The sequence below is a fragment of the Cheilinus undulatus genome, linkage group 4, assembly GCF_018320785.1.
Source record: "Cheilinus undulatus linkage group 4, ASM1832078v1, whole genome shotgun sequence".
NCBI lineage: Eukaryota > Metazoa > Chordata > Actinopteri > Labriformes > Labridae > Cheilinus > Cheilinus undulatus.
Window position 1 is genome coordinate 26,759,394 of NC_054868.1, and position 288,358 is coordinate 27,047,751.

The window sequence follows — 288,358 nt, forward strand, 5'->3', positions numbered from 1 at the left end:
ACATATATATATATATATATATATATATATATATACTGTATATAATTGAATTTCTACATAATTTTTACCATATTCTAAAGTTAGTATTTTCTCTGTTATTTTTCTATGAATTGTACCAGTGTTTAGATTCAGTTAGTAGGGTTACCTCACACCTTATTGCAAAATGTACTCTTCCTGTATTATAATAACACAGTAATACAGGGACCCCTGAAGCCCTACATGGACTTCCATACTTCTTTTTATAATAATACTTATGTTTTGTTTTTTTTTTTTGTTTTTTTTTTAAAGCTAGAAACCTTAACCCAAAATAACATGTCATATGTGGTGAAGTAAAATCATTTGTCCTCCTGTAATAATATGCTTTTAAAACATGTTTGTTTTGTCCTGTTTTGTTGTCCAGTCATGTGTTTTGTTCCATCTAAGATCCAAACTGTAAAAATTAAGATTAAAGTAAAAATTACAGTAAAGTAAAAATTAAAAATAAGATTAAATAGAAGAAGAGAAGAGAATACAGCTTTAAGTCTTCAAAAAGACTAAAATTCTGCCATCCATTCACAAAGTGCTTTACAAAATAACAGGTCAAAAGAGAAAAAATGAACTACATGAGGACACATTTCTACAGAACCTATTTTAAGCTGATCTGGATGTTTGTTTTTTCATTTTCGGTAAATACTTTCAAAGAAAACCTGCATTTGAAAGGGATATACAGTTTTCAGGGATGACTGTAAGCTTCAATAAGGACATCTGTATTTTTTATTTCAGTGAAGTCTTCTTCCTAGTGTTCAGCCTTTTGTGATATTTTAAGAGCTCATAAACAAGCTATAAAGTGGTCTTGAAACATCCATTGTTAAGCCACAACAAATTTTTAACACTAATTGGGACATACGGGTGTCATGGGTTGAAGGAGAGAGACAGAGATAAGGTGAGGCTAAACCAATAGAAACCAGAGAGAAAGGAAGGAGGAAGTTTACAATCTGATAGTTTGTTTAAGTTTGAGGCTTCATTTGGAATGTGTGGGACTCACACTGGGACCACCTAGAGCTGGATGGCCCCCTAGGCCTGACTTAGCTTTTCAAAGTTATTGACCAAGTGTTTGTTGTTGACTTGAATCAGTTGAAACTGTAGCTAATTTTAAATCTGGTGTAGAAAATGACTGAGAATGAGAGCACTGGTAGGCTATGATGCATTCCTCTTTCACTTGTTATTTTTAGGGCTTGCATGCAAAACAAGCCTGCAGATCAAGTTTTTACACATACCCTTGTTCCGTCTTTTCAGAGAGAGATTATGTTTAGACTATCTCTCTTTATAAAACAGATCCAGATAAGCTCTGTCTCTAGTGACAGAAATGCAGTCTACTCTTAGACAAACACTGATCAGGTATAAACACAACAAAGTTTAAACCTTTTAACAGTGCCGTCTGAATTATTATTACGTGTTAAGTGGTTGTTGGGCTGTTCAATGTATGCATTATATCAAAAAATATATTAAAGTTGGCCTCTACTCCCACAGGATTAAGAACACAAGATTTATTTTTCATTTTGTCAGTCATTTTTGTAACATTTTATTTTCCTGGCTTTATTTTCTTCTTTTATGTGATTATGAGAAAAAAACTGAATGTAGTCATTGTGTTGCCTTGCTTTCAGTACATCCAGGCTTTTCTGACCTTTTACAAATTAACTAAGGTGTTAATGATTAATGGTTTAATTCCACAATTTCCACTGCTCTGCTATCCATAAAAGAGGTCCCTAACATGGTCATGTTTTATTCCATTATATTAGGGATTTTGCTGTGAAATGCAGTAAATGAAATACACCTTCATTTGTAGTTCTATATTTTCTTTGAAAATGCAGAAGATTAATATTTAACTATATTTTTTGTTTCTTCAAGAGGCTCAGAGACAGAGTAATCTCTGAGCCTCTGTGAAAAGTGAAAGCAGGTGTTCAGGACCCCATGGCCTTATTCAGTATTTGAGGACCCCTGGTGGACAGCTCGGAGGATGGCAGTTCTTGGGAGGAGGAGGGAAGCTTAAGCAAGGGCAGATTGCAGAGTAAGGATTGTGGCAAATGGTGACAGTATAGGACTACTTATGCGTGGTATGAGGAGAGTTTTAAGCGTCATTACTATTTCATTACGGAGGTTAATTTCAAGGAAGTATAACCTTTCTGAAAGAAGATACCTTTACATGTCATATCAGAAAAAGCACTGGTGTTAAATACACAATAATGCGATTAAGACAATGCTTTACTGTAAAGACCCTGCTGAGGGTCACTCAAATGTAACATCATCAGGGTTTCTGATTTCTGTTCCTAATAATATCTTTTTTTCTGCTATGACTTGGAAGAGGGTGACACTGAATGTCTGTTTTCTTTTGTGGACCTCTGGTTACAGAAAGCTTCAGCATGTTTGACAATTACATGTCCAGTTTTGTAAATAACAGTGCCTATAAAAATTATTCACCCCTTTGATGTTTTACTCTTTTTTGTGTGTTTTTAGCAATCATAATCAATATGATTTTGATTTTTTTGACCAAAAAACATTTTCATATTAAAGTGAATGCAGATTTCCACAAAGTAATGTCAATTAAATAAAAACGAGTAATTTGAAATAAGTGACTGCATACATATTCACCCCCTCACAGTCAGTATTTAGTAGATTCGCCTTTGGCTGAAAGCAGAATCAAACCAGAACCAACTTACTGATTGTCTGTGAATCTTTGTATTTAGTCTATGAGTTACACATTTATAAAGACCGTCAAAGATTATCCTTGCTGTTGAGCAGGTATATATTGTTAACCATTTAGAGCATCATCACATTTTTGTCTCATTAGTGTCCTAGTTAATAGGAATCTGCCTTGGAGGTTGATTAAAAATGTATCAAAAGCAAACAGAAAAATGTCTCTCACAGAAATGGCCTGCACCTGAAAATATCCCACCTTATCTTTATTGGGCCTTATGTCCAACTAATTCTAAAAAACATCCTTTCTCCAGGCTTTGGTGCAGCTCATTTTGAACAAGGTGTGGTGGAACCTCTGGTTATAAAACCAAATTCAGATTCCTCTGTTTCGTCTAATTTAAGACTTATATTGAAACTTCCTGTTATTTGAAAAATAATAATAAATGATAAGGAAATCTACTCTTACAACAGCAGTCTTGTCTAGATGTTCATGGCATTCTTGACATTTTCCAATCTGGTTTTTAGGCTTTTCGCAGCCCTGAGTCAGCACCTTTAAGAGTTTTTAATGATGTTTTATTAACTACTGATCCTGATGACTCAGCTCTTTTAATGCTATTAGATTTCACAGCTGCCTCTGATACACTTGATTTCACAACCCTTATTACTTGTCTCCACCAATGTGCAGGTTTAAAAAGTACAGCCCTAAACTAAATCTGTATTTGTATGATAAATGTTTTTAGGTCAGATCTAGTGATTCTGCTTCCTTTTTGCCTCCTACCCCATGAAGTTTCCCAGTGTTCGATTGTAGGCCCTGTCATTTTCTCTCTTTACCTCCTCCATCTGGGTTTGACTTTTAAAACCATAGATTGTTATACCACCTCTATGTGGATGACAATCCCTGCTTTTAAAAATAAGTGACAACAGCACTATGAAACATCTACTGGACTATCTGAACGTTAAAGCCTAGACACCCCTGAGATTTTTAAATTTAATTAAAACAAAACTGGACTCATTATTGTTGGCACTAGGGGAGTCTGTGATGCACCTCTGCTGGACATGGACTCCCTACTACCCCACAGTTACTAATATTGGTGTAAATATAGTGGTTTTTAATTGGATCTACTCATAAATGATGTTGTTAAATCCATTTTTTATCATTTGAGGCTTCTATGAAAGGTTAAATTGGTTTTATATTTCACCTTTTAATATTTAAACATTGGAGTTGTACACTAGTAAGTGTGCATTCAAGAGCATGCAGATGTAAATGTTCAGTATGTATGGGCCAATATGGGTCCGAATGTGTGCCTCTAAAAGTGTGCACTGGCCCACTCATGGCCTAGCAGTTTGGTCGGGACTAAGGTCAAAGGTTAAAAATAGCCGGTGGCTCCTACATTTCATTCCCCACTCTCCTAATTTCCTACTCTATCCACTGTCCAATCAAATTGGCATGCCCAAAAATTAAACTGAAAAAACATGTGTACAACAAATGTTGCACTGGAGAGTATGCAGTAGGTCATATACACTTGCACTAGTGTACAGTGTACACTAGAAAGTGTACACTTGAAAATGTTCCCAAAATTACAGTGTCCACTTGTAAGTTTTCATTAAATGTTGGTTGTTTTTTTTTGTTTGTTTGTTTGTTTGTTTTTTTTGAATTTGTGAGCTTTTTCCCTCTTTTGCGAGTGACCAGTTTCCTGCTCACTTTGAAGACAGTCTTCTGTTGACTGGTTCTTTATCTTCCTTTTGCAGCCAGTGTCCAGCGGACAGATGTCTGCATTGGCTTTTTATTTCAGCGCCAGAGGATGTGGCTTTGGTTCAACAGCCTGTATTGTTAATTTATTTACTGGCAGAGGTGGAAAAAAGTACAAGTTACAGTACAGTTACTCTGGTTAAAATGTTCTTAAGTAAAAGTGAAAGTACTGGTAAGTAGATCTTACCAGTACTTTCACTTTTTAGAAAAGTTAAAAGTATTTCAAAGTTTACTTTAAGTACTGAAGGCTTGTACTGTAAAATATGATCGTTCATTATTGGCAAAAACAACAAGAGAAGAGCTCTCCACCCAGGTTGGTCAGGTAAAGATAATAAGGCAAAATACTAACCAAATTTACAGTGTTAAATAAACTCATATAGAGTTAATTTAACACTATAAAATTGTCTTTATTGGTCACTAGTTAAACTATGTCTTTGAAAGTGTGAATTATTTCACAATATGGCGAGGCAAAGAATCAAAGATGACGACTTTAACTCAGTGGATAACTTCTCTTAATGTGCAAATGTGTCTCACATAAAAAACAACAACAATCTACCACAAAAAAGAGCAATGGGCAACATCCAAACACAATTAAACACATATAAATCAGATGAATCAGATCTTAGATCAATTGACTCTTGAGAGATGTGTACTAGTACTGTTGGATCAATACTGTCAAACAACTCCAACACTGAACACTATTTCACTCAGAATACAATTCAAAATTACACGTTGGTAGTTAAATCAACTCTGAAATGTTTAACCCTGAGATTTCAACACTTAGTTTTTGCTGTGTACAACAGCTGATTTGTGATGTTATGTGGAATCATTCACTCTCTATGTGCTACTGGTAGTCAGCAGAGGTGGAAACAGTACAAGAGTATTATACTCAAGTGAAAGTACAGTTACTCTGGTTAGAACTTTTGTAAGGAGACATAAAATCACTGATTTCAAAATGTACCTAAAAAAGTATACCCAAAAACATTACTCAATGACAATACTTTAAGTAAATATGATTAGTTACTGAGGTCAAGAAAATATTATTTTACTCAAGAAAATGTTTTTTTCTGAATATAATTGTAATATTTAAGGGGAACACTTAATTCCTGAATTTATAAGACAAACTCAAATCACAAAAATTGGAGATGACTTCCCCTGTCAAAGAAGGGTAAAACTGTTTATTGAAAAGCAACTTAAACTGTCAGACAATTTTTTCAGAGTAAAATTTGTTTGATTTTTTCCTCTTACATTTAATACAAAGGATGTAAAAAAAAAAAAAAAAAAAAAGCTGCATCTTAACCCCTGCCTGAAGTTTGACATACTGCGGTGGCCAGTAGGGGGCAGTCTCCATCTGATCAATTCAGTCTGATGCCTACCTGCTGACACCTACACAGAGAAATGAAGTTTACATTGAGTGCTGGTCAGACATTGGACTGTGTACTGACTGTGCTTTTTGGTGTCATTAACCTGACATGAATACACGCCTACACACACAAGTTTTCTTCACATGCCTCTCTACACAGGCGATCAGTTTGATCTTATTCATGCCTTTCTTCACAAATGGATCCAAAAATGAAAATAATAAACACAGGAAGTTTTCAATTGTCTTTGAAATAGGTCTTAACATTTAATGGTTGGATCTAAATGCTATTTTATATGACATTACAGGGAGGCCTGTGTAATGTATTTATTGTATACTTTTCAAAGAGAAGAAAGGCCCCCTTCATTATCATATTGTTGCCATGGTATTTCAAACTCAGGCACTACAAAGAGGTGATGAGAGTATGATGAGCTCTCCCTCATAGGGACACTATATGATACTCACTGAAGCAAAGAAAACAAGACTTCAGAGGAAGAAATTTGCTGTTAATAGTTGCTCAGGTTGCATTTCTTTAAGCAGATGAACTGTGTTGTTCCCATGAGGACGACTGTCTATGACAAAGGTAAGACCTGCCATGCAACTTTAAACAGCACATCATCTTCTATGCAGATTACACTAAGCTGCTGTTCGCCTTTTCTACTGCTCCTGCTCCTCTAAAGTGGACTTTCTCCCGCTGTGCTCTGGAAACTGCTTCACACTCATTAAATCACTGCTGTTTGATATTCATTAATTTATTCCCTTTGCTCTGACATGGCCTTATTGGACACGTTGCACATTTCTGGTCAATTCTAACTTTGCGCTTAAAGATTGATGAGTGCTGTAAAAGCCGATTAGGCTCTGTCAGTGTTTCTCTCTATTAATCCACTTTAATTAGAGGTTAGTGGTCCCTGCGTTTTTGGACGTTAATCCTTATGTGCCACTTGTTATTATGATGATGTCATTCAAACTCCCACTAACCACAGCCTGCAGTTTTGACCACTCTTTCTTTATAATTGTGCCGCACAGAGGAGAGTGGGTCAGGTCAGTGAGAGGTGGACCTTTGTCCAGGGTCGGACTGCTGCCCATTATTTATTCATGATCATGTATCAGACCAGCGCCTAATTGCACCAGGAGGAGCCCAATTACCATCCACAGTTTCACATTCACAGTATAGGAGGCTGTATCACATGACAGCCATGACTAACAGCACACGTCTTATTTACACTTGGGCATCACAGGTGAAACTATGTGAGCAAGAAGCGTTTGTGCCTGTAAGAAACACTTAACATCTGAGGAACAGACTGAAAATCTATCAGCCGTGTTGGACAATGAGTTGTCATTGTGGCCATGGCGGACAAAAGTAAGCTCTTTAAGCTGTCAGAACTTTATTTCTTTGATTGTTTTGTGTTCATTCGTGTAATATGAGCACATCCTTTTCCTTGTCTCTGACCGCAGATTCAAGTGAAGATGTGATCATGAACAATGCAGCAGAGGAGATCCTTGATTCAAATGAGGAAGACAGCCAACAGAATGACAGGGAGCCTATCAAATTCCTACTTCCTATTTCTTGTCCTCCTAAAACCTCCCCTGCATCAGGTAAGAAACATTTCGTCCCTTCAATACTTGATATCTTTATGAGAAAACTGACCCATATTCAAAAGTATTTTAAATTATTTACTGTAATGTGTAAAGGGCCTCTGTATTCATGTGGTTGGACCATGATCAAAGATCATGTTGGGAGTTATTTGACAGTGTTGATCTATCAGTGTTTGTCCAACTCTGTAGAGAGTCAGTTGATCTTTGTTCTACCAACTGGCATTTCTAATCCAATCATGCCCTTGGGCAGAGTGTTTAGATGTATTTGAATGTTGCCCCTTTGTACAGCAGTCACTGCTGGGATTCCCTTTCTCATGTTTCTGATATATTTTACATCAAGGGAGAACAGCTGTTATCAAAAACTCTATCTGTCTTTGAGTTATACCTTCTGTTATGCACTTGCCAAACACGACTTAGTCACAGGTGTTTGACAGTGTACCTCCTTATCAGTACATAATGTTTAGTGAAAGATGCATGTCTAGTATTTCATGGTAATAAAAGGTTTGTGGGGAGGGTATTTGCACCCATTGGAGTAAACTGTATTACACTAAGTGTTAATACAACAGAGTATAGTGTACTCTAAAATAGTTGGTTCTTAACACTGACACTAGTGAAGAGTTCTGTCAACAGGACTGCCCATAAGGGGGGATAAAGGGGTGAGCTTTCTGGGGCACAGCCAACTGGAGGGCCCATGAAGGTCAGTCAAATCATGGTCCATCATAAAGTTAAGCTGTGATAACCATATTCTATTTTTTTTTTCACCTGAGTGTTAACCACTCTTATCAAAGCAACAAGTATTGTTATATTTATTTATGCTGTAACATGTGGCCTTCTTGTAAACTCATTTTCTTTCAAACAAAAAGTGAAATGAGATTAAAACTGGCAAAAATTTGCATAAAAAATAGAGAAAAGAGATTAATAGTGGCAAAAATGGGTTAACAGAAACAAAGGCACAAAGTGGGAAAAATGTGTAAAAGTTGTAAAACCTGCTGGAAAAGTGGTGAAAAGAATTAAAAAGTGGCCAAAAAATGTGCAGGAAAGGTGACAGACAGGGTTTGAATTTATGTCCTCAGAGATTTAAGAAAATTAAAATAGTCTATTTATAATGACTAAGCTATAAATGCATGCAAATACAGTAAAATTCAAGATTTCAAACTTAAACTGTCCCCTCTCTATTCTGTTTGTTTTTGACACTTTTCATGTAATACTCTTGCTCCTCTTTACTTTAAACCCACTTGTATTTGTAGGAATGACATTTTGCTTCACTTTTGCATAAAACAGCATTAGTGCTTCTGTAATAAACCAACAATTGAGGATTAAACAGGGCTACTTACACTGCCTGAAGCAGCTGCCTTTATTATTGGCTCTGATGCTCAGCTCATGTGTTTAAAAATACAGCATAAAGACTAGCCAGGTGAGGCGAACTGTTGTTGCTAACTTGCCGAGTGTTGATAATGATCGGCGTTCCTGCAGTGTTTTACCTTGTCTATTGTACAGTTTGCATGACTCATGTCCAACTCCAGACTTTCTAGTGTTTGAAAAAACCCAAATCAATCCAGTATCTTTGCTTTCTCTTGGCAGTAGATAGGCACATACTTGTTACTGGTGTGAGTATCAACTTGTTTTGGTGTATGAGGCATGCGCTGCATCATGTAGTTTAATGTCTTTTGCCATCTGTTTGCTTTTTTTTTTCTGTACCATGGGGAATGTATGTGTTTAAACTGCAGTCAAAGTATTTATGGGCGAATAAGTTCTGTAACATCTGTATCAAAACACATATCAGCAAAGTGCATGTGACAATATATTGCTGTACTGATTTTTTGAGTACAGGCCTAATATTTACATCAAATGAAAACCAATGACAGGCTTTTCTACTCATTGGTAAGGGTATCTAAGAAGAACAGTTGTCTTTCATGTAGAAATTGGAACTGGCTAAACACATACATAGCAACTGAGACCGGTAACTTTTTCATAGCAAACTGAAGTAGGAAGCCTTTCTTGCCTGTTATGTGACTATTCCATGTGTGTCACGTCACATGAAAAATATGAATTTTGTACAACTTAAGGAGATGAAGTTAAGCTGTACGTCTTTATGAACAGACTGCATATACTATAGACATGAGAATTAGTATTGTGAAGAAAAAACTGTACTGTTTGCACATCCCTACCGCTGTGTATTGTCTGATGTCTCTTTTTTGTCTCTTGTCAACTTTCATAATACTTCCTTTTATAAGCTCCCCAGTTTACCCTGACTTACCTCTTAATACATGTCTTTTCCCATCCTCTTTCTGTAGTCTCTCCTCTTTCAGATCAGGCCTACATGCAAGCAGCAGCCATTTTCCAGCAGCTACGAACGGAGAAGAGAGTCGCACAACAATTGCTGCATTATGAGAAGAAGACAGACATTTCTCTGCAAGAGAACGGGGACAAAGCCACTCAGAGACAGGCCTTCCAGCTCGCTTTCAACACACTCAAATGTACAAATCACTAAAGTTTCTCATACTGTTTATAGCAGTTTGGAAAATCTTCTCTTACTGTGACCAAATTTAATTTAGAGATGTAAGAAGTAGCAGAGCCTGCACAGGAAGGACTATTTGATGGTTGAATATAAAGTCGGGGGGAAATTAATTTGATCTACTTTACTTGTGCTACCTCTGCAGACCTCACTTTATATAAGGAAGCCTTATCTCCATAATGAACAGGAGAGGAGCTGCAACATGTGTCAACTCCAATATTCACTTTTGAATAGCGGCCTCAACTGAAAACTGTAGATTAAGTGGTATATATACTCTATATTCGTACATTTCTTTCCCCCCTGGGGCTGCAAATTACTTCAGCTGGAGGGGCAGCAGATGTCTGTAAGGGAGGTGATAAGAGGGTGCATGCCATGGGCACACACACTCCTGCACACACTCACACACACCATGTACATGTACTCATGCAGTAAGCACATGCAGAATGGCAAATTGAGGAGCACATGTAAGGTTATGGCTGCAGTGCAGATACAGTAGTTTAGATTTGATGTGGCTGGGTTTGGAATTTATATTCTACTACTTTTTAAATGGAGTTTGCATTTAAAGCTTCATGTTTAATTCTCAGATATATCCTGTAAAGGTATGAGCTGTTTACTGTATATCAGCACAGCTGTGATTTGGTTGCAGTGCCAAAGATAATCCCAACCATGCTAATAGTCAACATGGCAGCATGACTTCTACTGTAAAACTGGGTACTCAAACAGTTGTAGTTCTAGTACAGCATTTGACTGGAACTGGACTTTAAACAGCACTTGAAGATTTTCTTGCATTTGTGTTAATTTGTTTATTTCTGAATGTTCCTGTAGATCTGCTGCTTTGTGTTTTGTATATTCATCTGCATGTTTCTATTTATTCTGCAAGTGGGGACATAAGAGTCTGATAGTTGCTTTGGTGTGTCATTCAGAGCTACCAGCTTGATCCGTGAGAGCATGTGCTATGCCCCTCCCACCAAAACAGCTCTCACTTAAATTTAAGTAAAGAGCAGATGGAGCCATGGAAGATATCGGGGTCACTTTTAAACAAGAAAGAACTAAAGAAGATGACAATAGGCAGCCACTGGTGTAAGAAAATGACCTTAATCATAAGGAACCAATCTTATAACATGCAGAATTTGCAGTGATTGTAACTGTCCCTCAGGTGTTTTACTCTTTTATTGATTTTATTAATCAATCATGGTTAATATGATTTGGTTTTTTGACAAAAAAATTGACAAGAAAACGTCTAATGTCAAAGTGAAAACAGATTCATACAAACTAATTTCAATTGATACAACATTGATACTACACTTTCTCTCCCTCCACAGATACTGTACAAACCTAGAAAAAAACATCCACATTCAAGCAAGCGTGTTTTAACAATTTACAATAGCTGAAGTGAGCTTCAAAGATTTTTCTTCATTAAGTTTAGTACATTTACAGAGTGCCTCTCATGTTTGTATATACATATATATTTTTATGTCCATCTCAACATTTGTCTTGCAGACCAAGATTTACTGGAGGACATCATCACTGACAGCCGCTTCCACATTTCTCAGCATATTGTGAGTCCCAACAAACCCCCAAAAAACTGATTAAAACCACTTCAGCAGTTACTCACTGACTGTTAAACTGTCTCAGAGTTGTCTGTCTTCAAATAAAGTATCCACGCTCTCTCTGTGTCCATATGTGCTCCATCACTATATGGAAAAATGTGAGCGAGGGAGACGGGGAGGCAGTTAAAGGCCATTTGTATTCAGATCTGTGCGTAGTCTGGCTGGTTATAGGTGGCAAATGATGCATACAGCAGAGAGGCAGACGCACTCTCACACTTGGAGACTGTAAATGGGGCCATAAAACACAGTGCAATGACACATGCATGGACAAAGACACACACCTATGTATGTCAATGTGTGTGTGGTTAAAGGATGACTTTATTGAGGGGTGGGTGAAACAGGGGATGGCTGACAGTACGACTATAAAAGCTGCCATACGGCTCTTTGTAATTCTGCACACCTTTTTACTGCAACACACACAATGTGCCTCCCACACACACACACACGAACACCCTTAAGGGATAAGGTGGAGGGATGAGATAGTGTGAACAAAGGAAAGAAAGGGAAGTGCAATCTTACTTACTGCAGTCTTAATCAATAGTTTTCCCACAAACAACTGACCATGTGACTATGTGTCACATTACAAGATTTTTGTATTTCATTGAGAAATGCGTAGTGAGCAAGGTCACCCATAAGAAGGGATAAAGGAGAGAGCGCGGAAATAAAGGGTCCATGGAGGTCAACAAAATCATGAGCTGTGATAACCATGTTTTATTTTTAACTAGAGCAAAAAATGAATTTATTGGTTAATGCTGTAGTACAATATATCCGATATAGCCAAGTTCCTTGGACAGAGTTAACTTTTTTTTTTTTTAGGTAAATTTAACAATGTGGATGGACACAGTGAAATTAACCATTTGGAAAGTAATGTCAGGCGTCAGGATGCCAGAGATTAAGTTAGAAGAAACTGAGACAACTTTTGTGAAAATAATTAAATCATTGCGAATAATGCAAGAATGAGGGACAAGTGGCAAAAAATCATTTAATAGTGGCAAAAAAGTGGCAAAAATGAGCTGCAAGTGTCAAAAAGTGACTAAACTGAGTTAAAAGTGGCAATAAGTGACAGATGGGGGTTAAAAGTGGCAAATCAGCGTTTAGGTTAAAAGAAAGTGGTGAAAATTGGTTTAAAGTGGCAAAAAAAGTGGCTAAAGTTGGCTTTAAGGGCTAAATGGGTTTGAAGTGGCAAAGTTTTATTTATTTATTTTCATCTTACCTTTCTTTTAGCCAGGTTAGTCCCGTCAAGATCAAAAATCTCTTTTTTAAGGAAGACCTGACCAAGAATGACAGCAATACACAGTTTCATCAACCAATACGCTCAAACTCATACAGTACACCTGAAATGTCAGAAACCAATTCTAAATCATCAGTTAAAGCAGTGATATTTGGAAAGTTTGGATTCAAAAGTCTTCACTACAGACTTAAATGCACTCAGACACCAAGTTTGGCAGCTTAAAGGGGACACATTCTACCCTTTAAGACAAGTCTATATTGGTCTCAGAGGTCCCCAAAACAGGTCTGTTGCTGAAAAAGCACTCCAGTATTGGATTTTTGCATGTCTAAAAACACCCTCTGTTTCAGCCCTGCTCAGAACGATCCATTTCTGTTGCTGTGGCTTTAAAAGTAAATGAGCTGTCTGACTCCACTTCTGACCATGCCCCTCTCAGAAAATGGATGTGGCACTCCTGACCCCCTTCTCAGCTGGCAGCTGGGGAGGGCCAACCGAACCTGGGGCCGGTGCTAACTCCCCACATGACATCATGAGGGGAAAATCTGAGAGCAGCTTGTTTTAGCACACATTTTCTAAAAGGTCCAGAAAGAGAGGGGGGAGGGAATGGATTTTTCTGGTACTTGAGGGAACTGTGAATAGGCCAGGGGCATATGTTTTTGTTGGAAAAGTCTGAAAAAGGATTTTTGCATAACATGTCCCCTTTAAAATCAGTCTGCAGATTGTTCCAAGTTGTGTTGAAAATGGGTTCAAAGTGGCAAAAAAATGGCAAATGGCCTAAAGAATTGCAAAAAGTAAAGAAAATGGGCTCAGTGTGGCTAAAAAGTGATAAGAATGGTCCGAACATGGGTTTAAAGAAGTGGCAAAACTGTGTTGTAAGTGGCAAGCCAGTAATGAAAGTCTGTTAAATGTGACAAAATAAGTGATGAAAATGGGCCAAAAGAGGCAAAAATTGCCTTAAATGGGTTAATAGCTGTAAAATGGCAAAAACAAGTTAGAAGTGGCAAAAAAAAATTGTGAAAACGGTTTTAAAACGGCACAATTTAACAATTCAGCATCATACACAATTACAGTTTGATGCACTTTAAGCTCCAAACTAAATGAACTGTTAGCCAGTAGCACAAATGCTACTGGTCCAACACATGCAGGGGCCCGGTTAATCTGTGGGTAGGCCTGGTAGTGGCCAAACATGGTGCTAAAAGGGAGAGTAATCATGAAATTGAAGAACCCAGACAAATAAAAATGTTGCTCTCTTGCTGGTACAAAAATAAACCACTATGTACTATCAAGTTCTACATTTTAAGCCCAAACATGAGGTCAGTGATTCTGATTTTCTGATCAAACACCCAAATATTAATTGTATGAAATGTCAAGTTCAAGCTGCCAGGTAAACATACTTAACTAAGTCACAGCAAGCAATTTGGTGGAAACAGGTGGTCTGTGGCCAGGGGCTAATTTAGCCTCAATAAGAGGAGCAATACTTATTCCTATTTTGGTTAGGCTCTGTTTCTCATGATCAAGTGATGGAGGAGGGAAAGCAATAAGGCAGCTGGTTGAAGTGAAATAAGTGAACACTACTTGTTACTGATTGGCTAAATGTGTCTTTTTCTGTATGCTCAAGAAGGAAACTCACCAGCTGTGTGCCTGAACACTCCTTATTTAAGACAAACACCCCTATGAGCACTAATGGAGCAAAACTTTATTAACTATTAAACTTGATGGCTAAAAATAGACAACAGCTTCAGATGGACAACAGCCAGGACACTTTGCACCAGGCATAAAATATGGCTGTCATATCTAACCAGTGGGTGGCTGCATCATGTTGTGATCGCTTGATATGAGGCTGAGACACTAGGACTCCTTTTATTTACCACTGTTTTTCTGATGATTGATATATAAAAAAAATCTGCCTCCCCATCTGCCCTTTGTTTGTTTCAGCTGCCTGTAAAGCCATCGTGCCTGCTCTGAAATGTCTAATCTAATGATGCATGAATAAGTGTTAAAGGATCAATATATTAATGAAGTCGATCATGTTTTGCAGTCCAGCGACTTGCTGCCATTGGCAATGGTGATGCTGTTTGACTTCCAGGACCGAAAGTTTTTAATGCACAAACGTTCAGCAAAAGATGAGGAAGAGCCTCTGCAGGAGGTCAGGGACATGGAGAGCAGTCTGCTGAGGTGTGTGAGTGTAGATGTCACATTTTTTTGTGATTCTTTTAATATTTAATTGCAAAGCAGCTTAGAAACTGATTCACAGGTTTTTGTCTCCATTGCACAATGCATTTTTTTCCTTTTAGATGTAAAATTAAGCTGGCTGCCTCCCTGGCTCGCTGCAGGGTGAAACAGAGTCTGCAGAGTGTCTCTTGTTTTCTCTCTGACCTGGTCAGGACTAAACAGCACAGAGCCACACGTTTGCCTGTATATGCATGGGTCAATACTCTAAAGACCAGGTACCTATACACATGTGCACACAGAGGAAGAGGACATTCCATATTTCAAACTTTATCACCATTCTTCTGATCATATAGTCAATCCGCTTTTAGTTTCACTTCATAAAGAGTTATTTTGAGAAATGGGATGAGCTTTGGTAATCTGAGAACATTTTGATCCGATAAAGATATCTTAACTGTGTTTTTTGTGGATTCTCTTTAGTATAAAGCAGCTGGTGTGTTATACACCTGGATCACATGATGTCATTGTGGAGAATAGTGTTAAACTTTAAGCTGTGAGGTTATTGACAGCTTTGTTTGGGACTGGGAGGGGTGGAGTGCAGGCTAATGGTGGGAGTAGTTCACTGGGGCGAATCTGAGCATTTTTACAGCTTGAATGTAAGAAGTCCTCCTGTTGTTTGTAATGAAAACGCTGCACCATCGTTCACCATAAAGTCCGTGCAGAAGGCAGAGCTTGGTTTGGTCACTGATTCTCTTGAGTCAACATCTGTGTTGCAAATACAGCTTTAAAATGTATATTTCAGCCTTAATAAACAAATTAAAATTATGTCTGTGTTTCTCTGTAGTGTTGAGGAAGTGTGTGAAGCACTGAAAAGTGCAGGACTATATGAGGTGAAGAGCTCGGCTGATCTTGGAGAGTCAGCGTTCTGCAGAGACCCGCTCTGTCCAGACACACTCGTCTTCCCTCGGCAGCTTCACGCTCTGCTGCAGCACAGCACAGTTACACATGCAATCAACATGCAGGCATGTATCAATACTGTGTGAAGTCAAGTGAGTGGCTGTGCTGACTTAAATCTCATAACAGAAGACAAACAGATTTCTCTTTGGAAAGCTTTCTAAAAGATTAAAGAACACAAGTATACATGACTAATTGCAAATATTATCTAACTTAAATACTTTCAAAAGTCTAGGTCCAAATTTACTTGAGTTAAATTTTTGATATGACCAGAGGTAAGCAACTTATCAAATACATTATTTTACCTTGAATGGTTCCTGATTTTCTTTTCTAGATTCGAATGTTTGCCTCTGTCTTTGTGTCTCCTTTCAGGACAGAAGTTTGTGTGTGGCGGTCAGCGTGTTACGGCCACTGCTGTTTGAAAATGGAGACGTTCTGGTGGCGGGGTCTTTCTCTGCTCTGACCGTGGCTCACATAGCTGTCACTGCTGCTGCCCGCTATGGCCGAGTGTTAGTGTGTGGTGCTGATCACTCACCTTTGCGTGTAGAGGAGATAAAAGAGCTGCTTACACTGATGGATATAACAAGTGAGAGTCAATTTAAACATTTGTGTTTATCAGTGTCTATATAAAGTATTCATCCCCTTGGATATTTGACCCTTTTATTGATTTTATTAATCAATCATGGTCAATATAATTTGGCTTTTTGGACAAAAAAAAAAACTCTTTAATATCTCCTCAATGTATTTAAGTGAATGCAAACATATTCACCCCATAGAGTCAGTAGACGCACCTTTGGCTGTAATCATGGTACTGAGTCTGTGTAGACTGCTGAAAGGCATCCCTACAGCATGATGTTGCAACCACAGTGCTTCAAAGTGGGGATGGTGATGGGCAGTGTTTGGTGTCCGCCCAACCTAGTGTCTTGTCTGATGGCCAAAAGGCAACATTTTGGTTCTTTCTTCCACTTGACCATGGAGTCTTTTAGCGAATTCTGTCGAGATTTAATCTGTTTTCTTCAAAGTGGCTTTCTCTTTTCCACTTTCCCATTTCACTGACTGTGAGACTACTAACTACAACTGGCTGAACCTCTGTTGAATTAGATCAGCCACTTTAAATGAGCTGAATATCTATGCAGTCACTTATTTTGCCTTACATATTTTTATCTAATTGCCATTACTTTGTAGAAATCTGTTTTCACTTTAAAATTGAAGAGGTTTTTTTTGTTTGATTTTTTTTTCTAAAAAATGCCAAATTATATTGACCATGATTGATTTATAAAATCATTAAAAAAGTGAAACATCCAAGGGGTGAATACTTTTTTATGGGAACTGTACAATAGTTCTATAGACTAGCAGGGTTTTTACGGGGTAAATTCATGTCTACTATAGATGTTCGAGTGCTGTCAGAGGCATTCTGTGGTCTGGATGAATGGGACGCCTGTGTTCAGCGTTTAAAGGTCATCATGGTACTGCCTCAGTGCTCGTCCTCTGCCCTCAATGACCCTGTGCCCACCATGCACAGCGAACATGGAGGTACGTCAAACCGGGGGGAGAGGATGTAAATAGTGGGAGATAGGTCACGCTTTAGCTTTCACTCACTGGTTAAACAGTTGAAGCTTTTTCACTGACTATGAAATGTACTGATTTAATATTTAAAGCACAGGTCGTGTTAGAAGATTCCTCACATAATCACTTAAATCAAGGACAAATTTTAACACCCATTCTATACATTGCAACTAAAATGTTAGGATTACTGAGCAGTGTCATTGTCTCCAACAGATAAATAGACTAATCATATTAAACGCCACATTGGATTTGAGCTCACAGCTGCTAGTATAGCTGTCTGACCTTCATCACCTTTAGCCAACAGACTGTTCAAACTCTTCTTCCAAGGTTTCAGTCAATTTTACCCACAAACAGGGGAATCTGCTTCAAAGTTACCATGAATATCCATATAAGTGCATTGGTGTTTCTTCTGTGAGGAATGTGTCAAACTGCTCCTATTACAATCCCTCTGGACCTTCTTTTTTAACAGCACACAGCCAGTATAGCAGCATGTTTTCAATTCTGAATAGGTTACAACAAAAGACAGTATTTCCCCAACATCTGCAATCATCTCTGACAGCCACTCTCACAAACCGTTCATTTGAGACGCCATGTTATTCAGAGCGTAAATACACACTACAATTTTCAAAATAAAATCGGATTAGACTTCCATTTAGGGTTAGGTTGAGGATTAAGGTAAGGGTTAGGATACAAAGTTAAAAGTTAAAAACTTGACCTGAAAACCTAATCATAAAACATTTAATAAAGCAGAGTAAACAGTCTGCTTACAGTAAAAAAAACTCGTCCTCCATGAAAACATTCTACCGCAGCAAGTGTAGCTCATGTAGCTCATGTAGCTCCATTAGCTGTGTAAGCTACGTAGATAATGTTGCTATGTAGCTAACAAAGCTAAAGCTAAGATCACAAGCAGCTATTAAGTTACGTAGGTACATTTCTCCATGTCGTTATACAAGTTTAAGCCAGGTTGGCTAAACCTCATGTTGCTTAAGCTGACTTAACTAAATTATGTATATGGCTTATGTAATGTAATTCTGTGGTTCTATACATAATTTGATTGTGGATTAGTCTTCTGATCTTTTTCTTTGTTTAATTTATAAAATGTTCCTTAGTCTATAATGTTTGTAATGTGGTTATTTTTATGAATGCAGCCGCCAGACTTTATGAATAAAACTGATTACCAAATTACAGCACTTGCGTTCTGACAGAGGCGTCTATGAGAGTGGCCATCAGAGATGTAGGGTCTGCAGCCTGACTGTCTTGTTCCTCCTTGAAACCTTAAATTGAACAAGTTACAAAAATTGTTCAAAAAGGGGCACAGATGGCCGAGAGACTAGGTAATGACCTACAGTTGGAAGCTAATCTTCCAAGCAGGCACTTCAGGTTGGAATTAAATCTGTAGTTCCTTTTCAGGCATGCCATTCCCCGCTCTGTCTTCCAGCTTTCCTATACTATACACTGAACTGTCCTCTCCAACAAAAAACAAAACAAAAAGAAGTCTTAGAAAATACTTATACAGTATAAATGCTAAAATTTTGAGATGTTGATGTTGTAAATTTATCTTAGCCAGTTGAGAAATGGTTGAAAAGAGGTTCTTGGATGAACCAACCTGATGTCCCTATGTAAATGTCGATGTGTGTGATGAAAAAGTGTGCATCTATGCAAATTTTTCACTAAAACAAAATCTGCTCATTTTGTTGCCAGACTGGAATCTCCTGCCAGACTTGTCATACGGTTTAGTATCGCAGAGCAATAAACAGAAAATGACCACACAGCAGGCACGACTACTCGCACATGCTCTGTCCTGTAAGTACAAATTTCCAAAAAATAAAACAAAAGACAGGGAAGGATTTAGAAAGAGGGGAAACAAACACCAAGGCTGGAACACTGGTGTGGAAAAATATATTACAAAGTCAAAGCCATAAATTAAATAGCAAAAAAGCTTATTTACAAGTGTTACAACATTGCAGTCTTGAGAGTAGTATAAATAATCTCAGCTTGCTGTCAATGGCCACCTTACACATAGTATATAATGTAATTAAGTCATATAATACTGTATTTTTCTATGCATACTGAAATTACCTGACTATAAAAAAGAAGACAGAGGATTTGTCTAGTCTACATTTTTTGACTTTCTGTTTTCCATCTGTCAGTCCCAAAGGTTCAAACGGTGGTCTACTGCACACGCTCAGTGTACCACGAAGAAAATGAGCATCTGGTGAAAAGAGTGTTAGAGAAAACTCACACTCCCTCCAAACTGCTGCCATTCAGGTAAACACACTCACACACCTGCTCTCTCTTCATTGCTAGCACAGGTCATTCATAAAGAGGAATCATGATTTAAGAAAATGATTGTGCAATCAAAGAAAACATAAGATTTTAGATACCGGTTTCTTTCATAACCTCAAGAGTAGTTTGACAGTGCATCACTGACTGGCTGTTTTACCTGCATTATTTCACTTTCACTGCCACAGAGATTCTGTCAGTAAATGTGTCAGTCTAGATGGCTTAAAATTCACTTTTAAGATATATATGATATTATTAAACTTGCTGATAGGTCTAATTGTAAAATACCCATATTCTGTTCTTATGTAGTTATCAGAGTGCCTATTTATATATAAAAAAAAAATCAGTGACTCTAAATAGGATTGTTGAAATGCCTTTAATCTCTGGGCATTTTGGTTGTAACACATTCTTGGATTAGCTAAAAGTGACAGCTGTGTAGCCTTCTTTGGTGAAAAGTGTCAAAGCTGATTGTTTTAGCCAGGCTGAAGTTAGCAGTGACTAGACACAGCTGAGTGGCAGTCGTGGAACGAGTTGTGACTTAAATGAAAGTTGTAGCTAGCTGAAGCCAGGCCACTTTGTAAAAATAGTGGCCTCCTTGGTTAGGTTGTTTGATGAGATGGCTACCCAATGAAAAACGCTACCTTACCGTGTTGGGGGAGATACTTGGCCCTGTGAACCTGGGAACTATGTTGTCAGGGGTATTAGCTCCTGGTAGGATCTCCAGAGGCAAATTGGTCCCAGGGGAGGGTCCAGACAAGGAGCGATTCAGAAATCCAGCATAAACCGGCATTTTGGGGAACCAGTTGCCTTGCCCGGACAAAAACCAGGGTGTAGGAGGAGTTCGGGGAGGCTATGGAGAAGGACTTTCAGTTGGCCCCAAAGTTGTTCTGGCAAACCATCCGACGTTGTTGGGCTGTCATGGCTGGCACGCCTTCTTAATGTCGCGTGGAGGCCGGGGATAGTCTGTGGAGTGGCAGACCAGGGTGGTGGTCCCCATTTTTAAGAAGGTGGGGAAGAGGGTGTGCTTGAATTTTAGGGGTGTCCCACTCCTCAGCCTGTCTGGAAAAGTTTACTCTAGGGTGCTGGAAAGGAGGCTCTAGTTGATTGTCAAACCTCGAATTCAGGAGTAACATTGCGGACTCCGTCCTGGCCGTGGGACAGTGGACCAGCTCTTTACCCTTGCAGAACTTCTTGAGGGTGCATGGGAGTCTGCTCATCCAGTTTACATGTGTTTTATGGACTTGGAAAAGGCCTATGATCATGTCCCTTGTTAGGTCATGAGGGGGTAGTGTGGGAATATGGGGTCCCGGCGTCTGAGGCTAGCCACCAGGTCTCTGTACGACCAAAGTGAGTGTCTGCATCCTCAGCACAAAGTCAGACACGTTTCTGGTGCTTTTTGGCCTCTGCCCGGGTTGCCCTTTGTCTTCAATTCTGTTTGTGAGTTTCATAGACAGGTTCTCAAGGTGCAGGCAGAGGAAGCAGGGTTTCCGGTTTGGGGACTTCAGAATTCCATCCCTGCTTTTTTGCAGATTCTGTTGGCTTTCTTGGCTGGGCACTTGCAGGCATTAGGATGGTTGGTGGCTGAGTGCGAAGCAGTTGGGATGAGAGTCAGCACCTCCAAATCTGAGGCCAAAGTTGTCTGCTCAGGGAAGACCCAGAATGAACTGGAGGGATTACATATCCTGTCTGGTCTGGGAATGCCTCGGGATCCCCCAGCAGGAGTTGAAAGTGTCGCTGGGAAAAGGGACGTCTGGGTGGACTTGCTTAGCCTGTCACCCCTGCGACCTGGCTCCGGCTAAGTGGATGAAGATGAATGGATGGTGAAGTGACTAAATACAGCTTTTATAGCCTTTTTATAGCCTCTGGCATGTATCATTAAAAATGGCAATCAATAATGGGTCCAGTTAAGTCCATAAAAACTGATAACCTGGTGCAGGAACCCCAAAAGTTGCAGCTTCTTCGTTTACCTCTGATGGAGGTTTAAGCCTTTAGCATATTTGTATAGAGCAGTTTATGTTTATTACTGACATTTCGGGAGCTTTTCTTGACCAAAGGACAGTCCTACAAAAATTGATTTCCATTCATCAAACACTGAAAACAGAGTCTGTATTTGAGACTGATGGAACCCTACAACTACTGGATCAGGCTCATCATGTGTTTATTCTGACCTCACCCTTAATGTTTGCTGCTTCATTAAATATACTTTTTCTGAGAGGCACAGTGACACTACACTGGCAGTTAAATATTAGCCTGAAGTATGTGAGCTTAATTCACTGTCTCATAAACAAACAGCTCAGCTCAACAGCTGTTAATTCAACATCAGAATTGTTTCTATCTGCACTGCCAATTACAGTGGGTATTAAAGTGAGCACTGAGCTTTTTCTATGAGTTTTATAGACTACCAGAGAGTGAGTGAGAGAGTAAATAACGTCTCATAGTATTAATATGGCAGAGGATCTTATATTTCTGTTTATACTGATGGTACAGGTGTCTGTGTTTGACTTTGACATGGTCTGTTTGTATGAGGATGATGACAGTATGAAGGATCTGCTGCAGTTGCCAACAGCAGTTAATACAACATCAGATATGAACGAGGGGCTAGAACTTTTCAGAGAGTGATTATCTATTTATTTTTTACCACCACTTTTTATGAAAAAAGACTGATGTACTGTGGCACCAGGCAACATCCATCTTCTTACTGCCACAAAGCTATTTTCCTTGTGTATAAAAAATATTCAAATCCAATTCTTCAATATCAGAGGAGTCTGTTTTGTATTTTCTAGAAAGAAGAAAAGGACATACACTCTGGATATGTCTCCACACAGTTATTTGCTTACTATACTCTAGGATTGAATTAAATTATTGCAAAAGCAACTCTACAGGTGCCAAAAATGACGATTGCATTGGTCTCCATTGGATCAGCTTTTAATCCTGCCGTAGTGATGTAGAACACAAGTGTTTGAGGTGGGTAGGAGGAGGAGGGTAGCTCACGATACAATACAATATGATATGATACAATCAGTAAAGCAATAACCTCTGATGCTGGAAAATAAATCAAAACCATAAGTGCTCAAAACTGCAGTTCAGTCATGACCACTTTGACTCACAGCTGATGAGGGCTTGCCTGAAATTAGCTGATCCCAATTATATGACAGGCTTGACCCTGTGGCCTGCTTGAACTAACAATATACACTTGATTTCTTAGAGTGTCCACTTGAGGTTGGCTGCTGAAGCACCAAGTCATAAATAAACATGTTAACAATCTGGTAAGTCAGTTAAACTAATTCTTATTTTTTCTCTATTTAGGCCCACAATCTTGATCAAATGCCCCATCTATATTTTGAATATTAATTAAGTCAGAGGCAGAATAAAGGAGGAGGTGGGGTGGAGGAGAGTTGCAGAAATGCTGCCACTCACTAGTAGTAGCCACTGTAGTTGTTTACAATGTCTATTGCCTTGCTGTCACAATGCTCTTTAATCCAACATTAAAAAGCAACAACTGTGAACTGAAAGCATTAATAGCATCCTCCTAGGAACAGTGCAGTTCAGCACTGTTTTCATCTAGAAAACAGGGATAAAGTTGCCATGAGGCTGAGTGAGGTTGTACTTATGCATAGCTGAAGCAATTAGTGACGTTATTCAGCACAGCAATGTGGACCTACAGAGAGGATTGAAGGCTGACAGCGCTAGCGTTAGCCACATTCAGCAAACTAACTTCGCACCATAATGGTGCAAAGTTGCAGTGTCGGCTGTAACTAAACACAGTTATAATTTGCAGTAACCAGAAGTAAAATCATTCATGTAGGCACATCCCTAATATGATACAATGCATGACAGTACAAAATGATACAAAACAGTAGGATATTGGTTCCAATCCTTGGGTCCCAGCTGCCTTGGGGACTTGCTGGTCTGTTAGTAAAATTAGATTTTCACTCACTGTTTTTGATAAAGGATCACAACACACTTTTTGGATAGCTTATTAAAAATTCTGCACATACAGTAAAACGTTGTAAAAATAGGATTCCTCATTCAAAAATATCAGGACACTTAGCCATATGAAATTGGGCTTATATGAAGTCAGGTAAAAGTTGTGTGCATATTTGGAAAGCTCTCTGTTCATGTGGGTCCTGGGTGGGTCTTGGCTCTAAGAACCACTGCCATATGATACAATGCAATATAATATTCCATACCATGCCATACAATTTAATGTGATACAGTATGAGACCTACTTAATATGTGATGCATGTCCTGGGTAAACAATAGTGTCACATTGCAGCAATTCTGCACTAACAATAATTATTAAGTCAAAAGACGCAACAGACGGGAACATTGATAGAAGGGCTGCTCTTCTTTAAAGACTAAATTCCAATTACTCTTTCAAATCTCGTAACCCGGACTTCATTTGATTAAAATTTAATCTCCCTGACCTCATCAAAGTCTGGACCTTTGAATATTGGTGCTTTTTGCCTTAAGTTCAAAATTCTTGTGTGTTTCCATCTGGTTGTGAGAGAATGGTCTCCCTGATTAAAATGGCAGGGAGTATAAATTTACACTGTAGCAGAGATTTCACTGAGAATTTTAATGTGACTGAAGGTCAGCCACTCATCATCTCCATATTTTAACAGAATTTAGACAGTGTTTGGTCCACTGGGAGTATTAAACTAACATTTTGGAGCTTTTCTTTTGTTTTGAACAGATGCTCATCTAGAGACAGCTGGCTATGAAGGACCAATAAACATGTTCGTCCTCAGGTTGTGCAATAACCAATCTGTTTAGAGATCTCCTGAGAGCCCAAACACTTACATCTACAGTAACAGTTGTACATTCATACTTTAAAACTTGGCCACAGTTTGTATTTGCCTCATGTCTAAGCAGCAACCCCTAGTGTTAAAAATAAGGCAAATGTGGATGTGGCAAAAAAAAAATACACTAAGATACATGTTAAAAGCCAATTTTTACAGTATAAATGAACATATTTACAGTCTGGAACACAGGAATTTGGGTGCGTCAGTCTACATTTTGTGATCTGACAGTGCACAAACCCAGGTGGAGAGAGCAAAAAGAGGCTGGATTAAGTTGCTTGGATATACATGGGTGTGTTTCAAGAATGACATTAATGAAACCAATCCGTCATCTCTAATCCCCTTAAAGAATGAGGGTGCATGCTAGCTGTTGTGTTTTACAGCAGATTGCAGATTTGCATGATGAACAAAAGCGTAAAATCCGTTATTACAAAAGTCTCCAGATATACCAACAGAACTGGGCAGGTTTTCTTTTTTTTTTTGTTTTTTTGTTTTTTTTTAATTTTACACATGCTTTGGGTTGCAAACCTCAGTGCAAACTGATTATCTCATCTTAAGAAGTGGCAAGAGCATCTCTTTGTATTTGCTTGTGGTTTTCTTGAATGTCTTGATTTGCACCTGACCATTCTTCATTTTAAGACAAACACACCCAATGGCATAAACAGGAGCACGATTTCAATTGCTATTTAAACAATCATGTAAAGGTTACAAAAAGGAAAGACACCTGTGCTGCCACCCAAATGCATTTATGCTCCCCTTAAGTACGAAAATAGATCTGTATCTTTCCAACGATCCTGCAACTGCCCACATACTCACATAAGTTTGTTGCGATGGGATGGAGGTTAAAGGTTGCTGTCTCACACAGACCTCCATAACTCCTTCGCTGCTGCTCTATCTTTCCTTTACCCAGCTGTTCTGTTATAGTTGTCTGTCTCCATGTCTAAGTGAGCTAGCTGCATATATTTCTTTTGTAGTTTCTACCAACTCACACTACATTCAGCAACAATTATCAAAAATGGATTCTTCCATGGGTTTTGCTGCTGAACTGTTGGCAATGATGGTCAGAGATTACTGATGGTTTTGCAACGTTTGATCTGTATCGGTTTAGGGGCATGGCTGACATGAAAACCAGCAAGTTCCACGCCTCTTTGTCCGCGACTAGGTTGGCCAGGAAATAGTTTGAGATGGTGCATTTAATATGGCAACTGCTGTTAACTGGCTTCAACAGATGGCCTCAATGACCAAATGGATGACGTCACTCACACAGTCTTATTGTTGTCCACACTGCTATGAACAAGTATTTTTCCAACTGGTGCGATAAAGCTTTTTAGGATTATCCTACTGTCCATAGGTTTATCAGCCTAAACACTCTCCTACCTGCTTGGTGGCAGGTGGGAGAATCATCATTACCATTATGGGTGCAGAAATAAAAAATAAACATATTAATTGGTTGTCAGAGTAATATGTAGTATCCTGAAACATTCACCTTATCAGTGCGGTATATTCATGTGTTTACAGTGACTTCTCTTGTGTGCCTTTGACCATCTTCTTTATCTGCTTCTGTCTTCTCTCTCAGGGTAAACGGTCCAGTTTTCCCTGATGACTCCAAATCAGGAGACTCGACAGACTCCAAGTTCTTCAGGCTGGAACCATCTCAGTTTACAAACGGCTGCTTCATCGCTCGCCTCTCCCGACAGGTGAGCAGAAGACGAAGGTGTAGAGACATGAAGACTGGGAGGAAAGGAGTGAGGGGCAGTTAGAGGGCAGGGCTGTGTTTGGAGGAATAGAGATTGTTGTGTGTGTGTGTGTTTGGGTTTTGTGTGTTTGATTGCTTTGCAGTGAGACCTTCCGCTTGTGCTGATGCTGCACTTTTTAACTGTCTGTCTGCAGGGAGGTCAGTCAGCTCAGCTTGTCTGCACTGTACACACAAACAGAGGCACACACACATGCGGCTATCGCTCTGAAACACTGCAGCGCTGTTCCACCACTCTATGAAAAAGAGGCACGTTTAGGATGAAATACGCCAGAGCTATGGAAATATTTCATTATTTTACAGCAAAGATGAATGGATAATTTTCTGTAGCTTCCCTCCACCCTTTTGGTCTTGTTGCATCACTCCTTTGCTCCATTCCCCTCCTCCTCCTCTCTCTCCTCCTTTGCTCCACTCATAAAAAGAAGAAAACAGACAGAAATGAAAAAAGCTGCTCCTTTGATCCCCACAGCTCAAAAATGGTGCAGAGAAGAGACTGTGCCTGTATTTACATCAAAACACTCACACAGACACAAATGCATTAATTAAAACTGATGATGAGCATGTCCTATTGGATCATCATTAAGATTTAAGTCTCATCAGAGCTCGGGCTGCTCCACTGACATGTTTTGGTTCACTGCTGCATGAATGACTATGCCTGTCAAACTGTGCTAGAGGACAATTTAAAGAGATCAGGGACATACGGCATCATAAAGTGACAGGAAGAGATACTGAGAACTCTTCAAAAACAAAAGAGTGACAAAGGAAATTAGACTTCTTTATGATGCAAACTGTATTTCAATTGTATTTCAACATCTCAAGAAAAAAGTGACAAGCATACTCGAAAGGCTGCAATCATTCTTGCTTCAATCTAGACTATTAAATTCTTCACATTTTTTCACACATTCTAGATGCATGTTTAAAATTCTCTCTTTTACAAACAGAATATGTAAGCAAGAACTACAAGGACCTCTGTAGTAACCTTGCAAAGCAGATGGATATGCCTGTTTCCTTGTTTTTCACTGGCGAATCCATCTTGCAAAGCTCCTTTCTGAACCGTTTGGGCCCAATTAGAAAGTGACAGGACCAATCAGCGATGGCGGTAGGGAGGGGCGGTACTTTTGGGCGCAGCGGAGTCGTGATGTAAGCAAGCAGCAACAAGAGGCCCATGGAGTTATGGTGGAAGACAGTGTGAATGCTGCTAAAGCGCCAGTTTTATCAGAACTTGATGACATTTCTTCATTAAAAGAAAAACAAAGAACATTTTTGAGCTGTTTTCCTTTCAAAAACGACAAAAGTCATGTAGTGACATGTCTACAGTTGTCATGGTTCGTGGCGTATGCAGTTCTCTATAGAGTTTACTCCTTTGGTAGGGGCGCAGCTCGGTAGTAGGTCACGTTTTGTTGCTCTGGTTGGCCTGTAAAGATGTGACGGACAGAACGTTCATCCAATCACCCTCCTAGTGTTTTTTTCAAAGGGTCTGCCTTGTCCCAAATGCTGTCTGAGAGTGGTCTAAGAGCGTGCCAGGATAGGAAATACTTGTGATACACCAAATTTTTTATACAATACAATAACTTTATTTATCCCCAAAGGGAAATTCATTTGTCTGGAGTCTCATCTGTTTATGGTAGAGTTATATAGTCTTATTGCTGATGGTATGAAAGATCTTCTTTATCTTTCTGTCCTGCAGCGAAGAGAGAGGAGCCGTCCACCACTGTTGTTTCTTTTGTCATTTAGGGAGATATGAAATGGATGATCCATGTTCCCCAGAATGGCCTCCACCTTCTTCATGACGCATCTCTCCACCTCATCCTCCAATGAGTTCAACTTGATTCCAACCAAAGAGCCAGCTTTTTTCACCAGTTTGTTCAGATGCCTTGCATCCTTGTGTTTTACACTGCCTCCCCAGCAGACTGCAGCATAAAGCATAGTGGGCTAATAACTTTGTTCTCATATAAATCTATAGGACATGTTAAAAACCACTAACAAAAAAGGGTGAAAATGAAGAAAAAAAATCATTCATTGAACACAGCCAAACTGAAGCCCTTCATGTCTTAGTCTTCTTACTTTTATTACCAAGTCTCAGTTTGGCAGCATAATTAAAGTGAGGTAGCTGAGTAAAGACTTTAGAATTATGAAAAATAAGGGCAGATTAAACATTTGAGAATGAATTAAATATTAAAGCATATGCATTAAAGATGCATATGCAGTTTTCTGAGCTTTTCACTGAATTTAATTTCACTATAATTAAAGATGACGTGTGATGCACTTAGAAGATTAGGAGAGAAGAGTATGAGAAAGAGAAAATAGCAGGAAATCTAAAGGCATTTTTACTCAGTTAAAATGTCACTGCAGATGAAGACACACTTCAACACACTTGGATGCATGTTTTATTCTTCCAAATTATTTCCCATACTCTGATCTGTACTCTTCCTCCTTTATGACTTGTGCGCCTTTTCTGAAGTCTTTCTTGTCGTTGTTGTGTAGATCTCCTTGCTACATTGTTACCCTGGGGACCTGTAGGTTTTAATGTGTTGTATCTACACATCAAATCTTAAACTGTCCTTGCTTTTCTCCCAGGCAGATCCCACAAAGGTAGAAACAGTCCAGGATGTGCTGGCAAGGGCAGCAGCAAAGGGCCTCCTGGGTGGAATAATTTCTGAACAATCAAAACCTGGTAAAAAGGGGAAAAGCAAGAAGACTCGAGAAGCCTCTGCAGGCAGTAAACCATCATCCCCCTCAAGCCAAGAGAGGCAGATGGGAGAGGAGGGTGTGAGTGGAAAAGACCAAGTCACACCTTCAGAGCAAGAAGAGCAGAACGGTGAATGTAACCAGGAGGGGGAAGAGAAGGTGGTCAAAGGAGGGAAGAAGAAGAAAAAAGGCCTTAAAGGGCATAAGCAAAAGGGCAAACAGAGACCAAAACAAACCAACAGGTTGACAACAGTCTCCAAGAATCACTCACAAAGTCACAAGAAGAAACCAACAAAGGGGAAAGCGAAGAGGCGTCTCACAAAAACTAAACAGAGGAGATTCCCTCGCCTTACACTGACATTAATATCCTCAGCTAAACCCCCCAAACACCTGTCTCCCATCACAGCTCTTGCACACAAGCTGATCGACGCTCCAGTAACTGAATCGCAGCCGACTGTCTTTAGCACCTCCTCCCCTGCTCGCCTTGCTCCACCTGCTGCCTCAAAACCGACGCAGAGACAAAACACAGTTAGAGCAGAGACAATGCTGAAGGTCAGAGCTGACCAACAGAGTAAGGCCAGAAAGGTGAAACTGGATTCAGAGGTGGTCACAGAGGTAACCACAAAGCTTTCAGATTTTGTCCTGCCACCCATCTCTCCCCGGTCCCCAAGCTCTCTAAGTGGCAGGGGTGTTAGTTCCCCCTCTCAGTGTGCATCACGGACCTCCAACTCTGAGCTCGCCAAAGCATCTGCTTCCTCCTCCTACGTCTCTCTGCCTGGAATATAGATGTGTGGGTATCACTGGAGAAGTGAACTAAATTAGCCCCACTGGCTTCATATTGGGATGGGGTTGTTGACAGTGAGAGCTTCATATATATATACACACACTAAGACACGCACACACAGTGTCATCCTGTCCAACTAGTTCTGACATCTCAGTGTTACTATCTTATTCCTGTTACTGCTTCAGCAATGTTGAAGAGACAAAATCTAAATAATGTTATTTATTAAAAGTGTAATTATTATATGTAAATTATTCTCAGAAAATATCACTACCTAAATGCTAAGCTGTAGACTATGGTCTTTTATTGATTGTGATTTTTACACCATAAATGACAGCTTAACAGATTAAATAAATGACTCTGTGAAGTTGCTGTTCTTCTCGCTCTTGTGTTTGATTATTTCAGTATAACGCATGCTCATAAAGCATTTATATGAAAACAAGTCAAAAAAGAAACAACTGGCCCTTCAATGGCTTTCTGATGGTGGCGCAAGGGTTAGCACTGTTGCTTCACAGCAAGGAGGTTCCTGGTTTGTTTGGGGATCAAACTCTCAAACTTCCGGTTCGAGTTAAGGGGCCTTCCATCAACCAATAACCACCTCAGATGATTCTTCTGCAGCGTGCAGGGGGAATCTAGGCCGGTATCTCTTTTATTTTTGTAGCTCCTAGAGAGACACAAGTATACGTTTTAGTCTGTTCCATAACAAGTGACCTCATCAGATGCGTAGATGTTAGACAAACAATACAATCTGATTCTTGAATAGACTGAAAGGCTAACATTCAAGTGGCAACAATGAACTACAACATAGCTTTATAAAGTTTATCAGAGAACCACTATATTATGCAATAAACCAAAAGGAATAAAAGATGGATTAAAAGTAAAAATAATGCAAACACAGACACAGGAAAGCAGATACTCTATATTATAATGCTGTTTATTCTCACAACCGGTTACATTGATAAAGTGTACAAATCAGTGAGCAGCAAACAGAAGCTAACACATCCACCAGTGGGAAATGTGTTTTTTTTTGTTTGTGTGAGACTGACAGAGACGCTGAGAGTCCACTGCTGTTCCCTCTATTATCTTCCTCCTCTTCTTCTCTCTGAAGCAGCAGTAGACTCCCAGCTCTGAGTGCACTGTACAGGGTGAAGATATATTTCCTTTATCTGCCTGTTCTGCAAAGCGGAGCGTGTTGTAGCATTGTGAGTTAACCAGAGACTGAGACAATGACACCAAGTCCAGAGACTTCACTTGCCCCAACTAATAAAATCAGTATATACCTTTATAAAATAGAATAAATAAAATAAAAAATATTTCTGTTCAGTACATACAGTCGTTCTTTCAACCGTCCAAGGGCATGCAAGGATTTTAACGACTTTCCATTTCTTGCGATCAAAAGAATGCATAGATAATTGCTCAGTTAGATTCAGCATCAACTTAATCGACAACTGTTAATAGTTCCAATCACTTCTCCTCTTTTCATTATTTGCTCTTGTATTTTTCATATCTACAACAATGTATATCACTATTTTACACTTTGGCCATTTGGTGAATTTAAAAAAAGGCATTTCATTACAAGAAAATAAACAGAAAGGTACAGACATTCAAAATGAAAACAAAAAAAAAACATAGCTTATAACATTGATTAATGCCAAATGTTACATTTATACGGATATTATGTACACACAAATGTTGTCATTTCATTCACATTTCAACATCCTTGTGATAAAAGAAGGTAATGTGGCTTCAATTTCTCACCCAAATCCCAATCACACAGCTAGTTCAGAAGAGAAACATGGAGACGTGATGCTGGAAACCCAGAGGATGTTGCAATGTGTCTCACCCCCTTTTGGTTATCTGCCAGGCATTTTTTCCCTTATAGACCATTGCTGTAGCCTACAGTGCTGTTACTTTGGATTTGGATCTAATACTAGGAAAAAAAGATAAAACATCAAACTATGATTATATGATTTCACTTCGAGGGGAAAATAGCCTCTCATTCTAACTATTAGACATCCAGACCACCCCTGGTGGTGGCAACTAGAAAATATCAAATATCTAAATACTTCATGCACTGACTAACAGGTTGTTGCTAAAGAAAAAAAAGAAAATAAAGTTTACTTTTAAACTCAGGACTTGTGCATTTAAAAATGCATATGGAGAATAATTTCTGTTTCTTGTCAATAACATAAAAAACACCCTTAAATTCAGAATGAAAAAAATCCAGATAAAATCGAATTTGTGATCCAGCCATAAAAAAATTGTGATATGATTTTTCCTCACATTTCCCACCCCTAGTTAAAAGTATGCCTTATACGACCTTCAGCACCCCACAGCAGCCATTTTTTGTTTTGGCAGCACTTAATTCCATACAAAACAAATGTATTCTAACACTCCGGTCCTCAGTGTGATTAATCTGACTAGTGTTTTCTGAAGTTTCCAGGTCTACAGCTGCTGCATATGGCAGAAAAGGGTTTCCTTTACATTATTGTTATGTTTTCCTTATAGATAATGCTTGAATAAAGGAAAATGTTCACACATGGGAACTGCCAGCACAAAGAACAGCATCACCCTTATTGTCATATTTCAGATTGGTGGCATTTTTTACTCTTTTAGGTAGAATATGTGCCAGTTTGATTGGCTACATGGCTGGTATTGTTATGTCACAACTTTCTCAAACCTACAAAAAGACTGAGCTGAAATGGTTTCATGGAGGTGAAAGCTGCAAAAGTGAAATTGAGAGAATAAGCTAATTGGCAAGACACATAAACTGCTTTCCTACATCTTTAATTTATGATGTTGGTTTTTGAAAGGTTATAAAGAAAGCTAAACTCCTCACATATGCTTCCGACAGATACACAATTGTATACACGGAGAAACAAACAGCTTAATAGGATGGCAAGCTGAATCACAGTACCTCAACTATGATTATGAAACAGCTGTCAGATGCAGGGTTTTAGCAAACAGGTGAAGCACTTTGCTCCTGTGTTGTGGTCAGGATTTTAAAGGACTTCATAATTTTTTTACTATATGTCCAAACTTGTCAGACATGTTAACAGAAGCTAGAAGTGTTGAACTGAGATTTGAGTGAGACAAACAGAAACAGAGCGAAGAGAGTGATCTTGTGGCACTGATGAAAACAGTCATACAAAAAGGCAGAAGGCAATGAAAACATGGTGAAGGCGCATTCAAGTGAACAGAACCCTGGAGACATCTAGCAGCCCAGGAAAGTCCTGTTAGATTGAGTTTACACATCTGTCTTTTGGCTTTCCTCTGGAAAAACAGCCAAGGCTGGAGGTGAAACCTTTTCTCACCTCCTCAAAGTTCAGCTCAGCTGTAAACAAAATCATCGCCACCACACCCAGGTACAAAAACACATTCCTCCAGTCTTCTTCTTTGCATGATTCCTCGAGCCTTTCCTGTTTTCAATCCTCTTATGACATCTCTGGTGAGGTGGGATCTAAAGGAATAAAATGTCAAATTTCCTCCAGCATGTGTATCAAAGAGCAGCAGCAGCAGCAGCATGCTGATGCCTCCGGTGTGGAGCAGCAGTTTCATAATCTTATAGCATGGAGCAGTTACTCTCTGTCCATTGCTGCATCTCTTCCTCTGTTATGGCTATTGTCTGTCTGTAGTCTCTCGTCTTCCAAGGGACAACAAAAGATTAACGCAACAAGAAAACAGGAAGAATAAGAAAAGGCTGTTTTCTGGTGAATGGTCACCACTCGTTCAGACCTCGCAGGCTGATTCTTGCACTGTTGAAAAAATGAAGAAGAAGAAAGAAAGACAGCATGGCTAAGATTTCTTACTCCTTCAGTCTCCAAGAGCAGCAGCAGTGTGTGATATTTTCTAGATTTGTGTCATGCAGGATCATTGAAAGGGTCACAGGAAGGGTTGTCAAATCTGATGAGTCTGTAGCAGCTTCCTTCTTTCATACATTACTCTCTACATTTCAAAGTCAGACATGATGGCTTCATGATAGTCCACTTTCATTAATGTTACATTAGAGCCTATTGAAGGTAATGAGAAAAGGGAAAGAGGGAGGGAGGTTAAAGCCACTACAGACTGACAGGATAACCAGGTGTATGATAAGAGGGCATGGCCAGGTGTGCAAGGTCATGCTGGGAGCACAGGCACGGACACAAATACAATAAGAGCATGAAGAGATCAGCGGTCTGGGCATGAAGGACAGCTTCCTTCTACCTTAATTTCACCCTTGTCCTCACTTATACTTCTATGTACACTTTCGCCTTCACCGTCGTGGTTCAGGTGTTTCTCTGTGTTCTTTCCTTCTTAACGTGGAGTAAGAGTCATTTTTTTCCTTTAAAGAAAGTAGATTCAAGTCTCAGGAGCTGATAAACTCTTGAGGTGAAACTAAATTTAACTTGAGGAAAGCGAAGGAAAAGTTGCAGGGTTTCTTAAACCCTGGGGCTTTGCTGTGTTTCCATGGATACCAGGGTCTATGGTGGTGACAGGATTTGGCAGAGATGCAACTAGTTACCATGGTGACAAGGGAGTTGTGGCAGGGAGTCAGAAAAGCTCTACTGTGGTTACTGCGGTAACTCGGTGACAGGTCTCTTCTGTTTGAGGGTGTCGATGAGCGACAGGACGCCTCTCTTCACGCTGGTCGAAACGCGGCGTGACACGGAGTCACCAGGGGGAGACGAGCCGCAGGCCTTTTGGGAGGGGGGGCGAGCGACCAAACACTTCTGGTACCGCAGCTGGAACAGGGAGGGAAGAGAGACAGGGATATGTATAGTAAATAATAAGAGAGTTACAGCTGCTGAGTATACGACTGTGAAGGTGTCTGAGAGAGAGAGAGATTGGTCCAGGCTGCTCTGTGATCAATAGTAATGACTGATGTTCCTTGTCACCGTGAATCAGTTTTAGTGTGCATGTGTGTGCCCGTGTTTATGTGTGTGTGACCGTATATCCAAAGTTGTGATGTACGATCAATAGATCCAGCCAGCAGTCGACTAATCTTGTGACTTACATCCAGCAAAGAGGGCAGAGGGAGATGAGTAAAGTCTGATGGTCTGTATTACAACAAAAAACCACAGAGGGCATTCTGGGATGTAATCATGGACTTATAATAATAAAGCAGTGTTAAGGTTTTATATTTTTATTACATGGTTAAAAAATCTAAGTACCTTTCTCTTCTTTGAGCATGTGTAACACAACAGAAAAAAATAACTCTAATAGAAAAACTTTAACTGAAAACCTTCAAGGTCATTTTCTGTCAGAAGCAGCTTGAGCTGAACACACTCTATTTTCACTTTGGGTGGCTTTTGTGGATTTGAATGGATGTTTTACACCAACAGTGCTTTGACAGAGGGACCCATTACAACCTGAATAGAGCTTGTGGTTTGAGCAATCTGTCAGGAGTGAAAAACCATTCAAACTAAAGTACCTGGGAAAAAGAAAGGCTCCACATATCTTCAGGTGATGCATGTCATGTACTTTCTTTATTTTCTGTCAGGCTTTGGACACCAGAGCTTCTTCCTGACATGATTAAGTGAACTGATACAAGTGTTTATAATGAAGCTGTTAATCTTATTGTGTAGAGAGACTGCAGTCATGTGGAGCAATATCTGGGTTGATGTAAGCATGCCTTTATATAAAGTTAGATTAAGCCTCTCCCCCACTCTTCCTTCCATTAGACTACTGGGTTGGGACCCACTGGTGGGTCAGTGTTTTTTTTTAATGTGTGTGTATGTGGGGGTGTTTCCAGAATTTTGTTTCTACAGTATTTAACCTGTTAAAGCCTGATACCTGGAGTAATAGCCAGAAAATTCTCATTTTTTGAAAATGAGACGTTCAATCAACCTTCTACTGAAATCCAAAAGAAAAAAATGCCATAAAATTTCACATATATTTTTTATATCACATTTGATGAATTTCATTTTTGGCAATTGATAATCCACTGGAAGGCATTTTTAATGTATCAATCGATTGTAGTCAAAAGGATTTTAAGGAAATTATTGATTGTGCTGATAGACAGAGATCTCACAAAAGTGTGTATCAAATACGTCACAATAGGCTTGCTTGATAGAAAGAGAGTAAGGAGGTCATATTGCTTGGTAAGTTGTGAAAACATTTGTCTGTCCATCTACTACCAAGTTAGCACCATGGTAGGCACTGCATCCTCTCTATGCAGTCAAGCTAAGCCATGCTTGTTGACAACTGACTGAAATGCCCGATGTGGCAAAAGGAAGCCCCTCCCCCTTTCATGTCTTTTGGGATATGATCCACGAGTGGAGCGAGTTTTCACACGATACAAAAAAATGAGTGAGCAAAGTCCCTGTATTTGCATGTTCAGATAGGGGATCATTTGTGTCTGGTGTGAACAAAACATAAGAACTGACTTGTCTGCAAGGGACACATAAGCAATCACTCTTGGGTCATCACTTCAATCTAACCTGTGCCCCACAAGGTTAATTTGCTAAGTACTACATCACAGTTTCCTTTCAAAGCATGTTTATGAAAAAAAAGTCGAAGAAGCTATTCAACTCAGTACAAAATATGACCTGTTTTGTGTTAGTCTATTACGTTTATTTTTACTGAGCTGTCTGGTTTAGTTTTACATTTTCACTGCTTAAGTTTGCAAAATAAGCAACCCATAACTTTTGGCACCCTTCTGTAGGGTTGCCAAGCTTACCTATTTGACCCTAAAGTGTGGAGCTACACACTCAGCAGACACTGTACAGTCCACCAATTAGCAGAGAATCTTCACTTCCTATGTGAAAACAGTAATAACACAAACATTGAGCCTGTCATAGTTAAACATCCTGCAGATTTCAAGAGAGAAATCATAAGACTGTCATTGTATTTGGCAAATAATGTCAGTGCACAGTACTGTCCCATGGACGACCTCAGAGGTGCAGACCTTCCTTCCTTCCTCTCTCAAACACAGCTTATCTTCTTCTGATAAACAGCCACATCTCGAGAAAAAAAGGCTGCATCACCTCCATTGTTACCCTTAGCTCTCTAGGTTTGTGTTCTTCTTCTTTGAATTTATAGAAAAGCTGTACTGGCTGCTATAATGTCAACGCTTTTACGTAGCTTAACTATCACTATCTGGTGGTGGAACCACAAGTAATATTGGGGTTTACTGTACTTAACTGTGCCAAACTGTACTTAACAAAACCCAACCTTTTGGTGGAAACACAGCTTTATTCCAGTGTCACACAGGTAGTGAAGATTATTTCAACAGACAATAGAGAACCTAAATTCACTCTTTAGCGTTAGATAGGTACGCTTAGTACCCCAACAAAAGGATGCCAAAAAAGCAGAAAGGTACAGACTGGTCATGTTAGTACTTTTTCAAATTTTTAACAATAGAAAGGCTAATAATTACGTATGGACTGAATCACTTTGACCTGCTCAGCTTATTAATTGTGTGGTATTCCTTGATTTGCAAAACCAGCTCTGTCAGAGTTGGCTCAGTGTTTTGGAGTCATGTTGTTAAATCTGTGTTGATGGTCAGTGACTCACCATGCAAGCTGCCTGAACAGCCTCCGACACACACCCAGCATTGGGCTCACACCAGAAGACATGACAGTCAAAGCGATGGCCGCCTGCGTCCATGATGAAGGCAAATGTATGTACGTCACGCCCAACGCCCATGAAAGACAGGAAACGAACACGACACTCCACCAGCACTTCCTCTTCATCCTGATCGGAGATATTTGAGAGCCAAAATGAATTGGGAAGTCACAGACATAGGTTCAATGGGTGCATACTTTGAGGATATGTATTCGTGCATGTAAGATTTTATTGCCCTTCTTTAACAAGGAAGATCTTACAAAATCACTGACGGATTTACTATCATTCAACAATTTTCTGTGCTTGTAAACACTGATTCGGGAACTCTGTGGGAACCATGTAATGATTCCCACAGAGGGAGCTGCTCTATAAACCTGTGGCCTCCTGTAAAACCAATCCACTGAATCTGCTGGGTTTTAAGTGCTACCCTGTTACAGATAAAATCCATAACTTGTTTAGAGTACAGAATGATTTTCTATCATCTGCATGGTTGAACACTGTGAAGACTCAACATACAGATTTTACACCAGTGGAGTCTGTGAGCTGCATTATTGTGTCATTGCTCTGTGTAGCCATTTGTGATTATTTTATCTGCAAACAAAGCGAAGGTTGCACTGGTCATGAGGCTACGGATGGACATCTGTCAGTGCTGCCATATTTGTGTAATTATAAGTATGATACCAGATCCTTCACCTTTAGGGGGGTCACATTAAACCAATCTTACAACTACCTTTTCTATGTTATGTTTCAGTCTTCTCAACAGAAAGCTACACCAGGGAGTTCAGGTTAATAGTTTGGTAACGGCTGATATGTCTGACCTTTTCTTTACTGATGGTGACAGTGGCATCTGCCACATTGAGAGCCACAGGCGTCCAGTCCTCTCTGCTGGAAGAACTGATTAAACTCTCTATAGCTCCATTCAGTATGTCCATGCCTGGAGTGCAGAGAAGTTAAAGACAAAAACATTTTTGAAATAAAGCCAACAGCATCATCACCAACCCTGCACTTTTCATTTCCTTTCAGTCTCTATAAATGTTTTGTTTGTGTTTATGCATCACTGACCTATTGGTCGGGCCACAGGCAGCATCCCAAGATAGAGCACCTGAAACTTCTGCACCAGCTCTGTCTTCGGTGTGGGAAACTCTGCTGGGGAGAACCACTCTCACATTAGTCATCAGAGTGCATATTTAAGAGCATGCTAACGAGCAGAAAGAAAGAGGGTTCCCAAAAAAGAAAGTCAGAGAAAGTCAGAGATTTTCTTATATAGGACTGTTTTTGGTAACAGTGCACTATTATGAATATTTTCTTTCTGCTGCTCTTCCAGTTCTTCTGTTTTAATGTCTTATTACAGCTTTTTTCCATTGTAAGCAGAAACAGAGCAGCAGCTGTGTGACTGGATGAGCTGTCAGCAGCAAGCTGGGCTGTTTGATAATATGAAGGTGAGGTGATGTGCACTGGCACCTGATTCTAGTACAGTAGACTTGGCCCTGTCAGCTGCTAAATGTGCCCTGTGGAGCTTTTGAATAACTCCATCTTTTTCATTCTACATGCTCTTCAGTGTGTAGTCCAATCCAGAGTACACAAACCTGTCTTACACTTTCACATGATTGATAGTTTGCTGTGTACGGGTCCAATGAGACACAGCAATGAACCGACATCAAGGTTCAAACAGACTGCTAGCTGGTAAATATTGATCTAACAGTCCAATATTAAAAACCCTCTTTGTAAATTTTTAATTAGGAACAAATTATGTTTTACAGATTTGTTTTCAAACTACTGCATAACAACAAATGTTAACACAACTTTAAGGTTTTATCCAGACAGGGCCTCTTTTCCCTCTAAAGCTTTCCTTCCATGTCATCTCTTTCCTTAGAAACCACCTGCTAAAAGGCATGCAGTGTGCCACTTACTGCCATGTGTTTATTAATGCCAGGTAGTTCATTTACATTCAAAAATATACACTGAGCAAGGCACGGCATGTATGAAGCCTACCTTGTAAAGGCAGATCAAGTCCTGCCTGCATCCTGTCCTGCAGAGAGCCTCCTGCCATCGCTTTGGCATTCTTTCGCTCGGTCATTATCTGGAGGAAAGAGAGAGAGGGAAGCAGACAGAGAGAGACAAAGAGAGACAGAGAGAGAGAGAGAGGGGAGAAAAGAAGACACACAAGTATGAGGAAATAGCGTGTAAAAACAGAGCAGAATTGGTAAACCAACGCAGAGACAAATAGGGGAGGAGGGTAAAGACGCAAAGACAAAAAAAAAAGTGTGACAGAAAAACGATGAGGGAGGGGGAGGAAAATGGATGAAAGACTTAACAAGAAAGAGCTCAGAAAAAAAAAACCCTGGAGCAGTTTCACCCCAATACTGTTAGACTTTCACACAACACAGTCACCCACACATTAACCCAGTTGAACCCCTCTTTCAAAAACAGGGTAGCCACTTTTCCTGCAATAAAACTCACTAAAAGAAACATACATGAAAATGCAAAAAAAACAGCCAAACTCATTCACTCACACTCTGGAATGTAGACCCCTGGAGCCACTGCACATCATTTATACATGACCTTAATCAGAGTTTGCCACAATAAATCTGCATCTCCACAACCCCTGCAGAGACAAACTCTCTGCTATCCCTTATTTATCCTGAAAAGTCTGCATTAGACAGATGTCACCCTCTGTAATATAGGGTGACTATGAAATGTGGGACAGGTGATATCTGCATGAAGGATGAGGAGAAGAAATTAACTCCTCATGGTTCTGTTTTGAGGAATGTGTCAGTGATATACTTGGCACAAGTCATTGATCAAATAAGGTATCTGTGGTGATTTTTAGGGTGAGTTATAAAACCCTAAAAATGCTATCTGGACTTGAATTCAGAACTATACTATGAGCATGGATGAATAACAGGGAGAATTAAATGATCTAATTCAAAACTGAATTAAAGTCTTAGAGCTATAAATGTGTTTTACTGGTAAGAGGACAAGGACACATTAATTCTGTTGAGCTGAGTGAATAAAGCAGACACAATAAAAATGTGGTTTGTGGCTCTTTTTTTTAAACACACTTTACACTCATTTGTATTCATCTGAGAGTGGGAATAGAGTGGAGAGAAAGAGATAACTGCTTTTCCCAGAAGATAAATCTCTTCCTGAAATTTAGGTGAGTTTAATCGTATTTTTAGTCTTTAAAAGACAATAGAGACTCTGCATGGATTCAAATGTGTGCTTGGTAATGGATGTGTAGTTATGATTTCAGAAGTAGACTTTCAGCTTGGCATTCCAATGTGCTGCAGTTGTTCTGAATAGCATATACATGTGAACATGTGAATCTATGTGTTGTTCTTGTTCTGAGAGGAGTGTGTGAAAGGTAAAGGTGGAAATCGCAGGAGAACGAATGCTATAAAAGCACAATACTGTACACATCCCAGAATAATTATTATTATGACATAGAAATTAGTGTTGCACAAAAAAATCTAATTGTGCTTACAATTGTGATGCCAGGCTGTGCAACTACATAACTGCACATCATTTTTGTATTAAGTAGTTCATACTTTCCTACTAAGGTTAACAAAATGCCTGCAGAAAGGCGTTTTAGTTTAAAATATGTCATTGCATTTGCACTTTGTAGAAGTACATTTATTTTCAAAAAAATTAAAACTTTTATTTTTGGAAAATATTAAGTTATTTTGGAAGCAGTACTGTAAAAACTTCAGTTTTTAATGCTACTTAGTATTTGTACATTTTGAGTTGGAAAAAAACACAAAAACTAACATTATTCTTTCAATTTTCCTTGATAACCAAGCAAGTAGATTTATAATACCGTGAATGTATTATGTAATTATTGCAACTGCAAATCTCAATATTGTCCAGCATCCCAGTGAAACATTATTACCACATCATGCAGCACTAATAGCAATTTAACAAAAACGGATATAATGAAAGGCAATAATACAATACCTGTTAACCTGGATTTAAAAAATGTTCCTGAAATTAACAGCGCAGGATTAAATGTTTTGATTCAATGACATTTTGCATCAGTTTAATAGAATTTTACAAAAAGTAATATTAAAGTCTTTTCCTGGTTGTCCAAATTTAGCTGTGGTCTTCTTTCATCTAATTCCTCTGTCTAGTTCTTCTGCCAATTAACTTTCACTCACATTACATCCATTCATGTCACATGTGCCATTGCCTGGAGTCGTAAATTATTGATGTGGTGAGTCTGATTGGCAGGGAAATATGCTTAGAGCACAGTTTTTTAATTTAAATATCAATATTTTGGACCATGGTGTCAATAACTGGATTATACAAAAATGACTATATATCACTATATCAATGTTCTGTCCCAGCCTTAGTAAATATTATCAGTCTTTTATGAGCTAATGACCCATTGCTATGTGCTCCAATCATGTTTATCTATTTCCAAATCTAAACTTGATCCTGTGTCTCTGGAGCTTCCTCACTCACCCGGGAGCAGATCTCATGCAGGCTGGTGGCGATGGCTTTGGCTGGTGTGTCACAGCGGAACACATGACATTTCAGGATCCTGGTGTTTTTATCCCGTGCAACATATGCAAAGTCCCTAGAGGAGATAAAGACACAAGGTCAACGGGAGACACAAAGAGGAGAAAGAAAAAAAGACCGCTGGATGAAGATGGAGAGATGGTCTATTTCACTAACTTTACAAGCACACAAGAAGGATAATAATGTGGTGATGTGTGTTTATGATTGGTCAATCTGTGCATGTCCAGGTTTGAGACTGACAGCTTAAAACAGGTGAACTGACCTTTATCAGTCTCAAATACAGGTCACACACACAGAAAGACACAAAACATACACACACAGTCAGGATGATGGACCCAAGAGATCAATAAAGCAGTGTGAACTAAGACAAAGATGAACATCTGGGAAGAACTTTCCCTGGACTCAGTGGAGCCCAGAACAATTTAAGTCTGCTGAAAAGGAGAAGAAAGAGCATAGACAGAGGAAGGAAGAATATAAAGATGAAGACAAAGAGGAAATACAAAGCTGATTTACGTCATTGTGAGATGCACATAAAACCAATCTAAATAACTTTCTTCAAGTTGTTTTCTTCAATATCCAGTGCAATAGGAAACACAGGCCTGAGGGTTAACAAGATTTTTGTAGTGAAGCCCCTCAGGGGGAAACTCTCAACAAGAACATTCTTATTTGTGTGGATTCTTTAAAAAAAAAAAAAAAAAAAGCTCGCAGACGATGAAGGATAGAGGAGGTCACCTTGGCTTTCTAACCCTGTGTGAGTGCACACAAAGCCATGCTACATCAAGGGCTACTTTGAAGACGAGAAAAAAAAACATGAGACAGAGGAAATTAAACAATAAGGAATGACGGAGATGGAGAGATACCGTCGGAGGGTGGAGGAATGAAAGAAGGGAATGTGTTTACCTCTCTCTGAGTCCAAGGAAGCAAGGGAGGGGAGAGAGAGACAGTTAGTAGAAGAAAAGAAAAAAAATCCATCATTGTAGAAGCCCCCTGCTGGGGGACAAGAGGCACAGAGGTAGAAAGCAGGCACTCATACACAGTAACACATGGAGTTACGTACTCTGTCTTCATTTCTGCTCTGCCAGAACCACTTTAATACTACTTCAGATGCAGAATATGCATGTGTGAGTCAGAGTGTGTGTAAGAGGGTTAAAAGGATGTAGTGCAGGTCAAAGCGAAAATCCAGGTAATTTGTATGCACGCTCAACATTCAAGGAAAATGAGAAATCTTTGCAGAAACCAAAGAAAGAAAAACATAAAAGGATTGATGAGAATGACAGAGATGATTGAGATAGATTCAATTCAGGGCTTTAGAAAGATTACAAATGCGATTATGCTCAGAATTTCTTGAGTTAATTTCACAATTAATCGCAACCTATTTATCACATTTTAAATAACCACTATTTTTCATTCATAACTGTCTTTGTGTCATTTTTTTATTTGTCTGTCTTTAACTAAGGTTAACTGACTTCCTGTTTGATTCAGAGTTGCTTTTATATTGAAAGAAAATACGGAATTTCAGGTAGATCAATATTTTATCATGAACTTAACCACAGAAAAAGGAACTTGTAATGGATTGCGAAGGAAATAAGGGAACAGGGAAAAGGTAAATGTTTGATAACACAAGGTACAGATGACTGTTGACTTATTCACTGAGCTTTCTGTGAGTTTTTCAAAGTGGGAGAATACAGCATGCGATTAATAGGGATTTTTAAAAAAAAATCAGTGCACCAACTGTAAACCTTAATCAATCATGATTAATGCAATTAATCTTGACATCCCTAATAAATTGAGTTTTGATTGTCTTACAAAGATTGCATTTCCTGAATGAAATAAAAGATATGTGTTCGAGTTTTAAAGAAGAGAGATGGAAAAGTAAGGAAGACAGGTGAAATAATGGAAGTGGAAATTGGAAGTGAACAGCAGCAGTGTATAGGATGAAGATAAAAGAGTACAGACAACAGCAGAAAACTGCAGCAGATGAGGAGAAAAGATAAAAGAAGGAAGAAAGGGATAGAGAGGACAAAAGGGGAATGATATCTCATTCCCAATATCACCTTATCATCATGCAGAAGCCCCTGAAAATGTCAAGGTTGCTGTGGGAATCTGTAATCTCCAAGGTGATAATGAGTTTCATAGCACATGGAGTGAAGGGGAGGCACGGGGGTACCGTTCTTTTACTGACATTACCATTTAAGTCTATCACAAGGGTGTATGCAGGATGGGAGAGTGAGTGCGTGTGACAGAGGTAGAGGAGAGAAAGTCTGTGCTACAACCAGGTTTATGAATGTCTTAAAGGCACATTGTTACATAGTAAAAGGAAGCAAAATTAGAAAATACAGTATTTGAATAACATTATTGCAAAAAACGGTCTGGCTAATAATGCTTTCCTTTATGCACATCTTGATATTAAATTTGAAAGTTGTTTTAGATAACATATTCAACCCTTATGTTTTTGTTAAAACTGCTGCATATTTCATTGTTTTGAGTCTTGAGCATTGCAGACCAAGACTTTTTCCTTCCAAAAACAGCTCAACTGCTGTTTTTACACTCCATCAGACTGTGACACATTCACACTGGCTGTAAAAATCAACACAAAAACTACTTGCTCAGCATCATCCACCAGATACAAAATGATTATACAGTTCTGTAGCTTGTCTTTTCTTCTCTCCTACTTTATAACCAACCAGAAGAAGAATTCACATAAGTCAGCTAAAGGATAAAAAAAAACAAAGAATCAAATATACTCACAGTGTTTCTTTCTGTCCTATTTCAGAAGGTTATCTCTTGTAAGAAAGACCCACCATCTATTCCTGGTGATACTGCAGGCGCGAAACACTCTTCACCCAGTCTGCTCCACAACTAGTGAGCACTAACCATACCTCCCCCTCTGGCAGTTTCATCCCCCTCCTTCTCCCTCTCTCCTGCCAAAACCCCACTCTCCTCCTTCTCCTCCCACTCCTCCGCCTGCCCTTAACCATCGTCTCCTCCCTTTCTTCCCCTTGCTGTGGTTGAGGTATTCCCACTGCCCCTCCTCTTCCCTGTTATACATATATTTGGGTGGAAAAAAATCCGGTTCAGAACTCAGAAAACACAAAGGTGATTTATCTGACAGATCTCATATTATAAATATACCGCTCCAGACTCTGCAGTATGTGTGTTTGAAAGTGTGTGACTGAGAGGAAAGGAGAGCCCTGAGGCAACTGAAGTCTGCAGATCTGTATACACCAACAGCTTTCAGCCTCACCTCTCCTCCAGAGTGCACTCTTATGTATGTGTGAGAGAGTCTGTGTATGTGCACACATATGCAGGCACCGACCTCTACAGCCTCCATCACACTATGCAGCCTGATAACCTACATTCAGTTTCTCCTTGATCGTTCAGCAGGAGTGAAGAGCTCCCCTTGCTGGTCGCTAAGCCTTGCTACCACACTGTGTTTGATTTAGCTGTTACTTTAACCATATATAATTGCAGGGGGGCACAATGTCTATTTAAGGTGAAATGTGTGTCAAAGCAGCATTTCAAGAACTTCTTAATTTAAATATTTTGCAGCAGAGATATTCTGGCGCACACTTCAAACACAGATGTAATAACCATTTTTCAATTAAAAAGAGAATAATGATGTTTAAATTGTCACTGTTTACTACCACAAACCATACTGAAAACACAGTATAAGTCAAAAATAATAACAATCATATATATATTTTTTAAATCCTTCAGCCCCACCATGAAAAATATTTTTGTTTTTACCTTTAAATTGAACATCTTAAACATCAAAATAAGAAGCCGCTTTATTTTCCACAGAAACAGCCTTCTGTTTTGTGTAATCTTTTTTTTTATGATGCCTGCTGCTCTTGAGGTGAAAGTGAGGGTCTGGTGGTCAGGTGGAGAAAGAGAATAAAGGCTGTTCTCCTTCTCATCCTCTCCTTTGTGCTGGTAAATTAATCTTTCATTAGCATTCCTTCATCATCAATCATTAACTCCTCTTCTGCCTGTCACCATGCAGACCATCTGCTGCCCTAAATTGATAACCTGACCTTTAACTTAAGCACGCATGTGATGAATCATTGACACTGTTGACTAATCAATTGATTGGACGCACTTAAAAACTTTAACTTAAACAGTAAAAGCATCAATGAATCACGGCACACATTACGCCAGAGTATTTACACCACAGAAGTGTTAGCGACGTTTTGAGCTCAGAGAAATTACATCAAGACATCGTACACACTCAAGATTAATACCAAAGTAATCTATTTTAAAATGGAAAATTAAAACAGAGTTGTCATGATGACTCACCTGCCATTGTCCCTGCCAACGCCCCACACTCGGATACTTGCAATAGGCTGAGAGTGAAGCACGCTGCGGTCCATTGGGTCAACCAGGTTCAACATATTGTTCTCCAGCACCAGGTACATATCCTTTCCCTGAGCATGCATACAAACACATACTTTGTTCAGATGTCATTTCAAAAACGTTCAACCCTTATATCCTGCAGCTGAAAATGTTGCAAAACCAGTTTTGTTTTTTAATACAAAGGTCAGGTGCTTTCTTTTACTTGCTGATAGAGTGTTTTTGACTGTGTGTGTATGTACAGTGTGCAAGTGTCTCTAAATAAATGATCAAACCTTTAAAAAGGGCTGGAAGATAAAAGGTTATTGAAAAAAGAATGAAGCCCCCCCCCTCTCTCTCTGTGCTGTCGCTTCACATTAAACACAACCAGTGCTTAGAGAGTGGGGACTGTACAACACTGCTCTACTTTCTTCTCTTCTTTCTCCCCTACTCAGTCCATCTTTTTTGACATTCATTTAAGAAGACATCTGCCCCAGCTAACTTCTGATGCACTTTACTTTGCTCCGCCTTAACCTTTTGATTTTGCATTATTAATGAATATCCTTGCTGTCTACATGCACTCCTCCCCTCAAAATCTATCTTTTACAAGAATTGCAGGCTTGATCAACATTATGTCACTCCAAAATACACACACACACACACACACACACACACACACAGAGCATCTTTTCATCACCTCTCCCCAGATGCCAACGGTGTCTCTGATGTCATTCTTGCAGTAGGATAGCTGTCGGATGCAGTTGTTAACGGCGACACTACTCTTTCCAGGAGCCAGGTCTTCCTCTGCCATCTCCACCCATCCCAGAGAGCGTACTGCGAAACACTGAGACACACCACAGGGCCAGGATAATATTTAAAACACAGCAAATACACTACACACAAAAAAATGTTTTGCACAATGATTTAGTAGGTTTCTTTTTATAGATCTCGAAAGACTATTTTGCATGACTTAAATCACATGCAATTAAGAATGACAAACTTGGGTCTGATTTAGAACAATTCTAAGAGTAAGGCCAAAAAAAAATCAACTCAAGCAAACACTGGTTAACAGATGAAATCAACAAAATCTGTTGGTGGATAAGAAGGGACCAGGAAAGAGTAGACACCCACGTGTCCTCATCAAGTTTTCATTTGATGTGATTTCAAATAAATACTTGATCAGCAGTCCATTCAAAAAGTACTCTGCAGCCCACAGAGCAGAGATAAAGGAGGTCAGAGAGAAACAGCTGCGACAGTGAGTTGAAGAAAAAAATATTATTATGCGGCTCCAATGTTCAGATCAGCATCTCATGAGGTATTTTAGGTACTTTGATACTTGATCTGATACCACTTGTTTTATAACAATATGATCCCTGTCATTTTAATGCTCAGTAGTACTCAGGCTTTACTAAAAAAAAAAACTACATGTCTCTTCCCATTTTTCTGATCCAAAGTAGCAGGTTGCAAGTTACAGGAGCAAAAGAGAGAGACTGACCCAGGCTCACTCCCAATATACTACTTCCCCCAACAACTTGGCTCTACTCTGCAATCTTTACATTCACTTCTAGGGTAGCGTGTCCCAGTTCTTTACCCTTCAAATGATGACTTTTCGGATGCACTGTCCACAAAGAGTGTTATGGCAAATCTTCCAGACTGCTTCACTGGGAAGATACAATACAATAACTTTATTTATCCCCAAAGGGAAATTCATTTGTCTGGAGTCTCATCTGTTTATGGTAGAGTTATATAGTCTTATTGCTGATGGTATGAAAGATCTTCTATATCTTTCTGTGCTGCAGCAAAGAGAGAGGAGCCGTCCACCAATGCTGTTGTTTTGGTCATTTAGGGAGATATAAAGTGGATGATCCATGTTCCCCAGAATGGCCCCCACTTTCTTTATTGTGCATCTCTCCACCTCATCCTCCAATGAGTTCAACTTGATTCTGACCACAGAGCCAGCTTTTTTCACCAGTTTGTTCAGACGCCTTGCATCCTTGTGTTTTACACTGCCTCCCCAGCAGACTGTAGCACAAAACAGAACGCTTGCCACCACAGACTGATAAAACATCTGCAGCATCTTATTGCAGATGGTTGCTCATGTGTCAAAAAAGGTGTAAAAATGTAAATAATTTTGTCATAAATAAGGTTTGAAATTGTAACATACATTTCATATCTTAGTTAATTGTGATTTCATGATAGAAAAGTCTGATAAAGTCATAAAATCTTTTTAAATAAAAATGTGTAAAAGTCTGATATGTTATTAGGAAGTATCAGGAACTTGAAGGTCACCCTATTTCATCAGGGGGAAATTTCACCACTACTCTACTACTGAGACTGAGCTTAAATTTTCACAAAAGCACCGGCAACTCTTCAGTGCCAAAACAAATGGATTTATTTATTTATTTTATTGCATGCTTATTTTTCTTTAACTTTATGAAAGTTTGAAATTCTATTGTTATGACATCTCTGGTTGGATAAACAGTTCAAGGAAAGGTGCTTTACACCTGCAGTTCAGCAAACACAGACACATAGTGTTGTAATGACTCCAAACACAGAGTGACATGATGTCTACCATGCTGTGATGACTTGAAGCTGAGCGCAGCTGACACATGTCTGGCTCATTCACTCACTCACACACACACACAGAGCATGCTGGGATCCACACACACGTGCAGCCGCGTGTAAACACATAGTAGTAGTCTGTCCCACATGGCCTCTGCTCATTATGTCAAGAGTCTGATGGAGGTCATGTCACTGATTCAGACCTGCAGGTGGTAGCAGCTACGTGACACATTAACCATCTGTTCTTTAGTTTTCTCTCTATATTTAAGATATAAGCATTGTGTTAGTACTATGGAAAAATTTATGCTATGTTTGTTTCTGCTCTTTGTGTTGTGCTTTGTTGATGTAAAGAACTTTGTGACCTTCATCTGTGAAAAGTGCTATATAAGTAACATTTATTTACTTATTTTGCTCAGCTGTGTGTGTTTTCTTCTTCTCTTGAGGAGCTGAACAAAGGGTTCTTATAATCTTGACACTGCAGTGGGGTATTCTGCTTCAGGTTTGTGTTTGTTTTACGTATGCCAGTGTGTTACAGGACCAGAGGGGTATATCACAAAACAAGTTCAACATAAGCAGGCTTTCTTTGAGTAAGCTGGCTCCACAAAGCTTTACATTGTAAAAATACTGGGTGCCATGGAGCTGGTTATGATGTTTCTGTTATATCAGGCTTTCTGCTTCATGCTATGTGATAACCCCATTAAAAGGGGATACTAACTAGTTATTTGATGCTTCTTATGCTTTAAAACAAACAAATACCAGCTGGTTGCTTCTTTCACATTAAAAGTATGAAAGGAGATGAGAAATAGGCCTATACAAAATTTGTGGTGAAAAAAGCCTCACAGCACTGAAAGGATGGATATTGTTTGGGTTTATTCTGATACCAGTGGGAAATAGATACGTCTTATACCAGGAGTGTCACACTCAGCCAAATCAGCGGCTGGATTTGGAATTTAGGTCTAACCTGAGAGGGTCAAAATTTAACCATGACCTGTCAAACTTATTTCATAAAGGATTCACAGAAATATCTCTGTAAGATTCCAGTCAAATATGGATTAAGAAAAGGAAATTGGTGTAGCCTAACGCATAAATCACACAAATACCAGCATGACTTTCTCGCCTTTCATATGGGATGGCAGGGTATCTAAATGAAGTATCGATATCTGTGTTGTAATTCGGTCTGGTAGGTATGGGATGTGTTGGTACCACATTTTGATACTCATCCTACTGCACTGCTGTTGCACAGAAGCAGATACACTGCAGATATTAAATGCTGAGATTTTGTCATAAGACCAGACATGTCACTATTCAGAGCAACAGGACCAATCAAAACATGTCGTTTTCTCAAGATGTTGGGTCCTCGCTGTTCTTTCACTGCAATGATCTACTGAAAATAAGAGAGAATTTAAGATGTGAGAGGTAAAAACCTTGGGACTGCAACATAACTTCACGCTTTGCAATGTAATGATGATGTTTATCGGAGACCTTTGTGTTACTGCCTCTGGATGGCTTCTTTCTGTGACGTAACAAATATAACTTTATGATTCCATTACAGACCATAAACATGCTCCTTCAGCTGAAGATCTATATTCCCCTCAAAGAACATTCCCAGATAATGATTAATAAAAAAATATAACTCTTTAGAAATGGGAGGGTAGTCAATTATAATCCTTTGCCACCCAAACATTAAAGATATGGCTGAGAATACCCTTTATATCAAGGAAAATTGGAATTGAATATTACTATTAAGGGCAGGACTTAGAGAGAAATATGTATAAGATGCCACAAATATATAACAGTAAGCATTTTGAAGAATTTGACTGAAAGATTAAAAATTTGATATTTCAGGACCCCACTAGTAGTCTCAAGGTTTAGTAAAGATGCAATTTTAGCTTGTGCTGGATGAAATATGGGATGATAGGAGATCATTCACATATTTTCTAGGCAAAGAAACTCTCAACTCTGAACAAACCTGGTCCCAAACATGTTATGGGTTTCAAGACAGTTACCATGGTTATCTAGCATAGATAAAAGAGAGCCAGCTTCATGATAAGGTAAACTCTTAAGGCTCAACAGACCAGGCTTACTCTTTAATCTAGCTTCGTGGTACACCCCCAGATGCCCTGACTGTAGGTCTGTGTTTGTGTCTGTTACTCATCAGTGTCACTGTTGCTAAGGATTGTAAGTTTGTGCCAGACAACACACAGAGGGAAACAGACACTAGACAGCCAGATCAGCAGCATGTTACTGAGCTGATTGCTGGCTTTCAACTCTAATCTCTGATGACTTTGCTCCATTTAGCCTTCTGTGGGAGCGTCACACACCTTGTTAAGTATTTCGATGTCCTGCAGTCTGCTGCAGTTTGGGACAAAAAGCTATAAATCTGCATCAGTCAGACAAGTAAATCATCTTCTCTTTGGATAACAAGCAAGACCCTAAATTAATTAAAGAACTCTCAGCAGAACAAGAGGGACTTTCTTCTGAATATTTATTGACCATTCAGTAAAAACTTTGAACGGCTCATTTAAATCTTTGCTTTAAATGTCTAAGAGTCATTGTTAATCATGCAACAATGTGATGCATTACATTGAACTTCTCAGCTCTCACCACTCGGAGGCAGTATTGTCTATATCTTCCCACTCAAATGAGAGCTCTGGCAGCCACTGCCATGAACATAAAGTACACCATAAACAAACAGGAGTAGAAATAAACAGACTGAAACACACACAGTTATACACACAGAGAACCATTCCAAGGCCAAAAGCCATATGTTTAGTGAATGCTATTCGTTTTGATTCAGTGTTTCAGGATCAGATATCACATAAACTGAGCTCTGAAGTTACTAAAGCTTGTGGATACGACCAAATTACACAATAGTTTTACTTCTTCTCAGTCTTACAGTCTAAAGTTTACATTTTTTATAAAAGTAACATAAACAAGTCCCAATGTAAAAGCCTGATTTGTCTGAAAAATACAAAACTTCTAAAACTTACTTGTAGACATTTGGAAACTAAGAAGTGCTATACAATATGTTTTCAATGGAACCACAGAGCAGGACAAACAAAGATGCACGGACCATGCAGGCTTTGAACTTAGCTCAAGTCTGGGAAAAGGCTTCCTACCTTTGCTTCTGGGTCACTGTTTACACTGCTGGACTCCTCTTCTTCAACTGCTGGACGGTTCCTAAAACAGAAAGGCAAAAATGCAGGATGTAGTTATAGGTTTATCAGGATTAATACTTTAACCTGTAGGTTCTTTCCTGTCATGGTTCCTGCACCGCATTTGAAGGATACAGGCCGTCATTCCGCTGAGAGAACATGGAGGCATTTCCTGAGTTAGAGAAGTAACTTCCTGCTTTGACTGACCTCATTTAGCTCTGACACTGATTAAACACAAGATTAAAGAAACTAAACAAAACAAGTGAAGAAGAAGGCGTAGCTTGAAGAGATTTTTGCAGAGGTAGTTTGCTGTTTTTGTGTCTGCTTGTGACTGTGTTTATGTGTCTGTGCTTCACCTTAGCTTGAGTGATGCATAGCGAAGCGTAGCGCCTTCAAACTCCTTCAGGCTAGGGTCAGGGTTCACTGTGGCTGCCTGCAGGTCCTGGTATAATTAAGGGACATAATTAGAGCGAGCAAAATAAAACTTAAAAAAAACAACAAAAAACAAAAAAAAGGAACCAACTAAAACCCCTTTCACACATGTAACCAGTGATGTTGTCTGGGCTTGGCAGCAGTGAGTAAGATAGGAGGAGAGCTATCTACACTACTTTGGTTCTTTCTGGACACATTACAGTTAAAAGTGATCCTGATACATTCTGAAAACGTTTTTATCAGTGCAAAAGGACACCAAATATCAAATACATCTATAAAAGAATCCTTTTTCAGTTCTTGTGCAGCTTTCTGTTTTAGTTTTCTTGACACTAAGCTTGTCAATGCAGCACACGTTGCTGCTAGATGAGCCTTTTTCACACATGCACTCCTAAAAATGTCTCAAATTTTAGACATCTGCTCCTGGATCTTTCCTAAGGATGTGGAAAAGAATGTCTCTACAAGAAGACTTTTGGGGAGGGGGCTTCAGGAGGCAAGACATTATGTAAGAAGAACACACCAAGATGGCAGATGAGCAGCAGAATCTGAGTATGGTGACAGATTTATAGGAGTTACTGGATGAATACACAGCTTTAAAAAAGCAGATAGGACTATGCAGGTGAGCAGCAAACATGATAACAGTTATGATGAGCACATGAACATTTTTCACCATACTGGTAAAACTGCACTGGACATGAATCATAAAACTATCACTTTCACCTTGCTCACCGAGTGACAGGTGAATTTTATTGATTATCTGCCGAGATGTCGCATCGGCTCCATCTGATTTCTTGAGAAAATTTTACTAGGGTGCTGGCAGGAAACAAAATCAGATAACGTCTGGAAGTTTACATTCACACAGACAGTTCACCACAAAAAAATATATGGAACCTTCAGGAATTTTTTGCATGTGTGAATAGGCCCATGACCTCTCTAAACTATTAGCCTACTTTGTGTACAGTGAACACATAATACATGTGAAGTACCTGAAAGCATTTGAAGCTTTCCCTGGGAATTTCATGCTTTGCTGCAACTACAGTACTGGCAGAGGGCCAAAATCTCACCATCTCAATGTTTGTTCCTGTTTCAGCTTACATGGACATAAATAACTGCCATAACATCCACTGGTTACACGGCATGTGGGAGAGGGACACAAACCTTGGAGACACCAAATGTAAATCTTTTGACCCTGTATAGTGTATACCAGCATGCATCCAAGTGTGGGTGGAATGGCTTTGCTGGATGGAGAGATGGTATGCTATGTTATGTGTAATAAAGCATGCTGTATTAAGGAGGGAAAGTTAACATGTAGTGTGGACTGATTATACTTGCTGGGTTTGTGCCAGCAGAGAGTAAAAAAAAAAAAAAATTTAATTTAAATTAAAAAAAAGCTGAGAAAGTAAAGAAAGAAACATCCTGTTAAGTGTCTTGCTGTGCAAAATAATAAGTTTGACATAAAAGGCATGACCAAATGCTGCAGTTTGTGCAGTTACATGTTGAAGCATCTGGAACACATGCTTTAGCCAAGCAGTGAATAACTAGCACAAAATGCATAAAAGAGCGGTGGAGGATAGACCAAGAACAAGACTCGTTGGCATTGAGAGCATTATACTTGCCTTCCACACTTCACTATCAATCTTTCCGCCAAAATCACTCCACACCTGTTTCTACGTACAGCGTTAAAAAATACAAACATACACACATGATGGTGGGGCAAAGATTGGGGTTCAAAGATGGGAGGGAAGCGAGAGAAGAAAGACAGAACAAGGCTGTTAGCTAACCAGCTCACTACACACAGTGTTTGTTTCAACAAGGAGCTACTCAGCAAAACATTTCTGGAATGAGAACTGTCATAAAGACTTCAAAATGTTTTCTCTGATTTTTCATTTTTGCTCCTTTTGAACATTCACCTCCAGACAAAGAATCTATTGATTCATAATTAGCAGAATATGCAAAATGCAGACACGGAGGACAGCCAGTGCTTAGTTGGAAAGTAAGGCTTTTCTTTTAATATCCCTAACTACATCATGTGGGTGTTGAATGTAGCAAAAGCTCAGCTTTAGCTTAGTCAAGTAGAGCCATGGCTCTAAACTTGTAGATATGGACCCAAGAGGGGATTGCATAGCCATTTTCAGTGGGTCACAAATGTGCGCTAGGGCTGAACGATAAAGACAAAATTTCATATCTCGATATTCATGCCAGATATCTCAATATTGACATGATATGACTATGGGTTCAGTGGAAACTAAGCATTTTTCAGAAAAATAAAAACATCATTATACAAAAGGATGTGGAATGTGTAGTTTTATTGATCAGAACTCACTGTCAATCATCAACATTAACATAAAGTCACCAATAAATAAAGTAGAAATCAAACGTTTTACTGCAGCTCAGAGCTACGGAGCTCAAACACGTAGAAGAACAGGAAAGGAGGGGGAGTACAGTTGATTTTACACGGTTCTCATCAAATCTTATATATTTGATGTTTGAAACGGCCTGAGCTGTACATGCAGGGCGATCGGGGAAAATATATCCTGACATCGTTGATTTTTGTGATATTAATATCTTGAATGTTCATATCCCGATATAGATACAATAAAGATATATCTTTCAGCCCTAATGTGCGCCTGGATAAAATGTCTCTGAGTTTCTTTTAATGCTGAAGGAAGTGTCTCCATCTTTTGTTCTGTTGCACCTTTTGTTCCATCTCAAGTCCAAACTGCACCATTTTTCATTAAAATCATTCGGTTCTGATTAAGGAAGTTTTGGTGTGTTCTGACACTCAACCAGTTATGAACCCCTGGGATATAGTTATGTGAAAAGTAAACTTAAAAAACAAAAGGTTTAATTATGAAAAGGTACAAGAATGAAAAAGCAACTAAATAAATTTAGTCAGAATTACTGGGAAGACATTGCATCCATTGCATAGGGAACCATTTGAAGATCTTATTTTAAATCAGCTGGTTGGAGATCAGAGCCAAACAAACTGCAAACCTGTCGTTCAAATTCTGACTGACTGCACTGCGTGTCATAGAGGCAGAAAAAGATACACCAATGCTATTGTCCATTTTTTTCTTCCTGTGCACTACACATACACACTCACACATCGACACACAGAAACCAGATACAAGCAAAACACAAGGATATTAAGCCAAAAGACGAGTAGAAGAGTGGTGAGTGACAAAGGACACAGAAAATGGATAAGTTTACAAATATCCTACCTTGTCCTCATCTTCCTGATGCTGAGATTGACTTTCTTGGTCGGGCATCCCCTGTAGAGATGTGGAACGAGGCTAAAGAGAGAAAGACCCCATTTAGACAATGTTTCCACAGAGTGGGAAAAGGAGGATTCAGAGGACTCCACTGTGGCTGTCTGTCTGCCATTTTGGCTCTTGTATCCCAGGCTCATGCTTGAGTATAACTTTAGATAGATGTGCCAGAACCTCAATTTGGCACATCTATCTGTCTCCATCAGTACATTCTCACCGGATCAATGTTTTATCTACACTGCACTCCTCTCCATCAATCCACTCTCCTCTCTCTATTTCCCTCCATCATTCTTCTTGATTGACTGATTGACTGACAGACCCCGTGTTCATGTGTTTCGACATTCTGCTGCTCCACTAGAGGATTTCTAGGTTTTTCTTTGTCTCAACTCTCTTGTTGCACATTTCTGCCCATTCTCTTCCAATCCCAGTCGGACTAATGCATTTTCTTTCTGAAATAGCCATACAGTATTTTTACTGAGGTAAATAAATTACAACAAATAAGAAATTTTTCTTAAGGTTACTTACAAAGTAGCAGCTGTTGACAAATCCACAGGTGGTGAGGGTGGGCTCATGAGAGGAGAGAGGCTCCACTGAGCTGTCAGAGGTCGTGCTGCCTGAACGAGTTGATGCCCTGAAGAAGATCTCTGCCTGGCAGGACTACATGTAAACAAACAATGGCAGTCATCAGAGGGGATGACACAATGGCTAGTTTTCCCTGAAAAGTTCATCACAATGAAATATTTATGAAGTCAGTCCTCCATGTGTATTGTACAGGCACTAGCCTGTTCATTTCCATCTAACTCAAAATAAGTTAGACTGATACAACAGTGCCGATGATTAAACAACAAAAATAAACTTTAATGGATTCCTCAGCGCCTTTAGGATAGTTACATTTGTCTGCACAAGCTACTGCTACAGTGCTAAGTTAATAAAATGAACAACTGATATTATGACAACCTTACTGCATCTCTGTTTAGCCAGTTTTGTAAGTTTCTATTCATCCCATGCTGAAGAAATTCATTTCATTTTGACAACCATTTCTGGCCTTAGAATTCTGAGTCATAACCAACAGTTCAAAGACTTAACAGTGACGTAACTGAGGATCTTAATCTTCAAGATGTTGAGCTGGAAGCTCGAGACACTATATTCTTTACTGTTTTTAGTCAAGTCTGACTCAATCATTCTTGTTCTAATTGAAACCTGAGACTTTTTTCAATTCCTCCTCATTACCTGTTCATATGTGTGGATTTTATTCAGATTTTTATCTGACAACAATTTAAGCCTGACAACTGCCAATAAAATACATTTTTGCTATCACTTAACCCATCAGTGGTGATCACAGTTTAACATTATAAATGCAAATGTTACCCAACATAAGCACTAGCTGAGGGCAAATAATGGAAGCAGCACTATAAAAACTAAAAGTGTCAGTTATCTTGACTTATTCATTCCTCACCTCATGGTCAGGTGTAGGTGAGGGGCTGAGAGAGCCCAGGGAGTGTTTACGTGGCGTGGAAGCTGCGTGGTCGTCCAGAGACTGGGTCTCTGTCTGTCCAGTGGGTGCTGGGCGGGTGGCAGGCCTCTCCCACTGGGTGGTGCCTGTAGGAATGTGCCAGTAGTAGATACCAGCCATGTCTGTGATCTTCTTCCATCCTGGAGGCAGATCAGGGTCTGTCTGGAATGACTGCTCGCTCCAGATATCTGGCAGAAAAAAAAAACATAAATATTTATAATGTTAACTAAAAAATATAAAAGCTCATCAAACTGACAGAAATCTCACATAGAATTGTAAATGCATGAATTTTCACATCCCCATGGCTGCATCCAAACATGGTGCATAAAACTTTATTTTGTATGACTGGATTTCTCTGGTAGATGAAAGTTAAGGCCCTTGAACAAAATCAACAGCTGAGAGGGTTTAACTCCATCTGTTGCAGCTGTTGAACAACAGCCATGTCTTTCCACAGACAACAACTGAGCTCAACTTTGTTAAACACAGTTGTTGCACTTGTGCAACACTCCCAAATGTGATTTCGACATCTCTAAATAAAATCTATCAAACTGACAGGAAGCAAACACCAAATACACACATAAAACGAAAAAATATGAGGATTAATCTCAGTTTTAGATGAGCCCTCCTAAACGAGAAGCTAAATACTTTTTTCATTTTCAGACATTGGACAAACTATGAGTAACAACTGGATTATTCTTTCACCCCCACTGACTGAATCAGATTCTTCTCTTAGATCAGTTCCATACAAATCTGGTCTTTCATTTCAATGAGAGTGTGATCCATGACAGACTCTTTAGTTTGCTGTTTTAATCAACTCATCAATAGGCATAAATTGAATAATCTATAGATGGGCTGATGATCATCTGCCTGTAAAGATGCCACAAGCTACACTTTCACTAATATTTATGAAAACACTACGTAAAAATACATTAAAAAATGTCTGTCATCTCTTGAAAAACAAGACATGTTTTCTAAACTGACTATTGAAACTGCAAGGCAAGAGAAAAGAGACTTTAACTGAATACAACTAGCCATAGGTGGAATGAGGGGGTGGCTTATAAGGCTTAAGCTTTGAAATTTTTCTTTACAGCTCTGAATCTTTCAGGTGGGTTTAAAGTATGTTGCTTATGAATGTTATGATAGATAACTGCAAATAGTAGAGATAAAACAATTGGGCCTTGTTGATCTGATAATGGAAATTTAATTCTTAAAGCCAAACTTAAAAAAAAAAAAAAAAAAAAAAAAAAAAAAAAAACCTTTCTTTTTTTAAATTTTTAAACAGTATTAAAACATACATTCATTTAAACACGGGGGAAACTATTTCCATGTCAAAAGCCATACATGCATACATCTTCCTTCAGTGTTCTTATAAACAAATCTCTTCTCAGTTCCATCCATTTCTCCCATTTGTCCTCTATCTGGGCTTCTTGAAGCCTCACCATATGAGTCAGTTTTTCCATCAGATAAATCTCTTCAATAATCTGTATCCATTGATTTACAGTCGGGGGATCAGCTTGGTACCACTTCCTTGAAATTGTTTTTTTAAGAGGCCACTGTCAGAATTTTAACAAAGTATTCATCCTAAAGCCAAACTTTTTACCATTAAAACATAAGCAGTCTCTGCAATATTAAAAGTATTTTAAATATTGTTCTACAATTAAATTTTTCAGCATTTTTATGAATAAATCCACAACTGTATTCATGTTTTTTCATGTTCTCTGTTTGAAAATGCATCGTTCCAATAGAAACTTTAACACTAACTTCTGAACCCACATATTACATGTAATTTAAAACGAAAGACATTTTTAGGAGGCAGAAGTGAAAATTATTGAACTTCACTGGATGTATCATGTTTTTAGAATGATTATGATACTTTTAGTGCAGTTTGATCAAGAAAAATTTGATGTATGCACTGAGAAAATTTTGCAAGCTAAACTGTATCATTTGTGCCCAAAAGATTCATAGATCTGTAAATCTGTATTTTAAATTGCGTACAAATAGTACACAATATATTACTGCCTGATATGCAAAAAATTTTAAAGTAGCAGCCCCCCTGGACCATCTTTTGTCTTGGCCAAGCTCCGGGTATTCAATGAATCTGACTCCAACTAGCATAATGACAACATCAAATTTCCTGGTAGATAGTTGCGCTGACCTTGGACCTGATAAAACACAGTGGACCAACACCAGCAGATGACATGGCTCCCCAAACCACCACTGACTGTGGAAACTTTACACTGGACCTCAAGCAACTTGGATTCTGTGCCTCTCCTCTCTTCCTCCAGATGCTGACCTTGATTTCCAAATAAAACACTAAATTTACTTTCATCTGAAAAGAGGACTTTGGACCACTGAGCAACAGTCCAGTTCTTTTTATCCACAGCCCAGGTAAGATGCCTCTGACGTTGTCTCTGGTTCAAGAGTGGCTAGACATGAGGAATGTGACAGTTGTAGTCCATGTCCTGGATACGTCTGTGTATTGTGGCTCTTGAAGCACTAAGTCTTGCTGTAGGGATGCTCCCCCAAATCACTGAATGGGCTTCATTTCACTATCCTCTCAAGGTTGCTGTTAACTCTTGTGCTTGGATACAACACTCTGTGAACAGACAGCTTCTTTAGCATTGACTTTTTGTGTCTTATCGTCCTTGTGCAGAGTGTCAGTGATCATGGACATCGTCAAGTCTGCAGTCTTCCCCATGATTGTGTAGGCTACTGATCCAGGCTAAGAGACCATTTAAAGTCTAAGGAAACATTAGAGTGTGACACCATGAGTCTCCAATATTGAACTTTTTCACAATATTCTAATTTTCTGACACACTGAATTTTGGGCCCAGTTAGAAAGTGACAGGACGAATCAGCGACAAGGGCCGGTACTTTCAGGCGCAGCGGAGTCATGACACAAGCACCAACAAGAGGCCAGTGCAATTATGGCGGAAGACATTAGCGTGGATTGCTGCTAAAGCACCAGTTTTATCAGATCTTAACAACATTTCTTTGTTAAAAGATCAAAGAACAGCATTGAGTTGTTTTCTTTTAAAAAAACGTCAAAAGTCGTGCACTGACATGTCTATAGTCGCCATGGTTCTCGTTATTCCTTGGTAGCTGTGCACGCGCACCTCGGTCGCGGCTACGTCACGTGTTCTGTTGCTCTGATTGGCCCGTAAAGATGTGACAGACAGAACATTTATCCAATCACCCACTGAGTTTTTTTTCAAATCCTCTGCCCTTCCAAAACGCTTAGTACTGAAGCCATAGCTGTAAGCCATAATCATCAAAATTCTATGAAATTAACACTTGAAATAAATCAGTTTGAGTGTAATGAATCTATGTGATGTATCAGTTTCACTTTTATTGAAATAAATCAACTTTTGATGATATTCAAATTTATTGAGATGTACCTGTGTATGTTCGGCACAGCTGATTATGTTTCAATTTTGAGTGTTTGTTTATAAGTATTTGTTTAGATACTTTTGCCATGAAAGTAATAATGTTGGTGTATTCATTGTTATTGTAAATAAATAATTGCAATATTCATTTATTGCTTGTTATTCAAAGTTCTATGAGTGTTTAAATTTGACAAATGCATGCAGTGCAGATGGTATGAAATCAATGAGTAATCATGTTTGATAAATATGATCTCAATTTCAATCAAATTAAGTTTGATAATGATTTTTTTTCTTTTATAATCGATCAGCCTTAGTCAATCAGTCCTGCATGAAAATCCACTAACTTTTTCATACATGTGGCCAATATTTATTGCCAGTATATCAATTGTAAATATGGGCAGAAATTTTCCCATCCGCCAAAACAGACGATAAACCTTTAAAGCTAATATCCACTGCTACCAGTATAATAGTGATAATATCATGCATTTTAACCACTTTTAAATAATCTGTTTTGAAAATTACAGTAGGCTGTATACTTTAAACCTTTGCTCCCTTCAAAACAAAGCAAGCGCCTTCACAAACTATGGTTTTTAGTATCATTTATTTTGCGGTGATAAATATGAGAGCTAAATTAGCTACCTTGAAAACCCATCACCCATGAAACAACTAAATCAAATCATTCTTCTAGAAAAAGTCACCCCATACAAGCCACACATACACAAACAGAAAGAGGGAGAGAGAGAACTATTAATGGTATGTTACTGAGTGAGAAGTTGGTGTATTTTCAGAGGTAGTAAAGACTGACCAACACTACATTAGGTGATGTAACAACTCATAAAGTTGATATGAGCTCTAAAGGAACGGGTCAACTGGTTCTGTGTGTGTTTGTGTGCAGATGTGCATGTCAGCAAGTGTGCTCACAAACACACAAAGATTTCTCAAACTGCTGACCATGCTGATGAGAAACAGCCCAAGGGCCTGTCGCCACGAAAGCAGGCCATATGTCATCATGACGATTGGGTCGGTCCAAATCAGGATGGAACTGAGACACGTACTCATACTGTCACATTTAGATCTGTATTTGAGGCTTTGGTTTATTTCATGAAACAAAAAGAGCTCACAAAGCTTAGAAAAATGTACTTCTATGCTCTTTACAAAAGCAGACATCCCTCTGGGGTTAAGACTGTGCTTTAGAGCAATGAGCTGTGAAGCAGTGCCTTCTGGGAGTTGCAGTCTTTTATGTGCAAGAAAATAGGTCAGTGCCAATAAAACTAAAACACAGAGAATCTGAGTGTGTCTGTAATAAGAGAGAGAGAAGATGGTGACTCAGAGAATGGGCTCCAGTTTGAGATCAGCAGACTCGTGGATGTAGATTAAAGCATGTGTGTACGCACAAGAAACGATGCGAGAGAGAGAGAGAGAGAGACAGAGAGAAAGGGAGCCCTGGCCTGAAGGATGCCAGTGTTTCCAACTGCAAGCAGAGTGCAATGTTGGAAAGAAAGCCCCAAGCATGCTCACACTGAGTCTAGCAACTTGCATGCCTCTGGAAAGTGCCATTGTAGAACTACGTAGCAGTTAGCCTCTGTTAGCATGCAGCTCCATGCCAGAGCAGAGTTGAGCAGAGGGGGAGGGGAGAGCAGCTTGCTCCTGGAGCATAACACACATATGCAGGCACTTTCAAGCAAACAACACCTTGCATACACACAACAAGGACCAGGCGTAAACATATTTATTTAAAACATGCAAAGATCTGGGATTCCTGTGGCAGATATTTACAAAGCAATAACACAACTTTATTCTAGTGAGACATCTATCTATGCATGCACAGACACTCACACTAAAAAGGTAAACTAACTCCACAGTCTCCATCTGCACCTACCCTCATAATTGACAATCACAATGGCCAGCATGTAGTCTTTCCCCAGCATCATAGTTAGCTAGCTGCCTCTCATACAGCAACAGCCAGAGCTGTTACCAAAGAGAACCCCAGACAGGAGAGAGGAGAGGAGAGAGGAGAGGAGAGAGGGGGGACACTGCAAGTGAGGGGGTGAGAAGAAAAAGAGAGAGGAAAGAAGAGAGAGGAGAGTGAGGAAAGGGGAGACACGTCGAGGCAGTGAGGCATTGAGAGCATGACGTGGAAAGAGATAAACAGAAGAAGAGGAGAAAAGAGGGAGAAGAGAGAAAGAGATAGAGAGAGGTTGTGTTCCCCCTGCAGCTCAGCTATGTTTTGTCTCTGCCTCCTCTATCTGGATCATCAACAAAATCAGACCTCAAATAAGCCTACCCTCCCTTTCCTGTCCTAAAACAAACATACAAGTTAAAAATTTGGCATCCTTATCTAATGTATCTGTATATTACTCTCCAGTCCTTTTCACCATGCCTACAGCTGCTCTTGGTTGTCCTGGTAACCTGAAGATCATCTTTCATTCACAGCACCGTATCCAGAAGAGGAGCAGAAAGGAAGGGAGACGAGCAGAAACGCTTAGAGGTGAAGGTTGATATGTTACTAGTGGAAATATTTTAAAGTGACAGAGGGATAATCAGCATGACAAAAACCATGCTGCTTAACTTTTCTCTTCCACATTCAAGTCATGTTTCCCTATATGTGTTACAATGCATGCTGCTGTGTGAGAATGCGAGGCACCTATCTGAATGATGTGTGAGCTGTGCATGTGTGTTTTGGCTCTTCAGTGTGAAAGCAGTGTCATATTGGTCTTCTAACCCGCAACATCCACAGAAGAATTTGACACACAACTGGGAAAACAACACAGTAAGCCAATGCAAGAGAGAGGAGGGAAGGTGGGAGTATCTCACTCTGTAAGCACTTTAGTTGGGAACCAAAGGGTTACCACATCAAGTCCCAGTCGGACCAAGTCTGGAAAATAGTTTGGGAGCTAGAGAGGTGTCAGTTCACCTCCTGAGGTGATGCTGAGAAAGGCAATGAACCACCAACCGGTCGGGTGGCACTCCTTTGAGGGGCAACAGCCTGCACTCTGACAAAGGAGACAGTCTTTGCCCTTAAACACACACAACAGACAGAAACTACGGCGGACACTTGAGTTTGTTTTTTCTTTATAATTGAGAGTGAAAGTGACAGAGCTGGAAAATGGCTAGACTTTGCTAAAACACACTCACAAAGAAACGTATTTGGCACGCCTGTGTGATGATACACCTGCTCTCTCATCCTTGATTAAAGTAAGCTCTCTTTAAAGCACTTCTCTAAGCTCATATTAAACATGATAACTCAGGAGATGTGTCACACATTATTGTTAGAGATCAAGGTTTATTTGCTATTGTTTGTTGGTTGTAGGAGGTGCTGAGTAAACATGTCTGATTATGTGTCTGTCTTTGTGCAGCCAAACTGTGTGATGCTTTGTTAAAGCTGCACAATAAAGTGTGCACTTTAAAACTTTGTAAATAAGTCAAAAGGCACAGCTCTAATGCTCCCTCATTGTGTTGTAGGTCAGTCACAACAAATAAGCACTGGGGCACAGAGACGTTGAGCCATTATGCAGTTATTTGAGGAAAAAAACACACTTTTTCACGCAAATTAGTCTTATTGCATTAAGCATCTAATGATGAGATTGGTACCAGCTGAGAGATGTGTTAGAAGTGTGTTTTTAACTTTCAAGAACTTTCAAAAGATTAGGAAACAATTTCATGATATTAGAATAAGCGATAAATGATGTGTAAATAAGGCTGGTAAATATCCCTTTGACATTGCTATTACTAAACCATAAGACAAAGCTGTATAGATGATGTGTTGATGCGTGTAGATATCAATAAATTCAATATGAGAGGTGTCAGCAGTATGATCATCGACTCTTTAGAAACTCAATCGCTAACACATCATGACTGCACTGTAGATGTTGGTCTTATCCCCTTTCATTAGCAAGCACTGATCTACGCAGAAAAAAATGCCATCTTATGAGGTCAATTTTTCCAACAAAGACAGATATGCAAGAGTACATCAGGACAAAAGACCACATGGAAAGTAAATTCTACTCGACCAGCTTGGTTTCAGATCATCAGAGAGAGCAGCTACAACAGTGCAGCATTCAGGAGGACATGCTGCTGGCAATCATATTTGCAGAGATGAAGTACACAGATGCTCAGAGCTTTCAATTCGAAAGGGACGGTGAGTCATCACAGAGATAGAGAGAGTAGCATTCTGGGAGGGGTAAAAAAGCAGCAACAAGGCACAGAGCACTGCAACTCTCCCAGACTGAGAGGGATGTTTACAGCTGAGCTCATGTCAGAGGTCGGGGCTGCTGCTTTAGAAGGGATGGATGTGTTTCATAAGCCTCACAAAACTGCACAAGGCAGGAACTTTAGGTGCCTGATGTAACTTAACAAGCCAGAGTTTTACAAAATGCTGACTTAAAGATCCAATTTCTTAAACAGACCTGCAGAGAATGGCAACAAGGAGTGTTTGGGAAGAAGATACATGCAGCAGAGGCAGTAGTTTAAAATTATTTTAAATTTAACCACTAATTATAGAAAATACAGTCAATAACAAAAGGGAGTTCTGACCTCAAGGTGAAACTATAAAGTATAAAAATATGCATCAACCACTTTATCTCAAAAGCTCCTTTTTATATTTAGAACTTCTTGATCAGCACCTCATTCCACCCAACTTCAAAAACCTGAATTATGCCTTTTACTCACCTCCAAATCCTACATTTTTGCATGGACTAGATTATTATCTTTACTTAGAGCCCTGGTAAATGCCAGGTAATAACACTGGAAGATTCTAAGAGTGATAATAAAGAAATAATTTATTTAGGGCAATATCCTTCTCAGGTTCTCATGTATGATAAAATGTGGACAATTGCAACTATTCTTTAATCAACAGTTTTGTACAAATAAAATATATATGTGTTCTTGAATTTTAGATTGTCATGCACCTTGTGACCCATGAACTTTGCTTTAGAAACTTTGACTGCTATCAATGAAATCCAGAGTTCGGATTCAGACTGAAATAGCTAGATCAGGTATCAGTGACAATGGGCTGATCCTAGAGTAGGGTTGGGAAATGAATCAAAATTTAGATTTAATTGCAGTATGGCCTGCTGCAATTCATAGGTTGAATTATGGAGGAGCTAAGGGGAGCTTGGTTCCCCTGAAAAGGGCACAAGCTCCCCCTGAAAGCCTCAATGAGACGTTTAGGGGGAGCTCTAAAAAGTTGTCAACATGTTGGTTATTATTTTTTATCATGTACATTAACTTTCCTTAAATATAAAACCAATAGTATAAATATCCCAATGTTGTTTGTAGACTTGTTCATTACATCATAGATTACAATTATTCAAACATCTGTCCCCACAAATCAACAAAATTCTGCATCTATCCCTGCTGTGGTCATTCATGTGTGGCAGCACTGCGCTGAAATAAGGCCCAGAATTGCTTAAGTACCCATTTTTTCTCAAGGATTTTGTGGGTATAACAACACATTTCCTGTGATTGTCTGTTTTTATGTAGTTTTTGCTCTGATTAAACTTGTTGTGCAATATGTAAGTTATTGTGCCAAAATGGCAGGTTACTGACAGCATTGACTTCCTGCTGCAGAAATGGCAGAATGTATTAACTTTTATGTTGGCTAAACTGCAATTATACATGCATGGGAAAATGGGACTACCTGGAAATAGGGATGGGACCGATCCGATCCAATATCGGTATTGGGTCCTATAAGGACACAATTAATAGATCAGATATCTGACTGACAGCGCCGATCCAAATCCATCCTACAGTTTGCGGGAGACATGGACAAACCGCAGTCGTACACGAGACAGTCTGTGCGTAACTGAGCTAGTATTAGTTAGGATGTTCTTAGCAGTATAATTACCTAGTAGATTAAACGTAAATCTGCAAGTAGAATAGTCAAAACTAGTCTAAAGATGAGAGAACACAAAGAAGAGTGGGTGTGACGTTAGCATAATAATACTCTCTACAGCGTGGCTAGCATTGAAAGCTAGCACCGCCCGCCTTCGTTCCTTTTTGCAGATTAATATCGTGCTTTGATATTTGGCCTCTTTTCACTTTGGGTAAGTAGTCATACCTAAGCTTAACCCTCGACAGCTCACATACCACTTTATTTCCATTTACTACTTTGGAAAACCGTCGTACCACAGACTTCCTACTATACGCTAACAGCTTAGCCACCACCGAGATTCTCATTGTTTACATCTGGTGAAGGTTCAGAGAGGAAGGCTGCGGCTATTGACTGAAGTTACAGCGGTCTCTAGTGGCAGGAGGTTCATTAAAGTGCATTATAGACAGGGATGTCTGGCCTGTTTTTTGGATAATGTTCATATTTATTTTTTAGTAGTAGTTCAAATAAATTTGTTTGGAATACATTCAATACATTCAATTCATTTTTGTATATTTTTGTTTTTTAATAAGAGGAGCTGGGTGGTTTACTAGAGCTTCATGTAACCTTACACATTATACCAACAACAATAATAATTGTTGAAAAATAAATAAATAAATAAATATGTATATATATCGGAATCAGTAACGGCACATATTTATTGGAATTGGATCGGAACTGAAAAAAAGTGGATCGGTGCATCCCAACCTGGAAAGGCACTGTATAATCTGAACACTGTGGATCCATATATATCACTACTTATTTCTCATTTGCATAAATCTAATAAGAGAGATGTTTTCTGGCTGTGTAAACTCATTGTATGAAAGACATAATAAAACTTAACTAAAAACATGTGACCCTGAACAACTAAGGTTCCAAGGAAGTTATCTTGAACCCATCGACCTATGAAACAAGTGGATTTAAGAGCTAATCTGTTATAGTACTCACATCTACAAGTACATATGGAAAGCCTTAGCGTTGTGCTGGGGGGGTTCTCATCCTCTGTTAGTCTGTGTGTGTCCCCACTGCATTTGGCTCATATCCTTAGAACACAAAGATAAGCTCTACCAAAATAAAAGTGGAAAACAGATTTATTTGAGTTTAATTAGGTTCTCACTCAGCAATGAATGGAAATAAGACATGTAAAGAAAGAGAGAGAGATCTTGTCAGTTTTGGACTGTTTTAACTCATGACTCGCCTACAAGCCCTGTTAACACAGTGTGAAACAGGACGCAGCTGATCTAGCTTGCTGAAACCACCCATGAGGTCACAAGGGCACTTCCTGTCCCAGAGGGATTCTGGGAGATTTGCAGGAGGTTGGAGTGTTTGTTATTTTGTTCCAGCAATGTCTGAGCTCCACATATTCACACACATAGACAAAAACACACACACTTGGTCACCCTAAATGGAAACATGTCATCAGCAGAGAGAACGCTAAACCACTAAATACCCCAAAATAGCACACACATACTCACATGAAAACTATGCAGAGCTTCAGTCAATGACAGCAGTCGTCAGTTTTGGTGTTAGAAACTTTGTGCATCATGTTTTGTTTGTGTTAATGTGTACCTGTCTCCTCTGGGGAGTTGCTCTCCTGGGATAGTGTAGTCCAACTCAACTCCTCGTCACTTGGGTTCAGATTCTGGATTCGGTTCAAGGCACAGTCTGTCTTTGCGCCAGTCCTTCTGTCCTTCTTCGTCTCTGGGGAGGAGGAGGAGGAAGAGGAGGAACAGGACGCCACAGAGAGCAACGGTGTGTCCTCAGGGCTGGCCTGCTTGGGTGGAGAGGGAGGTGGAGGAACTGAAGACTCCTTGCCTGACTTTAGGAGCTTTAGGTTTGAGTGTAGGTCAGAGATGAGCTCCAATGATGAAGAAACTTTGTGATTCTTTACAGGAGACTCACTTCTTATCATCAGTAAAGGCTTCTTCTCCTCTTCCTCATCCTCTTGTTGCTCCTCTACCACAGACACCTCATCTCCATCCTCCTCAATCTTCATTCTTGACATCATTTCCTTCTCTGATAGAATGCTGATGTCGTCATTCTCCTCTGCCTCAATGTTCAAGTCTAAGCCAGAATCTGTAGTGTTTCCGTTCAGTTTGAGCTCCACAGTCGTGTGAATGTCACAGTCTATGTCAGATTCTGTTTTCTGCTCAGGCTCTGCATCACTGATAGAGTCTGAGTGCAGTTTAACATCTAACTTACTAACATCATCCTCTCTGTCATTGTTAGTCAGAGTGTGGCTGTCATTCTCCTCAGCTGTGTTCACATTGGGGTCATCTGGGGTTTCTAATTCGCACTCTGGGTCTGTCGGGTCTGGCCCTGTTGTGTTTTTGTTGTGATCCTGACCCGCTTTACGGAGCTGGTTTGCCCCATTTTTGGCTAGTTTGGGATTATTGGGAGTTGAAGAAGGAGACGATGATGGTGATGATAAAGATGGCACTGCTTCTCCGAGGCCCATGGCAGCCTGAATACTGGTAAGAGCATACTTCTTGCGACACTTGGGAGGTGTGGCTGCGCCCTGTTTGATGACATCGCTGCTGAGTAGCTGGTTGTGTGAGGAGCGGAGGCTGAGTGAGGAGGGAGGCGTGGCAGCCGGGCCGTTATGATTGGTCACGTCTACCGACATCATCGTGGCACAAGACAGATTACCTAAAAGGGGGAGAGATGGGGGAAAGAGGTAAATATTATCTAATCACTTACAGGCTTTGTGACTAATTAATCACAATTAATACATTTAATCAGCTCTACTAAAACAGATATAGCAAATTAAGTAGAACATCAAACAGCATAAGGGCATTATGAACTATTAACAGATCTCATAGATGCTGCATGACTGCACAAATGTTCATTACTGCTACTCCACATGAAGAGAATTACAGAACAGATGTGCGAGTTTACAATAATAAAAAGGCCTTAAAAAGCCTGAAGAAAGAAATATGTCCAGGCATGCATAACACAAAGTGCTTCCTATCAATATTTACATGGAATTCATAGAGCTATAATTGTATATAATCATATTGGGGATGCCTGGGGCTGTTTATATTGGTTTTGTTTAAACAATCCCACTAATATAGCGAAACTGAATATGTACTGTTCAATGTAGAAGCATTTAATGAGGCACAGGTGAACTCAGGTGTGCAGGAGCATCAGATAGCCTCGGTTACACTCTCTGTGGTTCTTACTGTCAACATAATCCATGGAAATACGTACCAGCAGCACCACTCTGGTTAAAGAAAGATAAATGAAAAAATGCTAGAGAAGCTTGTGGTTTCTCTACATGATTTTTTTTTTTTTACTGCAAAATGTAGTTTATTTTTGGGCAGATTTTTCCACACTTCTTTACTACAGTGAATAAATGTTTTCATAGCTAAGCTGCTGCTGAAAATGTTGCTCAGTAAATACATCATCCACTCCTTTTTCAGTACTGTTTGCTGAAAATCTACAGTTTCCTGCTGTTTGAGAAACTGCAGACAGGATAGTGTTCTTGTATGTATTGAGAAAAAGACTAACCTAGCTTTCGTTTCTGCTTTTTCATGGGATTTGTTGGCAATTACAAAAACATAGAATGAAATGTCCAAGCTTATTGTTCACATTCCTGAGAGATTTTATTGTGTGCTGCAAACTTTTTAAAGGCCAAGCTAATGCAGAGCAGGGATGAGGAACAGCTCAGCATGAGGAGGTGTGAGTAGGAAGATATTTAGTCCAACAGCATGAGTGTAAGCATCTGTATCTGTGTGTGTGTGTGTGTGTGTGTTGTACCTGACAGGAGGTCAGTCACAGACTGGTGCTGGTCACGGTTCAGGGTTCAGTGGACTCAGCTGCACATGTGAACACCACTGAGGGAGAAAAAAAGAAAAGGCTGATGAGAAGAAGAATGCAAAGAATCTTGCGTACTTCTTGGGTTGCCATCGGAGACCACATTCACCCATGCAGAACCCAACTCCAGCTGGTTTCTATGGAGATAACATAACACTGTAAGGCAGTGAAGGGGCTCTAAAGAGGTGATCTGTATCATATAAAGACCGAGTAGTAAACAGTTCAGCTCTAAGACTAGTACGTTATCAGTCCATGTATAATCGACTTTTCTTTGTTTTTTTCTTTGTAGTTGAAATCTAAAGTAGATTTTCACATAATGTTTTGGATTACTGGTGGAGGGAGTTAAAAAAATACAAACAGTGAGAGAGGATTGCTTGGGTAGCAGCAGACAATAATTACTTCTATGTTTATATCCAGTCAAGACAACTGCAACACTTCCTGTAAATGACCCATTACTTATTAATGAATGCTTCTTTTATTTTAAAGGTGATTTTCTTAGGTTTCTGATCATTTCCTTTAATTACGTTGGTAACGTAAGACTTTTACAAACAGGAAGTAAGGTGAAGAGATGATCTGAAAACAGAGAAAGCTGCATAAAATATGAGTCATTAAGACATAAATAATAGTGATTTTTCTGGCTTAGCACCCTGCTGTTTAGGGAACAAGGTTTGTACTTTATTTGTTCTAAATTTTCAACATTATAGAGCTACTTTTAAGTGCTAAATTGTAGTTTTGTTTAACTTCAGCACATATGTGTAGACTAGTAAGTTTTTGCATTTCTCATCACTGTAACGCGGTCTGGTTAACGAGTGTGTGTATTGCATTTGCATAATACATGTGAAAATATGTATAAGTAAGGTCAAAGTGCATTTCATATTGATTTAGACTGAAAGAGGGACCGACAGATTTTATTTTGAGTTGTTTATGTTTACTTGGTGCATTCTAATGTGAAATTGTCATGTACAAAACAGGAAAGGTAAAAATTCATGTTGGAATAAAAAAGCTAATATCATATTTGCTGTTAAGGATAAAATGACATAGCATTAAGGTCAAGGTCTACACATTTGAAATATTTACAAGAGCTAGAATGATATATTTTTCACTGTGCATGTGTAGTAACGCGGTTCAACTGCAGTGCGAGTGTTTCACTCGCATTTGCACCTAAAAATAGGTATGTGTGAATTGTAAAAAATATTTAGGGGCACATGTGCACATAAAAAAAACAGCCGAAGCAGAGATCCATGGAGAAGAGATGCCCTGCTTGGCGTCTGTGTAACCATAGCAACATGTCATCGTCCGTGCTTATTTATTTGTCTCATGTTAAGAACGACATGTTGGACAGCTCACCATCTCGCTGGCTGCTAATAATGCCCCAATGCAAGAGCAGAAACCCCAAGACAGCGTAATTCGGTGTTTTTTCATTGTTTATGTGTAAAAAAAGATCAGCGGAAGGAGCTGGATTTCCCTGTATTGTCTTCTTCTACGCCAGCTTTTCTTCTTGGTCGCCGTTTGTTTGTGACGACAGCGCACCTAGTGGGCAGAGGTTGTAGGTGTTCAGACGGTTTGGCCAAGAGCAGTGTGAATGGAAACCAAACCGAAGGAAAGTGCAGCAATATAGAAGAGACTACTTTTAAACTGCAAGTTCTTTTTAATGGAGTTCCAGGTTGTAAGGCAGACTATCTGCTGATTGACTTCAAAGAGTCAAGCAAATTTGTGGCTCATATTTAAAGCTGCAGTTATGCTACATTTTTAATGTTGCACTTTCCATTCCAAAACGGACTGAGTCCCCCGGACTATACAAAACACGCAAAAATGAAACCTATTAGTCACTTAGACCGACTCCGACTGAAGTTGCCAAATTTAAAGTACATTTAAAGTACCAAAATTAGTAACATTAAAGACCAAATTAAATTGCAATACTTTTTCAAAACTTGATGATTTTACCTTTCTGTACATTTTGTATACAAATTCATTAAATAATTTTGCTTGTAAATGTCTTTTTGCATCACGTTTATTGCGGAAAACACATTATTTGATCAATTTTCTTTGTGGCCCTAAATTTCTTTATGTGCTCCATATTTTTTTAAACTTAGGAGCACATGTGCTCCTTGGGAAAAAAAGTTAGCGTCAAGCCCTGAGTAATATTTTGTTTTGTTTTCTTTTAGCTCCTACAGTGTTTTCAGCACAGAATGGATAAAGCACTAAAATAAAAAATGACTGAAACATCAGTTTGAGAGCGAGACCATCTTTCAGCAAGGGGTTGCTTACACTTCCTTTGCAGATGTGTTGATTGGACATATAATAAATCAAAGCACACAGGTGGGTATTGTCTCCCTGATGACATACAGTGCTTAACAAATTTATTAGACCACCTGTCATATTTGTCTCAGAGACCATCCAGCATCATGAAGTGCTTTAATGCTGACTCTTTCATTTTCAGTGAGCTCTCCATGTTTTACCATTTTGAACAGGAATGAGGAATTTCAAACTGAATTCACCCAAATTTGAGCCAGCTCACTGGGCTTCTCTGAGAAGTCAGAAATTAATCAAGCATAACATTCAACCAATAAAACTATTTTTTCTGTTTAGGAATGCATATTAATCATATTAATCAAGAAATAATAATGTGCTTTACTATTTTTTAATTTTTTTTGTAAGTCAGTACATTTGAAAATTCATGGATAACAACAATAATATATATATATATATATTAGCATTAAAAATATTAGCATTAAAAATATCATTTTGGTTAAAGAGCTTCTACATATTGGTGTACTAACCATTGCAGAAACGTAACAAAATGATTTTGGTAATTACCAATGCCATTAATTTAGGGCAGCTGTGGTATAAACCTTACTTTGGTTAGGTTTAGGATTGTCTAATCAATTTGTTAAGCACTGTATGTTTGAAGCTATTTGTGTTATTTCACACAATTAGGCTTAAGATGTTCTTATTAGATATCCAGGGAAAACCCTAAATCACAATTTCCACATAGGACGACTGCGCCGCGCACAGAAGAGCTGCGGGTTTGGTTCAGCAGAAGGCGAGTGACCTCACCCACTGGAAGCGAGTCTAGAGCACTGCGCCGCGGCGCGCAGCCCGGACCAGCAGGCAGAGATCATGGGAGAACTGCAAGTTCATGCAAGAATAGTATGTCAACAGCAGAGTATTGTGCCTTTGGGGTTCATTTATCATCCTTTCTGGTCTAAGTCCATGATATTGTTGCTTCCACCATTGGGTGAGTACATTAGGAAGTTAAAAGGTTAATGTTTGCTTAAAGGATCTGTGGTTCTATGCAAAATTCTTTGGCTAAATGTTCCCAAAAGTTAACTTTTCCTCATCAATGGCGCCGTTGTGGCTCTGAGACTTACTGACCTCTTGGTGACCCTTTGCTCTCGCTGCAGGATGAGACGTAATGTTGATATAGTGATGATTTACGATCGGGAGTCCATGCATTGTGTTGTATTTTGAAAGAAACTGAACTTCTACGCCTGTGACCTCCTCTTCTGGAGCTTTCTGATCGACAGGTACTGACGCGATTTGGCAGCAGCAAGCACTGAAAATAGACCTGCAGCATATCTTGAACAAAAGGGAGTGAAGTATCGGCCCAGGCACGTGCTGCTGCTGGTCTGGAGCGCCAGCTGTGGAAATGCTCTGATAGAATAGAGAGGGAGCAATTTGCTCTGCAGTATGATTTCCCGGCAGATCACACCAGTCGCTGTATGTGGAAATTGGAGGTAAGTTCCTTCAAGGTTATACAGAGGCTAAAGCCCTATTAAAACATCCACAAAACTCATCCACAAAAACACATTTTTCACCCCAACTCTATCCAGACTTTACCATCCAGCCCCCTTAATAATCAGCTTTTGGTGTGAGCTGATGTTTAAATGCAGAGGAAATATTCATCACAAACAAATCTACCACTAGTGAGTGACTGGAGGATGATGACATTTATTCTGCCATCTATGTACAGATACTCTTTACCTGACACAGTGAATACTTTCCATTTCACATAGCCTTGACATAAGACAAAAAGTGGAGGGCTCGGATATTTTGTAAACATAACATTGTGACAATGACTTATAAAAAATAAGGTCTTTCTTTCCTTTCCCCATTTTACAGTGAAAATATTCAGCTGTGAGGGACATGTGTAACCTTGCAAAGCCAACAGATTGGCCAGATTCCACCTTGCTAAGCTTCAATCCTAAATGTCTGTGCCAAGTCTGAAAATGGACAGGCCATTTGAGGAGAATGAGGCCATAGCTACGCACGTGGTTTAGTTGTACTGCAAGCTGATAAACAATGGCTGCAGCTGCTAAAGCAACAAGCTCAAATGAAGACGTTAGAGATGTTATTTTATTGAAAAGAACAAAGAACATCACTGAAAGTTTTTTCAGGCAGAAAGACATTTCTTCCTCTCTCTCCTAACTGGCCTGATTTTATTTATGGTTCCACTGATAGTGAAAAAACAATAGCGGCTAAAACAAAGCTTTAATTCTGGCTTTTACAGGTACATTTACGCAAAGATTTAAGTTGCATTCATTGCAGTCTGCTTAAAGAGCAACTAATACCCAGAGTTTTGGCTGAAGTGTATCAACCCTGTCATTAAAAAAATCTTTAAGAACCTTTAGAACACCTACAGTGTTTTTTGCCCCCTTATAATGTATTATAATGTCACCTTAAAGTATGTGCTGAACATAAACATGAACTGGGTGACTTGTGATGAGTTCCAGTTAATCTCAGAACATGGAAATTTTGAGTCGCCCATTGGATACATCATTACAAACGTGCCTCGAACTCAGAAACTCAGAGCAAACTCACTATACAGAGTTTCCAACTTGTAGTAACTGGAATACAGGCAACTCCAGGACTGATGATGTTAGATAGCACCAGCTCAGCTAATAGAAAAATTAAGCTGCAGTAGCCAGGTTTCAACCTGTAGAGGGCAATCATTTTGCACATAGCTTACACAAAATGTAATATTTAAAAATTTGTGCTCAAATGTGTAGAGTTGGACCTGAATTATTCAGCAGAACTAGTACATGCCAATATACATCACTTTATAGCCAAAAAAGTGGTCTGAGGGTTAAGTTACTCTTTAAAGAATGTAGAATCCTAGCATTTAAAAGTTTGGTTTAAGTGAAATTGCCAGAAATGTACATGTATATAAGGATATTCCTAGGCAATCAATTTCCCATCCAATTAAATGCAAATTGTTATTGTGTTTAGCCGACTACGGAACGATTTAGCAGATTGAATCAATGTGGCACGTGTTAGCAGTTTTGGCACTGCCTTTAATCCTATTTGCAGGTTAACATCTACATTCCTGCACTGAATATTGGCACTTAGTGCTTTGGTTAAAAAAGAGTATAACTTGACACAGCCTCTGGACAACTTTATACTCATTTTCTAGGAACAAAATAGTGCTTAACTGCACCGTTATCACAGGATGTCATTAGTGCTATCAGGTAGCAGTTGTTTGGGTTTAAAGAGAACTGTGGGAGTAAGGCAGTAGTCATTACAACTACAGTGGTTACAGTTTAGACAGACCATTTGTTTAGGATTGGGGGCCTAAAATAATTTTAAAAAATGTTAATAATCAGTTAAGACAACTCCTAATTCTGGTGTTGACTGCAAAGGCATCAATTTTTAACTGTTCAGCCAGCTAATCCAAACATCCCTTAATCATGTTTACACCATCCAGTGGTGTCATTTCACTCTCAAAAACAATAAAAGCAGAGCCAAGCCTACATTTTCAGTAACATCAGGAAGAGCAACAAAAAAGCTTGTAAAGTTAACAAGGATCTATTTTAATGTCAAACGCATACTGCCAAGGAATTTAGAGTCCTTACTTACCAGAGAACTAAGTATTGTGAGTAACTCCAGGATGGAGCGGGTCCATGCTGGTACTCAAATGTTCTCTTCTCATCCAATCACGAGGGCTTCACTGAAGCAGCAGCAACGTCCTGAGGGAGAGACAAACATAAAACAGGATTAATGAGAGCGAGAAAAAGAGAGAAGGCTGAACGGAGAGAGACACAAGACTGCAGGACACCGGAGGGACAAATAACACAGACACATTAATTATTCACAAACATGATCAAACATTAATACACAAGGTGTGTGGGTGTATGTGTGCATTTGTGTGTCAACATAAGGCTCATTTTGTGTAGAGCTCATATTTCTTTCTTTGGTGCAGTCTTGCCATCCCTTCGCTGACTGGAACCATCATAAACTTAATGTCACAGGAGACTTGTAAACTGCCCCTATTCTGCTCTGAGAGTAACACACATTATAACAAAATGCAGTCATGGCTTATGGATAGTTCTCACCAACTCAGACACTCCACAAGTAGTGAGGGGAACAATAATAATCAGAGTCAGAATGAACCATAAAAGTGCACTTATCCCTGACTGAGGGGCTGGAAACACACCTGGAATGATTTGGGGGGAAATTATGAGATTTAAGAAATGAAATAAATGTTATCCAGTCTTATTACTAACCTGACATATGACACACTGCAGAGATCATTTCACATAAGAATGAACCTCAGTCATAGGTTTAACCAGTTACATTTAAAGTAATAGCCTTTAAATCACTCAAATTTGAGCATTTATTGTCAGATGCAAAGACAAAAGTGAGCTAAAACTTGTGTTTATGTATTTGTTGTTTTTAAGATCCACTTTCCCTATAGTTATTCCATTTATCTGAATTATGAATTTATTCACTGCACATTTGCAGTGCATTTTCACTTTCAGACTGAACTACAGCTGCCTGTGTTCCCTATTATTCTTTCATTGTAGCAAACTGCAATGAGGGATTAAAAGCAGTCTTAAATTTAAATAGACACACTAGCAAATGGACATTATATTCTGTAGAAAGAGAACCATTTTAATTCTTTAACTACCAAGTTGTGCTTAGTGTGAGCTGTCACGTTCCAAGTCATCTGAAGATATTTTGTCACATTCAATGAATATTGCAGCTATGTAGCTAAGCATACATTTTTTTGCCACTTTGCTGCTCATTGAGGAATGCATTCTTAACAGCAATTAATGTACCAAACACAAAACTTCACAGCATAATTGGGGGAATACAACATAAGCCACCAAAAGTTAACACTATAGGAATAGCATAAGTCAGAAAATAAACATTTTTCTTCCAAATGCACATAGACGTACAGTCATTAAATAACTTACAGTGACTCCACAGGCTTACATAATGTCTGTAATCTTAAAGGATTATGCAACTATGCATTGTTTGGAAAAATGCATACTTCTATGAAAACTAAATACCTGACCAGTGTTGGTAAATCTCTCCAGACAAACACACTTTAAAACAGTTAATCTGCCAAAATCTTTAAGTGGGCATACTCTTTCTTGACTTAACAGACAAACAACATCTGGTTTGTCTGGCAACACTGTAGGTGTTACACTGCCTGTGGTGGAAAAAAAGATACTAACCATCTGAAGAGCAGCTGTATAATTTTCATCTCAAACCAGCAGTTTTTTGTCATGTCTGTCCTCTTATGGTTTCAAAAAAAAAGGGTAAAGGAGATATGTCAGAAGTTGCAGTTTTAAACACCGATGTAGCTTTTTTGTCTTGTGATGCTGAAATGGTGTACTGTAGGCACAACTGAGAAAGTCACATAGCAAATAAAAACCTACAGAGTTGCTGTGTTAAAACTCCAAAAGACAGCGAGAAGGAAAAGAGTATTGTGAATGAAAGTAAATCATATACAGTCAGCAGTGATAAAAATGTTGCATTTGGGATTAAAATCACAGGGCATGCCTCCACTCTTGAATCTTGCTGCGACAAGTCTGCATACCTGGAAACGTGTGGTGTGTGCTGTATTCATTAGGAGTGTTTACACTAAAGAAATCTGATTAATTCTCATGAAATATTGCTGCTCACCTGGTATTACAGGTTGGATGTGTTGTCTACTCTGCAGATGCATCAAACCTGCCCAGTAACAGCACAGGTGACTCACTGCCTTTGGTCATTTTTATTGAAATAAGCAAACAAATTCAACCACGAGGATCACACGTTACGGAGCACCTTCTGGGTTAGGTTTACAAAAATTTTAATGCTTTGATACTTTTTCAGTACCACATACTTTTAAACTATAAAATGGCTGCTCTAATTATGATCAACACTATTCAAACTTTATAAACTACACCTATGGGGTGTCTATAGCCTAGCAGTTATGTCTGCAGATGCTATTGTTAGCAAAGCGGACAGCCCAGGTTCAAATCCGGCCTGTGGTTCCTTTCCTGCATGACATTCCCCACTCTCTGTCTGCCTAGTTTCCACACCAATTCAATGTCTTATCCCGTCCTCTAAATAAAGGCATAAAGATGTAAGGAAACATCAGCAAAGATAAGGTCCTCAAACATTCCCAAAGGTTTTGTACAATTCAGACAGTGTGCAGGAGTTCACTTGTAATTTTCATAATTAAGAATAAGAAATTACTCGGTCTCCAGTGTCTAGGACCTCTGTTTCTATTCCTGTTCTTTAAAACAGGCAGCCATATTGTTTGTTTTTACTAGTATCATGTCAAAGTTTCAGTTATAACTAGGGCTAAATAATATTGGAAAAAACTGACACTCAAATAGTTTTTCTCTGAGCAATAAACATTATATAAAGCAATTCCTAAAAATAAATAAATAAAAGTAAACCAGAAAAATTAAGGGTTTTTTATGAACACTAATTAAATTTTAAATTAACAATTGTTTTATTTTTTTTTCTTCTTATTGGGCCTTTAAGTTATTTTTTAATATTTCAAATATTAATAAACTGTCCAGCCATCTGAGGAGGAGGAGAGAGACAGCATGTGAACTGAGAAGGGATCAATGCAGATAATCGGTAAAATTGCTTAATTTGTTTATCAAATTAGCCGGCGCGGGATTTACAAGTCGGTTACCTAATTACCTATCATTTTGCATGAACATGGGCTTGAAATCCCGGTCCATAATGCTCTTTTAAACTGTAATGAACCTCCTCCCATTAGAGGCCGCTGTAGCTTCAGTTAATGGCCGCTGCCTTCCTGTCTGGCACTTCACCGGATGTAAACATGAGTAACTCATCGGTGGCTTAGCGGTTAGCATGTAGTAGGAACAGTGTGGTATGATTAGGTTTTTTTAAGTAGTAAAAGGAACTAAATTGGTATGTAGGCTGTCGAGGGTTGAACTCATGTATAACTACTCAACTGAATGACCCTGTGAGGAAATGACTGTTTTCTAGGGATTTTCTCCTCTTTAGACTAGTCGGTTAAATAAAATTTCAATGAGTGTTTAGCTGAATAGAGAAATAGACAGGAACATCCTTAGAACTGAGTGACTTGTTTCTTCATAAGCTTTGCAAATAAAATTGTTACTGTGTTACTTCATTATCTTTTCATATTTCCAGCAACGTTCAGACTTAAGATTAGCCAACCAGATCAGCCCCATGAGTGAAGCTTATGATTGAACAAAGCTCACCGTGTCAAGCTGTTGTGATTCTCACAAGGTGAAGTGCTCACTCTGGGCTGTAAAAAATCAAAACATCCATTCCCCTAACGGTGTGTAACCGTTGACAAGAAAGCATATATGGTGCAACTGTTTGTAGGAATATACTCTTGTATGATTGGCCTTACATTGTTAAGTATCTGCCTGGAGAGTCATGCCGATGTATCTGTGATAGTGGCAGTGTCATCTGTGGCCAAATGTAGGCTACATGCAGGACGAGACATACAGACAGTCTCTGAAGACTCTCATACAAATTTTAATGATGATTAGGCACAGGAACAAGACAACCTCCGGTGTCAATTTATGTACAGCAAAACAGCAGTTGCAGTAAAACTCTGGTAAAGTTGGCCTTGCATTATTGAGTGTCTACCTGGAGATTCATACCAGTATATCCATGATTGTAGCAGTTTTACATGCAGGAGGAGACACACAGACTGTCTCTGAATACTCTCATACAGACTTGAATGGAAATTAGGCACAAAAACAAGAAAACTTGTGGTTCTGATTTATTTTCTGTTTTGTTTATTAAATGCAGATATAAATCAGAACTTAACCTCTCCTGTACAGAGCACTACACTTATTTGAATTCAGTCTTTTCACTGTGTCAGGATGGACACAGCAAAACCCACTCTTAAAAATCCATGAACTCCTTTTCTTGGTCTCTATTGATGTATTCACTCTCAACAATATAGCTCATCAGCCATGAGCTTGAGTCAGATTCAGGTACATATCGAAAGTAACAGCTAAAGTGGCTTCAGTCTTCGATCCTGCAGCTAAGCTGAGGAGCGTGCCACAAAGGCCTGGAAAACTCACTCCTATTTAATTCCAGACAGATATCCAGATTTTTTCCATTTTCAAACTTGTAATCTTCAACCTCAACCCACACTGAATTCATCATACCTCGCTTGGCTCACTCCGCAGTAACAAACACTCACAGCGCTTCTTCCCAGGACCTCCAAACGCACTTTGATGTGTAAAATCTTTAAAGTTACCACTTCAACCACAGTGATTGTTTCTTTGTAAGCCCTGTGAGCTGGAGAGGAGCCAAAACAACACAACAGTGTTACTGTCCAAACTCTAACTACAGACTACTAACTGCAGCTGCCACATCATTTCTTTTGCCTACACACACATGCATGTGTGGTTCATAATGTAAAGTTTTTCATACAAGGGTGGAGCTACACTTCAGCAGCAAGTATGCACTAAAACTGTAACTTTCAATCCATACTACATCCGGATATAGCTTCAGATTGGGTGGAATGACATGGATATTAGGCCTCAGCAGCCATAAAGGCTCCCTGCTATCCTCTGCTGTGGAAAAGGGGGTCTACTAAGCATAATTACAGGGCCCTTCTGTGAGTAGGGCTGATCTGAAAACACACAAGACACAAACACCCATTCACAAACAGGCACATAAATAGTAAACATGAGGGTGAAGCTCCCACATGGCGTCACATGCAAATAGTTAAATGTAAAGGCAAAAACAGAGACACAAAGACAGACAGGCAGACTGTGCTGCTATGCTAAAGACACTCTGAGCCACACTTGAACACAGGCAGACAAAAACACACAGGGGAGGGGAGGTAACAAGATCTAGGATGTGTCACAGCATGACAGTGATCTTTGACTTCTGACCTACTGGCCAACCCACTGAATGTGTGCTGTCTTGTGCGCAAGTGTTAGCGGTATGTTGGGAGGTCGGGATCTAGCAAGAGTGACAAGAGCAGCTGCCGACGCTCCATGTCTCAGTTTCTTCTTTACGTGTGTACACACCATAATCAAACCAGACGCAGGACCAAGCGCGGCAGAGACAGATTGCTTTTAAATTCATATGCCAAGTGGATGCCTGCCAAGAGTTTGATAGAGCTCTCATCCCTCCTTCCTGCCCTTCCCTCTCAAGGTTTTTTCTCGTCATTCCAGTTGCTCTGCTAATCCCACTTGACTTCGACCTCCTCCCTTTCTCCTATTTTGTTGCCCATTTCCTCTCCCTCCTTTTTCCTCAAACATATTCATCTTTTACCTCTAAATACCCCCTTCTAGCTCCCTCAATCCTTTGTGTGGATAAGAATTGCTGTCTTTTCTCATTAAAAGTGAAGAAGGTCTGTAAACTCTCATAAAACCACCCGTTTCTCTCTACAATCCTGATTTACAGCCACTCTCCCCCTCCTCTTCTCGTCTCCCCCTTCCACTCGTGAGAAAGCCCATCTGTTACCAAAAAAGACTGACAAGAAAGCAGAACAGTAAGAGGCCAGGCTATAGAGAACAAAAATGGATGGATTCCTGTCATCATAGCAAGGCGTGCAGAATAGAAAATGCAACTGGGTGTTTTTCTAACTTTTTGGATCAGGACGTGAACGTGTGAGCCAGCTGTACAATACAGGGCAAACTTCCCAGATTTTTCCTGGCTTTGCTTTCATTGGCTGCAGAGAAGGCAGGACCCAGCTGCAGACTACTTTAAGTACAAGGCTGGGAGGTTAGAAAAAATGCTAACTAAGGATATAAATCCTTGTTACTGGATAGCCACTATGTCAAACTTAATCATTTTAACATTATCCAAATAAATGCAATTTTGAGAAGTTGAAATTGTTTCAAAATTGTTCTACTAGACTCCTGACAAAAACAAGAACGAGGCTCTCCTTGTGTTATTCACAATTGATTTTTCTGCCTTTTCAATCTGCATACAACTCAAAATGCTTAAAAACAGCCTGCATTGCAGAGTCTTTCTCATTTTATGTGCCTATTTGCTCACTCAGGTCCACAGACTGCAGGTTTATTAGATGAACAGAACTACCCTCATAAGAGGAATGCCAATGCAGCAGTTCCAGTTATACTTCCAGACTGAGGAATAAAAGTTTGAAAAGATGTGAGAAAAAAAAATCTCAGCTGTTATGTAAACCTTAAAGATCCAAGAGTTTATCATTCGATGGGTCCTGTGATGCTGGTGCCTCTGGTATTAATGATGACTGTGATAAAATTCCCCCATGGCTATCATACCATTCAAATTTTAATCATCATTAAAACTCTTAGCAATAACCATGCTTTAATATCACAGTATAAAATGCTCAGACAGCATGCTATGAGAGATTGTTTATGGAGACAAACGGGGAAAAAAGCACACAGGTTGACTCAGAGTGCAGTCACACTAGGCTGTCCATATTCTTACTGTGCTAAAGTCCATTTGACCCCCTCCTTTGTCCCCCCTTTGGCACACACTCACACTCCATAATGCATCCAGGTCTGAGCATGGATACATAACACACTGACGTCATTACATGGAGTATCCACTATTGATGAATTTATATGTGTTGATGACTCAGTACACTTAAGTATCATTTTCTTAAGGCTGTAAAATAGCAACAGATTTATAGATCTGATCTGACATTGGAGTCATTTCATCTGTCTTGGGATCAGTAGGCTACACTAATCAGACCAGTGAGGAAAGAGAGATAGAGAGAAAGGTTCATAGTGGAGAGCTATCCCTCTCAGCATATAATCTGGAGCCTGATCAGAGTTCCAGGCATTTCTCCTGCTGAATGAAACCCTGACTTTTGAACTCGTATGAGCCCCTACAGTCGTTCTTCTGCGTGTCCGTATACGATCTGAATCCCCCTGGCATTTTCTTTTATGTGCCATGAACTGTGCCATCTCTCTGCGTAATTTTTTATGCCTGTCAGCGCTGCACCAAACAAGCTCTCATGTCATAGGACAGTCCGCACCCAGAGCAGGATTAAATGTCCAGTTAAAAGAATTTTCACTGCAACAAGAGCCATTTAAACCATCTGATTAGAGCTGGAAGTGAAAATACCACAGGATTAATGAATGATGTTCCATTCAAACATCAGCAATCAAGACCACAATTTCACTTCTTGATGATGTGAAATAGAATCATAGGTAAATTAATTCAGTGGATAATGATTTGGCATCATAATTTCATAATAATGAGAGGTAAATCAGTCGTGGGATTAACCGTGGCATACACTTGCCCGCATAATTTCCAGCTAATACGTGCTGATACAGTGATATAATGATGTGTTCAGGGTCAGCTTCAGCAACAGATGATTACATAATGTCACGGTGTGCTCAAATGTAACATCAGGAAAATAAAAACCCAGTTTTTGACAACAAAGTTAAAAAGGAAAAATGAGGTTGTTTTTCAGCAAAATGAAACAACCTAATGGAATAATGACCTTTTTTTTACTTTTAAACAAAAATTCTGCTCAGATTATTTTATCTGTTTAATATATTGTCGCTTTGCCTTTCCACCTAGAATGTAAAAGTATCCATAGTAGTACTGATAAGGATTCAGTTTGATAAGGAGCTTTGGGTTGAAGATATGACTTGTACATCTGTTTATTTATTGGTGACTTTGGTACTTCTATGTCCTTTCAAATGTAAAATTAGCAGATATTGTGAGCTTTAAAGCATGTGGTATCAAAATAGTAATGAAATATTTTGACAGCCTTATAAACAAGATACCTTTGTTAATGCATATCTGATAAAGTTTTCATGTGAAGAGGTTAGCCTAATACTTTAATGTTTATGGGTCAATGACATATAAGGGTTTATTTACTGTGGTTGCGCCACCTGACCTAAACAACTAATTTCAAATTAAACAAGTATATTACATTTATTGTTACTATTGTTTCACTTAGAAAGTTGACAAATGTTTTTAGAATAAAATGAAGAAATTTATGGTAAAATTAAATGTTGCTCTTTTACTTCGGGTACCATCTGACAGTGAAAGTGTATCCATCCACCTGTGATGAAAAGAAATGTTACTAGCTTTAATTAAAGTCCCTGTAAAGCAGGGGTGTCAAACTCAAATTGAGTCCGGGGTCAGATTTGCTCCGATGAGATGTCCTGAGGGCCGGACTATTTAGGCCAGGATTGTCAAAGTCAATTGCGGATTCTGAATTTAGGCCTTACTTAAGAGCCTAACAAGGTCAACATTTAAACATAAACAGTCAACCTCATTTTCACCGTTAGTAAAATATGAAAAAAATATAAATAACACTGATAATAAATCATTCTGAGATGAGATGAAAAAAAAAAGATAAGTTTAAAGGCTCAAAGTCTCAGATAAAGCCAAACTTATTAGTTGAAAAGGTCAAAACATGACATTTTAAGGCAAAATAATGTTTTTAAAAGGCAAATAAATTAGATAGAAGTCAAAATCACAAGTTTAAAAGGTAAAAATGTGACTTTCAATTTTTGAATTGTGAATCTCAAAGGTCAAAACATGAAAAAAGTCAAAATCATAAGTTTAAGTCAGAATTGTGAAATGCAAAATTGAGAATACGAAATAGCATTAATTTCTTTTCCCACCTTCCTGACTTTTTATCTAACTCCTTTTATCTTTACTTTTTCCGATTTTTATGATTAAACAAGGCTATTTTAAATCATCAAGGTTAAGTTTACACGTTTACTGGAGAAAATCTGCAGACCTCATACTGGTGGGACAGTTGTAATGGAAAGATCGTATGATCTTGTGGGCCAGATACAACTGTACCAGGGGCTGGATTTGGCCCCCGGGTTTGACACCCGTGCTGTAAAGTGATACTGCGCCAGAACAGAGAGACAGAAGTTGGGGATAAAATTTACTGTTTTCTGGTACAAATCTCTCTTCAATGATTCCTTAAGCAACCGTGGCTGATAGATTTGAAATTTACTTCACAATAAACAAAAACACAGTATGTAGCTAGCTGTTAACTTTCAGTGAAGGTAGTGACATCAGCTAACATCAGACTGTACCGAGATGAACTGCTCGGTGAATTGATATTTTTGTAGCATTTTGGGGGAGGGCTAAGTCCCCATCAAGACCGAACTATGATCTAATAGTCTAAATTCAAATTTCAGACACACATTAATCTCAGTGTTTTCACATGTTTACAGAAAGCTTATTCCAACATATCTGAGACACAAAGTTTAGATTTCACTCATCTGTTTGTTTACTTGTAGGTCCCACCACCTGATATTTTTAGGGTTTAAGATGCCAAAATATGACATTGAACATATTTTTCAAATAGGCCGTAAATGCATCCAAACAGAGTAGGTTTCATAGAACAAACCGATATATGCCGTGCACTGATTTTTTGTTTTCGAAAGGAAATAGCCATCACTGACCCTTATGCAAACAAAAAGTGTTTATTGCTCTGCAGCTAATTTAATTTGAGTTGTTAATGATGAAGTTATTTCATGTATCGTATCAGTACTTTTTGAGCATGTTCAGCAATTCTAACAATACAGTAGTAATACTGATAGTGGTGATATTTTAGGTCACGATAATCTTGATATGGCATTTTATTGTCATTACATCTCTGGTGCCCTATCTGGGTGTAATTTTGTCTTGCGTAACACACCTTACATTCACATAACACATTTCGAGTTTCCCATACAGGGTTGTTTATCAAGGTTATTCTGAGCGATCTAAAAGAGCTAGCTGAAGCTAAATAGTCTTCAGCTCATAGTAAATCCATGAAGGATAAAAGAGGCTATATTCAGACACACACACACTAAAAACACACATCAATCAATCGTGCACAAAGCTAACAGACGGCTGGTGACTTGCCCAGTCTGGTGCACTGCAGATTGGAGGATATATTTCTCCAAGCTCTGTGTGAGTGTTCATTGTAACGAGAAAGAGGCACCAACCATCTACAGGATCTGGTTTAGGGATTATAGCGGAAGGGAAGAACGGCGAGGAGGCCCAGTGTGCATCTGTGTGTTAGTGTGAGCATCCTTGTATTGTCAATAACGGGAAATAACAGAGACAAAGTAACACCATGACTGGGACTGCAGCCTAAACAAACAATCTTGTGTACTGACAAACAAACACAGTCACACATGCACGTACACACTGAAGCAGAGAGCGCTATGATTTGAACATGCACTCCCCACCATACATCGTCCTTGCAGCTGTGTACGAGTATGAAGGACAGACAGAAATAGCTTCACTATAATTCCACTGGTATAGTTTAAAGTACACTCCAACACTTACAATCTCTGTGTTTTTATGAAGCTCTCAATGTACTGTTACATATGGAGAAAGGTATCATTTTTCGCTGGTGTGGCTTCCATGGGCGGTAGAGTGAGAGGCCAAAATGACCACAAAAGAAAGGAAAACAGTGAGGAATTTGAAGGGTGTGCCAAAGAATCTCAAGCATGTCTTTTTTTTTTAAGGTGGGTGGGTTGGGATGGCTGGGGGTAAATAACCTTTAATTGGTCAACAAAAGGAGCAGACAACACAGTCACACACCTTGGGAATTTAGGTTACTGATAAGTAAGGGCATGTTGGTTCACGCTGCATTCACTGACCCAGAGCATACTGAGGTCTGCAAGCAAAAGTGGGTAAAGGTGAGAGTGAGCAGTCTGGACCAGTATACGTGAATACAATGTGTACTGGTTTATTTCACTGTAACACAATCTCTGACACAATACTAGGCAGAGTTAAATTGAGTTTAAGTGTTTTTTCCTGCTGTATAAACTCCAACTAGTATAGTCTAATCACCACAAGGGGTTCAAAGGTTGTGTAACAGACTCAGAAATCTGACCCCACACACATAGATTTAGAAAACCTGTGACGTTGAAAAGACTCATTTCAGCACAAGAAGCCAAGAGACGACTTCCTGGATTTGGGAAACTTGGGAGCGACTGTGCTGCAACCCCTCCCCCCATTCCCAGACCCCCCCCACCCACCCCGTCTCTTTTTTCCTCACAGCCCCTCTTTCCTGTGGGTGAGGGGGAGAAAAAAAAAAGAGTACATCGAGAACACACTGACACCAAGCAAAACACAGTGACGGGAGGGAAGTCCCATTTCAGCCCTTAAAGCTCGCTCCCTGTGTGGAACACACATGAGCGAGTGGAGCAGCCACTGTGACTTTGCCGTAATGAGACCGCAGCTCTTTCCTGGACGTGAAGTTAAAGGCATCAAGCAGCGCCAGGAGACACAGAATGCAACAAGTAGAGCCACGTCTGTAGTTTTATTTTTCATGTGCTCCTGGCTCTTAGTTTTTCCCCGATCAACTAATACTTGGGTTTTATAAATACCCAAGTCCCTTTTCAGTTACATAACAGCACAGCACAACTTGTAGATCTTCTAGCCAACTTTTAACTCATTGAACAGTCAAATAAAGCTCATATTTTCCTTTGAGAAAACTTTGATAATCACAAAAAGGTGTGCAATATATGTTATTGGGCTACTGAGCCCAAAGACATGGTAATTTAGACAAAATCAGTGGACATTTTTCCAGTGTGCAGTTCGCCTGTACTTTAGCCAACTAAACATTTAATACCCAAACAGCCAAGAGGTGCTCCCAGCATTTTAAATACATCATTTCTTGATAATAGCAGAATTTAACAGGGGTTTTTCTTTTTTTTAGACATTTCTAATAAATGATAATTGCAGATAACAACTTCATTTTGATACTCTAATGGCAAGATTTAACTTTTGACTTACAACACATACAGTACCTATAAAAAAGTATTCTTCCCCATGGATCTTTTACCTTTTAAATTGATTTTAGAAACCAATCGTGGTCACTTTAATTTGGCTTATCTGACTAAAAAATACAAACAAACCCTTTAATGTAAAAATGAAAACAGATTTCTAAAAAGTAATTGTAAATTAAAAAATATGTAATGTAAAATAAGTGACCGCATAAATATTCTCCCAAGAGAAATCTGTTTTCACTTTGACATTTAAGAGGTTTTGTTGCACATTTTTGTCAACAAAGCCAAATTCTATTGACCATGATTATCTTATAAAATCAGTAAAAAGGTAAAACATCCAAGGGGTTGAATACTTTTTATAGGCACAGTATAGTGGGGCCTGTGCTCAAAATATTTGATTTGGCAATATAAATTGTGCTACACAACCAATATGGCTACAAATGCTGTGAGGACAATGAAGAAATACACCTTGCCTATGCTATGGTACAGAACAAGAAGCTATAGTTTTGCAAACAAGACTGAGAGCAAGACACTGGATTATTTCAGGTTTCTTTAATCACTGAAAAGTTGGTAGTTAAGCATGAGTCATGCAATATGCAAGCTATGCAAAAACAAGGTAAAATACCACAGCCACACAAGCATTATCAACAGGATCACTACTCTGGGAAAGTGTTGTCCCAACCAACACTCACTGATACTAGAAATTCAAAGTTTCCCTCAACTTCTAAATAGGCTCAGAACATCGTAAGCAGCACTTTTATGCTCCATTTGTGAAGCCTTAAGCCCGTACAGTGTATCAGTGTAGCTGATTACAAAGGCCTCAAGCAGCTGCTTGAAGAGTCTTAGTCATGCTATTTGATTTCCACTTGTCGGTTCATTACAGAAACTGCGGTACCCAAGTTAAATGCAGATGTAAAACAAATGACACTCGGATTCAAGGGGACTTAAGGGAAAGTGATTCCAGAATATTGCTGCTGTGTCAAAAACAAAAGCAAGAGAGACAACAGGGAGGGTCACTTCAAGTTTAAAAAACCTGGTAATATTTCATTTAGATTTATTAACAGGACAGGGATTAGAAACAGAAATTTCTAATTTACTTCTTTGATTGCTGCAGACCTGAGTTAATGTATTTTAAATTGTATGATCCTTAAAACTATACCTTTGCGGTTATAGTCTACAATAAAGAACAGCTACTGTAGGGAATTCTATGTAGGTTATGCATCACAATCATGATTGTGATGCTGTGGGAGATGCCCAGCCTTTTTATACAGTATACACTATTTCTAACTTTAATAATTCCCAATGAGACAACTGATAGATTCCAAAATTGTAAGGTTTTTCAAAATAAGCTGCATTGTTTAAATGGTATATACTGACTCCTGTTTAATACTTCCCAGCAGCACATTATTAACCCCTGACTGTTCACAGAGGCTAGCTGAATAATTTTCTAAAACACAAGAGTAGGATAGACCATAATCATTTAACAGCAAAGATCTGAAGATGCTGTAGTAGCTTGTTGGTTATAGCTGTGTATATTAGAAGGACACCTTCAGTGTAGTTAGATGAAACTAGTACACCTGTAATTGCAGCAGCTGAAGGTATTGTAATGGAAGCAGTTTATCAGATTATGGCCTAGCATGCACAATATAAATGTTCTGAAGGACTGTCAGCTCAAAACAAGTTTTACAACACAAAACCACACCTCATAAATTCACAAGTCATAAACCGTATAGGCTGTTTGTCAAACAGACCTTGGTGCTAACATTATTCATGTTAAATCAGGATGGAACAGTTGCAATGGTCAGGAGTTTCCTTTTAAGTACAAAGATGGAAATTGAAGTCAGATATCTATGTGTGGCTCAAATATAAATACTGCTGCCTCTTTCTCTCTTACACACTAACACACTCAATATCCCCAACACATACATGCCAGCAAACAAGCTAAACAATTACAAAAAGCCTATTCTCTGGCAGCTATAGGTTCACTGCTATTTCCCTGCCATTGTTTCTATATTTAATATCTTTCGTGATGATGGGGGGAAGATGCATTAGCAGGCATGCCTGCTGTTGCCATAGGCCTTTCAGACTTTGTGTGCCATCAGGCAAAGAAGCCCAAAAGTCAGGGAACCAATTTTTGTTTCTGCTCTCAGTGTGTAAAGGAGTTTCTACTTACAAATTTGACATAGAAGAGGATTCTTCGTACAGAGGGTCATAGTTTTCCCTTTTTAGGTCTCCAAGTGTATTTTTTTTTTTTTGTGGTACTAGTCTGAGCTGATTTGACATGTTAGCAGGCAATGTGGAACCTTGTCCACATTGATGACAAATCAGCTCTCAGCAATGGTATTCTTATGATTTGTTTGTCCTTGTAAACAGATGCACCAATCAGGCATAACATTATGATCACTGACAGGTGAAGTGAACAACACTGATTATCTCTTCATCACAGCACCTGTTAGTGGGTGGGATATATTAGGCAACAAGTGAACATCTTGTCCTCAAAGTTCATTAGAGGCAGGAAAAATGGGCAAGCACAAGGATTTGAGTGAGTTTGACAAGGGCAAAATTTTGATGGCTAGACGACTTGGTCAGAGCATCTCGAAAACTTCAGTTCTTGTGTGGTGTTCCTGGTCTACAGTGGTCAGTATCTATCAAAAGTTGTCCCAAGAAGAACCAGCGGTGAACAAGCAGCAGGGTCATGGGAGGCCAAGGCTCACTGATGCATGTGGGGAGTGAAGGCTGGACCGTGTGGTCCAATCCAACAGTCAGGGTGCCCATGCTGACTCCTGTCCACCACCGAAAGTACCAACAATGGACATGTGAGCATCAGAACTGGACCACAGAGCAATGGAAGAAGGTGGCCTGGTCTGATGAATTACATTTTCTTTTATATCATGTGGATGGCCGAGTGCGTGTGCATACTTATTTGAGAATGGCACCAGGATGCATTATGGGAAGAAGGCAAGCCAGTGGAGGCAGTGTGATGCTTTGGGCAATGTTCTGCTGGGAAACCTTGGGTCCTGCCATCCATGTGGATGTTACTTTGACACATACCACCTAAGCATTATTGCAAACCATGTACACCTTTTCATGGAAACAGTATTCCTCGATGGCCATGGCCTCTTTCAGCAGGATAATGTGTTCTGCCACAAAGCAAAAATGGTTTAGGAATGGTTTGAGGTGGGGACTTGGCCTCCAAATTCCCCAGATCTCATTCCGATTGAGCATCTGTGGGATGTACTGGACAAACAAGTCAGATCTATGGAGATCTGCTGGTATCTTGGTGCCTGATACCACAGCACATCGTTAGGGATCTAGTGGAGTCCATGGCCTGAAGGGTGAGGGATGTTTTGGCAGCAAAAGTGGGACCAACACAGGCAGGTGTTCATGATGTTATGCCTGGTGTATCTGCATCAATGCACAGCCAACAATCCATTATAGCTCAAACATCTAAACTGGAGTCACAAATGTGATTGGTACTGTGTAAAAAGCCAACCAGTGATTGGATTCCCCCATGTGAAACACATCATTAACCAAACTTAGTTAAAAAAACATGCAATTTATAAGTTGCTATCTTCTGCTCTTCGAGAGAGCTCTCACAAAGCTGGACTTCTTACTTTTAACTTACATCAACATCACATGGAAAAGAAAATCTTGCCTGTTAGTAATTTAATGTTAACCACTGGCTTCACCAGAACTATAGAAAAGTCTCCTCTGTTCCCTGCATGTATAAAGCATCTATCAGATGATGATAGGCAATGATTGCCAGTGGATATGGAGATTGGTGTGAGAGTAATCAGTCATATGAACACAATTTCATTTGTGCCAGAATGACATCTAATAAGTCACAAAGAGCTGATTAGATTGCGATTGGCCCTCATGCGTCCCTGTGCACTCTGAGCTGAAATTTTATCCAACTTGTTGCATCGATATGGTTTAATGCACTTGAGGTTGGTAGCATGAAAAAGATGTACTGAATCAAGAGACACAGAGCCACACAAAAGCCCCCTGCCTTCTTTTGCATTCAGGAGGAAATATTAACATCTTCTCACAATCTTATGACCATGATAATGTGGTCAGCATTGCAACAGAAATAAACAAGGTGCAACTCATTCTGATGTATTTGTTTTATATTTAGTCTGCATCATCTCAGTTACCCCTGATTCAAGATGTTTCTGAGCTACTGCCTCTCTCACTTTCCACTGCAAGTATTTTTTACCTCTCCCTTGTTTCATGTAAGTAGCAGTGGAAACCAGCCATGTTTCCTTGTCTAATGACAACATATAGGCAGGCAGGCAAACAGACAAGCACATGCACAAAAGCCCTGCCAGATAAAAGGCAAGGAAAGGCGAGGGGTAGAAGCAGGAGCGAGAGGGAGAGAGAGCAACTGTGTGCATGCTATATATATCGCCGAGATGTGACAGGACATCCAAGAGGACAGGAAAGTCTAGACACAAATGACACAGCTCTTACCCTGGCTGTGTGCTCGCATGTGTCAGCAAGTTCAACATGGCCTTGTTATCTCACATTTCATTAGAGAGCCACTGGCAAGCTGTTCCGTGATAATGTCACAAGTTTGCATAGCCATCAGAGCCCAGTGTGATCTGATGGGCTTGATTTTCCAACATATAAGATGCAAATGGCGACATCAAAGAGGGGATGACAGAAAGGAGAAGAGACAGTCTAAAAACAAGAGGGGAGGAGGGGGAGAGTGCCAGCTTTAGGACAAGAGATGTGAGGAAAGAAAAGAAATCAGAGGGAGTGACTCATCAGAAAAGGAATGTCCCATCTCTGCCAAAGGAACCACAGACACCACTGCAACGATTGCTCCCCCTCCAACGCTTTAAATCATCCCCTTCCTCCCTCGTTCACTCTTGTCCTCTCTTTTACTCTTACAATTGCTGCTCTCTTACCCCCTCTCTGTCCCTTTCTCCCTTCCGACGGGTAGATATAATCTCTTTATATGCCAAACGTTTGCTGTGCATTCTTCTTGGTTTTGGATGTGGATGATACAGCAAGCTGACCACAGCTGGTGGACCAGCACTGCACCACCACAGTTTGGAGCACACACACACACACACACACACACACACACACACACACACAACAACTGCCTCCTCTTCACTTGTCAAGCAGTGCTTAAAAAAAGCCAGAAGGCAAATTCCATCACTCTGTGGCTTATAAAAGTTACGCTGTTAAATTACACAAAACTCTAATCAAACTCTTACCGCAGTTTTTATGAATCACTGTGAAAAGGTTGGCACTCCATCACATCCTCGCCGCAATTGTTAACTTATTATTATTCCCACCGCCACGCCACAGGATATGATGTAAGCACAGGGAACTTTACTGGTCAGGAACCAAAAGCACCACAATGACAGGGACTGTGATTCAACATTCCTATCACCTGTCATCCTGTGCATTCATCACATAAGAATGAGCTTCTTTCTCCACACTTTCAGCTTGTGAGGAAAAAATGTTGCAACAGAGAGAAGAGTAAGAAAGCTTCTGCTCACATAAGTTAATTCAAACACATAAAGAGATGTAGCACTTACAAAAATTGAAGCCAAAAATACAGTAACATATAAATAAAAGAATAACGGAAAGATGATTTGGGCAGTAATGTTTCTTTCATTGGTTCTTTGTAATTCTTCACGTCTGTTTTTCCCTCCCATCATACAAACTGATCTATTCTAGAGAGGGTGTAAGACTGATGCATTGCCAACATTTCAGTTCACATTTGACCATGAAAGCAAATCAAAGTTTGTCCAGCAGGTGACTTGACTTGGAAAAGGAGAGGCAATTAGCAAGACAACCTCTGTAAAGGAATGATTTTGCAGGCGGTGGCCAGAGACTATTTCCCTCTCCTCATCTTTTCTAGCTGATTTTTGGTTACTTTAGCATTTTTCCACCACTAGTGGTAGCATGGGGCAGTATCTGCAACCCACAGAAGTTGCTCAGGCAGTGCAGCTCATCCAGGATGGCACATCCATTCGCGCCTGGCAAGAAGGTTTGCTGTGTTTCCCAACACACTGAGTGTGGAGGAGATACAAGGAGACAGGCCAGTACACCAGGAAATGTGGAGGGGGGCCTTAGGAGGGCAACAACCTAACAGCAGCACTGCTATCTGCTCCTTTGTGAAAGGAGGAACAGGAGGAGCACTGCCAGAGCCCTACAAGATGAAATCCAGCAGGTCACTAATGTGCATGTTTATGTTCAATCTGTTAGAAACAGACTCCATGAGGGTGGTATGAGGGCCTGACATCCACAAGTGGGGCTTGTGGAGCCCAGCACCGTGGAGCTAGGGCCCTATAATTTCTGCGTTAACTGAATCGCAGATGGAATCGTGGAACTGGCCAATAAAAATGGAATCTACTGTTTATCGCAAAAAATGTGAAAATTAAACTAATTTAACTAAAAAAGCTGTGTTTTTTAGAAAGAGGAACGAATATCTCAGGAATATGTTCCAAGGGGATCCCTAAAGTGTGGCACAACTTGTGGCTCACTTCACAAACACCAAACACTCACCTCACCCATCCTAAACAACACAAAGCATGTCAGAGCAGCTGCACGAAACACCGCCTAACATCACGTAGCTCAACACAGGGTAGTATCGTGCGACATAATGCTACACCTACAAGAAAACTCATCCGTGCTTTGAGTTATTTTACTTCACAACACAGAATCAGAGAGAGAGAGGTGTGTCCGTGCGCGAAGCACACAGCTGAAGTCACAACTATAAGATCTACTCACTACTCGAGGGCTTCAAACTTGAGTAGAACGGACTCAAGATTTTACGAAGTCCCGTAGTCTAAAATGTTACATTCAAGCATCAGTTAGTAGGGCCCTATGATTTCTGCGTTAACGGAATCGCGGAATTGGCCAATAAAAATAGAATTTACAAGTAAACACAAAATCACAGAAATTGAATGAATTTGACTGAAATTCTGTGTTTTTCTAAAAAGAGGGGGAACACTAAAGCGGGGCACAACTTGTCCCTCACTCACAACACTCACCCCGCCCCCTCGTAAACAATAACAGCATGTCAAAGTGGCTGCACGAAACACCGGTGAACATCACGTAGCCCCATACAGGGCTGTATTGTGGGACATAATGTTGCACCTTCAAGAAAACTCATCCGTGCTTCGAGTTATTTTTCCTCACCACACCATCCTGTAGATACTGTTGTTCCCTTTGGTTGCTTAACAAGCCAACATGTGTCTGTATTAACATAGCGGTCTGATATGAGGCAGACAGACAGACAGCGAGGATGGAGAGAGATGAGATTGAACCGTTACAGTCAGGAGTAAAACACAATGCAGCATCAGACTGCATGCACTGTTACACATTAAGAGAGTAAAGAAAAGTTTAGGAAACAGGTTTACTTTTAATCATTTAACTTTTATGTTACTTTCTTATTAAGTGACTATCACTCTGTGTTTGAGAGAACAGAAGGATTTCTTCTTTTACATTATAAACATCAGTTAGGATGTAATTATACATGTGGATGTGTCTTAAAATGTTGGAAATATCTGTTTCACTGATTAAAATTATTTTATATCAGGGTTATCCAAACAACGGCTCCTGGGCCACGTGGCCCTTTTTCAATAAATTTAGGGGTTCCTTCTATATAATTAGTGAACATTTCATTCATTTACATTAACAGAACACTCTTTTTTATGGTAAAATTAGTGGAAAAGTTAAAAAACAGAATTCACAAAAATTTAAAACATAAAAAACGGAGTGTGGCCAAAAATATAACAGATTTCATAGGGCCCTATCCAGCCCGGTTGGCATGTGCAAGAGAAGAACATTCTGCTGCCTGCAACATCCGCCAGCATGATCGTTTTAGCTGTGGGTCAGTGATGGTCTGGGGAGGCATATCCTTAGGGGGCTGCACAGACCTCTATTTGCTAGCCAGAGGTATCCTGACTGCCATTAGGTACTGGGATGAGGTCCTCAGACCCATTGTCAGACCATATGCTGGCACAGTGGGCCCTGGGTTCCTTCTGATGCATGACAATGCTTGGCCGTATGTGGCTGAAGTGTGTCAGCAGTTCCTGCATGATGAAGGCATTGATGCTATGGACTGGCCTGCCCGTTCCCCAGACCTGAATCCATTCAAGCACCTCTGGGGCATCATGTCTCATTCCATCTACCACTGCCACATGGCACCACAGACCATCCAGGAGCTGACTGATGCTCCGATACAGGTCTGGAAGGAGATCCCTGAGGAGACTATCTGTCATCTCATCAGGAGCATACCCAGACATTGTAGGGAGTGCATAAAGGCCCGTGGAGGTCCAGTTCTTATGTTATTTGTTCTCAATGCATTCCACAATGCATTCTATGTAATGAATAAAGATTTTCAATTGGAATATTTCATTCATCGAGATCTGGGATGGGTTATTTAAGTGTTCCCTTTGTTTTTTTGAGCGGTGTATTTGCAGATGGGCCAACATTTGTCAACTTGCCAAACATTGGCTAATACTGATGCTCAACTGATAAAAATTAACAGTAAAAATTGAGCAGTCAAAGCCATTAAGGGATCCCACAGTGTGCCACCCGACTAGTCGACTATAGGAATAGTTGTTAGTTGCATCCCTATTCAACACCATGCTGCTCTCCAAAATGAATCAGTTGGAGATTAATCCATATTTCATTCATTGGTATCACTCCTTCCTCATCGACAGCAGCTGGTGTGAGTCAACAACACTTATTCCCCCTGGTCACATCAAGCAATGGTGCTCCACAAGGATGTGTAAGCTCCCTCCTATTGTTCACTATCTGCACCAATGTTTGTGTAACTAGTGTGCCTAATCACCATCTCATCAAATTCTCAGATGACACTGCACTTATGGCACTGATGACAGAGGGGGAGCAGCTAGACCTGTACTACCACTGTGTGGATAGTGCTTTTTCTTGGACACCTCATGTGGATTTCATCTGTAATAAGGTCCAACAGTGGGTGTTTTTTCTCAGAAGACTCTGGTCTTTGGGTGCCAACAGGGAGTTTATACACCTGTTCTTCTGCTCCACCATTCAAAGGCCAGGCCCAGTCAGGTTCTGTAGCCTCACAGTCCAGCTGAAAGCAAGGATTCTTAGGCTGCTGAATATCTGTTCAAAAATGGAGGGGCAGAGTGTTGAGAACTGTTTTCTTAGCAGCTGCATCATGCAGTTTTGTCATCTAAACCAGACTAAAAAATATAGGGTTTAAATTACTAATGTGTATCTGAAATTAATGAACACAAGATTAAATGTAAAACAGGTGTCACTGAAAAAGCATTTTGAAATGAATTAATGAAATTAAATCACCCATGACACATCTTAATGGCATTTACAAATGCAATAATTTAGTGGCTACTTAATTTGCTAACAGCCATGTGAAATGCTTTTAGTTTAACATGACTAAGATCAAACAAATGTAAAACTGCATATAGTCTGGGTCTTACTGACACACGACGTGTTTCCATGAACTCTTGTGAAATATGAAACAGCCATGATGCGGCACAAAGGCTGACTAGGCAGAAATCAAAAGTGCTCCTGAGTTTAAGTGTATGCAGTAAAGACAGCAGCACTCTGATGTATTGATAATGGTTTTCTGGATCAATTTAACTGTAAAGTGAGTGCTAATATTTTTCTTTTCAAATTGATCTTCATATATCTGAGACTGCAAAAGAGGCTTCTTTCCATCCCAGCCTTATCAAATGTGCTAATTCTAATTAAATGATGATACAATTTTTGACTAGTGAGTACACACACATCTCTTGTAACAAATAAAAACCATTGAATCGCTAGTTTGTGTTGCAGAAGTTAAAGAGCATTATTTTCTTTCTGTAAGGAAAGAAAAGACAAACTAAACACATGGGCTAGGTGATGAAAAAAATATCAATATGACACTGATCAAATCAATTAAACCCTCAGAGACTTAGGCTATTTTTTAACCATTCTGTCTTGTCTGGACTTTTTGTCTTAAAAAGAATGTAAAACATTAACACTGTGGCGCACATTCAAGCTCTAAACATCCTTTCTTCAGGACAACCTGGACTTTACTTTCACTTGAATTTAAAAAAAAAAGGTTATGGGACTACAAAGACAAAAGAAAAATAATAAACAGAAATACAATTTCAGATTTTTTATTTCATTCATTGTGGGAAATCATTACGGTGGCTAATGCTAAAGCTAGCAGCAGAGACAATCTAAATATGGATTAAATAATGGATAAAAAGACATTCAACATCAGAGTTACCAGTGTGGAATTAGCTAATCGTTAAATGCCCCAGAAAGTCACCCAAATTCCAGGCCAACTGGAAAAGCCTCCATAGGAGCCAGGAGGGCATGGATAGCATCATTAGAACAGCAAAATGGAGAGCCTCCAGAGGAAAACAAAAAGTAAGTGGCCACGAATTATGGTTGAAAAGTTATTTAACATTTTGTAACTTGTGTTTTGTCATATACGTCCGTCTCAGAGTCAATAATGATGAAAATTTTGAACATTTGAACTCCATATGAAATAGGGCTGAATAACATCCTTTTACCTCACGACTGTAACGTACACATGTGCAATAGTCAAACTGCATGATGTGCAATGTTAGTCATTACATCCAAAGCATTAGTATTAGTAGTCAGAAAACTGAGCAATGTGCAGGTAGAGAGAGTCTGTTTCCCGTGCATATAAAAGGCAATAGGTGATGCTGCTACCATCACAGATACACTGGCACAATGCTCAAGGCAATCGAATGTTAAATGTGTATTCCTGCTATCAGCAGCCCCTCATCCCAGTGCTTGTTAATGCAGTGGCCATATATATAGACAGACATGCCTGTTATTGATTACATTACATCTGCAGGTGTGCACTGCAGTGTGAGAGAGTCATGTCAGGCAGCTTACAGGGCTGACCATGTAGACCAAATGGAATTTAAGACATATTCAGGAACGCTTGATGACTTTTCAACAACACAAAAACAAGCAACAAGTTAAAGTTCAGCCTATAAAGAAACATGTCACTCTTTCCTGAGTGGCACTTTATCTGCTTTTCCTTGCATGATTGTGAAAAATAGAGCTGATACCTGTTTAAAAAAACAATTTAGCTAATTCCAGCTACTGATGCTTTTTCAATGACTTCTTCTGACACAAGGCTACCACTATGCCAACATTTTCTCTCATGTTTGACCTGGAAAAGAGATAAGAGTTTGTGCAACAGATGACTTCTTCTCCTCAGTAAAAAAAAATCTCTTATTTGATTCACGAGTTGAATTGTTAGATGCCAAAATCAAAATAATTGGACACAACAGATAAATATTGGCTGCTGATATCTGTTCATGCCACATCTTTTGCCGATGGTTGATGACTGCAAAGAGTGCCCATAACAGTTAATACCATAGACTGTAGAAAGAACTGGACAAACCCCGTGTGACGTCAGTCGTCTGCTTACAATAGGCGGACTCAAACAGCTATTGAAGCCAATCTGTGGAGGCTTCCATATTGAAATCGCGGTCTCAATCGAACGTTGGATCAACCTAATGGCCCGCCCACTAAGCATGACTTCCTGTCTGCCTGCTAGCTAGCATTCTGGTTGACAGAAACGGAGCCTCTGCCTGCCGAGCTAGCTGTCAATCAAATGAGACGCACCAATCAGCTTCTATCTTGGATATAATCCAAATGATCATGGTACAAAAAAATTCACCCCCCGTACAGTGGGAGCACCATAAGACACTAGCTAATGAGACACGTTTGGTGTTTTGAACCAGGCTGTAAACCAGTGTATTTTGTGTGTCAAAACCGGCTGTTTAACATCCAGACGGGACTTCCGGTGTTCCTGCAGCAAGCCTCAAGTGGACACTCACGGTATAGCAATTTTTTGCACTTCTGCATTGGCTTCATTTTTCAGGACCGGAGGTTGCCGCTTGGTTAATACCGATGTGTAAGTGATGCATTGGTGCATCTCGAATTTTTAATGGTTTTCTTTCTAGATCAGTCTGATTTAAAGAAACAATCCCTACGGAAACTCACAATGCTGCATACTTTCTACAAATATTCTACTTTGCATGCCTTTCCATCTCACTCTTGTTGTTCATGCATAGTGTAATACAGTGTCCTGTAACAAGAAGTACATCTGTCGATCTACTTAAGTGTTCCTGGGAATACAGCAAGGATGAGAGATAGGGGAAGATTAAGCACAGATTATAAGCTTGTTTTGACACAGCACAGCAGAAATCCTTGAACTCGCTGTAGTAGGCCCATTTACAGGGGCACCTGGGGCTCTAGCTTTTACAGCATCCTTCATCCCATGCCGGCTTTCACAGTGTATGTTTTTTAAAAAAATCAAAGTGAGAGAGAGAGAGAGAGAGAGAGAGAGAAAGAGAGAGAGAGAGAGAAAGAGGAAGGTCAGGGAGAGAGAGAGAAAGGGTGAGACTCAGAAAGCCCTTATGCAGCTGAACTGGGAGTGATGGGGGTCTGGGTGTGAAGTTGCAGTGATGTGGAAAAGACAACATCAGAAACAGAAACATATAAACATAAGAGTGGAAAAGTGTGTATGTGTTCAGCAAGTGTGTGAACATTATATATGTTTTAGGATCTCTGTCAGAGCAGGAAATTTGTAGGCCCTACTTCCGAAGGTACTTTGTAGGTAGAATAACATGCAAACTGTCTATCCAACCACAAGACCTGACAAGAAGAAGCCAGCAGATCAGTGAGGGCCACTAGGAGCTAACACCTTTCATGCACAAGGTCACACAAAGAAAGAAAACAAAGATGGCAAGTAAATTTGAGAAAAAAGGAACAAGCATGTGGGTGAAAACTGAGCAAGTCAGAGAGACAGATAGACAGAGCGACAGATGGAAACAGAGAAAGGGGGCCCAATCATTCAGTTTCACACCCTGCAGGATGAACGGGGCCTCTGTGCTCCTTCTCTGTTCAAACACACCTCACGGCTGTCTGCTCCCTGCAACAACAATGCACAGTTACACACACACACACACTGCAGCCTTCCTAACAGTGGGCACAATAACCCTATTGAGAGGCATCGATAGGGGGCTGAAAGTGAAGAGAATGAGATTGAGGATAAGATTGACAACATTCACACTTACACAACAGTCAGCCTCCGCAAACACCACAAATACACACACAAACAGTCTTAATTTATCATTCATCTGTCTGATCTGATCAGACTCTACACACACTAACACACAAGTTTGGTCAAGGGCAGACCACTGGTATTGTTTCACAGAGGAAGCAGGGCGGTGATAGCGGATCTCCACGTTCTTTATCTGATTGCTCACAAACACACACATAGGCACAGTCACACAAGCATGTGCCCACACGCACACTCTCACCACCCTTTCCCATCAGCTGGTGTGCATGACCTCGACCACACACAGACTAGCAGGTTGGTGCTGCAGGGCAAGAAAGTCCCAACAAAATACACACACATACACACATTTATAGTGTGGGTTAAATAAATGTGTACAATCTGCAGAGCACTCTGCGGCTTGCTGAGATATCATGGAGTATTTTCGGGTGTGTGACATGCTCACAGCTTCAGAAAGTGACAGCTTACATTGCTGGAGTGTATTTTATGCCAGTTTATATGTGCACTCAGTAAGACTGGGCAATCAATCGAAATTTAGATTAAAGTGCCTGTAAAGTAAAATCTATTGTTTGCGTCTTAACACACTCGATATGTTGGAATAAGGTTGTTGTAACCATGTGAATACATTAAAATCTATGTGTGACTGAATTTTGGATTTAGAACGCCAGAAAGTTATTCACCTCTTTCCTGGATTGGTGTTATTAGAGCTGGGCAAATATAGGAAACTATGACATCACCAGTCTCGATGGAGAATTATGATACGGTATAAATTCCCCAAGCAGTTCATTTCAATAAAGTCTGTTGTTAGCTGATGTCACTTCCTTCGTGGAAAGTTAACAGCCAGCTACATGCTGTGTTTTGTTCATTGTGAGGTAAATTTCCCAGATCTATCAGCAGCCTGTGGGTCATTAAACATATCATAATGTAGAGATTTGTGCCAGAAAACAGTGAATTTAATCCCAACTTCTGTCTCTCTGCCCTGGCACAGAGCCAGGAAGCTGCAGTCTGATCAAAAGCATTTTTAAAATCTGAGAAGACTTTCTTGTGAGTCAGCGTGGCTTCACACCATTCAACCGACACGTCCACACCATCCTAGAGCAGATTTTGCCTCATTTGTCATGAGACTGAAGCTTGATTTTATAAATTTAGAGATGTTTTCATGACTGAAATTTGGCCTGGTGATTCATGATACAGTGGCCTGTCATACAACAAACTGAAAATAAAGATTTTTTAAGCACTTCACAGGGACTTTAAATCGCAAAATGTCTACATGTACAAGGAATTGAGATCAAAATCAAGGTTCTGAATTTTTAAAAATACAGCCACCATTCACACTAATGCTTCTAAAACAGTAAACAGTTGAGAAGTGCATCACTTCTGTCCTGGTGGTGGCGGTGTCTCACAGTGGTGGTCTTCAGAGCAGGTGCCTGAGAAAGAGGGTCTGCAGCCAGATCCCTCTCAGAATACTAATTTAAGACAATTTCTTGCAGTTAAACAGTTAAGCTCTATACATCATGCAAGCATTAAAGTGCCATCCTTTTCAGATCTTTTTTTAAATATTCCCCTCAGTAAAATAATTTTATATAAAATTTCCAATATGAGTCAAAATAATTGCAATTAGACTTTTTTCTTAATTGTTCAGCCCTGGTTTAAACTATAATGTGTTGGTTATAATATAGAAGGATGTATTGCTTGTTGAAAAAATAAACAAGATGAGGAAATTAAAAATACAATTGCATATTAAATATTGGAAAAAAATAAAACTAGTTTATTTTCCCCAATTCTTTAGCCCTTGCACTCAGAGAGCACAGTCGGTTTGAATGAATATGTCTCCTTTATGTTAAGCTCAGCAGAAAAGGGGCCATCTTGAAACTCAGACACTTTCACAACACCAAGGCTAAACAAACACAAGCACACAAGAAAAGTCTGCAGTGTTTGGCCCAATACTCGGTCCTTAAATGTCCAAGTCACTTTTTCCATACTCAGCAACTCCTGGTGTGTAGAAATGCCAGAGGGGGAGGGAGGAAGGGTACATGGAAAGAAAGAGGAGAGTAATGAAGTGAAAATAGTGAGCAGAAAAGAGGAGAGGGGAAGAATATAAAACAACTGAACAGCCCAAAAGCCCTGAGCAATTAGCAATAACATCACACACTGCAGACAAGGGCCAGGTTTGGATGAAGAGTACCACAGCAGGGCAAGGAGGCTGGGAGGATGGAGAGGGACGGAGGATGACAGTGCACCATTTCTATTCTGTTGGCACAGTCAGTGGCACTTCCACGTGTGTGGAGGGTGCTAATAAAAGTAGCAAACTATTGCCACAGCTAAAACCTAATAAAGTCAGCACAACCACTGCATGAAATAGCAGACTGTGCTGTCTATTTACTATCAATATATGCACAAACAAAGCAAGTTTCCAGGTGAAACATTTTCAATCAAGTCAGCACTGTCTTGTTCTCCCTGTCCCTTAACATAAATTGTGAATGTGCATATCCAAGAAGCAGAGATATAAGTGCAAACTGGAATGCAAAACAAGTACATGAGGTGGGGGTGTCCATTGGTAATTTGTGTAAAGGTCAGCAACTCCAGCTTTCTTCTCTGTTAAAAGAAACACACACAGTATTGTGATGCAAGTCACAACTTTGTAAACTTTTAACAAAAGGAATAAACAGTCCTTGAAAAGTTAATAGGCTATCACATTGTGAAAGACAGTCAACTTCTTTCACATCTTACTGTAGAACATATGATAACCCTGACTCTGCCCTCCATACCACTTTAAGACTTAAACAGGAAACTTATGTGCATCATTCCCTACATTCCTTAAATCACACACCATAAACAAGCCATTAAATGGCTCCATGTTTTTATAAAACAAACAGCCATATTATCTCAAGGGCCTGACTGAAATTACCACAGCCAAGGCTGGAAACGATTAGTCCAGCCAGCACCATGCACCAATACAAGCCTTGGCTATCACCCCCAGGGGCCTGCATGGTGCACACAGCCTCAGACTATTCCACCTAATGTGGCCACGTCTGAAGAATACCCTCCTTTATACTTGTTTATCTCACAATGAAGCTCTTTATCACTTAAATAGAAGCCCTGCAGCACTGAGACCTGCATGTGACAAGACACAGGAGCCAGGAGATGGTGCATCTCTGAGAGGGAACCACTGGATTGTATAAACTGGCATGTCTAGCTTCTGGTTATACTAATAGAAAGTCATTGCTAAAAATAATTATACAATAGTTAACACATACATCCACTGCATAGGTAAGTAAAGATAGGGTAAGGGCAGTATTGCTTCTTAGGGTATAAAACTTGACACATTTATATGGCTTATAATTCAGTTATATTTAGCTCTTTATATATTGGTCTGTTTTAAACATGTACTTAAGCTATATATTTATTTTTAATACCAGACCCTCCTTCAAATGCTTGATGGGGAAAAAATCAATGGCTACATCCACACAAAGCACAAAGAGCACAGCCTAAGTTCAAGTCACCGGTGCTGATTGGTGGGCAGTCAATCTCAGTTCACCTTCACAGGGATTTAATTAAATTGACATTAACGGACAACTTCATATCATTTAAGAAATACACAACTACTACGGTATGATACATGAAGGTGATAGAAGTACACATCGGTAAGTTAACACTATTCTTCCCGTTTAGTGGTGTGTTAAGTTCTATTGAATGGCCGACTGCAGGTCAGTTTACCATTCTCACGCTGGTAACATGCGTATTACTACCTTAAAACATCACTAAACATACAGTTAAGAGTCTTTATTTTACAGACATGGCCTTCTACCACTCCATTGCATCTACTTTGAAGCGTCGCTCTCATTAAAGCCCTCACTTGGCAGTTAGCAGTCGAGTTGTTGGAGTTAGCTAACCTTAAAGCACAGCGGTGTCAGAGGCTGGCAGCTCGCGAGAACGTTCCATTAACGGTTGTTTTCACTCTCCGCCGTTGGTTGCATTCCCTCACACTACGATAAGAGTCCTTGAACGGCTCTCTCAGGCAAAACAAAATCTCTGACAATGAAGTCAAAGGAACACACGCTGGGTCATGCAAATGCCCCCATCTGCCGCTGCAGCCTCCCAAGTCTCCTCTCCCCCACCTTCCCGATTTGTTTGCAACACAGCGGGGCCCGTGGATGCCAAAGCCAATGCGTCGCCCGCAAGAATATGTAAAGTTACTCACTCAATCCAACGCAGAGGAGGATTGCAACGGCACTGTGACGGACACAACTCCATGTATACAGGAGCAAATTCTCGACATACCACATCACTCACCTCCTCTCTCCAGTGTGTTCCCGTCCTCCTCGCTGCTGCGCTCCTGTCTTTGCTCTCCTCCCCTTCGTTTTCGCTCGCCGTTTTCCTTTTCTCCTCCCTCTGTCAGATGCTGCTGTTCTCCGACAGGGGGAACCGGGAGACGCCGCTCCGGAAGCAAACGCTCCTATGTGATTTTTTTTTGTTTTGTTTTGTTTTTTTTTTTTTTAAAGGACATCCGCTCCTGTGTAATATCATGACTAATCATCACCTAATCATACTGTGTCCTACTTTGAGTCTACGTTAATTAGTGATTAAAACTTTTAATTTGGATAATGTGAATAAAACAATTATTGGTTATACAGGAAACTGAATAATTTATTAGCGATAAATTATGAGTGTAAGTGTATAGAATTATTTTTCTCCAACCCTTTAATCAAAATATAGTCTACAAAAATAACATTGTAATTAAACAATACAACCAGAGGTGTATCTGTTGATAAAATACGCAATACAATATACAATACACACAAGATCACTTGATTGAGCCAGATTTTAACCATTACCTTTTTTTCCGTAAATAATAACAAACATTATTCAGAGTCAGTTTTCTACATTAAGATCTTTTTCTGTCTTGCTCAAATGTGAATTTGCAAATTTGGACTACAGGTAGAGGTGTACCTGTTTGTATGCACTAAGACAAAAGATGCCAATGTACTGTACAAATACAATACACACAAGATCACATTTTAAAATTAGTTTTTAAGTGAAAAGCCGAGCTTTTTATGAAAATCTTTTGCTGTCCTCTCAACTAGTCAATTTTTCCATATGGTCAGGGCAGTGCATGTTAGTCAAATGGTGACACCTGGTGGTTACAAATGTTTACTACATTGTTGGAAGGATCTGTGCAGTGTTAGCGTTTTGCAAAGTGATGTTTTTTCCTGTTTCTCAAGTTTAGATTCCAGTGGGGGAGAATTATTATTTTTCTTTAACTTGAAGGGCAGTCGTGGAACAATATAAAAAAAACTGCATTTAGTTCATATTTATGAGCACATAGGTAACTGAAAAGAGATTACATTTTATTCGAGGTACCTTCATGCATTTGTGGGAATGAGCAGCAGAGCTGAGTATGTGGGTTGCGCCCATGAAAGATGTGCCAGATCTTCTCTGCCAGTGCTAAACAGCTTATTTTGCTGTTGCTATTGACTCTTATTTTGAGCTTCTGGTACCCCCAGGTGCTGCCAGTCAGGTGCCTGATTGGCTGCACCTGTGAGCATGGGCCCTGCTACAGTGGTCAGTAGATGTCTGCTTCAAGAATCGGCATGCCACGTTTGACTGATCTGGATAGGGCCTGTCGGTTGGGCAACTTCAAGCTGGTGTTCCGCAAAACCAAGTTGCCGCATTGTTTGGAGTGAACCTTGGTACCTTCTCCAAACTGAAGGCCAAGTTCCATATAATGAGGAATGTCAGAGACAGGCTGCGAAGTGGGCGTCCAAAGAAGACAACACCCCAATAATACTGTTTTGTCAGCCTGTCAGCAAGAACTCTATCCTCCAAGATGACAACCCTTGCCCCCACAGAGCAGGGTTTATCAGAGACTAGCTCCAGAATTTGGGAGTGGAGAGGATGGAATGGCCTGCCAGCAGTCCTGACCTTAACCTCACTGAACACTTGTGGGATCAGCTTGGGTGTGCTGTTGGTGCCAGAGTGACCAACAAAACCACACTGGCTGACTTGTGACAAATGCTAGTTGAAGAATGGGATGCCATCCCGCAGCAGTGTGTGACCAGGCTGGTGACCAACATGAGGAGGAGGAGCCAGGCTGTTGTGGCTGTGTATGGTGCTTCCACACACTACTGAGGCTCCTGTTTGTTAAATGTATAAATTGTTAAATTGTCAATATGTCTTGTTTCTTCAAACTTCAATCATCCAATCCACCAAACACTAAACAAGAGTCAATGGCAGAATCAGCTGTTTAGCATTGGCAGAGAAGATTTGGCACATTTTTCATGGGCACAACCCACATACTCACCTCTGCTGCTCATCCCACAAATGCATGTTCCTTACAAATGTGGCATCATTTAAAAGGGTAATAAACAGGCTTTCCAACGGTATCAAATTTATTACCAAGAAGCATTGTTACAACAAAGAAATAATGTACCAAACACAAAAATTGCCTTACTTTTTGTTTTAAGTTCACATTTACAGTTTTGATTAATGACAACATGGATGAACATGTGAACATGGATTTAAAACCACTGGCTCATTATGTTGAGTAGACACTTATTTTATTTAAAAATAAATAAAAAACACTATCAGATAAATCGTACATTTTTTCATGCAACGCAAAAATATAATCTAAAGCAAAGACAGTCATCTATTTATTTGAATTAAACTAGTGTCAAGGATGCTGGCAGTAATGTCTATGTAATTTTGTATAGTTTACATGGGGATTATTACTAACCAAGTAATTAGATTTAACTCATCATAAATTACAATTTATCAGTGTTAACATGTGGACAGGAAAACATAAAGGCCAATAGTGGAAATTATCTCACCGTGATATGCATTCTATGAGGACTGAAAATATGTTGAAAGACTGCATAGCTCTCAACTGGTCTAGACAGTCCACCATAACCATTTTGAGAAATTGTGACCCAAAGATTTTAAACCACTCAAAATTATCCATTGAAATGAGACAGGACAAAACAAGCATGTGTGAAAACCACACCATAACAGGAGCCCTGATCACATTTTACTTTACTCTATTTTCCCAAGATAGTGTGGACATGTTTTTTAATTTCTTGAGCAGGGGTGTCCAAACTATGGCCGGGGGACCAAATGTGGCCTGTGGGCCATATTTGTTTGGCCTTCAAACTACTTCTTGAAATTCATTCATATTGGCAACCAAAATGATAATTCTATCTTGATTTATAATGCCTTGATAGATTACAGCAGCAAAAGCAGCATGGATGACATTGCAGGGGCAGAGCCAGTGGTATCCAGGCCCCCCCTGAAATCTGACCACTCCAAGATTGGCTATTTGCCATGTCAGCCAATAAATAGCCATTTTAACATGGTAGGGTACATGAAGCAGCCCCACTATCCTGATTTATATCTGATTGTGGCCCCCACTGGAAAAAGTTTGGACACCCCGTTTTTAGAGGAACTGCCTCGTTATCTTGAAGGAACTAGCTTTGTTGTTCTGTGAAATGGTGACAAACGGTTGAAATCCTGAAAAAAAAAACACCATAGCTCAGAGTTATTAGTGGAAAACCAAGCTAAAACTAAGCTAAGTAGAGAAGTCGGCTCAGAGCTTACAAACATCGAGATTTTTTGCCATATAATTTCCACTCCTACCCCCTAAAAATAGATCTTTGACCCACTTTGGGTCTGAACCCACCAGTTTAGAAACACTGCTGTAAAACCTCCTCTTCTTCATCTATCCCGAGTTGAAGTTGCTCCAAGCCACCAGGTGGCGCTGTGTTGACATCTTAACTGTTTTTTGACCTATCAGAGGACGGCGGCAGTTTGAACGAGAAGCGGTTAGAAATAATGAACAAGGGACAACAAACTTGAATTACGGATCTTAACGTCTTTTTGCATGCCCTGTGGTTAAATACAGTTAAATACCTTCGAGCACGCCTTTGCACGTCAACAGAAGTTCAGCTTTGTGGAAGAGTAAGTTGTAAATACAAAGTATGAAGCCTTTGAAGTCGATATTTTTGAAGACATACGGTAAGCAGACGCGAAAGCTGTCTGCCTGGATTTCACCAGAAAACCGTAAGCAGGCCTTCGACAGCAGCCTGTCAACAGACGGGGATGTGTCCGCGTTTGAGTTGCCCACAAGAACTGCGAAGTTACGGTACGTTCACAATACAATACTGTTGCTGCGTTTTCTCACTAGTAACTCAAGCGCTTTCATTTAAATTTGTTGAAATTGGATTTTGACAATTCTCTAGTCAGGTACTTAGCGAACAACTTAGTCATATAGGAATTCTACCTTATGAAAAAGGTGGACAACAAGGAAGAAGTTACTGTAATATAGGCTTGATTGCGTTTTGTACGGTTGGAAAGATGCAGGAAGATGACATCACTAACCAGAGTACATTGATCAGCCTACATAATATTCAATATAGTTTTTTAACTTTACGAAAAAGTACAAATCCAGTATGTTTCTGTGTACATGATGCATAAAAATGCATTAATGTGAATCTAAAAGCTCACATGTCTTGAAATGAAGGGTTACTTTTAAAGCTATCTAGAAAATAAATCACCAATATGCTTCTCGAAGTAAAAGTCAGGGTAAATCAGTATCTCAAGTAGTATCAACTGTTTTTATTTATATTTAACAGATCATTATTTAAAAACTGTTTAATTGCAAAAACATAAAATTGGACCATATGATGTCCTTTTGACAAAATAAATATTGAACTGATGGTTATTGGTTGCACTTATTCAGATAAACACACCCTTGGGTGTTATCACCATTGCTAGCAGCTAGAGAAAAATACTGGTTAAATAAAGTTGCCTTGTTTAATTGTTACACACTTAAGTTGCCTCCAAATATATATTGACAGCGTGTCAGTAAGACAAAACATTTGGGATTTATTTACCTTCATTCTTGGAATCTCACTGAAACTTCACCTAAAGTGTTCATCTGTGTTTCTTGTCACAGAGGGAGAAGGACTAGTGTTGCCAGACAGAAAGTGATGCGGCCTGCAAAGAAGGAGGCCATGCTGAGTCTGACTGAAAAGAGTGATGACGAAGAAAATGTTCCACCTCGTTCCTGTCCTCAGCCTGAGCAGAAAAGCAAGACAACCAGGTCAGTAAAAACATGCAGTATGTGAGTGGTGTCACAGTTGTACTGAAATGCCTTTTTGACTGGTAAACAATTATTAGTAAAACAATTTTTATTCATTACATAACAGTTGCATATGAAACGTATTGTAAATGTGATCTAATTTATACTGAAATCTTTCAGAACATTTTGTCAGTACCACATAATATGTTATCCACAATATTAAGTATAAAAAACTGCCTTTTTTTCTTCTGACCAAATTGCTCATACTTTTTATCTTTCCATACCCATTGGTTGTTTTTTAATCTGCTCTTTATTATTAGAGATAAGAGGACAAGTGTGTCCAGAGGGAGAGGAGCCCGTCCCACCAAGAGAAAAGCCATGGCGTGTCTGACAGAGACCAGCAGTGATGAGGAGAACAACCGTAGGCCCTCTCCTCCCCGTCCTCAGCCTGCTGAGAGCAGCAAGACAACTAGGTCTGTCTGTACACACAAATTACCATCAGCGGGCTGGGCATGCATTTTCTCTAAAGTTTTGGGTCAAGTGCATTTCTCAGAACAAAACAACCGCTTATGATCGGTTCCACAATGATCCACCATTTATTGTCAACTCACTGCTTTGGAAAGGCCTAAGGCAGCTTCTTAACTCTGTGTCATATGTTAAAAGTATTTGTGGCCTCCAAAGTCCAACATGGTTTCTACAAATAAATTTTATTTTGACCACTAATCCACAAAGCATCACACCCCAGGTTAAAGAATCTAGGATTAAGTTCAATGTTTAATTTATTCACTTTGTCTGCTAGGTATCTTTTGCTTCATTGTCCAATACAATAATGAGTGTGTTATTATTAGAGAGACTGTTTTTGTATATTTAGTATTGTGCTCAAAAGAATTCCAGCAGCCATCTATCAATACAATCTACATAAAACTGCTGAACAACAACAATCTCCTATTGTTAGTTCAACATCTTTCTTTGGGGAAATGAATACCTTTTCATGCCAGATGTTTATAATCAGACTATCTAATTTTAACAAAGTTTTCAACTTTTGTGTCTGATATTGTGTTTTTTGATCATTGTTTTAAAAGGAAGAGTCACCTGGTCTCCGTGCCAGGAGTTACAATGAGACAGAGGAGAAAGCAAGCCCAAATGAGCAGCGAGAGTGAGGAACTCTCAATATCCACCAGAGATTGCCACAAAAATTCACTTCAAATGAAGAGAGAGTCCAAGTAAGAGTTGAGCTACACAGTCTGTTGATCTCTGCATCACTTAGCCCACGTGTGTCTGCAGCCTTTGGCTGCTTTCAGCCAGACTTTTACATCTGCATGAAATGCTCTCCCCTTAAACAACTGAAAAGAGCCAGATGGGTGCACACAGCTGGGGTCTAATGTGGAGGGGTGATGGAGAAAGAAAAAACCAAGGATAAGGTTTAACTTGTGTCAACTTTCTGATGCCATGCAGCGTTGTGAGGCACAATGCTGCACTAGTTATTCAAATGAATGACAGTACACGTTTATATAGAGTGAGTACATATTCTTTAACTTGGACTGTTGCAAAAAAGTGTCAATAACTTTTCTGTAAATCATGTTTCTGGGCCCATAAACTATTTCTAAGAGTTTTCCATCCTTGAATCCTGACTCTGTCAGCATTAGGGCTGGGCGATTATGTCCTAAATAAAAACCACGATTCATTGAACTTTTTACCTCGATTATGATTAATGAACGATTATTCCACCCCCAACCTCTGACTCTGTTCTGTAAATATTTGTATAATTTAAAACAAACAACTAAAAGAAACAGGCACAAATTAACAATTTATGTTTATCTATTGGAACATTTGAAATCAAAACACACATCAGCTAAAATGAAATTGTTTTTTGGCAAATGTCAAAGTTTTCCAAGAAAAGGGGAAAAAAACAGAAATAATTGACATGGCAGGTTTTCGTCGATTAGAGGCTCTACATGTGGGTTTTGATTATTTTTCGATTAATTGCCCAGCTCTAGTCAGCATCATGCTGTGTTTCGACACAGAGGTATTGTGGCCTTGAGGCACTGAGTTTCGTTGTTTCTTCTTTCTCTTAGTGTTCATCCTCCCTCTGTGAGCCGCTTTGTGACTCGCCGCAGACGTGCTGTCGCTGCCAAACCCAAAATCCCTCTAGCAACTTCAACTATACTCAACTCCTCAGATGACTTTGCCTCTGGAGCCTTTGGATCTTGTAGGATTCCTCCACCTTCAAGGAGGAGGAGGAGGAAGCTCCCTCCAGCAATTTTGGTGTCAAGTGCGGAGAACTCATTAAATGCTGCAGGGACCACCAGCTTTGCCACTGTCCCCTTCCAAGAGATCTCCCTTAATGAGTCAGCAGATCACAGCCTGGGATCCTGCTCTAGGAAACCCATGTTCTGCTCTACACCATCAGCTGCCGTCTTCAGCAAACGCCTGGGCCCTAAACCATCACCCATCAACAATCCATGCTCTTCTTCAGCTGCATCAGTGATCTGTATAGATGTCATGAGTGCATTCCAGGATGGGCTATGTTCATCAGGGCAGCCCACACCTTCTAAATGCCCTGCACCATCTATTGGGCTTCATTCAGAAGTAAAGTTGCATTCAACCCTTGAGGAGCAAGACTCTTCAGGTGAGTTATTGATAGATCTCAAGAGAAGTAGCGATAGTAAAGACTCCAGAAGCCACAGTGAAGACACAAACAACGACAGTGTTGGGGAATTATTACCAAGCCTGATTCTGCTCTCTGCAGATGACAGTGAATACAGCAGCCGTTTTGTATCGGCAGCGGGAGGATTAGAGTGGCTCATAGAAGCTTTGAAGGAGAAATGTTTGACCAGTCGCTGCACAGTGCAGATGGAGAGATTGAACTTACACACTATGACTCAGCTGTGCAGTCAAACAACCTACTCATCCTGTTTGGAACAGTCCCACTCAGTCCACAAAACTTGTGAAAACTTACTATCTGTGCACAGCATTCAAACATTGCCATCTGAAACAAATGAGAAAAGCACAGACTGTTTGCATTCAGTAAAAAGTTTTCAGTCTCCTAAACACGCAGCTTTAGTGACTGACAGTCAAAGCACCAGTGAGTCATCGTCAGTGGACTTTAAGCAGTCAGCTGAGCTCTCATCCTCAAAGGAAAGCACCACAGAGCAGTCAGCATCCAGCCAGCACACTGACAGCAGTGCCGAGTTTATAAGGGATACACAGCTACCAGCAAACCTCCCTTTACAAACACTGTTTACTGAAGATGAGGCTCCAGCTGTAAAGGACAAAAGTCTTACTAAGGAATGTTCAGTTCTGCTCCAAAAATGTGCTCTGTCACCTGTGATTGTTCAACAACTCCCAGAGATCATAAAGCAGAAAGATGCAGGCTTGACTGAAAATGCAGACAAGACTGAAACTGATCCCAAATATCTTACATGTTCAGTGGATAACTTTGGGACAACGATGGCGTCTGTTAGAACATCTTTAAACAGCAGCAGTACTGGAGCCCAGACATGGTCTAAAGACACAGGAGGAGAAAAAAAATCCGCTCGGCTCATAGCGATGCTAAAGGAGAAATGTCTAACAGATAAGCACGATGTTAAAATTAAAAGATTAACTTTATCACAAGTGAAGGAAATACTGCAGCCCAAAGCCATAACACTTAAATCAGTCCCAGCTGTGTCAGACAGAGCAAGTGATGACCAGACAAAGACTGACCAGCGGTCAGAGAGTGACACTAATCACAGTAATGAAGACACTTCAGTGATGAAAGACATGAACAATAAAGGCTCCTCTAGTTCTGAGGATCAAATTGTTTCAGACAAAGAAGTTGTTTCCCATAAAAGAAAAAAGGCATCTCAGGCTCCTAAAGAAAAGAAAAGGAAGAGCACATCTGTGGACCGACCGGGGACAACAAGGAAGGCGTGTGTCAGCGGCTTGAGTGTGAGTCGCTGGAAAAACAAAGGCAGCACTCACCTGTTCAGGATGGGCAGTGACAAAGCTGTGGACTGTAGCATCAACGAATTGATCTCTACACAACACAAACAGCCTAAGGTGAGATCAGCGCAAACTCAGCACTGCTGAAACATTTAGCCTTTTACTAAAAATTTGTTGGCAGTTTATTAATCATGCATCGTGCAAAAACAATGGCTTGAACTTGATTGTGTGTTCAATCCAATAAAGGCAGAAAGCCCCAAAAAATATCTTATAAAATGTAACAATATGATTTTTTTATAACAATCTTCCAAAGCTAATCCTCCATTTTTTAATAATTAAAAAACAAACAAACATCGAACATTTGGTAACTACTTTTGACTACTTATTACAAAGTCTGAGGATCACACAACAGCTGCTGTGGGTTGAGGAGGAGGAGGACACTTACTGTCTGATTTGTGGCAGCAGATAAGGTGACAGGGTGTATTTTTGAAGCTCACAGTTAAATGTGCTGCATTTCAATTTATTTTGCTTCAAAATGCTTCAATACTGTCCCACTAGCTAGTGAAATTACACTAAATCCCACGCACAGTGTAGTGTAATTATATCGAAAAAGCTGTGGCCTCTGTCAGATGCAGACAGGCCCGCTGCTCCCTGTAAGAACACCATGCACTGTGCATCATCAGTGGTGGGCCTCAATTTGAGCAAATTTTTTTTTACACAATTCAACAGACTGGTGTTTGGATTATAAATATTACCAAGGTAATGAACATATGGATTTTAATAACCTGCACCTCCAACTAAAACACCACAAACCAACTGATCTTAGTCTGAAATTTGTGATTTGTCCATTTTTACAACCCACCCAGCTGTCATCAAATGTTTATTGTTAGAAAGGGGGAACTGTCACTTCATTAACCAACCATGATATCTTCCCTGTGTGTAGCAGCTGTTTGGAACAATGAATTTCTCCACTCCTGTGAGAGCAGATCGGCACAATCTCTCATCTCTGTTGGCTGACTTGACACCCAACACACAAACCTGGAGCCGACTCAAAGCTGCCCTCTCTGTTCATCGCAAGGGTATGCACGCAGTGTTCATGAGTTCTGACATCTTTATATCCAAGCCAGAAGCTGCCAATTAAAATGACTGTCTCAATGATTTTACATCTCCATCCTCCCAATTCATGTTCTAATTTTTACTTCCTCTGTCCATCACTACCTTTTTTTTCCAGTGCTTCTCACTCCAAAGAGTTTACGCCTCTCCCCGTCAGGCTCTCCTGTAAGACCAGAGCTGGCAGATGTCAGCCAGGATCTCTTTGCTACACCTTTTCAGACATCCAAACGCCTCCAGTCAAGATTAAGGAGCTTCAGTCCTCTGGTACAATACACACACACACTGAACATGACCATTAAGACAGACAAGAGCAGACAGGCTTCCATCTTTCTTATGTCAAGTTTCCTTCAAGAAGCAGATTAACCATAGCCATAGCAGCAGAGAAGCATTTAATTTTGCACTGCTTCCTGTCTTTGTGCTGTGTCTGTCAGGTTGTGAGCGAAGATGAAGATCTGTCAGACGCAGAGAAGGTGTACGCTGAGTGTGGCCAGTCACACCCTCTGCCCTGGGAGGAGTGTATACCGCCCAAGCGTATGGAAAAGTGTGTGAAGATTGGAGAGGGGACCTTCGGGGAGGTGTTCTCCACCACAAATGCTGCAGGAGACACTATCGCACTCAAAGTATGTGTTTACTCCTAAATGTACAGCTTTTACAAAAATGGGTGTGTTAAATGTTGAAACAAGTCACACTAATCCATGTGTTCACAAAGAAGCACGTACTGTTGTTTGACACAATGGGCTTCTCTCTTTCCATGTGAATCATTGTTTGTTTTTATTGTATTAGTTTATTCATTCTGCTGTTGAGGCAAGTCAATATTATCAGCACTGGAGTCAGAGATAAATTTCCTCAAAATCACAGTGAGGTAAAGGGATGTTTAGCACAGTGTAGAATTGCATAATGTGCCAAAATGAATCGTTGAAAAAAATCCATAGTTCACTTGACTTTTTAAGAGCTTTTTCTTTCTAATTTTAGTTGTTTTCTTGAGTGAAAATATAAATTTTTCAGGAATAATCAGATGACCCAAGTATGCAACTTTTCATAATAGTAAGTGATTGTTGTAATAATCATTTAAAACAGTTGTATCATTTGGAAAATGTTTGAAAGCCTGAGGGGGAAAAGTGAATACCTTGATTTTAAAATAATGTATAGCAAATTTTTGCTCGAAATCAAGAGTCCTCTAGCTGAAGAATCTTTATTAAGTTTGAAATGTACCAACTAAAGGCCAAGGAACCGCATTTTTTCAATAAACATTTATTTTATTTTATTGTTATTTTCTATATAAATCATATCACATGTTGTCTTCACCTGAATATTTCCTTTACTGTTTTAACTGCCTTTCAAGATCTTTTCTGTCATTTCCATTCTGTTCAGTTGTGTTAATTTTGTTGACTTTTGTTTTGATTTATTTTGACTTTTTGTTTGTCAAGAGTCAAGCCCTTGTTTGTTTGTGGTTTGATTGGTAATGTTTATTTAATGAACTCCTGAGTTCACGTCTTTGCTGTCTATTGAAGCCTCTTAAAAACATCCAATTTTGAAAGTACTATACAAATCAAGATGTTGTTGTTATTATTATTATTATTAAATATGTGAGTATGAGGCAAATGTACGTGTTCTGTAGTTGTAAGATGTTCTTGTCCTGACAGATAATTCCACTAGAGGGCATCGAGAAAGTGAACGGCGAGAATCAAAAGAAATTTGAAGAAATCCTCCATGAGATCATTATCTCCAAGTGAGTGGTGAAACAAAAAACAAAATGCACATCAGGGAGTGTTGTAAAGTCTGAATTGTCTTTCTTTAGTGCTAAGTCTTAATAACCGCATGGGAACAGTACAGTGTCTGTCTAAGCATCATTGTTTTTTTCCCGGCAGGGAGCTGAGCAGCCTTAAAGAGAAGCAGCAGAACCAGACTCATGGATTTATTGGACTCAATGAGTAAGCAACATTACTGCTCTTCCTGTCTGCTGGGGCCTGTTGATACTTTTATAGTTAATGTGACTACACCTTTTTTCTCAGTCTCCACTGCGTGCAAGGCTGCTACCCTCCAAGTTTCCTAAAAGCTTGGGACACCTTTGACAAAAAGAAAGGCTCAGAGAATGACAGACCAGGTGAGGCGTAGAAGCCTTTTCACTCTTGATTCATGTTGAATTTACTTCGTGCTAGTTATGTCAGTGTTGTATGGTGTTTCTTTTTCTTTGCCTTTAAGTGCTAGACTTTTGCTGTAGAATTGATCGCGTTTGTGTCATCTGTGTTTGCTTTTTTCTCTTGATTTAGATTTCTTTAAAAAGGATCAGTTGTTTATTATTCTGGAGTTTGAGTTTGGAGGCTGTGACTTGGAGAACAGCAATGGAACAGTAAGTCTGCTGCATCAGCATCATAGCAGCTCAATACCTCTGCTTAGTGCCATATGGTGTTATGCGGTGGTGTCAAGCTTTCTTGCAACTTCTAGTGAAATTTTCTTCCATATGGACTGAAATTCTATCTAATTCATTACTTTAAGTATGGTAAAGCCTGTCTTCTCTTTAACTTTGTTTTTTTTTTAGTCTTAGGAATTGAAATACTGCTGTCCAAGTTTGAAGTACAAGAATGCTCCACCACTATTGCTGCTTTAGCTCATTACATTTACAAATCAACTGTAAAACATTGTCAAGATTAATGAAATGACTGCTTGCATGTAAGTCTTTTACTTGAATGGTATGTGCTTGGTCAGTTTGATCTGAAATGTGCATGTCCAAGATGTTGACAGAAGATGCAAAATCTTAGAAATGCTCAACATCCCAGCCTTACCTTACCTTTAACATTTGTGAATATAGGGAATAAATAGAAAAATCAGGCATTTTATTTAAGTGTTTGCCTTTAAATGAGCTTTGTTTAACTACAGTATGAGATTCCAAATGCAGCTTTTAATGTAGGATGTTCTTTTGTCCAGCTGGCATCTTTGGTGGTGGCAAAGAGCATCCTTCATCAGGTTACTGCATCCTTGGCTGTGGCTGAGCAGGAGCTGTGCTTCGAACACAGGTAGAGTGTGCTCACACACGTAAGCATACATTCATATTATATCACCTGTGATTGTGATTTAGTCCTAAGGTAAAGCAAGACAGACAAATGCATGGGTTCCCATATTTTGCCAAAAGTTCTTAAATTCCCAGTATAGAAAATGAACACAAATGTCAGAAGGAATTACTAGTAACATCTGAAACACAAAAAAATATTAAAGTTCATTTAAAACGTTTTAATTTGGCTCAGTGTTACTCTTTTATCCTCTGTATTTCTGTGACACATGCCCATGGGGGATTAGGACCACATAAAAAACAAAACATTGTTCTAATGTAGAGAGTCCACACAATGTTCAAAAATCCACAAAAAAATTGTCTTTTTCACGGAGAGCCTGGTGTGTGGGGGGCTTTAATGCCTTTATTTGTTGAGGAGGGCAGTGAATAGAGTCAGAAAGGGGTATTAGAGAATGGGGATGAGCTACAAGCTATATTTGAACGCAGGCAGACCATCTATGTACATGTGGCACAACGTACCCATGTCTTGTTGTGTTCATACAAAGGATGAAAATGTATTTATTTCAGTTAAGGATCAGCGCAATAACTTCATTTTATTTTTAAAAAGTCACAGGGAACAAAATTTTATACAATGACAACCAAGTACCTATCCTAAATAAAAAGCAAAAACAAAAAAGGCATGAATCAGAAATATTTGAACTTACAGACCTGGAACCAGACAGTTTTGCCATATAATAACAGTTTTGTTTAATAATAGAAATAAAGTTGAGTTTAGCTTACTGTTCAAAAGCCAGCTTTTTTATTCCATTGTCAAATGACTACAATAACAAATAGTTATGTTTAGATGCACACACTAAATCTGATGTCTGTTGAACTTGACCTCATCAGGTGTGAAATTCATCTTACTTTTGGTGTGAGCGTTGACACGGATGGTGTGTATGTGGTGTCAGTGTGATGGATGCTATGTTGGTATCTGGTTACGGTAACTTTATTCCCCCTGTGCTGCTTACCTCAGGGACCTCCACTGGGGCAACGTCCTTGTCAAAACAACCACAGAGAAGACAGGCAGCTTCCTGCTAAATGGAACAGCCCACTCTTTAGAGACCAGAGGGGTGCTTGTCCGCATCATTGACTATTCTCTCTCCAGGCTGGAAATTGGTGGGATTCTAAAAAATTTTTTACACAAAGTTTTTAGCCCTGTAAAATTTAGTTAATTTTGACTTACATGTTTCTATCTCCAGATGATCTGACTGTGTCCTGCGACATCTCCAATGATGAGGAGCTTTTCATGGGTCAGGGAGATTACCAATTTGACATCTACAGATTGATGAGACAAGAGAATGGGTTAGTGTTATGCTTCTCTCATTTATATTCATTTACATATTCTTAGGTTTATATGGAAAGTGTGTAGGATAGCAGAGCCACTGTCAGACTTTTTATTGCTCTGACTTTGGCTTAGGTCAATCAATATGTCATCTAGAAATACAAATCAGCAGCTTAGTTACAGGTCGAGCCTGATCTGACTATACTCACTCAGGAAGATGGGGCTAACCTCTGATTTCATGTGAGAATGACGATATTGTGCCTTTTGTGTAATTCTTGCACAAAATGAAACAGGCATAGTTAGACTTAAAGAAGAATAAGAATTTCATGAACGAGTGCCTTATCTGAGCTAAAAGACAGAAGAAGCAGCTTTGTATTTTCTGTGTAAAGGTAATAGGTCTGTCTACTGGCAGCTCTAAAGCTCAAACAAAGTATAAGAGAACAAGATACTGTAAATCATGAACATGACTGATCTTTCCCAGCTGTAGGTTCTTATACAAAAGGTGTAGAAACAGAGTTATTCTTAGACAATCTTTTTAAAATTCAAGTCCAGTTTCTTCAGTGTTTGTAAAAACACCTCAGAAAAAATAATTAATTCCTTGTTCTCTCTTTTGTCAATCCCAGAAATGACTGGAGTACATACCATCCCCACACCAACGTGCTGTGGCTCCACTACCTGTGCTCTAAGCTGCTTTCCATGAAGTACCGGGTCTCAGGAGGGAGGGGGGCCAAGGTTGTGAGAGAGGAGCTCAATCGTTTCTATGACAACATCCTGCAGTACAGTTCTGCCACAGAAGCGCTGCAGAACTGCCCCATGTTTCACTAGGAAATGAACACATAAAATGTGAGGGTGCTCACACACAGACTGATCTTTTTATATATGTTAAAAAGAGGCTCCTATTTAGCCAGCCCTCATCTTTGACTTCTGTCATGTAACAACGGTTACTGATCCTCTTGTACCTACAATCCACACATACGCTGACTCCGCCGTGCTCTGAAGCACAGCAGCTTTGGCGAGGGCCCTTTCACACTGTAAGCGTGTCTAGAGCCTTGCATAGCGCCACACAGTCCTGCACAACTTGAGACAAGAAGGCACAAGATCACGGGAGAACTATGAGTTAATGTGGGAATAGTATGTCAACAATTATGTTTATCATTCATTTCAACATGATTCCATGGTTTTTTTGCTTCTGCCATGGGTGAGTATATTAAGAAGTTCAAAGGTTTGTTTTCTACACAGGATGTGTGGTTTCATGTGAAATTCTGTGGCTTTCCACCTCAAAAGTAAACTTCCTCGTCAGTGGCGCTGTAGTAGCTCTGTGATCCACTGACCTCCTGATGACCTTTTGCGTGTGCCAGGATGAGACAATGATTATTTGCTGTCAGGAGTCCATGCATTGACTGGGTACTTTGCACTTTTTCCAGCTGTTTGGAGTGATCTGCTCTTTGTGGATGGATGCAGTTTAGCAACAGCGGTCACTAAAAATAGACTTTGTAGGTATCACCAGTGAAGCAGAGTGGCGCGGCGCTTCAGGGATGGATTGTTGCACAGCTGTGTATGTGTAAATTAAAGAGTAACACAACACAGTTATGAAGGTCACTTAATGTACAGTGCATCCAAAACAGTTATTAAAATGACCATTTCAAACTGATGTTTTTCTTGTGTCTTACAGTCTGTTTATGCCTGCTGTTGCACTGACTTCATTTTTCTAGAATTGATAAGGTCTAGTTGTTTTTTTGATGTATCTTATATAGAGAAGGAAAAAAATGTACTAATAAATTTTTATTTGATTCTTAAAACATGTGAAAGTCGTATTGGGATCCCATCCTTAAAAGCTATTGAAATATTTTGTTGAACTATAAGTTGATAGATTTTATTACCCACTGGCTTTAATAAAGTCTATGATTTACACATGCAAGATCGCTCTCTAGAGCTAGTTTATCAGATCTGAGGAGTTGCTTTTGATACTGTATTTCAGAGGTGTTGATAAATTAATCTTTTCAGAAATCTTGGTTGAATAAGGCATCACTTCTGGCTCAGAGAGCTGTCCATGTGGTCATTTTCTTAAGTTTAATTGACCAAGTTTACAAATACACGTGTTGATAGCTACACCGCTTTCCACATTATTATGCAAATTACATTTTTCTCTTAATTTCCTTAATATTAATGCAAATGACAATGTAATGTTTCCAAGTCATCAGCAGTTAGAGCATAATTCATATTTTATTGAACAAACTTCATAATGCTTTTTTTTTTTTTAATAACCTCAAAATGCACTGTTCCACATTATTAAGCAGGTCACAGGTTTCAAGCAATGTGGGAAAGAAAAGGGATCTCTCTGCTGCTGAAAAGTGTCAAATAGTGTAATCTCTAGGACAAGGAATGAAAACATTAGGTATTTCATGAAAAATTAATCATGATCAACGTACTGTAATGTAAAAAGCGGTGTTGTACTACTCAAGAACAGTCTTGGTCTTGAGAGCTCATTTTTAATATCTTGGTCTTGTCTCGGACTCAAGAGCATTTTCACTCCGTCTTGTCTTGGTCTCGGACTGGCCGGACTCTGGATTTTTTTATCAAGAACAGTTGAGGCCAGCACTGATCTGCTATTCTTTGACTTTATTAATGTGATAATAAGAAGAGGCATTTGCTAAAACAACAAATAGCCACACCTGCAAAAACTCGGACATCAGTCCATCTTATTGCCTGTCGGAAATACCTCTGAACACATACTTTAGGCTGCATTCACCTTATAAATCTAGATAAACATCTTATTTTCAGATATTTAAAATAATTCCAGACTTATCGGTGGCTTTTAAATACATACAATGGTTTCTTACAAGAAATTAGTTGAACAAATTTGTTAAGATTTGACATTTTTGCATGTTTTGCTTTGAAAGAGTTGCAGACATCTTGTTTTTATCTGCCAAAATTTATTAAAAAGAAAACTAAAATTAAAGACAGAATGCTTGTTAACTGTTTAACCTTGTCATGCTTTTTAAAATAGATTTTTATGCTTGTCAGCTTGTCTTGGTCTCAGTGCACTCTGGTCTCGGGCCTGTCTTGGTCTCGGATAGTGTGGTCTTGAGTACAACACTATTGATAGCTCAATGATATGAAAAACTCTCAGTGCCAGGTGTAATCAAGATACCAGATGCAATATGTAAAAAGACTTGCATAAATTAATTAAAAAAAAAACTAACAATCTCATTAATGATGTCAAAGTGTTTTACCAGTGGTTCATAACCTTTTTTCCTTGGAGCTCCTTCTACGTGTATCTCAGAAAAGCTCACCCACCCAGACCAACCTGGGAAAAAGATATGTTGCTGTCAGAAATTTACCCTGATTTTAAATGTTTAATTGATGAACCCTGCTCATTTTTTTCTTACCAAAAGACCTTCTCTTGGGAACCAGAGTGTTTTTTGTTTTTCAGAGCAAACCTGTCAGGAGTTTGGCCTGTGTGCTGTAGAGGATTTTCAAAATTTGGACAAACTAAAAGCTAAAATACACTGAATAAGGGCTTAAAGTAAAACTTAAAACATAGAAAAACTATTCATAGATCATTGAAAAGCCTTTGTTGTCTTAGTGCTATGATCATAGGAAAGATGGTGGATAATTATAGTGTATTCGCTGATGCATCTATTTTTTCTACTTGCACTCTCATGCTCTTAAATGGGCATTAAAGGGGCACTTCCCTATGCTTACTAGGAAAAATGTGCATGAGTTTTCAGCTTTACAAGCACATGGCATTTATCAGTTGAAGAAAACAGAAGAATTCAATAAAGAACATGTCATGGAACTTAGAAATACACTTTCTTGAAACAAATGTGAGAAAAATGTGAAGATATTAGTGAATGAGGCCCAATAACATCAGATTTTTTTAACATGAGTACAAAAAGAAGAGGCACTTACAAAAACAAAATATTTTATTCAATTTGTCCATTAAGATTATCATACATTTTTGCATTGAGACAAGCTTCATTTTGGTACGGTGGTTCGTGTGTGTCCATTTTGACGAGGATCTTGGTTGAATACGTCGAATGCTTCCATACTCAAAGAGTCTCTTTGTTCACTGGAAGAAATGTACACTTGCCTGGAATAATCTTATGATGAGCCTGGAGCAGAGGTTGTATTTTGTTTGTCTTTAAAAAAGGAAGACAGATTAAAATAATAATTTAAAAAAAGATATGGAGACATTCCAAACTATACAAACAAGATCCAGCAGACCTTTGTTCAGAGACGAGGTCAGGCATGTGTTCGAGAAGCACTTTTTGGTTGAGCTTTGAGGCAATGTCTGAGATGGCCTTGCTGGTGATGAGCCCATGTTTGTCGATGTGTTTATGTCTGTGTGTGTTTGTGTGTATGTGGGAAGCAAACGGATGTATAAGAAGCAATGAACTGTATATGAATAAATGTACTTGAAGTCGGTGTGTTTTTGTGTATATGTGTGTGTGTGTTTTAGTTTGTTTTGTGCTCAAAAGGAGAAGTATTTGGTGAACCACTCCTGTTTTAGCCCCTCTGTCCCCCTCTGCTCCAGGTACGGGCCCCTAGAAAAAGCAGAAGAAACATGATCACACACTTAAAAAAAAAAAAGATAATATTGAGTGTGGGCCTGCAGACTGATGGAAGTAGAAACACTAAGAAAGCTAAACACTCATCAGTTATCTTTATCTTAAATTAGAGTGTTAGCAATCTAGCTCCTTAAGGATCAATAGACGAGTGTAGAATTAGCACACCAGTGAGATAAAACAAGAGGACTGAAATTCTAAATTTTATCTGCTTAAATAAGGAAAGGCTTAAGCTACAATGCACTGATGAGAAATGTTTTATTTTTAAATAGGTTGTTGGGTGTCTTCGGCACGAGTGCACATTAGGCCTGGTTGACAAATTGATAAATATTTGCCGGAAAATCTAGACTTTTTCTTAAAACTTGAACTTCCTCTTTCTATCAGACGTTGCTGTAATGAAATTATTTAAAACCAAACCCAAGAGTTATTTGTATGGTCATACTGTACTTTTTTTAAACATGAGGGTGTTATTTTTGTACCTTTGTTTTGTAAAGTTAACAGTATGTGAAGAATCCTCTGGTCTTTTCAAAAGAGGTTGACTGTTATACATATATCTCTATAATGATACAGCTAAAAGTTGGCAACATTTCCAACATTTGTGGTATCAGTTTAGCTAGTTAAATATTCATACCTTATTGAATGGGACTGGCAGGAGGGCGACACATAGCGAATTCCTGTCTGCGATGAGGGGCAGACAGGTAGTGGGGCGGTAGGTGCAGGGGTGGGAGGGATGCAGGAGGTCCGGGTTCTGGTGGAGCGAGGGAGGGAGGGGGAGGACTGTTGGCTGAGGGAGAGCGAGGTGTGCTTGTGTGGAAGAGAGGACGTTGAGTAGCGGGGGGAGGTCTGAGGGTGAGAGGACGACTGGTGAGGAAGGGTGGAGGAGGAGTGCTGGTGGACAGAGGATGAGGACGATGATGAAGAGTGGGGGAGGAAGAGACTCCTGTCGTAAGCACTGGCACTGGAGACGCTGGTGACCCGAGGAGGAGACTCAGCACGATTCCTCTGCTAGTTAAAAAAAAAAAAAAAAAAACAACACAAAATGTATATTAAAGTATCATTGACCTAAAACTTTTTTCAAGATGTCTTGTACCTGCGCCATTTTTGAGGACTAACTGAAAGACGGAATAGGCTGCATAATAAAGGTTAAAAAAAAAAAAAACACTGACTCCACTTTACTTGATCTATTATGTCTAGTTTGCCTGATGACATCTCTTATTCAATTTTGGTTGCTACTAGCACTTAATAAACAAAGCTTACAATGTCCATAATTGCAAAGTCAAACATTCAAAACCAATGGGTAGTGTTGCAATGGTAATTTCCCTGTCTTTTAAAGGTACTGTAAGTGATTTTTTTCTACCTTAGTAACCCCTATTAATACAACTGTATGGTTTCTCTACGCTAATTTTGCCCCCTTTACATACAAAAATTATATTTCAACTATAAAATCCCTGTTGTCTTGATAGGTCAATTGTGTTGTTGATCATTTCTGCAGTTTTGACCAAGTGCTGCTAATTGCCTTGTCTGACACCTACTCAGTGGCAGCAGTTACATACATTAAAAATAACCATACAAAACAACCAGTCCTATTGCTGATACTTATTTTTGCTTGTAGGCACATGAACATGCCAATATTAATTTCACTTTTTTTCATACCAAGCTGAAAACCTCTCACAGGAAGGAGCTTTAAAAGTAATGATAAAATACACAAACCATATGGCGATGTGTCCTCAAGCAAGACACACTTAAACTTACAAGACAATTTGCTCTCACTGCTGCGTCTGTGGTGTATAAATGTGAATGGATGCATTTTAATGGGATTAGCTAATACTGATGGCCTCTCCATAGCCCCCTCTGCCATCAGTGTATGAATGTTGTGTAAAAGTGCTATAAGTAGTCAGACAACTACAAAAGCACTCAAGTCAATTAACCACTACCTCTTCTTTTTTCCCATCATCTTGCTCTCACCATTTTTCATACTCCAACTTCACTTTTTTCCAAGACAGTGTGGCTGCAGTTTGTAACCTACATCTCCGACGGCCCCTCTCCCAGATCGTTCATGTGAGACGCCATCTCTGTCAGATTGAAGTGCCGAAATTTGCTGGCACAACGTATTTCCAGTTTTAGTTTGATTTTTTAATTCAACTTTATTCATAAAAAGTCTGACAGCTATGTAAATGAAATAACTACATTGCAAACATTACATTAGGCCAGTAGTTCTCAACTGGTCGGACATCAGGACCCACTGCCAATCGTGACCCAATTTTTTCCAAATTTCCAGCCATTCAGATTTGTTTAATGAAAAAGTTGAAGTTTGGACCCCAAATGGAACAAAACATGATTGTTCAAACAGACAGGACAAAACAAGTTTGTTTAAAAAAGCACATCATTACAGAATGACATGTATGGATTGATCGTATTCCTTGAGTAAGCATGGAAATTTGGTTATTTCTCTAGGAATTTCCTCATTACCTTGAGAAAACCAGAAATCTTGAGACAAATACTAAAACTTACTGGTAGGCCAACTTAAAAAATAAATGTATGAATATACTGTATGCCCACTTAGGGCCTTAGTACACTAGTTTAAGATATTCCTTTATTAGTCCCACGAGGGCAAATTCCAAAATTTACAGCAGCAAAGTGGTGTAAACAAAGAAGGCCATTGGCGACAATAACACAATAGAAATAGAGGACAAATAAACGAAGTGTACTTAAGAGCATGTAATTAAAGACAATGAATAATACAAATATGGAGTATAAAACTCCAACTTATAAATTATAAATAGTATTTACATTGACTTTTTGCCACATTTTTTTCTGGCCCTGGCCACCTACTGGAAAGAGTTTTGCGTCCAACTTTTTGGTCCCAACCCACCAGTTGAGAACCACTGAACTAGCAACATTTCATACATTAAACAGGGAGAAAGGTCAGAGGTCTTATCCAGGATTAAATTGTGTATAGACCCGTTTTAGCAGTAGTAACATGAATGGTGACACGCTTCATCTTAGCGACACTATGTAATGTTTGTTCTACTTAAGCCCATAAATATGAACATGATATACACTCGAGGACAAAATGATTAGCCCCCTATCACAAGTTCAGTTTTTCTCAAATATTTCCAAAGTGCTGTTAAACAGAGTGGAGAGTTTTTAACACAGCTTTTCCAAACACCTTAGTTTTGTTTTGGATGCTTACATTATTTTACTTTGCACACAGAAAAAAGGTTACTTCACTAAAACCACAAACTACTAGGGTCAAAATTATTTGTATTATTTGTAGTTTGTATTTCTTTATGACCTTATCCCAAACGTTCAATGTAAAGTGTGTTTTAATTGGATCTATTCCCTGTTTTATAGTTTCTGTCTGGTCTCCATTACCTATCAAAGCTGGAATCTGTAAATCCATGTCTATCATTTCTATATCCTTCCAACTGGCTTTATTCATACATTGCTTTGCTTATTGTTGAACTCTTATACATTGTAAACCACTTTGTAACATATAATTGAAAACTACTTTTTTTTTCATAATTTATTTCTGCCTCAAAATGTGACTTTAACAGCAGAGATGCTCTAGTTTATGAAACATGATTCCATTTTGATATGGCTCATAATCCTAGGTACAACCCATCGTGACTAGTTCCTCATCATGCTTTGTCCTTGATTTAATGACTACTTTATTAAATGTAAACGTAAAAAATGTCTTTGTTGTGCTGTAGATATCAGTATTCAGAGGATGTTTTTTGAAGCTGTTCCATGTTACTTTGTGTTACTTTGTATTTTTTTCTTTTGTTTTGATCATATCTGAGAAAACTTTTGGATTTAATTTACCAAAGACTGTCTGATTTATGTCCCCTGCAGTGAGGATTATTAAAGGACTGGCACTGTGAAAAGCTACTCCCTCTATCTTACTGTGAAAAATTAAAGATTTAAATTTGAACAAATGGTTTTCAGGAAGAACAAACAGTCTTTAACTAAGGCTTCATCTGTAAATGACAAACTGATTGCATTGAGTGGCAGAGTGATGGACACAGGGACTTTGGCGTTCTATCGAGGGAGAAACTGGCTCTATCCCAGCAAGCACTTCTGGCTGGAGGGCGTCCGGCTCTGATGAAAACATTTGTGTCTGAACAGAATAGACAAACTCACCCTCATGGTTGGCGTGGTGCTCCCGGGGCGGGACTTGCTGTCACGAAGCCTGAGGGTACTGTTGTCCCCAGCAACAGGAGGGTGGAGCTGCAGCTGATGCCTCTCTTCCTGGAGGGAAGGAGGATGAGGAAGGACTTTCATTGGCCTCATTCACAGTTGGTGTTGTTGCTTTTGTGTAAGCACAGTGTCTGGAGGGTAAACTTGTTTTGCTGAGCTGCCTCATGCCACACAGATGGCAGACGCACACCCTGGCAGAGGACACTTCTAAAGAAATGTGAAATTCTCCTACGCATGTTTGATTTCAGATGATTTATGAAGGCACGGCTCCATCTGGAGTAGGGGTTTGGTGGTTAAGAACACCACATTTATTGAAATCAGTCCTTTTTTATAAAAAACTGTTTCACATGATCTCTAGCTCAAAACTCTTAGAAATGACTCCAGGAATTTCTAAGATTCCACCTCACAGGCTTATTTCACCTGATCTTACTTTTAAATGGATATGTTTACAATTTTGACAACCTTTTGGGAGGTTTTTTAACCAAATTACAGTGTTTTGGGGGATTGTTTACACACAACTTACGCTAACTAGGGAGTATCACAGCTTCAAGCATCTTACACACAAAGTCACCAGTACAAATAACAGTTGATTTTCATAACATCTAAAAGTGGAAACATTTCCTGGATGCAACTTTGCAAACCTATCCTGATGTCCTTTAAGCATTCAAGGTATCACTCACTGTAACTCTCGCGGTGAAAAATGTAAAAGAGGCTGTTTGTAATTCACTTTATGTGACACCTACCCCAAAGCAATGGTTTAAAAAGTTCTAAATTTTGTTCAATTGAGTTTTTTGAATGTTTTATATAACAAATAAACTTAAACTTGACTTTTCTGGGGGAAAGCTAGCTGATATGAAAACACAGAACAATAAAAACACACATTTCTGTTTTCTCCCTGTGTCTGTCACACAGAAACCTCCCTTTCAGACTTTATGCTATATATACTTGTCCAGCTGTCAACAATAAAAATGTGTGCTTCAGTCTTTCAGTTTTCTGACTGCCTTTACTGTCAACACATAGCCCATTTGTTTCAACTAAATATTCAACTCCTTCAAGTTGAGTCCCCCCAAAAATACTGTTCATTTCTCATAACAGCTGCTATTGCTGCCTTTTTATCAGAAAATAAAAGGAGTTAAGAGTGCCTATGCTTTGGACTATTTTCAGCAGCAGAATGATGCACATTGGGTCCTCTGGTCAGATTTCATCACAGCAGGAGTGTATATAGAGAACTTTGAAACAGTTGACTAAAATAAGGTATCAATTGTTTCTTTAATGCGACATCAATCTAGAACCTAGTCTTTTTTCAGTGCAGAACAAAATACAGTCTAATGTTTGATGGAGTACTTTCAAATGAAAATGTACCTCAAAGACTTCTGTTTATAGGGAATTCACGATGAAACCTGAGGCTAAAGTAAGTAAAACAATGCTTATCATACAGCCTCTTTAACACTTGCACTCCTGTCACTTCCTACAAAAGTTAAGGCTATCCTGCCCAGGACCTATTATGTCTTATACCAAATGAACAAGTTAACAAGCACATTTAAGCCAGTCCCTTTAATCCTTTCACTCACATATGACACACCAAAAACTGTCTTATCTGCCTCAAAACACTTGGTTCATGCCTTTGCACTTGCAATGTTTACACATTTCTCATGTTCTTCTTCTGGCTTGCTTCTGCATTTATGCTGTTTGACTTCCCCAGCATGGGTACTGTGGAAGTGCACAGAACTCCTAGGCCAGTTTAGGACTGACTGAGGTGTATGCATTCAAAAGTAATTCCTCAGTTGCATTAACTAGGTATGGCACTCCAACCTCAATAAATTCAGCTTGTTATGATTTCAGTCAGACTTACATGTTTCCCTGTTTTTAAAAGTCCACTTTTAGATGGACTAACACAACTAATCAACCTTTTTAACATCATGTAAAGCACAGAATTGTTGTGCATAACCGGATATTTCAGAGTATGAAAAAGAGGGGAAATAACTTCTGGGGAGCAGAGTCTGCAAAGCTTAGATGTATAATTCAGTTTGTAGCAGCTTCTTGAATAAAGGTCACACCAGTTGCACATCAATGCCTGACAACTCCACATAGCTGTCATCTTCCTGTGATGTCATGCACTTTATCTTTACCAGAGAGTGGCAACTATAAGGAGGATACTGAAAACCCAGAGAGAGAGATGGGCCACTTTTTATGTGGAAAAAACATCTTTGTTAGCCCTTTAGCTAGCATCACATCGCAGCTAACATTAGCATTCAGCCACTTCCTGGTTAAATGATGTTTGCCAACCACTGACATGATAGGAAAGACTTGCTATAATAAATGGATTTATCTGTGCTAACAATGAATCATGAATCATGCAAGTGTATCTTCAAGATCCACTGTTATCTTCATGTCATTCTATCATCAATGCAGTTTGTTGCCCATTTCCCTTCTACAGTTGAGCTAAGGAATTTACCTGCTCCCAAATAGATTAAAACAATAAAACATAAAGTGAGCTGCAGCTTTTGTCCACAATGTTGAGGTTAAGACCACTGCCCTGCACTATGTACTATAAGCACAGTATTTTTTAATAGCTTATACAAGGCTGGGAAAAAAGGGACTCCTCACCTAATGAAATAATTATTAAGGCTGTGCAAGCATCAAAAACAACTTGTTTTTGAGTAACGTCTGCACTGATTTATTTATTTAAACCTTTATTTACATATCGCTGGTGTATGGCAAAAACCTTGTATCTCCATTTACCATGATTTTATTTTTTTTGATAAATCAGTGCTATAGGTCACTCTTTGCATTCGTCAGTAGCTTTTAACCAATTTTAAAGCAAACACATTGCCCAAAAGATCCTGACTATGACCATTTGGTGTTCAATTATTGAAAAATACATCCTTTTTTCTTTCCCTGATAGTGGTGATTTTAGTGATACAATGTTTTGTCCCGATACCAGCGATATACAACTTTTATTTAAATCTAAAAAATCATATAGGTTTTCTTCGTTCACCGTGACACTGAGGTTTAAAAAAGCACAATTAAGGCAAACTACAAAAGGATGACACTCAGTTAAAACAATTACAGGGTACAGATGGCCTAGCGGTTTGGTCGTGCTCCATGCGTGTGGGCAGCCCGGGTTCAAGTCCGACCTTCAGTTCCTCTCCAGCATTCAACCCTGTCTCCAACTCTATTCACTGCCACAAAAATAAATCTCTAAAACAATTACACACTTTAGTGAAATGGTTTAAGATCATCCAATTGTCAAGCAAGAGTGTCAATCTTGAGACTGTCAATTATTCTACATTTCAGGGGCATAAAAGCTAAAAGCAGATGTACCAAATTCAGAGTAAACCTGCAGGACTTGTAGCATTAGACAGCCAGAAGAGAGAGTTTGGTAAGGTTCAGTAGTCCAGCTCTGCATGGATGTTGATGCATAAGATTGTTGGCATGTCCAGTCATGTTATGCTGAAGTTTGCCAATAAGACATTCAATATGGTGCTTAAATGTAAATGATTCATGCAGCAACATACCAAGATATTTATACACCGTGACCCTTTCAATGCTGCTACCAATGAGTGCAGATAGCTTCAGCCTGTTAACATCAAGACTCCTGGACCATATCTGCCAACAGTCCCGTTTATCCCTGGTTTCGACATTCATTTTGGGCCCTGTCTCAAACACCTCCAGTTTTGTCATCTCTCCCAGGAAACCCCCATAATTTTCATGGCTCAACTATAAAAAGGCAAATTCTTAGACACAAAATTATACGTTTTGAAGGTTTGACTCAGGATACTAAAGTTGCCAGATTGAGTCTGGATCACATGACATGCACACAATCCACATAAAGTTATAATCTCTCTGACCCTGTAATCTGGCTACCCACAACCCGATACAAGGAATGATCTGAACTCTGCAGGAGCGGACAGACAACATGAGAGCTGCATGAAGGCAGCTGAAGGACAGTGCTATTTTATCAGTTTTTCTTCCAGCCTTCTGTCTGTATCACTTATTTGCATTAATATAATGCTTTAATGTCCATGTTAATTTGGTTAAAAACAAACACATACCAAAGGCCTTGTTTACATGACAACGTTCTGCTTCGTTTTCCGTTTTAAAATAGTTTCACGTTTAGACAGCAACATTTTGAAAACAATCTCCATCTATATGAGAACACAGGTCCACAAAAACACTGTAGTAATGAGATTTACTGCACAATAAAACCGTCTCCACATCAAGGGAAAAACATAATTTTAAAGTAAATCTTCCCATCATGTTAAAATCTGGATAATCAAAAGTAAAGTTCTGTCATTAGCATTAGACTGTGAATGATGACACTGGTCTTAAAATTCATGTAGGTGGCCAGACATATAGGCTGGTATTTAAACCAAATAGGCCTTTTCCTTCACAAAAAAGAAGCACAAATTCATGACAAATAAGTGTATAAACAACACCTAGGAAATAGTGTTAAACCTCAAAATGTTCTAGGGGAGGGCCCATTAAATGAATATATTCAAATTTAATTAGTGTTTATACAGTATCGTTGATTATTGAAAGCCTTTCTCTATTGTTTCTGTGGTAATCACACATAAATAATGCTAACTGTAGCTTTAATCTATTTTATCTGATCTCTCTAAAGATTTTTAGTATCCACTGCTTACTGTATAAACTTCCTTTTCAATGGTCAGAATCCCCACATTTGCATGAAACTCAGCTGAAATATCACAACCCAACATTATAATGTTTTTAGAGTTTCCCACCCTGACACTGATGTCAAAAGAATATGGCTGAATAATTTCATCATCGGGCTGACATGAAAAGTCCTGGTAAAGTTTGGGTTTAATTTTGCCATTTGTCATCATAAATGCAGCCAAACCAGACAATTAAGGGTCGACTTTAGGGGTGATGAGCATTTGTAAAAGGGGCTATGATGTTGGAGCACACAGTGCAATAGGTTGACATGTCATTGTATTTTCTGTATGTCTTTCATCAGACTTCCACTCTTTCTTAAGCAGGATCAAATGTTGGTTTTGGTCTTTGGCAGGATTGGGGACAGAGGTAAACATGTTAAGGTACGTTTGTGTTTGTGTTGTAGTTAGTTTGCTCTCACCACTAATCGTTTGATAAGTTGGTCCCTCTCTGTCAGTCTCTCCTGAAGTCTCCCCAGCTGCAGATCATCACACCGGGGCTCCCTTCTCCTGCAGCGTTCCTCCCGCTCACGCAGCCTGCAGTTAAATCATATACACAAACACACACCTTTCTCCTACACCTGTTTTTGCATCACAGAGTGTTTATCCGTGATAAACTTGGCATGCTTCCACGTGTCTGTCCTCTACTCACTCGTTCTCCAAGGCCACGATGCGAGCCTGCAGGTGCGATTGGGCGCTGCTGTATTCACACACCAAACTCTGCATCTCCTTCTTGTGCTCCCTCTTGATTTCCTCTACCTCCTCCCTCACCTTCTCCTCCTCCCGCTCCTTTCTCTTCTCCTCGTCCATCTCCTCCTCTTTCCCATCCTCCTCTTTCTTCTCCTCCCAGTGTTTCTGAGACTCCTCCAGTTTCTCCATCTCCACCCTCAGTTTCTCCACTTCCTCCTTCAGACGTTGTGCTTCTTCCTCCAGCTGGGCATCTCTCTTTTTGTGCAGTTCAACACTTTCTTCTTCTTTATGTTCAGTCTGAGGATTGATCTGCACAGACCTGAGGAGGGACGGTAGATATAGGGAGGAGGGATGAAAAAAGTGCAAGGTCAAATTAACAGCAATAGGAAAAACACATCAGTGTAGAACATTGTCAGATGTGTAGTACATATGGCAATGGCTTAAGTGTATTAATGGGCCAGTCATTTCTAAGCTACAAGATGAAGAAAAAATCAAACATATCTGTATAAATATGAGCTGTTTGTTTTACCAATTGCTGTATTAAAACACAGGGAAATTTTAAACTGAATAAATAAATAAATAAAATGTGCCATCTGTGATCAGAATGAGTCATAGTATTCATTGAGGGTGTCAGAGTTGTGTTTATTCTGATTTGTGTTATTTATTATCCCAAACAAATCAGTCAGTGATCAAACCCTTAGAGTGTCTCTACAACCGAGCTCTGAAAATCCTGGTTAAAAAATAAATAAATTAGACACCATCACTGCCATGTTTTAAACAAATACAAGATCTTAAGTTTTAGTAATTTTATTAATTCCCACAATGTAAAGTTTGTGTTTAAAGGCTTAAATGGACTTGCTCCTCCACTTCTCTGCACATATTTAAGGAGACTACAGAGCTGCAGCAGATCCACCAGAGCAGCATCAAATGGAAACTGTGTCATTTCATTTTGCAAAACATAATTTGCTCAGACTGCATCCTCTGTGAAAGGAGTGAAATTCTGGAGTTCTCTACCTGAACACCTGAAATGTATCACAAACTTCACCACCTTTAAGAGAGCTACCAAATCCTGGTTATTTCAGCAACAGAGCTGCTCTCACGTCTGATTTTCTGTAACATTGTTTAATGTGTTTTTCACTGTCTCTATTGTACCTTGTCATTTTTTCCCTTTTTAATCAACCATTTTAGTTTTTTATTCGTACAAAAGCCCTTCTAGGGACGGGTGTTGCAAATTAGCATTCGCTACAAACACTATGATACTTGCATGGGATGCCTGTTCTCAGTTGTCTATGTTTATTGTATCCGTCCCTATTAAATTAACCTTAAATAAATAAATAATAATAAATAAATTATTAATATAAGGATTACAAAAGACCTGTTTAATGTCATAGTGAAACTGATTTCTACAAAGTAATGTCAATTAAATATGTAGAATAAGTGATTGCATAAATATCTCTTTAAAGACAATTATACCATACTTAAAATGCAATTTTGAAAGAGCTCTGTCTAATCAACATGATCAATAATTTCCTTTAAATTTTTTTGAATACATCAGATAAATGATAAAAAAAATTCTCTCCAGTGGATAATCAGATGCAAATAATTCCTAATGTGTCAAATGTGATACTATAGATATATATATATATATATATATATATATGTGAAATTTTATGGCAAGTTTTCATTTTTTTGGATTTCAGTACAAGGCTAAATAAACTTCTCAGTTTCCAAAAAAATAGAATTTCCGGGCTATTATTTGAGGTATCTGGCTTTAAAGGGATATTAGCCCCCACCAAGTCAGTATTTAGTAGATGCACCTTTGGCAGAAATCGCAGCACTGAGTCTGTGTGGGTAGGCCTCAATCAGGCTTGCACATCTGGACACTACAATTTTACTCCATTCTTCTTTGCAAAACTGCTCAAGCTCTGTCAGGTTGCACAGGGATCGGCAGTGAGCAGCCTTTTTCAAGTCCAGTCCAGTGGATTGAGGTCTGGGCTTTGAATTGGCCACTCCAGAACATTCACCTTGTTGTCCTTAAACTATTCCTGTGTAACTTTCCCTGTGTGCTTCTGGTCATTGTCTTACTGGAAAATAAAACTTCTCCCAAGCCATAGTTCTTCTACATACTTAATAAGATCTTCCTGCTGGATTTTCCTATATTTCGCCATTCATTTTACCCCATACCTTTACAAGCCTTCCAGGGCCGGCTTCTGAGAAGCATCCCCACAGCATGATGCTGCCACCACCCTGCTTCACAGTGGGGATGGTGTGTTTATGGTGATGTGCAGTGATTGGTGCCCACCAAACAAAGCATCTTGTCTAATGGCCAAAAAGCACCATTTTGGTCTCATCAGACCAAAGAACGTTCTTCCATTTGACCATGGAGTCTCCCACATGTGTGTTGGCAAACTCTAGTCAAGATTTAATATGAGTTTTTCTTCAACAGTGGCTTCCTCTTTTCCACTCTCTCATAAAGCTTTGATTACTGAAGAAGCTGGTGTTGCTGCTGAAGCTGAGATGGGAGAGACCATCTTCCAGGTTGATGATAGATTTAACTGAACTCTGGGGGATGTTTGGTGCCTTGGAAATGTTTTTGCATCAATCCTCTGACTTGTACTTTTCAATAACCTTTTCTCTGTGTTGCTTGGAGTGTTCTTTTGTTATCATGGTGTAAAATTAGCTAGGAATACCAATAAACCAGTTACTGGACCTTCTAGACACAGGTTTCTTTATACTACAATAATTTGAGACACATTTACTGCACTCAGGTGATCCCATCTCACTTAATGTGAGGGTACTAGCACCAACTGGCTGGACCTCTGTTAGATTAGGTCAGTCACTTTAAAGGGCATGACTATTCATGTAATCACTTGTTTCTCCTTACATATCTTTGTTTAACTTGCTTTGTAGAAATTTTGTTTTCACTTTGACAATAAAGAGTTTATTGTGTATTTTTCTGTAAAAAAGCTAAATCATATTGACCATGGTTAATTTATAGAATTAATTAATAAGTAAAACATCCAAGGGGGTGAATACTTTTTATAGGCACTGCAATTACAGATATACCATTTGAGCCTTTGAGCCGTTGTTGGCTAGATTTGTCACTGTCTACTAGAGGTAGTTACCCTTTTCTGCAGTTTTTGTGCTGAGATACCAAAACTAGCCATTTGTTGTTGTTGTTGTTTCATACTTCAAACTATGGATGAGAGTCTCAGAAACAAATATGTCAGCAAAAAATTAATTGCAAACTCAGTTGATTATTGATTACTCAATTTATACAGATTTCAAGTATAAATAACAAATTTGAGGATATTTACATGTAAAGATAAGATGCTTTGCCATTTTCTTTGAAGGTCCTCAGTCATTGGGCCATCGTCAGTGTTGAACCTTAAAATGTTTTCTTACAGATGGCAGCGCGGTAGTTATCTTTGGGTTTAGATTGTTAATTAGGAAAATCCACCATTTGGTAAACTTTCTCGTGGATGTAGAAAAGCACTGACAAATTTTCACTTTTTTTTTTTTTTTTTTTACCTTTAATCAAAATTTAAAATGAAAAAAATTTGTCCATGGACTGATAATTAAAATACCAGCTAGATTCAGCACCCTGAGGTCTCATAAATGTTGAAATACATGCACTTTTCTTTTTCTTACTTTTCTTTTAATTGCTTCTTTAGAGCTGTGTTTTCTCTCTGCAGCTCCAGCATGGCACAGCGACTTTCATCCAGCTGTCGCTCAAACACCTGGTACTGGTTCTGCTGCTTCAAATCCTAAACGCATATATGAGCACATACAAGCAAACAGTCAGCACACTTGATCAATATTAATGAACTGAAGGATTCAGCGTTGAAACATTCATTTACCTGGTGATGTTGTCATAGAGGATAGCTATTGTGTGTGTGCTTTGTGGTGAATTGCGTGTTACCTGTTGCAGGGCCATCATTTGTGTGTGTGCCTGTAGCTGAGCCTGCAGGTCTTCTATCTGCTGCATGTGTCTCTGGGTCATCTGCCTGCTCCACTCTGTGTGCTGCTGGGTCAACTCTGCACGCTGCTTATCTGATAGCAAAAACGCACACACATACTCAAAAATGCATGAGCAAAAACACACAAAAAAACACAAATGCATGCAGAAAAACTAAATCAATTGGACCCACTGTTACAGGTACCCTTCTGCTGTTACCATGGTGAAGTGTATCCATGGCAATAGCAACTTCACTGTTGAATTTATAATTTGTATGTGTGTATTGCTCTGTTTGTGTGTTTGCTCATTTGTCCATGCAGCTGTTTGAGTGTGTGCCTCACAGAAAGTGTCAGTCTGCATGTGCTTATGCTAATGCTCATGCTTGAAAGAGTTGACAGGCACATGTGCTGTGAGTTACCCAGCTCCAGGTGGTGCAACGTCTGTAGCCGGTTTCTCTCAGACAGCACGTCTTCTTTGGCCTGCTTTTCCATCGCCTGCAGAGCCATGGCATGACTGAGCCTCTCCTCCGCTGACGACTGACTCTGTGGCTCCTTTAACACATTAACACACACGTCGTCTCTTTAAAAGCCCGTCTTTACACTTCAGACAGACTCGACTTTCATGCGTGTGCATAAAAGGACACTCTCATCACTGCAGCACTATCATCAAAGCTGCTTAATTATTCATCACAAACCTATGAAAGAGAGTACATAGGGTTTTTGTGTGCGGGCATGTCTGTGCACCTGCAGCAGCTCCCTTAGCTTCTTGTTTATCTCCTTGGTGTCTTGGACCTCTTTCCTCAGCCTGTCAATTTCGGGGTTGCCATGGCAATCGTCTCCCGAGCCCGCCTTCTTTTTCTCCGCCTGCATTTTCCAGAAATTATGAGCAGAAGGATTTTAAAAGCTCTGTGGGTCCGTCAAAGTAATCCTGAGATGATGAATTAGCAGCAAGTATTTAATTAAGTGGAGATGTTGCTCTTGTTGAGGAGTTTTGCAGCTTTCTTAAAATAAATAATTAAGAAAAACAGACCTTATTGTGCAAAAACAGGCTTATGGAACTAATTAAAAATGTACTCCAGCGATTCAGTGCTGCAATGCCATAAAGATGGGGAATGGGGAAATCAGTGCAACCGAGGACAAAAAATCCAGATGGATCCTACATAATGCAGCTCAACTGAGTATTTTTCTCATCATTGCTGCCTGGTTAACACCCACGTCTTTCCAACCCTGCAAACTTATTTTATTGAATAGTCTCTTAGTCAAAGCTAAGACATAAAGTTTGCATTAAAGTCAAACCTGTCAAAGCTCCCTTCAGTCACAGAGGTCAGTACAGTGCCTATGAAATATTCACCCCTGTAATGTTTCACCCTTTCATTGGTTTTATAAATCACCCATGGTCAGGATAATTTAGCTTTTTTAACAAAAGCCAAAAGCCAAAACTTATTTAATGTCAATTTGTAAAACAGATTTCTACAAAGTAATATCAATTAAACAAAAATATGTACTGTTAAATACATGCATAAAGCTTTACCCCCTCTAGAGTGATGCCCTAATTTAACAGAGGTCCGGCCAATTGGTGCTTGAAGTCTCACAATAAGCAAGAGGAATTACTCCATGAAGGCAAAAGAACACTCCAAGAAACTCAGAGAAAAGGTTATGGAAAAGTTAAGTCAGGGGATGGAAACCAAAAAATATCCAAGGCACTGAACATCCCCCATATTTCAGTTAAATCCATCGTCAAGAAATGGAAGGAATATGGAACATGTGTTAATCTGCCTAGATCAGGCCATCCTTACAAACCGAGTGAATGAGCAAGAAGGAAACTAGTGAGAGAGGCCACCAAGACACCTATGACTACTTTGAAGGAGTTACAAGCTTCAGCTGAGATGGGAGCAATTCTGCATACATCTGTTGCCCTAGTTCTTCACCAGTCAAAGCTTTGTGGGAGAGTGGCAAAGAGAAAGAAGAAAAACTCAGTTAAACCTTGACCACAGTTTGCCAAAACGCATGAGGTCAAGTGGAAGAACGTTCTTTGGTCTGATGAGACCAGAATGGTGCTTTTTTAGCCATCAGACAAGACGTTATGTTTGGCGGACACCAAACACTGCACATTACTACAAACACATCATGCCCACTGTGAAGCAGGGTGGTGGCAGCATCATGCTGTGGGGGTGCTTCTCAGCAGCCAGCCCTGGAAGGCTTGTAAAAGTACATGATAAAATAAATGCTGAAATATAGCATAAGCACACAGCAAAAGCTACAGATAATTGGTTTAAAGACAACAAGGTGAATGTTTTGGAGTGGCCGAGTCAAAGCCCAGACCTCAATCCAATAGAGAATTTGTGGCTGAACTTGAAAAAGGCTGTTCACTACTGATTCCTGTGCAACCGGAGAAGAACGAAGTAAAGATGCGAAACAGTGTCAAGATGTGAAGGCTGAGTGAGACCTATCCACATAGACTCACTGCTGTGATTAAAGCCAGCTTCTAAATACTGGCTTAAAGGGGATGAATATGTATTCAGTCTATAATATTACCTTTAGGTTTAATTGACATTACTTTGTAGAAATCTGTTCACTTTGACATAAAATAGTTTTTTTGTACTTTCTTTTTGTCAAAAAAGCCGAATTATTTAGAACAAATTTGATTTCTAAACTCAATAAAAGGGTACAAAATCCAAGGGGTTGTATACTTTCTATAGGAACTGTAATTCTTATTCAAAAATGTTAATTAAGAAGGTAATTAATCATAATTTATAATTATTAAAATAGACTGATGAAGTTGGGAATTGGCTGCTTTATCATCATATGACGGGGTAAAGTGATCTTTAGATTTGGGATTTGTTTTTAAAGGTAAGGTCATTATCTGAGGATGTGATGACATCTAACTAGCGGGTACGCAGTATAACCACTTATTTTTCAGTCTCCATTAAGTCACTCGATTCAGGAGTGATTACATGTGATGAAACTTGGATCTTCCAACATGACCCTGAGACAAAATGGCAGTCAGTGCATTGGAAAATGCCATCATCACCAAGGATGGAGAAAGCTTGGTGGGGAAGTCAAAATTTAAGGCCATATTAATGGTTTTCTTTGACATTAAGAGTATCATGTTGGAGGAGTGGGTTCCAGAAGGGTCAATGGTGAATCAACACTGTTACAAACAGCTTCTAGATAAATCGCAAGAAAAAGTTCAAAGAAAGAGATCTCAATTGTGGAAAAATGTTTTCATTCTTCATCAAGACAACTCATACCGCACTCTCAGTAAAACATTTTCTGTCCCAAAAATAAATCACAGCGCTTGATCATCCTATTCACCTGATCTAGCACTGTGACTTTTTCTTGTGTTTCCTAAGATCAAATCTGTGCTCAAAGAAACAAGTCTTGAGTCTGTGTCAGAAGTTAAGAAAAGAACGACAGAGGTTCAGACAACTGTCTGAAGAAGACCTACTGCACTGCTGTGACCAGTGGAAGACCTGAATGCCATGGTGGGTTGATGTAGAAGGGGAGTATACTGAAGAAGGAAGGGACTGAAAAATGTTCAAATTTTATTACAGCATTGGTCTCGTTTTTTAATAAGCAGAGCCCGTATTCATCTAACACGTCAGTTATCTTTTGCAGAATGTGCCGCTTGAAAATGTTGGGAATAAATTACAGTATACCAACTTCTGCAGGCACCTCTACAGCATTGTATTTAAATAGCTGAAACTACCATTAATGTAGGTATACACCTCATTGATAAAAGCAGATCAATGGAAGATGCCGTTTTCTCCATCAAACTTGTTATCAATGGGTTTGAAAATAAGGGACACTCAATCTAAGTCTGACAAAGTTCCAGATCCCAAAGGTAAAGCTATCTTTACAGAAATACAGCACAAATATGAACCAAAACTGAACATAAATGCAGTTTGATCATTCAGCTGTAATAAGATACCTCTCGTAAAAATCCTCATGACCAAAGCCCCTGAGAGCCAGAACCACAGATGGCTCCTTGCAGCCTGGGAGGGAGACTCACCTGCGCCTCATTCAGTTGTTTTTGCAGCTCAGAAATCTGTGTCTGCATCTCCTGCTCTCTGTTCTGCCACCTCTGCTCGCTCTCAGCCACCGCAGCGTTCATCTCGATCCTGAACTCGGCTCTGAGACGATCCTCACACTCTGCCCTGCAGGTATGAAGCAAAGCAGGAAGTGAGGCAGAGGTAATCGACATGCAAAATGACTATTCATTTCATTTTTCTACAGCCCACCATGTACTCCTGTAATTGTCTTTTTTGCTTGTGTACTTCTCCCTCAGTGTTGGAGGTAATGTTGTAATGAGCAACATAACACGTTAGTTTTACAATTCAAGTGATCCGTTATTAGTTACATTTTTATAAAAGTAATCCATTACTGAAAGAAAAATCCCCAATTTCCTTTCCCTTTTGTGGCCTCAAAAAAGAGAGAAAGAAAAAAAGAAACTCGATGAATGGTCTGCACTGATTGTCCCTCTTTCTTTCCTGTAGGCACAATGGTGTTGCAGTGTTCCTGAGGAAGGTAAACACTCTGTGCCAGTACGCACGTGTCGCTATAACTTGTTGAGAAAGCGATATGAGTTTGTTTCAAAAGTAATGCTACCAAACCCTGTTCTCCCTGATTTTAAAGTACTAATATCAAGATTTAGATTTAGAAGACATCAAGATTATTTTAGCTTTTCTCTTCAAAAAACTTTGAAGGGCTTTCTAAATCACAGACACCTGCATAACAGGAGAGTAAATAAATATTTAAGTAAAGCTTAGTGTTGTTTTCCTCTACAATAGTTCTCTCTGCAATACGTGTTTCCACTACGATGCGAACTGTCAGTTTAGGGGATTCAAAGAATTGTAAAGTGAAAAAGATGTTTGGAGAAATCTCCTGTCCACTGTCTAAACACTGGTAACTTACTTGTGCAAGACACTGGGCAAAAGTTTGCCTGTATTTTTGGTTATTAAAACCAAAAAATAACAGAGTATTTGGTGCCTGGACTTCTATTTTATTGTGGTATAAAAATTGCTAAAGGTAATGTTTGAATTTTGCAAGGATCCTATTTATGTGAAAATTCTGGCATCCTGACAATCCCATTTTCTACACCAAAAACTGGATTAAAACATGTAGTTAGAGCAACTAAAATCCATTCAAATATCCCCTATATATAGTGTGTTATCATAATCAGTGTTTAATGTAGATGAAGCTGTTAGATTTAGGATCAGCAGATGAGACGTGACAGGCTAATTGGTTTTAAAAAACGGAGCTAATGTTTATTTGGATTGTGATATTGATTTAATATTCACTCAAGCACTGCTGCTGCTTAATGCATCGCTTGTAGCATCATGTATCATATTAATTGCTCCAGCTCATGTCTTGGCATGTTTTGTTCTACTTAAACACTCTGCATGCCAATAAAGCTTATTCAAATGAAACAGAGAGGGGAAAGATGCTGTAGGTAGTCGTGAGCTACATTTTGAGTAGATTTTCTCCTCAGCTTTGATCTCTCCCCTGGGATCCTCTAACAGAAGGGTGCAGAGGGTGATAACAAGCATGGTTGAGACTTTTTAATGTTGGACTAAGCAGTTCTGGCAGGTAGGCGTTGATTCGGCTACCTGATCCGATCCTCCATGTGCCGCTGGCTCTGCTCTAGAAGACTCCTCTCTGCGTTCAATCGGCTCTGCTCCAGGATTTTCTCCTCCAGACGGTGTTTGTCGGCTCTAAGGGACACGATGTCCCTCTGCTGTCTGTCCCGCTGCTTCTCTGCCTCCTCCTGTAGCCGAGCCAGTCGGGTCCGAGTCTGGTGGAGTTCCTCTTCCAGACGGGAGCACTGCAGACCACAGGAGGGGGCAGCTTCAGGGGCCATCTTCTCCTTCTTATCTTGCATTTGGATGACTGATTCCATCCTGCAGATCTAAAAGAACAGACACTTTCACTTCACATTAATCTCTGATTAATTATGGGGGTTATCATTTATCTTATAAATAGATTTATCTGGTCTATTACATCGGATAAAGTTGCACACGCAAAAGTGAAATATGATCTCTAACCTCATTATTGGCATCTCTCAGTTTTGTCCTCAGCTCCTCTCTTTCCTTCTCCAGAATGCCACGGTGCTCCTCGCTGCTCCTTCTTTCTATTTCTAATCGTGCACACACCTGCCAAGAAAATTAATCTTTATCAAAACTGTCATTAAGGTAATGACTTATCTATGGTGGCCTGGAAGCCCAATACAAAATTACAAGGTCCTAAACACTTTTACACAGCCTTTCAAAAATGTACATCAACCAAAACATTTTTACATTTCATAAAAATAATTTCAGTAGCAAATGACACAACAAATTTAAATTTTGCAAAACAAATTTACAAAAAGTCCAACACAAATTATGTCTTGAAACACTCCAAACTAAAACATTTTTACATTTCATGAAACAAATTCAAAATCTAAAAAAACTATATTGAAAACGTTAAGTTTACATTTTACAAAACAAATTCACAAATCACAAAATACTTCCACATGAGCTGAGACAATAAACAAGTTGTAGAACAGAACACTTTTACAACTTCTGAAACTAATTTACAAACAATGGTTTATTAAGGAAAGGGAATGTTAGGAATAGCAGAGGTGACTCAAGTTTCAAGCTTTGTAAAAGTGTTTCAGACTATGTGATTTGTATTAACCTTTATACATTTTTTAAAATTTTGTTAAAGATTGTTTCTGACTTTATAATTTTGTATCAGACTTTGTAAATCTGTTTGAAGTTTTGTAAGAGTTTCAGACTTTGCAATTTCGTATCGGACTTTGTAAATTTGTACCAAAATTTGTAAAAGTGTTTTGCTATTGTACGGGGGTCTGAAAACTTTAACTTTGTTTTGGTTAATGTAAATTTGTGTCAAGTTTTGTAAAAGTGTTTCAGACTCTATCAGTTTGTGTTAGGTTTAGGAAAAGTGTTTAAGACTTTGTCAGTTTGTGTCAAGTTTGTAAAAGAGTTTCAGACATTTTTTTGCATCAGACCTTGTAAATTTGTTTGGTAAAATGTACATTTATTTTGTCATCTGTAAAAATGTTTTGCTAATGTTAATGGGTTTATTGAAATGTAAATTAGTTTTGGTTAATGTGAATTCAATTTAAACTTTGTAAAGTGTTTCAGATGTTGTAATTTTGTATTGCACCCCAAGACCACTGTACTTATCTCCTGTTTTTGTAACTTAAACTTAACTTGTTATAATCTTCTTACTATTACTTGGTAAACTTAATCAATTACAGTGAAATTACTTAAAGACTCAATTGGCAGAGAATCACATAAAAACATTTTGTTCAGTAAGCATTTAGATCAAATGGGGAGGGACTTCTCGAAGGGTCTTGATAGCAAATCAAACTAAAAAAAAAACTATCCGTTTTACAAAATGTATTCACAATTCAGACTTTCTTCTTATCTTTGCATTTGTTAAGAAATGTGTCATTTCACCTCTTCAGACTTTTAAAAATGTTTAAATCAGAGAGGGAGGCTAGAGTATGAGGAGCTGTTCTTGGTGAGTGTAGATTACAGTAAACCCCTTAATGTCACACAAATAAAGCAAAGCTTTAAAATGTTCATTATTATGAAAAGGGGTTTTAATATACTCCTGCTGTATCCCTGCTGGAGAAACATGATTTCTGTGTTTTCTTAAGCAAGTCTCTATAAAACGCTCATTTGCATCAGACAGACAGAGAGGGAGCAGGGGGGAGTATTACTGTCTCAGCTGTGTGACAGGATGAAAGGCAAAATTATTTCTCAAAGCAGTTTGTCCTTGTATGCAAAATCAAAAGTCTGAGAGAAGCTAAACTAAAATAATTACGCGTATATGGGGGGCTGGCTGCCACAGCTGCATGGCAGGCTATTTTTAAATTCAGATAAATGCACATTGTGGAAAAATGTGTCCTCTTTCATAACAGAGGCTGTCCTTTAGTGGGGCTGTCAGTTCGAATGCTCTGACAAAGAAAGAAATATGACAGCCTTGGTATAAAAATAAACTATAACAAAATGTGGCTATTTGACTGTATGTATAATAAGGTGTGCATGTAAATATATTCTCCCTGACACCTGATTTATAGTGTGCAGGCAAATATCTCAATGCCTGAGAGGTGTTCAAATAATCATATCAATCAATTAAATCATATTTGAACAGCACGTGATAACAGGGAAATGCAATAACCCAGCTGATTAGCAACAAATATGGAAAAGACCATGAAATGTCAGATTTTTGCTTTTACAAAGATTTTAAAACATTTTTGCCCTTGAAATGTATTTTGAGTGGGAGATAAATGATGTATCCTTATAAACTTAACACTCAGATTCCTGAAGGTGGTGATTGATTTCAGGCTGATGCCTTTAGGGCCACTTTATCACTAGATAATACATCTAAGGTAAATAAGCCATCATGATTATTTGAGTTTTGCCTCTGTTATATAAATCTTTGTATCTTTAAGGCAAACTGTGAGTTAACTGATTGGTTCCATTTTAACTTTACAAATAAGTAGAGTTGAATATCATCTGCATCACAATGTACCTTATTGTAGTTTTATTAGAGCAAGCATATAATTGCTGAATCAAGTCAGTCCTACTATTGAACCATGTGGATCTTTGTGTCCAATAGGGGAGGGAATTGCAGGGTAACTGATAATATGATGCAATAAGATGTGATGCAATATGAAACGATACGATATGATTTGATATGAAATGATATGCTTTTGTAGGTTAATAAACAAGTATACCTATGTGGGCTGTTTCTTAACTGAATCTAAAAGTATCTGTTAGTTGTTAACAGTGAGATGAATTCTGACCTCTTGGTTGGTCTTCTTCTCTGAGCTCAGAGCTTCCTGGACACTTTGAAGTTCAGCTGCGTGCCTCCTCATCACCTCCTCTATTGCCTTCCGCACTTGCTCCTTCAACCGCTTCCTGTCCTCCTCAGCCTTCTCCACCAATCTTTTTTTCTCCTCCTCCAGCTTCAGCTGCACGTTTGCTCTCTCCTGTTCCACTTGTTCAATGCTTTTGTCCAACTGTGAGCGACCGCGAACCCTCTCCACCTCCAGCTCCTTCCTCAGGCGGTCCACTTCTTCCTCCTTCTCTCTCCTCAGACGTTCTTTTGACTCTTCCACCTCCTTGTACAGCGCCTCCTTCTCCTCCTCTCTCTCCCTCTGCAGTCTGTTTCTGTTCTTCTCATACTCTTCCTTTTCCTGTTCTCTCTCCCTCTGCAGGGTCTCTCTCTCCTTATCTATCTCCTTCTGCAGCTTGTCCCTCTCATCATCTGCATGTTTTTGAATGCGACGCAGCTCCTCTGTTTGGGCTCTCACCATCTCTGAGCGCAGACTGGATAGAGCCTCAGCATGCTGGGAACACAACAAACATGCACTCAATGACCAAAGGTTTACGTAAAGGAGGTCTGATTTGGTTTTTTTCAAGAAACATGAATGAATGTAGATGAATGAGAATAAAAATGTAAAAGAAAATGCACTGAATAATATTATTCTGTAGAACAGGTGCAGATTGGTCTCAATAAAAAAACATGACAACTGAAATTAAAACCTTTCCTTTTAACAAATATGTCATACATCTAAAGCTATCCCCTGTGCTTGTGACTGTGCATGTTTTACCTGGCGGATCTGCCGGGCATGGTCACTGTTCCTGCCGCTGCTCTGCAGTTCCAGCTCTCTGTTCTTGCTCTGCAACCGGCTCACCTGGCTCCTCAGCTCATCCACTTCAGCACACACACATACCTCGCAGCCCCCGCGGTTCTGCAGCTCCTCTGATACATTTACACACAGAAGATACACAACAACTTGACACCCAAATAAATGCAAGCACATCTCCAAAATATGCACAAGCACATATTGACTGATTATGCATAACAGAAGCAGAGTGGACCGAAACTGAATGAGGAAGTGCCTGAAACAAAAAAACTTTCTCATGCAATAAATAAAATTTGGGGCATTTTTGCTGACTAGGTAATATGACACTGTGATGAAACTGTTCCCCTTTGTGGTGGATGAATAATGTAAGCGTGTTGCATTTGCTGTATATATTAAAACGGCATGAGGCTATAACTTCATTAGCGCTGGCTGAGTCACAATGAATAATGGAAATGCACTGAGCTCAGCAGAGATTTCCCCAGCAGACAGGTGAGACGGGCGACTGACTGATCACCTGCTCTGCTCTGCAGCTCATCCTCCTGCAGCAGCAGCCTTTCCTTCGCCACCGCTAGCTCCTCCTCTGCCCGCTTGGCCACACCCTCTGCCTCAGAAACACGCCTCCGATCCAGCTCCAGCTCTTCCTCTAGATCCTGGAGTTTTTTTTTTTTCAAAGGGAATAGAATAGGTCAATGCAGCAGTATATTGTGGGCTGAAAAGGCGCATGGGGGTGTAGAAAATAGAAAAAATGTGAGGAAGAAGAGAGAGAGGCTGACACAAATTTGACACAGATGAACAGGAGGGAGAGAAAGAATGTGGAGACAAGGAAAAATGGGATAAAATGTGGTGAGTCAGGGAGCTATCTGGCCCAGCTGTGAGCCTTTAATGGTTTACTGCCAGGGCTTATGTCAGCTCTGTGCCAACTCTCGTAGGGCTTCTTAATGCTCATCTACGAGGTGGTAATGGTGGTGGTGCAGCAAATCTATCCTGCTCAAACTGCTCATTAGCAGATAGCTGGCAGAGGGAATAGCACTCAGGGAGGCAGCCTGTGGTTTAGACGAGCACAATCCCACCTCTCTCTTTTCTCTTTCTTTCTCTGCACCCTCCTTTCCCATCAACACCATCATTAGCAACTTTCCAGTTTCCTTACAGCTCCCTGTTCACAGCTTTGGATTATAGTGGGTGGAAAAGGATTATGGGTAATGTGTGTGTTTGTATACCTGTATTCGCTCTTGTAGTTTGACCGTGTTTCTCTTGCTCTCAGCCAACTTCTCCAGGTGATTTTCCACCTCCGCCTCCGCCCTTTTTACTCTCTCCCTCAGAGCGCTGTGCATCCCTTTCTTCTCCTCTTCCTCCCTGTCCTCCCACCTCTGCCGCTCCTCCCTCCACTCTGCCTCCATCTTCCTCCTTTTCTCCTCATTCTCCTCGTTCAGGTCGTTAATCTTCTGCTCCCATCGCTCTCGTTCATCCTTCTCCGCTCGCCTCCTCTCCGCCTCAGCTCGATCCCTCTCCTCCTTCAGTTCTCTCACCTCCTCCAAGAGCGCTTTGACTCTTCTCAAGTCCTCCCGCTCCTCTGTTTGCCTCTCCTTGTCCTCTTTCTGTTTCTCCTCATCCTTACACTGTCTCTCCACCTCAGCTGCTTTCTGGAGATCCTCACATTTTGCCTTCAGCTCCTGGATCTGATTCTCGGCCTTCTCTAGCTCTTCGCTCAGGTGTAGGCTCTCCTCCTGGGCGTCGCTCATTTGGGCCTTGACCTCCTGGAGCTCTTCCTCTGTGGTTTGCAGTCTCTCTTCAAACTCCTTTCTCAGTTCTGCCTCTGTTTCACGCTCCCTCTCCTCCGCATGCATACGGAAACATTCAAAGTCTGCCTGCACCTGGAGGCACAAAGGAAACCATGTAACAAGAAACTGGCCCTTTTGCATACATCCTAAGTAGACAGGGAAATACTTGTTTCCTTAAATACTTCCGATGTTGCTCAAAACATGATCTAGATTTGGTACCATTTGCCAGTGCTACCATGTTAACACTAGAAAGGCAATTCCAAACCTATGAAAGAGTGTGGGAGGTCATTTTGACAACTAGATTATGAACTCTTTAATAGTTACAAATAAAAACAGAAATACCTTTCAGTCAGGAACAATCTCATACATTCGAGCATTTTATTGCCAAATGGATATACATTTTACTTGACAGAGATGGCTCTGCTCAAAAGATGCTCCCTAGGTCAGTCAAGCAGCATGCTTTGACTTTCCAGGGAGCGCATAGCTAGAAACCCCCATAGGGTTAGATACATTTATGACAATGCATACATAAAATTAGCTTAAATGTCATTAACCCATAGTAGCATGAATCTCACTATGAGGCTGCCACAAGTTGTTTGTTTGTTAGCAACATAACTCAAAAAGTCATGGACGGATTTTCATGAAATTTTCAGGAAAAGTCAGAAATGGTATAAGAAAGAACTGATTAGCTTTTGGGACTGATCCTGATCACCGTCTGGATCCAGGAATTTTTTTAAAGGTATCTGTACTATTGGGAGATAGGGCTAATGGCAGAGGTCTGTGCTGTTACCACTTTACACCAGGAGATGGCGTACATGAGTAACTTATTCAAAGTTTTGGAGTTTATAGAGTTTGAAAGACACACGCCTGGTCGAGGAGACGAGTTGGAGTGTAACATAGAGAAAGACAGCAAATTGTAGCGAGAATACTCAGAATGCTGGGAGGAATAGAAGAATATTCACCCTCTGCCATGACTTTCAGTCGTCCGGTGAGACCGTGGGTGCTTCTGCCATGACAGTCCACACGTAGCAAAGCCAATGTTTTTCCTCACTGTGTCTCCATCCCACCAGGGGAGGAGTAATCGGTGAATTAGATTTTGGGAGTCATCCGGATCACCGTCTGAATCCAGGAATGTTTTTAAAGGATTCTTTACTATTGGGAGATAGGGCTGATGGCAGAGGTTTGCACTCTCTGAGTGCTTTTCCAGTCTTTTATATCAAACCAATTAATCATTTTTTGTCAATGCTTATTTTGCACGTTTATACTTGGACCTCTCTGTACTAAAATAACAAGCTTTAATTTTTAAGGTAAATCTGATTGACAAAGCCCATAATGAAATGTTCTGGTGATAGCCAAAACAGTGTTTTCTGACATCTATAAAACAGCAACATAAGTGATGTCATACAGCATTCATTTTGGCAGCTATTTTTAATTTCAGTCTTAGTTTCAGTCTTTAAATGAAATGCATTTTAGTTTTAGTCACATTTAAGTCATTTCTGCCCTTTTTAGTTTTAGTCTAGTTTTAGTCGACGAAAACTCAAAACAGTTTAGTCTAGTTTTAGTCCATATAAAGTCCTCACATTTTAGTCTTTACTTTTCGTCCAAGCATTGATTTTCTTGCATTAATCTGGTACCAAGTCATTGTAGTGTGCTATACGCACCCTGTTAAACCTGGGGTCTCTGCTTTCTACAGCTGAGAGGCAGAAAAGCTATAGATGCATTGTTTTTTTGATGGATAAGCCCACTGTGGAGAAATATCACAGATTTAAATGTCCGATGAAAACTACATAGCATTTTAGTCTAGTTATAGTCATCTTGACGAAAACTAAACTTAGTTTTTGTTAGTTTTAGTCATCACAGATCTATTTTTGTTAGTTTTAGTCAAGTTTTTGTCATGGAAAAAAGGTTGTCGACAAACATTTTTAGTCATAATTTTAGTCGACGAAATTAACACTGATGTTATAGTATGGTCCCCCCTGAAATAGTCATTCAAAGTAGCCCTGATCAGCACCACAGAGCAGCACATTTATCCTGTTTAATTAAGCTACAAACATCAAAATTGGATCAATATGCCCCTTAATTTGTGAGAAACAGTGAGTGCTGCTAAACAACCAAGATGCAGCTGCCACTGCAGAAAAATGTATCAGTTTAAGTGAAGCTTAAAACCATGCCATCAAAATGACTTGCCACAGTCTTTCTAGGTAGAGGTGGTCAAACTTTCTTTTCCTTTTGTGCAATTTGTTAAAATAACATTGAAATACAAACAGTTTTAGGAATGTTGGGGACCAGCAGCATTGTAACTTTTTAAAACAGCAAATGTATACATATTAAGGATGTAAAAAAGGCTAAATGACTGCCATGGTCTTTCTATCCCAAAATTCATTGATTTGTGTGGTTCATGCTGTAAATATCCATCCATATATCTCTACAGAGTTTGATTGTGCTGAGATCCAAGAGAGATGCATTCAAGTGAATACTGCATCTATTAAGGTGATAAGCTGCAACAATGTCCATTTAAATAGTCCTTTAAATGTGGAACACATTGTGACTAGTGTGCTTTTTTGAAATAGTGAGGTTGAAGCTATGAAAATTGAAGTAATCATGATTCTGAACTAAGTTTTAAAATACATTAAGGTTTCCAGAAAACAAAAATTGTGACACATGATAACATCACTGTTATGTTTTCCCTTAACTGTTCTTTTTTTTCTGTTATTTTCCATATGCTCACACCTGCTCAGCTGCCCTAGGTGTTCCCCCCACACAGTAAGATTTCTGATCATAAATACTGAACATCAACAGATGATCTCAAGTTGGAGTGGCTCAGATCGTCTCCCCAGCAGATGAGAAAAGAAGTGATCATCACACATCACAGGAAAGTCTATCAAGATAACTGTTAGAACAGTTTGATAACCGTGTCTTTGCTGACTTTGGTCAGAAAGAAGGAATCAGATCAAAACTGGCAAGATTAACTAGTAGTGTGAGCCAGGCTTTAGTGTGCAGTGTGCTATGTTGGTGACCTTGTTGCACACCACATGATCACAGCTGTTAAATTTGTCATTATTTGTTGTAATGTATGGGGTCTAACATTTTCAAAAATAGGTTACAATTTAAAAATGTATTAGTCTGACTTTATGTAATCATGACTGTTGAATACAAATATGAAAAGTATATAAACACAACACTGGCTGCATTTTCTCTCTAACATCTCCCCTTTAGAGGTATTTATGTGGCATAGTTGTAACAGTGAGACCAAGTAATCTAACCACTGATCTTCCATTTGACATAGTAACAGTGGTGCACCAGGGACAAGCTAAAAGAATCAGAGCGGACAAGGCAGAACAGCTCTGTGTATGTCTTTGCATGTCTGAATATGTAGGTTCATGAGGCTCCCATTGTGTATTGTCATGTCTTGCCTTTTGCACTAGTGCAAAGTTGTAATGCAACTTCACAATCCCACTCTGGAACACCAGTATTACACTGCTGTGAATTATATGTATAAGTAAAAAGGTGTAGTGATAATGGCGCTTTGTGACCTCGCTGTTGCAGATTCAGAGTCTTTACTTTTTTGATCTGGGTCTGATTTTGTGTTTACCACAAACATTTGCTGCAGAACTGCAATATCATTATGTAATGTGAAATATTAATCAACTTTTGACTTTAAGTGCTGTTGATGTATATTCTAAAAGATCTGGTAATAAGCATCGGGCTGCATTTTATATCACTCTGCTATCTACATTGTTCTGCTTATTGCATTCTCATAATTATACATCAGCCACTGTGGCACTAGTCTGCTCCAATATTCTTCCTACTAACTGTATTTGTTTTGCAGTAGACCTCTTTCAGTGTGCTCTGCACATGTATTGTGTTTAGGCCTCTGGTCACCAAAAATTTACAAACACCTTTTTGACCACACTTGCGTGTTTACACACTCACAGAAACCGAGCCTTTTAGCAGAAGTAATTAGCTCACAGTTAGGGATGTATTTGGTGTTGGGCTCTTGTGATTCCATGCTCCTAAATTGGCAGAGAAAAATGGCTGCACGCTAAAAGGAAGCATATAAAGGTAAATAACATCCCAGACAGATGAGCAGCGCTGCATGTTTCCAAATAAAGAGTTTAAACTTTAAAGTCAGTAAGAATGTCTCATGTCTTGGGTTGTTTAGATTCAGTCTGTTTCCAAAGAACGTCAGATGGGTATTTATGATTCATCTTGGTGTTTCATTGTGGTGTGCTGCATGTAAATTAGGCATGAAGTGTTGGGCAGGGTGAAGTTAGAGGCTATCTGACTGAGGTTGACTGTTGTAGGTCACATGAGGGGCGTGTTCGATTTGCTGCCTCCCCCCCTGGGAGTTTGCAGGCTAAATAACAGCAATACAACATGTCCTTGAATGAGGTCAGTTTATCTCATGATTGGGAGGTTAAAGGTGCTTACACAGACACAATCATGCACATACACACCTGGGCACCAACTCTCTGCTGCTCATCCAGAGACTCCTGCAGCTCAAGGAGGCGTGTCCTCAATGCTGACCCCTCCCCTTCGTGGCATGTCTCCATCAGGATGCGGTGCAGCTCTTCATGGTGGGCGTGGCTCAAGGACTGCAGGGCCGCCTCCTGCTCCTCATTCTTCATGTTCAGGGAATAAATCACCTGGAGAGTGTTGACAACGAGCAAGCAGAGACTTTACAAGTGTCAAAAAATCTGCTTTTTCAGACATAAATCCTATGTAAAGCTGCTTTAAAATCAATCTTGTCAGTCATGATGTCATGCTCTTATTGCTGCTTAAACAGAAGTGACAGCCAAACCTCCACTGCTATGTTATAGTAATAATATCCTCTCTGGTCTACATGTATAAAAATGAATAATAAAACGAGCTCATCATTGTGTTTGTACTATTAGCCTTCTGTGTCTTAGGGCTTTCTTTGTGATTATTTTTGGTCTTTTTGTACAGTTGCTGAAATGTTACTTTTTTTGTGTCCCTTGGGTCAAGGGATTGAGGAAAATGTGCTTTCACAGAGTACTTCTGCTATTTTTGGATCCCTCTGCAGAATGATTTCAAGTTCAAACAGCCCATCATTGTTGAGTTTAAGCTGACAATGAAAGATTTCAGCACAGGCTGTGAGAAGATTTTCACTTTTGATTAAAAAGTACTGAAATCTGTCCATAAGCCTCGATAGTTGATTTACTATAAATTGAATATATAGCTGCTTTATTTTGGACAAACTCTTAATTAGCTGTTTAAATCTAAATAACATGATAATCTTTGAATCTTTACATCACTGTTTGGTGTTATTATATCCAAGTACTGGATTCTAGAAGAAACTGTTTCCTCAAAAACAAAACTAGGGATGCACAATACTGGATTTTTGCTTATATCTGATATGCCAATATTTCATTCAATAGCCATTCTAGCCAATACTGATACATACACACCTCTTTTTTTTGTGAGAGGGGAGCATGAAAGGAGACAGTCTAGTAATTGTTTTACATTTGGGGCTTCATTCAAAATGTTCATTATTAACCGCCACTGTTTCCCATCATTTACCTAGACCAGTGCTTCCCAAAGTGTGGGTCGGGGCCCACAGCTGGGTCCATGAGGCTCTATAGGTGGGCCGAAGGAGGTCATTTGCAATACACAAAAATCATAGTGAAAAATTATGTTTTACATGGTCATAAAATACTTGATCAATTGTTATTACTTTAATTTTCTGAAGTTAAAAAAAACAAAGAAGTTTGAAGTCATGTCACCTGTTAATTGTTTATTTCATCTTATGGAACCGGTGTCGTGGTTTAACTGGTATTGATAAGGTAAATAAGTGTTTTGGTGGGCCCCAGAAGATTTTTCAGGTCTCAAATTGGGCCACAGCATGCTGAGGTTTGGGAAAGGCTGGCCAAGACCATGGCGCTCCACCATAGTTTGATTTTCATCGCCATAATCTAATTTGCCCCAACAATGTTACATTTTCATAAAGCCGACATCCCGTCAGCCTGCTCAACAGTGAACTGCACACGCACGTGAGCTGTTTCTGGGTACACAGTGTGGCATGAACAAACGCTCTGCGCTGTGTGACTGAGCTTCAGACTCTCGCTACAGGAGACGAAGCCTTGAAATAGTTCAGGTGAAACATTTGTCCCTCTCCTATCCATGTAGGATTGAACAGCTCCCACTATGTCTTTCACGTGCAGGCTGCGTAGCATGCTACCATAATGTCTAATTCAACAAATATTCTGGTAATATTCTCGCCTTGAGTGACAAAACTACATCATGCAAAATGTGAGAATACCGAGCTTCAGTCAGACGTATCACTTTACAGGAAATAATAACAGTATTTATAGGGGATTTAAAACATGTTAAAACACTTTGCACCCACTAATAAGGCAGAGAAAGGGAAAGAGGCAGTCAGGTAAAAGATTTCAGTTGTAGCTGAGTGAAACTGTCTCTTATTTTAGTTATCTGTTGGATATCCTTTCAGGAGTTAAAGAGAATACAGCTGCTGTAAATGTCTCTGTTCTTTAAATGGAATAAAAATAAACACCAATAAAGGGAATAAAGGCTGTGACACAGCTTTCTGGTGAGGATTAGTTTGAGTTAAATTCAGAGATAGTCATGTGACCTGCTGCAGTTTGGAAGATTTTTTTTAGATAGAACATTTATACAAAGTAGATGTTTTATTATAAATATAGAACTTCTTATAAAACATTAGAGATACAGCAAAAAGTAATCTTTAGAAGCAAATAATAGATTTCTTTTAATACAGGAAAATATGTATCATGAAAAATATTTATTGTCAGGTCAGACAAGGAAAAAAATGAAAGCTGTAATTGGCAAATCCATTTTTTTTCATAGTTTTTTCCTCTTCATTTTGCCCTAAAAATGTACAGGATTAGTGCATTCAACTTCAAAACAGTTTTCTCCCTGGGGAGCAAAGCCCTGGACCCCCTAAGAGGTTCAGGGTCCTCACAACCATGTCTGCAAAAATCCTGTGGGAAACGCTGGATAATATCAAACATCAAACCTTATTTTGAACTGATTTGTTCACATTGTTATTGTTTTGATGTGTGGGGTTGCTTTCCATATTCATTCCACAAATCTACAGTAATACTAAGCCTTTCATTCTTAGCTGGCAGCCTCCTCATAAACAGAGTGACACTGACCGCCATGGACACACAATAATCCTCAAACACAAATAATAGAGGTTAAATAGCAACACTGACAAACCGTGTGTTTGTACAGTAAACAAAGACTTGTGTGTTAATACTGTCCTGTTCCTGTAGCTTCATGCAGTGATTCCCCTGCCTGCATGCCTGCCTGCTTCTCTGACCAATATAGATCCTGACTAACACCTGAAATATGGCGTGTTTCTCCCCACTATTCACATTACCCTCCACGCCATGCCTACAGTGTCATCATCCACTCCCACTGACCCTGACGTCTCACTTACACACTGACAGAGGTGTGTGTTTGTGCATGTGAATGAGTGTATGCAGGGGACACATAGGCTCATATTTTATCCAGACGCCTCTCTGTCTGCAGCACAGAGCTGGCACAGCACGGCCGGACATTCCCTCTTGTGTGCATGTGAGTGTGTCCATGTCACCACATCTCTCTTGAACACACATGCTCTCAACACTCTGGGTGACCATTAATCTATGTATGTCGTATTCCTTATAATTCATCCCCAGACATCATTGATCAGGCCAGGAACAGCTTTCAATATCATAGTCAGAAACACACCTCTCTCCATCCTGTCAGTCACACAGTAAGAGATGCTTGGTATTCAGTCACGTCATAGTGCATGAACTTTGCCTCACAAACTATTACTTGTGACTCAGAGGCATGAGAGGGGACTCTGAAACGAGGGCAGGCTCTTTGGGGAGCGAGTGTGCGTGCTGAACTTGGCTGTCCTCAATGCCAGTTTGAAAGTGAGACTAATGATGGAAGGAGGAAAATAAAGTAGGAGGGAGGGGGATTTAGCAAGGGTGCTCCTGGAACTTGTTTAGATACAAGCCAGTGATTCCCAAACTTAGGAGGTCAGGACTGGGTGGCGAGATACACTACTACACATCTCTTTCTGAAACCAATTTAATAACTTCAAAGCTAAATCATATCTCACCCCTACACAACTAGCTGAATAAGTTTCCTTGCAGTTAGTCACAGGAACATCAATCAGGTCAGGCACTTAGCACTGGGTAGTGAAGCTCTTAAAGTCAAAATATTTCAGATAGGCTTTTTTCACACAAAGAAGCAACTTAAGGAGCACTTTTTGTGGCTGTTTTGGGGGTCTATTTAGTGGTTAATGGAAGATAACGTTAGTAAGTGAACTTTAAATAGATAGACATGTAGGCTACAAGTCATTTCACTGACTAATGGCTATATGACAGTACTCCCTGAAGCGTGTAATGTTCACCACTTGAGGCCAAACAGGCCACTATTAGCCTGCTTGGGTTAGGGTAAAGTTAGCAGCTAATGTTAGCATCAGATAGGCAGCATCCTATCTTATTTTTGAATTTTCACCACATGCCCGATGGTTAACATTTTTTTACTTAAATTAACAGGTCGCCCATCAGACCCATAGAAGTAGACTAAATAACTGAAAAGATAACTGACAATTTTTTATACTTGCTAATGAGAGGTAACAACTGTAAGCTTTGTTTGGTCACCGTACTTATTCTGGATATGACTTATAGTGACATATAGTGTGTCCCAAATTGCATACTTTTTCAGGGCTGGCTCTAGCTATTTTGGCACATTTGATGAAGGTAACTTAGCAGTCGTTAACCCTGCTCTGTGATTTTACATGGTGTTCTGCTTTGCGACTTTGTTGCTGTTGTTCCTAAATGTTTCCCCTTTAAAGTAATATCACTTGCAGTCAACTGTGGGATATCCAGCAGGGATGAAATTTCATGAACCGTCTTAATGCAAAGATGGCATCCATCACAGTAATAATTAATAGGTGTGGCCAAATACTTTAGTCCATATAGTGTATACTTTATTCTGACCTTATTCTCTCAAAGAAAATTAACTTAAATGCCTTTTGCTTGATTTAAATAGCAATACTTTAGCCAGCTATGTAAACACATGCTAGCACACTAGCATGCTAACAGTACCGAATCCAATTCATCACGGCCTTTTGAGTGTGTCATAGTACAATGCATCTTCCTCTCATTGTGAGAGCACGTTGTGCAATTATGAACTCAAAATATGAAGTATTTCGTAGAAGTTTGTGAATGGAACACACATACCTTCTAATTGCAATATTGTCCACCAACAGACCACTGTTTATTGAGCTAGCTTAAGGTTAGCGGTGGTTAGTGGCTGGAGGTTCAGAGTTTAAACATGGATAAATGATTTAGCCCTACTGGTAGTGAAACTATAATTCCAATCCAGTTTGAGCTCAATTAAGTGAGCTCTAATAAAGTAGTCCTCAGTCCTCCATTCTTCCTTTTGGTGTAAATCCCTAAGAGTGCAGTTTGGGCAGAGGTTAGCTTGAGCCTTTTGCTACTGTAAATCCTGTCTTGAGATCCCCATATTGATTGTGCCAGTCGATGATGTTATTCATGTAGCCTCACAAGCCTGCGCTTATTGACCATAACTTCATAGTCAGCAAAGCATGAAATGAATCTTCTGTCTTGGGTGTGAAAGAGAGCTAGCAAGCTTAGATGAGGCTGTTGAAACAGGAGTGAGATGTGGAGTGAAGGGATGGTGCACAGAGGAGAGGTTAGGTAAAGAGACAAGCAGGCAAGCACACATTTTCTCTTACATCAGCACACACCTACACATAAACACACTCTCTCACATATCAAAGCCAGTACCCGTTGTGTTGGATTACAAAGCACAGAGTATTGTAGCAGAGTTAAAGCACAGAAAACCACATAGATTTAGAGCTGCCAATCATGTGTATGCATATATTAGCACGAACACACTTGACTATGCTACCGTTGATCTCTGTGAGCTGTGTGAAGACACTACACTCTCAAGGGTGAGTGTATGCCCATCCACGCACATGCTTATGTGAACATTCACAACAGCTGGCCTGGTCAGCCCTCGCTTTCTTCCTATTGGCTTGTTCTGCCATGTAAACACACTTCGACGTGCTACTGGTTTATATTAAGCAGCACCCATTCAACCAGGATAGACCACGCTCTCTGTGGAGGGGGAGGGGGCTGTGTAAGTCAAGCATAAGTGTGTGGATGGCTGAGTGGAAGAGTAAGAGAAGGTGTGCTAAGTACAAGTGCATGTGTGAGAGACTGTGTGTGACTGTCTGTGTGTGAGTGCGGGGGGGGTTATTAAATATATAAGGTTACCACAGCTGACCCATTTCCCACTTCCTCTCCAAAGCCCCAAAACACTCCAGTAAACCATGTGTCACATTTCCAGCATCCCAGAGCTCAGAGAAAGTGCTTACTCCAAATATCCGATGTGATGATTCTTATATTTCATCAGCATTCCCGGTTTCAAATTTATTCACCATGGTCATCAAAGAGCCAAAGAAGCGAGGCTGGCAGGGCTTGCATAAAGTTTTGAGAGAGAGCAAAAAACAAGGCCTGTCTTCTATTTTTATTAGGAAGGAAGGAGTAGAGAGGCCTGGGAGGTAGAAAGACTTGGCTGGCAGATTTCCTTAACAAGCACAGACACAAGTGCTGACCTCTCTGGTGTGTCATCTTTGTTTGTGTGTGCCTATGAAGAAAAAACTCTCCAAGCAACACACGCAAATACAACTGCAGGATGAATTGCATTGCAGACATATTCCTGAACACAAGCACGGTCTCACACACACACAGGTGAACTCATCAGAGGAAGATAAGAAGTGCACAGTCATCAGTAATTGTCATAGCTCAACAAGCAATGGGTCATGCCCTGCTTCTGTAAGCATTATTGTGCACCAGAGAGCAGGAGAATCCCCATATAGCTTTGCTTACTGTATAAAAAACCAGCAGGAACAGGCACTGATATAACTGCTGCTGTTGTTACACATCCTTTCTGCATGCGGAAAGGCAGGGGCTAATGGATTGTTTGTAATCATGCCTGAATTATCACTGATTGCTCAATTAATGCATTCATTTGACAATATTCAGCTGTTTCTGGTTAAAATGAATGGTTTCATGTATTTATCAGGTCAATTTCACTCCTAATTAGCACCTGATTTTGCGTTTGATCATATAAACAGGCAGAATAGAAACGTTTACAGCATCATTGTAATTAAGTAGTCTGATCGAACGAAAATCGATGCACAGCAAAGGCAATCCGCAGATTAACTAATAATCTTGACTGCTGCCACAGTATACTGGGGGTTTGGGATCTCAAATTGCTGGAGATCTGCAGCCTGCACCCAAAAGCCTGAGTGATTGCTGATGTCTGATTACCGTGTCAGTCACGAAGACAAATGAACCCTGATCCAAGTTTTCCAAGAGGTATACAGTCAAACTACACTGGCACTCATCGATAATGTTCAAGCCCTTGAGAGTTAAGAAGGATTGTGTTTTTTTTCTGAAAGATGGTGTCTTTTGTTGTTTCTAATCTCTTAAATGTTCGATTTTTATCAAAAGGCATTTTTTGCTGCGGTATCTTGGCACCCCTCTGTACTGTGTCCTCTATTAAAAGACAGTTACAGGTCACGTTCTCACCAAGTAATGATGTTACAGCGCGATGGCAGCCATCAGATCATCCAATCAGCCTGACACACACACTCAGTGACAGCGCGTGCGTCCTTCTAGCCGGCCGCGCGCATCTCTCGGTGTCACCGGCAGGTCTTACCTTGGTGAGCTGAGCGATCTTCTTGCACATCTTGCTGTGCATCTGATAGTCGTACAGCTCCTGCTCGATGTTCGGGAAGTCTGCCGCAGTCCCGTTAACGGCGGAGCCCGGCCCGGGGGGCTGTGCAGCCTTACCGGCGCCTGAAGCCATAATGAACCGCCACACGAAGGGAACTTTCCAGACCGGAGGATAGTCACAAATGATCCTGCCTCCTCTCTGATGCAAATTCCCACCAAAATCGTGTCAACTTCTCACTCGCACATCTCATTCCTCCCTCGGTAGACCCCCTTCCGTGAGCAGCAGCTCGAGCGATTCGCTGGAAAACATTTGCTTGTAGAATCGGCGGGGCTCTCCTCGTGCGTTCCGGTTGGTGCCCCCCTCTCCCGCTATCCGCCCGGTGATCGGGGAGGTCACACGCTGGGAGTCCATCGGGGACGCGCTCGCGCCAACCGACCCTTCGCTGCTGTAAACAGATATGTGTGTGGGTTTTTTTCTTATTCTAAGAGGGAGCGCTCGCGGATGAAGGCATACAGTCCAACCACCTGTCTCGCGGCAGGGGCGGAGAGGGGCGTGTGTATCCTATAGGACATTACCGGAGACAGCTCGAGAAGCGCACTGCTGCAGTGCTGCCCCGCCCCTACCGGCGCTGCTGTATCAATGCCGATCACCGTGGAGGAGGAGGAGGGTCTCTGGGGTCTAGTGTGATTTTACTCCACCAGACAGATCGTAAACAGAATACGCTGAGTACAGGAAACATACGATAGTCTACCTGTGGTCGACTGTGATTCGTGGTATTTTTTTGATTGGAAAAGTAGCTTAGGCTAAATCTTAAATTAATGGCTCTACTACAAAACTTATACTGACAAGATAACCACAGATAGTAAAGAGTATAGCAATTTTATCATCTTGAATTATTAGTATAACTGTGCACGTAATTCGTGGCATATAAAATATATAATTTGTCGGATGGATAAGGCATAGTTAAAGACATGTAGGAGACTTCATGGTCAAGTGGAAGAAAGTTCTTTGGTCTGATGAGACCAAATGGTGCTTTTTGGCCATCAGACAAGTTGCTAAGTTTGGCAGACACCAAACACTGCATATCACCAAACACCCCATCCCCACTGTGAAGTACTGGTAGTAGCATTATGCTGTGGGGATGCTTCTCAGTAGATGGCCCTGCAAGGCTTGCAAAGGTAGAGGATAAAATGAATTTGGCAAAATAAAGGAAAATTATGCAGGGCAATCTGATTCAGTCTGCAAGAGAACTACAGCTTTGGAGAAGATTTATTTTCCAACAAGACCATGACCTGAAGCAAACAGTGAAAGCTACACTGAAATGGTTTAAAGACAAGGTGAATGTTCTTGAGTGACTGACTCCAAACCCAGACCTCAATCAACTAGGGAATGTGTGGCTAGACTTGAAAAGGGCAGTTTTGCAAAGAAGAATGGCGTAAAACAGCTGTTTCCAAATGTGCAAGCCTGAGTTAGACCTACTATCCACACAGACTCAGAGCTGTGATTGCAGCCAAAAAATGCATTTAATTTAACTGATATTATTTTGTAGAAATCTGTTTTCCATTTGACATTAAATCCATTTTTTTTCTTTGTCAAAAAAGCCAAATTATATTGACCATGAAAATCAGTGAAAGGGTAAACATCCAATACTTTTTATTGGCACTGTATTGTAAAGACCTCAAAGTCTACATTTCCCAAACAATGCCATATGGAGACACTTAACTTTTGTAGGCTATTGAATCTAAATCACAGCATTCTATCATAACATCAGTACTGGACTGCCTAGTGGCGATATTCATAGCCATAACCCTATTCAGCACTCCCTTGGGTGCTGAATGCAAGTATAGCTATGAATATTGCCTTTCATGTGCTGTATGGTATAAACTAAATATTGCTGTTTTGTCTGATGGACATCCATGGGAGTCTGAGGTATTGCCTTGATCAATCTGTCACAGTCAGACTAATTTCCCAACTTGCCTCTTGTCCCCTTAAAGTAGTTGAAATAAACTATTTATTGCATACAAGGCTGCCCCTGGGTATAAAAGGGTCTTTCTGGGGCCCAGCCAAACTGGGGGGGGCCAATGGAGGTCAGTAAAATCACGGTAAAGTTAGCCTGTGATAACAAATATTTTCTTTAAACCTGAATGAAACCTTTTATTAAAGCATTTTTTTCTAAATGTATCTAGCGTAGTAGCCTTCAAAATGTAAACCTGTTTTCTTAGAGCTGTATTTAAATGGGTTGGAAGTGGCAAAAATGTGTTAACAGAGGCAAAAAAAAAGTAGTAAGGAAGTGGCAAACACAGGTTAGATGTGGCAAAAAAAGGTTAAAGTTAGTGACAAAAAGGCATAAAAAGGAATAAAAAAGGCATAAAAATGTCTAAAATGACAAAATGAGTTAAAATGGACAAAAGCAGACAGAAAAAGTGAGGGAAAGGGTTTAAAAATGCCAAAATGGGTTAAAAGTGTCAAATGTGTTTAAAGTAGCAACAATGGACTAACACAAGCAAAAATAAGGCAGAAAGTGTATTAAAAACAGGCCAAAATTGGCAAAAGAAAAAAAACATCGGGAAAGGGGTTGAAAAGAGGGTTGGCAAAACTAGGCAGGAAATAAGTGATGAAAATCAGATAAAATGTGGCAAAAATGGGTAAAAAGTGTGCAAAATTAATTAAAAGAAGCAAATAAAAGTGGCTCAAATGGGTGTAAAGTTGTTAAATGGGGTTAAAAACTTGCACAAATAAATCCATTCAACATCAGAAGCTATTATAGCTTGACACACTTTTCAGCTCCAAAATGAGGTAACCATTAGCCAGGACAAATGCTAGAACCAATGCTACTGATCCAGCACACATGCATTGACATCATCATTAAATCACAACTGGGTAGGGCCCATTCTCTGGGATTTTCAGGGCCCCAGCCAATTCTGTGAATAGGCCTGTTTGCATACACAAAAGTACCTTCGATTGCATTAATAGGGTTGTTGTTGCAAACCACAGACAAAAATCCTCCAGATCAAAGGATCTTGGTTCATCTGGATATGTCTCATAATAAATACTTTAACTGAACTTGTAAAATGTGCGGGGCTCTCCTTCAATTGTAGCACTGCCATAAGGTTATATTAAGATGTCAGACCCATTCTCTCATCACTGTTGGACCCCCATCCATCCAAAATATTCAAAACTGATCTTCCCACATATAAGCAATGGCTATAGCAGAGGTATCAAAATAGGCGGCAAAAAAATCCCTGCCTCTTTTTCATTCCTCCATCAGTTTTCATTCATCATTTATCTGAATGCCTCTAAGGACAGACTGTCCACAAGAGTGTACCGTTCCTATTATTACACTTGAGGCCACAAAGACCCTGAAAAGAGACACAGTTCTTAGAGGGAGAAGGATTCAGCCATGAGAGACTGATGCAGGATTTTCACCCAGTTTTTTTTTATTATTGCTGCAAACAGACTTAACCTCGTGATCTGACATAACAACATATGACCTAGTTTGTTTGAAGCATATGAGGCCAAAAAACACAACCAGAGGATTAGATGACAGTGCAGTCCCAGCTTTAGAGACTGCAGTGAAGGATGCATCCAGACACATTCATAATCAATCAAATGTGTTGTGAGCATTTGCACATAATCTGGGTTTTACGGGGTCTGAAAATTATGGGGGGATTTGTGTGCTTTGCCCCATATATAGCTTAATCCTGTAGGTCACAACGGGATATAGTGTCAAAATTACTTTATGGGTCTGAATGGATAAATATGTATCACATAGTGTACATGACTTTACTGTAAAGAGAAATGTTAGCTCGAGGATTGAATGTCTCAGCAGTTGTACGCTCTTATTAGTATTTAGATGTGTTAAGAGCACTTACTGCATGTGTCCAAGGGTTTGCATTAATGATAGCCACTCTTGACATCTTTCTGGAAAATGACAAATCAGGTGTTAGGACTAATGTAGACTTTCAGCCCTTACATCCACCAGCATGAATATTCAATCTGATAATACACCTCTAGATAATCCAACACCCATACGGGTCCTATGCTCAAGCGGGCAGAGAATCCTCTATGATAAATTGATTTCCAGAGATAGATGGCTATTTATACCATAAATCCAGGTGCCCTGTTTGCCTGCAGAGATTTGTGGGCTGTCCTCTGCGACCCCATGGGTATCACAACACCAGCTCAGGGTAGAACATTATTATCTATTTGATCTAAATTTGGATAATTTATCCAGGAGGTAAGTTAAAGGTGTATAAGTGAATACAAATTTCTTTCATTGAACCAAAAATTAAGCCATGTGATAACCTAGATATTTCCATGGGATTTACTGATTAAATATAGTTATACAAACCCAATATAGGGAGGCTGTGTCAAGATATTTTGATTTCTTTGTCTCACAGTGATTTCAGTATGAATGCCTTTAAAGAAGTTGCACTAAACACTGAACTTTTCCTTACAGGCAACACAAAGCCCTTTCGCTGAGTAGGCTACAGCAAGAAAAAATAAAAGGGTTAAAAATATTTCAGAATGAAATGGCAATTTGGGGTTTTACAAAGTTTGAAAAGCAGGAGTTCCTGTGGAAATTGAGTTTAATTTCAAGGCCTGATCATTCGCCAACACATACAAGTTAATCTAATGGGTATATTGTACAATAAGACAAAAGAAAGTTGAAATATGTCTGATAAGATTATATGAATACATGGAGAGACAGACAAACTACTCTTCTGTAAAACTGCTACAAGGAAAGACTTTTCTGCTGAGAAATGGATCGATAAAAGACGGGAACCAAACATTTTGTTTCTGATGTTTTACCAACTTTTATTAATCAAAAGCTTCCCGTTTTCAGCAGGACAAATCTGTCACTGCAAAGTCATCTTATTGAGAAATTAAATCAATAGGTTCTCCTGACAGGCTAAGCTCAGGGCACACAGCAAGACTACAAAAAAGCCTCATGCCCATCGACTGCGCATGACGCATGGACTACGTTTACTCTTCATACTTCTCGCGAGAATAAACGTCAGTTAAATTTGAAAACAGGCGGCAGTACTGCGAGAAGAAAAATCAAGAAAAGGTATTTGTTACACTGGCTGAACGTTTAATTATTTAGTTATTTGACTTTTAACGTTGTTGTTCATATCGAAGACAGCGTAAACCCTATCTAGGACACGTAAACCCGTAAGACGTGGCTTGGTTGCGTGTTTTTCCGCTCCTCTTTCTGTATCTAGGTGTGGCTGGTAAGCTAATGTAAACTTAACGAGTCACAAGGGATTAACTGCTGCCGTTAGCGTTCAGTTAATGTGACGGTAAAACCGCGAACAAACGCAAGAGATAATTAAACGACATTTATAGTTTTTCTCTTCGTACATTGTCTTCCTTTGAAGGAAATATGACTGCGGACAATGAAATCGACATTAAAGAGGCGTTTCAGCGCGCCCAGAGAGGCCACAATAACAAGGCAAAGCTGGTGGCAAGCCTGAAGAGCAGATACAGCAAGGTAAGCTCTATGTGGTGATATCTGAAACTTTAGATAGATAGAAATGTCAAAGTGCCATTCAATTAAAGGAAGTCCCTTACATTTTTAGTGACGTAAATGAAGACCTACAGTGTTGTTCAAAATAATAGCAGTGTGTTAAAACAGTGTGTTAAGCTCAAAAGCCTTATAAAAGCTTTTACTCCATACACGTTAATGTATTGGGAACACTACACTGCACATTATATGTCAAATCAAAACAGGAAGTAAAAATGATAAAATGTGTTGTTACTTTACAGAAGGTGACCTTGGATTAAGGTCTGGGGATTTGGCCGACCACTCCATAACGTTAATCTTGTTGGTTCTGAAACAAGATGCTTACCTAGTGTTTTTTTTTTTTTCTTTTAGCTTGTTTGACAGGGGCAATGCACAACACAACTGTTGAACCAGAGTTAGCTGTAAAGCTAGTTTACATCTGTGGTCTCTGGGTTGTCATGTTTAAACACCCATTAAAGGGGCATGTCCTCTTCAGCATAGGAAAACATGACCTCTGGAAGTATCTTGATGTATTCAAACTGATCCATGATTCCTGGTATGGGATAAATAGGCCCGACACCACAGTATGAGACGCATCCCAATATAATGCTTGCGCCGCCATGTCTTCACAGTGTACCAGGGCTTGAATTCAGTGTTTGGAGGTCGTCTGACAAACCGTCTGCAGCTGCTAGAAAAGAATGATCTTGTTTTCATCAGTCCACAAAACGTTGTGCCATTTCTCTTTGTGCCATTTTTGTAGCGACTGGACTTTGCAGGGGCTTCTTGCAATAGCTTGCCTTCACATCATCTTCTAATTATTACAGTACTCACAGGTAACTTTCGGCCTTCTTTGATCATCCTGGAGCTGATCATTGCCTGAGTGCCATTTTGGCTATTCTTTGATCCATTTGAATGGTCTTTTTCCATTTTCTTCCACCTCTTCTAGTTTTGGTTGCCATTTTAAGGCATTTGAGATCATTTTATTTGAGCTGTCTGTCATTTTCTGCACTTCTTTATATGTTTTCCCATCTACATCAACTACTTTGTATTCAAAGTACGCTATTCTCCTGAACAATGTCTGGAATGACACATTTTACTCCTGTACAACATTTGCAGCCTTCATCCTTAAATAAGGGCTACCTCTTTTTTTCCCAGAATAAATGACATCACTAATTGAACTCTGCACTGCTGTTATTTTGAACACACCCTTTTCAATTAATGATTCAGTTACACAGAATCAGCAGCATGCATGTCATGACTGTTGAGTCTGTTGGTTTTCTATTACTCTTCTACACCTACCAGTAAATAATTTGGCATGTAGAATAATTCCTACCAAAACAGTGATTGATCTGGATCGTGATGTCAGACTGTAATAATTTGAACACAACTTTATAAGGTTGAGGAGACCTTTCTCTGTTGTTTTCTTCCAACTACGCAGTGCAGAGAGTTTACTCTTATTTTGTTGTGTTCTGTTAGAAACCTTCGCTACATTTTTTCTGTTTTGCTTCACCTTTAACCAACATCATCTTTCATTTCCCCCTTCAGCTTGAAGACAAGACACTGTTCCATGAAGAGTTTGTCCACTACATGAAGTATGCCATGATCGTGTATAAACGTGAGCCTGCCGTGGAAAATGTAATTGAGTTTGTTGCACGGTTTGCCACAAGTTTTCAGTCTGCACCTAAAGCAGAAGAGGAAGAGCAGGAGGAGGAGGAGGATGTAGATGTTGAGGATGATCATCCTTTTCTGAGTTTCATCTTCAACTTCTTGTTGGAGGTATAAACATTTTTACATTAGCATAAATTGTGCACACAAGTTTCAGTAAATTAAAAGACACTGATTTACTTTCTGTGCTACCTAGCAACAATAACCTATTGTTTGAACCTATGGATGCCTGACAGCAAACCTTCTTTCTGGAGTGATGCATTGTCCATTTTTCCTTTCTTCTCAGTCTCATAAAGCCAACAGCCATGCGGTGCGTTTCCGTGTGTGCCAGCTCATTAATAAGCTGCTGGGCAGTATGGCAGAGAACGCCCAGATAGATGACGACCTCTTTGATCGTATTCACCAAGCCATGCTGGTTCGTGTCACTGACAAGTTCCCCAATGTGAGAATTCAGGCTGCTTTGGCCATGACCCGTCTACAACAGCCAAAGGATCCTGACTGTCCAACCATCAATGGTTTGTTTTTTTCTTTCAGTCTTTTAGTATATTTGATAGATTTAGATTCATTGTTTCAACTAGTGTAAGACCAATTTGATTGGTGACAGCCCGTGTGTGTTTGGTTGTTGTGACCCTCTCTAACCAGGACCTTTTTAAAGCGTCAAAAATGGAATTTTAAATTTGGTTTTAAATTTCTATCTTTACGATAAGTCCACCAACTGCCTAATGCTCTGTTTTGCCCTCTGTTCAGCGTACATGTTGATTCTGGAAAATGATGCCAATGCTGAAGTGAGACGTGCCGTTCTTTCCTGCATTGCTATGTCCCCTCGCACCCTCCCCAGAGTCCTCAAACGCACTCGGGATATCAAAGAGAATGTCCGCAAACTAGCCTACCAGGTACAGCTAAATTATTTAGTGTAAAATTCTAAAAATAAATAACTTGGAATCACCATATACATTGATAACAAAGAAGTTGCTGTATTAATGTGAGTGACTTGCTCTGTTGACCTGAAGTCTTGGATGTCTTTTTTCTTAAGGTTCTGGCCGACAAAGTTCATATCAAAGCTTTGAGCATCGCACAGAGAGTAAGTCTACTGCAGCAGGGTCTACGTGACACTTCAGGTAATACTGATTTAGTTCATGTGTGTGTCTCTATGTAAAAAGATTCTCAATGAAGGCTTGACCTGGTAGTTTATGTCATGAAATATAAAAAAGTAAGATTAAAATCATCCATAGTAATTTATTATACCCCGAAAAATCTTGGAAAGTTTCGATTCGTCCACTCAGCAACTGCAAAGTCTTTCATTTTGCGTGTTGCAAGTGTAAAATCTTACACTGGTGCTGTTAAAACTTTTAATGTTTTTAAATATTTATGCATGGAAATGACTGTCACCAGCAATCAATTAAAGAAATTAGTTTGTGAATGTTTGTTTTTGACTCACTCACTGTGTGTCTGGGACTGGCCGTCTGTGCTGTAGAAGCGGTAAGGGATGTGGTGATTTCCCGTCTGCTGCCATCTTGGCTGCTTCGACTTGATGGTAACATCATAGAGCTGCTCCACAGACTCGACGTGGAAAACTGTGCCGAAACAGCTCTGAACACACTTAAAGCCATTTTCAAAGGAACGCCTGATGAAGAACTGCTGCAGAACAGAGTTCAACTTGACAACAGGTACATTCAGCCTTCAACTGTCCTGCTCTTATGTCTTATTTAATGAATAAAACCGTAAGATGATTTGTTTTGTTTTTGTAACAGGAAGCTGATTCCTTTGGACTCTCTGACCTGTGAGAGTGTACTTTACTGGAGAGCTCTGTGCGAGTTCATCAAAGCTAAGGGAAATGATGGCGATGAAATGTTGGAGCAAGTGATGTCAGATGCTGCAACATATGCTGACTACCTCTATGGGTGAGAGAAAAGAAAAATCACTGGATTTCATTTTGGACTGAATGTTTTACCGTATCGCACAGTATATTCAGGCTTTACACAGTATATTTTCTTGAAGTTTAGGATTTGGTTCAACATATTTCAAATTTGTCATAAACCATAGTCAAATACCCATATGGATACTTACACTGTATCTTTGCAGAGTTTTTTGTTTTAGTTTGGACTAGACATTTAGAAATCCCTTTCTATGCCCTTTCAGTGTAAATAATCTGGAATAAACCAAGCACTGTCTCTTCAATGTAAAACCAAATTCAAAACACAAAATTTGATGTTTTGCACATGCAAAAATAGACCTAGACAAATGAAATTAATTTCCTACTAAACTTCGCTAAAAGGTTTTTCTAACAGGTATTTAACAATACCATGTGATGCAATAAGAAAGAAGAAATATGGGCTGTTTTTTAATTTGATAAGTCAAAAATTTTATAAACCGAATATAGCAATACGTATCTTTGTGAGTATGGCACTATAATATAGTTTTAAACATTGAATTCAGTTCTTTTTGTTCTAGTTAAACAACTTAGTGCCAACTAAGTTGGATTCTGTTCTTAAGAGGCTCTAAGTTTGGAAGATATTTCCTTTAAACTGGTTAGTACAGTGTACTGAAATCTCAAAAACTATGAATGTATTTTTTCTTTCCCATGTCATTTACAATGTAAAAGCACCAAGGGATATTTTAATGTCTAGTTCAAACAAGAAGACAGATTACAAGCAAACTTGTTTCAGTGTTGACCACTGTTTGAAGACGGACTTTAATCACTATTACTTGTCTATTCATACATAATTGAGTGCATAACAAAGCCACTATGTGATGCTTTGAATTTGTAAACAAAGACAAAATGCAGTGCAAATAACAACCATTTTATTACTCAGGTGTCTAAGGGCAGGACTGGTGTTCTCAAAGGAGCCCTCTCTGTATGTAACAGTGTGCCCTATCTCTGCTTGAGTTCAAATTAACCTGGACTATTACATTTAAATGTATAGCAGCGAGATCCAGCACAAATAGAAGAAAAGAAGTATATGCCAAGAACTCTTATTGGCTTTTTTAAATACACAGGGCTTAACATTATTTTTGTTTTGCTCACCAGCCACTGTGGCTAGTAGATTTCCAGAAGTGCTGGCTTCTCTAAATTTCCACTAGCCACACTTTTCTTGTTTGAAATAACATTGTATAAGATTAAGGTGTGTACTGCACCTCCAACTTTAAACCGTTTTTTTTCTCATCCACCCTGAAGAAAACACAGATTGACCACCAGAGTTTGTGGTCTATTTAAAGTGGGCAAAAGTCTGGCACTATTATTATTTTATGGGAAAATAGACCCCTTGATGTGCAAAACAGTTCAGAAACAGTGGCGCTAATAGCTGAGCCCAGTTAGAATAATGTGCAGGATGTGTCACTGATAACCTGCCTGCCAAAGTGGCTAGTAGGAGTCATTGCACTGCCTACCACGGCTGAAATCCGCCTGCATTTGGTTGGGTTGCAGGTGTTAATGTCAAGCCCTGAATATATCAATAATTTGGTTTTGATCAATTTAATTTGCAACCTCTAAGACAGGGGTCATCAACTTCATTTGTACAAGGGCCAGCTTATGTCTATGCAGATGCTGTGGGGGCCGGACTGTTAAATGACCTAAATAAAAGAAATACTTCTGTCAAAATAATTTTATTTTCTTTGAAATGTACCTTATTTTTTAGCATTTATCAGTATACCCAGGCACTATTACCTATACTGAAGCAAGCCACAAGGGGCGATTGAGATATTTAAGGTACATACAGTCATGGACGAAAGTATTGACACCCCTGGAATTTTTTCAGAAACACACCATTTCTCCCGGAAATTGTTGCAATTTCAAATGTTTTTGGTATACATGTGTTTATTGCCTTTATGTGCATTGGAGCAACACAAAAAAAAGAAAAGAAGAAAAAAGACAAAATTGACATAATTTTACACAGAACTCAAAAAATGGGCCTTTTGATTTGTTTCTCAGGCAGTGAAAAATAAATTCTCAACCTCCCAGAACTTTTTTAATGTATGCAGGAATCTACTACTTCAATCAAGAAGTGTATGTGTTTGTCATGCATCATATTTATTAATATTGGTTAATAATAGTTGGATTTTTGTAAAACTGATCAAACATTATGGGTCCACTAGAATAGTCCTTTTTGCTTAGGAGGGTTCCTAAAAAATGAAAATAATTTATCATTTGTAATCTAAAATCTCCTCAAAAGTAAGAGCTCAAAAATGATAGAAATGATGATGTCCAATTTTTATTTGAAAAGACCACCATGTATCACTGTTTTAGCGGTTGCTTTTCCATAATAAATGAATGATGCGTTAAATCTGCTTAAACAGGGCAGCATGCTTTATGCTCATTAAATACACCTTTTTGTGAATTGTGATTAATTGCAGAGACATACATATCCATCTGTGGCTAAGAAAAAGCTAATGCTACTGTAGCTTTGCTAATATGCAGTGGTGTCCTGGGCTTAATCACATTAAATTTGCAGCATTGTATTTGATTTTGGTTAAGGTGTCACAGGTATCACTGATTCTGGTATCTGGTGAGAGCCATTGATAATGGACTGTACTCTCAGAGCTATTCTTGAATAGGACTCTTTGCTGTTTTAGATACCTGAAGTCAGTACCTGTGCTGTCAGAGGAACAGAGGGCTGACTTTAACCAGCTGGAGCTTGTTATGACCAAGGAGTTCATCTCACAACAGCTCATCCATCTGATTGGATGTCTGGACACTAATGAGGAGGGAGGCAGGTAAGAGAGGAAACTTCTTTGTTTGTAAAATGAGAAAATAGATGGTTGGGGAAAAATTCTACAGTTAAGACACAGGAAAATAAAATAACTTTGAATGCACAGCATGTAAAAAATGACCACCAGAGGGGCTCTCAACCAAAACAATAACACAATATGACAAGTACAGACCAGCACTTCCCAGATGAGATCATCTAAACCCATTTCTGCTGTTTACTACTTGTTTTGAATTGAAGACTGTTCAGTCAAAACAGCACCTCATAAGATGTATTTACTAAACAGAAAACTGGGGGCAGGGGTTTATGTGCGTTGTGATGCTTCAAGCTCACGTGCAATCTGGGACCGCTTCCAGCATGAACCTGGAAGTGCCTTTTTAAGTCCAGTTCTCCTTCATTATAAGAAATGTATAAATGAAAACAAAACAATGGTTTTCTGTTAAGTAAATGTACCCCATGAGGTGCCAGTTTACTGAACGGTCCTCCTTCAGAACAAGAAATGGTTTTAAGAAGAAGGCCGTGGAGGTGGGCGGAGCTGAGCAGCGCTGGACTGGTCTTAACTCACTGGAGATGCTGAGTGTGGGCGGGTTCCATATTAAAGAGGTTAATTTAGGTGATTGAGCTCACAAACTTTGTCAGCCATCATGACATGACATGTCCCATTACAATTATGATAATATATAACATAGGAATTGTATTTTTTTTTCAATTAATCTAGATATTTCAGTGCTTTAAGTAAATTAAAGGGACCATCAAATGTATGGTTTAAGGTTGTCAAATATATTCACTATTCATACTTTTTTTTTCTCGAAATGATACAATCTCTGTTTTTAAAGATACATATCCAAAGCAGGGAAATTTCAAAACCATATCTACTTCATAGGTAAATTCTGTAGGAGAGGAATGACTCAAACAAAAACTGAAACATTGTCAATGTTTTCGTTTACAACTGCCTGCAATTTTGAATAATTAAAAAAGAAAGTTATTTGCCGGTAACTGGTTCCCAAGACTTATACTTTTGTTCAGTGAATGTCAATAAAGGCCCATATTATCCTGTTGACACTGGGCTGTATGTAAATAATGAAGCTTGAACTGATGCCAGTAGAAAATATTGATCTTTGTGTTTATTTAATGTTGGCATTAAGCACATGTAACTACCGTTTCAGAGAAGAGTATTTTATTGAGTAGAAGAGGTGATGTATGGGACAAATTCTAAACTGATTTGATGGTCAAACATGAGAGGAAATATTAACACAGTGGAATTTTTAATTTAAACATCAGTATTACCCGTGATGGGTGCATCTCTGTTTTTGTCATGGATCAAAACTGTTATCAATATCATTTTTATTTTTACAATAAACAATATTGAGGTTTGTATTCTGGTATTGTGACAACCCAAATCTAGTGAGACATTTGTTGTTCCACCACTTTTGTTTGAAAATCAGATGTCATTATTGTCTTTAAATCTGCAAATTTGAGCTTTTTGTTTGTAAAAAGGCATAAGAGCCTTATTTAGGTTTGTTAAAAAACATTTAATCTTATCATTAGGAGTTGTGGTGTTACAATTCAGACTTGGTTTGTTTTTTATAATTATAGAAAGAGAGTGTTGGCGGTTCTGCAGGAGATGTTGGCTTCTCCACAGACTCCTTCTTCCTTGGTCTCTCTTCTCACAGAAAAGCTTCTTAATCTCATTCCTGATGACAACAGATGCATACAGACCGTAAGTTAAATTCACTCCTTAATCAGAACTTGGTCACTAATTTGAATTAAGCTGAAATTTATTTCAATATTCCTTTGCCTCTAACCATGCCCCTCACAAATTCAGTTGACTGAGCAGTTTAAGAAAAATGAAGACATTTAACACTAAGTTATTTATCAGTGTTTTCACTTGCATGCACTGCTGAAGAATCAATTTATCAAATTCTTCTACACTACTAAATCTTTTCTGTTTGTGACTTTAGACTTTTATCCAACAGGATCATTAAAACAGAGATGTATGTCATAATAAACTTGCTCTGTATTGGACAGGTGGCAGAAATCATCTCAGATGTGAGGGAGCCCATCATGGAGGCCAGTGTGCCTGTAGATGAGAACGAGAGCCGACGGCAGCAGGTCCAGGTGAGGAACTCGGCCAACAGAGAGCACCACAAAGCAATTAGACTCAGTTATCTGTTCCAATTACCCTGCTGCTTTTTTGGACGGATGAAGAAACCACGTATTTGGCACAATGTGACTTTGTTTCTCTTTGGCAGGGAATTTTAATTTATCACAGGGCAGCATGGAGAACCTTCACTCTTTTTATGATGCAAATAATTAACACAGCAATATTAAAAGTTAGTTAATGCTGAAATGGAAAAATTATCAAACCATTATCTTTTGAGGTAAAGTGATTTCTGTATTTCTGTGCTCTCTTTGTATTCTCTCAGTCTGACTATTCATCCATCTCTCTGTACCTTCAGCTGCCAGATGGTTAGTTTTTGGAGCCAATGCGTGTTTTTAGCAAGTGGAGTGGAAGGAGCATATTATGTATGCTAACTGAACTCTGCCTGGTGTATCTGGGTCCAGTGGCTACCCTTTAGAATCAGTTTTTACTAATCCTATTGACTTTGTGAAAGGTAGCATCTTTCTATGCTGGCAGCTGTGAGTTCTGGTAGAACTTTCAGCTTTTCTCTTTTTTTCCCTTTCCAAAACAAGGACTGAACGGCTGTAATCTCTTGAAGGCCAAACAGCTGTCAGGGAAGTCAGTTGTAACCAGATGTTTTGCTTTCATTCTACCTTTGTGCCCACCAAGTAGTATACACTCTAGAGCAGTTGTTCTCAAATGATTTGGCAAGGCACTCTGGTGTGAGTTTAGGCTAGTCTTGGTGAGCCATGTGAATTTGTACAACCATATGTTATTGCTGCATTTACATAATGACTAAAGTTTCTGTGACGTGTTTTCAAGGTTTTTTTTTTTTTGTAGGGATATAGATGTGGTGTGCCTTGAGATTTTGGCTTGATGTTAGGTGTGCCTTCGGCAAAAAAAAGGTTGAAAACCACTGCTCTAGAGGCTTCTAACCTGTCCCAAACCCTCAGCTGTTCTTGTTTTTGTGTCGATAGAGGTGTAGTAGCCATAAATAATGCTCCTTGAGTATATTTGATAGGGATTGGCTCCCATGTCCCCAGCTTAATTTGCTTCTCTCCTCCACTCTAGCTTGCAGAGGTGAAGGTGCGTATCATGGAGGCTAAACAAACCCTGGAGGACTGTATCACAGCCCAGGACTTCAGCCGTGCTGCAGAGCTGAAGGACTCCATCACAGAGCTCGAAAATCGCAGGAACAACATCATCAAAGAGATCGCAGAGAGTAACCAGCCAGCTGACAAGGATGTTCGCACTGAGAAGGTAAAGACAGGAAGCATCAATCCTGTGCTTAAAAATGGGTTTTTGTCTAATTGTACCTTTCCATAGTAGAGATTTGCCTTCCTAGAGTTAAAATGCAAAAGAGGGCTTTTAAGTTTGTTTTCTGTGTTTCAGAATGACCCTGAGACTCTTCTGAGGTGTCTCACAATGTGTGCAGAGCTGCTGAAGCAGATGAACATCAAGACAAGGATTGGTCCAACCCTAGGGGCTTTAATGTCCTCTCTGGTAGAGACCCACACTACACAGTTTATCCCATTTTCACTCATGATACAAGACATGTAAATACAGCAATGCACATTTTTCCCCTCTAAGAATGATTATATTCTCAGTGTCACCCTAATGCATTCACTGTGAATACCACATTACCTGAAAAGTACAGAAAATCTTTTAAATGGCGTGTCCAGAGAATTCAGATTCTTTATTTCTTGTCATTACATGTTTTCAATATTTATCAGGGTGTGCTGTGAAGTCAATATTAATTGTTTGTGTTTTTTGTCCACCTCTGTCAGATCCTGCCCAGTATAGCAAGTGCTCACCCAGCTGTCCGTAACACAGCTGTGGTGTGTTTGGGAACTTGCACACTGCACAGCAAGGAGCTGGCTAAAACCCACATGGTCCTGCTGCTGCAGGTAATGCCACACATGTGCATTTGATCTACCTGAAATTCAAATGTTTTTGTTTTTTCTGTTCAGTCATTTTAAAGGTCTCTGCTGCTGAGATTTGTGCCTGTACATGAAAAGGACAATGAGTGAATCTGAAGTGCTTAAGTCTTTTTTGAGGATTTTATTGTTGCGCCCTCTGGAGGTATCCTCCGGTTACATGCATCACTTTAGGCAAGAACACTCATGATTAGGGGTGCAGCGATTGCAATTTTCTGGCCGATCACCGATCTTTAAAAAGCCTGACCTGCCGATTCTGATTTTGGCCGATACTGAATTTGTTTATAACTGACAGCATACACCTTCAATGTTCCAATCTTATTTTATTAAAAAACATTGAACAATACCCATGAAACAGTACAAAATGGTTGTTTTAACTGCACGTGAGGTAGTTCTCTCAAATAAAAATGAAAAGCTCAGAGCATTGCTGTCCAAACTACTAAATTATATCAGTTCCTTTAGTCTCTCATTTTTCACATTTTAGTAGGTAGAGGTAAAAAAAAAAAAAGATCGGGGGATAAGATTGGTTTCATATGGAAGTGCCGATCCCTGATCCCCCAGGATTAAGGAAATTGGCGCCAATTCCGATTTTGGCCAATCGATCGGTGCACCCCTACTCATGATGCACTTGTACGCATTAACACAAGGTGAAAAAGCAGGTATATCTTTGGTCTAACTCACTTTTACAGACACATCTACCATGTGGCATTGTTTACATGCATTAAAAGAATATCTAGAGAAAACAGTCTTGTTGCTGATAGTCTCATTTCTTTTGTTGGTCATATAAAGGTACCAGTATTGATGTTAGTCTGCTTTATCAGTTCAAAACTCACGGAAGCTTTATATAATTTCAAACCTTCATTAAATAAAGGTAATCCAAAGATCTGAGCCTCATTTACAGTATAATTACTTTTTAATAGCCTGTCTATGCCGGTATGTGTGTGTTTGTAGATTGCCCAGTTGGATGAGATAAAGATCCGTATCAGCGCTCTGCGCGCCATTGTCGACCTCCTGCTGCTGTTTGGCTTCCAGCTGCTCTCTGACACAGCTACCCCTCAGATGGCCCCGTCGTCCCAGTCCCCAGATAGACAGGAGGAGGATGCACCCGTGAGTGATGAAAAGGGAGATGTCCCAGAAGACACTGCGCAGAGTATAATCGTGATGCTCTCAGAGTTCCTGGACAGTGAGGTGAGGAGGACATAATTGCATCCGAAATAACATGTGTATGCAAATTTTTTTTTTTAATGGGAAACGGCTAGAGACCAGTTTAAAAAATAATCTGCTCATCTATCTATCACTTTCAGGTGTCTGATCTGCGCACAGAGACGGCCGAGGGTCTGGCCAAACTGATGTACACTGGCCGTATGTCCAGTGCCAAGATGTTTTCTCGTCTGGTGTTGCTGTGGTACAATCCTGTTACTGAGGATGACACCCGACTACGGCACTGCCTCGGCGTCTTCTTCCAGCTCTACGCCCGGGAAAGCAGGTCTCACTCACACACACGATAAGCTATGTGATAATCTTGATGTGTTTTCACTGTTTCCCTCTTCTTTAATTATCAGTATGATAATTGGCCTCAGTTGAGTCATTAGTTTAAACTAATATGTTTATCTTTGTGTGCTAGGGTCCATCAGGAGGTTGTGGAAGAGAGTTTCCTGCCGACTGTTCGGACTTTAATGAATGCCCCAGCCACCTCTCCACTTGCTGAGGTGGATATTAACAATGTAGTCGAGCTGCTTGTGGAGCTGACCTGTCCAAGTGCACTTATTAAACCCCCAACCAATACAGAGGTAAGAGAGTTCTGTGGACTCATCAGGTCCTCACTGATCAATCTGGTGGTTTTATTTTGGGATGCCTTATTAGAGTTTCTATTTTACTTCACATTACAGTGCTTTCTTTGAACAAATACTTATGAATTTGCATAGCAAATTTAGAGTAATTTATGTTTACTGCTCAGATTCAGTTTATGTTTCAACATTTACAGCCTAAATTCTCATTAGTTGGTTCGCAATTTCCAACACACATACTCAAGCAAGCAAGCAAGCAAATTGAGTGTTCTGAGTGTACATGTCTGCAGGAGGTGTGCGTCCATGACTACTTGGCTGTACGCATGTGTGGTGAGATGCTGAAGGACCCCACTGCTCCTGAAGTACGTCTTTATGCCAAGACTCTCAGCAACTTGGAGCTCAGCAGAGATGAGACAGTCAGAAAAGATCTGCAGACGCTGCTGCAAGAGCTTGTACAGGTAGATACACCGTTCATATTCAGAGTCACACTAGCAGCTGGAGGAAACTGTTTTTAAGCAGATTATTTAAGACAAATCACAGTGACAATGCATGTATTAACCAGTTCCATTCTCAAACTCATCTGCTTTTGTTCACAGTTTTAGTCATTAGGGCAGTTTTTAAGCATGTTACAATTCACTACTCAGGGACAATACAATATGCAGCTGAGGCTGATAGGAAAGTTTTGAGTTGTGAAAGTATAAATCGATCAAATTATCACTTAAATTTCCCTCAAGATTATTTTTGTTAATGTTTAGAGAAAAAAGATACCAGGAATACCAAAAGTCCAAGTCCTTATTTCCCTTCTGTCCCATTCTACCAGCTGGAATTTCATAGTAATGTAAAAATTCAGTGTACAAGCCATGCTTTTAATACTTATTTTTTCACCTAAAATGTTGGCTGCAGCTCATATACCAGGGTGACTTACTTAGCTATATAAATTGTTTAGTCATGTCATGTCATTACCAAATGTGTGCAGCTGCCACTGCCACATGCTACATGAGCCCAAATGCAATTGAAAATTCACCCCATTCATTGCATTGCAAATGGCCACTTCACTTCTGAAATGCATAATGACACAGACCAGTATGGTGGGGGTTTGCCACTGCTTAACTGCTTTTCCTCGTCATTAGGTCATAACTGTGCATTTAAAGAAAACAGGAAGAATACTGTTATAGTGACTGTTACCGTTCAGTGCTGGTTTGACTGGAAACGCTCCTGAGAAAGGACAAGTGACAGGCAGTGCGACTCGCGGGCTGTGAGTGTGTCTCAAAACAGTCACCAGGGCTGAGAGCTTGACTGCTGTACTGCAGCTAGTAGATGTGCAAACTCCATATGGTGAAAACAGATTGTACTAAAACGGTGACACAGCTGCACAGAAACTACACATTAGAGACTTTGCTGAATGAAATCAAAATGATCACACAGACAGTAGATGGTTTAAACCTTTCTCCTTGGGAGAGTCCCCAAAACAGACGGTGGCTTACATAATAGGGCCACTTACAATCTGGATTTTAGGGTACTGTACTTTAGAGTTTCAATTCTGCATTTAATAATCTCTCTGATTCAATTACGTGTAATGAATGGTTATTCCACCCCCAACATCCTACTCTGTTCTGAGAATACATGTTTAACTTTAAAACAAACTAGAGAATGCAATTTCTGAAGAAATTGCACTGTGAATGCTGAAATGCCAAACGACATTCGTCTGCAAAAATGGATTTCCCAGTTGTTTGCATTCCATCTGTCATAACCACGACAAGTTGGGAAAAAATGAGTAACGCCATAGTCGATTATTTTGGTTGGATGTAGAGCAACTCTATGTGTACAAACCGGCTCCAAAGTTCAGTCAAAAGAAAAAGATGTAATTTTTTATTCTGACAGTGGAAGAAGAAACTGTCAAAAGCTTTATATGCTATGTGTGCAGTAAATGGACTCAAAAGTTACCAAAGAAACAATAATTTAAAATGGATATGGCTATAGTGGGTACCCGGCAGAAATACTTTCAGTGTGCTGAGTTCCCCTTAAATGAGGAAAAATAGTATATACATTTATAAATACAGTATTGTGTAATTTCCTCTTCTCTTTAGGTGGTGAAGGATCGTGTCTGTCTCCGCGCTCTGGAGAAAATGGCATATCAGCTTGTGGACTCAAAAGAACAGGCAGAGCTCCTCAGCGCCAGTGCATTACAACCCCTGGATGTCAATGCAGATGGTACACAAGCAAACACAGTGGCAGTCTGTAAAAAGCCAACTCACACCCAGCTTAGCATATTTAAAAACTGTCAAAGTAGATTTAATCTACGTATACTGGTGACAACTTTTCCTGTAAAAGGATTATACATTATTGCCAGAATGTTGCTAAGTGGATTAAACATCTCACTCCCTCCTATTTAGGCTTGTCAAGATAAGAAGGTAGCTAGCAGAGCGAAATCTTAATTTTTTATTTTCCATGTTTTCAGAGGCCGCAACAGACGATTCATCTAAATCTGCCAAGAGAGTCAAAAGAGGTAATGCAGGTTCTGTGCACTCATCGGAAATTGCAGTTGTTGATACAGCTGCTATATTTTTAGAGCTCCTCTTGTCGACCTGAGTCAAGAAGTTGACTCAGCACTGTGAGGTAACCCGAGTGTTTGTGTGCACAGGTCAGAGGAAAGTGGGCACACCAAAAGGGGGAAGAAAGCCGAGCAGGAGGGCAGAGTCATCGGAGGAGAGGTGAGTGTATTGTCAGCAAAAATCCCTTTCAAGCACAAGCAAAGTTCTATGTATAAAAATTGATTAATACATGAGGAAACATATAAAATAATTATTTGGAAAGTTTACAATGTTCTAGTTTCAAGCCACTGATTTTTTTTTTCTTTAAGCAGAGAAATTCATAATGACTATTTTAACTAGTCGAAATGGGTTGATTTATGAAGCATTATGATTATACATAAAATTCATTTTTAAGACACATATTGTAATACTGTTGAAATTTAAGGTTTAATTCTGAAAGTTACCTGAAGCCCTAAAAATGTAAGTAATTTGACTTGATATGCCCAAACTTTGGTATGCAAATGTGCCTGTGTTCATCATTTGACAGAGCACCATATTTTCACATTTGTATTTCTTATATTCATGTTGTGCCTCTTGTTTTTGTCTGCAGTGATGGCGAAAATGTTCCAGAGCCTGTTTCTGTAGTGCGTCCTTCTCGGAGAGCCAAGACTGCAGCCCTGGAGAAAACAAAGCTGGACCTTAATACCCTCATCAACCAGGAAGCAAATTTTTCATAGAGCCCAAGAAGGACACTGACATATTTTTAATCCAGTCTTGTGTGATTCTAAATACACTCGACATGTGGTTTTCATTTTTTTAACCCAACCTTGACCTTGTACCTTTGAGATTGAGTTGAACCCTCAACACTTTTTTTTTTTTAAATGTATTTTCTGTCAGCATTTTCCTGTTCTTGTCTTCCAAGTCCGTTGTTTTAATGATTAAAGTGAAAGTTGTAAATGATTCATCACACGTCTAAGTTAATCCAAAATCTCTTTATTGTTCCAATTACAAGCACCTGTTACCTGTAATGGACAGTATAAAAACAGAAAATTTACAACATACGTTTAGCACCAGGTTCTTTAAAAGAGGGCCAAAGGTTATTTACCACAAGACTGAGCTACCTCACCTCCACTGTGTTAAAATAAAAACCGTAGTGACATACAAGAGTCAGACACACAATACAGGCATGAATCCTGAATCTTTGCAGAGCAAGAAATCCAAATTGATCCAGGATTAGAAGTGACCAACCCTCTGAGTAACCCTGTCTGTCACTCAGTTGATAAAGAGCAGTAGCACTAGCTGAGAATTTGTGGAGTTTGGCATCACTTGCTGCAACTTAAAGACAAAAAGGGACATATCTCATCCCCTGAATTTAATCTACAATTAATGCTAGTACATTTAAGGAAACAAACACTTTAATGCTTTGTTGTGGGGAACAGCAGGTGGAGTAAAAAATGTATAGTGATATTTCTTAAGATCACATTACATGGCTATGTAGAAAAAACTTAAGTAACATCCCAGGCCATTGGTTCTTGAGTACATCCATTAGTCTGTCAGCAATTAAATACTACATACAGATAAAACATCTGGGTTTGTATTGCACCAAATATATTCTCTATTATTACAGTAGGGTTTGGTGGTGGGGCATGGGGTGTGCAAAATACAGGAGAGGAGTCTGTTAAAGTGGGATTGATAATCTCTGATGGAATAGTGCAAGATGTAGATCCAACAGCAACATACAGTATATGCTTTGGGTGGAAACAATCATGAAGGTAAATCCATTTAAGAAGTTATAAAAAAAGAAATCACAATCAGTTTCTACAACTGAATTATGCCATCCCCTCATCACTTCTAAACTTCTGCTTATTGTGAGAAGTTGGGGTTGAGTATGTCATCTTTTTGATATTATATGTGTAGGTTGATTGCAGTTTGGCGCGAAGGAATGCAAAAACGCTATGAGATAAGTAATGACTACTCACTAGACTTCAGTACAATTTTAAGGCTAGGCTCCAATGTAGATGGTGACAGGTCAAAAAAAGGGGAGGGGGGGTTTAAAAATCCTTCATTTGAAGAGTTTGTGGCTATTGAGTAGCTAAACTGACAGAAAACATTGCAAACCAAGCTCTAATATAAAATGATATTCTTTAAACGTTTCTGAAGTCTATAATACAAAAATACTAAATAAAAACATTGGACTGAAACAGTGCCGAAGTTTCCCGAGAATAAATAAATATTTAATTTCTGAAGGATTTCAGAGCTTCTCCGTGATGACATTTAGGTTTTGAAAAAATGGGTACTTGGATACAGTTTAAGGTAGATGTCAATATTGTGGCCTTGTTAATGAACTATTTTTCAGGGGATGCGGCGATGTGTTTATATAACTAAGCTAGCTCTTTCCATTAAACACAGCCAATATGAGAGGGCACACTTTCAGCAGTTCTTCCAAAAAATTGTTTGACATGATGTATATATGTGTAATGAAAGACCAAGGCAAGATGACCATTAAAAAAAAAAAAAATCACACGCTCTGTACATACTTATTCAAGGATAAAAATAGTGCAACATCAAGCTTCTGTTAAGTTAGACTGCTACATAATTGCTGAATGTTGGACTGAACCATACTGAGACGGCCCATCCATGTGGTCAGCTCAATGTCCAAAGGCACCACGTTAAACCACAGTCCCTTTCCCTGGTAGGAGGCTGCCTCATGATTCATTCAGGTTTCTGTCAAAAAAAGGAGAGAACATGTTATTTTTTGGTGCCTTCAAAATTTAAAATTGCTTAATCCCCCTATTGATGTCCATAAAAGAAAATCTGTAGTTACCAAATACAAAGTCGCACCATCTTGGCCCAGTTAAGCCCCTCATTCGAGATTGTCTCAACTTTTTCGCTGGTGGTGGTGGTTGTTCCTCAGACAGAGCCCCAGAGCTTTTGTATCTGCCATTCTGCCTCCCTGTTGGCATCTCATTTTTCTCCTGGACTGATTTAGGTGCAGAAACTGAAAAATGTCTTGAGGCACTCCTACTTGTGTTTCGTTTACTTTCAGTTTTCACAGCTTTGACAACTTCTACTAGCTCTTTCTGCCTTCTTGAAAAGTGGTACGCAGAAGGGGACCCATCATCCAGTGTCACGGTGCAGGAATCCCCCTCTTCCTCAGGTAATTCATTGTCTGGAGAGTTGATCTTCCTTAAAAACACCCTGCATTCCTTTAGTGTCTCAGGACTCCAGGCTTTTGAGCATAGGTTCTGCTCCTTTTGTTCATCAATGGGCTCCTGAGTTTGTTCAACTGAACTGGTGGCAGAACTTTTCCTCAAACAGTCAGTTGATGGAGTTCTTGCTGCTCTGCGTAATGGACAACTTCTTGGTTGTATTCTAGATACTACACGTCCATTTTGACGAGGAGTAGCCCGCTTTAGGTTTTTCTTACTCTTCTTCCTCTTCTGCCACTTCTTTCTTGTTTCCTGGGATAGAAACCTTGTCCTTGCTCTAGAGAGAGTGGCCTGATATTTTCCAAATGATTTTCTGCTCCTCCATTGGGCTCCTTGACTGAACCTGCCTTTTACCGGCCTGGGACTGAAGAGTTGTCGTCTAGTATTTTGTGTTGATGGGGGTGTCTTATTTCTCATCCTCATCCTTCTTTGAGCCTGTTGATGTTGCAGAGGACTTTTTGGCATAACTTTGGCAAATTTCTTGATGTGTTTGCGGAGCCGCTCTGCCTGAGGACTGTGACATATCATTTTTTTATTGGCAGATCGAGGGAAGTGCATCACTTCGTAAGGATTGCGGGAGCTTGCCTTTTTCACTATAGCCAGGGACCGCGTTTCCGTGGTCTGCATAAACCAGGAGCAGAGCTGCTGCATGCTACAGGACCTGGGTTTGTTGGGGGGACAGTCAAAGAGTGTTCGAACCAAAGAGGAACATTGGGACTTTCTTGTTAAAGAACTGTTGCTTTTTGTGGCTATTTTAGAACAAAATGCTACTCCTTTTTCTTGATTTTCATCAGTGTCAGACACCCAGGTGTCTGAGATTAGTCTTATCCTCCTGGCAAGCTCCTGATCCATAGTTTTTTCCTCAGCTGAAGCTGGCCACCACCTTAACGTCTCTGTTGGGGTAAAGATAGAGTTGACAGATAATGCTGCCACTCTGCTTAGGTCCTTAGAGATGTTATTCCTTTCGTGCCCAAAGAGCGTTCTTTTTTCCCCTGAAGTTTGTGCACTGCTTTGTTGTTCACCCTGTCTCCGTTCATTGTTTGCCTTGTTTAGCAGGAATTGTTTTGAGCGCCGTAGCAGAGCATTACTGTGGCTGTATGATCTAGAGGTGGAAGTGGCAACTGCATGCAGAAAGTGGACCGAGGGCTTCCTCACTCTCATAGATTGCCGCACTGCTACGCACTGATTTGGTAGCGCATCTTGACTTTCATTTTTTGTGTCTAGCTTTTCCTCAGTGTGACTTATTTTGCTTGTCAATTGATGATTGATTGTCCATGTCTCTTTGGCAAATTTGATTTCTGGCTTAAGTACTTTCTTAAGTTTTTTAGGAGACTGTCGAGTATCCTTATTTATCAAAATTTTTCTTTGCCGGGGTGATACTGTTGTTACTGTGACTGAGATTCCAGAGATTTTAACCTTTGCTGGTCTACCAGGTTTCCTTGTGGTTATTGAATCATCTTGCTTGTGACATTTGACTTTACTGCTGGACTGAGGCGCACACTGTTTCAGAGGGTTTACAAAGTTTAGTTCCTCCGATGATTCTGTTGAGGCTGTCTGGATTCTACCAGAGCTGGTTTTACAGTTGCTCATTATAATGCTGATGTCATTTTTTAGCCCCACTGCTTGCCAAGCATCGTGCAATTCTGTTTGCAGCTGGTCAAAGCCCTCAGATACTGTTCTCTTGTTTCTCCTTGACCGGCCATACACCACTGTTATTTTGAGGTTCTTGTTTTCTTTCTTTTCAGAGTCAGGCAATGAAGCAGATGTTCCATTTTCCATTTTCGTCCCTGTTGCTGAATCTCCACCCTTTTCCTTGCGTGGTCGACCAATTGGCCTCTTCACTTTTTGTTCAAGCTGTGGTCCCAGCTTCTTTGGTCTACCGGGACGCCTTTTTGGAGGTGTGGTTTCATGGTAAGCTAGAGGGTTGCCTGGGGATCTTTGGCTCTCAGTACCAGCAGCACGCTTAGTAGGAGTACCATCGCCTGATCTTCTCAGAACTATTTTAGGTGATGAAGAAACTGACTTGGGTGAAGAGCCAGCCTTGGTTGGTGATGAAGTTGCCTTTGCTGGAGAAGGACTTGACTTGAATGTTGGAGTGGCAGTCTTGGGTGGTGAAGACACTGATTTGGGAGATTTATCAGACTTGGGTGATGAGCATGTGGACTTGGGAGGTGAAGCTGTTGATTTCTGTGGTGAGCTTGCAGACTTTGGTGAAGTGGCAGATTTGGGTGGGGAACGGGGTGACTTTGATGGTGAAGAAGCAGATCTTGCAGGTGAGGTAGCAGATTTAAGTGGTGAAGAAATACGTTTTCCTTTTGAAGGACTAAACTCAATGCCCTTGTGCTTCTGCGGTACCCCTGCCCATGAAGACTCTACACATGGGTCAAAAGCCTCTTCTTGTCCACTTGAATTAGAGCCAGCTGATTTGAGACTGTATCTAACTCCTTCTTCATCAGTCACTGGTGATACAAACATGAGCTTTATTGGACTAGTGTATTCGACTTGGGAGTTGAGAGGTCTCTCGGTATGTGCAGGAGTAATGGTGGAACTTGACTGGGTTTCTTGAGTTGCTGAAACTGTCGTTTGGTCATGTGTTCTTTTTGGAGATGATCTTAGCCTTCCAAAAGGTTTGGCAGCAACACCTTCGCCATCTTTCAAATCCTTCGTGGGAGATTTCTCTTTGTTAGCTTTTTGTGGAGAGACAGAGATTGCTGAAAGACATTTTGACTTTTTGTCAGAGCGTACATATCGCTTCGATGTGTGATCAGGTGAAGGCTGAGGGGTTTCTTTTCTTGATTCCAACTGGATGTCCTTGGAATCTGGATCTTTGGACAAGGCATACACTGGGCTTGCTGTCAAATCCTCATTTTTTCTTGTTTTAAGGTTGAAGATGTTTTCAGAGAAACATGCAACAAAGAACATCTTCCTGGGCTCTGTGACATAGGAGGAGAACCGGTGCGGAGGTACTATATTTCTTCTGGACCTTCTTGCCTCCTTGGAGTGATGTGGCTGGCATACCTGTTGCTGTCTAATTGGAGTATGGACATTTTTTTGTTTACCTAGTCTACCATTACTGTCAGAATTGTGCTCTGACAGGGCTTCTTTGTGCTTTCTTTCCCTTGCAGCCCTGGTTTTTGTACAAACCTTCTTGCAAGGCCTGCCACGCTGTTTAGCCGAGGTTGTAGTTGCTGGCATTGCCTTTGTTTGCTCACCATCATCATTTGAGCCTTGTTTGCTATACTTCCCACTCAGCTCAGGGTTGAGTATTTGAGTGCCAGAGAAGGTAAGATCTTTTTCCAAAGCAGATACATCTCCTACTTTCTCCTCTGCTTTAATGATCTTAACTTCTTCTGTTACAATTACAGTCTGCATCTCCTCTTTTAACTTTTCCTCATTACTTTCTGTGGTGGAAATGTTCAGCGGACTGTTCTCAATCCTATGACCCTGAAGGGGTTCGCTTTTTCCAGTATTTCTTTTAGACTCCTCTTTGATGACGTTCAAATCTTCTGCCTGCAATGTTGTCACATTTTCATCTTTCAATTTAGGCCTCTTTGCTACTGGCACCTTTTTCTTACTGTGGGACTGGTCAAACATGGCAAGGTCCCGCTTAATTTGTAATGTTTGCCTCCTGGCAGAAGCATTATCAGTTGGTGTTGCCATAGCAGCAAGGACTTCTTGGCGACGACGGGAGCGGGTATTAGGTGACTTTGGATCTTTGCTATCATGGCGGTTGAATAGCTCACTGAGATTGTAGTCACTGGCCCTGCCTGTGTGAAGAACTGTAGTAATTATTTCAGTCATATGAGCATGGAATTGCAAGTTCTGACTAGTTACAGGGGACTGTTGCTTCTCCTTTTCAACAGCAGTGGAAACCAGAGGTCGGTCCTTTTCTATCGGTTTGATTGTCTCTAGTTTCTCACTGAAGCGACTCACAACATCTTGTAACAAATTGCCACTTGAGTTCTGCTCATCAGGACTACCTCTAGAGGACTGGCACTCTTGATCCTCATCTGTTGTCGTATCAACACTTCCTTCATGACTTGAATTCACAAGACCATCTTTGAGCATTTGGTCAGCCCTCTCTTGTTTATGGTGAAGAAGAGAAGGTGGCTTTTCATCATTTTTATCTACATCTGAAAGGATGGGAGATAAAGGGGGTGGAGAGGGGCTCTGCTCTCTCTTCAGGACAGGGCAAGGTGGATCCCCCTCTTTTTCTGTGTTCCTGTCCTGTGTCAGACTAGCATGGTTTGTATAACAGGGACAAGAGTGGGGTTTGTGTTGATTACAGCAGATCAATGCACAAGAGCCTGGTGAAGGAGAGTTTGACAAAGGAGGGGATGCAAATGAACACACTTTGTTGCTAATATGACCTGCAGTGGGACTGTGGCAGGAAGTGCAGTGCAGCCTCTTGGGGCAAAGAACAGTGTAAGTTTCCATCTTGCAACGCTGCAAACAGCCACAGCTTGAACACAAAGGGGCTTGACGTTTACAGCCTGGTAAAGTGAAGTGACTGATGATACAATTAGACTTTGAGTCTCCTGAATGACATATTGTGCTCTCAGGATCTTGATGTTCCCAATTAACTGAAGGGTTGTACAGGCTGCTGTTATGAGCTTTACATTCACTAAAAGGAACTGCATTAAGGTTATTATCCTGTGGGTTTACCCCACAGTGACAGCAGATAGACTGAGTTTGACCTACAGGTCTGTGATTAACATCTGACAGTAAATTTTCTTGGTGTGCCAGCTTTAGGATCTGGTAGAGTAAGGAACTGTGTGATGGGCAGAGGGATCCAAGAACAGCACCCAAAACAGAGCTCCGAAAACACTTTGTCCCTCGCTGTCCAAGATCTCCCATTTCTTCAGAAAATGATGGCAGCAGAGAGCTACAGGAAAAAAATAAAAAGATAAGGGGATTTACTCATAACTAAGTGCACTTTCAAGAAAGAAAATCAAACTGAATGAGCACAGTCTGAAATTTTAAATCAACACATTTTTACAAACTTTAACTGTCATTTCACTTCATCCATAGACCTGAACTCTAAGTATGTACAGTGCTTAACAAATGTATTAGACCACCTGTCTAAGAGACCATCCAGCATCAAGAAGTGCTTTAATGCTGACTCTGTAATTTTCAGTGAGCTCTCCACGTTTTACCATTTTGAACAGGAATGAGGAATTTCAAACTGAATTCACCTTTTTAAACCCAAATTTGAGCCGGCTCACTGGGCTTCTCTGAGAAGTCAGAAATGAATCAAGCATAACATTCAACCACTAAAACTAATTTTTCTGTTCAGGAATGCAAGTAAATAACTTGACATATTGATAATTGTAACATAATTGACTAATTTGACATATCAAGAAATAATCATGTGTTTTACTATTTTTTCAGTTTTTTGGTAAGTCAACAAATCTGAACATTCATGGATAACAATAATAATTATATTTTAGCATTAAAAATATCATTTGGGTTAAAGAGCTTCAACATACACATATATAAACCACTGCAGAAACATAAAAAATGATTTCGGTATTATCAATTTTTACCAGTGCTGTTAATTTAGGGCAGCTGTGGCATAAACCTTACTTTGAGTGGTGGTCTAATAAATTTGTTAAGCACTATATATGATTGTCATTATCTTCATACACTTTATAACATTCAGAGGACCTCCACAAAAGGAAGATTATGGGAGGACAAAACAAGATTGCCTTGTGAGGAATTGTCAGTACAGATAGTTGAACCAGCACTAACAAGATAATCTACTTAGATAAACAACATTTTAAAAAAAACTGTAAAATCTACTATACACACTGTAAAATAGACGGGACCCCAAATTCACTGTTGAGTTAATAAAATAAGGACAGACAATTGATGAGAATTGATTTTATTGATGTTTTGCTGAAGGCAAATGATGAAATTCTGCTAGAAGCAGAAGGTAGATTGTAAAAACGCTTTCACCAACAAACTTCTCACAAAACCTAACAATTTAATCAACTAACAGTTTTGTCTGAAAATGTTTTAGTGATTTCTTTCTCTGTGAAATCAAGTAACTAATTTTCATAACCTTAAAATAGCTTGTGTTAGATAATGGGTTGCATTCCAAACATTTTTTCAGACTTTGCCAGGGATCAACTGGACTAAATGCAGTGGCATATTGTTACATTATGTGACATACTATTTAGTTTGATTCAACCAATTAATTTTTCAATTAAATACTTTATCATAACATAAGCACAAAACAATCACAATAGTCAGGGCTGTCATTTTCAGGATTAAATTAATTTTATAAGCTAACATTTAAAATTGCTCATGCAGTTAACCAATACACATTTCACATTGCATCAAAGTGCCAGATTACAAATCAACAACTACATCAAACTTGTCAAATCACATTTCTGAAGCACAATCAATAAATAAGTACGCGGCAACAAGACGTTTCTACAATAAAAATGTTTTTAAATCATAGTGCAATGATTGATTTATGCATAAAAAGCAGACTTCTATGGAGTTGTTTTAAAGACTTGTTGGCAGTTCAGTCAAAAAATAAAACGGCTTGGACTCAATTTCAAAATGAGCCAGTTAGCAGAAAAAAAAGAAACTGAAATTCAACACAATCGAATAATTATGCTTTTCTATTTCTCTAGAGGTGTTTGAGCTTGTTTACAAACAGGTCCTTCGCTATAAATAGATTGTTCCCAGAGCAGAGCTCAAGCTGCACTATGCCATGACCCCAGGCACAGGCAATGTTTACGCAACATGAGCAAAGACATTCAGCAGTAAAGATATCAGTATTTTACAATTGTAAAGATTGAAAAGGTTAAAATCACAATCAGATCAAAAAATATCTAGAAAATTAAATAGCTTTATCATTAGGCGTCAAACTACTAATAACAAGTATAACAAGGACAAGTACATGCACCGGGAGTATTTTCTTTCTGGTGCTAGCTAAGGATATGGCAGATCTCCTGTAAATGCCACTGGCAGAATCTAGGAAATATATTTTTCACCCCAACTAACTGGGTGATTAAAAAAAGATTTAACTTAAGAGACTGAAGTGTTGACAGTAATATATTTACACAAATGCTGGATTCAGACAACACAATATCAGCCCATTAATGACCAGAAAGATGCAGAATTAGAAAAAAAAATATCCTGGATTTTTCACAATGTTCCCTCAGAAGCACAAGGGATGTTCTTGAAATTTTTCACCTTACACAATAAATTCCACAATGCCTGAGTTGACTAGATAAGCACAAAACATCTGCCATGCACAACCGTAAACATGAAGCAAAGGAGGACTGGTGTTAATGCACACTGCACAGTGATGATTTCTTCCTTTTTAAGGCATAGATGCATGTAATACATCGCTTTTGATGCTATTGTTTGTTTACATTCTTGTTTATAAAAAGTCAGTCCCCTTAACACTTCTGTTCTAATGATTTCACAAAGGTTGTGAGTATGATTAGTTGGGAACCAACATTTTGGCTGGCATGTTGCTCTGTCAAGTCATGGCATGCAGTTATGACTATGACTGTCAAATCCGACACAGTGACCATTAAAAATATAATGTATGAAACAGGCAACAAATATTGTTCCTTGAGAGACCAACAGCTTGTGAGTATTTCTAAGCCAATAAAGAACTCATACCCCCAGCATATCATAAACCGAGTCAATGAACTCTGACACTGGGCTGTAGGCATTTAAAGTTCAGAGGTATATATGCGGCAATGAGGTTAGAAAGAGAGACAGGCAGGCTGATATCACAGCAAAACAAATCGAAGCAGCTTTGTGTGGGTTACCCTGAACTGCTGCTTTGGTAGTAGCAATGTTTATGGAAATAGGTCCATCTTTGAGACAGACATGAGTGTAGAAGCAACATTTAGCATTTCCCCAGACAGCCAATGAGTCTTGGACTGAACTAAGTCATTGTCACTGTCAACTATAACTACTAACCTTTAGTGGTAAACACAATCTACCGTCATTACATGAAACCATCTTGTAAGGTTTCACACATTACAATGCATGTCACCTAGCAATCAGATCACTTGAAATAAGCTTCTTTGTGTTTGATACTCTTCTCTGTGCCAAGGAAACAACTGAGCAGAGTTTAAAGCAGCAGTCATATATGAGGTTTACAGTAATACAGCTACAGTAGCAATAATAGTAGATATCTGAAAATAAAAGAACATCTTTCACAAATACTACACATACACAAGACATACATTTCCCAAGCTTATCAGTGCACATTTGAAAACATGCTCAACAGCTGCATTCCAACAACACTCAAAACATTAAGACTAGCTTGCACAAATAGAGGAACACTATGTAGACACAAAATGGCTTTCTCAGGCTAATCTCTCCAACAAATGACCATAATGAAGCTGTAGTCACCACAGCACTTTTCACTGTACAATCTCCCTGTTTTAGAGGTGTAAACTCATAGCGATGAGTTTTTAATCTGTTATAATGGCTGTAAGTCACTTGAGAAGCCTAGGTAAAAAATACCCAGAGATAAAAAGCTGCAACTGACAATCATCAATGCTCCGTAAACAAGGAGCGTTAAGAATAAAGTCAAACCTGAATAACCTATTAATCAAACAGCAAGCAAATATGAGAGTCACACTTTTCCTTAGCTCTAAGAGGTCCACAACTCTTTTTCTTGTACTTGGTCCTGGGTAATCTGGTGTGTACTAACATTCAGTCATTTTTTCCTTTAAAAGTATTAATATAAAACAGAATTTCCTCAAGGTCTTTACGGATAATGCTGGTGTTCTTTCAACCTGTGATTACCAAGAAAAACCCTACCCAGAACAAAAAAAATCACTTTCTTATTTAGCTTCTGAAATATAGCCCATTTCCATATGTGAAAAAAAATGTTTTGAAATTTACCATTTATAAAAACAAAGTGTGTGCTGTATTAACAGGCACAAGCTAATATGAGTGATCAAAACCAACTGACTAACTCAGTAGCTTTAAAAGCTTATTGGTTTTATTTGTGCAGACAGTGAGAACAACTGCCACTTTAAATAACCACTATCTTCTCCAGACAATTTAAGTACATCAGGCTTTGGCCACATAGACTCTACAAGTCAATGGGATAAAATCTATTTGTAGAAATGATCTTTCAATGGCATTTTTGTTAATGGTAAACAGAATTCATAATGTAAGCCGTATCCTTTAAGATCTTTCAGCTTTGGTGATTAAAAACAGAAGCTAAGATGGCTTTTGAATTAAGCAGACCTGCGAACACAAGCTGCAATGAGCACCATTGCTTCTTGAAAATATTCTGTACCTTGTAGTTTCTTTGATCTAAGCCCAGGACCAAGCTAGAGTAAACCAGCTAAAAGTATGACTGTCACATTACAGACACATAGTCAAAAGACCTGAATATTGATTTCCATATAATCTGTAAAGGCATGTGTTGTGTGTTGTGTGTTGAACAAATGTCTCAAGAAACCATTGATCTTGTCAGAGGTGATCTGTTTGAGTCTTGAGGAGTTTGAGAGTTTCTTGGTCTAGAACCTCTTCAAGTCAGCAGCAGAGGTAAGAGTCCCTGAGTTAGTGGAGCTGGCCACTGTACCAGCACCAGACAAGTTGGAGTTGGATGGAAAAAAGCTGGCAGATTTCTTCTTCGGTGGGTTCTTCAGTGTTCCAGTACGCTCTTTGACTTTATACTCCAGTGTGCTATGGGGCACCCCATAAACCCCCTGGGCCTTCGAAACACTCATGCGACCAGCTATTACCATAGCAATGGCCTCTTCCAGCAGGTCGTGGTCATACTGGCGGTATCTTCCACGCTTCTTCCTTGGTTGCTTGTCTTTATCCCGACCTGCGCCGTCTTCTGATTCATCCACTGAGGACCCTCGACCCAGGCGATGAGGCGACTGGCTGGCCACCCCTGCACAGCTATGTGGTAAGAAAGGAGGTCTGAGCTTAAAGAGAGCTGAAGGTCTAGCAGTTGCTGAACTGCCAGTACCCTCCACTGATGAGGTGCGTTGGTGTAGGTTTTCCGCAAAGCTCGAAGTCTCTGCTGGGATTGACCTATTATGGTCAGAAAGGGAACGGACCTGAGGAATACGTAAAGGTGTGGGTGGCTCGAGACTGGGAGTGGGACTTGATGGTGGCTGTAGGGTATCCCTGAGCTGGGGAAAAGATTGTGTGAGGGATTTCTGCAGAGAACTTTGTTGAAAGAAGGTAAGAGAGGACAAAGGAGAACTCAACTCTCCATTCTCCTCTGCAGCGCCTCCAATTTCTGCTTGCTCTGCCCAAGCCGCCACTTTCTGTAAGACAAGACGGGCTTCACCACCCAGCATGGACGACATCACATTGTATGAGGTCACTTCATCCCTGAAATCTCTGCTTACTGGAGCCATTTTATGAAACGTCCCAAGCTTTTCCTCAGGCCAGCTGTCCAGACCTTGCCTCAGAGTGTGAAGGGGTATTCCGTAAAGCAACGCGGCACGCTGCTCCTGCAGCCTCCCTGAGCGTATGTCCTTCAAGGCCTTGGACAGCAACCCCTGTGACAGCTCCAAGCTCCTTTCAATGTACTCTTCCTTCTGCCTGCACTGCCTCCTAGGAATGGGAGGACCAAATAGCAGGGTCAGGATGGAGGTGATGGAGGGATTTTGAGGGGACAGGGAGAGGGTGCAGAGCGAGGGGTCCACTCCTTTATGCCTTGTGTTGGTAACATCACTGCGATTGTCTGTTTCATGTCTGTCTGTTCTCAGTCTGTTTCTGGGCCCTCACACACACTGCTGCGGTGTGTCTCTCACGCACACATTCTTTGTGTGTGGCAAAGCCTCTTCACGTCCAGGTGGGACAGTCTGTGAATGGCTGGGGTAACTTTGGCACTCACACACAACCCCTGTAGTTTTGTGATATCCTTTAGTGAGAATCCTAAATGCTTGAAGGTTGAATAATCAAATTCATCATAACTGGAGTAACAAAAGGAGATAAAATAATTGAGTTATGCAATGTTCTCCTCATTGTACAATCCTGAGCTGTATGCAAATGTTATAAGACGGTGCCATTGCTGTGACGTTACCGCTCAAGAGATAAAAGAGTCAACCCCATAGAAACAAAACACCATACACAAGCTAGCCTTCAATATTACTAACAATGAAATGAAGAAAATTACTGCCAGTCAGAGTATAAATACAAATCAAGCTAAATAGATGCTGAATAGTTTACTTGAATTAAGTAATGCTGGTAAAAAAAACAGTGACTTCCAAACAAATTAAGATATTGTTTTAGTCATTTAATGTTCAAACAGAAAGAGCTAATGGAGATATACTGTTATTTATGACAGACCCCTAATGTCAACCAATGGTAATGACAGGGCTCCATCACAATCTTTGCCAAAAGTCATGAAACCAGTAAGGTTTGCAATAAAGAGGCACTTAAAAATTAAAATAAAAACATACCCTGAGGCTTTGTGATTTGAGGATGAGGCAGAGCTTCCTTTGGAGAGGTCAAGCACACCGTCTGTGACAAGAAAACATTTCACCTGGTTTTAAGTTACATGACTTTGGTATCTTCACTGGGTGTCAACGTTACATTTTGGAAGAATAATACACAGGTTATGAATTCATAACGTGTTTGACCTGTTTCCTACCTGGTTCGCATTTGCTCTCTTTCTCCTCCAAGGTTCGACTCACTGTGAGGTCCAGAGGGGCATCTGATGTTTCCGACAAAGGTGATGAGGTCTTAGTTGTAACACCATTTGTAGTGGTGTGGAGCAGGCACTTAGACGCATACTCCTTGGCAAACTGATGAATCATTTTCTTCATAAGCTCCTGGGCAATCAGGGGGATGCTGGAGTCACAGCTGATGGGCACATCTATAAAGGAGCCAAAGATGCACATAGAGGTTAAAAAAAAAAAAAAAAAAGGGGGATCCTGTATAAAGGAGGACTGCTTTTTTCTAAAAAAGGAAATAACAAAAAAAAAAAAAAGACTAAACATGTATGAATTTTTATGCTTACAGAGTTTGTCTGGCACTGATAAAAATTAAAGTTCAAAATTCTGGTCCAAAACAATAAACAACTAAAGTGAAAGAGAATCTTAAATTATGTGGAATTCTATCTGACAATTTATGCAAAAGTTAAGAAATAACCATTGGTAAGTATTTGATATAATGATCAGGACTTTTTAAAGCACTACAGTCACATATATGTCAGGGTAATTTGTCTTCACAAATTTTTTCCCCCTGGAAAATTAGAGTAATTACTAGAAAAATAAACAGTATCAATATATTGACATAAAACATGTGGACTGTTGTAGCAGATTTACTTCAACCTTCAACCTTGTAAATAAAAAGGCTGGATAATTTGGCATAAAAAACACCTCTTCACAAAACTGAGAATTTCTTGAATTTGCCTGGGTGAGCCACATAACAGTCTTGACCCAGTCTTTACCCTAAATTTTTCCTGCTAGCCCACTTGTATTTTATCCCCTCCGCACCTCTCCCCTGCCTGACAAGCATCAGCAGGAAAACATCCTCCTGTGAGGGACAGGTGTGAACAAACAAGTCAGGAAACAATATAGATAGGTTTCACACACTAGGGGTGCTAAAAGGGTTATACTGATACTTTTTTCAATATTTATGAATATAAATAATATGTAATCTGACAGTTGCCAGGCGCTGAGCTTCCTAATTTGACAGCGTCCTAAAGAAACTACGTAGTTAATTTATTTCATTACAGAATATAACTTATTGTCATTACCTGAGCTCGAGCTAAGCTTGTTTCTAGGGAACTTACCTTTGGTTTGTTACAACTTCTGAAGTAAGATTTACTGTTTGATCAAATTTGACAAGGAGCTCGATAATCCACAGAAAGACACTTTCAAAACAAAAACTGGATCTTCCAACCCACGCCATTTTAAAAAAGTAGTTTAATGTGAAATATCAGTGCCAGTGTCAATGCTCTTTATCGGACATTGACTGTTATATAGTCACAGAATACTGAGGCAATAGGAAACCTTCAAAGCAGCTAAATCAAAGAAAACATAATTTCCATAATAGTACATGTTATTATTTATTATTCTTTTAAGATAGCAAGCTTTGCATATTTGTGCAAAGTAGTGTGTCATGGATAGATTTCTTTATATGCTCAACAACTAAGACGGAGACCTTGTGTACCTGACTCACCTTTCTTGTGAAACACAGCTTGCAGAAACCTGTAGGCTGACTGGTTGCTCTCAGAGATGGTTGGAGCCTGACAGGGAGAGTATTCAGAGGGGGAGGAGAGGGGCGATGTGGCAACAGGAACTTGATCCTGTGATAAAATTAAAACAAAGTTTAATATACTGACTTTTTTGAATACGATTAGAATAACTATAAAAAGTGTCTGGCACTGAGGTAAAATAACACTGTCTGAAAAGAATGGCTGTGTGTGGATAACCTTATGAAGAGTGATCTTACGTTTTTGTCAAGGGGAAGGTTGCAGAATGAACACTGGGAGAAGTTTGCATCCGAGGACCAATCATCCACCTCTTCAGGTTCACAGTCTGAAAGGACAACCATCTTTAACAATCAATAACAAGGCATGAATCACATAAACAGCCTTCTACTGTGGCCATAATGTAGAAATGAATACAACACTCCTTTAACAGTTTTAAGCCAAGAGAACACACTGATATGCAGCTTATTTTTCACTGTCAAACCATAATATAACAATACAAACTTTTGGAGAATTGGTTTGATTGTTTATAGCCAAAAAGTTTGATTATACTGCATGGGTTTTATTGGTATTTATGATGGGCAATGTTGCAAAGAGCATGACAAGACAATACATTGAAAGGGTCTCTCATTTTAATACCCAGTAAAATACTTTCTATGCGACAACAATACACAAATACAATACTAAAATAATTTATTTGCCATGCACAGCTGCCGATAATGTTTGCAGTGTAGAACATACGAGGCATTAATCAAAACGAATTACTAGTCCACATAACTAAATTTCACCCTAACAGTAGTTATACAGGGGTAGTATGCCATGGTTGCTAGGTCTCTTATTATACTTGATTTCCTTCATGTCCAGCTTCACTTTAAGTCCAGATAGCAGATGATGGCATCAAGACTGAAGATTGTGTTGAGTAAGCTATATGTGACTGCTGGTAAACACAGGGATTGTCTGAAATAAGATACCACAAGACTTGGTATCAGTTATGTTTAATTAACTAAAAATGAAGTCCAGAGTATTTAAAGTCTTATTCTCACTAAAATAAACAAGAAAAAAAACCCTGACATTCTTGTTCGTTTAATAATCTTTAATCAAGTTCAATCTATGGTTAGTATGCCACCTGCCATAAGAATATCTTGTTCTTATTTTGGTTGATTGTTCCAGTTAAATGCCACGATAACCTCTTCTATTACAGGAAGTGCTGGTACAGTTGTATATTTTCATGCTACAAAATAATCAATCTTTTTCATACTGAACGCTCATGCTTACACCACACAAGACAATATTGTCTGTGGGCTTTTCCTTTATGCAAAAATAGATGCCCAGATTGCTTTGTTTCCAACACGGGTCTTTTATACATCTATCTAATCCTTAATGTGACTAAGGTTGGGAATTGTTTGAGCTTTTTTTTTTCAACACTGATGCTAAATCGATATCTTTTACATGGTGCAAATGCCTAAACTGTGCGTGAATCAATACTTACAGGTGGATAGAAGTGTGTTACAGCTACTGAGTGAATAAAAGTCATCTCTGTGTCGTAGATGATTCAAATAAATATCTTAAAAAGAGACCAGTTGAACATGGTACAAGACAAGGAAACAGGTTTGGCTTCATTATGCCAGAGACTCAAGCAAATTTCAAATAATGGCATATCAGAGACAAACAATTACGTAAACATGTCAGTAATTATGACTGTTTTCTTGGTAGGCAAATGCAGGCAGAGCACAGACATTACTCAAAACAGCAGAAAGATTAAAAGATAAATTGAGTGCCCATTAATGACACAAATTCCATAACCTGTCTTTCATTTGGAGTGGCAGGGGGTTGTGTCAAGATGGCAGAGTACTGAAGCATCAAAATCTGTCTTGTGTTTTGGTCCTGTTAGCTTTCAAATGTGTTAGTGCCAGTACCATGTTAGCACTAAATTTTGATAATCATCCCTAAATATGACACAGTGTAGACTTCGTGTTTAGTGACTCTGAGCCTCACCCTGCCCTTGCAAGTACCAAACTGGAGTTGTACCAGATTAAGGAGAAAATTACAATAAAACCCCTCTTGCCTTTGTCTATAATTGTGCTATACTGTGAAACATATTTGAAAGAACGGTGCCTGAATGCTAGATTGGCAGTGTTTTAGCGACAGGCTACTGCATTTAAACCTGCATAATATTGCCTTTTTTTTTTTACAGAATAAAAGAAATGTAATAAAGAATACCTATGATTGTATTATGTAAGGTGTATAAAGATTTTCACTTATATTCAACACAAAGACCCACCATCAAATAAATTAAGATCCCTCAGCAGCAATGGCCCATAGATTCCCTCCAGAATGCTTTCAAACCCTATAGGAGAAATAAACAAAACGTCAACACAACTGTAACAAAGATATGTCAGATAAAACCTCACTTTTGATAGGTGCCCAACCCATTTTATTTTTGTACCAGACTAGGCCAGTTTGACAGCAACAGTATCAACACAGATAAGTGTCTAACTACACTGTGTTAGCCAGCTAAAGCCGACACCTAGTAACTGAAATACTTAAAACCATAAACGTTTAAGTCCTGAGTACAAAAACAGACCCGGTAATACATAGATTTGTTAATATATTCATAGTTGGATGTAAATATAAAATGCTACAAACAAAACGACGTAATGCTAACTCTTGTTGAGGAAGCTTTATGTAGCCGGCTTCTGCAGCAGAGGATTCAGCGTTCAAAATAGCAAACGATACGAGGAAAGCAGTCACCTTAGCCCGCTGATATTCATGCTTTTCTGGTGTCAAACTGACAATAACTGCCCTAACGTAGCAACAACCCCCTCCCCCAAATAACATTAGCAGCGCTACAGTTAGCACAGTCAGTTAGCATGTTAATATGACATCAAACATCAACGACATTAAACAAACGTTGATAATTTTTCAGTTTCCACTCGGTCACAAATAACATGATTCATGTTTAACATTTCTGAAATACTGTCAGTTGAATTTATACACTCAGAAGAGCTAGGCGGAGATTAGCAAGCTAGCTCAGAGGGACAAAGAAAGGAGTCAACCCGAAAGGCTTGCCAGCTGGTAAATATTAGCCTTGTAGCTATGCTTTGCCGCTAAAGCTGACCACCTATAGTGCCAGGCTACTAGCTAGCTATTATTTAGCTAGCATAAGCTAGCTATCTAACATAGCTCAGGTTAGCCATCCCTGCTAACAGGCTAAATATCGCTGTCATCGTTTATCTGTTTGTAAATAAATATGAAACTGCACATGGGCCGTACCAACGCAGTGTATCAGTTTGTGTCGCCAAGAATCAAGTTCCCGCCGAAACCCTTTCCTTTCTGCAGAGCATTTGGAGCACTGCACGGTCGCCATTCTTCCTTCCCCCCTCTCTCTCCCTCTGTTTTAACTCACCGATAAGAAACAGCTTTGAGCCTCTTTTTTCCTTTTCTTCTTCTTTGAGTTTTGAAACTGATTAACAGCAAATGAGTACCTTATCGCCATCTGCTGGGAAGAAGTAAACAGTGGATTGGCAGGGGAAAAAAGCAACAAGATTCATTCAGTTTCTCAGTTTCTCTTAAATCTCTTTTGGGTCTTAAGAGTTTTAAGTGAATGAAATGGGATGAAAAGAACACGGCATGGCCTATAAATGCAAACAAGACCAAATATATTATTTAGATTTATTCTAAGTGTCTTCTGTGGGCTGTTGGGCAAGATTATCATCAGCATGCATCTGAACAGTCTTTTTAGCAATGTTAATTTTTGACAGCTATTTTTAATTTTAGTTTTAGTTTTTAGATTGAATGCCTTTTACCTTTACTCACATTTTAGTCAATTCTACCTTTTATAGCAGGGATGTCAAACTCATATTGAATCTCAGGCCAGATTTGCTCCAATGAGATGTCCTGAGGGCAAGACTATTTAGGCCAGGAGTGTGAAAGTCAATTGTGGATTTTGAATTTAGGTTTTACCTAAGAGCCTAACAAGGTCAACATTTAAGTATCAACTGTCAACCTCGTTTTCACCATTAGTAAAATATGAAAAAAATATAAACAACACTGATAATAAATCATTCTAAGATTCAAAAAGTCAAAATGAATAGAGTTTTAGGGCTCAAAGACTGAGATAAAAAAGTTGAACTGATTAGTTCAAAAGGTGGAAAAATGAAATTTTAAGGCAAAATAATGTTTTAAAAGGCAAATATATGAAATAGAAAGTCAAAATCTGAAGTTTAAAAGGTAAAAATATGACTTGGGATTTTAAATTGTGAATCCTGAAGGTCAAAATATGATAGGAAAAGGTCAAAAACATGAAAAAAGTCAAAATCATAAGTATAAGTCAGAAGTGTGAGATGCAAAATTGAAAATATGAAATGACAACAGTAATTTATTTTCCCTCCTTCCTGGCTTTTTGTCTAATCACTTTCACTCTTTACTTTTTCGGATTTTAACAATTAACAACGATATTTTAAATTGTAAAGGTAAAGTTTACATGTACATATACTGGAGGAAATCTACAGACCTCATACTGGTGGGCCAGTTATAATAAAAAAGTCATATGCTCTTGCGGGCCATATACAACTGTACCACAGGCTGGATTTGGTCCCCGGGCCTTGAGTTTGACACCCCTGCTCTATGGTTCTAGTCATCTAGTTTTAGTTTCAGTCAATAAAAAAATCCTTTCATTTTTGTATTGACTTTCAGTCCAAACATTTATTGAGTTGCCCAAATAAAGGAGCAAATGATTTTAGTGGGTTCTATACATCCTGCAAAACCTGGAATCCCAGTTTTATACAGCTGAGAGGCAGAAGAGCTGCAGATAGGGCTGGGTATTGCCACTGATTGCCTAAATTTGATTCCAATTTACAAGGTCCTGATTTGATTTCATTCCTGATTTGATTCATGATTCTTACTGATAACATGCACCAGATATCCATAGGTATCTACACTGATGTCTTTCACCATAATTGTGCTGGCCTTTTAAATCGGCTGCCTTTATTTCATGCAATAATCCTGCAGTGTCCACCTGCCACTGCCACCATAACTTCATGTTCAATATGGTTGAATTAGGTTGAATTAAAAACACTACGCCCGTAAAGTTACGAGAACTGAGATACAGAGACTGAAATAATTTTTCATACCAGTCTGTAAATGGGTTTACTTCTGCTGCAAAAAATCAGCACATACCCTAGGCTGGGTTAAACAAAGTCAGACAAGACTTTTAACCTAGATTACTATTATGTACTTGCCTGTCAGGCAGAACAGCCCCACCTCAAAATCATACATAACGCCCAGCCTTAATAACGTCAACATGTCTATAATCTATAAGAAAAATCACCCACCTTCAGTGTGGGCCTGCCTGAGCACGTTTCAGTTTAAAGGTAGCTACAACATATGTGTACGATGAAAAAAAATGATCAAAATTTCAAATGTGGAAGGGTTGTTTTTCAACATCTATTTGTAGAAGCATCTAGAATAGAAAAACATCTACATTGAGACTGGATTTGGCTGGGAAATCTGCTCTAATCAGAAGTCTAATCACATAATGTTCACAAAGGTTCAATACTTATCTCATATATATTTCAGTTAAAATAATTTCATAACTGATTAGCGCAACACATTCCCTTACAATAAATAATGAAGAAACACATGCATAATAAGATTTAATTAAAATTACATGTGTGGAGGAGATTTTAACTGCCTTTGTTTTCTAGTTTTTGAGGAATACCATATCAAAATTTTTAACACAATTTACAAAATAAAACGTATTGTGTTTGCTGTTGTTGATGTTGCAGCTAAATCTGGTGTACATAGATGTATAATCAACATCTGTTGATAGATATTGATGCATTCACATCCCCTTTGAACCTCTTTCAATCACTTTCCAACAAATAATATGGTGCTCATTGGGATATTCTTCTTTTTTTTTTAAACAGATTGCGGATTTCTTGTTCTGAGACCTTCCCGGTGGCTGTGCTAAATTTATGTATTTTTTTAAGCATGTATTTTATTTTTATTTAAATAAAAAAGTAAAAATAAAGTTTTAGAATTGCTGTCAGATATATTATATCTGTTTACCTTTAAACACTTGCATTTATGGTTTGTCAAAATTAAAAGCACAATAGCCAATTTGAAGATGCCTGAAAATGGTTTAAATTAGGGCCTTGACATCTGGATCTAATTTCGAAGCTATTTTCTGATGAACGTCAACATTTTAATTCTGGCTGGTGTCCTCTTAATTTTTTTTTTTTTCAAACAATGCTGTTTAGAACAAAAACGTTTTTTTTTTTTTTTTCTGATAGCTATCTGAATATTGCTACTAATCAGACTTCTTGGCTTTCGCAGTCAGACTCAAGTGGCCACTGGAGGAACTGCAGTTGATTTCACTTCCGCGTCCAGGCTTTATTTTTTTTAACACTGGGGGTCGCTGCAGGTGTGCTGATGCTTGTCGCTCCACACGAACTGTTTAGTTCTTCAAAACACCGAAAAAGGGCTGTCAAATGAAGACAGTGCAACAAGAATTTGATCTTGTGAGCGAAAGATATACCGTATCCAAAAGCTTTGCCTTTCACAGTTATTTGCGGCTGGAAAGCAGAGACCCTTATACAGTTAGCATGTCTTACAGACTGTTTTGGATCCTCACGTGCACACAAGTTGCAGGTGACAGACATTTATGGGTTTTTTGAGTATCGTTTCTGGACAAACAATAGCCCTCGAGACGAATAAAGAGAAAATCGTGAATCTTGACCCTGACTTGAGACGACGTCACTAGCGTTTTGAATGCACACAGGTAAGAAACTTAAAGTTATCTTATCTTAATAATGCACTAGTTATGTGTAGTGCTCTTTTTATATTCAGGGGGTTGATGTAGGCTTGTAGTCTTTTAACTATTGTGGCTCTGTGCAGTGGCCTTTTTACATCCTTAGAGGAAACTGCACTATGCTCTGTGGCTATTGTCAGTGCTCTTTCTTGTTCTGCTAAAGTAAATATAATATGAAATGTGCCTGCATGCAGTGCTGCTTTCATGATCAGTGCAATATACCGTTTTGTTTCTTTTTTGCACCCTGGTTATACACAGTGGCCAATATACTTAGCTGTATTTATTGCATGCACTAGTGCGTAGTGTGCAAAGCTCTCCATGATTGGGGGACCTGATTTTATAGGCTATGCCTTATTGTTGAGCCCATGAATTTATGTGGAAAAGCATTTAGGACCCTGAGGCTCTCAGAGAATAGGAAACCAATGACCGTAAGCATATCAATAGGGACCATAAAGATAACCTACAGGCACCTTTAAAAATAGAATATCATGAAAAAGTTAATTTTTCCTTGTGATTGAATTAAAAGAAATGTAACTTCCATATATTCAAGATTCATGTCATACAAAGTTAAATATTTCAAGACTGTTTTGTTTTACTGTTGGTGATTATGACTTTCAGCTCATACAAATTAAAAAAAAAATCCACCATCTAAAAATGTTGAAATATCACAAACACCAATCCTCCACAAAATGATTTATAATACAGAAATATTGACATTTCAGAAAATTATGCTTATTTATGCACTCAAACTGGCTGGAGCTCCTGTTGCACAAATTACCGCATCTATGTGACGTGGCATGGAGCCAATCAGTCTGTGGCACTGCTGGGGTGTTATGAAACCCAGGTTGCTCTGATAGCAGCCTTCAGCTCACCTGTATTGTTGTGTCTGGTGTCTCTCGTCTTACTCTTGACTAGACCCCATAGACTCTCTATGGCTTCAGGTCAGGCCTGGCCATCAAGCACAGTTAATATCATGGCCAGCAAACTAGTTTGTGGTAGCTTTGGCTTCACTGTGGGCAGGTACCAAGTCCTACTGGAAAAAGAAATCAATATTTCCATAAAGCTTCTCAGTAGATGGAAGCATGAAGTGCTCTAAAATCTCCTGGTAGATGGCTGACAGTGTAAGCACAGTGGACCAACAGCAACAGATGACATGGTACCTCAAACCATCTCGGAATGTGGAATCTGAAAACACTGGACTTCAAGCACTCTGGATTCTGTACCTCCCTGATCCTTCTCCACACTCTAAGACCATGATTTCCAAATGAAATGCAACATTTACTTTATTCTGAAAACAGGACTTTGGAACACTTAGCATTAGTCTAGTTCTTTTCTCACAGCATGTGTAGCCCATTTCCTAGACCTGTCTGTGTGGTGGCTCTTGATCCACTGACTCCATCCTGAGTCCACTCCTTGTGAAGCTGCCTGAAGTTCTTGAATCTGCTTTGTTTGACAATCCTCTAAAGGCTCATTCCTGTTACTTGTGCACCCTTTCTTATTTCACTTTTCTCCTCCTCCTGTAGTTCTGTTGGTTTTGTGTTTATTTTGTTCTATCTAGTTTCTGCATTTCAAGCTTTTTCTTAACACTTTGTTGGGTCAGTTTGGGGGTTTAGAAATAGGGCTTGGCTGTTCCAAATGGCTCTGGCACCACTTTTAACTATAGCCCAAACCATTGTAAAATCTGTACAGTTTCACCATGGATGTGCAAGATATTAATCTGGTTAATAAAAGCCTTGAAAAATGCCATTGCCAATGTAAATGTTTGGTGATAAAGGTAATAGAAGGCCTTACTTATGTTGTCCCTTTGTGCTCATAAAGACACACAGGATTTTAGAGCTTTTAAGCAAGTGTGTAAGTGCAGAAAAAAAAAACAATTGTGTGTAACTCAGTACTGTTGGTATGGCAATGCCACTGATGTGGATGTTAAAAATGACACTAGCCTATAAAAGATGAGCAATATTCCTCTTTTAACCACTTGAGGGCAGCAGAGAACTTCAAGAATATAGTATAAATCAAGGCCCTCATTCAAATGAGATGTTTGTCTTGACACGGGGTCATCCAAGCTGATAACAGTCTGCTGTTCACTGTCTTTCACTTTGATTCATCCAATTATCCCTCAGCATCTGAGTACAAATATTTCTTTTCTTATAGCCAACAAGGAAGGAAAGTTCCTGACCCAAGAGACTACAGATGCCCTGGTTTTACTGGTCAGTGAAATTTGTAATAAATTGCAAATTTAACAGTAAGAAAAAAGGCACCCCTCAGTCACTCTCCTCTGTAAGCAATGGTTATCAAATACAATATTTGAAGTCATTTTTGCAGATATAAAGCAATGATATGTTTTGGTTTTAAGCTTTCAACTAAAAGCCACTAAAGTAAACTGTACATCATTGCTTTAAATGCTACTTTTTACAGAATTAAATTTAGTTTGATAAGAGAATAAAACATACACAGGAAGCCTGTGTTCTGGTAATCCAGTATAGAAATACTAACTTATCTCTGAGGCTAAATACAGTTGCAAGAAAAAGTATGTGAACCCTTTGGAATTTCTTGGATTTCTGCATAAATCAGTCATAAAATGTGTTCTGATCTTCATCTCAGTTACAACAATAAACAAACACAGTCTGCTTAAACTAATACCACACAAAAAATGATATTTTTTCATGTTTTAATTGAACAAACCACATAAACATTCACAGTGCAGGGTGGAAAAAAAGTATGTGAACCTTTGGATTTAGTAACTGGTTCACCCTCCTTTGGCAGCAATAACCTCAACCAAACGTTTGCTGTAGTTGCAGATCACACCTGCACAACGGTCAGGAGGAATTTTGGACCATTCCTCTTTACAAAACTGTCTCAGTTCAGCATTGCTTTGGGTCGTTGTCCTGTTGCATCACCCATCCTCTGTTGAGCTTCAGTTGGTGAACAGATGGTCTTAATTTTTCCTGCAACATGTCTTGATAAACTTGGGAATTCATTTTTCCGTCAATGACAGCAATCTGTCCAGGCCTTGAGGCAGCAAAGCAGCCCCAAACCATGACGGCCCCTCCACCATATTTCACAGTTGGGATGAGGTTTTGATGTTGGTGTGCTGTGCCTTTTTTTCTCCACATATAGCGTTGTGTCTTCCTTCCAAACAACTCAATTTTGGTTTCATCTGTCCACAGAATATTTTGCCAGTAGTTCTGTGGAACATCCAGGTGCTCTTTTGCAAACTTCAAATGTGCAGGAATTTTTTTTTTGGACAGCAGTGACTTCCTCCGTGGTGTCCTCCTATGAACTCCATTCTTGTTTAATGTTTTACTTATTGTAGATTTGTCAACACAAATGTTAGCATGTGCCAGAGATTTCTGTAAGTCTTTAGCTGACACTCTAGCATTCTTCTTCACCTCACTGAGCATTCTGCGCTGTGCTCTTGCAGTCATCTTTACAGGACGACCACGCCTAGGGAGAGTAGCAACAGAGCTGAACTTTCTCCATTTGTAGACAGTCTGTCTTACTGTGGACACATGAACATCAAGGCTTTTAGAGATACTTTAATAACTCTTTCAAGCTTCATGCAAAACAACAATTCTTGATCACAGGTCTTCTGAGAGCTCTTTTGTGGGAGGCATGGTTAACATCAGGCAATGCTTCTTGAGAACAGCAAACTCAAATCTGGTGTGTGTGTTTTTTATAGGGCAGGGCAGCTTTAACCAACACATCCAGTCTCATCCCATTGATTGGACTCCAGGTTGGCTGACTCCTGGCTCCAATTAGCTCTTGGAGAAGTCATTAGCCTAGGGGTTCACATACTTTTTCCACCCTGCACTGTGAATGTCTACATGTTTTGTTCAATAAAAACATAAAACATATCATTTTTAGTGCAGTATTAGTTTAAGCAGACTGTGTTTGTCTATTGTTGTGACTTAGATAAAGATCAGAACACATTTTCTTCATATTCCTCTTTCACATACTTTTTCTTGCAACTGTATAATCAGGATGGCATATCTCCTATGTGCACTTGTTGACATTCATGCATCGTCTTTGGACAGAACAAGGTACAAACAGGGGCCCCAAGCAAATTTCCCTCTTGCAGCCCCTGGCAGGTTCATCAGACAGTGCATCAAAAACTGCAGAACCTCAGAACAGTACACAGGGGTTCATGGAGAGTGTGTCAGTGATGGAGTGAAGGACGGAAGCCAGTCAGAGAACATATAAAGCCGTGTTATACCGAGCAGATAGGATGTGATTGAATGTCGAGCTCAGAGGAGGCAGCAAGTGTCACAGACCCAGGTGGAATTTGTTGTCACAGTGACTTAAAGTGGGGTTGCTGTGGAGATGGTGATGAAAGACAATGGTCTGGTGAGCTGCGCTCCTGGGCCGAAGCGTGACCAACTGCATACAGGCCAGTGTGCCCAAGGGGACAGAGATGATTATGTCCAGGGTCACAGCAATGCTGTGTTTGTTCTATACACACATGGTTCTCACTTGTGGGTGTGCGTCTGAATGCACACGTTTCCAAAAGTGTAACAAAGCTGTCTTCATCCAGTGTGACGGTGTGCGTATTTAGTGATCGTGCAGCGAGCAGCAGCTTAGCACCAAGGTGGTCGTAGTCCTGCAGCAGCTCAGAGGAACTTTTAACACCTCAGCCACCAACATATCTCATTACTGCAACACCAAACAGTTCTCACTGTAGAGGGGGCTGCTCAGAGGTGTGTGTGGAAGCTGTGTGAGAGCACACCTGGATCTTGTTATGTAGTTCTGTAGAGGGTCACAGTAGCTACACAGTCTCATTTCCCTCTGTTTCACTGCCTCAACAAGTCCTAACACAACAGCCAGGAACAGACAGCACTCACAAACATTTGAAATATAGCCTCAAAATTAGGTAATGAAGACATTTTAGCCCACACTGGAATAAAACATGCTTTTAATGTTACAAGGCAAAAGTAGGACCAAATCAATTTTTTTCAACATCTACATTTTTTCGAGGGCCGGTGTGCAGGATGCTTGTTAAAAAAGTTTTCAGTTAATAAAATTTACAGGTGCATTCCATGAAGCCATAGGTTATTTAAGACGATTAAAACCAGCTCTCCCCATGCCATAAAAGAGCTGGCCCTCATATTCAATCTAAACAGGATTTAGCTGGTATTAGTAGGGTTTTATTGTTCACACTAACAATTAAAGCGGCTCTGCATGCTAGCTCAGTATGAACTCAGTCTCCTCGCCCTTTGTGCCCTTGAACTAACTGTGGCGCACGTTTCCCCATGTTTTCATTTTTTTCATTTTGTCCTTAATTCAAGACATCTTGCTGAGTTTACAACACTGTTAGAGAAAGGGTACAAACCGCAGTGTTTTATACACTTATGTATGTGGTGTTGAATTTGTTTCCCCCACATAGTTTTATTGAAGTGCCATGCAGTGTGCACAAACCAGTGGGGATCATGTTTAATTAGATGGTGCTGGGTATATTAGAAAAACTCTCCGAGAAGGCGCTGTTACTTCAAATCCAGGCTTACAGCTGCAGTCTGGCTGTTTTTAAGGCGCTGATTTGCAACAGTTGATGGATTGAGTAAGCTATTTGTGCTAATTCTCAGATGCAATATGCTTAATCATTTGTACAATAGATGAATCAAAATGAGACTTTGACTGAGGTAAAACCACATTCCCACTAGATTGGGGGAGTCCAGGGTCTCACTGAGTTTCTGGCAGCAGCCTCCTGTATAATCTCTGACATGGCACAGACACCACACTTTGAGTGTGGCTGTTGAAATGAGATGTCCAAAAATCCCTTATTTAACCTCCCTTCGAGAGCTTTGGCATTGTTTTAAAAAGAAAAAACACATGACAGGGAAATGCATGTACTCAAAGGGGTAAATATGGAAATGATTTTTGAGTATGTGTGCTGTGTATGTATGTATGCATGAGTATGTGAGGATAGAGTCATGGAGGTCAGTATTATGGTTGGAGCGGTACCATTGTGATTTCTACAGAGAAGCTGTATTTTCGCCCCTTCAGAATCCAGCATGAAGCCACACTTCAGCTTCTCATGTCCAAACACAAGGCTACAGTCACTGTTGTACAATTTACTACATCAGCTTTAAATGAGAGATAATGGCCATTGTATTCAAATATCTATATGTTTCTTTAATGCATAGGGAGATTACAATATCCTGTGATACAATTTAAAATCAATACAAATGCCAACTATTGGAATTATTAAAAAAGTTTAAAGCTCTTTTTTTTCTTTCTTTTTTTTTTACCAGCAGAGGGCTTCTCTCATTCGATGTCAATAGGTGAAAAAGAGTGCCACACAGATGGGGAAAATTCAAGGCAAGATTTAAGCAGTGGTTCTAATGCCGTCTTACTGTAAAGTGAAGATGAAGATGTGAGTTGAGCAGAAAACAGACAATACCAAAACAGTATGCAGATAGTTGAACTACACTAAAAGCTTAACCAATGTGATTCAACCCAGGAAAAACAGCACCACACTGTGAAACTTAAGACACAAGAAACGTGTTAACTACATTTGTATAGGGGCCAGCTATTATTCTAAGCAGACTGTTTGGGGGCTGGACTTTCAAATAAACTTCAATTAAAAATGTAAGTAAGTATTTTTTAGGCTTTAGCAGTGAGATTAGTCCCTACTTCCTATACTGCAACCAGCTACAAGGGGGCGTTTGAAATACTTTAGCTACAGATTTGGGAAGGTGCCATGTTATCCATGGCTGGGTTTGATGCCAGTATGCTGCTACCTGATTGGTGAGAAATGTGTAGGCAACTGGTATGTTGCTTTGATCCTCAGGGAGGAGACTTGCTCTCTCCAAGAGCCTGAAGTGGAAGGCATTATACACTATCACAGGGGCGGAGCTAGAAGTGTTAGATATTCAGGGTTTGGCCCAAAATAAGGAGGGTCCAGGGGCATGCTTTCCCAGAAATGTTTCAATTATCTGGCTGTCATTGGCACTCTCTTTCAAGCAATTGCAAATACAACTTAATATGTAAAATGCCAACAAATCCATAAATCATTGGAGCGAAAATAATTCAATTTTGAAATATGATTAAAAATAACTAAAACAAAACACCCATTGGAGCCAACATGATTAAAAAAAATCAAATTGTTCTCAAGTCTTCATTATTCTAAAATCATTATCCTGAAGATCATTGGTTTTCACTTTGCTGAAAAGAAGCACAAACTGTCTTTTTAAATCATATAGATATGGAATTTAGAGTAAAGTTTAGGTATAACTATTAATTTTTAAAAAACAACATCAAAAGCAAAATGTGATGTTCCAGAGATGTACAGTATTTGTTACACACAAAATATTGATATTTAATACGTTATTTAAACAGCTTTTTTTAAGTTTGAGTGTCATTTTGTTCAGAAATTAATTTCAGTTTAATAAAAAAGAATAGAAAATTATTCAAAATCATTGTAAAAGTAAATTATGATTTTGTGCTGTGAATTGAACTTTTCAACAAATCCAAATAACCAGTAACCAGTGTGGTTTTGTTTTCCTCAAAAGTTACATTTACATGTAAGAAGTAGTATGCTGCAACATTAGAGAAAACATGAAAAATGTACAGGGAGAAAGAATGAAGGGTAGCGAGAAAAGAAAAGTTAAATCTGAGTAGGATTGTGTGTGGACATGCATGCAGAGACCTGGAGAGGTGCACCGCTGTGCAGGGAGACACTGAGCCACTGCTGATTAGAAGAAGTCTTTCATTACTTCTGCCCCGTCCAGCTGGTTCCAACTGACCCCCCTCACGCTCCCTGTCTGTCTGAGCTGTCTGTCTTCTGTGCATCTGGGCTGGTCTTTAGGTAAGACGGGGGCTCAGTGAAATGTGTGTTCTTCTGGAGGTAAAGGGAGGGGTAAAGTGACTCGAGGGGCTTATTCCACACAGGAGCACTACGGAGGATTATAATTAATGCTGCACACAATAATGCACTTGACTTTGAAGACTAATGTGTACGCACACTCACACCGACACCATTTGGGGAGGGTGAAGGTGCGCTATAGCAGGGGAAGGGAAGGTGGAGGGTCATTTTAAGTGAAGGTGCACAGGGCCAGACCTCGCCCCAGGGATGGAGGGAGGAGGGAGGTGAGGGACGGATGAGAGGAAACAGGCAAACTGAAAACACATGCAAGGTCAAGTGTACTCCTTCATCTAGCATATAATGGAGGGGAAAGCCAAGAAGGAACCATGCTGCTGTAAGACTGGTGGTTTCTGTCTGCTGCTTTGCCTGCATGTGTTTCGTTTTTCATAGTTCTACTTTTTCATTGGTGAGGTTTTCTTTATCACAAATGGTTTTTATTCCATCAGAGAAATACCGCCAAATTCTGTCACAACTATTTTACGCTACTCTGCTTTCATTTGACATAGTAGGATAGCTGATGCCTTTTCTACTTCCAATTAGGATTGGGCGGTATCCATTTTTTAATACCCTCATACCCTCCCCAAATTTCACTAGGGTATCCGGTATTACCGCCATGCGCCGGTATGTATGTGCGCATTCGTCGATTACCAAATTAGCCCGACATCATTAACAGGAGTTCTGTCATCACATTTGAAGCATCTCCACACACAGACAGTGGTGCTACTGGTGGGAATAGACACAGACTCTCAAGGTATTTTTAAATGTGCGCTTTTTACACAGTACTGTCTTCATGACGGTGATTAAAGCAATAACGTGGATATTTAGGCTATTAATTGCATATGGTATTACCGCTCATTCCTAGCTGGAAGTGACTTAAAGTTGAAGACTTTGTTTTCACACCTTACAAGTAAGCAGAGTTACAGAATCAAATCATCCTTTGTCTCCTTTTTCCCCTCTTCTCTCTCTCCGTGTCTCTGTGTGTAATAACTTAGCTGATCTCTTTACCCTATTGTACGAAGATAGATTAAAATTATAATCCACAATTATACTATTATACAGTATCTATGAACAGGGTCGACCCAAGCTTACTTGGAGCCCTGAGCAAAGTTTGATTAGGGGCCCCAACGGCCGATCACTGTTACTGATGCAGTCAATGCTAGATAATCTGCATGTATACAACTAATCTAAACCCCAGTGGAGAAAAAATGAGGTAACAGAACTTGAGATCTTGTTCATTTTAAACTTAAAAAGAAAGTAAGGAAATTTGTATTTGGTACATTATGTCTTTGTTTTAAGAATGCTTCTTGGTAATAAATCTTATACCATTGGAAAGCCTGTTTATTACCCTTTTATATGATGCCACATTTGTAAGGATCATGCATTTGTGGGATGAGCAGCAGAGCTGAGTATGTGGGTTGTGCCCATGAAAAATGTGCCAAATCTTCTCTGCCAATGCCACACAGCTTATTTTGCTGTTGCTATTAACTCTTGTTTAGAGCTTCTGGTACCCCCAGATGCACCTGTGAGCATGGGCCCTGCTACAGTGGTCAGTAGATGTCTGCTTCAAGAATCGGCATGCCACGTTTGACTGATCTTGACAGGGCCTGTCGGTTGGGCAACTTCAAGCTGGTGTTCTGCAAAACCACGTAGCAGCATTGTTTGGAGTGAACCCTAGTACCATCTCCAAACTGAAGGCCAAGTTCCATATCACGAGAAATGTCAGAGACAGGCTGCAAAGTGGGCGTCCCAAGAAGACAACACCCCAATAATACTGTTTTCTCAGCCTGTCAGCAAGAACTCTATCCTCCAAGATGACAACCCTTGCCCCCACAGAGCGGGGTTTATCAGAGACTGCCTCCAGAATTTGGGAGTGGAGAGGATGGAATGGCCTGCCAGCAGTCCTGACCTTAACCCCACTGAACACTTGTGGGATCAGCTTGGGTGTGCTGTTGGTGCCAGAGTGACCAACACAACCACGTTAGCTGACTTGCAACAAATGCTGGTTTTTAAGAATGGGATGCCATCCCACGGCAGTGTGTGACCAGGCTGGTGACCAGCATGAGGAGGAGGAGCTAGGCTGTTGTGGCTGTGTATGGTTCTTAGACACAGTACTGAGGTTCCTGTTTGTTAAATGAAGAAATTGTTAAATTGTCAATATGTCTTGTTTCTTTAAACTTCAATCATCCAATCCACCAAACAAGAGTCAATAGCAGAATAAGCTGTGTGGCATTGGCAGAGAAGATTTGGCACATTTTTCATGGGCGCAACCCACATACTCAGCTCTGCTGCTCATCCCACAAATGCATGATCCTTACAATTGTGGCATCATTTAAAAGGGTAATAAACAGGCTTTCCAACGATATAAGATTTATTACCAAGAAGCATTGTTACAACAAAGAAATAATGGACCAAACACAAATTGCCTTACTTTTTGTGCTAAGTTTTTTTTGTTGTTGTTGTTCTTGAGCTGTAAACTGTCAAGGTAAAAAAAAGTCTTGAAATGTGTTTCTTTGTGTGAGATGAATCTAGAATTTATGGAAATTTAACTTTCTGAAGCAAATCATGGAAAAAAATATTTTGCATAATTTTAATTTTTCTGGGATGCGTGTATAGGACAAGTCACATTGATTTTACAGGCTAGATCTTGTGTTCTTTTAAGAACGAAAGAAACTTTAAAAAGTGACCTGTAAATGTGGAGCCTGTATGAAATCTATCAGTGATAATGTTGTGTATGTAATTTAAAGTTTACACAGTTAATAGTTAGAAAAACATGAAACTCTAGTTAGTGTTTAGCATATCTGTCCTGGTAAGGTGCAGAGACGCTGTTTGACTGTTGTGTGGTGCATTCAAGAACATTGAGAAACAGCCTAAGAAAGTGTTTATCGAATCCCCCAGTGTAAAACATCGACTTAAATTGTTGAATCTGAGGTGGGGCACTGTTTCTTCCTGACTTTTACTCCCAGCACCTCATTCCCCTTCACAGCCTGGCTGATCTCACTAGTTTGCTTCTTAACTGCTTGTGAACATTCACTTCCTCGCTCCTGGGGGGCCCCCTGGTTGCGACAGGGCCCTAAGCGGCCGCTTATGTCGCTTATGCCTCGGGCTGGCTCTGATTCTTGGGGGGGATTGTAGACAGGCCAGGGGCACATATTTTTGCTAGAAAAACCTAAAAAATGTTATTTTGCATAATATGTGACCTTTAATGTCCCCATTAGAAATGAAAAATGGATTTAGCAAAAATGACAAAACAACACAGTACTGTAAATGTCTGCATTGCAACCTCATAGTGGTCGGTGTACTCTGTTTTTCCTTTGTTTTTTTCCCTCTGCAGACAAAAAATTAACTGAATGTAGAAGCTTAAAAACTACACATTTTCCCTGTTGGCTGGTAAACAGGCAACAAATACACCTTGGAGTGAATATTTGCTTTGTTTTGATCTTGTGAAAATATAATTTGAAATTTTCATATCCAAGTTGCTTTTGCTGCACCCAGGTGGCACAGAGAGTTATAGCAGGCTTAAAAAATCTATGGGTTGAAGCCTAGTGTGTTGATGAGTTTTGAATTGATACTTCATCCTTTTATCTATGTCAAAATAATGATTTACTCTAATCTTTAGAGCTAATATTCTAGGATTTAGCTCAAAACACCTTTCAAAAGCAGCGATAACGATCCATTTTTACATCCAGAGTAAATGACAGAATGTGCAAAAGCTGCCTTTAGTGCTATACAGCTAGTCTCCCAGCTATATACACATAGAAACAAATTCTTATTCCCACACTGAGCTGTAAAAGTTAGAAGAGAACATCTTGTATGTGCTCAGATTTTTGTGAAAGTAGACGACATGTAAGCAAATATAATGTGAATACCTTGCTTTCCCTGCATGAGCGTATATCTGACCTTGTATTTCTTTGATGTGTTTTCAGGAAGCATCATCTGCCGCTGTTATTTACAACCAGCCTATAAATTTGTGTTGGCTCAGGCCAGACACAAAGTACTCATGTCAGTGGCTGTATCAAAGAGAGTGTATGCTATGAGACGTCAGGCCAGTGTTTAGCAAACTCAGACCATACGTCAGCGTGGCGAAAAGAAAAAAAATGCACCTTGAAGTTCTTGATTTTCTCTGGATGAGTGTGATGTTTACCTACTGATGCAAATATATGTTGTATAGACATACAACCTGTTGGCTGATGAAAGAAGGTCAGACACATTGTAGGTGCGTATCATGAGTTAGTAGAAAGTTACTGTGGGATAGCTAACAAAACTTACTCTAAAGTCTTGGGGAAGTATTTCCATGTTATTTAAGCTCTCTTTCAAACATGAGCTATAACTATAGGGATCTTTTAAGTCATTGTCATTGTAGACTTATTTAATGAATTTGGAAACTTTTTCTTTTCTTGGATTCCTCTTCTTACATTATGGTTCTTGGCCTTGTTCCAGAGTGTTTAATACTTCATGGGACATTCTTTTGGTCAAACACTCAGAGGACACACATCTCCCTTTAGTGGCTTTTCTTATGTATTTGATGCAAAACAATGACTAGATCTTGCATAATGCTCTCTAAATAAATTATGCTATACAGACTCAGGGCATTGGATAGCTTAGTGTAGGGCTGGGTAATATATCGAGTATACTCGATGTATCCCTGCTTTTGCCAACCATGATGCATAAAATGACTATATTGCGAATATCCGAGTATAAATTATGTGGAAGTTTTGAGCCGTCAGCGTGCATTTCTCGCTGGAGTTTCGCTTCTCCCATTGTCCCTGACCGCATCTCCCACAGCAGCAAGCTCACTTTCTCTCCTCCACCAATCCAGAAAACTCCTCTGCACATGCGCATCAGCGGCGAGAAGCAAGGGAGAGGAAGGTAAACACAGCAGCGTGGCTAGTTAATGGAGAGTTAGCTGACTTTAGAGACAGAAACAACGCTGGATCTGCAGCGTTGAGCAGTCATTCAACTTTAAAAAGGAAGAAGTGGAGCTTGCGTGATATTCGTTAAAATACACCGCTAGATGACTCCGAGGTAACGGCGGCAGTATCACAACACGTCTCTTAAGACATGAGCCCAGTGTTGTTGAAAAGACAACCCAAAAAATTTGCCTGGGCACGAGCATTTTGCTGAAAACTCCCTGCCAGAGTCGTATAGGTCCGAGAGAAGATGGCTCAGCAGCAGACAAATGTGATCCACATCTCCACAACAACGGAGACTTATCTCAACCTTACAGTTCAACACACAGACAACAAGTAGTTAAAATGTTCCTGCCTCCAGACAAGCTTTTTCCCCCATGATCGCACAGGATAGTTTCTTGAATAAAGTCTAAAGACACTCTCATGTTATGAACTTGTCAGAAACTGGTCCAGCGTTCATCAGCACAGATAATGGACTAATATAATCACAGCTGTGAGCCTGGATGGAGGACTAGACTGTAGGGTTTTGGCCATTTACTGCATGCAGGAATGGTGAGTTCTGTGTAGGTTTGCTTCACCCTTAATAAGGAAAATAATCATTTATAGTCAGCAATAGTAAACATAACATAGAAAAAATCTCAGGACTTTCCATACACTGTAAAATACTGAGTATTTCATGATTTCTGTATTTTTGATTTATTAGTAAAAGATTGAATTAAGTCCTTTTAAATAAAAAATTGCTAAATTTGACTTTATATTGATTTTTACTTTCTGCAAACAATTTTATTAAAATCCAATGGAACAGTCTATTTTTATCACCAAACTCGTGTCATCTGGGGCTGAATTAAACATTATACAGCTGCTGAGAGGCCATTTAAGAATATTGCGATATATATTGTGTATCGGGATATAGCAAAAATATATTGGGATATCAACTTTAGGCCATACCGCCCAGCCCTAGCTAGTCGTTATCCCCAGTGGATCTGAAGTGGGTAAATCTGGCACAACTTCACCAACTTCCAAGGTGCATGGAAGATGAAGAGAGTCTTGAAGAGAACAGAAATCTCCAGCAACACTTGGATTTGTAACAACTTATTAGACTGACCGCAATCCTCTGAACCCCTTTCACCAGTTTTGCCATCCAAGGCCGCCCATAAGGGGGGGAAAGGGGAGGACTTTCTGGAGCCCATTAAAACTGGGGGGTCCATGAAGGTGCGGAAAATCATGGTCCATTTTAAAGTTAATCTGTGATAACCACATTTTATTTTAAATCTAAATAATAACCACTCTTATCAAATAAACAAAATTAATTTTATCTATGTTATAGTAAAAAAAAGTATTCTAAAAATGCAAACCCCTTGTCTTAAAACAGTTTTACAATTTTCTGGTAATATTTACATTGGGGATGGGCACATTGGCTAAACCATTTGAAAGTGATGTCAGACTTAATAGATAGGCCATAATGTGGAAAAAATGTTCGAATGCCAGAGAATAGAGTAGAAGGAACTGAAGTAAGGGTTAAATAATAAAATGATTGCAAAATAAAAGAAATCAAGGTAAAATTTGGAAAAATGTGTAAAGAGTGGCAAAAAAACTTGTCAGAAAAAAAAGTAAAAAGTGGTTATGGAGTGGCTTGAATGGAATAAATGGCAAAAATAAGTTAAGAAAGGCAAGAAAGGGTAAAAAATGGTGAAATACAACTAAAAGTGGCAAAAAACTGGTTAAATGTGTCAGAAAGTGGCAAAATTGGGTGAAAAGGGGCAACAGTGGCTTACAGAGGCAATAAAGGGCAGAAAGTGGCAAAATTGTGGGAAAAACTGCGGACTAAAGTTGTCACATTGGGTTAAAATATAGTGAAAATTGGTGAAAGCTGCAAAAATTGGCTAAAAGATGCAAAAATTTGTCAACTGTGGAAAAAGTGGCAAAATTTGTGGGCATTAGTGGTGTAAAGATAATCCGATATGGTTTGGTTAACCGATCTTAATGTGGAAAGTCCGAGTGCATTGGTCTGCAGAGCCCTGGATCAGTAAAAAAGAGCCATGAATCGGCCTTTGGATCGGTTTTAACGTTGGAGATCAGTTCACTGAGGTTCTGCTGCTTGTTATCATGGCCTGTTCCACCATGCTTTGGCTCAACGTCTTTAATTTTGCCCAACCCACGGTGATCTTTTACCTTAAAGCAGGGGCAGAGCTACACTCTTTGCACAAAGGGGACAGAGCATTCTCAAGGGTCCCTTATAATAAAGGCATTTTTATATTCACAACACTACATTAGTTTATGTTATGCATTGAAAAATATGTCACTTACTGAGCTAAGTAAACCTTTTCAACTATTACACAGGTTTAGTAATACCTGAAACCTTTTACAGTTGAAAATAAGGTTGACAGTTTATGGTTAAATCATGACCCTGTTAGGCTCTCAGGTTAAACCTAAATTCAGAATCAGGACCCTGCTGTGATTGAGTTTGACACTCCTCCTCTAGACTCTCCCAAGACCCAGATGGTACTGTCAAGATGTCCACAGTGCAATGCAGAGCCGGGCACCCTGTGTGCTGCAGGAGCACTCACCTCTGACCACACAACTGCAGGATGATGAGTCCAGATAATACTGGAAAGGGGTTGCACACACACACACACACACACACACACCCACGCACACAGGAAAACACCTTTTTTTTTTGCATGTCAATCACAATACATGTTATCATTAAGTGATAGGGTGTCATCAGCCAGTACGTTTAAAGTCGAGCAATGATGCAGTTAAATCAGAGTACTGCATGCTGCATGTCCTAGACCGAGTATACTTAAGAGAAGGATTTGACTGAAGCATGTCAGACTTTACTTTGGTGGGTCGTGATATTTACAGCCAAAATTTTGGTTACAAAATATGGGAGAGGGTTGTCCATGCCACAGTTGTTCCATATTGAGCTGTAATACATAAAGTCACATGGCTGTAGGTTAAGCTTTAGTTTACAGTTTGTTTGGTGTTTTTTTTGTTTGTTTTTTTCCGCTTTATTTCCTCCTCTGGTTTATTTCTCTGCACATATTCATCATGTAGTCATCTTTCCTTTTGTAAAGGAAACATGAAAACAGTTAATTTCACATAGAATAGCCTAAATGTCCCATTTTTCCTCTTCCACATATTTTCATTTGAATAATTGAACGTGAAGTTTTCTTCTACACTTTTGATTATCAACATTTTAAAATTATAGAGCAGGGATTAACTTCAATCTGTGCATTTTAATTCAGAAGTTAAACATATATTTTAGCACAGGTGAAAATATTTAGTGTGAAAGTCTTTTTCCCCTTAAAAACAGTTTATAAATGAGCAGAAAATGGTTTCAGTGACTCCTGTTTTGGTTATCATGTAGAAGCTACCACTGCACAACAGAAATCCTGACCGTGTGAACTTTACCCGTTATTCTCTAGATTTGTGGCAACAATGACTTGATACATTTTTCAAATTATTATAAATGGTCAATACTCTTTTAATTTACTTCTACAATCCACCTGTTGTCTGTCTTTTCATCACAGGCTGAAACCAAGACATGAGGGCACTGAATATTATATAAATAATATGTTAAAGCTAAATTAATGTTCAATTGTAGCAACAGTGCAGTTTAATATAGTTTGATTACAGAGCACGAAGCTGATGTGCTGCACAGAGAGTTTATAGCTATTGCTTATTTCCAACTCTTGTCCATAGTTAGGCCTTCAAATAAACAATGTTCGTAAAATGTACAACATTCAGCAACATAAAATAGCATAGTGCTTTACAGTGAAAAGATGAAATAAAAACATGACCACAGTAAAAACAGTACCAATTCTAGGAACCAGTACAGGTCTGGTTCGCTTTCAGCCAGCACTTGAACTTTGTTGTGAAAATTTTTAATCAGTGATTATTTTTATTTCATTTGGTAATGAATTCCAGAGTTCACAGCCTTTAATGGCGAAAGCTAACCGTACAGATATTGATCTGTGCTTTTATATGTTAAAATGTCCATTTACCTAGCCTCCTGTCACTCTGCTGTCTTGTCTTTATACAAAGTTGGACAGTGTCAGGATAATGCAGAGAAATGATGCAGACAGAGGGGCAAACAAAAAACAAAAACAGTGTTTTTCTGTAATTTTCAAGGCTACTCCTTTAGCTTATATTGATATCCAAAGGCAGACAACTGTGTGACTGTTCTGCTATGGTAGCATTTTTTTATGCTCATGGACTTCTGGGAAGTCTCCCGGTTGGCCATGCTTACAAGTTATCTTGCAGCTAGCTGACTGTATATTTAATGGACACCTCGACAAACTTTAGCACAAAATTTTGCATATGTATGTTAATTATAACAGACGGATGGCAATACAGCTTCTGCTACATTTAGCATTTAAGTTGCTCAATTTCTGGGTCAAAGCAAAAGTTTCAACTGATTTAGGTGTACATGCCAGAGTTAACCAAACTGTACCTGCATTATGTGTTAGTCTATCCATCTATTTATCTATCTTCAATATATTCTCTCCTATCCCGTCTATTGAGGGTGGAAGTTAAAGTTTTAAAGCTGCTGTCATATGTCATTATGCTCACATGCCTCTTAATAAAAGACATAAAAGCAGGAAATACTGAAGCATGACTATTACCTTCTACATCTGACTGTACAGGTGTATTTGTGCCTTATAGTGTACGTGGGTCCACATGCAAAGACAGGTTGACACTGTTGTCTAATGCATATTCATATGTCTGTACAGTGTATGTGTAAATGCTTTGTCTCTGAGGAGTCGTTCTTTAAAAACAGAGGGGATTGTCCACAGTGATTACTCTTGAGCTGCACTTTCATTGATGTTTGCCTTCATTTGTTGTCTTTCTTGGAAATTCAGCTGTTCTCCTGCATCTCAGTCGTGTTCTCCTTTGCTAAATATATAAGAAAGGACACCCCCTCTACCCCTCCCTCCGTCTCTCCTTCTCAATAATAGATCTAGGTTTATAAGGCTCGGCAGGCCCGTCTAATCTAACCCACATGCCAATAGTTGTGTGCCCATTCTCTCTCCTGCTTTAATGAAGCTAGCACGGACTCTAAACTATGCACTTGTGTGTGGGAAAAGCAGACCTGGAGAAAGAAACTCTGCTTCAGTCTGGGCCAACAATGAGACACAGCAGGGAGGGAAAGTAGCAAAGTAGAGTTTCTCATTTTAAATCAGTTATAATTTACACTTAAAATCACATGCACACATAAACATGGGCTCAACCACACACAGATGCTAATTGATCACGAGTGTGCAGTTTGTAGACTTATTGCTCGTGATTGGCTCTAAGTGTGTGGTTTGTTTGTGGCTGACACTAATAGACCACACAGCAGTGCTTCCCTCCCTCCCCACCCACACAGACCTAATTTAATCAAGAATCAAATCGAATGCAACTGTGCTGCACTGGTTTATATGGTTGTTTAAAAATGGTTTGATGCTGCTATCGGATGGAGCAGTCTTTCTGCTGTTGGGATGAACCACCAATGTTCAGAGAACTTGCTGAAATGATCACAAAATGAAATGAATGGGATTTGTCTGCATTCATACAGAAGCCCCAAGGGGACATACATCCATACATTTTGATGTACTCCTTTTTTCCATGATGAATGCTTTTCAGGTATATTCTGAAGATCTTCACTCTTGTTGTGTTGGTAACTTTTCATTATGGAGTAAAATGAAAATGATTGGTGTAGGCTATATCTGCTTGAGCATCCATACAAATTTCCAGTCATCTTTATTTGATGTCTCACAGCATGACACTTAAATTTTCAATTTTATTTTGATGTATTTTACTTGTACTAAATTCTTTGCCTGCAACTCAGATGCATTTATAAAGGTGAGATAGTAGTAATGCACGAGTTTGTAGCAAGCAAAACCCTGATATGTGACAGAGAGTAGCAGCTGCGATATACTGCAATTGTAACAACAAAAATTATTTCACTGGTTTGCAGTTTTTCAGCACATTTCTAAATATACTGTAGACATCATAACAATCCAGTCGAGTTTGGGCAGCTTATATTTTCATTATAAATTTAGCGTTAGATGGCGGATGATAACTAGTGTATCAAAAGAGGCACAAAGCAGCAGACTTTTCCTTTAACAGACGAGGGGACAATAGTTCCTGCCTGTAAACAATCACATAAGCAGGTTGTATACAGATGAAAATGCAGATGGCATTGGCAAAATGAGGCGAGAGGCCTGCAGTAGTCTCTGTTCAAAATATGTTTACACTGGTGAGAGAGGACGTGTGCAAGAGGAATTTAAAATATAAAAGCATAGCTTAAAGGTGATGGTGTACAGTACTCAAGACCACGCCATCTGAGACCAAGACTTGCCTGAGCCCAGGGTGCACCAGGACCAAGACAAGACCAAGACTTTTGGGGGTCAAGACTGAGTCAAGACCAAGACCAAGACCATAAAAATCAATTAAAAAAAAAAAAAACATGACAAGGTTAAACAGTTAAAGGGCATTCTCTCTTTAATTGTAATTTTCTTTTTAATAAATTTGACAGATAAGAACAAGGTGCTTGCAGATCTTTCAAAGCACAACATGCAAAAATCTCAAATCTTAATAAATTTGTTCAACTAACTTCTTGTAAAAAAATATAAAAAAGCCACTGAAAAAACCTGATTATTTTGAATATCTGAAAAATGAGATGTTTATCTAGATTTGTCAGGTGAATGAGGCCTAAAGGAAATGTGTAGAGGTATTTCTGACTAGAAATAAGATGGACTGATGTCTGGGTTTATGCAGGTGTACTTATTTGTTGTTTTAGCAAGTGCTTCTCCATATTAATGAAGTTGCCAGTCCGAGACTGAGTAAAAATACTCTTGAGTCTGAGACAACACCAAGACATTCAAAACTGTTCTTAAGTACTACAACTCGTGTCCATAAATGAAACAGTGAATTGATGGATTATTGTGTTGTTAAATGGGATGAAATAGGGTACATAAAAATGTCTGTATAGTGTCAGAAGAAAGGATATTTCACAGATGATAAGCATATATTTTTATTTATGTAACTTCCACCTGGACTGAAGTCTTTTTAAAGTATCAGAACGTGCTGACTTAGAGGTATGAGATGCTTTTCAAAGAGCTGATGAATCATGGGTGTCTGTTTGGGTATTTATATTTCATATTTAGGACATTTATTGTAGTTATGTGACTCTGGTAACTTAAAGGGATGCTTACCATTTTTTTAAACTCTCATTATTATTGCTTTTAGCTAAAGAGGGAGGGTCACCATATTGGTCTTTGCCCTGGGCCTCCAAATGGCTAAAACCAGCCCTGCCTCACACCTGCAGCTCCCCCTCACAAATCGTTCTGCCCCACCAGTTTGTTGCTTTCATTTTTCTGTTTCTGCCCTTTTGACAGTATTTATCATTAGTACATTTAAGACCAGATGAAACACCCACATTTGGACAAGTTTTACTAAATTTTACATTATTTGAAAATGTGATACGTGTGTGTTTGGCTTGTTGATGATGATAGCGAAAGTTATCATCAAATGCGAGTATGGGAGAGCGTCGGCAGGAAGTGACTGAAGAAATTTATTAAAATGAGAGCGTTAGAAGCTTCAGTTTGAACAGAAGACAGCACACCTCAATGAATGAACTTACTGAAGAGACGCGCCACCAGCAGACTTCCTCTGCGCTCTTTTATGCTTGTTCCTCCATCCAGCGTGCATCTGACTGTAATGATATACGAGTTTTCATTTAAATTTGGCAGTTAAAGTCTGTCTTCTTTGTGTGGAATTAGATTTATTGATATGATTTGTTGCAATGAGTCTTTACTGTTGACAGTTTTCATCGTTATAAAATTTTTTTTAAAGGAAGCCTCAAAAGAGCTGCAAATGGTCACTAAAGAGCCACATGCGGCTCAAGAGCTGCAGGTGGAGTATCACTGATCTAGGAGGATTTTCTGTGGCACATTTTAGAAGAAATGAGTGGCTGCACTTGCAGTCACAACAGTGCATCTTTCTGCATTTTTTACAAGTATATTGGCTGGACTTACATGAAAAATTGGTATTGATGTATGTCCTAACCTCCACACCATATTCAATGATAAATATGGTGTGAAAAATTAACAGAAAATTTCCTACAAGGTATGAACAGCAGTCTTGTGTGATAAAGGCAAACAAAAAGACAATGGCTGCTGGTTTGTGAACCAGTCACAAAAGGGACATGAGTGTTTACTTCCATGGATCCAAAGGATCGACATTTAGGACTTGCACAAATTTAAATGACCAGGTTTTTGTGAATGCGTACACAGATTCTGCAATACGAAGCTTCTGAGTGACCTTGTTTCCACAGCAGACCAGAATAACATGTCTTTGTGTAATTCTTGAGATGTCTGTCAGCGAGTGTGTGAGTGTGCTGACTGATTGAGAGTGTGTGAGTGACTAATAATGGCCGAGTCTTCTCACACATTCAGAGACCCAGCACGCCACCACGAGATCCAGGAAGGTCTGCAGGAAACATGGACGGGATGTCTCCTAGATATGTGTGTGAGTGTGTATGTGAATTTAATAGAGAGAAAAGTTGTAAGTTTGACGAGAGGAAGTGAGGGGAAGACTGGAGATTCCTCGGAGTCTTCTTTGGCATTTCATCCAGGCATGTAAAATATCTGCATGTGTGTGAGAGAAAGAGAGAGGGAGACAACTGTTGTCGTACCATAGCTGCTGAGACATCCTGCAGGATTTGGCAGCACAGTAGGAGGCAGCTTACCCTTTTGACTCTTCTGCATGTAGATGTCTATATATACAGTATGTATGTATGCACACATGTGCTGACAGGATTTACTGTTCGCCAGTCCATCCTGTCGTCACCTCATAACTCCTGAACTGGCAGAGATCATGTCAAATGAGAGTCTGCCATTTAAAAAATAGTGTTAATTTTGAGTGTGGCTAAGACCCACAGAAATTTACAGTTGAACCTGAACAAACAGAGAATTAGATCTATTTTCAGTAATCCTCTTGAGGAAGTATTAGGGGTGTAACGGTATGGAAAAAGTTTAGTACGTACCTCGGTTTTGAAGTCACAGTTCATGTATGTTTTCAGTACAGTAATTAAAGTGAATAAATAACAGGATTTATTTTCATTTTTAAAAATTGCATTTAATTGTATTGAAAGGAATAGGCTGAATACATTACACCTAAATGATTTATAATGCTGCAACCTCCTTCCAAAAGGTCTTAAATTAATAAAAATATTAATAAATTAATAGATTTTTGAATTACTAGGCTATTTTAATTGATATATTCACATATTTATACCTATTCTTTAAACACTAAAATTTCCCAGAAAATTTGAACACATCATCATACAACCATAAGTTAGCTTATTAAGTTTGCTAATTAGCATCTGTCCTGCTGATTTCAACACAGACTTCAGCACTGGATGACTTTTTTAACCAATGGGACCGACTACAAAGTTTGGGAGAACTTTTTACAGCCCATCTTGGCGGATAAAGAGTTTAGAGCTGTGTGAAATCTGACGATAACTTTACCTATGACGCAGCGGCACAGGTGATGGAGTCCCCTCTCCCCCTTCTCCAAGGCTGTTGGTTTAAGGTATCACATTTAGAATTAATTTGATTTACAAAACCAGAGCACAATTGTTATGATAAAAAGATCTTAAATCATGGTAAATTCATAACTGGTTGGTGAGACTTTATCTTGTTCCTCCTCGTTACAGTGATGTTCTTGTTTGAGTGGTGCCTTTTCAAACGCTTTGATTGGTCTGCTGGACGATGTGCTGTCAGCGACACACCTGCTGAATAATGCCAGCGCTATGGTTGCTGTCCTTGTCCACTGTTGTATTTTACTGGGAAACAAAATGTTCCTATACAGGACATTTTTATCTGGGAATATTCAGGCTGTTGCTGTTTGCTGTGGTTGGGTGGTTGCCAGGACAGTGTGAAAGTGAGTTGCTCTCTGGTTTTCTGTCTGTGTATGAGTTTCGTTCCACATGTATCCGTTCGTACGTGTCTGTACCGAGAGGCCCATACCGAATGGATACAGTACAGATACACGTACCTTTACACCCTAGAAAGTATACATTTGCACTTAAACCGATAAACAAAAGGCTGGTTTTCTTATAAGGTAAGGCTTGGATTTATCTGCCTTTTTGTGCTTAATCATACCTCACAAAATCCTGCATCATGAGCAGAGCTGCATCTACATGTTAGTAGATGTCTGGAAGGTTCAAATTAAGCATGTGCAAAATGGCTCTGAACATACACACTTTTCAGATTTGTATGAAATGCTTGAATACACTTGTTCTGGACTTAAAGCATTTTTCAGGGCTGAGTTGCAAAACTTAGTAGTCATTGCTAGCCAGTTCAGCTGGATTGTGTTAAAAATTTCCACCATATTTGGCATTGTTGACATGCATAAAGACTAAAGACTGTTTGAAACAGACATGGCCAGAGAAATCACTAAAATAGGTCTCAATCAGGAATGCACATCTGGACACTGCTTCTTTCCTCTATTTTTCAGTGCAAAACTGCTCACGCTCAGTCAGGTTGCACAGGGATGGGATGTGAACAGCCCTTTTCAAACATGATTTTATTTAGACTTGAAGGATTTCGATTAAGGATTATTTGAAGCACTGCAGAGACGAGTGCTGCGCTCCTTGTGCCTGCATGCTGACGAGTGCTTGTATAATGTGTTTTATTCAACACCCTGCGACAAGACTGTATACCCCAGTATATGTTTATTTCCTCAACTTCTCTGTTCTTGTTCGCTGACAGCCTCTTATGACACCGGGCTTTTCAAGGCACGCGGGAGTAAGGCATCGATAAGGGAATCGTTAAGATTTAATATAAATGATGTTGATAGATTAAATCAGTTGGAACCTGTTCTTGATTCCAATCCCTAGTAATACATGCTACTATGTTGCTGTCATTATAATCTCATTTTAACACAGTTTTTCTTAAAACGACTCAGAATTGTAGTTAAAAACTTTATTACAACAGCCTACTTATTAGAAATGTGGGCCATGTAACCCAGGCCAGGCTTAGAGAGAACCTGAACTTGCAGGGTCAGTAGGTAGGGTCAACTGGAAATTTTGGGCCTGATCTAACCTCTAATTTAAGCTCATCACCCTGGTACTCTGGATGTTGTCATGTAATGTGGACGTCTCTATGAGGAAACTAAAATGAATAAGCTGATACCTACAGAAGACCTACTGATGCAAAATCATGGACAAGAGTGGTTGTGTCTTTGGTAATATTAATGCCTGACTGCAGCAGTGGGGCAGTTGTTGAAGTCAAATAGTTTTCAGCACAATGTTTAAAACAATACATTTTAACAACACAGATTCTCAGTGGATGATACATTTGAGTGTTTAAAGAAGGCAGGATTATTTTCCTGACACATGCAGACAAAATCAGAAAAGCCATAAGGCACACTCCTTTATCCCCAGCCATCAATATAAAGTAAAAGTTCCTTAGGAGATTTAAAGTTGACATTTTTCTTCTTCTAAACATGTTAAAGATTAAGTGTATGCTTCATGAAAGTTTAAAATTAGTGTTGAAAGTTCAGTCTTAATGCCAGCTGACAAAAACATGGTAGAGGTTAAAGAAACAGATCAGCCTTGTTCTCTCCTCCAGCCAACAATATATTAAAACAGTATCAGCCCTTTTTCATGTCTGATACAGAGTACCAAAAAAGGCATGGAACCACTATTAATTTTCAAAGAACAGCGTGTGAAGCCTATTCCAAGTGTCTTGAAGCCAAAGAAATGCAGTTTTAAATCCAGCTGGCTACAGTTTCACTGAAATGTAATATTAATTTGTACAGAGGAAAGGGTTTTGTAGTTTTCACTGACATCTGGGTGAGTCAGGTTGACTGTAATGAATGATAAGTTTTGTTCATTAAAGAGATTTTGTATAAAACCTCATTTTCAGGCTTAGTTTCAGAAATCTTTGAGCTTCTGTGACTTCTCCTCCTTAAAGTATGGAACACTAGTACGATGCAAATGGGCATGTAGGCAGGCTTTACTGATCACAGTGACTTTCGTGTCTCCTTTTCTGCCCGTTTGTGCAGTCATGATGTGAATACAGCACCAGACTGACAAAGGAGAGCAAGACAGAGGGAGAGGTGAGAGACATAAGAGTGTCTGGGGCTTGTCACTAAGACAGACAGATAGACAGACTGACAGACAGTGAGTCAGAGGAAACGGAATGTGATTGGCTGATTCTCCCAAGGAAGGTGATGTTGTATTCTGTGGTCATTTTGGGTCTAAGCTACAGTTGATCCCCTGAATGTCACCTGCTGAATACATTACAAGGAGGGAACTGTAGCTGTTTAGTAAGGCTGTTGGAACGAATTTCAGGGGTTCGAAATATTCAGGTATGCTGTTTATAATCATTCTCAAGTCTCTCCCCTCTCTGTCCTTGGCCTCTGCTTCACCCATATATAGGTATAGAAACCATGGTAGAAACCAAATGTTTCGTCACATGACACGTGACATGATGAACAATAAAGTTTTCACACTTAAAACAGAGGCGCCACAGTGGCCGCCATTATGGATGTTTGGGGATGTTTATCCCCAAGGTGGTGCACACGCTGGTGGTAATTTGCTATGGTGGAAAATGTTCCAGCCCAGGTATCTTCTCCTGGCCCAGCTGGGTACGCCGTTACCTGTGCATCCCGGGCACCTCCGTCAGGGTGGAGAGGGTTTTCTCCATGGCTGGGACTATAGTGAACAAAAACTCTCTGCTCTTGCTTCAGAAAACGTGGATCGCCTTCAGTTTTAAGGTAAATGTCGGGACAAGATAGTACCAACATTTTTTAAATGTTTTGTTCATTATAAACATGATATCGCCGTAAGCGGTGCAATTTAATTTATTTTTGTTTGACATTTAATTTCTAACCCAGTTGTTCGTTTAAAAGTTGACCATCAGTACCAAAATACCTGTTAAATGGCTCTAAATGGTACAGGTGGCTGTGTTTGCACTTGGAAAGTACATAAAATTTAACATTAACTACTTTTGCTTTTAGCTCATTATCTTTTCATCGCAATCTGTAATGTGACATTGAAGTGTCCTCTAGTGGACAAATGTGTAACTGCACAGTGATTAAAGCAACTGGACGTTTTACATATTATATATATTAAAAATGTGCATAAATATTCAAATAAAATTTGAAATCTGTAAAAAATAATAAATGAAATTCGAATTTGACTGTAGATAAATACTGACAGCCCTAATGTTTAGTGTTTCTGTCTTCATCAACTTAGCATAAATGTATTAAATGATAAAAAGTATTGTATTCATACAAGTATTAGACAAACAAAAACTGTTCTCTGACTCGGCAGAGCTCTTAGTTAAGCTCACACACAGCACACAGCTTTACTGATAAGTTTAAAATGCAATGAAAAAAAATTAGTCCACCTAAAATCATCTCAGATTAAACCAGGTCTTGGATGCTGTGGGTGGGGATCAGTTATTTTTTACACACTTCAGTGGACATTACCATAGAATATATATTCCTGCCATAAGTGAAGAACAGTATGTTAAATACACAAAGCTGTAAAGTTGTTCATGTTTTCAGAGTTTTGACTAACAGCCAGGCTGCTGGTCAACCAGAGAAGAGTACAATATAACTAATTGAAGGGGGTATTTCACCACCTACTTTAGCAGAGTCACATATACACTATATGGACAAAAGTAATCAGTCACCTGACCATTCGACCAACAGAGACTGTAATGACATTGTATTAAAATACATGTACTAATATGTTGTTGGCCCCTCTTTTGCAGCTATTACAGTTTTCACTCTTCTCGGAGGGCTTTCCACATCATCATAACAAGCAAACCTGGCTCACAATCTCTCTTCCAGTTCATCCCAAAGGTGCATGATGGGGTTGAGGTCATGACTCTGTGCAGGCTAGTCAAGTTCTTCCACACTAAACTCGTCAAACTATGTCTTCATAGTCCTTCTTTGTGCATTTGGGTACAGTCTTGTTGGACTAGAAAAGTGCCTTCCCCAAACTGTTGCACAAATTTGAAGCATAGCATTGTCCAAAATGTCTTGGTATGCTGAAGCATTAGGATCGAACTTACTGGAGATAAGGGGCCTAGCCCAAACCCTAAAAACCCTCCCCATACCATTGTCCCTCCTCCACCAAACTTCACAGTTGGAGCAATGCAGTCAGGCAGGTAAAATTTTCCTTGCATCTGCCTAACCCAGACTCGCCCATCTGACTGCAGAACAGAGAAAAGTGATTCATCCCTCCACAGGACACGTTTCCTCTGCTCCACAGTCCAGTGTCGGTGTGTTTTACCTCACTCCATTCGAATCTTGGCATTGGAGCATTGGTGATATTAGGCTTGCATGCAGCTGCTCAGCAATGGAAACCAATTCCATAAGGTCCCAACACACAGATTCTGTGCTTACATTGATGCTAGTGAAAGTTCAGCTTCCATGGCTAGTTGCTTGTTTTTGTACACCTGTGGCAACAGGTCTGACTGAAACACCTGAATTCAGTAACTGCAGGTGTAACAGGTGTGGCCTAGTCCTACATATAGTGTACTTCCAGTGACACACTGTTAAGAACATGAAAAGCAGTCCAGGTTAAAGGCCTAAATGAGCTGCTCATTTAACTGAAGATCCATTTAACTGCACATAAAAACAATATTGTGTGACTTTTAATAACCATAATAAATATGGTTTGAATGCTGGATTTGTTTCAACAATCCCAGGCTCTTTTAAAGTCTTGAGCAAAAATGTTGTATTGGCTACAGAGCAGTTTTTGCTGTTTCTGATAACCAAAGTGGAAACTAGTCACATCACTAAGGGCAGACATAAGAATAGTTTTATCTCAAGGAAATAAAGAAAAAAAAATCAATTTATGGAATGACCAATACAAACAGCATGCACCACCCTCTTTAATAGTGTGTTTTTTTTCATAATGGGCCATGTTGGACCAGTCTGCTCCAATTGTTATTTTTTCTTTACATGGGGTGAACAGTTGTCTTCTACAACAGGCTGGAGTTTAAAGAAAAAGTCCAGTAAATGCCTACAGTTTCTGACAAAGCAATAATTGTGGAGAGCTTAACTGTTTAAATATAGATATTTCCTTCATGAATTTGAGATTAAAATCTGCTAAATGGAGTGTGTTTGTTGGACTTAATTTCTGTGCCATGGCCAGATTCGTGACTCCAGATGAATGATACTTTGATAATGGGCAGCTGTTTATGAGAAAATTCACCATTTCAACTTTGTTTTTCACAGTGTTTCGACACTTTCTCTCTGGTTGGGAAAATAAAAGAGTGGTAATTTAGATCTAAATTTAGGGCAACACTTTTTTTTTGCTATTGCTGTGTTTCTTTGTCTTTAGTGCTCAATTTTCCAAAGTTTTGTGTGTAAAGAGTAAGCCCAAACCTCTATGACAGGTAAATGCTATCATAGGCCCACAAGATTTTATCTATTTTTCCTGTTTTCTCATCATCCGTTTGTCTTGTCTTGTTGTAACTTTCTTCCTCACTGACAGAGATCAAAATGCTCTTTAAGGGCTTCTTTTTCCTGAAGGGGAAGCGATAACACGAGAACGTCTACATGTTCTGATGGTGAAATCGATAGAGCTCAGAGGGCTGATCCCAACACATGGTTCTACTAATCTCCATCTGGAACTTGTCTGTGTATTATCTACATACTTTGGACTTTAAATAGAAATGATAAGAGATTTTGAGACTTAAAGGCTAAAGGTGAAAAAAGGAGGATTCAAACTTTTTTAATGTTGGTATTCTGTGTTGATAAAAGCTCTGACATCATGTCAGCAACCTTAAGTGTTCAAATCAAAGATTCTCTATTGAACTCTTCCACTGTCTCTGTGTGTATTCTGCTGTGTAGGCTCGCATACATGGATGTCTATACGCCTCTGCCTATTTAAGTGCATGCTGGCTGTGGGGTTATTGATTTGCAAAGGGTGAATGTGTTAAAATTCAAGGTGGGCTTTCCGTCTTGTCCGTTCCCCTTGGCTGACAGAGCTCCCTGTAGATCTGCATGCACTCTACACACCCTCTGTTCACTAATTCATTAGTTTCACTCTCACACAACTATCAAACACCATCATCTGGCATCCAAGTAGCTGCACAAGTCTGCAATTTCACCTTTGGGGGAGGAAATGCACAATGCAGCATACTAAATGTCATACAGATGTAGAAAGTGTAGTGCTTTCTCTTTTTTTTGGCTGAAATGTAAACTGCTTAAGGTTCGACTGAACACACAAATTGTAGTTGTTCTTGTAACAGATGCTTTTTACAGCTTAATTAATATGTCATCATCATCAACGTTATACAGTTTACCAAAACTATTGAAATAACTTAGAAAAATTAAGCTTTACAAAAGTTGTACGGTGTGCGCTTACAAAATAACTAAAATTAAACAAAATTGGGGACAAAACAACCTTAGGTTTAGTCTTTGACACAAGCAAACTGACTGACATGTACAACGAGGTCTTGGGAGTATAAAATGGCCTGATTTGATTGGCCAAGACTTCACATGGTAGTAATTTTTTTGTCTTGAGTTCTATATAGATATCAACTTTGAGTAAATGAAATAAAAAGTTGAAAGTCATGTGGGAGAATCCATGGTCAAGATGAAGGAAGTTCTTCAGTCTGATGAGACCAAAATGGTGCTTTTTGGCCAACAGACAAGACACTATGTTTGGCAGACACCAAACACTGCACATCACCACAAACACACAATCCCCACTGTGTAGCACAGTGGTTGCAGCATCATGCAGTGGGGATACTTCTCAGCATCCGACCCTGGAAGGCTCTTAAAGGTAGGGGATTTCATGAATACAGGAAAATATGGGAAAATTTTGGAGGACAATCTTATTCAGTCTGCAGTTTTGCAAATAAGAATGGAGTGAAATTGCAGTGCCCATATGTGCAAGCCTGATTGAGACCTAACTACACAGACTCAGTGCTGTGATTGCAGTCAGAGGTGCATCTACTAAATACTGACTTGAAGGGGGTGAATATTTTTGCAGTCACTTATTTTAAGCTGCTTATTTTCATTTAATTGATCTTACATTGTAGAAATCTGTTTTCACTTTGACATTAGCCGGCTGGATTAAACATTTATACAGTCCTTAAGAAGAGATTTCAACACATCACAATATATATTGTGTATCGTGATATAACCAAAACATATTGCGATATTGATTTTAGGACATATAGCACAGCTCAAATATGGGCATTTTAAGAACTGCAGGTTTATTTTTTTTTGTTTTCTCAGCACCAAATGTTGCCACTTGGTCTTCCCCTCCCTAATGCCTACACTAAAATCCTAAAAGGGCTGGGTTGAGGAGAGCTTAGGTTGATTCATCCTCTGAATCTCTCTGTGCATCTCTCATGCTCAGCTCAAAGTCTGCTGTGGTGCTTGGTGACCTTTTTGAATGCTGACCTCTTTGTGAACAGCGACCTCCGGCCAGGTTCAACGGTCACCGCAGCCACATCACCGTCCTGTCATCCCATCCACAGGGTTTGCCTGGTTAACCACTGCCCAGCGAGCAGGAAGTTTGTGTGTCAGAAAGCTGGTGTGTGTGTGTGTGGTTGTTCAAACTGTAACAGCAGAGCTTTCTAAGTGTGACCCACATAAAAGGTCTCACTAAGCCTCAGGACTCCTAACTTACATGCCTGACAAGAGCACACGGACAGAGAGAGAGACGCAACCACTGCCACATAGCACACACAGTCACACAAGAACTTTCTCACACTCACACACACGATGTCTGTGGTTCCCATGGTGACTGTGTTCCAGTGAGGGGGATTTTCCAGGCGGTGTCCCGAACAGTGGACACTCCACAGTTTGTCCTGGAAGTCTGCTTTGATGTAAGTGGGTAGATCAGCCCAAAGCAAGGACAATTCCTGACCTTTTTACACACATGCACACTCCAACACACACACACACACACTCCCCCTTGAACTCAATGCTTGTTTTTAGACTGACCTATGGGGAAAATTATGGAGTGGCTAGTTGCTAATGCAAAAGAGATACAGATAATTTTACATATTAATAACTACAAACACACATTTACAGAGTAAGTTTAAGTATTATAAAGCTAATTTCAGGCTGCATTGGCATAACTTGGTGACCTCTGATAGTTTTGACGTTTATGTGGGTGTAAAGGGGGCCCTAAGAGTTCAACCTTGATCAGCATTTTTTCCTTTGGGAGGTGATATGCCTAAGTCATAAGGGTGTAGGTTTGGCTTCAGGTTTGGTGGGGACTAGTGTTGCAAGATGTACCAAATTTTCAGGACTTTTGCAGCACTTTTTCTTCACAGAACTCAAAATTTGTTTGGTTCTATGTCTTTGTGAAATATGGCTTTAATGCAAGTGATTGATAGAGTTAGCTTTATTAATTTGTTGAATCATGCAAGGGGTTATTTTGCAGAGAAGGCCTACAATACATAGGATGATATTTTATGTATTAAAGAAATATTTTGGGATTTTTGAGGTTGGGTTGTATGAGGTACTTGGCTATAGTAGTGGCATAAGCCTCCAGTGATTCTGAGCCTGAGCCTCGAGCTCAGAGAGATCCCCGACATAGTGGCTAAAAATGGGAACGTTTTATCCACGTAGTTTAACAAAAATACATTTTCTAAAAAAGCTACATTAATATTAAGTTTACTTGTTTTGTTTTAGTTGAGTTTATATGAAAAATATTTACTTGTTTTGTTTTAATTGAGTTTATATGAAGAATATTTACATTTTCTTAAGCTATAATGATTAAATAACATTTGATTTTATTTAATTTAGTTCTTTACCCCAAAATAAGGCTTAATTATTACCAAGGCCTAGAATCTGTTTTTTTGTGTGTGTAGATAACTAACCTTTATTTAAACACACTGTTTACATTTTATGTTGCCGCTAAAGTGGCAATGACCAGACAAAATGTCCCAAGTCCATAAAACTGGCCATCTCTAAAGGTAGGAATGTAAAGTTGCTCCTTAAAGATTAAATGATCACACTCAAAGCAGCTCTTTTTATGGACTATCCAAGGCATTTGACACTGTAGACCATGGTTTGCTGTTAAGTGTACTTCAGCATATTGGCTTATCAAACCAAGCAGCATCCTGGTTTGCAAATTATCTGGATGGAAGATTCCTATGTGTCCAGATGGCTGGTGTTACCTCTTCCTTTATGGAGGTTTCTAAAGGTGTGCCTCAACGTTTGGTCTTAGGACCTATTTTATTCTCTGCCTATATTAATAACGTGTAATAACATGTTGAATGCCTATTATCATTTTTATGCAGATGATACTGTTATTTAATACTGTTCAACATCGATTATTCAGGCTTTTGAGTTTTTACAGTCTGCTTTTAATGTCGTCCAGTGTCGTCTGCAGAAACTCAAGTTGGTTATAAATACAGACAAAACCAAACTCATGGTGTTTTCGGAAATGAGTTACCAGGGAACATCCCTTCTATCGTAACTGCACGAGGTGTACCAAAGGTGTACCCATTGAGCTAGTCTCTAACTAAAAATATCTGGGTTTTCTTAAAGATTGTAAGCTTTTGTTCAAAGCTCACATTGCCAACTTGGTCACCAAAGTCAGGGTTAAAATAGGTTTCTATTACAGAATTAAATCCTGCTTCTCCCTCAGAGCTCATAGACATCTTGTCCTGCTGCATAATCCAAGAGTGCTTGAGCTTCAGGCATGAACCGGTGGCTGGACGTTGGCCTTCAGGATTTTCTGGTAGACAGCAAAATTTGTTGTTCCATCAGTCACAGCAAGTGGTCCAGGTCCTGAAGCAGCAAAGCACCCCCAGACCATCACACTGCCACCACCATGTTTGACTGTTGGCATGATGTTCTTTTTTATCAAATGCTGTTCTATTTTTATGCCAGATGTAACGGGCCGCACACCTTCCTAAAAGTTCAACTTTTGTCTCGTCAGTACACAGAATATTTTTCCAAAAGTCTTGGAGATCATCCAGATGTTTCTTGGCAAATGTGAGACTAGCCTTTGTGTTCTTTATTGTCAGCAGTGGTTTTGGCCTTGGAACTCTCCCATGATGCCATTTTTTTTCCCAGTGTCTTTCTTATGATTGAGTCATGAAATCTGACCTTAACCAGTGAGGCCAGTGAGGCCTGCAGTTCTTTGGATGTAGTTCTGGGTTCTTTTTTGACCTCCTGGATGAGTCGTCGTTGCACTCTTGGAGTTGTTTTGGTTGACTGATCACTCTTGTGAAGGTTCACCAGTGTTCCCAGTTTTCTCCATTTGTGGATAATGGTAAACACTGTCATTAGTAAAGATTAATTATAAGTCACATCATTTTCTTGAGCCCCTTTGTTCGTTTGTTTTGCTTTGTTTGTGAAGCGTCTTTGAGTGTCCAAAAAAGCGCTATATAAGTGTGATGTATTATTATTATTTATTATTAATAATTCTGTTACCCACGCAAAAGAGACGGTCTTTCACTACCAAATATAAACTTCTATGTTTTTTTAAAATCCATATATTATTACCGTCGGGTGTGCTTGGCGGTAGAGCCACGGAGGAGTGCATGTAAGAGAAGAGAGAAGAGGAAGCCCACCGATGTTGTGTCTCTTTAGTGAGTTCATTCATTGAGGTGTGCTGTCTTGTGTTCAGATGGAAGGTTCCTGCCCTCGTTTAAACTCCAGTAACTTCCTGCTGATGCACTCTCATGCTCATATTTTATGATGATTAAGCTGATACGCATCCTCATCGATGAGCATAACACACACAGATCACATGTGGACATAACGTAATAGTGAAAGTTGTCCAAACGTGGGTGTTTTATTTGATTTTTAATGTACTACTGATAATAAATACTGTCAAAAGAGCAGAAATATGAACATTCTAATATCTTACAAAATCTTTAGGCCAGGTGGAACTCATATAATGCTGGTGTGGGGCCAAAGACTTCCAAATAACCACTTTTCAGGGAATAAAAAACCCGTCTTCTAACATGTTTTATTGCTTTAAAATTGATTAAAACCCACTGACAGATGTAAAGGGTGACCAATAGCACCAATTTAAAAAAGAAATTAACCTCATAAAAAATTGAGATACAAGGTTTTGGTCTGACGTCAGCAAATAAAATAAATATATGGTCATTATCAGTAACATATGGTTTCTCCTGACACTGTATGACATTTTGATGAAGCCTGTTGCATCCCTCTTAACCTCACAATTACCCACCAATTCATTGTTTCATTTCAACTATGGATTAACTGACCTATGATCCACCTTACATCCCCGGTTTGGATTGTGGCTCTCACTGAAGTATTTTTAAGACAAGGTGGCTCTTTGGTAGGAAAAGGTTGAGTACTAGCCTTTTATGCTTAAAAAATAAATGTAGGACATAAGAACACAATAAGCTGCAGTGATAAGCTGCATTGTTGTTGTTGTGCAGTTGTCTGCTGTCATCGTACAGTGGAAGTTTTTTTCTAACATTTGCCACTGAACATTACTTTGGGATTAATTATGATCAATTTATTAAGTTTTGTGTGTATTTTATAGGCCTCTGATTAGAACTGTGCTACTGCTTGATGAATTGACTATTTGATTATTTTGGACTATTGTGACAGTGGGTTGTTGCTCTGCGCGGATTATTGCTAACTCTGAGTAAGCTGCAGTCTCCATTGGCACATTTTTTAGAATTTTTATTTTGAAAATACAGTTTGCTAATTAGAACCATCTTGCCTCCATTCCTACAGCTGAGTTAAGTTTTTGATGTAGTATTTTGTTTTGTTCAAAAGAAGCATAATATCACAAACTGAGGTAAGTGTAATCTTCTATGTATGACTTTTAGCTCCGCCCACAGAAAAAGATAAAGGTTCAGACCATAAATAATTTAATATGAGAGGTTATCATGACTGTGGCCTGTTTTTCTTGTGAAGTCTAAAAGACTGTGGTGTGTTCATGGATCATCTAATGCATTGGCGTCGCCACAATACAATTGTGTGTGTGTGTGTGTGTGTGTGTGGGGGGGGGGGGGGGGGTCACGTCCCCTTCACCTTAAAGAAAAAGTTGTTTGGACCCCCCCACATTTGCCATCAAAAGTATTAGTGCATGACTGCACGCTTTCCATTGCTTCACGATCAAATCCGTTCCATTTGTTCATTAGGGGGATTTACCCATATCAATGGAAATCCACTCCGTGTTTTCCTGGTTTCCTACTCACACAGCCGCATTACGCAGACATATTGAGACTGAGTCGGATCAATGACAGCAACAAAAAATGTCAAAATGTCCAGCTTTTGCTGAAATACTTTCTTTGGCTGTTCTACGGACGAGAGATGGGCATAAGGAGTTTTTTCCAAAGAAAAGGAAAGTAACTTAGAGTTGCCGAAGTTTCCCTTGAATGACCAAACAGCTAAATCTCGTTCTTCCATGGCCAAACACAGCCAGCTTTTCTTATAAGAATGTTAGCAGGCTAGCACCCTGAGCAGGCTGGCACGTCGGTCTCGTCAGGCACCTTGTGCAGGAGCAGTGTTGCCAACCTAGCGACTTTGTCGCTATATTTAGCGAGTATTCAGACAACTCTAGTGACTCTTTTTTAAAAAAGCGACAAATCTAGTGACTCTTTTTGGTGTTATTGGAAACCTAGGAGACTAACGTGAAAGCACGTATTGTTGCTAGTCCTCTCAGTGAGCAGCGGGGGCTGCCGTGAGCCCCTCCCAGTCTCAAAGCTCTTCGTCTTCACACAGCAGTCCCTCTCAGCTGCAGTAGAGCAGGAGATGTTCAACTCTCCAAGTTGCTCTGGCAGTTTTTCTATTGTCTCTTTGGTTCATTTAGAACTAAAGAAAAAATGAAAAAACATATTATGGATGAAATGGTTAAAAATGTTCATGTCTCACGGTGATTTGTTGCAGGCTCTTAAATGGACCATAAGTTTAAAAACTAAACCAAAGTTAAGAAAACTAAACTTATGAAAAATAGAATTAAAAAAAACAACAACTAAATATACAATTTGAGGTAACTGCCTGAGTATCTCTTCTGAGTCATTTTTGCAGGTCCTCAGTCCAGATAAAGGATGAGGGTTGGAACTGTGACATTATAGAAATAAGAATCGACTGAAGGAAGTTCATTTCCAGTTCTAAACATATTAAGGGTCTTTTTTACTCACTTTTTTTCTCTCTCATGACGTCTCTCTCTGGACAGCATCCATTAAAAAAAGACTCCAGGTCTGAACACACATTTGACAATTTCTGAACTGTCAAACTGCTCAGTCATGTTTTAGGGAGGTGGCCCATTTCTAATGTAGCCTACATTATTATAAGGCTGCTATACTACCTGTGTATTTGATATGCTGATAACATGACTTAGCTACATCACAGAAATCTTCATATGAACAATCTACAGTAAGCTTATTTCAATTGTCAATATGAAAGAATGCTCAATGCATCTCCATGTCTCCTGATGTAGGTGGTTGAGATTGAGAGTGAGTCGGAGGCAGGGGCAGCATGCAGGGGCAGTGGAGACAGCTCTGATGCTGAGGTGAGTGCTGAAAGGTGACAGGCAGTTTTTTCTGCAAAGAGTAGGTTAGTGCTTGCTACATAGCCTGAAACAAGTTTAATTTCTAAAAATCAGATGCAAATAGAATAAAAATTAAATAAAATTAAATAGAGAATAAAGTGCCAAAAACGTTGTCAGTGACAGTCCTCTGTGTATTACACCAGAACATAGTAGACAGTAATCGCAGACCATGCTGGCTTCAAGGAAAAACAACGAAAGAGGGAGATCATTTTAAATCTAAATTGCATCTACTTCTTTCAAAATTTTCTGATGGAGGACCCCCAGACCCCCTGCCAAAATGTGTCCCCCCCACACTCAAAATGCTGCTGACACCCTTGATCTAATGGATTAGGAATACCTCTATTAGTTAAGCAAACTAGGGGGCCCCCAAACAGCATCTTGCATAGGGCCCCCACAGAGCTAGAAACGGCCCTGTTTGGGTTGTCTTTGTGAAAGATAAAAATGGTTTTGATGTTCCAAAACAATTAAGTGTGATAAATATGCAAAAAACTCAGGAATCAGAAAGGGGGCAAATACTTTGTCACAGCACTGTATTTATCTACTCTGCTTCAAAGAGCAGAGAGCCTTTATGCCTTGTGCTCTAGTGTCATTGTTCATCTGCTTGTTCCTCCTGTCAGAACTGAATTGAGGAAAAAGCGTTCAGTTTTTCTTCCCTCTCTGCATGGAATACTCTCCAGACTGATTTGAAACTGTCTGAACTCATTTCACTTGGAGCCTTTCGTTTCGTCTTAAATGACAGACATCGTGAGTCCATGGAACAGTGCCTGTGTTTATAAACTTGTTATTGTGAGTCATTTTTTCAGCACTTTATAATTTACCTATGCACTTTCCAGATTGTTGTCTGTTTTTAACTTATTGTTGTAATCTGTCAGTAAAATGTATTATTTATTTTGACGCGTGCTGCTGACCTCTTGGCCAGGTGACCCTTGTAAAAGATATCTTGATCTCAGTGGGTTTTATCTGGTTAAAGAAAGGTTAAATTAAAAAAAACCTGCTTGTAGCTGTCTGTACGACGTCTTTAGAGAATGGGTGGACTAGACACTACTTATAAACCCTCTGACTCCCAGGCTGACTCAGACACCACATTTTACAGTGTTGGCACTGCTTCACGTGTGTGTTTTTCAGAGTGAAAGTGTGTGTGACTGCAGAAGCATAATGAAAGTTAGCATGTTTTCTACCTCTTCTTACTGACACATTTACTATGTGTCTGAAATCTGTGCCGAACGTCAGACATGCAAGTCAGGCTGAAGTTCTCACCACAGAATATATGGCCAGCAGGATGTACAAACCTTTTAAGTTTTTAGAGCTTTATGCCAAACCAACCATCAGCCTAAGTTTGTTTTCTTTTTTTCATTTTTTTCATTAAAGCTTTAGCACAGATGCTGCTGCTGAAGTTTTAGGTCTGAGCAACAGGTAGTTTAATGTTTTTACCCTTTATTTTATTCTATCAGACATTGTGTTTTGTGGCATGACAATAGCTTTGGGTTACAACCCCAATTCCCAGAAAGTTGCAGCACTGTGTAAAATGTTAAATAAAAACACAATGAAATGATTTTCAAACCCATATTTTATTCGCAGTAGAACATAAACAACTTATCAGATGTTGGGAAAAAAATAGGCACGGGGCAACAAAAGGCATTTTGCATCTAATTAGGTAAAACGGCAACACGTCAGTAACATGACTGGGTTCAAAAAAAGGGCATTTTTGAGAGACAGTCTCAGAAGTAAAGGTAGGTATAGGTTCACCAATCAGCCAAAAACTGCATCTAAAAATAGGGATGTATGGCTATACCCTGAATTGGCTAAAAATCAAAATAAGATTTAAATCGATACAGCACAGCTTGTGTTCCAATACTCTGTTTGAACAGTAAGCTGGGCTGCCTGCCTGTAACTCTGCTTATACATTCAATGTCATAAACTCTCTACAGCTGACCTGAGAGCAGCAGGTAAACAAAACAGTCATGAGCAGATGAAAACTTTGTGGTAGTGGATGCATCGTCCTTTTTTAAGTCAAACACTCAGAGATGCAGAGTGTTTTTCAATAACAGTGGACAGCTGGACCTCTGATGAACATGGCTCATTTAACACCCAGTGAGTTTACACTGGTCTTCTCTTGGACACATACTGGAGAAAACAGTGCTGAGGTTTCTGAAGTCTGCTCTTACTGAATGGGAGCTTGACTCTGCACACACATACACCCATCACGACACTCTCAGCCAGATGGAAACAGCCATAGCTATGACAATAACTGATGTCATCGACGACCGCATCACCAACAGCAGGTTCCTGGGAGTAATAGTAGACGAGACTACTAATATAACAGTGGAGAGGATGCTGATAATATACCTGACACTTCAGCAGAATGGTCAGTCTGAGACAGTATTCATCAGTAACTGTATGATACCCAGTGGCACTGCTGAATGCATCACAGCAAAAAAAAAAAAAAAAAAAAAAAGGATGTGCTAACGAGCCGCGGTGTGGCAGTGGCTCGGGTCATTGGAGTGGGAAGTGATGGAGCCAATGTGATGGTGGGCCAAAAGGCTAGAGTTGCACAGCAAATACGTCAGAATGATTGCCCCTTCCTCATCAATATTCACTGTGGGGCCCACAGAACAGCACTGGTTGCCTACGACCCCTCTGGAGCAGTGTGTGAAATTAGTGCGTATGTGACCACTATCAACGTTTATACATACTACAAGAATTCGCCTGTTCGAACACACAGACTCAAAGACCTCCAAAAATAAATGGAGGAACATGATCTGCTGAGCCTGGAGCAACCATCGGCTACACACTGGCTGTCACTGGAGAGGGTAGTTAAGGGTGTACGTGCCAACTGGGTCACTTTGGTGCTGGAAGAAGAGGAAGCTTCAAAACACTGCCCAGTTAGCAAGGATTTGAGGAAGAACATCCAAACATACATGTTCCCTGCCTTGACTAATCTGCTTACTGGCGTCTTGGCTGTGAATGAACTTATCTTTTCAAAAAGAAGGCGTAAACATTTCCTCCATCCAGCCTTTCCTAAACACGACCCTCACTAGTTTACAGGACTTGATGAATGAACCAGGTTTGGGCAGGTTGTCCTATATTTAGCCTGCTTTATTCGAGTTATTATTCACACATCTAAAAACATCATGCCACACTTTCCTCATAAACCTCCTATAGACAAATCTTGTAATGAAAAATTGCTCTGTTATTTGTCAGAACCATTTCTTAGACATTTATAAATAAATTGACTTATAAATCCCTTTTCTGTTACAGAGTCCTTACTGGTAAACATCACGATGGTTTGTGAAATATGATGCACTGCTGTCAAATACACCTGGAAAGTGGTGAATATTAGCACAATCTTAAAGATGTAAGCAACAATAATAGCCTATTTTAAACAGCATTTGCCACATTTGAAAATACATGAAGCAAAAGGCTTGTTATGTGAGGGATTAACAATGGCCTAAAATATTTAAGATAAATAAATAACTGAAGTTTGTGCATTATAATTTAAGTTAGGGCTCTGAATAAACTTCTTTCTCCACACCTGCAGGTGAGGCAGAGACAAGCTCAACGAAGCCTTGCAGGATGGCAAGTTCTGTGGCATCACGCTCACACTGGCTGACGGGCAGACCTTTTCCATTTTGCGCGCTGAGTACATCGCGTGGGTGATCAAATCTCTAGAGAGGAGATTTTCCCTTGAGTACCTGGGCATTATCACAGACATCGATAATGTACTCAATGCCTCTCGCTATCCTATTGCTGACAGCGCGCTGAAGAGCTATGGACTGGATGCATTGGGGCGCATCTGTGACTACTGCGACTCACACGGGACTGAGGCCACCTCTCTTGTGCATGGGGACCGCACGCTCCAGGATTTCCTCCCGGTGAAGCGGGTCCTGGCAGGATCAGGAAACCCATCTTTCAAAGAGCCGTGGTGACTTCTCATTGCTTCACTGGGTGAAATGTTTCCGGACTTTAAAACTCTTGCTGAAGTAGCTCTGGTTATTCCAGTATCTAATGTAGCAGCAGAACAGGGCTTCGGCCTCCAGAACAAAATCAAAACAACCACAAGTAGTTAGCTGTCTGAGGCAAAGGCACAAAACCTGATGTTAATCTCCTCTGCAGTGCTCTCGCTTGATGACTTAGATTACGCCGAAATGAGCACCCACTTTAAGTCCACGCAGCCCAGGAGAAAAGGTTAAGCTATGGCAAACCTGAATACAGGTACCGTCAAAATGACAGACAAGTACAACATCTAGCGCAACCTCTGGTTGGGAACAACAAATGGTCTTGTAATGTGACATAATTAACGCATACAAGACTTCCTATGACCACAATTCAACAAGACTAGCATGTTAGAATTTTTCTTATGTGGTCGTCCAGTTTGACGCCCTGACCTGCCGTCAACAACGTGAATCCTCTTGCAACAGGAGAACATTTGCTCCTTATCTTTGTATCATCATTTACAAAAATCCCCTTTCCTACCTTTGGAGAACTAATGTGAACATTTTATTTTGTTTATTTACGTTATCACATGCATACCTTAAGGTTTTTCTGAAGAAGAGCTAGTCCATATCATCCTCCTTTTGACACATTCATAACTTATCCGTAATCCAATTCATTATTGTTTCTTAGTTTCCATTCATGAGCAAAAGGCCTCTACAATCACATAGTGCACTTCTGTTGTATAGTGATTGATGCTCTCTGAAGCTCTTTGAGCAAGAGAGGAGGAAGCAGCAGGCCCTGTTTTTGAATCATCACTCACTCATTTAAATGACTTGGACTGATATGAAATTTCACATAAACCTGTTCCGGAAAAAAATATGACGGATGAAAATTTCGGCGTCAGTGTGCAAACATGATCAGAACAACATGAGCTTGATTTTCTTGTTATATATCATTTGAAAAATCTGGACGAAAAAAACCTGACAGTGTGCAAAGGCCTTAAGACTGCGCTTCAGTCTTATTACATATTATTACCCTGATGACATGGTATGGTAACCATGCTCTGGCCTTGCTGAGCTTGAGCGTGTGAGTGCAAGCCAGCATGGGACTGAGGAGGGGGTCTGTTGTGCTTCTGCACGGTACAAGACAACTGTGCCTTGGGTGAGTGCACCGGAGGTCATATCAAGCCTACCCACATGATCCCCAGCCTGCTTTGGCTAAGTAACTGAGTGGTTAAAACAGGGGAAGAGCAATTGATACATAGGACCCCATGCAAGTGTTCGCCTTGGACCCCAAAATTGCAAAGTCTGCCACTGACCACAGTAATTTTATTTTGTTTAGTTACATTCAGTATAGCAACTGATTATGAGCTTCTGTGCACCTACACAACTTCTAAAAGATAAACATGGAGTTACAGCATATCAGCAGATAAGTGAAATCTGATGAACCCCTTTTTTTACTTTGACACTTGAAATAATTTGAGGGTGAGTTTTAAATATGTTGTTGCTCAGAAAAGCTCTTCTCTGCTTATTTTCATCAGAATAAATTGAGAAATTTTAAACGATTCCCTACCTTGTACTGAAGTTATCACACATCATTCATCTGTCATTTTCATTTTTGCCATCTGGACAAAAGCAGTAGTCTTTATTTGTACATGACCAAAGAAGGGGTGTGTTCATATTACTGTATTGGACTGGCACCGTTCTCTTGTGTGTCATAACCTCACTTTCACTGTGAGGGGAAATTTCCTGTAACTTAATCCTGAAATACAGGCTCCCTGTCTGGGAAATGTTCTTCAAAAAGTCACAATTTTGGGAGTCTCAGACGCAGAATTAACATCTGAAAATAAAAATGTCAACACAGAGGTCACATCTATCTTTATGTGTCTGTCTGTCTGCTTCGCCCTCTTTTCTCTCTGTGTAAGAGAAAACAGATTCCTCTCATTCTCCAAGTGGTCATTTCCTCTCTACTGATTGATGCGTCCTGTCAAAGTAAAGAGAGAGTCCGTTAACACACATCGGCCTGGGGAGATTGGGTGACACACACACAAAGATAAGAGCAGAGGTCACTGAGAGCTTCCTCTTAGAAAGTGGAAATTAAGAGAGTAAACATAGAAATAAGAATTTGATTTTAAAACTAAGATTTTTTTTAACCTTTCTTTTTCATTGAATTATATCCAATTGATCTCCACAATAAGCCTTTGTAACTCCAGCTTGCCTTTCTAATCTGCAAATTCAACATTTAAATCTATTAGCCATAGACCTGCAAGTATTGTTACCCTTTAAAAAGTATTTTCAATTATTTACAATTTGAATATTGCAGTTGAGCCCATTTAATAACATTCTGTAGCTGATTCATGAATTATTAAGGCCATTAAATGCACATTAGCATTTCTCATCAAGAGCATAGGGAGCAGAGTTTTAAGCTGTTTCCACCAAGCAGTCTGGCTCAGTGTGGGTCAGTAGGTTATGCAGAATTTGTGTTTCCATTGTCAAAACTCAGGAAAGGTACCAGAATAACCAACTAAATACCATGCACCTGTTTTAACACTGTTCTTTGGTACCAGTCATACTTATCTAACCTCAAAGGTTGGGGCTGGACGTGCTGTGGTCTGGTGATTGGTTAAAAGAATCCTCACTTTCCATGTGGCAGCTGTAATAATAGACAACTATCAGATGTTTTTTTTTTTTTGCTGAGCTGAACACCTTTTCTCCCTCAGTTTGTCATACACATGTGATATGCTATTTAGCACATACTATAATCTGTGTGGTGTACTGGTTAGACTGTAAGGACAATTTAAGGTGGTTACTTATGAGCTGTAGTGATGTGTCCATCAGGAACAAGCCAGTTTGAAGAGCTGGCTCTTTTGTGTGACAGGAGCCAGATTTTGTTTGAGATGGTTTTCTTCATTTCCTTCATTAAAATGACATCTCAATTAAAGACAACAGGTTTTTAGCTGTAGTGATGTGTTGTACATGAGCGAGCCAGTTCTAAGTGACAACTCTTTTGTATTAATGACAGGAGCTGGCTCTCATATGACAGGCAGTTTCCTTTTTTGCCAATTTTTGTTGTTTAATATGCCGAAAAAAGCCAAAATGGTACCAAATGAAAAGCGGATCTGCAAAAAGAGCTGGAATTATCATTAGTTTCAGTGAGGCTGGATGGACTTTGGCTGTGGAAATACAAGCATGATCAGGGTTAACAAAACCAAACCATGGCAAATTGTATTGACCCAAACTGGACCACTTCGTGGAAATGCACCATGAGCCTGACTCATAGTCAGTAGGGTAGACAGTTTTCATCTATGACTAGGGGCAAAATTATTCAGTTTAAAATCAGGCAGCACCAGTGCTGTTGTATTAATTAGGCCAGGAGCAAAGCTTAGAATGAAAACGGATATTTTGTGTTTGGATGCTATTTTTTAACCTGCGGACAAGTAGACTGAAGATTGAATTGAAACAATAAAAACAGAGTGATGAGGACTTGCAGCAAAGGGCATGGGTTAAAAATGAACCAGGAGTGCTGCAACAAGAACTCAGCCTTAATATATGGCTGCCTTGAAGTGAGTTTTGATTTGACATCATTTGTCTGAGAAACTTAAACTGTTGGGAGGGCATCTTGAGCTATTCAACTGTCTAACAAGCACATGTGAAATATTAACATTAGGATTTAAAGTACTCTAAAACGATACAAATTATTAAGGCCTGTCTGCTGCTGATGCATTCTGCCAAGATGAAATATGGAAAGGGCTCTGTCAGAGTGACAGCAGCCCTTAATCCTGTGAGACAGGCGCTGTCGTACACAAAAAGAAAAGACACATGTTGTTCAAAGTTTAAAACTTTTGAACCATAAATCCGTTTGTTTTTTCCTCTGAATGTCCTCTGTTGCACCGTTTGAATGACTCCATGCCTTTGTGGCTTTTACAGAAGTTTTTGTGGTGAGCCTGGAACTTGATTATCTTTGCAGGGTCTTTAAAGATAAATCCACACCAGTTGACTCTACACTGAACGTCTTTTTATCCATTTTATAATCCATTTTTCAATCGTTCCTGCAGCTTGTGGCTTACCCCGCTGCCATATTGTCTGTTTGTATCCAAGAATGTGAATGGGCTGTGACAGCTCAAGTCCACACACTTTTAAACTGGAGAGCCTAAGTGACTCAAAACAGAGAAAGAAAAACACATAGAGGCTGTGATGTGGCCTTCAGAGTCACTGCAGACAGGAACTGCCTTAAATAATGACTCAGATTCCCAAACATGCAAGGACTCTTTTTGTAAAAATTTTAATATTTTGAAGACTTTTTGTTGCACAGTTGTTTTTTTTTAACTTTTTGACCCCAAAGAGATGGGAGAACAACTTTGTAAAAAACAAACAAACAAACAAACAACAACCCCCCCCCCCCCCCCCAGCCATTCATGTTTCCTGTGTTTAATACCGAAAAATCTTTGAGTTTTAATTTCCAATTTGTTTTTTTCTTTTGTCTTTATAGTCCCATGATTTTTAAAAAATTCAAGTGACATTACTGCGGCATACTTATCCTTGAAGCCCAGGTTGTCCTAAAGAAAAGGATGTTTAGAGTTTGACTGTGCACCACATGTTGACGTTTTACAAGCTATTTAAAATGAAAAATCCAGGTGAGACACAATGGTTAAAAAATAACATAGGGCTATGAGGGTTAATAATACCTGATTTAAGAATATTTTAGCAAACAAGTGTCACATATTTTATATAAAAAGGATTAAATGAAATTGAACATGAAAATTATGTTGAATACCTTTTGTTATTAATCCCTCTTGTCTACAAGTTGCAATATTTAGATTTGTTGGACTAATAGCAGTTACAGCTGCTGGGCATGTCTTAAAAAATGAATGATAGATAAATGGATGTTTGTCCATCACCCTCTTCTTCCTTCCTACTTTTCCCAATCTTCGCTACCCCTTTTCAGCCCCAACAAAGCTACGGCAGACAGCTATTCAACATGAGTCTGGTTCTACATTTCTCCAGTTAAAAGGAAGGTTTTCCACTGTAACATTTCTAAATGCTAAGGTGTTGACAAATGCTGAGCTCATGGTGATTAATGTTGGGTCTTTATAATAATGTACTGAAGAGTACAGTCTAGAGCTGCCCTCTTTATAAAGCATTTTGAGATGACTTTGGTTATGAAGTAGTGCTATACTAGAGCTAAATCAGTGTTTGCCATGGGTAACAGGATTTTACTGAGTTGAACAGTTTGGTTTTAGGGTTTTTTAATGTCCAAGACGTGAGGGAGTTTCAGTATTTGGGGGCTGCCACATTGAAGACTCTGCCCAGAACTCCATGGGTTAGTGTGAGGAGTGGAGACCAGACCAGTGACCAAGGTTTGGAGGTTTCATGATAGAGTGTGGGAGGAGATCTGAAAGGAACTGGGGGGCAAAGGCATGCCATGATTTCCAGTGAGAATGAGGATTTAGTATGTGATGCAGTATGTGATGTGATGTGGGTATGGATGATGTGCTGCCAGGGGAGAAGACTGACGTTACAACCAAGGCAGCTGACTCCGGACATATGGAGGGAGTCCATGGCTTTGCTGGGTGCCTTCACAGAAATAATGCAGATGGGAAATGAGGAGAGCATGAATGAGTCTGTGAGTGACTGCTGGAGTTATGGGCATGGGTGTTCTTCTGATTAGGTGACAAATTGTTGCATGAATTTCTAAAAGGAAAGGAAAGCCTCAACAGTTGATCCTATCCTCCCTAACCCTCTGTTTTGATATCTTTTTTGTTTTACTGCTTCTTTTGCCGCATCTCAACCTACTAAGTCAGTTTTCACTCAGTTCATTCCACATAAGAACAGAGCATATTTCACTTTAGACACTGGAGTCTTGTTAAACAGTTTTCTCCGAGTTAAACCCTGGAAGTCCCTCAGAGCTAAAAACAATTTGTACTCATGAATCACTGACAACTTGATACAAACATGTAATTACAGCTGCTCAAAGTTCTGATCCTGTTGTGGTCGTGTTTGGGAAATTTTCTGTCCAACCTGTGGATGTAAGAGGAGACAAGCCCCTGAAGGCTTCTTATCAGGGCCATCAACAGGTGGGCGCTTACTTTATAGATGCAAACACTCACACAAATGCATTTAAACAGACACACCAATGTGCATGCAGATGCACACATATACATACTGAAACTTGTGCCTCCAGGTTAAATACCTGAGAGCCAAGAACCGCAGTCCCAGCCCCCAATAAACAAAGACGCACACATCAGCCTTTCTCTCCTGCTCTGTTTCATGCAGACACACTCTCATTCACTCACATACCTTGGAGTAAAGCGAGCGTAACAGAGCGCTTGCAGCTTACTCCCTTCCCCGCTCCCTTAGTTTAATCTGATTTCACATTCACGAAATACAGCAACACATGCCACACACGCATACTACATATACAGCACACCCACAGAATGGAGCATGCATGGCGCGTCAAGTTTCTGCGTCCAGATCTTGTATAAACACCTGCCAGTAATCTAGCAGCTGAGATGAATCCAGATGAAACAGAACCTGTTCTTACAGTTCCTAGAGTCTCTTTCACTCCGCCTCATATCTCCGTGTGAACTCCTCGTGGCCACACAGTCGAGTCCGCAGCCCACTGATAGGAACCTGGCAGCTCGGTTGTGATTCTGCACGTGAATGTAGGCTTTCATCGTTCCACATGATTGTTACATGATTGCTGAGCTGCCTCGTCTTCTCTGTTACCAAACTCTCCGAAGAACTTGTGTGAAGGATCCAGCAGTAGTGCCGCACAGGATGCAGGGCGGGGATTTTCTGCAGTGGCTACCACAAAAGACCGGAGGCCATGATTATGATAAAAGCCTATTTCATGCTCTCCATGGCCTGATTCCAAAGTATCCTGAGGATCATTGATGCAGGGGCCAGCTTTTGGGTCAAAGGCCCAAGGAGTCGTCGTTAGATTTTTCCCTTGTCTGTACTTTTGGTTTGTCTTTTTTTGTTTTTCTTTTTGTCCTTTATCCATCTCTTTATCTTACTATTGTCTAATATCTATTTTCCCTTTATCTTTATCTATCTATTGTCTTTAAAAAAAAGCAAAAGTTCAGTATTTTTTAAAGAAATTTTTAGCTGTTTTGAATTTACTTAAATTGCAACTTTTCTTTGACTGTTATACATTTCCCAATCTTTTTTAATCAATCCTTTTACTGTAGAATGGGCTATAACTTACTGACCGAAAATCACACGTATTTTAAAAAGCTTTAAAGTAGCATCCTATAAAATGAAATCAATAGGGAAAGTTAACGTTGATGATAAGCAACATTAGTCAGCATAAAGTCAGACTTTATTTTTTTACCTGGCCAGTAAAGAATTGTAATAATTTTCATGTATTTTTTCTTTTTATAAGATAAGACAGCTGATTAAATCAGGCCATAATATGCATGAATGTCAGTCTTCCAGTCCTTGGTCCTCCTGGTCTTACTATACTCTTGTAAGGCCTGGATGTTGACTGAAGGCCAGAGGGGCTGACTGGACTCCTTTGTGACAAATTCTCTTTGGGTATTGTTGGCAACACTATGCGTCTAAAGCAAAAGTGCTCAAGAAAACAGGGATGGGAAGGATCAGCTGTCTGACATGGTAATGGCAGCTACGCTTTTACAGGCACCTGGCCTGCCTTCCTGGACCTGATCCAGCTCACCGTATACTGGATGCCCAGGATGCCAGGTCCAGATGCCAGGGGCAACAATGTGCATCTGAGATTGGGCATCAACCTGGTGCAGGCCTTGACGATGGCTATAAGGAGGCCAGAGCAGTACGGGACTAAAGTTGATGTGGCAAAGTGCAGAACCGGCATATACTCCCATACCTGACCTAACCTGTAACAAGGCAAATGACCACAACCACTAACTGTTGTGTAACGGGATAAGTGTCACAAGGAGCTTCACAGTGGAGGTCTGCAGCCTCACTCTTTTGCTATGTCCATGTTAAGCTATGTGCTTCATACACTGTCTGGTATAAATCAACATACAGTATTGTGTTGAGTCTTGGGGGCTGCCTGGTGTTACACTGGTTAGTACTGCTGCCTCACAGCAAGGAGGGTGTAAGTTCCCCCCGTGTATGCGTGAGAGACTCTAAATTGGGAGTTTCTTGGCTTGTTTGTTCGTGTCTATGATTGACTGGCAACCAGACCTGGGTTCTGAACCTCCTGCACAATGACAGCTGGGATCAGCTCCCTGAACGGGACAACTGGCATGGATGGATAGATGGATGGATCTATACAGCAAACTCTCCATCAGTGTGTGCTAGCGTATGTTAATTTGTCATTGTACTCATGCACAATGTTTCATTGCATCACAAAACTTGCACCACCTGATTGCTAAATCACCCTGCATTGTTTTTAACACCTTGCTTTGCTACTACCCCGCTGTTAATGTGGTCGATCATCTGTGATTTACTGAAATGCTGACAGTGAATTTCCTATTTCTATTTCCTTTGGACTTTGACTGCCAGCAGATGTGTAAACAAACCAGCTGCATGTTAAATGTCTGAGTCTGCCTTGTTTTGGAGATATTCCAAAACCTTAATGGGCACAGGATTGTTTTTATGATTATGTTAGTTAAATGATACAGCTGTAGAAGTTGGACAAGAAAGTAAAGACACTTCTAGACTTCAAAGCTGAGATGCTTTTATAAATTTGGAACATGGCCCTGCATCATCTTTCCTACAGCGTCTGCGTTTTGACCCTGAAAAACTTCTTTTCTTTTTTTGAAGCATTTTTATGTCAGTCTGAGCATGGCCCGGGTCTATACCTGTGATTACCTGTCTGAAATGAAAGCACTCAATGATAGATTATCTGTCAATTGTCAATAATGGCAGTCACATGTGAGAACAGTCCCTATAGTATACATTTCCTTGAAATCAGGCACAGCTGGAGGTCTTATTTGCTCCTGATTCACACCAATCTAAGAGGGTTATTTTTTCCTGAAAGTCATGACCGATGACAGAAAGAAGGTGCTGTTTTCCAGCTACACACCCTACGAGAAAAATCCCACTTTCCTCGCTCTTTTGAATGGAAAGTGATTTTACATTCTTTCCTCAGGCGAGGGGATACAAGGAGGAAGCCACAAAGAGGAAAAGATAGTCTAATGGCAGTATCAGAGCACGATAATGATAGATGCAGGTTTGAGGCCTGATCCAATGGGAAGCATATGCAGGGCATGATGGGATTGATAGGACTATTAAGGTATGCTTTGCTGCGATTGCTCCTGTGCTGCTGCTTCTGATGAGGCTGCTGATTGACGGCCCAGTGTGTGGAGCAGCCTGATGAGGTCAGCCTTCTGGGATGAGATCCATTTACCTCCATTTACATATCAATCCACCAAAATGGAGAGTGGGATTATGTAGGAATTGTCATTTCAGAGTGTCATGAGTATATTGCAGGTTATATCTCTCTACATGAAGAACATTCCTGCAGTCAGGTGTGTGTCTGTGTGTGGTTATGTGTGTGCATGAAGCAGAAACAGAGAACGTCTTCCTCCTAACAGATATGATGTTTGACATTTCATTTACCGCTCCTGACCAGAGAGGTTAATAATGCCACAAAAAGCAATCAGAGCAAACCGTACATAGACAGTACATGCACACATACACATTCACAGTTGCTCTAATATATTCCAGCCATGTCAACCTAGTTAAGTGGCCCTAAATAAGATGTCATTTAAAATGGGGAATCCAAACCGTCTACAAATCTCATCTCCCAAAAGCAGCACATACACATACAGCCTCGCGGCTGAAGATAAATAGCAGATCTACTGTTACTGTGGCTGATGGTTTGGATCCCTTCCTGAAAGATATATTTGTCGAATATTCAAGTGGCACTCTCAAGTTCAACAACCAAAGCCAACATGAACATGCCTGTGTTACCACAAGGGATGTTTACAATCAGAATTTTTACAGAGTGGGCACTCGTAGAGGGCTGGGGGTCAACTTGGCATACAACCGTATCATTTTCTTAAAGATTCTCGTATAATAGATTTGTTTCTAATACTGGAAGTAAGGGGACAAAATATCAATGCACTATATTCTGGTGTCACCTTGTGTAATAAAATGATCATCCCTCTTACCAAATATACATACTCAGTTTTTAAAAACCTCTGGTGCTCTAACACACTTCCCTGGCATCAGCACCTAGAAACTTCCCATGATGAAACTTAAGACATGACAAAACATGAACAGAAGTAAATTGGTTGTACCCTGAGATAAGATAAGACACAATAAGATAGACTTTTCCCATAGGGAAATTTGTCCCGAATCAATAAATATATACATAGAGATCATACAGAACACATTACATTACATCCTGTAGCAGCAGCGTATCCATCTAACAATTTTCCCCATTACATAAAAGCAAACATGTGGCAGCAGTGGCATACTGGCATATTTCACAACCTCTTGGCACATCTTACATCACCTGTCGTTCAGAAATTTAATGGACACGGGCATAAATGAATGTTCGTATTGGTTCAGTCTGGTCTGAGGGACCCTAAATGTTCTTCCTGAGGGTAAGAGCTGAAACATGCAAAAACTTTTCTGTGCCTGTCTCACAACAAACTGCTCGTACAGTGTTTGGAGAGATGGGTGCTTTTTGACACCCATGATTTTCATGGGTTGGACTCATGGAGTTATCTTTGATTTTAACTGAACAGATAAATGACCAAACCAGACTGTTATTCCATATTTAATGATGCTTTTGCCACTATTATTTGACACTTTTCATCAATTTTGCAAAATGTGTGCCCATTTTTGCCAATTTTACCCACATTTCACTATTTGTTTTGCACAAGTTTGCCACTTCATAATCCCTTTGCAGCACATTTTCCACCTGTTTCTGTCACTTTGTCCCATTTGCCACTTTAAACCAATTTTACAACTTTTGCAATTCCATTGCGCCACCTTTTCTGCCCATTTTCTTCTACTTTTAACCCTTTTTGATTCTGTTTTAAGAAAATGTATTTACAGTTTTAAAAATGTGATAAACTATGGCATGAATACATAATAATTGCCATGAATTTATGGTAATTCAGAGGAAATACTTGATTTTTGATTATTGCTGTGCTTTGTCAAATTTTGGTATGCGCTTACTGTTGCAAAAATCTTTCAGATGTGCAGGTTGGAATAAAAAAATGAAATAAAAATAACTAAATAAAGCAGTTTCAGGTGTCCTTCAGGTGTCCAGAAAGTCATTTTTTGCAATTGCATGGAAATAAGCATCATTACTGTTTGACTTTAACTAGTGTCACACCGAAATTAAAAACTCTGGTATCTTGGGGACGTGATGATGGCCTAGCGGTCTAAGGTACGACCCATGTACGCGGGTGGCCTGGGTTCAAATCTGGCCTGTGGCCCTTTGCCGCATATCTCTCCCCAATCTCGTCCCATTTCCAACCAAAAAGCCCAAAAATATATCTTAAAAAACAAAAAACAAAACTATGGTATCTTGACAACTCTACTGTAGAGTTTCAGCTGGCTTTGCCTGTATACAAATAAACAGAAAGAGAAAAGAACGGTTTTTCCTATGAGTCCTTCATCCCTTAATTGTCAGACATTATCAGTTCCTACTGATGTAAACTAGATGGAATTCAACATGGGCTGCAGTCATTGTCATATAGATCTGGATCTTCTTTCTCAGGTATCTTGTTGATCTACCGATGTGGTAAAGAAGTAAAAACATCATGCCCTCTTCATTTTTGAGTGGAATATCAGGAGCTGTCATGTTCTGCATCACTAAAACGTGCTGAGTACTTGAGATAAGCAAATAGACACAACGTTCTCCACAGTCCCTGCCTTTCTCATTCATGTTGTTCTACCTTTTCCGTCCATTTACCTCAGCCAAGTCAGGATCTTATAGTAAAGTTTACATAAACATGTTGACATGTGATAAAGCTTCAAAGAGAGAGCAGAGAGCAAAAAAAAATGTGAGTGGACTATGGGTGTTTCCATCTGATGACTCAAAGAATCCGCCCTACGGAGCTCCGTCTGTTTGACTCAGACTCAGCAGCAGATCGGCTCAGAGCGTGAGGTGGATGTGAACTCTTGAGCCGTATGCTGGGCCAGTATAAATGGGAGGATCTCTTGTTGTTACAGTGTAATGAGGGTGATGATCAACAGGTGGAGATAATGGAGCTCTGTCTTTTTGAGCCAAAGTACACACAGACTTACACACACACACACACACACACACACGCTGAAAAAGGCCTCAGAAATACCTCTGACCTAAACATATGCACCAGGCCATGACATCAGAGGTCTAGATCACCTTTACAAATCCTTTCCTCTCTATCATGCTCTGAATGTCTGCTGCTTTTGGAGTAATGCCTGTTTTTTTATCAGTGTCCAAAAAATGCACCAGAGTTTGAGAGTGAAAAATGGTGGTGGTTTGAGCTCAAAGAACAAGAAGCTTTAGTGACTTCTGAGGGGGTTCATAGTTTAGAAGAGGAACGATAGGTTTAGATTGAAAAGGTTGCAGGTGGGCGTGTGCTCGGACCTGCTCGCTAGTTTAAATGGACCTATGCCAAACTGTTTGTGTGTGTGAGCTTTAATGGAGGGGCCAGTGTTTAGCCAGCGAGCGTTCTCTCCTGACAGGAATTACATTTCAACCACAGATTGAAAACTTGGTCCTGAAGCACTGGGCCTGAAGGCAGGAGTTGATGGACAAAGGGGATTTTTGGGATGAGGAGTTGAAGAGAAAAATAAGTCAATCAAACCATATCTACCATTTCTAATGGGGAATATTGGAAACAAAATGGGAGAGTGTGAGTAGTTCACTAACTTTGAATGTTTTTTAACTAGAAAAGTAGAGGAGACTGTGGGGAAACAACTGAAGAGGTTTTTTTTTCCATTTTCAGGAGAATTATACAAGTGCTCATTCTTTTTGAGGCAATTTTAAAGTACAAAACTGACAACTTAAGACTGAAATAAATCTTGATACATTTTCTATTAGCTATAAAAGCAAATCAGAGCATAAGCATAAATACTTATTATTTTGGTGTGTGTATTTTTGATACTAACACTGCTGCTGCAAGGAAGGTGTCTGATAAGAGGTTAACAGTACATTATAAAATTGGGCTTTTTTTCAGCATTATCATGGCAAAGACACTAGGTGAGTGGTGCATATGAATGATTAAAAAAAAAAACTGTTTTCAACTGCACAGGAAGAGTTCGTCTTATTTTGGCCTTTTTGTCAAAAAAATCCTCTTTAATGCCAAAGTGAAAACAGTTTTCTACAAGGTAATGTCAACTGAACAAAAATATGTAAGGTAAAGCAGTGATTGCACAAATATTCACCCCCTTTAAAGTGACTGACCTAATTCAACAGAGGTCCAGCCAATTGGTGGTTGTAGTCTCACAATTAGTGAAACGGGGATCACCTGAGTGCAGTGAATGTGTCTTAAGTGATTGTAGTATAAAAATACCTGTATTTGGAAGGTCCATTTTCTTACTGATCAGTATTCCTTGCTACCATTACACCATGAAGACAAAAGAACACTCCAAGAAATTCAGAGAAAAGGTTTTTGAAAAGAAGATGTAAGGGGATGGATACAAAAAATGGAGGAGTTCAGCTAAATCCATCATCAAGAAATGAAAGAAATATGGCACGTGTATAAATCATAGACTGTAGAAAGAATTGGACAAAGCCTGTGTGACGTCAGCCGTCTGCCTACAATAGGCGGACTCAAACAGCTCTTGAAGCCAATCCGCAGCAGCTTCCGTATTGAAATTGCGGTCTCAACCGAACTTTGGATCAACCTATTGGCGCGCCCAGTAAGCTTGACTTCCTGTCAGCAAGCTAGCTAGCATTCTGTTTGACAGAAGCATAGCTTCTGCCTGTCAAGCTATCTGTCAATCAAATGAGACACTCCAATCAGTCCACAGTGAGGTTTTTCCGAAATATTATTGAAACGATTGTGGTACAAAAAAATTCAACCCCCATACAGTGAGAGCACATGAAGACATTAGCTAATGCGACACATTTGGTTTTTTGAACCGGGCTGTAAACCAGTTTATTTCTAGTTTAAAAACGGGCTTTTTAACAGGTGTCCAGACGGGACTTCCAGTGTTCCTACAGCCAGCCCCAAGTGGACACTTGCTGTATAGCAATTTTTTGCACTTCTGCATTGGCTAATCTTTCAGGACCAGAGGTTGCCGCTTTGTGCAAATCTGCCTAGATCAGGCCATCCTCACAAACTGAGAGAGCATGCAAGAAGGAGACTAGTGATACAAGCTTCAGCAGCTGGGATGGAAGACTTTGCATTCAACAACTGTTGCCCGGGTTCTTCTCTAGTCATCAGGTAAGACACTTTGGTGGACACCAAATACTGCACATCACCACAAACAGACCAGCCACACTGTGGAGTATGGTGGTGGCAGCATCATGCTGTGGGCATGCTTCTAGAAGGCTTGTAAAGGTAGAGGGTAAAATGAACATATAGGAAAAACATATAGGAAAAACCTGGAGGATAGTGTTATTCAGTCTGAAAGGTCTAGGGCTTGGGAGAGGATTTATTTTCCAGCAAGACAATGACCTGTAGCAAACAACGAAAGTTACACAGAAATGGTTTAAAGATGACAAGGTGAATGTTTTGGACTGGCCGTGTCAAAGCACAGACCTCAATCCAATTGGGAATTATTGTACTGACTTACAAATGGCTGTTCATGCCTAATCCCATTCAACCTGAAAGAGGTTGAACAGTGTTACAAAAAAGAATGGAGTAAAATTGCAGATGTGCTAGCCTGACTGAGACCTATCCACACAGACTCAGTGTTGTGACTGCAACCAAAGATGCATCTACTAAATACTGACTTGAAGAGGGGGAATATTTATGCAGTCACTTATTTTACCTTAGCTCTTTTTGTGTTATTGATGTTACTCTTCCACAGTAAAGAGTCTTTATTGGGGATCACCAGAGACACTAAGCTACATCCATGGGCGCACCATGAATGGTTTTACCAAGAGTACAGTGACAAAGTTGTTTAAGTTTTCAGCCTAGACAAAAGTGATGAAGGAACAGACTTGCCATCCCCAGAGCTGCTGACAAAATATATTTCTGATTCCTTTCTATTTAAGTCAATGAATTAGTGTTCAAAATGAACAAGTTTGTTAAGTAGAGGAAACCTTTGTCATAGACATAAAATCAGCGTGTTCAATAAAATATAAAGGAAACTTAAAGGTTAGTTCGAATGATCTGAATTGCTTGCTAACACATGAGGTTCTGTTTGAAGTGTTGGGGGGCACGGTGACTTCTAGTGTTGATGGAGGCCTGTTTTATCCACTGAGGCAGAGCAAAAGATACCCGTGTAATCAAATCTGCTACGCTAGGGGCGCTTTGGAGAGCCAAACCCTTCTACAAGCCAAATTTATACAAATGGGCCTCTTTTGTTCACAGGATACAATACAGCTGCTCAATTTACTTCTGCACTCTGAACGGATGCAGTGAGATGAAACACACGCACACACTCTTCAGTGTTTCTCTGTGCTTTTTTGATGTTCATTCCCTCCTTCATTTCTCATTACACAGACGCACGCACAGCCAGGGCAAATTTTATCTAAGTTGTGCTGATCAAACCTCTGGCTGATGGTGGAGATAGCCAGGGTGGAGGAGGTAAATCAATGGCTGCAGAGACACTATGTTCCCCTATTAAAGTAAAGGCTGACACATGCATTGAGCCTCCTCTGCTAACTGACAGCTGTAAAGATGAACAATAAGACTCTCAGCTTCATAACACAGAAAGAGAGACCTTTTCTTAGAGCCTTTGCAACCACATTACTGTTACTAAACTCTGTGTGTGTCTGTGTTTTAAAAGGAGTTTGCCCTTATAGATGAATACAACCCAGAGCTCTTTATTAGGACATTAAATAGATGGTGTTTTATGGCGACTTCATCCAGAAGGCACAAGGGACAGGCCTGCAATAGGAGAGGTCGCAGGTGCTCACATGCACATAAACACCACCTTAAATGAAGCACATGCACATTAAAGTGGAGCAAAGGTTAAGTGAATCCATATTTTCTAACTCTGTATCGCCTTTGCTCGAATGTAAAGCAACACTTCTTCAGGGAGCTGATTTGAGATTCATGGAGTTCCCCCTTTTTTTCCCGTGCTTGTATTGTCAAAGCCTCTTTGCTCAAAGCGCTTTGTAAAGCCATGAAGTCAAGCCTACAGCTGCTATCTACAAGTGTCCTACCCTTTCCTTCCTTTTCTCCCCTTGCTCTCCTTGTCACTAGTTATCACAGTCAAAGTCCAGCTGCAGTGTTTACGCTGGGAGCTGTCACAGAGATGTGTCACCGCAATGTGATGCTTCACACGCTGGGTGACAAAACAGCCAGCTGCTATTCACACATGTGTCGTCAATAAATCATACACACACAACCACTTTGCACTCCATCTCCTACCTGTAGTCACATTAATCCTCCCTTGGGTTTATTTTTATTTGAGCGGACAGACCAGAAATCAATTCAAGTTCAACTTTTGCTTGCTTTCCAGGAACGCTTTTGACAGGCCAGGCGGAAAAAAAAATGTAGTTTTACAGCCACAGTTGATTGCTTCTGTCTGTTCATACTTAGTGAAAAACTTCGCTGTGCGCTAATGACTGTTTGGCAGGCTTGCTAATAGCTGCTTGTTGCTGCTGCTTTGTCATAAGCTGTCGCCTGTGGCATTTCCACAAGCTTACTCCATGTGCTATTTCCAGCAGCCTTAGAATTGGGAAAAAAGAGAGGGAATGATTGTAGGCAGAGAGGACAGAGTAGAAGTGAGACTCACCATTAAAGGAAGTGCTATCTTTCAGATATTCTTAAAAATGAAACACTCTCATTTAAGAACAAATATGATGATCACACTTTAATATTTGCTATTTTTTATATCTTTCCTTTTTCTTTCCTTGAGCACTACTCAGATTGGATAAGTATTCCCCTTGGACCTGGGATCATTTATTAATTCCCCCATGATGAAAGTGTTTGGTGTTGCACATTTTTAAGACAAGTGTATAAAGTACTGAAATTCACTGACATTTCAAAACATATATGCACTGAATGACAGCGGCAATAAATAATGCAATGCACATTCTTTTTTTCAAGTTCCATACAAACCTTTACAAACCTTCCAGGGCTGGCCGCTGAGAAGCATCCCCACAGCATGATGCTGCTACCACTGTGCTTTATAGTGAGGATGGTGTGTTTGTGGTGATGTGCAGTGTTTGCGTCTAAGAGAACCATTTTAGTCTCATTAGAACAAGGAACTTTCTTTCACAAGCCTTTTTGTGAACTCTAGTCAAGACTTAATGTAAGTTTTCTTCAACATAAAGCTTTGACTGGTGAAGAGCCTGGGTAACAGTTATTGTAGGCAGAGCCTCTCCCATCTCGGCTGCTGAAGCTTTTAACTCCTGTAAAATCTATAGCAAGCTGTCCATCAATATACAAGTCATTTATCTCCACTGCTCCGCTTTTATGCTGTGAGGTCACATCTGTCACCCATGTGAACAGCTGATCACACAGAGAGAAAGAGAAAAAGATGAGTGCAGTAATGACACTTGTTGATGTATGAGATAAGTGAGATGTCTCATATGAACATATGTTGGAACCAATTTCTACAGTTTATGCTGTCGTTGGTATTCTGCGCTGTGCTGATAGTGGATTATTACATTACACATCACCTCTTGTAGCCTAAGCAATCAATACTGAGTGGCACATTTTAAAAATGCAAATTGTGTTATAAATAATTCCTTTAATAAAATGAAAGGATGTGCTATAAATAGCTTATGAGTGTTAAACATTTGTGTACTGCACAGCCTCCATAATTTTTTCGAATTGTAAAAAGATAAATAAAAAGGCACACAGACTGTGAAAAAAACCCCAGCATAAATTACAGAGATGCAGATTCTCATAGAATAAGTATTGCCTGTGGACCTCTGTGTGTGCTTTAGTATTGTAGGCAGTGTGCCCTGGAATCTTTACTTTACAATTACATTCATTGTTGATTGGCATGGGATTAAAAACACAGACCTTCTCCGCATTTATTAAAAATGGTCAGAGGTCATAGGAAATACTAATTGTTCACCCATGCATCAAAAAAAATCTCTGCAATGTTTGAAGAAATTGCCTCATAGTTTTGTGGAGATATGGGCTCACAAGAAAGGGGTGAACATCAAGTCCAATGACCTTGACCTTTGACCTACACAATCTAATCACTTCATCCTTGAGTCAGAATGGACCTTTGTGCAAAGTTTGAATAGAACACCTCAAATGAAACATTTTTTAAGCAAGGGGTTGACATAAGGCCCACTGACCTTAACCTTGATGTTCCTCCATGGACAGACAGATGGACAGCCTGTAATCTGGACAGATGCTTGAAATAAAGGCACCCTTGTTGCACAGAAGAAGAAAAACGCCACAGGACTCAACCACATTACTGTCAGCTTGTTGGCTACTCATTTTCATATCACAACTATGTAACACAGATCTTTGTAAGCTGGGAGTGTTTGGGCTCAAACTTCATTTCTACTTTAAGCCAGAGAAATTTGACAACAGAAAAAGGGAAATGTTCCAGTGACAAGATTTGTTCTACATTATACACTTGACTGCGGCTCCAAGTGAAGACAGACTGAGACAAAGGTGATGGAAAGTGGGCTTCTTCACATCCTCTTCTCTTTAGCTCTCTGCCAGCTTTTAAACTTCTGTCTGTGCTCATCTTCCAGATGTTGCACAGCTCAGAGAAAAGCTCAACATTTTATGGTGCTGTAATACTGCTGCTTTGACAGAAGTCGTCATTCTAAGACGTTAATGTCATTAACGGGGATTCCATCCAAATGTATCACAAAATTTCAACACCTTTTGTTGAAATTCTGCAGCTTAAAATGTGAATTTTTACTTTTCCATCCACTACTTTTAAGTGAGGATAAGGAATCAACATTATGTGGTGATACTCATGCAAACAAATACAGGAGAAGAAGAAAAAGAGGGCTCAGTATGGTCCATAGCCTGTGTCTTGAAAGCTAGTGAAGAAATAAATCGAGTAAAAAAAGAATTTTGTTGGTGGAAACTGAACGATTTGAACAACTTTTCTCTAAGATTTTTAGTAACAGCTCAGGGTGTTTATTTAAGCCTATTACTTCAGTGATGTCATAGTTCATTCAAGGATTTTTCAAACTACGTTTCCAGATGGGATTTTCTATGGAGATTGAAAATGCACATGAAAATGTAAACCCCGGGGATGTAAACCCCGCCATAAACTTAAATCTGAGCTTACCAAGCCTAATTAATGATTTTTAAAAAAAAAAGGCTTGGTAGACTGTAAACTGAATTGCCCTTCTGGGATTAGTAAAGTTGTCTGAATTAATCTGAATTTAGTGTTGAAAATGATACATTTCTGTGTGCAAACTGGGTTACTTAATTACAAAAGTAATTTTAAAAAATACATTACATTCATAATACCACTTTTGCACCAGCAAAAACTCAGATTTAAGTTGTAGTGATGTGCTGATGTAGGAACACAGCAGAAAAAAAGAGTTAACACTGAATATATTTAATATTGATGATCCATTCTCATCTTGTGATTGGGGAGACCCCAAGGACAGTAAAGCACTCATTTTGCACTCAAATGATTAGAAGCCACAGATGATTGGGACCCGAGCTGACTAAAATATGAAGATCAACCTCAGTAAATCCTTTATTACTCATCTCCGGCTCAATCTCTAAAGGCTCATTTGTTTTATTCTTATTTATTTATTTAACATTTATTTAACCAGGAGAAAACCTCATTGGAATTAAAAAAACCCTTTTTTAAGATCATCCTGGCCAAGACAACAGCAGCGAACAGAGTTCCAGACAGAACCCCCCCCCCCCCAAAAAAACAGTCATAAACAGATAACATAATACAAGATATGTATAAGCAGCGAGTATTTACCAGAATCCTCCATATTTGTAAATTAATCAAAACATTTGCAGCCTGATGTGTCTGCCTCCAAGTCTCTAATGAAATCAGTTCATTGACTTTTCAACTCAATTTATGCTCCCTTTGCAAAAATAGATCTGTGTGATTTAACCCTCTCAGACCAACTTTGTGTAGACCAGGAGACACAGGTTATTAAAATTTAAATATTTCTTGAACCTTATACTGAAGCCTCTTACTTTTCCCCTCTAAAGCTCATGTTGTGCCGTTCTAATAAAACTATTCCTGCCTTAGATTCCCTTACTGAAGCTTTTTTTTGCAAGCCTGAAACTCTGGTGAATCTTTAGGGTCTTTAAAGATAAACACATCACACTAACTCTGGTATTAAATGTCTTTTTATCTAGTTTTGATCCATGTTTGATCATTCTTTGCCTTAGCCACTAATGCTAACTGCCATATTGTTGTCTTAGAATACTTTGCGATGGCAGACTTTTCCGAGACAAAGAGCCTGTGATGTGGCCCTCTGTGTCACTGCAGACAACAGCTTTGAGAAATTACACACATTTGGCTAACACAAGGAATTTTTGTTAATATGAGAATATTTTGAAGACTTTTTGTCACAGAATGATTATTCTTTACTTTTTGATCCCCAAGAGGGAGAACAAATTTGTTCAAAAAAGTTTTAGTCATTATTGTTTACTGTGTCACTGTTAAAAATCTCTGAGCTCTTCTCCAGTTCTGTTCAAACAGAGGCTAAGCCTACAGACAGAGTTAAATATTCTTTCTACTCAACAGATTGAAAATATGATTTTAAAATTAAACAGGCTTGTTTATGAGCATGGTGAAAAAGCTTCAAAAATTCTTGCTCACCAATTACGTCGTTTGGATAATTCACGGGTCATATCTGGAATCAGGACCGAATCAGGCCTTGTGACTCATGACTTCAGTGAAATCAACAAAGCATTTTGCAGTTTTTACAGCAAACTTTATGAGTCCGAATCCTGTCAGAATGAACTTCTGCTTGAGAAATTTTTTGATGGAGTTTCTGTTCTTAACATTGATGAGCAAACTAAAAAACAGCTTGATGAACAGATTACAGTGAATGAAATTAAAGAGGCGATTATAGCAATGCAGGCAGGGAAATCCTCGGGGCCAGACGGTTTCCCAGTGGAATTCTACAAAACCTTCAGGAAAAATCTTCCCCCTATCTTAAAAGAAATGTATAATGAGGCCTTCACATCTAGTGCCCTACCTCCAACCTTAAATAAAGCTACAATATCCTTACTACTCAAGCCAAATAAAGATCCTCTAGAACGTTCATCTTACAGCCCAATCTCCTTATTAAACGTAGATTTTAAAATACTATCTAAGTGTCTAGCTAAACATCTGGAAAGAGTCCTACCAACAATCGTATCACAAGATCAGACTGGGTTTATTAAGGGAAGACATGTTTTTTTTAACATACGCAAATTATGTAATATACTATACACACCTCCCACCTCCCAACCTGAGATTGTTTTATCCTTGGATGCTGAAAAAGCCTTTGACCGGGTGGAGTGGGACTATTATACTATACTCTTAATAAATTTGGACTAGGTGCAAACTGTATATCATGGATAAAGTTACTGTATTCTTCCCCTATGGCAAAACTACAAACCAACAAGGATAAGTCTAGTTACTTCTCACTCCACCGCGGTACAAGGCAGGGCTGTCCTCTATCCCCCCTCTTTTTTGCGTTAACTATTGAACCTCTTGCAATTAGGCTCTGGTGTGAGGCAAAATTTCAGGGAGTATTCGGAGATGGAGTAGAACACAAACTATCTCTATATGCAGATGATCTCTTACTCCACATCTCTGACCCCCTGAGCTCACTACAACAGGTGTTTAATATACAAAATTGGTTTGGGAAAATTTCAGGGTACTTTATGTTGTCTTTTCTAGTCTTCAAAATTTTGGGTTAAGGGCACCCTCTGATAGTATTACCTATTTAGGTGTAAAAATTCCAAGATTTCATTACAAACTTTTTGAGTTAAATTTCAACCCCCTGCTTAAATCAACCAGTAAAGACTTCCAAAGATGGAGTGCACTACCTTTGTCCTTGGTTGGCCAAATCCATACGGTTAAGATGAATGTTGAATTTTGAATATTATTATTAGGCAGCTAATATTTGCAGTATCTTATTTTGGAAATCAGAGCTAGAACAGAAACCCACCTTGTTGGAAACTGAGGCCTCATTCTGTAAAAGATCTTCACTACCAGCTCTTCTGACATGTCCCATACCTGTAGAATTCTCTCAGTATAAAAACAACCCAACCCTTCAAAATTCTCTGAGGGTCTGGGTACAATTTAGGAACAAATTTGGATTTATATGGTTTCCCCTTTCGGCACCGATAGATCAGAATCACTCCTTCCCTCCTTCACTTCAGGACTGTACTTTCAAAATCTGGAATCAGAATGGTATTCAATGTTTTGGAGACCTCTATATTGATGGCATCTTTGCATCATTCACCCAGTTGAAACAGAAATATAATCTCCCCAACGAACAACTTTTTAGGTACCTGCAGATACGAAATTTTGTCAGAACTAATCTGCCTCTCTTTCCTCACTTACCTAGCTCAACAATGTTGGATAATATCATAGCTATAAATCCACTTGGAAAAGGTGTGGTTAGTCTTAACTGCCCATCTTGAACTATAATTAAAAATCGATGGGAAGAGGACCTTAATTTACAATTTGAAGAAGACACTTGGGATTCAATCTTGAGCAGAGTTCATTCCTCCTCCATCTGCGCCTGCCATGGACTCCTTCAGTTTAAGATCTTACACTGCTTGCATAATACTAAAGAAAACCTAGCCAAGATTTACCCTGACGTGAACCCCATGTGTGCGCGGTGCAAAAATCAAACAGGGTCCCTGATCCATACTTTCTGGTCTTGTCCCCATCTTAGTAAATATTGGGGAGAGGTTTCTGAAACTTTTTCGAAGGTATTTGGAATTTTTTATAGCCAATCCCCACTGACAGCATTATTTGGAATAATTAATGAAGAAATTGAACTCCCAAAATACAAATCCAATGCTATAGCTTTTGCATCACTTATTGCAAGACAACTAATTCTTCTTAAGTGGAGAGATGAGGCTCCACCTACCTAATCGCACTGGATTCGAGATCTAATGCAGTTCCTACAGCTAGAGAAAATTAGATCCACTCTGAATGGATCTACAGACAGATTTTATAAGGCCTGGCAGCCATTCATCTCACATGTCGAAAACAGCAAAATAGACTTAACAGTTTGATGATAGCAAGAATAATAATTGTTTAATGAGGCTGGTAAAAGGAGTGATTGTGTTGGCATTGTACCTGCCATAATCAGGTTAGATACTAGGTGTGATAACTCCTTATTTTCTTTTTGTTTTGTTTTGTTTGACTGCTGTTGTTTATTCAAAGATGTGCCTTTACTCACTTGTCATCTGATGTGCTGGGATGGGGCAGGACGGGGTTTGGGGGATTTTGGTTTGGATTATATACGTAGCTGCTACAACTGTATTCACTAGAATGCTTAATGATATATCTGTTTTGTTTGCTTGTAAATGTGAAAACTTGCAAGAATAAAATGTTCAAAAAAAATCTCTGAGCTTTACCTTCTGTTTAGGTTTTTTGTCTCTTAACTTTTAAAAAAATCACTACCCAAATACTTGCCTGTTGATTTGGGTGGACATTAAAAAATTCACCCAGTGCAGGTTGCACTCTCACACAGACCTTCACAGTTTGTTTGCTGCTGTCCCACCTGATCTCTGCTCAGCCATTCTGTTATCGTTGCCGTCCCTGTTCCTGTCCTCTTATGTCATTATATTTGATATAGAATATAGTTATAGTTATAGATACAGTTTAGAGTTTCTAACAACTCACACAGTATTTGCCATTTTTTCTCAAAAAGTTCCTGCCTATCCAAAGTATTCCTCTTCTTCTACATATGTTTTGCATGGGCTTTTTATACCTTTATTGATAGAGGAGAACAGTGGACAGAATCTAAAACACCGGGCTGTGCATGGGGCGCTGTGCATGTATTTTGCTGGTCTAGTTTGAGCTGTCAGCTACATAGCTCATCACTGCTCCCAGGGGTATTGATGGTATTGCAGTGTTTGGTCAGTATCAGTAAGCATTGAGAGAATGTGCAGAAATAAGAAATGAATACACCGTGCAGACTAGAAGCTCCTTTTGTATTTGAATGCAAATCAAACACAAGGTATAAATAAGCCTTTACATCAACAGTTTAAGTTGTCTTCATGACCTTGTCCATTGTTTTTTCTTTTATTCCTTCATTTAATTTAAATAGGAAGTTGTCTTTAACTATGATTACTGCATTTTTTTGCCTGTCTTTCAGCATGCTTGTTTTCTCTAAAATCATGTTTCACTGAGAGAAATTTTGCAAGATTTCCAGTTTTGAGTTGGAAAATCTGTCTGCACTTTTGGTTTGTGTTCTTTATACACCATGGGAAATAAACTTTTTATTGTAATTTGTCTTGATGTGGGATCTCTTGCATTTTCAAAACTTGTTGAGATTCTAAATCCATCAATGTAGGCCTGGCAAGACTTTGATTTTTTCTCAATTTAATTAGAAATGAAAATGTGGAAAATTAAAGTACTTTATAACTGCTGATTGCTCTGTTGATATCAAGCAAGATGACCCTTTTCATTTGCATATTCATGCAACCAACATAAACTGCTGTTCCGTGTCAGTTCACCTCTTCTGGCCTCAATTAGAAAACCAGTCTTTGTTTTTTTTTAAACCTGATCCCATGAGGAGAAAAGGCACACACTCACTTATTGGCTGCATAAAAAAGAGCAGAAGCCAGCCGCAACAGTAAGAAACACTTCTGCACGCAAACATGCACTCATGCAAACCCTGAAATGCTCTAAATGAATTGAGGTAATACTTGAGATGAATTGATGTGGTCAAGCATGATGAGAATTTCATGTGTGTATAAACTCAGATAATGAGCCAGCTGTTCAACTGTTACAATGACCAGATTCACACACACTTGCATGGACGCACAGTCTGCCAAGAGTTCAGCTATAACAGAGACAACATGTGCAATATGGCACCATTAAATAAAGAATGCAGCTCTAAAGAACCATTAAAGAATACCTTGTCTGTTTTATTTCACTACCACATTGTCATGTGCCAGACTGATGTGTGTGTCTGTGTATGTGCGTGTTTGTGAGGGCGTTTGACAGGAAAGTTGGTGCCATATTTGTTTTCTGATAACGTCATGAAGACTTTGAAGCAAAAACAGTGAAATAATATCATAAATATGTGTGTTAGTGTGTGTTTGGCTTCTGCTCATTCCAGCCAGATGCTTCTGAACTTGTTGGGTGTTCTCAATGTGCGCTGACATCTTTTTTGCGATGCTTCATATGTGCCTGCTCGTACTGTGCATGATCGCAGACAGTTTGTGGCTTTGTGCCCACAGCTGCTCCCCTCTTGGGTTATTTCTCTGTCTGCAAGTCTGCATCTAGTTAGTTAGCCTAGTGTGAGGGTGACGAAGTGAACATTAACCTCAAACCAAACAACAATAACACCATCCACTGCTATGACACCACAACTCGTCTGTCTCCAGACCCACATGCCTCACACACCCCAAATGCCATCCTGATCAAAGACAGACATGAAACAGTCTTTTACATGTGGAGACACTGATAGGGAACACATGCAACTCAGTCGCCAATGAATTATGTTTATATTGCACTCATTTGCAGCAGTGTCAGGGAGATTTAATGCCAAAGCATTAAGAAAGACCTTCATGATGAAACAATATCTCAAATGAACAAAAGATGGCATAAACAAATCAGCTAAATGTCAGAGCATTTTTGTTTGTTCTCCTGTTACCCACCCACATTAGTCATCCAACTAAAATCTCACAATATGTCCTAGAAAAATGGTCATAATTAGATTATTTTACTTACACTAAAGTGTATGTTGTCCCTAATTTTAACCTCAAAAACATGAGCTATGGCACAACATTTCTGAGGGTTGTAGCCCACAATCTATGGAGTTATTGTGACTTTTTTCAAGAGTAGATTTTAAAGTTTAGAGAGCATGACTTATAAATTCTGTGCTCTAATTTTATGATTCTACACCTGCTTCCTATTTGTTTGTTCATCAGAAAATTCCAAGAGCAGAAATACGTTCCAAGCACACAAAGTTTTGAGCATGTGCAGAGAAAAATCTGAGAGCAGCGGTTTCACAAGTGAGCAGAGGTAAGGAGAACAGCTTGAGCATGAGTGCAACATGTTTGAGCAAGCAACTGAACTTTTTAGAGGAAGCAGACATTTTGACACAAACTGCAAAAATTGAAGTCTAAGGAGGTGGTTTCAAACACAAAACCAGGTTTTAGGGGAAGGTTTAAGCAAAAAAAATTAAGCACTTTAAAGTGCCCTCTTGAATAATGCCACAATAATGACTCCATAACAAACCTACCTTAATCTTTAAGCCAAAAACTTCATTCACTAGAAGGTAAACATAAAAATCTGTACAGGACAGCCTAGGGTTCCTATGTGCTGACAGAGTGAGGGAAATGGTCTTCTTGGGACACCCTCTGCCTCTGACATCCCCTGTTATAGGGAACTTGGCCATCAGTTTGGAGATGGTAGGGCTTACAGCAAATAATGCAACAACTTGGTTTTGCAGAACACCAGCTTGAAGTTTCCCGATGGCACGGGTCCTATCCATACACCTACTGACCATTAAAGCAGGGCCCATGCTCACAGGTGCTGACAATTAGGTGCCTGATTGGCATCTGATTGTTTTCACCTGGGGGAATAAGAAGCTCCAAACAAAAGTCAATAGCAACAGCAGAATAAGCTTAAAAAAAAAAGAAAAGCATTTCTTATTTTCAGCCAACAGTCTTCTGTTCTCTATGGATGGATAAAGCTTTTTGACATGCTGCTGAAAGGCTCAGAGTCAAAAGACTTATTGGATAGTAATAATAATATAATAACTTTATTTATATAGCACTTTTTCAAACACACAGTTACAAAGTGCTTCACAAAACCCAAAAGGGGCAGACAGCTAAGCAAACAAACATAACAAACATACCCCCAATAAGTAACACAACCAAAATACTGAATGTTCAACTGCAACACATGTATCTACACACAAAAGTAAAACAGATGGGGGTAGAGATTATAAAAAACTAATCTATAGAAATTAGTTTTTAGCAACTTTTTAAAAGAGACTATGGATTCGGCAGACCTGATGTTACCAGGAAGATTGTTCAGAAGTTTAGTAGCTGCCACTGCAAATGCACGATCACCTCTGGATTTTAAATTTGAACTGTTACATTGTTAGAAAACCCTGATCAGACGGTCAAAGATGACGGCTGCTAGAATAGAGGCTCAGTAGTTCATTTATATATGTAGATATATGTAGGTGCTAGCCCATGCAGGGTCTTGTATGTAATTAATAAAATTTTGAAACTGATCCTAAAAGTAACTGGAAGCCAATGAAGAGATGCAAGAACTGGAGTGATATGGGAATGACAGCTGGTGTGTGTTAATAACCTAGCTGCTGCGTTTTGTACAGACTGAAGACGTGAAATGGAGGACTGACTGATCCCAGAGAAGAGAGAGTTACAGTAATCTAATCAGGGTGTGGATTAAAATTTCAGTATGATTTGCTGCTAATATGTGTTTGATTTTTGCAATGTTTCTAAGCTGAGAGAAGCAGGATTGTACTACTTTAGTAATCTGAGAGTCAAAGTTTGAATGATTGTCAAATACAACACCAAGATTCTTAGAAGAGGACTTGATATTGGTGACCAGGGATCCCATGTAGTGGTTGACCTCCTTATAAAAATGGTCAGGGCCAATTACAAGAATGTCAGTTTTATCTGGGTTGAGACTGAGAAAATTCTGAGACATCCAGTTAGAAACAGAAGAAAGGCAGTCATGAAGGACAGAGAGATTGTTGAGGTGATTAGGTTTAAATGAATAATACAGCTGAGTATCATCAGCATAACAGTGGTAAGAGGTGTTACTGGTGAACTGGAGCAGGTCGCCCAGAGGTAACATATAAACTGAAAACAGGATTGGACCCCAGAATTGACCCTTGTGGGACTCCACATTGCAAGGGGGCTTAGGAAGACTTAACATTATTAATGTACACATTAAAATATCTGTCAGACAGGTAGGAGGTGAACCATTTAAGAGCTGTACTCTGCAGTGTGCTCATTGAAGATGTGCGACTGCCTGTTATAATAATGATGATTCAGTTTCATTTGAATTGTATATTTCTTTGTTTTATGAGAAAAGTAAAAAGAAAACAGTGAAACTGTGCCCAGAGATTGCAAATCAGAGCACAGATTTGTAAAGATTTTCCCTTTTTTAAAAAAATTCCAGCTGACATTAGAGGAGCTCTGTATAAAGTTATTAATAGAAGACAGGGTTAGTATACGTGTCAGTTGAGTCAGCTCTGTGGCTTCATTAGTGTTTCAAAGATGCAAGAAACATAGTTGTGGACACACACACACACATACACATGCACTGGTCCTGTGAGCCAATGAAGAAGTATTGTGATATCACTTCCTCCATTAAATGAGGTTTAATTCCTTTATTAAGCGTCAGCGCACGCCAAGTTGCAATTATCACTCCATGGTGCGCTTGTAACTCTGGAATACCCCTGCTCTTATTTTCCAGACTCTTGCTCACCAACAGCTCGTCCAAAAACGGGCTCATCAGTGAGTCACGAGCGAGGGAAGACTCCCGTAACCCCCAGCCAGCGAGCAGTCACATAAACCACCACATGGGGAAAAGAAGAATTAGATCCTGTATTCTTGTTATTGTTAATTATGGGCTCACACAAACTGTCTCTACTGGCAGACTTTTTCTAAATACCTCACTTTATGTCGTCATCCAACTGGACTTAATCCTAGATGTCTGCCGTCACTAAGGCGACCTTTCACCTGGGCGACGGCGTGAGCGTGTGCCAGGTGGACTGTTGTCATGAAACACACAAAAGCTGCAGGTCAGTGTGTGTGGTATGTATTTCTGAGTGTGTGTTTTTGGCATTGAATCGTACTCCTTTTTTCCCAGGGTTGTTTCCAGTTTTGAGCCCCTCCTCACACTCTTGTCTCTCACAACCTCACCTCTCTCCTCCCTCCTGCCTGCAGTGACTCACTGCGGTCTGTTAGCGCTCACACCCTCAAAAACCTAGGCTGGAGGGGTGGGTTTGGATGGGTGGGGGTGATGGGGTGTGGTGTGGGGGTCAGCGGGTGGGTAATGGGTGTTTCCTCTCATATTCTGGATGGCTTCACACGGATAAGTGGGCATGTTTAGCAACCTCTGGAAGGCTTATGCTAAGGTGTGGACATTATGACTGGATTCAGCTATAATGACAGTTTTAGTCCACACCGCGTTCAGACTCACATACAGAAGAACAGCTGCAGGAACACTTAGTGGTGAAGCCATATTTGCAAAAATCACAGTGACAAGCGGTATTAACCCTAAACGTCAGTGTCAATTTGACCAAGAGGGGCGCAGCACGTTATGCTGCTTTGGCCAGCATTTGGTTTGGCTGCAGCCCACAGGGAAGGAAACCCTACTCTGCTTTTCAGATGCACGAACTTTAATCATGTTTTAAGTTTCATTTTATTATGCATTTAAGGAAGCTTTGTTCCGCTGTGTGCTTTACTGTTACTGCCTGTGATTTGTCAGGGTTAATGTGGCTGTCCTCGGTCTGATTATAGGAATAACTTACCTTCAGGAGTGCTCTTTTTGGTACAGTTGTCATCAGGTGTGATTTACATGTCCCAAACATGTCAGCATGATATCACTTGGTTCTTAGATTTAATGCATGATAAGGCAGCTGGATTTCTTCACATCTTTGCACCCAGGGCTGCCAGATGGTTGCAGAGAGAATCAACCAAACAACTGGTACAAATAACTGGTTGACTCATCAAACTCCAGTAGAAGATTAACAGCAGGAGCAGTGGCTGGAATAGAAATACGGGAACTTGACAATTTTGATTTCAACTAATATAGAATTATAATTTGCAATCCAACAGAGTTTTCACTCAACTTTTGGTACTTGTGCGTTAGTAATTTTCTTCAAGCATTACAGAACTCAAAAACATCGACTGGTTCAAGAACTCTTTTGACGGAGGGATTTTGTCCTTTTCATCACTAGAACCTCCACCTTAGGCATATATGTTTTACTTAACGTATTGACTTTGGAGATTCTCTGCTAACAGTGCTAACAAGTAGGGTTGTTCTGATTCCAATACCAGTATCGGAAATACATCCAAAACCGCTTAAAATGCAGGTATTGGTATCAGCGAGTACTCAAGCTTATGCACCAATGTTACCATTTGTTTTAGCTTTATATTTTGCTTTGTTTTGCCAGTACAATAACTGTTAGTGCTGTAAACCGGAAATCAATTTTTCTCCGCTGCTAGAAAGCATGTCATGCATGGTCTACGGTTTCAGATCAGTGAAAAAGAAGAACCAGGGATCCTGCTGTAGCAGCAAAGAATGGTGGCTGCGTGACAGTTTTTCTCCGGATGTGATCGTTAAAATGCCTTCCAGACCAGTGCTGCTACACAACAAGATGTGACACAGTTTATGTTTACACAGTTGTGCTTTCCTATTGATGCTGTTGATGCCTTTGAATCCTTTTTCGGCAGCATTTTCAGTGAGCCTGAAGCTCATGTGAATTTTTGGGACTTTAATAATTAGGTCCACACAAGTAAATGAGACATTGGACGTCTTTTTTATCCATTTGAATCGAACTATGATCGTTTATTACTGCTAGCTCAAATGCTAACATAATTTACTAGTCTGTCAGAAAGTTCACACTGGTATCAGATCAGTACTCAGTATGGGCCGATACCCAACACCTTGGTATCGGAATTGTATTAGGAAGGAAAAAAATAGTATCGGAAAATCCCTACTAACAAGTGAAACAATTAAAAGACCGACTGTGACAGTCATCTACAATGTCATTTACCTGCTGTCTCTAAATGGTCTGAATACACCTGGGACCAGGACCAGGTCTCCTTTGTCTGACCAGCAATGACAGAAGATATTATACTCTGTTGATATCTCTTGGATATTAGCCAGGATGGCTAATATCTATCCTGATAGAATGGATGCGTGTAAAAGGTATAAACCTGCCAACTAAATACATACATATGTTTTTGTCTTGTCCGAGGTTGTCTGAGTTTTGATGGCAGTTTTTGATACAATAGAGTATCAGACCAAATTATAGATCCAAAGCCCCTCCATGCTCTTTGGAATCTCTATAATGTGCATAAGTGCTCACGACAGATTGTTGTATCCTCTGCTTCACCCAATCAAAGGCTTATTCTTCTGAAATGGACCTGTATTTTACCTCCGACTCATAACAAGTGGATTCACAAGATAGTTTCATTGTATCACACGGGAAAAGATCAGGCTTTCCCTGATAGGGTCCTTACAAGACTTCTATAAGACATGGCAGCCCTTTTTAGAATATGGACTCTCTGAAAAAGTGCGGCGGCAGAAACAGCTGATGCCGAGGGTTTTTTCTGCTCAGGGCGCTGAGCACTAAACATTGGACTAAATTGGCTTTGTATTGAAAATGAGCACTGCTAGCGCTAAAAATGCCAGTTGTGAACACACCCTTACAGATATGCTCATCTGCCAAAATGTTGGTGACATTTAACATTATGTCGTTACGTTTTAGCATAGACTGATTAAAACGGCCTTGGATGCAAGCATCATGTAAATGGTGCTATCTAATGTTTCCATTATCACTGCACATAAGGCCTCAGGTTGGTATCACTGAAGCACAATTAACACTTAAAAAATACCATTTAGCACCATCAGACCAGCCACAGGGCGATGACACACTGCTGAAGTAAGTACTATACACTATGACAGATGACACAGTAACATGAGTGTGACTGTGTGTGAATATGGGGGAAATCGGGGCTGTCAGCATTGCTTTTGTTAACAAACAGCCAGCAGGGACGCATATGCACAGAGGAGAAAATGTTATCACCAGTAGGGCACACAGACTTTCCGCTGCAGGGGGGCTTAAACATCAGATAAACAGACCAGACTCTGTTTTAGAACTTAAAAGATCAAATTAAGCAATGAATATTTGATCACACCGTAGTTAGTTAGTGCAGAGGTAAGCACTCTCAGCTTAATGTCACTCTGCACACCAGTTTTCCTCTCTTAACCTTAATTTCAATCAAAGCCAAGAGTGATATGGTACAGTAAACAAAGACAAGAAACTGGAAATCTATTCTGCAAACACATGAAAGCACTTGAAACATACAATACAGCTTCCTAAAACTATTAAAAATAGAATATGATGAATTTCACAACACTGAGACCCCATATTTAATTGGAAATAGCACAAAGACAACATATAAAAAAAACAAAACTAAGAACATTTCAGGGAGTTTGGAAATCGTATGACCATCTTCAATTCCCTTGTCTTGTCTGTTTTCTTCAACTCGTACATAAACCCTAACTTATTACTGCTATATGTACAAACGCTCAGCCCACAGAAAGGTGAGTCTTTTGGAAAACAGAGGTTTTTCTTAGCATTTTGACTAACCATTCACATGCAAAAAGTATATTAGGTTTCTGAAAATGCAACTTTTGAAAACTTTGTGCCCAAAAGACACAAGAGGAGAAGAGATGCCTATCCCACATCTGGCATTTATATCACTGGAGGCTCTCCATGCTGAATGGCCATGGCAACTTAAGTGATTCAAAAATGTTTTTTATTTGGCTCATTCACACAAATTACTCAATTGATTCTGTGATTTGTTGCCAAGAAGTGACCTTCGGTCCTGAAAAATGAAGCCAATGTAGAAGTACAGCAAACTGCAATTCCGCAAGTGCCCACTTGAGTCTGGCTGCATGTTAAAAAGCTACTTTTTTAAACAAGAAATAAACTCATTTACAGCCTGGTTCAAAAAACGAAACTCGACTCACTAGCTAATATCTTCATGTCCTCTCTCTGTACGGTGGATGAATTTTTTTGTACCACAATCCTTTCGATTATATTTAGGAAAAACCTCACTGCACACTGATTGGTGCGTCTCATTTGATTGACAGATAGCTTGACAGGCAGACGTTACCTCCAGAAGGGTGGCTTTAATGCTAGCTTAGCTGACAGGAAGTTGAGCTCAGTGGGCGGGCTCTTGTTACCTTTAGGTTGATCCAAAGTTCAGTTGAGACAGTGATTTCAATATGAAGTCCGCCACAGATTGGCTTCAAAAGCTGTTTGAGCCTGCCTATTGTAATCAAACGGCTGATGTCACTGTATATTTCTTGCACACATTTGCAGTGTTTGCACCATCCAAGGCAAACTTTCATCTACTTGTGTAAACATATTTGACTTTACATGTAATTAACTTGCCCCTTAAGTGTTAATATGCACATCATAATGGAAATTAATTTTGCGTAATGGATTTTTTGCATGCTTACACATACACACACATTTCCTCTCTCCAACTGTGCTGGTGAACAGAGACACCTGTATGGAGGTCAATGCCTCTTTGTACAACAGTTTAAAGACACAAACCATGCTGCCAGCAAAGGTCTGGAGGAGACCCAATTCAGGTTGGTGGAATAATTTTGATAAAGGCAGTGCTGATAGCCTAGTGGTTAGTTGGTGCACTGCATCCGTTGGTGGCCAGGGTTCAGGTATGACCTGTGGCTCTTTCACCTCATATCATACCCTTGTCTCTGATCTCTGTTTCTGGCTCTATCCACTGCCTTGTCTCTGAATTAAAGGCAAGAAAGCCCACAAAGTAAAATCTAAAAAAGAAAACTTTGAAAAAGAGATGGTCATTGCTGAGGAATGGTGAGAAATTTTTGCATGTCAAGATATCATTGCTCTCTAGGCTGATTCGCCTGCACAGTGAGGGACTAACTACTGTTGACATGGCGTGCTTTTTACACCATATTACAGTATGGTTTTATTCAGACAGGAATTTTTTTGATAAAGGTTTTCAAAAATACCTGCCTCAGATGTACTAGGCCTTATTTTTAGCCCCCCCTTTCCTTTTTTGGCAGGGGAGCAGACCTTAGGGTCAAATAGTCATGTTTAAACTGAAATAACTGAGACAAATATGTTTGTATTTTTGTTCTTTTATTATGAGTACAAGAACAATATGATGCTCATCCAAAATCTGGGAACAGCTGATCAAAATGTGTCATTCTGCATTTTATTTTCCTGGCTGTCAATGCAATGAATCAGCAAAAAACAAATGTGTTTCATTTGTGGACCATCTGAACTTGCAGGAGTTCATTTTCCACAGTGAACTGACAACCAGAAACACATTTTCTTGTAGCACATCGACTTTCCGTTTGACATGTGCTCTCTTGCACCCGAGGTTGAACGAGCGTCAGACACATTGCATGTGTGTGTATTGTTTTTGTGTCAGATGAGCTGTTAGTGGCGACGGGGCTACAGTGAGGAAACTGGTACACTAACACCATGTGACAAGGGTATACAGAGTTGACCCAGTCTAAAACTTTCTCTCCCTTTCCTCTCGTTTTTCACATCATTTTCTCCATCTTTCTCTGAGCTCGGTTGACAGCAGTTGTGTGTAAGGACAACCCTCTGGTGTTGTTTTTCCATGTCAATGTGAAGCGCTGTCATCCATCCAGACTCGGCTGCTCTTGCCAGCAGTCACCAGCCGTGATTCCTTTAACATGCTTCTGGTTAGCTCACAGATTCTGCACAGCGCTCCAGCAATGTGAACCTAATGATCTGCTGGTGCCACACGTTTTTAAAGCCAGCTCTGCTGCCTCTTTTCTTATTTGAAATGAGCTAATTAGCTGTGTATTTTTAGAGGAGGAGTCTAAGAACGGATTAGTGTGAAAGGGCAGAAGGGGAGTGTGGTTGTGAAAGTGTGGAGTGGGTTTATATGTACTGAAAAGCTGAGTAGGTGAAAAGCGTGTCAAAGTAAGGGATGTGAACCGAAAAGAGAAGGAAAACAGGGTCAAGCAAAGGGTGACGGGTTTGTGGGTGTCTGAGTGGGGGGGGGGGAACAGCATGATAATTAGCCTGTTAATCATCTGCTTTGAATCACTGACGGAGCCCCAGAAGCCTCCAGGTTACACACATCTGTGTGTCAGTGTGTGTAGACTGAGTGTCCAGGTATGCTGAGTACCTCTGTACAGTCGGTGACCCCATAAAGACCTGCCTGCAGGTCTGCATAGTACTCTGTCATCTAAGATCACTGCAAAAATGGTTGTCTTGTCATTCTAGATCTCCTTAAAAAGAGGAAGACGTAAGAAAAGAAAACTGGTAAGAAAACTGTGGTGCTCAGACCATTCCATCAGGATTATTTCCCCCTTAGGGTGCAGCAGGGTTACAGGTTAAAAACTCTCATAAATCACAGTAATAGCCTGACCACCCCTCTTTCTTTTTGAGTTAAAAATGACTGTCCCTCTTAAACTTTGCATACTAACGATATTTAAGCCTTTAAGAAAAAAAAACAATTAACCAAGCTTAAGCTATTGAATGATTATATAGTTTGGAACAAGCTGAATAAATCCAATATAAATCAACTTATGTCAGATTAACAAGCAAACAAGAGTATTAAAATTGGCAAACTTTGCATTAGAGGAGAGGATAAGTGTTCCTTAAGGTAGACTGTTAATACAATTTTATTGTAAATTAAGTAAAAAAAAAATCTAATAGGTGCTGCAGCCTCACAACAAATAAAACTGTCTTCCTCTCTACTGTTGTATTATTTAAACTTTTGTTTTTATCTCTCTGTCCTTGCTCATCCGCACCTCAGGTGCCAAATATAGATCAAGCATTTTCTCTTTCTTGAGATTTATTGTTATGTTTGAATAAAGCTTTGCGGAAAATTAAGGTGAAGGATGTCTGAAGTGTCGGGGTGTCACTCTTACAGTGTCAGCCTGCAGTGTTAAAAGGATTTTACTGAGATTCTGTAAGCTAAAAAACATTTCTATCTAAGTTAGTATGTGCATAGATGAGCAAGTAGTAGTTACTGGGCTGCCCCCTGCTAAAGTGGGCCCTTTGCAAAAAAAAGTTACTCATTTGTTGATGCTCATAACAAAATTCCATTATAAGTATGAATACATTTATGGGGCAACAAGTTTTTTCCATAATTCGACTAAATCTACACTGTGTTTTGGCACTTTGAGAACACAAGAAAGCACGACACAGATGGAGCTCCACATACTCTCACAATCAGGCATAGGCACTAACAGCACTATGCACTCTTTCCTGGCTCTGCTGATCCTGTTTTTGCCTCTATAATGCCTCACTTATGACCTCCAAAGATGGCACAATGGGGATAATCTCTTCCTCCTTTGCTTCTCTATGACGTTCATTGTGAAGGTGCAACTTCACAGGGTTGGAGATATCATGGCTTTAAATAGCACTGTGAATTATGTGTTTGAACCTTATGTCTGCTCCTTGTGTCTGCAGATGAAGTCGAGGTCAGCCTATATCATTTTTTTGTGTTAGGATGATCACTGTTTCAGATTAGGTGATCGCAGAGCCATGAACTTATGCTCTGGCGATCCAGACCACACCTGAAAAGAAGACTTTAAACAAACATACTGTGTTTTGAGCACGTTCCCAGACATCTGTTTCTCTACTAAGGGCCCATTTAAGTTACATTAAACTGAATAGACTATAAAAAACTTAGAAATCAGTCAAATTCTTCACAGCGTCACTGTGTCAGCAGGTAAGATGTGACCCTGATATGCTGTGTAGAGCATGGCTAACTTGAGCAGCTAACTCCAACAGCCTTTGTTCCACTTTGTAGATTAATATCTTGCTTATGTGTCTTCTTTTCATTTCAGTTGAATAGTAATTCATGAGCATAACCCTTGACAGCCTACATACCACTTTATTTCCTAGTTAAAAAAAAAAAATCGTCATACTGTGCTGCTCCTACAACATGCTAACCACTAAGCTACGTTTATGTCTGGGGAAGGCTCTGATTGCAAGTCAGCCATTCATTGAAGCTACAGCGGCCAAATGCTTTAGGAGAGCATTTGGCCAGGGTTTCAGGTCTGTGCTTTTGAAAAATGATAGGTAATTGGTTTATTTGACTCATTATTCTTGTGCTGGCTAATTTGATATATGCAAATTTAACCATTCAGCCAGCTAACCATGCACATCCCTACAGTTTACTGTGCCATACTGTATTTGTTTGTTTGTCTAAATACTACAGCAAATTATATTCTAGCTTGATGCTAATGCTAATGGCAGTTAGCCACTAGTTGCTCTTTCTCAACATTTCTCTCTTTCTTTTTGTCAGTCTTAGTTGTTCCTTTAAGCCACATCATAAAGGCAGGGATGTTGTCATAGTTTGACAAACTTTCTTGTGTCTCATAGTTTTGTCTCACAACATCAGCTTCATCACTCTTCTTTTGCTTTGTCATTTGGTTTGTTTACATTTGTGACTGCTGCACTCCTGTTGGCCAAGGACATTGCAGAACATATCACAGGCGGGACATAAACCAGTAATGCTAGACTTGATGTCTGGAGGTTATGAAGTGTCTCAGATGTGTTCTTCATTGTCGTTCATTATGACACACTGCATGAGATGAAATGACAGATTTTTCGGGGCTAACAGGTCCCAGAACCCAAGGACTGTCAGGCCGTGTTGTAATGGTGCTGAAAATGTGTTGTCTGTTTGTCATGAAAAATTACCACTGAAAAATGGTCAAATTTTAATCTGCTCACCTGCAAACTGATGTTTCAATGATAAGATTAGATTAGATTTATATTGTGGACTTACAGCAGCACTTACAAAACTCTGGTGTAGGTTTACATTAGACAGGAGAGATCCAAAAGAGAAAGGGCATTTACCAGAGGAATGTGAAGAGCTGCTATCTAATAACTCATCACACATTCCTCTTGCACTTCTCTAAAAATCAATAAATATATGACCCTTATTGAAGGGATTCCCAGGTGAAGCCTATTTGTTGGAACATCTGGATGTCTTGAGAGTAGTAAAATAACTGTCAAAAGATTACAATTATAATCACCATAGAGCTCAGAATTTGACTTCCTCTTTGGATGAATGCCGATTTTTACAACAAGTTTACCATGAAAAAAAGAACTTGTTATGGATTGAAAAGGGCATATAAGGGGTCAGTAAAAAGGTAAATGTTTGACAACACAAGGTGAAGATGACTTTTGGCTTGTCCAGTGATTAGTCTGTTATTTTTTAAAGATAAATGAGGCATAAAGGGGCAGTGATGGACTTATTTTTCATCACTGTGGCTCAGGGAGACACTGCAGTGGCTTAACCAATATGTGTTGAAAGGGTCAATAAAACGTGATTAATTGGGAAGAAGTACTCGAGCAGCGCAAGGCATTATCTCAATTTGCGGAAACAAAATGAAGAGAGCGAAGCGAAGTGTGGTGTGGGACTATTTCAGTTTAGAGAATCATTGAGAAACACACTCATTAGTTCCCAGTTTTTGTTATATAGGGAAATGTTATATATATTTGAGTTTCCGTTAGCCGTCATTGGCCGGTAAAAAGGGCGAAGGTCCGGCAGATAAAAATATAACCGGTCAAATACATGTCCGGCAGAAAACATGCCAATGACCTGATAAGTAAATACTGAATGCTTGCAGATTATATTTTGTGTAACCTACAAGTAGCCTGATTTTACTACATCTACTGTCCTGCGGTGCTGGGGTTGTTTATCTCCTCAGACGGCAAGCACGTGGCTATTTATGTATGCACGATGGCGTAAAACCCTCTCTCTAAGCATGCGCAGTACTGCTGGGACTGTGCTGGAAAAGTTTGACCAGAACATTCTCGGTAAGCAGAATTTTAATCTAAGTGAGGTTTTCCTGGTTAACCAAAGGCTTAATATCATCAGCGGTATGGAGGGATTTTGTGTCATCGCTGCGAGTAATGAAGAGGCGGAAACAAAGGGAATTGTATAGCTGAGCATCTGAAACACCGATGAAGCAGCAGAGAGAGAGAGGCCTACACCTAGCAGATAGTGGACTTCGATAAACTACCTATGACCAATCCTCAGATAAAGTTGGATTGTAGTCAACACAGAATCACATTGTGCAAAACGACAGAGACCGCTGGAGCTGATAAGACGGCTCCGTCTCTCCTCCTCGTACGTAGCTTGCTCTTAAGGCTCGGGATGTTCTGGGTATTTAGCAGAAGTGGTCTTGGATAAGCCATTAATGAGAGGAGGACTGGACCGGGCTATCTGCTGTGGAGCTTTTGTCTTTTCGGGACTAGTCCAAAGAAACCAGGATGGTTGGATTTCTAGCTTTAGTGGAGGTTACAGTTAGCTATATCATCATGAGGACTGATATTAGCAGCTGACGGTAAGACTCATTTTTCATTTAAAATGTAGAGTTCTAATGCAGTGTCCAGTTAAGAGAGCACTTTTGTTATGTGTTTGGATGCTTTGTTGTTGTCGGTGGAGGATGGTATTTGGCTGTTGTAAGCTGCAAAGTTATGATAGCAGCCAAAGTGCTAACAGGCTAACGGTGCTAATGTGAAGCTAACTGTTGTTGTTTATGAGTTTAATGTGGGCGTGTGTTGTGTGACTGACTGCGTGTGTAAGGAAAAGCTTGCAGCTTTCATTTTGAAACCACTTACACAGAGAAAAATAAGAGAAAGTCTGTGCGCAGTCTTTTCTAGGGTATTAATCATCTGTACCTGTCTACCAGTCTGTAATAACAGGATAATAATTACTCAGGTTTACTGTCGGCTTGGTTTCTAATCTCTCAGTTTTAGATCAGGTTTGAAATTAAAAATGTGTCCTCTCTCATTTAGCGCAGACTTGTATGTATCAGTGTACCACAGAATATCAGATTTATGCATTTTGCTGCTGTTAATGCAGCAAAATAATTTTGAAGTAAATGTCCGATAGTTGTTCTAAATGGCTGGAATTCTTGAGGACTGCCGGTCAACCGAGGAAAAAAATGTCTAGCGGAAACGCTGTGTTATACATATGCCCATGTATGTATGTTTCTATACATACATGATTAATCAGTCAATTGATCGTTACATTAATGATGCTCGAGTTGGCAGGTTTCTTCCAAATGCCCATCCCTACTTCAAAGATGATGAGGTCTCATGACTTATGGCATGTGTTGTGTATTGGAACAGGCAGACCCTGACATTTAACATTTGAAAACTTTTCCAGACACTTTGGCATCATGAATAATACCTGAGTTAAATGATGCTTTCCAAACAAGTAACTTCTGGTAGTAGCAGACACACCCAGGTGCAGCTCAGTCAGGTGTGTCAGGACCCTTCGACAAAGTTGAGTTATTTTAGTATCCATCATTCACCCCAATGTGACCCCTCCTCTCCTCTGTGTAAGAGTAGCTCTAGTATAAGAGGCTGTAATGCTCTGACCAACATGCACCTCTGTCTTTCACATCTGGAGCTGCCTAAGGACGTGAACTGAAGTTGACTGGTGTTGGCAGGCCTCTTTGACTGGTCATCGGCATGCTTGTGTGTGTGATCATTGGAATGTGTGTGCTCCCTCACCTTGCTGTGGGCAACACATTACAGTGAGGGTTGACGGAGGCTGTTTTAAGGTCAACCCCCTTCCCTGCACTTGTACAGCTCCTCCGCAAGGCATCTTGAGGTCAGAGGGATTGTTTCCCTGTTTTGGCGGCTGTGAGGAGACAGGAGGAGCAGACTTCGAGAGATTTGACCGTCTTGGAGGGGAGGAAAAGGAGGATGGGCTGCAGGCGTGATGGAAGGCCTTGGCTCAGGTAAGAAGGGTGAAAGATATTAAGAGAGGTGGTTAGCATCTTGGTGGTTAGTTTACCTGGTCTCAGTGGGAACACAAACCCTTCAAAAATAAACCAAACTGGACTGATCATCTATCGCCTTCAAACAGGAGTTTTCAAAATCTGAATTTCTCTGTAGACTTTGTTTAGGTGAAGGGTTTGTTTAAGAGGAATTCTTGTAAAAGTATGTGAAACAGCCTGAACCACAATCCTAAAGGCACACTGTTTTAGTACGTTTTAGTCCTCACATTTAGCTGAAAAAGTTAAGCACTGTTTGGATATGATTTGGAAAGGCACACACCTCTCTATAGAAGGCCTCACAGCTGACAATGCATATCAGAGCAAAAATCAAGCCATGAGGTTAAAGGAAATGTCTGCACAGCTCAGAGACAGGATTGTTGCAGGGCACAGACCTGGGGAAGGCTACAAACAAGATCTGTTGCACTGAGAGTTCCCAAGAGCACAGTGGCCTCCATAATTCTTGGGGGAGAAGAGCCTTAGTAAGAGAGGTGACCAAGAACCTGATGGTCACTCTGACTGAGCTCCAGAGATCCTGTGTGGAGATGGGACTAAGTTCCAGAAGGATAACCTTCACTGCAGCCCTCCACTGATCTGGGCTTTATGGCAGAGTGGCTAGCAAGATGAAAGCCTCCCTCAGTGCAAATATAGGTTATATGAAATCCCACTTGAAATTTGCAAAAAAAACCAAAACAAAACAAAAAAAAAAAAACACGTGAAAACCAAGCGATGATCCTTGAGGCCTTATGCCTCTTGTAAGTCAGAACTGAGTCTGCAGGATGGCTGCATTTTCTGTGGGTCAAGGGTCATTGTGCCTCCTCCTGGTCATTCACAGATTGTTGAGGTTGTTGAGTCATCCAGGGGTATCTAGGATAAAAAATCTTGCACATTCCTATATCTTGTGGCCAGGAATGGATCAGCATTTAGAAAACAGAATACAGTCATGTACCAAATGCTGGACCAATCAAAACATGTCAGCACCAGCCCCTTTGCACCCATGGAAGTGGCCAGACCGCCCCTGGTCAAGGTTGTACTTGGACTTCACAGGTCCTTTTATGGGACAGATGTTTCTTGTGATGGTGGATGCACACTCCAAACAGAAGCTCACATCATGAGCAACATGCCAAACTTCTTCCCCCGTTGAAGAAGAGTTCCCATTTGACAACTCTTGAGAAGTGTTCGCTTCTTGCTGCCCTTCTGTCAGTACTGTTGACTCGTGGAGGCGAATAGTAAGGGTTTAACAGGTTTTGAGACTTCTTCGCTGAGGGCTCATCCTTTCTGTAGAGCACAGGTATATTTTGCTGTTAGTATGTGCTGTGCTGTGTTGGTCATCTTGTTGCACACACCTTAAAAACAAATGAATATATCATTATTTTTTATTGTTTGTGGAGTCTTACATTTTTTGAGTGATAACTCAGTGACTGAGTAAAACTTTTTAACCACTTTTCAACATCTGCAGATATCTTCAGGATGTCTTTCAACCAAAAAAATGCTGATTAGGCAGTGCAAAGTCCAAGCAAGAAATGGCAGAGAGTCATTTGCTTTAATGCAATCCTGTGACTTCTAGGCTATCTGATGAAAATTTAGATGCAATCAATATGTGACGCAGCTACAGCACGCTTGTGCAGCTAAATCTCTGTCATAACTTAATGTTGCTTCTGAAGTTGGTAGTTAAACTGTTAAAAAGGGAAATCCACAGAGAAGGAGGTATTAGCTGGGTGTGCTTTATTGTCTAGTAATGTGCAAACCACAAGCCCAGAAAAGTTACTCATCTCTCCCAGAGGTAAATGCTGTCATCAGACGATAGTCAATGGGAACCAATATTAATGTAGTGATTTTGAATCATGTCTAATAACCGACACTTTTTGACCCAGTTGCATCCACAACTTAGAGATGCTTGTGTAACAAGTGCAGCACTGTCAGAGAGGGTGCGTCTAACCTGTTTTAATATGATTCATAGCCTATTCCCCTTCACTTTAGCCTAATGTTTTCAGAAATCTTTCATATGTTGAATAGGACTGCTTTTTGGGCCAACAAATATAGGACGACTACAGCAAACCTTATTTGTCATATCTTTGATTCAAAGCCTTTCTAATACATTTCAATCTGCTTCTCATCTCTCTCCTCCTGAGATCTGTTTTCTTCATCACTCCGTGTCCTGGAGGAATCTGACAAGGATATTATTAATGCGATAAAGACTTTTCGCTTCCTCCTCCGTTGGCTTGTAATAGAAAACTCTGTGTAAACACAGCATAGTGCTCCAGATCATACACTGTGCAGATCCCTGTCTTGTTCCCTGATTTTCATCTTTGGCTCCGAGTGTGTGGTGGAAATTTAAGGCCCGGCGGTGTTTTATTCATCACAAAGAAATGTACGGATGAATGATTTGCACAAAGGTTACAGCAGCCATGCACATAAACACATATGAACACCTGAGGACACTGGCACAGAACAGGGAATTAATCCCATATAGGCCAAAAAAGTGACCCACAAATGCCCTGGAATGCTCACACAGTCACATTTATTAAGTCTGAGGGCCATCTGTGACACCAGCTGAGGTCTTTTGTGTATTTAAAGTGCAGACTGACATGGGAGCGCTCTGTGTGATGATTTTCCAGTAAGACATACCCTCCCAGTCTGAATCAAAGCTTGGTCTATTTGCTCCTTTGGGTTGGAGAAAGTCAACAGACCTGATAATAATGTTTAAAATAATTGTGGTTTATTTTCCATTTTTCTCGTGAATATTCCCTGTTTTGCCAGGGCTCTCCTTCTGCAGCTGGCAGAATTAAGTCTCAGAGATGTGACTTATGATATTTTTGGTGATTTAGGAATGGGATCAGTGTGTCTGTGTGCTGCAGAGGTACTTTGCTACAAAGATTCAACATTCCTGAGTGACACCGTTCCCACAACTTTGCCAAAGACCCAAGCGTCACATCCTTTCTGCCCTTCTAAGGACATCTACTTACTGTGGGATGAATGGGTGCAGACGTGTAAATGTAGACCTTAAAACAATAAAGACAAATTTTATGGGACAAAGAAACCTTTGAGGCAACAGGGGTTT

At 39.5% G+C, this 288,358-nt stretch overlaps 6 protein-coding genes across 21 annotated transcripts; 3 read left to right on the top strand and 3 right to left on the bottom strand.

The window, feature by feature from the left end:
• Positions 1 to 7,130: 7,130 nt before the first annotated feature.
• LOC121507749 (putative methyltransferase NSUN7) lies at positions 7,131 to 29,733 on the top strand. Its single transcript, XM_041784082.1, has 13 exons — positions 7,131 to 7,143; positions 7,239 to 7,379; positions 9,674 to 9,856; positions 11,395 to 11,453; positions 14,771 to 14,907; positions 15,027 to 15,179; positions 15,746 to 15,923; positions 16,228 to 16,441; positions 17,245 to 17,388; positions 19,123 to 19,224; positions 19,572 to 19,689; positions 26,083 to 26,203; positions 28,837 to 29,733. Exons 1-13 carry the CDS (start codon positions 7,131 to 7,133, stop codon positions 29,731 to 29,733), a joined length of 2,460 nt encoding a protein of 819 aa, XP_041640016.1.
• A 908-nt stretch (positions 29,734 to 30,641) lies between these two features.
• Positions 30,642 to 105,571, bottom strand: apbb2b (amyloid beta (A4) precursor protein-binding, family B, member 2b). 7 transcript variants are annotated; one of them, XM_041784627.1, is made up of 19 exons: positions 105,355 to 105,456; positions 101,327 to 101,329; positions 75,976 to 76,085; positions 70,063 to 70,139; positions 67,873 to 68,952; positions 56,992 to 57,236; positions 56,061 to 56,192; positions 55,488 to 55,559; positions 53,883 to 53,933; positions 52,194 to 52,279; positions 51,802 to 51,862; positions 46,818 to 46,964; positions 46,088 to 46,215; positions 41,735 to 41,849; positions 39,266 to 39,353; positions 38,336 to 38,419; positions 38,092 to 38,207; positions 37,223 to 37,402; positions 30,642 to 34,449 (listed from the first exon to the last, which is right to left on the bottom strand). In XM_041784627.1, exons 5-19 carry the CDS (start codon positions 68,930 to 68,932, stop codon positions 34,279 to 34,281), a joined length of 2,736 nt encoding a protein of 911 aa, XP_041640561.1. In that variant the 5' UTR covers positions 68,933 to 68,952; positions 70,063 to 70,139; positions 75,976 to 76,085; positions 101,327 to 101,329; positions 105,355 to 105,456; the 3' UTR covers positions 30,642 to 34,278. The 7 variants fall into 7 exon arrangements, with proteins under 7 accessions (XP_041640561.1, XP_041640565.1, XP_041640564.1 ...); XM_041784631.1 differs by lacking the exon at positions 101,327 to 101,329 and having other exon boundaries at positions 53,883 to 53,927; positions 105,451 to 105,571; XM_041784630.1 differs by lacking the exon at positions 101,327 to 101,329 and having other exon boundaries at positions 38,336 to 38,416; positions 105,451 to 105,571.
• Positions 105,572 to 108,974: 3,403 nt separating this feature from the next.
• Positions 108,975 to 121,338, top strand: haspin (histone H3 associated protein kinase). Of its 4 annotated transcripts, XM_041784189.1 has the most exons (17): positions 108,975 to 109,291; positions 110,105 to 110,251; positions 110,551 to 110,703; positions 111,313 to 111,453; positions 112,306 to 114,271; positions 115,098 to 115,233; positions 115,386 to 115,531; positions 115,699 to 115,887; positions 116,911 to 116,996; positions 117,136 to 117,198; positions 117,280 to 117,371; positions 117,538 to 117,617; positions 118,193 to 118,281; positions 119,290 to 119,432; positions 119,516 to 119,618; positions 120,222 to 120,441; positions 121,023 to 121,337. In XM_041784189.1, exons 1-16 carry the CDS (start codon positions 109,128 to 109,130, stop codon positions 120,421 to 120,423), a joined length of 3,900 nt encoding a protein of 1,299 aa, XP_041640123.1. In that variant the 5' UTR covers positions 108,975 to 109,127; the 3' UTR covers positions 120,424 to 120,441; positions 121,023 to 121,337. The 4 variants fall into 4 exon arrangements, 3 of the variants coding, with proteins under 3 accessions (XP_041640123.1, XP_041640122.1, XP_041640124.1); XM_041784188.1 differs by having other exon boundaries at positions 120,222 to 121,338; XM_041784190.1 differs by having other exon boundaries at positions 115,101 to 115,233; positions 120,222 to 121,338.
• A 2,202-nt stretch (positions 121,339 to 123,540) lies between these two features.
• fam184b (family with sequence similarity 184 member B) lies at positions 123,541 to 161,352 on the bottom strand. Of its 4 annotated transcripts, none has more exons than XM_041784890.1 (18): positions 160,880 to 161,352; positions 153,586 to 153,774; positions 148,568 to 149,221; positions 147,865 to 148,000; positions 147,315 to 147,466; positions 146,505 to 147,050; positions 143,731 to 143,838; positions 143,296 to 143,594; positions 141,699 to 141,843; positions 138,431 to 138,550; positions 138,106 to 138,238; positions 137,652 to 137,782; positions 137,381 to 137,496; positions 133,692 to 134,048; positions 133,462 to 133,576; positions 128,310 to 128,417; positions 124,798 to 125,171; positions 123,541 to 124,145 (listed from the first exon to the last, which is right to left on the bottom strand). In XM_041784890.1, the coding sequence occupies exons 1-18, from the start codon at positions 161,027 to 161,029 to the stop codon at positions 124,073 to 124,075; spliced, it is 3,906 nt and encodes a 1,301-aa protein (XP_041640824.1). In that variant the 5' UTR covers positions 161,030 to 161,352; the 3' UTR covers positions 123,541 to 124,072. The 4 variants fall into 4 exon arrangements, with proteins under 4 accessions (XP_041640824.1, XP_041640822.1, XP_041640821.1 ...); XM_041784888.1 differs by having other exon boundaries at positions 124,798 to 125,168; positions 133,462 to 133,588; XM_041784887.1 differs by having other exon boundaries at positions 133,462 to 133,588.
• On the top strand, positions 160,518 to 182,108 carry ncapg (non-SMC condensin I complex, subunit G). Of its 3 annotated transcripts, none has more exons than XM_041784892.1 (22): positions 160,518 to 160,536; positions 166,279 to 166,391; positions 167,949 to 168,179; positions 168,355 to 168,583; positions 168,816 to 168,961; positions 169,102 to 169,186; positions 169,543 to 169,735; positions 169,820 to 169,969; positions 172,638 to 172,778; positions 174,368 to 174,491; positions 174,800 to 174,889; positions 175,965 to 176,153; positions 176,286 to 176,396; positions 176,681 to 176,800; positions 177,782 to 178,018; positions 178,135 to 178,316; positions 178,455 to 178,620; positions 178,908 to 179,075; positions 180,705 to 180,828; positions 181,076 to 181,123; positions 181,259 to 181,328; positions 181,759 to 182,108. In XM_041784892.1, the coding sequence occupies exons 2-22, from the start codon at positions 166,284 to 166,286 to the stop codon at positions 181,883 to 181,885; spliced, it is 3,039 nt and encodes a 1,012-aa protein (XP_041640826.1). In that variant the 5' UTR covers positions 160,518 to 160,536; positions 166,279 to 166,283; the 3' UTR covers positions 181,886 to 182,108. The 3 variants fall into 3 exon arrangements, with proteins under 3 accessions (XP_041640826.1, XP_041640827.1, XP_041640828.1); XM_041784893.1 differs by lacking the exon at positions 160,518 to 160,536 and adding an exon at positions 165,872 to 165,968; XM_041784894.1 differs by lacking the exon at positions 160,518 to 160,536 and adding an exon at positions 166,020 to 166,131.
• A 13-nt stretch (positions 182,109 to 182,121) lies between these two features.
• lcorl (ligand dependent nuclear receptor corepressor-like) lies at positions 182,122 to 200,944 on the bottom strand. Of its 2 annotated transcripts, XM_041784885.1 has the most exons (8): positions 200,811 to 200,944; positions 199,819 to 199,884; positions 197,780 to 197,865; positions 197,507 to 197,633; positions 195,972 to 196,196; positions 195,781 to 195,841; positions 183,973 to 189,242; positions 182,122 to 183,872 (listed from the first exon to the last, which is right to left on the bottom strand). In XM_041784885.1, the coding sequence occupies exons 1-8, from the start codon at positions 200,902 to 200,904 to the stop codon at positions 183,865 to 183,867; spliced, it is 5,937 nt and encodes a 1,978-aa protein (XP_041640819.1). In that variant the 5' UTR covers positions 200,905 to 200,944; the 3' UTR covers positions 182,122 to 183,864. The 2 variants fall into 2 exon arrangements, with proteins under 2 accessions (XP_041640819.1, XP_041640820.1); XM_041784886.1 differs by lacking the exons at positions 182,122 to 183,872; positions 183,973 to 189,242 and adding an exon at positions 190,262 to 194,929.
• Positions 200,945 to 288,358: the final 87,414 nt, after the last annotated feature.

Bases quoted from the DNA above. Each gene is read 5' to 3' on its own strand.
- LOC121507749 (XM_041784082.1), top strand. The intron at 15,180-15,745 runs GTACCTATACAC...GTTTCTCTGTAG, and splicing joins GTCAATACTCTAAAGACCAG to TGTTGAGGAAGTGTGTGAAG. The intron at 17,389-19,122 runs GTACGTCAAACC...TTTTGTTGCCAG, and splicing joins CATGCACAGCGAACATGGAG to ACTGGAATCTCCTGCCAGAC.
- apbb2b (XM_041784626.1), bottom strand. From the start codon at position 68,932: ATGATGTCGGTAGACGTGACCAATCATAACGGCCCGGCTGCCACGCCT. The intron at 55,560-56,060 runs GTAAGTAACCTT...TTCTCTCTTTAG, and splicing joins TTGTCAACAGCTGCTACTTT to CCTCGTTCCACATCTCTACA. The intron at 37,403-38,091 runs GTCAGACATATC...ATCTCCGATCAG, and splicing joins TCACCATCAGTAAAGAAAAG to GATGAAGAGGAAGTGCTGGT.
- haspin (XM_041784188.1), top strand. From the start codon at position 109,128: ATGAAGCCTTTGAAGTCGATATTTTTGAAGACATACGGTAAGCAGACG. The intron at 117,618-118,192 runs GTAAGTCTGCTG...TCTTTTGTCCAG, and splicing joins TGGAGAACAGCAATGGAACA to CTGGCATCTTTGGTGGTGGC. The intron at 119,433-119,515 runs GTGGGATTCTAA...TTCTATCTCCAG, and splicing joins TCTCTCCAGGCTGGAAATTG to ATGATCTGACTGTGTCCTGC.
- fam184b (XM_041784887.1), bottom strand. From the start codon at position 161,029: ATGGCTTCAGGCGCCGGTAAGGCTGCACAGCCCCCCGGGCCGGGCTCC. The intron at 153,775-160,879 runs GTAAGACCTGCC...AACACTCTCCAG, and splicing joins AGATCGCTCAGCTCACCAAG to GTGATTTATTCCCTGAACAT. The intron at 143,595-143,730 runs GTTAGAGATCAT...CTGTTCTTTTAG, and splicing joins TGAGAGATGCCAATAATGAG to ATCTGCAGGATGGAATCAGT.
- ncapg (XM_041784892.1), top strand. From the start codon at position 166,284: ATGACTGCGGACAATGAAATCGACATTAAAGAGGCGTTTCAGCGCGCC. The intron at 168,180-168,354 runs GTATAAACATTT...CTTTCTTCTCAG, and splicing joins TCTTCAACTTCTTGTTGGAG to TCTCATAAAGCCAACAGCCA. The intron at 169,187-169,542 runs GTAATACTGATT...TCTGTGCTGTAG, and splicing joins GGGTCTACGTGACACTTCAG to AAGCGGTAAGGGATGTGGTG.
- lcorl (XM_041784885.1), bottom strand. From the start codon at position 200,904: ATGGCGACCGTGCAGTGCTCCAAATGCTCTGCAGAAAGGAAAGGGTTT. The intron at 197,634-197,779 runs GTAAGATCACTC...ATTTTATCACAG, and splicing joins ACCTTCCCCTTGACAAAAAC to GATCAAGTTCCTGTTGCCAC. The intron at 195,842-195,971 runs GTAGGAAACAGG...TTCTTGTCACAG, and splicing joins AGAGAGCAAATGCGAACCAG to ACGGTGTGCTTGACCTCTCC.